At 43.6% G+C, this 252583-nt stretch overlaps 3 protein-coding genes and 2 pseudogenes across 3 annotated transcripts in view; 2 read left to right on the top strand and 3 right to left on the bottom strand.

Annotated features, from left to right (window-relative positions):
• Nucleotides 1-62369: 62369 nt before the first annotated feature.
• Nucleotides 62370-196155, bottom strand: ANAPC7 (anaphase promoting complex subunit 7). The gene is made up of 11 exons (XM_073626432.1): nucleotides 195842-196155; nucleotides 185218-185404; nucleotides 156658-156777; nucleotides 156467-156578; nucleotides 131636-131789; nucleotides 130671-130813; nucleotides 101549-101666; nucleotides 100235-100431; nucleotides 89438-89662; nucleotides 81659-81809; nucleotides 62370-64084 (listed from the first exon to the last, which is right to left on the bottom strand). The coding sequence occupies exons 1-11, from the start codon at nucleotides 196084-196086 to the stop codon at nucleotides 63895-63897; spliced, it is 1842 nt and encodes a 613-aa protein (XP_073482533.1). The 5' UTR covers nucleotides 196087-196155; the 3' UTR covers nucleotides 62370-63894.
• LOC141124633 (5S ribosomal RNA) lies at nucleotides 67664-67782 on the top strand (annotated as a pseudogene).
• On the bottom strand, nucleotides 114715-114830 carry LOC141124905 (5S ribosomal RNA; annotated as a pseudogene).
• A 99-nt stretch (nucleotides 196156-196254) lies between the features above and the next one.
• Nucleotides 196255-224445, top strand: LOC141139890 (ubiquitin-conjugating enzyme E2 G1-like). Its single transcript, XM_073626444.1, has 6 exons — nucleotides 196255-196419; nucleotides 212263-212365; nucleotides 213444-213541; nucleotides 214629-214807; nucleotides 222734-222824; nucleotides 223780-224445. The coding sequence occupies exons 1-5, from the start codon at nucleotides 196377-196379 to the stop codon at nucleotides 222818-222820; spliced, it is 510 nt and encodes a 169-aa protein (XP_073482545.1). The 5' UTR covers nucleotides 196255-196376; the 3' UTR covers nucleotides 222821-222824; nucleotides 223780-224445.
• An 18219-nt stretch (nucleotides 224446-242664) lies between these two features.
• The window catches only part of ARPC3 (actin related protein 2/3 complex subunit 3), a 13426-nt gene continuing 3507 nt past the window's right edge, over nucleotides 242665-252583 (bottom strand). Inside the window, exons 2-7 of the mRNA XM_073626421.1 lie at nucleotides 249966-250065; nucleotides 248411-248487; nucleotides 246510-246578; nucleotides 245604-245730; nucleotides 243575-243669; nucleotides 242665-243024 (exon numbers count right to left, since the gene is read on the bottom strand). Of these exons, the coding sequence (XP_073482522.1) occupies nucleotides 242962-243024; nucleotides 243575-243669; nucleotides 245604-245730; nucleotides 246510-246578; nucleotides 248411-248487; nucleotides 249966-250065 (531 nt within the window). The 3' untranslated portion in view covers nucleotides 242665-242961. The remainder of the gene's footprint in view (nucleotides 243025-243574; nucleotides 243670-245603; nucleotides 245731-246509; nucleotides 246579-248410; nucleotides 248488-249965; nucleotides 250066-252583) is intronic.

Here is a 252583-nt window from a genome sequence, read left to right as displayed (position 1 = left end):
ACCCCTTAATTTGTAGGGATTTCCTCTCCCTTCCTGTTTGGCTATGGGACAGAAAGTGAAGAGAAATGTCTGCAGTGGGACAAAGATGGGGCAAAAAAATTTGACAGGGGTTATAACGCTCCCTTACTCTATCCAAAAATGGGAAAAGTTTTGCCTATAGTTCTACTTTAATTTTATATTTTCTGCAAATTTTTGTATTTATTCAACATAGCTGCTGCACCGTGGATATTTTTTCTTTAGTAAATTCAGTTGAGCACAGCAAAAGAAGCGCATTTGAGGTCTTTGAAGCTATTCGGATTAGTGTATCCTCAGCAGTAACTCTGGAGGCTCTACCTGGATTCTGCTGGAACAAAGATTGTGGAGATGAACTGAAATGTGACATTTTTAGACACTGGGCTCTACCAGTGGCATTTTTTTAAGATCTTGGTGCAGTGTTTCTCAACTCCAGTCCTCAAGGCTCCCCAACAGGTCATGTTTTCAGGCTTTCCATTATTTTGCACAGGTGATATGATCAGTTTTCACTGCCTTCGTATTTATCACAGTGATCTCATCTGAGGGAAATACAGAAAACATGACCTGTTGGGGCACCTTGAGAACTGGAGTTGAGAAACACTGTCTTAGTGTGCCGTGGTAAGACGCTCCAGGTCCAGAGCTGTTGTACAGCCTCTGGTGTGACCTAGTCTCTGAAGACTAACTTGTGAGGAAGCCTGGGAAATCTGGTAAGTTATCCTCAGGGTCTTAACTCTGCACTGTAGAGCTTTCCATACCTTGAGTACGGTAAGGTGCAAAGTGTTTGTCTCCCACGTCCAGAGCCATAGTGTGACCCAGCATCTGCAAACTTGGTGAGAGAGCCATTCAGGCCCAAATGTGGGTATTTCCTGAGTTTAGCTCAGTATGTGATCCTCATTCATCCAACTCTGCATTATAGTGTTATCCAGACCTCTGGTACTTTTTACTTAAAAGGAAGCCTTTCTCAACTGTGGTGCTGCCGCAGAATGTTAAAATATTTACAAAGTCAAGAAGATCAAGTAGCTTGATCCAAGCCTACCTTAATAAAAACTCTGTTCCAGTGCATGGCTACCCACCTGCATCTTATCAATCAATGACGTCATCAGTTGCTGTAGAGCACGTCCGGTCCCTGCGCAGCGTGGTATAGGTTGAGGGTAGTTCCCTGTGACTCTCTCCCCAGAGTTCAGGAAGCTTAATTTCGCCTCCCCTATGCCCCTGAGGGCATGATTGCACTGGAGCTGAACAGCTTCTCTTTGGTCAGTCATAGGTGGAGGGCGGGACCAGGGTAGTGTTCATTTGCTTCCCTTGTCACACAGCACCCAGCAGCTCAAAATAGGGAGAAGGGAGCAAACCTGGAAGTCTTCCACCTCCAGTCCTGTGGTAAGGGGCTGAAAGGGAGAAATTTCCCAAGCAGAAATTCGGTCTGCTCACTTACTGCCCCACTACTGCATACTCCTCACTCACTGCCCCGCTGCCGCATACTGCTCATCGACTGCCTGGCCTCTATGTACTGCTCCCTGACCGCCTCACCACACCAAATACTGCTCACTGATTTGAATCTTTTACAAGGTAGCTCTGCATCACAAACTACTGAACCCTGTTTCAGACTACATTTTAGGTTTCTTGCACAGGGGCATACTTAAGCGTACACCCATGCAAGGGCCATATTTTGTACTTTTGCTTTTTTTGTGACACATCACAAAGCATTTGTCATAGTCTGAGCATGGTACAACCTCTAAGAACTTACATAGCGAGTGAACCTGGGAGGATAGGTACGCTGGATGTTACTTCACAGCTTAAACAGTTGTACGCTTTTAATATACAGTACATAATGGTTAAGGCTGAGACTACAAACTGCTGATGTCATTAACTAGGTAGCGTGTGGCACACAAGAACTTGCTTTGATGGTATGCCCAGATTGGTTTCACTGCTTGCCTAAAGTGGCTTGGTTGCCTTCAGCTGCCTCATCAGCATCAGTTGCTTGGGTTTTTGAACACACAAGGCATTGCCTCATATTGGGCCTAGCTGCTCCCCACTACATGGTACAACATGTCTTCACATACAGTGGTAAAAATAATTATTTGCAGATTTTGTAAGTTTGCCCACTTGCAAAGAAATGAAAGGTCTATAATCATAGATGTATTTTTAAATGATTTGAACAAAATATCAACCAAAAATCAAGAAAAAACACAATACAAAGGTTTTAAACAGTTGCAGATCAGTGAGTAAAATAAGTATTTGATCGCCAAGCAAAACATGACTTAGTACTTGGTGGAGAAACCCTTGTTGGCAAGCACAAAGGTAAGATGTTTCTTGTGGTTGTTAACCAGGTTTGGGAGAGATATTGGTCCACTCTTCTGTACAGATCTTCTATAAATCCTTACGGTTCCTAAGCTGTCGCTAGGCAACTCAAAGTTTCAGCTCCATCCATAAATTTTCTATAGGATTAAGGTCTGGAGACTGGCTAGGCCACTCCATAACCTTAATGTGCTTCTTTTTGAGCCACTCCTTTGTTGCCTTGGCGGTATATTTTGGATCATTTTCATGCTGGAGGAAAGCATGATCTGGCTGAGGGAAGAAGGTTCTCGTTCAAAATTTTACAATATATGGCCCCTCAATGCAGCAAAGTTGGCCTGTACCTTTAGCAGAGAAACCTTACCAAGACATAACATTTCCACCTCTGTGCTTGACTGTAGGGATGGTGTTTTTAGGGTCATAGTCAGCATTTTTCTTCCTCTAAACACAGCGAGTTGTGGTAATGCCAAAGAGGTCAATTTTGGTCTCATATGGCCACAGCACTTTCTCCCAATCCTCCTCTGAATCACTTAGATGTTCCTGGGCAAACATCAGACGGTCCTGTACATGTGCCATCTTGAGGAGCGGGACCTTGTGGGTGCTGCAGGATTTCAATCCATGGCTGTGTATTGTGTTACCAATGGTTTTTTTGGTGACTTTGGTCCCAACTGCCTTGAGATCATTCACAAGCTCCTCCCATGTAGTTCTGGGCTGATCCCTTACTTTTTCATGATCATCCTTACCCCATGAGGCAAAATCATGCATGGAGCTCCAGACTGAGGGGGTTTGATGGTTATTTTGTATTTCTTTCATCTGCGATTAATTGCTCCAACCATTGTCTCCTTTTTACCAAGCTTCTTGCTAATGGTCTTCTGCTGGTAGCCCATTCCAGCCTTGTGCATGTCTACAATCTTGTCCCTGACAACCTTTGACAGCTCTTTGATTTTACTCACTGAACTGCAACTCAATTTATAACATTTGTATTGTGGGTTTTTTTTTTCAAATTATAGACCCTTCTTTTCTTTGTGAGTGGACAAACTTACAAAATCTGCAGGGAATCAAATAATTAATTTCGCCACTGTAGATGCACAAAGGACAGTCTTGCATTCCAGCCCATACTCCCCTATTAGCAATAGCAGGAATTTCTCGGTTCACCTGGAAGAGACTGGTGCCTGCAACGAACATCCTGGGACACCTATTACTTTCTGGAGTCTGGTCATTCTCTCTGGAGTCTTATGCAGGTCAGTGAAGTGAGTCTCATCCCTCACAACCACCATACTCATGAGTTCCACGTTGGATTTTTTTTTTTATTAGTCTGTATGCAGTTAATTAAAACCTACCCACAAGAGTTTTAAAAGCACCTTTTTGCATACTATAACCTGCACTGTGCTTCTGTCTCTTTTGATGTGCCTAAAGTCCCTGTTTTTTTTTTTTTTTTTTTAAAGGTTAACTTTTTTTATTGTTTTTATAGACATAACAATAATAGTTACACAGGTGTATAATCATAGCGAACATCGCTTCAGTCATAGTGCAATACATTGATCAGGTATACAGGTAAACGTTATGTAATAACACGCAGAAAATATCACTCAGCACAATACATTCTGGTCAGGGCTTAATTTCTGGTAGTTTCTAGACGATAATATCTCTATTATTTGCTATAACTTAGGGGGCAGGTGGAATGGTACTGTCTGAGCTAACCTATGGGTTCCATATTTTAGAGAACTTTTTTGGGCATCCTCTAGCTTCATATGTTAACTTATATAGTGGTATTGCTTGTTTGATAATGGTAAGCCAGAATTTTATAGTCTGAGTGGATTGAGATTTCCAATGCATGGTTATTTTTTTTTAGCGTAAAACATCACTATGCGTATAAGAGACTGTACATTTTTGGATAACTCTTCATTATCAATGTAACCTAGCAGGCATCTAAAAGGATTACAAATGTTTGGTATCTTGGCTATAGAGCTGATGAAGGCTGTAACCTCCGACCACAACTTCCTTATCGGAGCACATTCCCACATTAGATGGAAGAATGTGCCATCGGCCATTCCACATCGAGTGCATGAAGGAGTGGATAATCTCCTTAATCTATATAATATGTTTGGTGTAAAGTATGCTCTATATAATAGTTTGGTCTGGTTCACCTTGTCCCTTGAAGAGATGACGGAGGGCACTTGTAGGGTAAGAATCTCCCCCATATCTCCTCCGTCAGATCAGGTATGTCTGAGCGCCATCTGTGTTCAATGGTGGTAAGCCGTGGAGTAAATTCTTATAGTAAGACGAAACTAGTTTGGTGTGGGAGGGGTCAGTTAGTAAGTGTTCTAGTTGGGAAGATTGCATCTCTATATTTCGAAGCCCAAATTGTGCAGCAGCGGCATGTCTTATCTGTAGGTATTGAAAGTAGGCCATGCGTGGGAGTCCAAAGTCTCTTTGGAAATCCGCAAAGGATTGGAACGTATTGTCTACAAACAAGTGTGATATTGTTTTCACCCTTTTCTTGAACCAGTATCCCCCATCAGTTCTCTGATGGAATTCTGGTAGACATGGGTTTCCCCATAGTGGGACGTTGGGAGGATATATAGCTTGGGTACTGGGTGGTAGCAGTTTACAAATTCTAAAGATCTGCAAGGTCATGGCCAGAACATTTACCCCTTCCCTCCCCTGAGCGACATACGGTGTATTAGATTTTGGAGAGATTCATATGAGGTGAGGACGGCTGCCTCTAGGACAGCAGCTTCATTGTTAGCCTCAGGATAAAATCACCAATAGGCATGTGCCAATTGCGAGGCAATATAGTACGTTTGGAGACAGGGGAGTGCCAGGCCCCCCTCCAAAGTAGGTAGCTGTAAAGTGTGCTTAGCAATCTTCACTACACCGCCTCTCCGGATGAAATTGGTGATTATGGAGTCTATCTCTTTAAATTTTGCTTTGGTTATGTATATTGGTGAGTTGCTCAGGACGTACAGGAATCGTGGGAGGTAGATCATTTTAAAGATATTTATTCTTCCTAACAGCGTAAGAGGGAGATTGTTCCATGTTTTCAAGGTGTTTTTTAATCTACTGATAAGGGGGTCTAAGTTAATCTTGGCATAGGAGGAGATAGGATGTTTTATCAGGACCCCGAGATATCGAAAAGTGTGAACTATCTGTAGTGGGCACGCTGGGGGTAGTGTTATTGGTGTCTCTTGGTCAATCTGAAACAAAAGGGATTTGTCCCAATTGACCCGAAACCCTAAAAAGTGACCAAACCGCCGGATAATCTCCAGCAGGGCTGGGAGTGACGACTGGGGGTCCTCCAGATATATCAACATATCATCCGCATATAAGGACACTTTTTCTTCTAGACCCCCAATTGTCAGTCCCTTAACCTCCCTACTGGATCTTATCAGTGATGCGAGGGGCTCTATTGCCAGCGCAAACAGGAGCGGCGACAACGGCCATCCTATGTCTAGTGCCTCTCTTTATCTGGAAGGCATCCGATATGAACGCATTAACCCTTAGTCTAGCGATGGGTTTGGAATATAGGAGTTGTACCCACTTTATAAAGGTAGTGCCAAATCCAAATTTAGCCAGGACTTCAAAAAGATATGGCCATTCGACTGAGTCGAAGGCCTTGTGAGCATCTAAAGCCAGTACAGCTCGGGAGCCAGTCGTGTCATGGGCCACTTGTATATTGGTAAAGAATCTACGCAAATTAATAGAGGTCGATCGTCCAGGCATAAATCCGATTTGGTCCGCCCCTATAATGGTTATAATTACTGTATTTAATCGTTGCGCAAGTACCTGCCAGAATTTTAAGAGCTGAGTTGATACGCGAAATCGGTCTATATGATTTGCATAGGAGGTAATCCTTATGGTGTTTGGGAATCAAAATTATTAGTGCTTCCGATATGGAAGGCGGCAGTTGTCCCGTTTTAAGGGCAAAATTGTGCATTCGTAGCAAGTGTGGGATCAGTAGGTCCCGAAATTGCATGTACCACTCAATAGGGAATCCATCAAGGCCTGGAGTTTTATGTCTGTATAGCCTCCTCTATTTCTTCCGTCATCAGCGGAGCATCAAGTCCGGAGACCTGGTGGTCCGTTAGTCTCAGGAGTGAAATATCTGAAAGACATCTAGTTCTACTATTGTATAGTGAGCTCTAGTAGCATAGAGCGTGGAGTAGAAAGCGACAAATGCTTTCATAATGTCATTTTGTTCAACCAGTGTGCCCTCTGAATTTGTTATTGTAGGGACATTACAGGGCTGATAATCAGGCCTGGCTGAATAGGCCAGTAGGTGGCTATTTTTATCCCCAAATTCAAATATTTGTTGATTCTGATATAGTAGTTTTTTTGTGTGCGTTCCAGAAGTACCAGCTCTAATTCTCTGGCACTGTGTCGCCAGGTAGCGTGTGCTTCTGAGGTAGGGTTTGCAGAATAAGCAGTTTAATAAGCATGGCACGTGGCGGTGCCCCAGGGGGTAGGGGGCGCAATGGGACCCTATGCGCTCTCTCAATGGCAAACATAGTTGAAAATGTATTGGCGCCAAATGTGAATGTCAGCCATTGTTCCATGAACATTTCTGGAGCCTTGCCCTCTGAGCCTTCTGGAAAGCCTAGGAAGCGGAGGTTATCGCGTCTCAGGCGGTCCTCCATGTCTGTGAGCTTATCAAATGTGTACTCCTGGGCTTGCCGCAGCTCCCTGACAGAGCCCTGCAACGGGCGTGTTTCATCCTCTAAATCCCCTGCGCGGGGATTTAGAAATCCAGCTGCCCGGAAAGATGAGCTTTCTTTTGGTGGTATTTAATCACCACTGGGTTTTTTGCTGAACGAAGAAAAAAAAAAAGAAAAAAGTTTTGCTTAGTTTGTTATAAAATTTTGCAAATAACTAACGTGCCTGGGAAGCTGATCATATTTCTTTCAAGGGTTTGCAAGAAAACCTTGTTTACTAATTCATCCGTACATGTTAATAGCCAGAAGCCTTAGGCAGGCCATACACGGTTCGAATCTCGGCCGGTTCCTACTGATTCCAACAATGTATGGGCAGGCGGAATGTAACAAGTTGATCGATCAATCAACTTTGGTACAACCAGCACGCCAGGTTTTACCTGCGATTATCGCAAGCCATATAGCCACTAGCAATAGTCACTGTCTTCTCCCGGGGGGGGGGGGTGGCTTACACCCCCTACCCCCCCCCCCTCGGGGGTAGACAGTGGCCCGGCAGGAGGGATTCCCACAGCAACACTGTCTGTGTTGATAAGGGAAACAAGCACATTTTTGCTCAGTGCATGACCGGTCTTATATTTCCTTGCCCACCAATCCTTGTGCACAAATGAACCCCCCCCCCCCCCCCCCGCCCCCAACACATTCCGCAGGTAATAGCACCATCAAAAGAGACCCATTCAAATGAATAGGACTGCACCACAACTGCATTTTACAGGGTTAAAATTAGGGGCCTGTAAAGAAAGAAAACAGCAAACAATTGCAGTTGTATCCCACAGCAAATTCTTGTTTAAAGTGTTACCAAACCCAAGACTCTGCATTCACTATATCTGGTCTCCCACAGTACAGAACATGAAAATGCAATTATTTTAGTAAATATCAACTGCTATATACCTTTTCTCATCAGCAGTATATAGTAATCTTGTGATTTGTATCAATGTCCGGCCGAGCACTGGTTGAAGCTTGTAGGAGTTTTCATTCTCCTCTGACTGTTCTATGAGGCGCATGACTCTTGACCCTCTGTCTGGACAGCTCTGGCTGGCCCTGTGTTGATCACATGCACTCTCCCAAAAAAAAACCTAAACTAAACTAAAATACACACCAAACTGAGTATGTGCAGAGTGCCCCCAAGGCTCTGTACTGTCAGGGGATTGATTGGGGGACTGTGAAAGAAGAGGATCAGAGAAGACAGGCTCAAACAGCCTTTTACACAATGCGCAGAATTAACCCCTTAGGTTCCACAGTGAGTATAACAAGCATGCTTTACTGCATATATAGGCTGATTTTACTGTTGTAAAATCAGTCTGTATATGCAGCTCCAGGCTGGACTCCTGCATGCAAGTGGAACCCTACTGTAGTGTCAAAGGCTTGGGCCTGCACAGACTGGCATCCTTAGGAGATACTCCATACCATCAGGATCTGCTGTGCACTCCCGCTGGCCCCAGAATGAGGGCAAAGCTGCAAGGCCCTCCCCCCGCCAGCTCTGGCTGCTGCTCTGTACTACCATGTTTCCCAAAAAATAAGCCCGGGTCTTATATTAATTTTGGCAACCGAAAACACGGTAGGGCTTATTTTCAGGGTAGGGCTTGCAATTTTATGTGCTGTCTTCTCTCCCCCTCTCCCTCCCTGCCTGTCAGGAATCCCCAGTGAGAACATAGTAAAAGTGCTTGTACAATGCTAGAATCCTCTCTATTACTGTAGTACAGGGCTTGAAAATTACGCTTGCCAAATGCGAGGGTAAATTCCTTCCTGGCTAGCACAGTAATGCCCTGTACAGTTAGAGCGAGTGGCTTGCAATGTGATCCCCAGGCCCCGGAGTTCGATTTGCATTCCACTTGCGCTCCAAGCCTCATTTTGAAGCCGATTTCCGGTTTCCAACTTCTTTGGCATAACTGGAGACAGCAAAGGTGTGTAAAATGATTTCTATACAAATTTTATTGAATAAAGTACAAAACATTCATGGATAAAATTGAATTCATGAGCAATATACAAATCCAAGTAGAAAAATAAAAAGATACATATATACAACACGGCTCTTGGTAAGACCCGACGATCGTTTCTGGCTTATGCCCTTCAGGGGATTTACAAACGTATAGAGCCAGATGTATCATTAAAGATTCTGAGAGGTATTCCACATGATAAAAGATCGTGTACGGCTAGTCAAGAAAAGCGCTCTCCACAAGTTCAGAACAGAGCATCCAGTGTGTATCACCGAGGGTCCCCACAAAGTGTCCCCAAATAGAGCTGATCGCAGACCACCAAAAAAATATCTGAAGAGTGTACTGGGCAGTCCAGAAAGGGAAGGGGAGGCCCTCTATGAACAAAGCATGCATCCCATAATGGAAGGGAGGATCAAAATAATCCCATAGCCCATGGGGTATACCTGGTTAAAATGCAAAGTCAGGGATATATGGATGTGATGCCGCGGAGTGAGCCGTCACAGCTGGGGAGGCTCTCTGGGGACCCTGATGTAAGGGGGAGGCTCTCTGGGGACCCTGATGTAAGGGGGTGCTCTCTTTTTCTAAAGAAATGTAATTTCATAAGCTTTAAGGGGGCGGGGTTGAGGGACGGACCTGGGCAAGGTTTGGTGGGGCAACTGCTGGAGAGTAAGGTTTTTGCCTGGTTAGTAGGTCTAGACTTGAAATTAAGCCCTGCTGTAGTATATAATGTAAAAGGAGTTTGTTACTGTAATCTAATTGTGTCACATACCTTCCATGACCCCCCTGAGCGGTCTTCCCCGCCACAAGCACTGCAGAGGCAGGGGGGCCTGAGATCCCCCACTGACAGCTGGCAGAAGAGAAGAAGAGAGCAGCGGGGGATCAGCTGAGTGCTGCTCAACGCTTTCGTGACCCGTCTGAGAGGTCTTCCCCGCCACAAGCATTTCAGAAGCAGGGAGGGAGCCCCGAGATCCCCCGCTGGCAGAAGAGGATAGCAGCGGGGGATCAGCTGAGCACCGCTCGGCGCTTCCATGGCCCGCTGGAGCTCTCTTGCCCGCTCCAAGCACTGCGGGGGGGGGGGGGCGAAATCCCCCGCTGACAGCTGGGAGAAGAGGAGGAGAGCAGCGGGTGCTATAAGACAGTATTTGACTCGATTATATTACAGAAACACACACCTTTTACATTAAATAATACTGTAATAGAGGATTCTAGCAGTTTACAAGCACTTTAAACTTGGGCTTATTTTCACGGTAGGGCTTATATTGCAGCCCTCCCCGAAAATCACAGTAGGCCTTATTTTCAGGGTAGGTCTTACTTCCGGGGCAACATGGTAGTAAGGAAGTCAGAGCTTGGTTTGTATTATTTTAGTGAGGCTGTTAGGCATGTAGGGCAGCCAGAGCTGACCAGAAGGACCCTCACTCCAGGGGACAGCAGGGGTGTAAGACAGCGCACTCATGCTGAGCCAACAGCTACATCTGGGGTTCTTATTTGGGGCTCTGTCTTTTTCTAGACAGTTTATATTTTATTTCCAGCAGGCTCAAGCAGGTGATTACTTTGTTTTGTTTTTTTTATAACTCATAATAGGTTGTAACAAAAGCTTCCTAAAATAGCTGGCCTTTTTTTTTTTTTATCAAAGTGCAGCAGAGAGCAATGTCAGTTCAAAATGCCCTCCAGTCTGAAATAAAATAAATTAACAGGGCTTTGTGAATGGGGGTTAAAAGAGATTCAAATATAGTAACTGGAGCTTGAATTCCAAGACGCAATGTTTATTGCTCCCTGAGGTGTGTGGTGATCTGTGTCCCCTACAGCTATTAAATCAGCTGCTTCACTTATTCCTTGCCAAGGTCATACAGGTTGACACCATTCTCAAACATACCAGTGTCTTCGAAAACAAAACAGCAAAGACAGGAAAAACAAGCCTGAAATTATTTAATTAGTAGACAATATCCAGCTGTAGTAATTTGCAGACCTGAATTCTAAAGCTGACCATGGATTCAAATTCAAACAATTCCTGCTATATATATCAAACTATGTTCTGCGGGTGGTCCTGCTGGCACCCTTTCGCTTGACAAAGGTTGACTTGTCAACTTTTCAGAAAATTGTTGGCCAAACAGCTCCTGCATCCATACAAGCATCTGAATGTCTTTTGAATGTCTGTTTGAATTAGGTGCACCTAATTAAGTGGTGCTTGTAATGCATAGCAGCTTATTAAATGAGGCACATCAACCTTTAGCCTAGGTTCACAATGAATGCGAGTTTGAAATCGTGCAAGGTCCGGTGAACTCGCAAGATTTCGAACTGGCATTTCAGTCCAACTTTGGGGGCGATTTGAGCGACATCTGTGCGGGTTCATGCACAGATGTTTATTGAAATCACCCCCAAAGTCGCCAAAAGTAGTGCTGGAACTACTTTTTGAATTGGTGTGGTGCCCCAAAGTCAGCGTCGCACCGATTCAGACAGTGCCGCTGCCGGTGTTCTGTCGAGAAGTGCCCCCATCGAGAAGTGCCCGGTATGTACGGCACATGCGCCGTATGGAACAGCACAACAGCTGATTTGCCGATCCGCTGGGCTGACGTAACCAGGGCGCATGCGCACATCGTTGGAGATACCATTTCACAGGCACAATTTAAACCTATATAAACAGCGGGGGAGACCATAGTTCTCAGATTGTGCATCGCTGCTGCTGGAGGGCGGCTAGTGGCTGTGTTGAAGGGCTGGTTTTATCTGTGTTGCAACCCGCCCTTTCACACAGGCAAAACCGGCCGTTCAATACAGCAAACCCGTCCTGCAACACAGACAAAACTGGACCATCAGCACACTGTAAAGCCGCCTCGCAACAGCAAGGCACAATGTGAGAACTACAGTGTCCCCCCCCCCCCCGCTGTTTGTACAGGTTTCGATTGTGGCCGTGAAATTGTATCTCCCATCGAGAAAGATGCCTCCTACGATGTGCGCTTGCGCCCTGGTCACGTCACTCCAGCTGATCGCCAATCAGCTGAAGTGCAGCTCCATCCTACGTATGCGCGGGCACTATTCGATGGGGGGGCACTTCTCGACAGAACGCCGGTAACAGACTCTGATTTGGCTTAAATCAGCCCAATGTGAACAGGGGTTGAAAGCCTCTTTCCCACAGGCTGTCCAATCAGGTCTGCCTGTCGGTGACCTGATTGGAGGTTCCATGCAGGTCTATGGGCAGGGAGAGGTAAATGTACTTCATGAGTTTGTGATTCAGGTGGTTGACTGGCCCTCGTGATAGGCGGTCCAGTAGGTCTGGCTGTATCAGGTGCGGCTGGAGACTGAGCTTCTTCAAGTGACTGAACATGCTCCCTTGGGCCAGTGAGGTGCTATGAGTATCACAGCTGCCCTTTCTTCCCTGATTTTTTTGGCTCACCTTTGGTATTAAAGCGCTCGGAGGAAATAACACAGCTGGTGTGCTCAGCTTTAATTGAACGTGTCCACTTCGATGTTGCCACCTGTGGGATCCAGCGAGAAGAACCTTAGCAGTTTGGGGTATGTCTTTGAGACAAACAGATCTACCTCGGGCACTCCCCAGGTTTGCGTGATCTACAGTTTAGAGACCACTCTGTTTTATGGTCTTTCAACTTAGAAAGTCTGCCAGCGTGTTGTCTGTCCCCTTCAGGTGGATGTCCGAGATTGATCTGATGTTTATCTCGAATTGCTTCTGTCAGGCTCATCAAACAAGGGGATTTTGTCCTTCTTTGCTGGTATGCCACTGTCGTGGCGTTGTCTGACTAAATCCAGACATCTCTGTCCTGGATAGCTAGTTGCAATGCTCTCCACGCTTCCTCTACGGCAGGGGTCTCAAACTGGCGGCCCTCCAGCTGTTGTGGAACTACAAGTCCCATGAGGCATTGCAAGGCTGACAGTTACAAGCATGACTCCCACAGGCAGAGGCATGATGGGACTTGTAGTTCTGCAACAGCTGGAGGGCCACCAGTTTGAGACCCCTGCTCTACGGCTTTCAATTCCCTCATATTCTAGGAGGCTCGAGACCTTCTGGAGTTCTATCTCCCCTGTGTACAGAGATCCCCCATGTGCGCCCCCCATCCTAGGGTCCTAGCGTATGTGGAGATCTTCACAGGGTTGGTGTCCATCTGCTCCCCTCGGCGTAACGGAGCAGATTGAGCCACCACTGAAGAGATTGACCAACCGAGGGACAGGAATAGACATCTCTAAGGATGATGGATCACTGCCCCACTGGGTCAAAATGTGATTCTGTAGAGGCTTCATGTGGAGCTGTCCCCAGGTGATGGCTGGGATTGAGGACATCATCAGTCCAGCACTGCCTCGTTCTTTTCTTCCGTCGGGAAGGTTTTGGTTACTCTGGCGTCTAGCACATAACCCAAGTATACCACATCTGGCTTTGGGACAGATGCAAGTACAAAAAACGTGAATAATAAATGATGTGCTCAAAAATACTCCAAGCAGTCCTCTATTGTGACACGTGATGTCTATAAACAGAGGAACTTGGACGTGTGATGTCCAAAAAAGAAAAAAGTCAGTGACAAGCTTCAATCATGTGTGATGATAATCCTCAACCACATGTGGATATAATATAGTGACAGTCTTTAACTTCAAATATGTATGATGTAATAACAGTTGATAGTAGATCCACCACCAGACACCAGAAGCTGCTTACCAGAGGGATGTGTACACCTAGTGAGTCAATCAAGCTTTGTGGTATAATATACCAAGGGCATCAGATGCTCTATTCAGATATGACCTCCAGATGGACCTCCGAACAGGTGTAAGGTATGGATGGACTCAGTAGATATAGGCAGTCAGAAAAAGAAAGAGGAAGGCATATAGCGTACTTCTGTATGTTTAGCGCGTTTAGCAGTAAAATCAAGCGCTTGTATAAAAGAAGACAGTGGTCTCAGCATATCCTCCCGACGCATTTCGAATTAGAAGTCATCATCAGGGCGACAAGAGACTGGTGACGCAGGACGCGGTTGGACGGTGACATCTTTGTGGTTAGGAGCGCTGGACGCTTCATACTGCTCTGTACCGTCTTACAAAATGTGAGTGGTTTTTACTTTTTATACAATAAATTATCCTTTTAGATGGAATTTGCGCAATGAGCGTTTTCTCTTTACTCCCCATATACCACGATTCTTGAGGCGCATATACCCACTGGATTATACCTGGCTCTTAATCCTGTCACAAGGAGGAGACCTAAAGCCTTCCATTTAGTTTAGAGGGAAAGGAATATGTTTATGCTACTCCACTGGAGGATTGTTGGTCTATCCCAGGAAGATTGCCTCTCGCTATCTGTTTTCTACACACGTGTATAACCCATACACTGATGGTAAGGGTCAGTTTGTTTGGGTGTTGGTGATGGTGTTTACATCTCCTTTCCTGTCGCATCATGGCAGCATACACTTTGGGTTGTGACTCCGCCCCCACAACCTGATAGGACCACATAGCTATAAATTGTAGAGAGGGGCCCCGCCCCAGTATTCTCTTATTTTTCCTCACCTGTCAGGACCGAACGGATTAAGAAGCACCCCCTTACCGCATTCGCCCCAGCCAGGTTCTAGCCTCTCCTGGGTGGAAGTCCTTGCCTGTACAGCCTCTAAATGAGCTAGATGGAAGGAACCCCACTCTGGTGGTCTCAGGGGTATATTGCGGCTTCAGTATAGGCTTTAAATAGGCTTAGTTGTGTGCAGCGGTCTCCAGAAACCTTTTCACCTTATTTTGGAAGTTTTCTTAGTTATCCTGGGCATTGTAGTCCCTCTGTGTCTCCCCCTGGCGCGCCGAGCATCTCGGCGCTTCCCCGCATGCGCAGTGCGCAGCCTCAGGGTGCCCTTTCGTTTTTGCCAGGTTCCAAGATGGCGCCGAGCGTATCGCGGCGCTACTGCACATGCACGAGCGGGACGTGACCTCAGCGGCCATGGCGGCAACTTTAAAAGCTCAAACCTGTCATTTTGTGTTCCTCCTGTTGCCTGAAGGTACCCTGCCTGCATTTTCAGCTGTATCTGCACCCCTGACATTCACCCCCTCTGAGTAAGTGGGTTTCCTTTCTCCTACACCTTCTTCTTGGCTGCTTGCATACTTATATCGGCCTGTATCTCTCCCAGGTGTATCACCTTTCTTTTTCTATGGAGGCCGCTGCCCCAGCAGATCACCATCAGCCTAATAGGTAAGGGGGGGGGGGATTCCCATGGTAAGTAGTGAAGATCGTAAAAGAGAGCAGGATCGTACTAATGCCGCCTAATTGGTCAGCCCTATCAGGTCATCAAGATCGTCAAAATCAAGGCGAAGAGGGACCTCACGCAGGAGAAGCCGCTCCAGCCATAGGCGAAGTCGCTCAAGCGACAGGGGAAGCCGTAGAAGGAGTCGATCCTACTCAAGGCATAGACGTTCCTACCACAGAAGACCCCCTGCACGTAGACACCAGTCTCCTGTACGTCCCTCCCACCCTGCTGGGAATGCTTGCTGGATATGTGGGGCCACAGCCCTACCAGACAAACTGGCTTGCCGCAGATGTATGGATGAGGCCACCAGGGAGAAAGAGCTGGATACTATAGAGCCTACCGGAGTCCCTGCTCTGTATGTCTCAACTCCAGATGCGGAGGCTACAGCACAGAGCGCCTCCCCATCCCATCCCAGTACATCAAGGGAACAAGCATTCCCGTCAGACGATGAAGAGCTGGAAGCTTCAGCTGGATTTGACTTTTCGCTTATTGGACCTTTCGTGAAATTGGTCAAGGAAGCGATAAACTGGGAGGAACCTGAGGAGGTACAGCAGAAGCAGAGGAAGTATTTCCCGAATCTCAAAAAAGTCCCAGTTTTTCCATTCATAGATGAGCTAGATGAGCTTATTAAGGAGGAATGGCAGAACCCCGAAAAGAAGATTAGTCTATCCAACAGACTTACCAAATTGTACCCATTGAAAGAACCCAAAGGTATCTCCCTTGGTTTCCCCTCCAGTAGTAGACGCTTCTCTAATGCGTCTAGCCAGACACGTGACGCTCCCCACTGAGGACGCGGTGACGTTCAGGGACGTACTGGACAGGAAGGTCGATACAGATCTTAAAAGGGCTTACCTTTTTGTGGGGGGCGCCTGCAGACTAGTGGTGACACTGGCCGCCGTCGGGAAAGCTATTTCCAGTTGGTCTTCGAATACCGCAAAACTCGTCACTGAGGGCGCAGATCAAGAACAGATCATTAAGGCCTTACAAGAACTTAGTCTTGCAGGGGACTTTGTGGCGGAAGCCTCCGTGGACACTATTAGATCCGCATCAAGGTCCATGTTAGCTGCTGTTATGGCCAGAAGGGCGCTATGGCTTAAACACTGGTCGGCCGACCCTGCCTCAAAATCCAATTGGTGCCGAATTCCGTATGATGGGGTAAGCCTCTTCGGGGCAAAGCTGGATACTGCAATTTCTAAAGTGACAGGCGGAAAGTCAGGTCTCATCCCATCAGACAGAAGACCAAAACAACAGAGGCCGCCTCCCTTTAAACGCAATCTCCCAGAGAGATATAGGGAGGCAAGATCCTATAGGCCCGGGAAGGAACACAGGAGAAGTTGGAAAAACCCTCAGACATCCTTCCTCAAGTTCCAGAAACCCAAAACCCCTGCCTCCAATGACCAGAAGTCCTTTTGAAGGTACGCCCGCCCAACCAGCAGTGGTGGGTGCCAGGCTCACAAAGTTCAAACTGGCTTGGGCGGGAATGATAAAAGACCCGTGGACAGTATCCACCATTCATTTCTGGCACAGGGGGTCATTCAAAGGTCGCCCCCCAAGCGATCAATTTTGCTCAACCAAGCTTCCTCCTTCCCGAGAGAAAAGGCTGTCTTTGGTCCAGTACATCCAAGATCTGCTCCAGAAGCAGGCAATAGTGGAGGTCTCACCATCACAAAGAGGAAAGGTTTCTATTCCCCATTCTTCTTAGTAAAAAAGAAATCGGGGGACTTCCGTCCAGTCTTGGATCTAAAGAACCTCACCCGGTCAATCCGGATAGAAACGTTCAAAATGGAAAGCCTACAATCAATCCTCCAAGCGATAAACCGGGGAGATTGAATGCTTTCAATCGACCTTCAAGACGCATACCTACATATCCCTATCCACGCCGGATTCCAAAAATTCCTCCGTTTCACTCTAAACAGTTGGCACTTCCAATTTCAAAGTCTCCCGTTCGGGATCTCTACCGTACCCAGGACATTTACGAAGGTCCTATTACCTGTAATAGCCCACTTGAGAGAAAAAGGATTGAGGGTCCACCATTACCTGGACGACATCCTGCTTCTCTCAGATGGCAAGGAGTCTCATCCAACATCGGGAAGTTCTGGTCTCCACGTTACAGTCCCTAGGGTGGCTGATAAATTGGAAAAAAAGCAACATCCATCCCACACAGAGAATGGTCTTTCTGGGGGCCGAGCTGGACACAAGGGAGAACACAGTGGAACTTCCACGGGAAAATATTCCTCTCCTAATTCAGAGGGTGAAGAGGGCAATCTCGGCCACAAGGCTACCGGCCAGAGCATGCCTCAGTATCCTGGGCTCCTTAGCGTCCACCATTCCAATGGTCCAGTGGGCTCAATGGAATTCAAGGCCTCTCCAGATATCCTTTCTGAGCCAGTGGAACGGTATGTCAATGTCTAGGCCAATCTACATCCCTCAGGAGGTAAAACAATCATTGCATTGGTGGACACGACCTCACAACTTGAGAAGATGCAAACATATAATCACTCCTCATCAAGAGATAGTGACCTCAGATGCCAGTCTGCAGGGGTGGGGGGCTCACTATCAGGACTACGCGGCTCAGGGCCGCTGGCCATTCAGGACACAGGACTCAGTGTCGAAAGTTTTGGAGATGAAAGCAGCGTTTCAGGCTCTCCTGGCCTTCAGTTCTCTTGAGGCAGAAGCATGTCCTTCTGAAGATGGATAACAAAGTGGCGGTCGCCTATATCAACAGGCAGGGGGGCACCAGAAGCCGGTCCATGATGCAGGAGGTCCGTCCTGTTCTGGAATGGGCACAGCTGAACCTGTTAGACTTAAGAGCGGTTTATGTTCCGGGAGTCCAGAACGTCTTGGCCGACTTGAGCAGGAATTTCACCTCCAACAACGAGTGGTCTCTGAGTCCCCAGGCCTATGCTCTCATATCCCGGACCTGGGGTTCACCAGAGATAGACCTGGCTGCAACTCCAGAGAACGCAAAATGCCGGAGATTCCTATCAAGGATACCTTTTCCTTCGGCGGAGGGGACGGATTGCCTCCAACACCCCTGGGATTTCCACCTGGGGTACATTTTCCCTCCGACTCCGCTCATAGCGAGATTCCTCCTGAGGCTCAAGAAGTCAACGGCATTGGTGGTAGCAGTAATTCCTTTCTGGCCAAGGAGGCCATGGTTTACTACCCTCATGCAGCTGAACACGGCAGATCCCCTGCCCCTCCCGTTGTCAACGGACCTGCTCTCCCAGGGTCATCTTCTTCACCCGAACCCAGAGAAGCTGCATTTGATGGCCTGGAGACTGAAAGGGCTAGGTACCTAGAGCAAGGCTGTTCCCAGAAGGTGGTGGACACCTTACTCCAGGCCAGAAGACCTACCACCAAGAACACATACAGACAGGTCTGGGAGAAATTTGTCACTTTCACTCAACAGCAAGGTTGGGACTCATCCTCCCCGTCGGTGTCATAGGTCCTGGAATTTCTTCAATTAGGCCTAGGGAAAGGCCTTAGGTCAAGCACCCTGAAGGTCCAGGTGTCGGCCCTGTCCGCCTTGACAGGAGTTAGATGGGCACAAAATCCTCTTGTAATTCAGTTTCAAAGGGCCTGTCTAAAACTGAGGCCCCCCAGAAAACCTTCCTTCCCAGTCTGGGACCTCTCAGTTGTTCTGGAAGCACTATCCAAGGAACCCTTTGTCCCAATCGAGAGCATATCACTCTGGGATCTAACACTGAAAGTTTAATTCTTAATAGCCATAACATCGGCTAAAAGGGTGTCAGAGATGCAAGCTCTAATGGTTAGTGAACCATATCTGGTTGTTTTTCCAGACAGACTAGTCCTAAGACCTTCGGATCGATTCATCCCCAAGGTATCATCGTCCTTCCATATCAATCAGGAGATTAATCTCCCAGCACTAAACACGGATCAAGGCGATCCTCACCCGTTAGATGTCAAAGGTAGCGTCTTGAAATATCTCTCGGCAACCAGATCCATTAGAAAGATGGAAAGTCTCCTAATTATCCCGCATGGATTCAGGAGAGGCCAAGCGGCATCCTCACGCACCATTGCTTCATGGCTAGTAAAGACCATCAAGAAGGCCTATTCATTGAGTAATCATCCAATACCTGAGGGCTTAAGGGCACACTCCACCAGGGCAGTGGCAACCTCCTGGGCGGCATATTGTAGAGTCTCGGCGGAGACAATTTGCAGAGCGGCTACCTGGTCTTCCAGGAGCACCTTTATATCTCATTATAAGGTGGATTCCGCCTGCTTATCCACGGTGGATTTCGGAAGATCCGTTATCCAGGCCAATTCTTCTATTCTTTGTTAATAAACTTAGTTTGCATTCCCACCCAGTTTTTGCGTTTTTTCCCCCAAAGTGTATGCTGCCATGATGCGACAGGAAAACGGAAAATTGTATACTCACCTTTCCGTAATTTTCCTTTCCTGTTGCATCTTCATGGCAGCATATAATCTCCCACCCTTCTGAGGTGATATACACAGAGAATACTGGAGCGGGGGCCCTCTCTACAATATATAGCTATGTGGTCCTATCAGGTTGTGGGGGCGGAGTCACAACCCAAAGTGTATGCTGCCATGAAGATGCGACAGGAAAGGAAAATTACGGAAAGGTGAGTATACAATTTTCCGTTTTCTGAGTGTCCTTTCATTATGGATCCCACTAAACAGAGTGTCACCACTTCCTTCTGATGAAGAGGACTTTGTTCAGCCGTTATTTTTACCTTTATGGGGACAGACTTATTTTCTAGCGCTGCACCACTCCTCCTCATATCTGGATAGAGCATCTGATCCCCTTGGTATATTATACCACAAAGCTTGATTGACTCAGTAGGTGTACACCTATTTGAGTTCAATCCCTCTGGTAAGCAGCTTCTGGTCTCTTTGGTGGTGGATCTACTATTAACTGTTATTACATCATACATATTTGAAGTTAAAGACTATCACAATATCATATCCACATGTGGTTGAGGATTATCATCACACATGATTGAAGCTTGTCACTGACTTTTTTCTTTTTTGGACATCACACGTCCAAGTTCTTCGGTTTATAAACATCACATGTCACAATAGAGGACTGCTTGGAGTATTTTTGAGCACATCATTTATTATTCACGTTTTTTGTACTCAATTGTACTATTAGTTATGGTTTATATGATCACATAAGCGCTTAACATTTCACCCATTTTGTCATTTTTGCAACTTTATCCACTGCTGTGCTGGCTGCTTTAGTTTTTTTATTTTACAGACAGCGCGGTATAAATTTGTTTATAATTTTGGGTCAGATGCGATTTTTCCGTATTTACTATCCACCCCAGGTTTTGTGGATAGGAAATACTTGCGCAGAGGTTGTTTTCTAGGTTCTACGCTGTTTCTGCAAAGAACAGCAGATTGTCCACGCCTATGCCTTGCTGTCTCAGGCCCTTTAGAGCTTCTGCCATAATCTTTGAGAAGATTCTGGGTGCAGAAGAGATGCCGAAAGGCAAAGATGTGTACTGCAGATGCAGGGTGGCCGCTGGCCCCTGGAACGTGAACCTTCGGTATCTTCTTTATGGGTACATGTAGGTATGCGTCTTGCAAGTATATTGTAGCCATGCATACAACCGTCCTTCTGTTTAGGGGCTTCCTCATTAAATCTCCTGCACTGACGAAAGGGTGCCTTCCCTTGCTTCTTTTTAGCTTGGGGGTACCCTTTTTTTCTTTTCTTCCGGTCCTGTCCAGGACCGTTTCCAGGTCTTGCCCGAACAGCAAATTTCCTGTGAATGGGATCCCGTACAGCCTATTCTTGGAGGTGATGTCCCCTCCCATGACTTTCAGCCACAGGGCTCTCCTCACTAAGGCTGTGGCCCTTGAAGATATTCTTACTGTCTTAGCCGAGGCATCCGCTAGGAAAGTTGCCGCTCCGGTTAGTGTGGGAATGGTCCTCATTAACTCTTCCCTTGGCGTGTCCCCTTAGAGCAATTCTTGTAGTTGAGACAGCCAGCTAAGAAGGTGCGAGCTGTGCAGATGGAAGCTATTGCCGGATTCAAAATCGCCACCCCTGCTTCCCATGCCCCGCATCATCAAAAGCTAAGTCGGTTTGCGACTCTCGCGAGGGAGGCATCCACTTTGGGACATCTCTTCCTCTGCAAATGGATACCTGTGCTTGACCGTGGCTGGTATGAAGAGCTTCTTTTTGGCTTATCCCACTCCCTCTTGACTATGCTTTTAAGAATTTAATGCACCGGAAACGTTCTGGGCTACAACCCCTTGTATATTTTGTCATGCAGGGAAAGCTCTGCTTTTTGCTCTTCGATACTCAGTGTGTCTGCTATAGCCTTTAGAAGATTATCCGTATCTTCTGAGAGAAATAGGGTGCCCTCTGATGCCGGGTCATTCTCCTCGGAATCTGAGCATAAGCCATCCTTAGTCTTGTTCAGAATTATCCGAATCGACCTCCTGTTCTGGCTGATCCGCCTCTTCCTCGCTACCCGAGGGGATTCATACCTTGCTGGTAGATGGGGTACTGGTTTGGCTAGAGCTTGCTGGCACCTCCAGCTTCTCTACAGCTGAGCCTATTGGCCAAATAGTGCTCTTTATTTATTTCCTTTTTGAAAGAATTAAGCATGTCCTTAAGGAAGCCTTGCGACTCCTTAGCCACCATTTTGTTTATGCATTTTGTCATAGTGTTTTTTTCCACTCAGGGAAAAACCGGTGACTGTAAGAGGCGCATGCTTTGCTGCTGGTCTTCGCCCTTTTTTCCTCTGGGGGCCTTTGCCTGCAAGTAAGCACAAAGGGCCTGAGTGAGGTTGGTGGTGTACAATGCACCGAAGCAATTGTACGGTTTGTAGGTAAAGACAGAGGTGACTCCAGAGTGTTCTGGCTTACCTTGGAGCTGTCCTGATATGCAGGATCTGCAGGGCAGGGTGGAGAAGCGTCCGACCTGGCCAGCCACCGGGATCCTCTGCTTAGAGGGCCCTTTTATCTGCTTCCTGTTCCAGCTCCAGCCCCACCCCCAGCTGACCCCGTGCGGATTGGTGGACACACCTGCACCTGCCACATCCTCCTTCCTGGGATTCCATTAGGGAGGGGAGCATTAAAGACCTTTTGTAATTTTTTTTTTTCCAAAATCCAGGCCGCAGCCGACCGGAAGGGACTCACTCTAGTGCTTGCCCTGGAGGCTCCAGCCTTCACCAAGATGGGCGCCGACCGGAACCACGTGACCAGAAATGACACGTCCGACATCTCAGTGTCATCTTGCTACACCTACCAGGACAGCCGGAAATGTCTGCGGGATGCAAGCGGTATACGGTCGGCGGGCAGGATGGTCAGCGGCCAGGTCGCCTGCCCAGCGAGGGAACCTCTAAAGCACCTGGAGTGCAGGGTTTGGCCAGATGGCCCTCCACCAGCGAGGACTGGTAGCTGTGGAGAAAAATGCCAGCGGCATGTAGTGCAACTGGGGGGATAGTTGCATACCCCTCTGTAGGACTGAAACTTTAGACAGAGCCTTAGGTTTAGATTGCTGCCCTTGCTCACCCTCCCAAGGCCCCCTGGACTGAATGGGATGCTGGTCAGGGAGTCCCCTGCAGAAAGCACAGAGACTGGATAAAATAACAAACGTTTGCAGCTGCTGTGGGTCCGGAGGAAACACAAAACAACTGAGGCACACAGGTAAGACTGACAAATTTATAATGGTGGGCGAATGTGTTTCCTGTTGCAGGAAGGAGGAGCCTATGTCTTGGATGCTGCCCTGGAAGACGTCTGGAAAAAATAACTGTCAGCTCTGGTAAGAGACACTGTACTAACCATGCAAGGTTAGTCCATTGATCTCCCCCGCTGAGCTGTTGTGTTCTGATAGGGCAGTAGTCATCAACCCTGTCCTCAGGGCCCACTAACAGGCCAGGTTTCATGTATTACCTTGGGGAGATGCAGATTAGAATACTGCAATCACTGAGCAGCAAATTATATCACCTGTGATGTATTTCAGTTATCTTGTAAACCTGGCCTGTTAGTGGGCCCTGAGGACAGGGATGATGACCACTGTAATAGGTGAATGCCCCCCCATCAAAACACTCCAATCAGCGCTCTCTGCCATTGGCTGAGAGCACTGATCGGGAGTCCGTGGGATGCTGGTTTTCCACATACACATGGGCAGAATGTGCTGCTGCAGCCACGGTTCCCACCATGGAGTCCGGTGCATCCATATGCTGCAGCTGCGGTTCCCAGCATGGGGTCCGGTGCGTCCCTGTTCACCAGTTCAGGTGTGATTCAGGTCCGAATTTTTGCCTGAATTCGGACCTGAACCAGACCTAAAGAAGCACAGGACCCCTGTGGAATGCGGACTGCGGCCACCCCGGACCTGTGTGAGCCAACTCCATTGCGAGCGGGACACACTTGCATGTCATGCGAATTGGATATGGGGAAACCTGCATACAATTCGCACATGTGAACCCGGCCTGAAAGGACCCGAAGCCAAACAAGCCTACAATGTTTAAAGATAAACCCTGGCCCTGGATATAGGTGTTGAGACACAGACTGGCAATTTAGTTAGGTCTGTGTTTGCCACACCAATAAAAGTCCAATTTGCCCAACACTTACTGTATGTCCAGGGCTAGATTTATCATCATGCATTGTAGACTTACAGTATATTCGGCAGAGACAATACAGGGGCTTTTTTCCTGTACAGTTATTGACCAAAATTTTTTTCTCCATCATAACAGAAATATAGTTATCTCATATATGTTTATTTATAATCACAATATTCTAGGCTGGGTAAGGACCAGAAAAGCAAGGAAATGATCTGTGATGAAAAGGTGATGCCAGCAAAGGGGGTTCCTTTTGGCGCCAAAGGATGTTAAGCTCCAACACTAGAAGTCCGGCCCTGCTTATGATCAAAGTGCTGTATCTTGGTGTATGACTTTAAAAAAAAAATGTGGGTCATCACTATAGCTGCAATACTACACTCATTATATATCCAAACTAAGCGTTGTGAAAAAACGATTATAGAGTGATTTATTTAGTGTTATGACACGTTACATTTCCAGATATATTTAACAGTTCTCAGAGATCTACTGCTACGAACATTGATATATTACCCAAGTGTTACAATGTTTTTTTTATAACAACACTCAAGAGAGATCTGGAGACTAGAAAAGTCATATACAGTGCCAGCACAAGGTCCTCTAGCAATCAAAACTAGGATGCCATAGTGCACTTTAGTGCTTTCAGCTCTATAATTTGGTGCTTAAAATAAATAAATAAAGCATTTTAGAGTTAAAGTAAGTAATTAGGGTTAAGTACACATTTTATTCTGTGATTTGTCCTCTTTTCTACAGGTACTAGAATTTCTCTGTAGTAAATAATCCCCAAATTGGATGCAATTACCTAGATCATGGGTTTCAGGTAAACTTCAATGTGTTGCCTCTCAGCACTACTTAGCACTGCAGCATTTCATCAGCACACGCAGACATCACGATTGTACCCAGCTCCTTAAGCGCTACCAACAACTATGTCGTTTAAACGTCTCCCAGACTGCATATCGATTGAATGGATAGTTTCGGAAGACCTCCACATTACATAGATTTGGTCAGTCAAAAGGCTTAGTAGGTTGTGCAATCCAGTTGTAACATGAGTAGCCAGATTTAGAGGGACTTGGGAGAACGATTATTGTTATTTATAAGGCTTTAAAGAAGCTGATAAAGGAGCATTGGGGTTGAATTACTAAAACTTGAGTGCAAAATATGGTGCAGCTCTGCATAGAAATCAATCCGCTTCCAGTTTTTTTTTTTTTTTTTTTTATTAAAGTGAGAGAAAACACCCATGCATGAATCTTACCTATAGGTAAGCCTAAATTATGGCTTACCTATAGGTACTGTAGATAACTCCTAAACGTGCACCGTTTACAAGATATTTACTGTAGATGCAGCCGGTGACATCCCCAGCACATCGGCATACCTTCCTTCAGAGTCCTGTGCCGTAAATGGTAGTTCCCATGCGCATGCCACTTACACAGCCGGAGACCGTAAACCTGGAAGGAAGACAGGTGAAGATGGAAGCGCCTTAAGCGCTGTAGGGCTTCGTTTTAAGGTAAGTTTCAAATAATGTGCTAGTATGTGATGCATACTAGCAGATTATGCCATTGCCTTGCAAATTAAAAAAAAAACTGCAGTTTACTACCTACAACTACAAGCTGAGTTTGGAAACTGATTGGCTACCATGCACAGCTGCACCAGATGTTGCACTCTCCAATTTTAGTAAATCAAACCCAGAGTCCTGAGAAAGTCACACTAGAGCAGGGATAGGCAATTAGCGGACCTCCAGCTGTTGCAAAACTACAAGTCCCATCATGCCTCTGCCTCTGGGTGTCATGCTTGTGGCTGTCGGAATCTTGCTATGCCTGATGGGACTTGTAGTTCTGCAACAGCTGGAGGTCCGCTAATTGCATATCCCTGCACTAGAGGGACTGTCTTAATAAAACAATATTGTTACTCTTCGTATTTCGTTTAGAAACTAAGAAGATTGCAAGGTACAGAAGTTTCAGTTATCTGCACCTGTTACACACAGATAAAGCCCAGGGGTTTGTGGATACCATCAGGAATCTAGAAGTTGACAGTAAACAGCGCAGCTCTTAAATTTTTGTTTGGACAACAAAAAACTGCAACATTTGGAAAAGAAAACCATATTCATTGCTGTTAACAAAGCGCTCCCTAGCAGTATACAGCGTCATCGGTATACATTCCTGTGACACATTTTGACCTTTGTTCCACAGTGTCCTTAGTATTTTATCACTAAATAAAACCACAGATGGGTTTGAGATAAATGTCAAAAATGCTCTCCAGCTATACTGACAGTGTGGCTAATTTACTATCAAGCGATTTTCCTATAAATCAACTAAATGTTTATCCAATGGGAGCATTGGAACTGGAATGTGGCAATGCCCCATGATTCCAAGTGTCAGGCTCCTCCAGATGTTGCTAGGGGTTCCTTGAGCTGTGTCTTATTGACCTCCAATTTAATGGTGCCTGCATAGTTCCAGGGACAATGCCAACTGGTAACTTGGCTCATACAGTTCACCCTTTCTAGGCCTGCACATTTCTAGCAGAGTAGAAGGACCATTTTCCACTTTCCATCTCGGGCAATCTCTCAGTGCATGTAGAAAGTTGTAATGTTCCTTTGGTTTAGTCAGCTGAGTTCCAATGCATTAGGGGACATGTTCAGAAACCAGCATTCCACTTAAAGATGGTAGTCACCATCTCTATTTGTCCTATTCATCGAAAGTGAATGTAAAAGAAAATCCCAAATTTTGGGTTGACATCAGAACACTAAAAGAGGGGGGAAACTTCCAATGGGGACACTAGTTATGGTAACCCTGGTGACATACCAGGATTCCCTCACTTTGGAGAGGTTTCCTTTCACTTCCTGTTTTGGCTTTGGGATAGGAAATGAAGGGATATTTCCCCAATGGGGAACATATGGCAAAAACCCAATGGGTTTAACTCTATAACCCTCTTTATTCTATTCAAAATAATAAAAAATATGTTGCCTTTAGTTACCCTTTAAGTCACTAAACCCTTATCTGCCTGTATCCTGATTTAACCTTATCTTTTAATGACTTTATGACTTCATGCCCCACCTTTATTTTTACTTCATCCAAGCAAGAGGCAAATAGAAGTGTTTGTGTGGCTTTTACAACAACCTGCTACAATAAAAATGTGTCTTAGTTATTTATGGACTTTACAACTATTTAAAGTATATTATTTATTATCATATACATACTGTATATCCACATACCTGTGAATGTATAGGTACAATATCTAAAAGCAGGAAAATAATAATAATATCAATGAACAAAGAACGTCATTGTATATTTAGAACAATCCCATTTTGAACACTCTGGCAACAGTATAATTTCTGAACTACAGTCATTATATATAAGATGCTGCAACCTGTGCATTTAAATTGTACTTGAGCATTCCCACCAAATGTATACATTGTCCACACCCAGATTCATGTACTGGAATCAGGTCACATCCTGTAAAATATAACACGTACAGCATTAAAGAGGTACTGAACTCTGGAAGCTGTGCTCCAAAAAAGGCAGATAGAGGATAGGACTAGCAGGGCCATAGATATTTATCCAATGGGAACATTGGGACTAAAATGCAGCAATGATCCCAATGGGGGGGGGGGGGCATTCTTCCTGCTGACTTCTGATGAACTATTCTTAGCAGGGGGTTCCCCGAGACTGAAAATTATTTCAAGGGTTCCTCTAGGGCACATATGTGAAACACAAGGCCTGCGGGCCGAATACAGCCCACCAGGCTTTGACATGTGACCCTCGTACCCAGTTTTGCTGCCGGAATGTGGCGGAATTCTATTTCATCAGCTGCGTCTCTCTGCTCCTGATACCCGCTCTGACTTGTAAACATAGAAGCATTCTGTGTTTACAAGGGACAACTTTGCTCCCAGCAGCTCCCAAAACTAACAGATCCCTGCACGCACTCAGCATGGTAAGGACAGATCTCCAGAATTGGAGAAAGAGGTTGCACACTGTTCATAGCACACCCCTGAACCATGCATCCTGTACATAATGCACTCCTTAAATCTGCACTCCATATATAATGCACTCCTGTACCCTGCACTCTGTATGTAGCACACCACAGATACAACCAGCCCTTTGAGGGCAACCATACTGCTGATGCGGCCCACAATGAAATGGAGTTTGAAACCCCTGCTCTAGGGTAAAAAGGCAGAGAAGGGGTGCTGTAAGGAATCTTTGACATTTATTTATCCCTTGGCTACATCTGCAAAATAAAATATCATAGGCAGGGATTCTGTCATCAAAATAAGTATCCAGCACAAGACTGGAAGATAAAGTGCCATATGATATTTATTTTTTATGAGGTTTCATTTTCTCCATTTATCAATTATGTGAAAGTATACTATACTGACCACCAATACTGTATACGTTGGCATTACACTGATCACCCACATGAGGGCAATATGCTAACCACCAACTGCAGAGGATGCCACTAACCCCCAATATAAGGGGGCACTACACTGACCAACAATATGAGGACAATATACCAACCACCAATTTAAGAGGACACCACTTACCACCAATATAAGGGGGGCTACACATACATCACTGTAGGTGGATACCACTGGCCACTAATGTAAGAGGACACTAGTGCTAATACAATGTTCCAATTCTCTACAGGCCAACCATGAGGACATTACAGTGACTACCAATGTACAGAGCACTACACTGACCACCAATGTAAGAGGGCATTTCTCCAATAACCATCAACTTGAAGGTGGAGTTATTCACTGGCCACCAATATAATGTGCTGGACTGTAATTTAGATTTGTAATTTAATTAATTAAAAAAGTAATGTAATAGGAGTGGCAATACCCCAAGGTGGGCAGGAACAACTAAAACTCCAAGGCTGGCAGGTACTGAGTCAGAACATTTTTTGTGCAATAGTGTACTTGGCTCATACAGATCATCCTTTTTAGGCCTGCACATCTCTAACAGGGTAAAAAAAGCAGTTTGCCCTACACATCTAGGGGATTTATACTGTCTGGGCAAACTCTTTCACCCTTTGCACCCATCAACCCCGACATGCTCTGTGTGGCTATGATATCTGAATTTGTTAGGATTATTAAATCATCCAGTACAATTATAAAGCAAAGAAATAAAGTATTAACCTAATCCTGGGAACGATGCCAGGGGGATTTCAGGCCCGGGGACCTCTAGAGAAGGAAACAAAATGGGTGAATGAGCTCATTTGACTTGGCAATTACAAATATAATGTTAGCAATAAGAATCTGATTAACAACAAGTGATTAAGGGGCATAAACGGTAGATGCAGTCAAAGGACAACAGAATCTATCAGTGCATGTAGAAATTTGTAAAGCTGTTTTTGTTGTAGTCAGCAGAGTTCCAATGTGTCAGGCACATGCTCATTAACCAGAATTTCACTTAAAGTACACCTAAAGGCAAAACTTTTTTTTTTTAGTTTTGGATAGAGTGGCGAGGGATTTGAACACTTGTCAGGTTTTATTGCTGTCTGTGTCCCCGTTAGGGAGATTCAACATCTCTATTTGCCCTGTTTACAGTTATCATCGAAAGTGAAAGTAAATGTAAAATCCCAAATTTTGGGTTGACATCAGAACACTAATAAAAAGGAAATCTTCCAATGGGGACACTAGTTTTGGTGACTCTCTGGGATTCCTTCATTTTGGGGAGATTTCCTTTCACTTCCTGTTTTGGCTAGGGGATAGGAAGAGAAGGAAAATTTCCCCAATAGGACACAGATGGGGGTTATAACCATCTCTTAGGCTGGTCATACACGGAGCTAATTTCTTTATTGCAACCAGGGGTTGCAGGAAAGAAATTTACTAGATTCCCCCATCAACACAGACAGTGTTAATGGGGGAATCACTCCTGCGGGGCCATTGTCTTCTCCCTGGGAGGGGACAGGGGGAGCCATCCCAGCAGGGAGAAGACAGTGATTATCGCTAGTGGCATAGGCAGCCACTTGCAATAATCGCAAGAGAATCCGGCAGGCTGGATGCACCCAAGTTGTTTGATCAATCAACTTGGTACATTCAGCATGGCCATTAACGGTTTGAATCTCGGCCGGTTCCTATTGAACTGGCCGAGATTTGAACCGTGTATGGCTGGCCTTACTCTATCCAAAATGAAGTAAACAAGTTTTGGCTTTAGTTTCACTTTAAGTTGTTGCCTCCAAACCCTTATCTGCCTGTATCCTGATGAATCTTCTCTTTAAATGACTTCATGTGCCACCTTTATTTTTACTTCATCCAAGTAGGCGGCAAATAGTAGTGTTTGTGTGGCTTTTAGAACAACCTGCTACAATTAAAATGTGTCTTAGTTATTTATGGAATGTACAGCTATGTATAGTTTATTATTTATTATCATATACATATATCCACATAACTATCAAAGTATAGGTACAATATCTGAAAGCAGGAAAAAAATAATAATATCAATGAACAAAGAACCTCATTGTATATTTAGAACAAGTGCCATTTTACACATGCAACAGCATAATTACTGAACTGCAGTCATATATAATCAAATCAAAACAATCAAATGTATACATTGTCTACACCCAGATTCATGTGCTGGAATCAGGTCACACCCTATAAAATATAATACGTACAACATTAAAGAGGAACTGAACTCTAGAAGCTGCGCTCCAAACAAGGCCACCAGGAAAAGTACTAGTCTTCAGGAGGGCCGTAGATATTTTACTTTCCTGGGAGTTAGCCTTGGGCATCAAGAAAAAAATAATTGGGTGACACTTATGCCTGGTACACACGGTAAGTTATTCTGCGTTCAACCTAGCGGGTTGACCAAAAAAAATATTAGGAAGTCTCTGTACTAACTATGCGATATTAGTACAGCGATATCCCGGCTGTGCTATTGTGTTCTGACACGTGAACCGCCCCCACACCAGAAGACACCGGTCAGCACTCGCAGCCATTGGCTGGGAGCGCTGATTGGATGCCGATCAGCTGCTGGCTTTCTAGCATGCTTTTTCCATAGAACTTGGTTGTGAGATCAGCTTCTGTTGGACAAGAACACACGGGACGAATGTCGGCAAGTTTCTACTGTACTGGCTGATTTAGGCAGATATTCAACCCCTGTGGATGGAGCTTTACAGTGCACGGCAGGGAAACAGTGGGAGGGGTTTTACATTTCAGCCAACTCACTGTGTACACAGCAACATATGCAGCATTGTACCCCAAAATATTCTTTAATCACTGTACCACAAGTAGGATTCTAACAAACACATATAAACCTAAGCACAATTATTTGTAAAAAAAATCATATCATATATATCATATTTTATTACTCATGTTTTCTGCACATACTGGTATCCTACCTTAACCACCTCCGGCCCAGCCTATTGTAAAATAACGGCCGGGTGGAGCACTACTATTACAGGAGGATGTCATATGATGTCCTCCCACTCGTGATCCTTGTACACCCTAGGTGGTGGGCAGTGGCGCAATCTTTCACCCGCTGTGTCCACCAGACAAGCAGAAAATCAAATCGTACTGGGCCGGCCCTGGTACCATGTGATCACTGTGATCAATCACAGCAATCACATGTCAATAGTACACAATGGCTTGTCATTTGTAGACATTCATTGGTACTATTGTGATTTCACAGCACCTGTATGGTGATAGCTGTGGCCAATCACAGCTATCACAATAGTACATAATAGCACATGAATGGACGCCATTCGAAAAAATTATTTCTTATAATAGTGATCAGATCATCACTGTAATAAACAATCATAGTGGGAAAAAATCCTGATCAATTCCCCAGAGCAATACACTGTCACTATGGTGACAGTGTACTGCTCTGGTCACAGTATGTAAAAAAAAATTAATGGAAAGAAAAAAAAAAGTAAAAAAATATAAAAAAAATTGAAAAAATTTTCCTGATCATTGCTAAACCAGTCATATGAAGACACTGTACTGCTCTGGTGACCGTATGTGAAAAATAAAAAAAAAAAAATTATTCATTTTCCAAAAAAAGTGACAAAAAAATTACAACTTCAAAAAACTCACCATGCCACTCACTAAATACCTTTAAGGCTGGGTTCACACCATCACCGCATCTGTCTCAAAGCAGGGGTCTGGTGCGTCCTGGTTCATTGTTTTCAGGTCCGATTTCAGCCCGAATTTTGGGCTGAGTTCAGATCTGAAACGGACCAAAAGACACACAGCGTTTTTGTGCAAAACGCACCGGACCGACTGCGGAGATATGTGAACCGGCTCCATAGAAAGCTGGTCAAAATCTCCTGCTCTTGCGAACTGGATGCGAAGAACCTGCATCCAATTCGCAATGGCGTGAACCCAGCCTTAATGTATACTTTCCAAAATAGGGGTCATTTGGGGGGTATTTGTATTGTCTTGGTATATACTGTACAGTATATACCATAGTTTGTAGACTCAATAACTTTCACACAGACTAAATAATATACACTGATTTGCTTTATTTTCACCGAAGAAATGTAGCAGAATACATTTTGGCCTAAATTGATGAAGTATAATTATTTATTTAAACACAAAGAAAAGTTAGTTTTTTTCAAAATTGACGGTACCTTATTTCTAAAATAATAATAATAATAATAATAACATAATAAATAAAATTCATTTATATAAGCAAAAAAAAAAAAACTGTGGTGATTACATTAATATTGAAAATAATAATTAAAATGTAATATCACCAAAAGAAAGCTCTATTTGTCTCAAAAGATATTTGAAATTTCATTTGGGTACAAAGTTGCATTACGTGAGTAATACTCATTTAAAGTGTGACAGCGTTGAAAGCTAAAAATTGGCCTGGGCAGGAAAGGGGTGGTTAAATAAGTATTTAATTAACATTGTCACTGACTATTGAACAACCAGCAACTGGTGTACAATATATCATAAAAAGTGCAGTGGTCAGGAGTATGAAACACAGCACATCGCACAGGGAACAGGAATGCGCAATGCAAAGGGTGCAGAAGCCAGAAGTCCATAATGAAAGAATATTGGGGTCATAAATGTGGAACACACAAAATACAGAGGTCTGGAGAATGTAATGCACAGAGCACTGGGGTCTGGAATGGTTAACAAACAGAATGCAAGGGTCAGGAGTAAGCAACACACAGAATGCAGGGGTCAGGAGACCACAATGCAAAGGTCAGTTGACAAAGTACAACAAAAAATACTCCCCAGTACAGCTTTCCCAAGGTATAGCTTCTTCTCAGGACAGATCTCCCCCCCTCCCATATGAAACCTACTCACCAGACCAGGCAGTTCAGAGTGAGCTCAGTGGCAGGTAGTCTTTCAATGACTGTGTCATGTGACCAGAGCTGAGGTGGAACTAAGGATAACCTCCTTCGATCTAAACTGCTGCCTGTATATGAGGGTTCCCAGGTGTCAGGAGCTGTATCTGCAGGGCTTCAGATGCATGGCAACTGTCAGCACTAGCTGCACAGAGGACGCTGTGAGAGGTTTGGACCCCTTTATTTCCTTTATTTTTTACATGCCTCTGGTCTCCAGTATTGTCTGACCTCTCTGCAGCTGATATTTACTCCATTACTGACTTTTAATGCCTTGTTCGGTGTTGTGTCTATGTGTGGAGGTGGCCATTTTGTTATGAGGAAGCAAAGTCCTGCCCCTATCAGTCTCTGGCAAGCAGAACAGTCAGCAGCACAATAGCCACATCAAATCTCACTCCAAATCTCCTAAGACTAGCAGTCATAGGTTGCATAGATTTCACAAAGCAGATAGGTCCCGTTTATACTTGTGGTTGTGGGGGGTTTAAAAACAGGCGGTTGAGCCCCCCAACCAACCCATTAATCTGCAAATGCAGCCAGATGGTTGTACACATTCTGCAGCAAAAATGATCCCCCCATGAATGAGGATGCGCCACAACTGCCCTGCCCCGCAACTACATGATTTACAGGTTTAAACCAGGTACGACCTCGACCGCTTTTTCATAGGTGTTTGTGAGTGAGGACCAATTCACATATCTGTTTTCAGAGGAAGTGTAAACGTATATAATTTTACTATAGGTATACAACCTGTAAAACAAATAAACATTTAAAACATGACGAAAAAAAAAATCTTAATCACTTTGGGTTAACTAAGGAGATAGTACAGCAGGTGACTGATTCAACCCATAAGGGATGAGTGACTAGGAGGAGTTATCCATTCCATATAAATTTCAGTTTGAGCTATAGCATTATGTAAACAGACTTTTTCTAGCCGGCTGTAGGAAGCAGTGTTCATTTTGTGACTAAAACTGACTAAAACGTTTTAGTGGACTAACTTAAAGCGGCGTTCCATCCATAAAATTATTTTTACATTACTGTGCAGCAAATTATATAACTAATGACATATGGAGAACATTTTTTTTTACTTACCTTTTAATCCCTGTTGCTATGTGATCCCTTCAAATATTCCCCTTCCTCACCGCGGCTCCTGAGGTCACTTCCCTAATTTCCCAGGAGTCAGTGGGCAGCGCCGAGGGCTTTGTTGCCATTACAACGGGGCGAGCACTTCTGATACTCACTCATCACCGTTGTGATGGCAACATGAGAATTTTACGGTGCTGCAAGCGCGCATGCACGAGAACGGGCGGCGTATGCTGGTCACTCAACTACACCTTATCCCAGAACTGTATGCTTGTGGGCTTCACATGCCCACAAGCAAGATGGGAATGGCCAGAAGAACAGAATATAATATTTCTTTTTCATAGTAAAGCGGACATCGGAGGACTAATTTTAACAAACAAGTGAGTGTTAGAAGTGAACTACACTCCATTAAGAAATGTTTTCAAACAAAAAATTAATAAATGTCGTGGAACTCCGCTTTAATACCATTTTAGTTGACTAAAATACGACTAAAACGAAAAACAATTGAGATGACTAAAATCCAACTAAATCTAAAATGGGACTAAAACTAAAATGCCATTTTAGTCAAAAGACTAATGCCACATACACATGAGCAGACTTTACGTCAGACTTTGCCCGGCGGACGGTATTTCGTCGGACAATTCGATGTGTGTGGGCTCCAGAGGACTTTGTTTTCTCAAAAGTTGGACGGACTTAGATTTGAAACATGTTTTAAATCAATCCGTCGAAATCGAGTCCGGTCGAAAAGTCCGCTCGTCTGTATGCTAGTTCGACGGACAAAAAGCCACGCTAGGGCAGCTATTGGCTACTGGCTATGAACTTCCTTGTTTTAGTCCGGTCGTACTTCATCACGTACGAATTCGACGGACTTTGGTGGATTGTGTGTAGGCAAGTCCGTTCATTCAGAAAGCCCGTCAGAAAGTCCGTCGAAAAGTCCGCCGGGCAAAGTCTGCCGTAAAGTCCGACCGTGTGTACGCGGCATAAGACGAATACTAAATGGAAATTTGACGTAAAAATTAACACTGGTCTGTAGTGCATGTTCATACCTCAATACCAAAAATAATAACATATTAGATTTTTCACTCCAGCAGTATATAATGAGTTTAGAAATTGTAGACAAATGCTTAAATAATGCATTACAATTTAACTTTACCCATTCGATTTCAGATTACTAAAATTAGTTTTAGTCAACTAAAATTATTTTAGTCAACTAAAATGTACTGGAGATTTTATTTGACTAAGATGTCCTGGAGATTTAGTCGACTAAATATGACTAAAACAATTGCAGAAGACTAAAATGGGACTAAAACTAAAATGCCATTTTAGTCCTAAGAGTAAAACTAAGTCGAAATTTGCTGCCAACATTAACACTGGTAGGGAGATATTAAAAGCGCCCTAACTCCAGCTCCATCTGATTAGAAAATGAATGCTAAATATTAATATATATTATAATTATTGTTTGTAATATTTTCATTAAAAAATATGTTTAAACTTTTTTTGCCATGACTTTAGTAAGGAAAATAGGCATAAAACCACTATACACCCCCCTAAAGCAGTGTTGTTACCCTGCTCATTAGAGGCACACGATGAAGACTATGGGAGATCCTCTCACTTTCAAAGCATGAAATTCCTTCAGCCTTTTCTAACAGTTACACTTGACTCTGCAAATATTTAGTTTCTAACACGTTTACATATCTGGAAGCCAAAGGCAGAGAGAGTAAAACAAAAACCTAAGCATGTCTTCCTTATTTGGTCCTATATAGCTTTATGTGCTTGTCTGCTTCAGAGAGGTGGACCAGACCGAAGTGCATTTACACTTCCAAGTATTCATATACATTATGCTCGGCAGTATTCACAACATTAACATTACACTGACCAAAGCCTGGATGCAAGAAGAAATGGCCGTTTCTTTTATGTAGCCCAATTGTTGGACAACATTAAATAATAATAATAGCAAATATTTTGTAAAATACATACTTACAAATACTCTTTCTGTAAGTATCAAGTAAAATTTTGATCTTACAGGTGAATGAGCAATACAGGCAAGAAAAGCTTTTATATTCTGTCTGTACAGCTGTGGACAAAAGTTTTGAGAATGACACACTTCTCTGCAATTTGCCCCGGCATGCTGTCAGTCAACTTCTGGGCCACATCCTGACTGATGGCAGCCTGGGGAGTTTCCTGGCCATGGACCCCAAATTTCATAGTTTTGTTCCCAAAGCCACTTATGGCAAGGTGCTCCATCATGCTGGGAAAGGCATTGTTCGTCACCAAACTGTTCTTGGATGGTTGGGAGAAGTTGCTCTCCCAGGATGTTTTTGTACCATTCTTTATTCATGGCTGTGTTCTAAGGCAAAATTGTGAGTGAGCCCACTCCCTTGGCTGAGAAGCATCCCCACACATGAATGGTCTCAGGATACTTTACTGTTGGCATGCCACAGGACTGATGGTAGCGCTCACGTTTTCTTCTCTGGACAAGGTTTTTTCCAGATGTCCCAAACAATCGGAAAAGGGATTCATCAGAGAAAATCACTTTAACCCAGTCCTCAGCAGTCCAATCCCTGTACCTTTTGCAGAATTTCAGTCGGTCCCTGATGTTTTTCGTGGATACAAGTGGCTTCTTTGCGGCCCTTCTTGACACCAAGCGATCCTCCAAAAGTCTTCTCTTCACTGTGCGGGCAGATGCACTTACATCTGCTTGCTTCCACTCCTGAGCAAGCTTTGCGTTGGTGGTGCCCCGATCCTGCAGCTGAATCAACTGTAGGAGACAGTCCTGGCGCTCCCTGGACTTTCTTGGGCGCCCTGAAGCCTTCTTCACAAATGCAGTGGAAATGTTTTTTTATGGGATTAAGTTCATTTTCATAGCAAAGAGGGACTTTGCAATAAATTGCAATTCATCTGATCACTCTTCATAACATTCTGGAGTATATGCAATTTGCCATCATAAAAACTGAGGCTGCAGACTTTATGACAATTAATATTTATGTCATTTTCAAAACTTTTGGCCATGGCTGTATATTCCTGGAACATTTAAAAAGACCTTATACTCCTTTTAGCATACCTGCATTAGGCAGATTAGTGGATCTGATCATTATCTTGTACAAATTTACAGCCTTTCAGGTTTTGGCAGGTCCACAATTAGAAATCATGGGCTCCTATACAGCCTGCCTGACAACCCCCCCTTAATTGTCTCCCCATACACTCCCCCTGCATCCTCCAATACCCCAACCTCCTATATCCACAATACTCCAACATTCTTACATAGTTACATAGTAGGTGAGGTTGAAAAAAGACACGTCCATCAAGTCCAACCCATGTGTGTGATTATATGTCAGTATTACATTGTATATCCCTGTATGTTGTGGTCGTTCAGGTGCTTATCTAATAGTTTCTTGAAACTATCGATGCCCCCCGCTGAGACCACCGCCTGTGGAAGGGAATTCCACATCCTTGCCGCTCTTATAGGGCGTACACACGGTCGGACTTTGTTCGGACATTCCGACAACAAAATCCTAGGATTTTTTCCGACGGATGTTGGCTCAAACTTGTCTTGCATACACACGGTCAAACAAAGTTGTCGGAAAATCCGATCGTTTTAAACGCGGTGACGTAAAACATGTATGTCGGGACTATAAACGGGGCAGTGGCCAATAGCTTTCATCTCTTTATTTATTCTGAGCATGCGTGGCAATTTGTCCGTCGGATTTGTGTACACACGATCGGAATTTCTGACAACGGATTTTGTTGTCGGAAAATTTTATCTCCTGCTCTCCAACTTTGTGTGTCGGAAAATCCGATGGAAAATGTCCGATGTAGCCCACACACGGTCGGAATTTCCGACAACACGCTCCGATCGGACGTTTTCCATCGGAAAATCCGACAGTGTGTACGGGGCATTATATTGAAATCATATCCCCTCTCAAGCGTCTCTTCTCCAAAGAGAATAAGTTCAGTGCTCGCAACCTTTCCTCGTAACTAATATCCTCCAGACCCTTTATTAGCTTTGTTGCCCTTCTTTGTACTCGCTCCATTTCCAGTACATCCTTCCTGAGGACTGGTGCCCAGAATTGGACAGCATACTCTAGGTGTGGCAGGACCAGAGTCTTGTAGAGTGGAAGAATTATCGTTTTATCTCTGGAATTGATCCCTTTTTAATGCATGCCAATATTCTGTTTGCTTTGTCAGCAGCAGCTTGGCATTGCATGCCATTGCTGAGCCCATCATCTACTAGGACCCCCAGGTCCTTTTCCATCCTAGATTCCCCCAGAGGTCCTCCCCCCCAGTGTATAGATTGCATTCATATTTTTGCCACCCAAATGCATTATTTTACATTTTTCTACATTGAACCTCATTTGCCATGTAGTTGCCCGCCCCATTAATTTGTTCAGATCTTTTTGCAAGGTTTCCACATCCTGCGGAGAAGTTATTGCCCTGCTTAGCTTAGTATAGTCTGCAAATACAGAGATTGAACTGTTTACCTCATCCTCCAGGTCGTTTATGAACAAATTAAATAGGATTGGTCCCAGCACAGAACCCTGGGGGACCCCACTACCCACCCCTGACCATTCCGAGTACTCCTTTATCTAGATGGCAACTCACCTCCTCATAGAAGGTTAATAGATTGGTTTGGCAAGAACGATTCTTCATGAATCCATGCTGATTACTGCTAATGATACCGTTCTAACTACTAATATCTTGTATATAGTTCCTTATCATCCCCTCCAAGAGTTTACATACTATTGATGTTAGGCTAACTGGTCTGTAATTCCCAGGGATGTATTTTGGGCCCTTTTTAAATATTGGTGCTACATTGACTTTTGTCCAATCAGCTGGTACCATTCCGGTCAGTAAACTGTCAGTAAAAATTAGGAACAATGGTCTGGCAATTACTTGACTGAGTTCCCCAAGTACCCTCGGGTTCAAGCCATCTGGTCCCGGTGATTTTTTAATGTTAAGTTTCCAAAGTCTAATTTTAATTCTGTCCTCTGTTAACCATGGAGGTGCTTCCTTTGATGTGTCATGAGGATAAACACTGCAATTTTGGTTACTGAAGCCCCCCGGTTCACTCGTGAAGACTGATTAGAAGAATAAATTCAATACCTTTGCCATCTCCCCATCCTTTGTAACCAGATGTCCTTCTTCATTGTTTATGGGGCAAATACGGTCTGTCCTCCCTTTTTTACTGTTTACATACTTAAAGAATTTCTTGGGATTTTTTTGCTCTCCTCCGCTATGTGTCGTTCATGTTCTATCTTAGCCATCATTATTGTACCCTTACATTTCTTGTTGCATTCTTTATAAAGTGTGAATGCTGATGATGATCCCTCAACCTTGTATTTTTTGAAGGCCTTCTCTTTTGCTTTTATATGCATTTTTACATTGGAGTTAAGCCATCCAGGACTTTTGTTCGCTCTTTTAAATTTATTACCCAATGGGATTAATTGGCTAATGCCCTTAATATGGTCTTAAAGCAAAACCATCTCTCCTCCGTGTTCTTTGTTCCTAAGATTTTATCCCAATTTATGCATTTTGCCCCCCACATCCCTTGTTATCCTACATTCGACACCCCTGCATCCTCCATTACACGTGACCCTGCACTCTCTGTATCCCCCACTACTCTCTCTGCACCCTCTGCACCCCCCACTACTCTCTCTGTACCCCCATTACACTTCACTCTGCATCCCCCACTATCTCAAATTCTGTGCCCCCTGCATCCCCCACATTTTTCATTCCCCTAGTACACCTCACTGTAGCCCCTGCATCCCCATTATATGCACTCTATGTCATGACATCCTCAATTTACACCTCACTCTGCACACGCTGCATCCTCTTGACACACAGTGCCCCCCCTACTGGTCACATCTGGGCTGTTTGCGTCTCCTCACCTGGAGGAGGTGCACATGTAGGCCTCTTCTGTAGTGGTTGTCATGGTTTCCTGTGTTGCTGTGCATAGTTTACTTCTCAGAACGTCCCGCGCTGTGAGTTCTGCCTTGATATGTCCACCCCCCCCAGATGTTGTAATCAAAGGTGGATGAGCAGCAAGAGAGAGGGGAATCAGGTAATGGGGTATTTTAAGACTCTAAGATGGCCACAGGCAGCAGGCCCCATTGCTTCAGTAAGGGGGTCCAGTATATGAAGGATGGTTGTATTACCATATTGCGACCCTGGTAATTAGGGTTATATATACAGTAAGTCTTTGATATTATTACCTTTGCAAGAATACAATTAGTTTTCCATGTATAGTCTATTGCACATGTGTCAAACACAAGGCCCGCTGGCCGAATCCAGCCCGCTAGGCCATTTCATGTCCATCCAGGGCTTTTTTTCAGCTGGAACGCCCTCCGCTCCCCGCATACCACTTGTCACTTGTAAACACAGAAGCCTTCTGTGTTAGCAAGGGCAGTTTACTCTCAGTGGTTCTCACAGATCCCTGCGTGCCCTGCATGCACTCACAGCAGGGCATGGCGGGGACAGATGCCGACCAATAATCTCCCTGCAAGTGGAAGAGAGAGGTGGAACCGCCTACACTGATGGGAGGTAAATATGCCAGGCCGGGTAGGTGAGATGTGAGGAAGCTTTTGGGGGGGGGGGATGAGATGAGATACATTTTGATCAAACATCTCTGTGAAAGCTAATGTATGTATATACAGTGGGGACGGAAAGTATTCAGACCCCCTTAAATTTTTCACTCTTTGTTATATTGCAGCCATTTGCTAAAATCATTTAAGTTCATTTTTTTTCCTCATTAATGTACACACAGCCCCCCATATTGACAGAAAAACACAGACTTGTTGACATTTTTGCAGATTTATTAAAAAAGAAAAACTGAAATATCACATGATCCTAAGTATTCAGACCCTTTGCTCAGTATTTAGTAGAAGCACCCTTTTGATCTAATACAGCCATGAGTCTTTTTGGGAAAGATGCAACAAGTTTTTCACACCTGGATTTGGGGATCCTCTGCCATTCCTCCTTGCAGATCCTCTCCAGTTCTGTCAGGGTGGATGGTAAACGTTGGTGGACAGCCATTTTTAGGTCTCTCCAGAGATGCTCAATTGGGTTAAAGTCAGGGCTCTGGCTGGGCCATTTAAGAACAGTCACGGAGTTGTTGTGAAGCCACTCCTTTGTTAGTTTAGCTGTGTGCTTAGGGTCATTGTCTTGTTAAACCTTCGGCCCAGTCTGAGGTCCTGAGCACTCTGGAGAAGGTTTTCGTCCAGGATATCCCTGTACTTGGCTGCATTCATCTTTCCCTCGATTGCAACCAGTCGTCCTGTCCCTGCAGCTGAAAAACACCCCCACAGCATGATGCTGCCACCACCATGCTTCATTGTTTGGACTGTATTGGACAGGTGATGAGCAGTGACTGGTTTTCTCCACACATATCGCTTAGAATTAAGGCCAAAAAGTTCTATCTTGGTCTCATCAGACCAGAGAATCTTATTTCTTACCATCTTGGAGTCCTTCAGGTGTTTTTTTTTTTTTTGAGCAAACTCCAGGCGGGCTTTCATGTCTCCTGCAGGAGAGGCTTCCATCGGGCCACTCTGCCATAAAGCCCCAACTGGTGGAGGGCTGCAGTGATGGTTGATTTTCTACAACTTTCTCCCATCTCCTGACTGCATCTCTGGAGCTCAGCCACAGTGATCTTTGGGCTCTTCTTTACCTCTCTCACCAAAGCTCTTCTCCCCCGATAGCTCAGTTTGGCCGGACGGCCAGCTCTAGGAAGGGTTTTGGTCGTCCCAAATGTCTTCCATTTAAGGATTATGGAGGCCACTGTGCTCTTGGGAACCTTAAGTGCAGCAGACTTTTTTTGTAACCTTGGCCAGATCTGTGCCTTGCCACAATTCTGCCTCTGAGCTCTTCAGGCAGTTCCTTCGACCTCATGATTCTCATTTGCTCTGACATGCACTGTGAGCTGTAAGGTCTTATATAGACAGGTGTGTAGCTTTCCTAATCAAGTCCAATCAGTATAATCAAACACAGCTGGACTCAAATGAAGGTGTAGAATCATCTCAAGGATGATCAGAAGAAATGGACAGCGCCTGAGTTAAATATATGAGTGTCACAGCAAAGGGTCTGAATACTTAGGACCATGTGATATTTCAGTTTTTCTTTTTTAATAAATCTGCAAAAATGTCAACAATTCTGTGTTTTTCTGTCAATATGGGGTGCTGTGTGTACATTAATGAGGAAAAAAATGAACTTAAATGATTTTAGCAAATGGCTGCAATATAACAAAGAGTGAAAAATTTAAGGGGATCTGAATACTTTCCGTCCCCACTGTGTATATATATTATATACACACACACACACACACACTTTTTAGAAGAATCGTTTTACCACATTTAGATATTTTGGACTTTGATCACCGTCTTCACTGTTATACTTATTTCATCATTTAGCACATTATTTACTTACTTGTTATTAACTTCATTCATGATTTTGAAAAGTTGCGCTCATCATTTTTATTCACATATAAATAGTACTGTTGAGTCACTGCCACCGCAGGCCAATAGAAGGAGCTGATGCTCCAAGCACGTAGCCTGCCAGGCTATCCTCTTTCCCTGCGATAGCTCCTCCAGATGTGATCCTGCGGCCCGTGACGTCACTTCCGTGCAGTCCATGCTGGTTCCGGTCTCTCTCCTTGTTTCCTCAGGATGTGCTGCGGACCGACTATCAACACAGCCATGCACCAGGAACCCCTTCCGGACCTAAGGAGCCCCCAGAACCACCTATACAGATGAGCCTATATCCTTCTTACCTCTTGTAAGTGTGTTTGTATACCTTGTCATTAAAACTCAGCTTTTAATACTGCACTTAGGTGGCGCTTCCAGTGTTCTCCCTTTTATTTCTGTGTACAGAGTCAGCTCTCTAAGGACAGCAGCCACCCTTGTCATCTCATTACTATACTCTTGGACTAATGTTTTGTCTATGGACTGATGATCTCCTTATGATATAGACTCAGTAATAGTGATTTTTATTATTAATATTATTCCCTTTTTACTACACTGTACCTTGTGCTTACAGTTACTATTACCATTATAGCTTTATTAAATCTTTCTCATATTTCTGGCACACACAAATGGTTTTCTGGGATTGCTACTATATCAAGGTGTGACCTATTTTATATCACTTAAAAGGTCTGACGGTCTGCCAATTTTCCACTGCACCCTGCCTTAACGCATACAAAAATCTATCCTCTTAATCATCTGAAAGCTACTGGGATTATCTAGCCCAATTTTTTTCACTATAATTAGGAAAACCCCTTTGGGATCCAAGACAGATTAGAAAAACTATTAATAAAAATCCAAGGTTACTTACTTTACTTTTCTTGAATAAGTCAGTCGAAAAAAAAAAAACACAGAAATAAAAGCTTTACAAATAAAGTAATCACAGCCAGATGTTTATGGTTGAGAATAAATTATTAGATGTCTACAATACTGAGGTCTTACATAATCCTCAAATGTGTAAAAATCATTGTCTCTCAGCTTTCAAGTAGGGGTTTGATAATAGGTACACATAAAATTTGAAGTATCCTATTCCTGTAATCCTGGCCAGCACCCTCCAACTGGTTCAAATTATATGTATGTAGTGACAAGTATTTAAAGAGGAAATCAACAATGTTATCCCATTCTTGTACTTTTGAGATCAAAAGCATGCCATATACTAGATTTTCGAAAGAAAGTTAATAAGAAAATTCTCAGTAAATTTGATGGCTTGATGAATGTTGTTCGAAAGAAGTTCAGAATTCTGTCAGGGAAGCGATTTTGGACTTTCCCGAATAAAAAACTACATACACTGTTATGCCCCGTACACACGACCGGTTTTGCCATCGGAGTAAACTCCAAAGGTTTCTCCGACGGAGTTCCATTCAAGCGGTCTTGCCTACACACGGCCAACCCAAAGTCCGACTGTCCAGAACGCGGTGACGTACAGCACGTACGACGGGACTAGAAAAAGGAAGTTCAATAGCCAGTAGCCAATAGCTTCCGTCTCGTACTTGCTTCAGAGCATGCCTCGTTTTTGGTCCGTCGGAACAGCATACATACAAGCGGTTTTCCCGATAGGAATTGGTTCTGTCAGAAATATTTAGAACATGTTCTATTTCTAGGTCCGTAAGAATTTTCAAAAGAGTAAAGTCTGATGAGGCACACACACGATCGGAATGGACGATGAAAAGCTTCCGTCAGACTTTTTCTGTCGGACGTTCCACTCGTGTGTACGCGGCTTTAGAAATTAATTTGAGAAAAATTTCCATCCTGCTCCTTTGGATTTTCTAGTAATTGCCATTGAAAAATGGCGATTTGACCCCACCACAATTGGAAAACGGAAGAAAATGTTCCTAATATGAAACATTTTGAACAAAATTCTGCTAGCGTATTGCCAGCTAACTTAAGGTGACAACCACAGCAAGAGCAGGACAAGGATTACCTCACTGTTTCTGTCATCAGCAGTTGGTTAAATTGGAAATTTTAGTTAATATTTAATTGTCACAGTTTATTCTGAAAAACCAATAGCTTAACACATGTATCTCATCACTGGAAAGTGCTAGAATCTTGGAGGGTTCAAAACAAGACAGCCACATAGGAATAATAAAAAATAATAATAATAATAATATTTATATATATATATATATATATATATATATATACACACACACACACACACACACACACACACACACATATACACAGCAAAGTGAGTACACCCCTCACATTTTTGTAAATATTTTATTATATCTTTTCATGCGACAACACTGAAGAAATGACACTTTGCTACAATCTAAAGTAGTGAGTGTACAGCTTGTATAACAGTGTCAATTTGCTGTCCCCTCAAATTAACTCAATACACAGCCATTAATGTCTAAACTGCTGGCAACAAAAGTGAGTACACCCCTAAGTGAAAATGTCCAAATTGGGCCCAAAGTGTCAATATTTTGTGTGGCCACCATTATTTTCCAGCACTGCCTTAATCCTCTTGGGCATGGAGTTCACCAGAGCTTCACAGGTTGCCACTGGAGTCCTCTTCCACTCCTCCATAACGACATCACTGAGCTGGTGGATGTTAGAGACCTTACTATCCTCCACCTTCCATTTGAGGATGCCCCACAGATGCTCAATTGGGTTTAGGTCTGGAGACATGCTTGGCCAATCCATCACCTTTACCCACCATGCTTGACTGTAGGCAAGGCACACTTGTCTTTGTACTCCTCACCTGGTTGCCGTCACACACGCTTGACACCACCTAAACCAAATATGTTTATCTTGGTCTCATCAGACCACAGGACATGGTTCCAGTAATCCATGTCCTTGGTCTGCTTGTCTTCATCAAACTGTTTGCGGGCTTTCTTGTGCATCATCGTTAGAAGAGGCTTCCTTCTGGGACGACAGCCATGCAGACCAATTTGATGCAGTGTGCGGTGATGGTCTGAGCACTGACAGGCTGACCCCCCACTCCTTCAACCTCTGCAGCAATGCTGGCAGCACTCATACGTCTATTTCCCAAAGACAACCTCTGGATATGACGCTCAGCACGTGCACTCAACTTCTTTGGTCGACCATGGTGAGGCCTGTTCTGAGTGGAACCTGTCCCGTTAAACCGATGTATGATCTTGGCCACCATGCTGCAGCTCAGTTTCAGGGTCTTGGCAATCTTCTTATAGCCTAGGCCATCTTTATGTAGAGCAACAATTCTTTTTTTCAGATCCTCAGAGAGATCTTTGCCATGAGGTGTCATGCTGAACTTCCAGTGATCAGTATGAGAGAGTGAGAGCGATAACACCAAATTTAACACACCTTCTCCCCATTCACACCTGAGACCTTGTAACACTACCAAGTCACATGACACCAGGGAGGGAAAATGGCTAATTGGGCCCAATTTGGACATTTTCACTCGGGTGTGTACTCACTTTTGTTGCCAGCGGTTTAGACATTAATAGCTGTGTGTTGAATTATTTTGAGGGGACAGCAAATTTACACTGTTATACAAGCTGTAAACTCACTACTTTACATTGTAGCAGTGTCATTTCTTCAGTGTTGTCACATGAAAAGATATATTAAAATATTTACAAAAATGTGAGGGGTGTACTCACTTTTGTGAGACACTGTACATACAGTATATATAGTGTGTGTTTTTCCTGGTACATACGATAAGATTATCAGGCGAATGATAGCTTTTTTTTTTTTTTTTGCATGCTAGTTTCGACATTAAAAATGAAGAGGTTACTAATGTTACGGGAATTCTTGTACGACAGAATAAAAATTCAGAAGTGATGTAATGTATTGCATTTGTATTTTTGGACGAAAAGTGTACTAATTAAACGAAAATCGTACGAGAAAAATTTTCGTGTTTGCCCCTTCGAAATAATTTTGGATGAACTGTCGTTATCGGCTCTCGAAAGCTGTGTACTAACAATTAGATCATCTTACAATCACTTTGAAAGCGGTATTTTTTCTCCCATTTTCTGATTGTGTGTACTAGGCTTTAAGTGTCATTTCTGTCTGCTGCTTCGTTCCTCTGCTATCAGCATGAATCACTCCTGACAAAATTTCCTGACACCAAGAGAAAAAAGGTGACAGGGGAGGGACCTTCAGCACACATCCTGCGATTGACAGCTTCGATTCTCTGTGCTTTGTAAAGGGGGGAGGGCGTGTCCATTCCCTCCACTCAGCTCTCAGAGCTCCCCTCACTGATCTTTGCAGCATGTAATTTCAGCTCTCCATCCCCTTCTTTCTAACAGCTCAGACAAGCTTTAGAAATTCTGGACTTTGAAGTGATGTAGAGAAGACTACAGATAAACAGGTACAAGTTGTGCAGGAGTATTTGTTTCATCTCTATGTATTACCTGAGGCCAGTCACTTCACTGGGTATATGGAAGGGTTTACAATCACTTTAAAGCGGAAAGCCAAGAATGATATACAGTGCCTTGCAAAAGTATTCACCACTCTTGGCTTTTTACCTATTTTGTTACATTACAGTCTTTAGTGCAATGTTTTTTTTAATCTGAATTATATGTGATGGATCAGAACACAATAGTCTAAGTCAGTGAAGTAAAATTAGAAAAATATATACATAAAACAATTTTTCAGAAATAAAAAACTGATAATTGGCATATGCGTATGTATTCACCCCCTTTGTTATGAAGCCCATAAATAGCTCTGGTGCAACCAATTACCTTCATAAGTCACATAATTAGTGAAATGATGTCCACCTGTGTGCAATCTAAGTGTCACATGATCTGTCATTACATATACACACCTTTTTGAAAGGCCCCAGAGGCTGCAACACCTAAGCAAGAGGCACCACTAACCAAACACTGCCATTAAGACCAAGGAACTCTCCAAACAAGTAAGGGACAATATTGTTGAGAAGCACAAGTCAGGGTTAGGTTATAAAAAAATATTCAAATCTTTGATGATCCCTAAGAGTACCATGAAATCTATCATAATCAAATGGAAAGAACATGGCACAACAGCAAACCTGCCATAAGGCGGCCTCACACCAAAACTCACGGACTGGGCAAGGAGGGCATTAATCATAGAGGCAGCACAGAGACCTAAGGTAACCCTGGAGGAGCTGCAGAGTTCCACAGCAGAGACTGGAGTATCTGTACTTAGGATAACAATAAGCCCTACGCTCCATAGAGTTGGGCTTTATAGCAGAGTGGCCAGAAGAAAGCCATTACTTTCAGCAAAAAACAAAAGGGCACGTTTTGAGTTTGCGAAAAGACATGTGGGAGACTCCCAAAATGTATGGAGGAAGGTGCTCTGGTGTGAGGAGACTAAAATTGAACTTTTTGGCCATCAAAGAAAAACGCTATGTCTGGCGGAAACCCAACACATCACATCACCCAAAGAACACCATCCCCACAGTGAAACATGGTGGTGGCTGCATCATGCTGTGGGGAGGTTTTTCAGCAGTCAGGACTGGGAAACTGGTCAGGGTTGAGGGAAAGATGGATGGTGCTACATACAGGGGTATTCTTGAGCAAAACCTGTACCACTCTGTGTGTGATTTGAGGCTAGAACGGAGGTTCATCTTCCAGCAGGACAATGACCCCAAAACACACTGCTAAAGCAACACTTCAGTGGTTTAAGGGGAAACATGTAAATGTGTTGGAATGGCCTAGTCAAAGCCCAGACCTCAATCTAATAGAAAATCTGTGGTCAGACTTAAAGATTGCTGTTCACAAGCGCAAACCATCCAACTTGAAGGAGCTGGAGCAGTTTTGAGAGGAGGAATGGGCAAAAATCCCATTGGTAAGATGTGGCAAGCTCAGAGAGACTTATCCAAAGCGACTTGGAGCTGTGATAGCGGCAAAAAGTGGCTCTACAAAGTATTGACTTTAGGGGGGGTGAATAGTTATGCACATTGACTTTTTCTGTTATTTTGTCCTATTTGTTTGCTTCACAATTAAAAAAAAAACATCTTCAAAGTTCTGGGCATGTTCTGTAAATTAAATGATGCAAATCCTCAAACAATCCATGTTAATTCCAGGTTGTGAGGCAACAAAACACGAAAAATGCCAAGGGGGGGGGTAATACTTTTGCAAGGCACTGTAGCTTGGCACAATGTAAATATACATATGTGTTACCTGATCGGCCTATGTGGAAGCTGTAAATCACTGTAGTAGCCCACGCTACTACAGGGATGACAGCAGGACTTCAGGTGATGTGCTGAGCAACTGCCCTTTTGTATAGTTACCACAAGGGGTCACCTGGTCATCTGTCATCATTCAAGGGACACATTGCATTTCTCTCAATTAATATAAAGTGTTCTCTGATTGGATGAGGTGGAGAGGATGGCAGTGATATCACAATGAGACTCCTTGGTGAGCCCAATGTAAGTATGCAAAATACCGTATATCTTCCTGGGAGATTAATTTAAACATGGCAATTCCCTTTTCATTGTACAAGTCCCAGTTTAAGAAGTCAGACTGAGAGCTTTAACTCTTTTGCTGGCAGGCCCTGTGTTCCATTTTGTACACTCAGGTGGCCAGGCCATTTTTGCAATGTTTCCATTGCTTTTTTTATTTTTCCATTACAGCTTTCAAAGTTTGTGAAAGACCCCCCAAACCATATATTTTCTGAAAGCACATGACCCGTGGAATGCAAATAAGGTGCTACTGATTTTTAGGGCACAATGATATTTGCGCAAATGCTTATCAAAACAATATTTTCATTACAAATACTCGAAAATCATTATTAGCAGATAAAAAGTACGTTAGTACATTTTACAAAATTCCTACTAAATGAAAAAGCTTAACCTGTATTGAGTTAATAAATAACAAATATTTGTAATTTTTAAATTACGCCTTTTTGCAAAATGGTGAAAACAGAACGTAAGCAAAAAATGTAAATAACACAATTTCTCTAAATATTTGAAAGTTTTCATTGCTCCCTTGAATGCTTTTAGAGTTTGTTAATGACCCCCCAAAACCATATATTTTCTGAAAGCACAGTACCAGTAGAATAAAAAGAAGGTGCTACTGATTTTTAAGGACCCACGATATTTGCGCAAATGTTTATCAAACAATATATTCGCAAACAATTTTCTAAAATAATTTTTAGCTGTATTGAGTTAATAAAAAATATTTGAAATTTTTAAAATTATGCCTTATTGCAAAATGGTGAAAACTGAACATACGCAAAAATGTAAATAACCACATTTCTCAAAAAATCTGAAGGTTTTCATTGTTCCCTTACAGCTTTCAGAGTTTTTTAATGACCCCCCCAAACCATATATTTTATGAAAGCATAGGATCAGTAGGATAAAAAGGTCCTACTGATTTTTAAGGCCCCACAATATTTACACAGATGTTTACCAAAGCAATATTTTCACTAAAAATACACTAAAATCATTAGCAGATACAAACACAGCACATTTCACAAAATTCCTGCTAAATTCCTACTAAATATAAAAGCTTAACCTGTATTGATTTAATAAATAACAAATATTTGTAAATTTTAAATTTTGCCTGTTTGAGAAATAGTGATTTTTTTTCCTTTTTCACTTACAGCTGTGGGGGATAGTGTTTGCTGGGGGGGGTAATAAGTGCTGGGGGCGAGAAGGGTGGGAGAAGAAGATAGTAAAGGAGAGTGGGGGGAGTAGTTTTAGGTGGAAGGGAGCAGCGGCAGGTGGAGAGGCTAGGGACAGGGAAGCGGCAGCATTGGTGTGTGTGTGTGTGTGTTTACATTTGGGGTTAATAACTGATCAGCGGGTTGTAATTCCCTGATCAGTTATAGAATTGTTCAGCAAAGTCTGCTGAAGAATTCTGCTATAAGTTTATGCTCATTGAAGCGACCATGAGCTTATAGTAGAGGGAGAAACGAGGTCCGTATGGCGTACGGATTTGGCTACCTGCGGGCACTTCTGTAGGTCCGTACGGTGCACACACCTGGCAGTGAAAGGGTTAATACACTGCTCAAAAAAATTGAAGGAACACTTTTTAATCAGAGTATAGCATCAAGTTAATTAAACTCCTGGGATATTGATCTGGTCAGTTAAGTAGCAGAGGGGGTTGTTAATCAGTTTCAGTTGCTTTGGTGTTAATGAAATTAACAACAGGTTGTAATTCCCTGATCAGTTATAGAATTGTTCAGCAGAGTCTGCTGAACAATTCTGCTATAAGTTTATGGTCATTGAAGTGACTATGAGCTTATAGTAGAGGGAGAAATGAGGTCCGTACGGCGTATGGATTTGGCTACCTGCGGGCACTTCTGTAGGTCCGTACGGTGCACACACCTGGCAGTGAAAGGGTTAATACACTGCTCAAAAAAATTGAAAGAACACTTTTTAATTAGAGTATAGCATCAAGTCAATTAAACTCCTGGGATATTGATCTGGTCAGTTAAGTAGCAGAGGGGGTTGTTAATCAGTTTCAGCTGCTTTGGTGTTAATGAAATTAACAACAGGTGCAGTAGATTGGCAATAATGAGATGACCTCCAAAACAGGAATGGTTTTACAGGTGGAAACCACTGACATTTTTTCCCCCTACTCCTCTCTTCTGACTGTTTTTCACTAGTTTTGCATTCGGCTAGGAACAGTGTAACTAATGGTAGCATGAGGCGATATCTGGACCCTATAGAGGTTGCACAGGCAGTCCAACTCCTCCAGGATGGCACATCAGTACGTGCATTGCCAGGTTTGCTGTGCCTCCCAGCATAGTCTCAAGAGCATGGAGGAGATTCCAGGAGACAGGCAATTACTGGACAGGGCCGAAGAAGGTCCTTAACCCATCAGCAGGATTGGTATCTGCTCCTTTGTGCAAGAAGGGACAGAGCTCTACAAAATGACCTCCAACAGGCCACTGGTGTGAATATCTCTGACTAGTCAATCAAAAACAGACTTCATGAGGGTGGCCTAAAGGCCCGACATCCTCTAGTGGGCCCTGTTCTCACTGCCCGGCACTGTGGAGCTTGATTGGTATTTGCCATTGAACAACAGAATTGGCAGGTCCGCCACTGGCGACCTGTGAAAGGGTCTGGAGAAGCCGAGGAGAACATTATGCTGCCTGTAACCTCGTTCAGCATGACTGGTTTGGTGGTGGGTCAGTGATGGTCTGGGAGGGTATATCCATGGAGGGATGCACAGACCTCTATAGGCTAGACCAATGTTTCTCAACTCCAGTTCTCAAGTTTCCCCAACAGGTCATGTTTTCAGGCTTTCCATTATTTAGCACAGGTGACTTGATCAGTTTCACTGTCTTAGTAATTACAACAGTTGTTTCATCTGAGGGAAATCCTGAAAACATGACCTGTTGGGGGCAGGGCCGATCCTAGGGTCAGAGGCGCATGGGTGCAGAAATATTCCTGGCACCCTCACATGGGTGTGGTCATCTTAATAACTCCTCCCCTCCCCTAAGGAATCTTTGTTACTCTGGGATCCTCCCACGATCTCTTAACAATAAGCAAAATACTGGAAGAGAAGCAGTGTACTCTAATGGGACCTGGAGGGGGGTCTCTCTGATGGACACAGAGAGGGCCACTGTTAGAAACAGCCTCCACCAGGCCCCATTGGAGACTACAAAGGGGTCTAATGGATCCCAGAGGGGGGTTTCTCTAACAGAGGTCCTCACTGTATCCATTTGAGAATCTATGTTAGAAAGAGCCCCCACCAGGCCCCATTGGAAACTACAACAGAGTCTAATGGGACCTGGAGGTGGGTCGATCTAACAGAGGCCCTCTCTGTGACCATTGGAGAGTCTCTTATAGAAAGAGTCCCCTCCAGGCCTTATGAAAGACCAGACTGACTGCCACAACAGGGAAATGATCTGGCATCCGGTCCGGACCCCATTCGTCAGTGTGTGTCACTTCCGGGCCGGCTTTGTCCCCCTAATTTCTATTTCCTGTGTCCCTGCGCTCCAGGCCACCATGCTCAGTCACAAGGACACAGGAAATAGAAATTAGGAGGATGGAGCAGAGAGTGACACACTATGGCGCGGGATTTCGCCCCCCAAATGTTGCGCCTGGGGCCACGGCCCCCTCACGCTACGCCACTGGCCATAACAGAGGAAACACTGCTGCCCTTATTCTCAGAATGCAGCTGTGAAGACTAGAAGGGAGAAAAGAACAGGGTGCCTGCAGTGTGCTCAGTCTGTTCCTGCATGTCAGATTACTCCGCCTGTCGTGCCTGCCGAAGTCTGTCATTTGCAGACTGCACTTTGCAACACAAGGCAGTCGAAAGAAACGCTGGCCATTTCCTGACTGACGTACCTTCCCCACTTGCGCCACTGCCCACCCCCTCCTCTATTGTTATGGGATAGGGAGGCTTCTGTGTGTGCCGCTGGGAAAGCAGTGCTGTCACTTGGCTTGGAGACACAGGAACCAAGCTCCTACAAGTGTCAGCTGTGACCAGCAAGCACAGGGCTGGCACTGGTCCCCGTGCACCTGCCCAGGATCGGCCCTGGTTGGGGGTACTTGAGGACTGGAGTTGAGAAACATTGGGCTAGCCAATGGCACCCTGACTGCCATTAGGTATCGGGATGAAATCCTTGGACCCATTGTCAGACCCTTCGCTGGTGCAGTGGGTCCTGGGTTCCTCCTGGTGAACGACAATGCCCGGCCTCATGTGGCAAGAGTATGCAGCCAGTTACTGGAGGATGAAGGAGATGATACCGTTGAATGGCCCCCACACTTGCCTGACCGAAATCCAATAGAACAGCTCTGGGACATTATTTTTCGGTCCATCCGACGCTGCCAGGTTGCACTTCAGCCTGTTCAGTAATACCCTGGTCCAGATCTGGGAGGAAATACCCCAGGACACCAACCGTCATCATTAGGAGCATGCCTCGAAGTGGAGGGCGATACAAACTGAGGACCATTTTGAGTTGCTGCAATGAAATTTCAGCAAAATGGACTAGCCTGCTGCATCATTTTTTCACTTTGATTTGTTGGGGGGGGGGGGGGGGTGTCATTGAATTCAGCCCTCTGTAGGTTGATCATTTTCAGTTCCATCAAACGATGTGGCATCCTTTCATTCCTAACACATTACCCAGTCCATATCAGTATAGATATCTAGCACAATATTTTTTCCCCATTGAGATCTGATGTGTTTTCAAAGTGTTTTGAGCAGTGTATGTACATTTAGCCAGACTATGAACGTAACATTGAATTCCAGTTATAGCAATTTTTAAATATATACACTACAACTATGATTGCCACTAGCTTCCGGGTCCCCGTGCCGAACAGCTGCTTACTGAACACAAGAGGACGCCTGCTTGGCATGGGCACCATTCATAAAACACTTTCCATATTGTCAATGAATGCCAAGTGTTCTCTGATTGGATAAAAGTGGAGATTGTGACGTTGCCACCCTACCCCACCACCTCATCCAATCAGAAAATGCTTTGCAATACATAGGAAATGTATGGATTCATTTATACACACTCAATATAGCTTTCTAAAAATTGTAAATAGTGCATTGCATCACCCCCTCACTGCCCCAACAAAACAAACATGAGCCTGTTTGCCAATAGAGCGGTTTAGCATGCAGGCAACGTGAGTGAGCCCTAAGGCTTAAAGTGGTTGTAAACCTCAGTCATTATATCTGAACAAAGCACATATATCTGTAGTGTTTACTTGTCTCTCTCCAAAGCTCTGTCATTTCACTCTGGTGCTTTGTTCCTCTTTTACCAGCATTTGTCACTTCTGACAAGTTGTCCTGATAGCAGAGATAAAATGGTGACAGGGGAGGAGAGCCCAGCATAGCTCTGTATGTTCCTGTGCTGTGTGTGAAGGGGGGTGTGTCCCTATTCTCCAATTAGCTCTCACACATTGTACAAGAGCTCCAACTGCAGCTCCCCCCCCCCCTCCTCTGTGCTACTGATAGATGCAGAAGGATTTTCAGCACTTTGAGGCCGGGTTCACATACATTTGGCAGTGGGTTCATGCCTGGGGTCTAGTATGTGTCTGGTCACCGGCCCAGGTGAGAATCGGGTCTTAATTTTTGCCTGAATTCGTACCTGAATCGGACCCAAACACACACAGGACCCTTTTTCAACCTGGACTGCGACTGCTCCAGACCTGTGTGAACTGGCTCCGTTGAGAGCCTGTCACACTCGCATGTCATGTGAATTAAAGAAGAAAAGGAGAAACCCACATCCATTTCGCATATGTGTGAACCCAGCCTGAAGGGATGTAGAAAAGAGAAGGCTGCAGATAAACAAGTAAAACTTATGGGGAGGATTTGTTTTATCCTTGTGTATCATCGTAGGCTGTTCACTTCACTGGGTGTATAAGAGGGTTTACAACTACTTTAAATCTACAATATATTGAAAAAAACACAATGAAGATCCTGAAGAATCTGACACTTTGGAGAGTGCCAGATTCCCGGTCCCCTGCCTCACTCTGGTCCCTTCCATCAGAAGAATATCACTACATGACACTGTAGTAATGAAGGGGAATCATATGCAACCACTGAGCAAAAAGGGGACCTGTGAAATGACTCATGATGTCAGATTCTGAACACTTTTATTTATACTTTATTAGTTAATGAAAGGTATGGCTGTACAGTATTCATACTAGTATTTGACACAAGAAACCCCGCACTGAAACAGATGTATGGCTATATATCATCTAATATTAGTTATCTCAGCAGTAGGAATATTTTACAACTTGTCTGACCCAATATCAGCTCAGCTTTGGAACCCTGAGGTTCACTAACGGTGGGTAACTTTCCAAATGCCACAAAAACTGTGCTGATTGGCCTAATCTTTTCATGCCAGTAGACATGCCATAAAAAATAAAAATCACAGTGTCATTTTGCTGAAGGACGGCAGCTTGCTCTTATTCTTTTATAGCACATACTTATTATTTATGGGGAAAGGATCTTGTTGTAGAACAGCAGGTACTCACCTGTACTATGACAAATAACATGACCCATCTGAGAAGGAACATCAGTGCTGTGACTGGATTGTGATCCCTGCCTTGCACCCCCAAATTGGGTCAAGCTGTCATTCTGTCAGCAGCACAACAGGCTTCTGGCAAAGAAAAGAACTGTCAGATTTTCATTATCGCTACTAGAGGAGTCATGGCCTCCCTCCCTGATACAAGCCTGCACGTGACACGCTTACCTAAAAATGAAAAACATATTTTCTTTAAAGTGTTATCTAGTCATTTTAATTACAATATGTGTTTACAGATATAGTGGGGGAGGGGGGGGGGGGGATTTACTAAAACTGGAGTGAAAAATCTGGTGCAGCTCTGCACAGAAACCAGTCAGCTTTTTTTTTTTTTTTCTGTCAAAGCTAATTGAACAAACTGAAGTTAGAAGTCGATTGGCCATCAAGCACAGCTGCACCAGATTTTGCAAGCTCCAGTTTTAGTAAACCAACCCCATTGACTCTATAGATCTAAATGTGTGCTATCTCGATATAGCCACTTGACTCTCCACTCACGTTTTCATGGAACCTTCAGTATTGTTTTAAGGAAGACCACAAATGGTCTGATTTGACAGTCAATATGATGCCTAGGCTTGGATCAAACTGTTTAGGGTTATCCTTGGGAGCAATAGGGGGCCCTAGGGTCACCACCTCATCCCTTTAAACCCGAACACATATTAATTACACAGGTTCTGAGGCTGATTAAGGTGGTAATTAAACTCGTTGCCTTATCTGCATAAAATTAGCCTTCAGAACCTGTGCAATTCATATGTGTTTGGGTTTAAAGGGGTGAGGTGGCAACTCTAGGGTGCCCTAAGGATAAGAATACTTCTAAATAATCAGAAGAAGCAGCAGAATCAGGTGCATCACAGGAGAAACAGCTGCTGGCATTATACAAGATGGCAAATGTCTCCCCACTCATTGTTCTCTGGGAAATTTTGGCCCAAGTATTGCCATTGTCAAACAAGTACATTAAAACTTCAAAATTAGTAAGCAAACCTGCATAATCAGCATATAAAAAGTCCAATTAGAAATCAAAAACAGACAGCGGTTCAAAATGTACACCCTTTTTCTCCAAGGTACAATATTAACCACTCCCCACCAAGAGCAAGCCATAGCTACTGACATGGGTATGGCTTTTCTAGTCAGGCTGTAGCAGCTTTAAAAAGAAAACAAAGCTGTAAACCTATCATGTACTGTATACCCTATACTTAAGCTTTTTTTTTTTCTTTTTCAGCCTGATCCTCCTCACCCCCCCTCATAGTCACAACAGGAAATTCCTGGCTGTCACCAGAACCAATGTCCCCATTGGAAGATTTCCTCTTCATTCCTTACTCGGATTTTCTTTCAATTTTACTCTCAATGATAACAGACACCAGGACAAATAGAGAAGGTGAATCTCCCTAATGGGGATGGAGACTACAATATAAACCTGCGACATGTTCTAATCCCTCTCCATCTAAAACTTGGAGCCCCCCTTTTTCTTACCTGAACCCATTCGTTCCAGTGAAGAGCAGGAGCCCAGCAGCTCCAGCCGCTGCCTCGGTCCTCATTGGATAGATTGATAGCAGCAGGAGCTATTGGCTTCTGCTGCTGTCAATCAAATCCAGTGACACCAGAGCAGGGGGTGGGGACGAATCCTGCTGTCTGTGTCAATGGACGCAGCAGCGGGACTCGTGAGCGTGTCCGCACAGGGGCCCCCAGGGAAAGCTGCTCTCTGTGGGGGCACCCGATGAAGAGGAGGGGCCAGGAGCGCCACCAGAAGAGGAGGATTAGGGCTGCTCTGTGCAAAACCCTTGCACAGAGCAGGTAAGTATAACTTGTTTTTTTTTTTTTTAACAAATGAACCTTTACAATCATTTTAAGTTATAGCAGTGTTGCCAAACGCCCGTAATTTACGTCCTACATTTAAATTTAAAGAGCAATATCGTTGTTATGGCAGCAGCTAGCTGCCATAACCCCAGTATCCTCTTCTTCGGCCGGCGGTCCGCTTTCAGATAAAAAGTGGTCTCTGTGGTCGGATTTGCTGTGAGATCGCTTTTATCGGCGGTGGGAGAGGCCCCCCACCACGCTCCAGTGCCCTCCGCCGCTTACCGGGGCCATCAGCAGCAGCGGAGGCGATCGAATGTTGTCCCTTGCTGGGGAATGGAGACGAGCGAGTGGAATATGGACCCCACCCATCTCCGTACCATTGCTGGGTGGAAGAGACGTCAAAACGTCACTTCCGCCCATAGCTCTTAAAAGGGCCCCATCCCGCCAAGCTCACATGCAGAAGCGAACGCATACGCGAGTAGCGCCTGCACATGAAAATGGTGTTCAAACCACACATTTAAGGTATCGCCGCAATTGGTAGAGCAATCATTCTAGCCCTAGACCTCCTCTGTAACTGAAAGCATGCAACTTTACTGTTGTCTTATTTTTTTAATTCAAAAAAGTGCATTTTTTCCAAAAAAAGTGCGCTTTTAAGACCGCTGCGCAAATACGGTGTGACAAAGTATTGCAACGACCGCCATTTTATCCTCTAGAGTGTTAGAAAAAAAAAAATGTATAATGTTTGGGGGTTCCAAGTAATTTTCTAGCAAAAAAAAAGACGTTTAAGAAATCTCAAAAAGAGGCTCGGTCCTTAAGTGGTTAATGTGACCTATAAACTGTACTACTCAGTTAAAAAAAAAACTGAAATCTTTTTTGGGGGGGAGGGGGGGGGGGGAATTGGGGAATAAAAATAAAAGAACTAAAATAATGTGGTTGCATAAGTGTGCACACCCTCTTATAACTGGGAATGTAGCCGTGTTCAGAATTAAGCAAGTCAGTACACACTTGCCATCATTTAAAGTGTCCCCGATTAACCCCCCCCCCTACAAAAAAAAAAAAATTCAGCTGTTCTAGTAGGTCTTTCCCAACATATTCTTAGTCACATCCTGCAGCAAAAGCCATGGTCTGCAGAGAGCTTCCAAAGCATCAGAGGGATCTCATTGTTAAAAGGTATTAGTTAGGAGAAGGGTACAAAAGAAGGGTACAAAAGAATTTCCAAGGCATTAGATATACCATGGAACACAGTGAAGACAGTCATTATCAAGTGGAGAAAAAATGGCACAACAGTGACATTGTGAAAAAAGAAAAGTGTGTGAGTGTGGCGCTGTCCCAAAGTTGCAGAAGAAATGTCTGCATATATACAGTTTTATCAAAAGTGTCACGTGTGTATTCCTTTAAGTGAAATATGTATGGCAGTTATTACCACTCCTGTGGGTTAAAGTGACTGGTGATTTAAACATGAGAAGCATAATGAGTGCAATAAATCGCATCCAAGGTGTCTAGTGCTATATTCCCTCAAAAGGAAAAAACAGTATTAACCACTGCTAAGAGCATGAAGCGGTCTGTGTCTAAACACTAGAAAACACAAAGTTGCAATAAATACATCACACGTGACATGCAAAAAATTCTAAAGTGTCTAGTGCTAAATAAATAAATATTAAAATGTTGTTCTACAAACGTTGCAAATAACAAAGTGACAAGTGCCCTATGAAGAGGTCACTCTGAAAAGTGCTAAACACACGTGCCATGCAAATGGTTCTATGATAGTAAACAGTTCATATGGGTAAGTCCCCGGTGCACTATAAGTGAAAAAAGGCGTCCTTTGTGGGATTCCTCAAAGCATACAACAGGTGTTAATCCAGTGCTGGTGTCTCGCGTTGTGATTGTGCAGAGACTCACCAGCTGTATATCCCCTGCAGGGGTAACGAGTAGTCACAGTATGTGCCACTGTGCAGCAGTGCTTGGCAAGACCAGGACCAGGATGATATCATAAGGACATAAGAAGAAAGGATTCCATAGTGTGAAACCGTTTAAAACCACTATTTATTAGGTCAGATAAAAAGGGTACTCACATTGTAATGGAAAAAATGAGCGGTGTACAATGCTTACAAAGATGTTCCTAAGCGTCAGCTTTGCAGGGAGATGTCAGCAAGGCGTTCAGTCAAAGGCCACGCCCTACGTACGTTTCGTCACTCGGACTTCTACGGGAGCTGACGCTTAGGAACATCTTTGTAAGCATTGTACACCGCTCATTTTTTCCATTACAATGTGAGTACCCTTTTTATCTGACCTAATAAATAGTGGTTTTAAACGGTTTCACACTATGGAATCCTTTCTTCTTATGTCCTTATGATATCATCCTGGTCCTGGTCTTGCCAAGCACTGCTGCACAGTGGCACATACTGTGACTACTCGTTACCCCTGCAGGGGATATACAGCTGGTGAGTCTCTGCACAATCACAACGCGAGACACCAGCACTGGATTAACACCTGTTGTATGCTTTGAGGAATCCCACAAAGGACGCCTTTTTTCACTTATAGTGCACCGGGGACTTACCCATATGAACTGTTTACTATCATAGAACCATTTGCATGGCACGTGTGTTTAGCACTTTTCAGAGTGACCTCTTCATAGGGCACTTGTCACTTTGTTATTTGCAACGTTTGTAGAACAACATTTTAATATTTATTTATTTAGCACTAGACACTTTAGAATTTTTTGCATGTCACGTGTGATGTATTTATTGCAACTTTGTGTTTTCTAGTGTTTAGACACAGACCGCTTCATGCTCTTAGCAGTGGTTAATACTGTTTTTTCCTTTTGAGGGAATATAGCACTAGACACCTTGGATGCGATTTATTGCACTCATTATGCTTCTCATGTTTAAATCACCAGTCACTTTAACCCACAGGAGTGGTAATAACTGCCATACATATTTCACTTAAAGGAATACACACGTGACACTTTTGATAAAACTGTATATATGCAGACATTTCTTCTGCAACTTTGGGACAGCGCCACACTCACACACTTTTCTTTTTTCACTTTTTCCGCTCATTCCACCCCCTGTGGAGTCAGCGTATGTGAGGGCAGCAGTCTATCAATTTAGGAATATACTTCCCACCTAGGCTTCTAATTACACCCATTAGCGCGGACTCCCTATTTCCTCTGTTACAACAGTGACATTACCAAGAACTGGATATCCCTCCAAAATTGATGAAAAGACAAGAACACTGGTCAGGGAGGCTGTCAAGAGGCCTACAGCAACATTAAAGGCGCTGCAGGAATATGTGGCAATCACTGGCTGTGTGGTAACAATCTTACGTATTCTTCATATATATGTCTGGGCTATGGGGTAGAGTGGCAAGACGGAAGCCTTTCCTCTAGAAGAAAAACATCCAAGCCCGGCTAAATTTTGCAAAAAACATCTCCAGTCTCCCAAAAGCATGTGAGAAAATGTGTTATTGTCTGATGAAACCAAGGTTGAACCTTTTGACCATAATTCCAAAATACATGTTAGGTGCAAAAACAATACTGCACATCACCAAAAGAACACCATACCCACAGTGAAGCATGGTGGTGGCAGTATCATGCTTTGGAGCGTTTTTTCTTCAGCGGGAACAGGGGCCTTAATCAAGGTAAAGGGAATTATAAACAGTTCCAAATTCCAGTCAATATTGGCAAAAAACCTTCCGGCTCCTGCTAGAAAGCAGAACACGAAGAGGAACATCATCTTTCAGCATGACGACCCAACGCATACATCCAGGAGATGCCTTCGCAATCTGACAGATATGGAGTGTTTTTGCAAAGAACATTGGGCAAATATTGCCAAGTCAAGATGTGCCATGGTGATAGATTCATATCCAAAAAGACTGAGTGCTGTAATAAAATCAAAAGGGGCTTCAACAAAGTATAATGGGGCGTACACACGGTCGACCGGACTGACCAAATCCGGCGGACAATCCGATCATGTGTGGGCTTTACCGGACCTTCAGCGGACTTTTCCAGTCGCAAATCTGACGGACTTTAGATTTGGAACATGCTTCAAATCTTTATTGATGCTAGGCAGATATTGGCTACTGGCTATCAACTTCCTTATTTTAGTCCAGTGTACACCATCACGTACGAATCCGTCGGACTTTGGTGTGATCGTGTGTAGGCAAGTCCGTTCGTTAGAAAGTCCATTGGAAGTCCGTCAAAAGTCCGCTGGAAAGTTTGTCGGACCAGTCCGGTCGAAAAGTCCGCCCGTGTGTACACGGCATTAGTTTAAGGGTGTGCACACTTATGCAACCATATTATTTTAGTTGTTTAGTCTTTTTCCCTCCACCTAAAATATTTCAGTTTGTTTTTCAGCTGAGTTGTACAGTTTATAGGTCACATTAAAAGGTGGAAAAAGTTATTATTTATCTTTGTCTCATTTTTTTACATCACAGAAACCTGACATTTGAACAGGGGTGTGTAGACTTTTTATATCCACTGTATGGGGGAACTCTGTGCTTGCTGGGTTATATTAACCCACCGTTTAGCACTGAAAACTGTCATTTTAGGTACTTTTTTTGCAGTGAAAGTAAAAAAATGTGGCTCTGACAGTAAAGGCCATGATTTTTTTCCAGCCCCAAAAAAATTTGGTGCAGTTTGTAAACATTGGAATCCTGTCAGTAAATTTCACTTCGGGTGGGGTGTGGGGGTTGGGCAACACTGAGTTGTAGTTTAAATGACCTAATGTTCATTTGCCAGGTGCCCCCCGTGGCAAGTTATTAAACCTACATAACATACCTGCAGCAGGTATTATGAGGGACTCCCCCCCCCTTTTTTGCCCTGCTGGGTGTTTTTCTTAAAATATTAGGAATGCAAAAGGAGGAGTTGGGAGCGCCCAAAAGGAGGACAGTAGTACAGCCAGGAACAACTAGAGTCCCCAAAAGGAATTAAAAGCTAGCAGCAAATTCAGCCCATTGGATGAGACCTTCATTCTTTCATTGAAAAACCACTTGTGGTTAATAAAAAGTATAGCAAAACATTGTTATTCAAGTCAGTCATCCAGAAAATTTGTCTAAAAGGAAGAAAAGAAATAAAAAATAAAAGCTGGCAAACACATCACTTAAAAATGTTTATTTAACAGAAAAGTACTATCGGCATACCGCTATACCCAGTATACATTGTATACAATCTCACATTCTTTCTTCTGTGAAATCCTATTTAAGCATGATTACATATAGGACTGTATACTTTATACAATAATTGCAACAACTAGCATTTGAGCTTACCAGACTATTTACAAAGTCATATATTTCTGTATATGAAAATGCAACGTACACATGAAATATTACAAAGGTTTAAAGAACTCTAATAGAAATACTGGATACTGTTTTGAATAAGGAGCTGATAAAACGACTATATTTTAATTCAATTGAGGAGTAATGTTAATTTAAGAAATCATACCCTAAATAATGGTGTCTTATCTGACCTCCTTACCTTTTGTAAGAAAGAAAAGTTTTTTTCCTAGTTCAGATTGGCTCAGCTATGAACTACTTTGTTGCTTTCTTTTTCTATATGTGCTCTTCTTTACATACTTTATTACAGCTGTCAGAAACTGCCTACTGAATCCCTGTTCATCATAGTGTACAGAGGTTAGTGCAAGTCAGCAAAGAGCCCCAAATCGGCAGGCAAGAATTCCAGTTTATGCATTTTGGTCCTGATGTGTGAAACCACGCTGACATGTGGTATACCCTTTGGTAATCTCCATTCATCACAGACACTTCTGGAGGTCTGAAGCCAGCGAGCATGATGATCTTGGACTTCCATTGCCATAAGTGGGTGCCCTTGAAATATTGTCACAAAAAAGGTGTTCTCATTTTGGATTATATCATGGAATCAGCTTAGATGCAAATGGTAGAAGATCCCTAAGGATGGATTGGACCTTATTAGGTTTTTCCATGCAAAGAAAAAGGTACATGAATACAGGCACCACTGTGAAGATTAAAACATGCATTAAAAAAAAACTGTACTGGAGAAAGACAAGGGCTTCCAATGCTGAAAATGTTTATTGACTGGCCGTGTCTGGATTGAACACTTTGAGCCTCTGACCTGGAACAAGTATGCAGCAAGTTAGGTCAAAGTACAGTCAAAACTCCTGATCTCCATTACTTGTTGCAAGGTATCATCTCAGAAGGTGCTAAAGCCAATGGATTTTCATGACAGCCTGACAACTAGTCATTTTAAAGAAAAGGCCAACAAAGGCATCTTTTGTGTTTCTGATATATGGGTGTCCATTAACAGGCAAGCAACAATACAGCCAGATACAACATAAAAGTCAATTCAGTAACAGAAGCCTGCCTTCTTTCTGCCTACAAAACACTCATAGTATTATCCCTACTGGAGATGCTTGCAGCTGAAGATTTAAAGGAAATGCTGGGACAGGTTTTGGGGGCTACAGGAGTATTTCACCTTAGGGTCCCAGAAGTTAATGAAAATCGGCAGGCAGGGCAGATGCTGCAAAATACAGACAACGAGGAATCTGAAAGCAGTGGGGGATTCCACAGCAAAAAGACCCTGCAGAAGGGGTGCTTCCCATAATCTGTATAAATTCAGTAAATAGAAAATAGTGTGAGCTTCGTATGTGTCACTGCATCCCAAACCACTGTTCTTGATCTGCCCACTGCGCTGCTTCACTATCACTGCCCTCCAAGTCCCCTTCTTCTCCACTTCCCTCCATGTCATCCACATCCTCCTCTTGTGTAGCATCTGTTGGGCTTTCCTCTTTCTCCATCTTCTGCATTCCTTCCAGGGATTTCTGGTCATTTGGATCCAAGCTGCAAATAAACCAAAGTGAGCATGTATTACATGTTGTACAAAAAGCCTTTTAAGGAAAAAGGAGGAAAAAATACAGGTAACTGTCCATCTATGTAAATGTTCTAAAGTGAAAGTAAATCCATCCATAAAACAGTTTTTTCTTTAATCGTACATCACGGGACACAGAGCCATAGTAATTACTATGTAGGTTATAGTCCACCTTCAGGTGCTGGACACTGGCACACCCTAAACAGGAAGTTGCCTCCCTATATAACCCCTCCCATACCGGGAGTATCTCAGTTTTTTCGCCAGTGTCTAAGGTGTTGGTCACAAGTGAAGATGTGCTGTGCTGAGCTCCACTGGAGCAATCCTTGCTGGGGCTAGCTATGCAGCCGGATCCATTCAAAGAGTCTTTTAGGCCGAATTGAATGGTACCCAGGCCTCGTGTCCGAAGAAACAAGGTTTTGCCTGTAAACGCTTCTCTCTTAGAGAGCTGGACCCCTGGATCCAGTACTTTTGGTATTAAGGCGATAAAGTTTTACTGGTGATGGTGCTATTACAGGTCCAGGATTGTGGGTTTCCCCAAGGATCCCTGGCTCCTGAAGGTTTATTAACGGAACCCATTATGAAGGGTGAAGATTGGGTCTGTTGGTTTTTACCACAGAAAACCCTGCGGTGGGAAAGGTAAGTGGAGTTTTCTAAGAAATTTTTGATTTTTTTAATGAAATGTCTCCTTTAATTAGTAAATGTTGTCATGCCCAAGTGTCACCACTGGGGGCTGTATGGAGCATGTACCTTCTCATGCTTCCTCTAGAGATCATGCTGTGTCTGGAGCAGCAGGCTTCTTTTTCTCTCCAGCCAGCAGTAGACCTCCTGTAAGTCTAGGGGGGGTTTCTCTTCACAGAAACCCACCACCTGTGCTGCATTCTCCCCCTCTTCATGAGGAAGAGCATCAGGAGAAAAACAGAAAAAAAAAAGGATCAGCACGCTGCTCTACTCGGTGGCTTCCAGGCTCTCTCCTCTCAATTTTTTTCCCCCCTCACATGACAATCCTGTAGGATCAGAGGCCCGCGCTCGTGCGGGAAATGTAAAAAAAAAAAAAAAGAAGAGGAGGGGGTGGAGCTTAGCGCGGCGTTGGCGTTCTCCAACATCCAGCACGGGAATGTGTTTTTTAAGGCACCATTATTACTGCTGCAGGCTGACAGAGGGACACAGGGACACAAGAGCATAGAGGGGCATGAAAGAGGTTTGGTGACACAAGCATTCCTTTTGACACATTTACTAATGCATCAGGCTGAGCATTAATAGCAGAGGCAGGGCTGGACTATTGCTCAAGCCATGGATGCGATTTCTTCTGGCAGTACCTCTGCTTTGTGCCTCGGACTATGGTCAGAAGGAGGGGTTGAAAGACCCACAAAAAAGGAGCTAAAAGGGTCTCCCTCAAGCTCTGGAAAGCCTACTCTACAAATGGCATCCTCCCCTGAGAGGGAGTGGCTGGCCAGAGTGAGATCAGGGCCAAGAAATGTTTGCTACTGTTTTCAACACTGCAGCCCCTGTTCATTTTTAAGATCTTTTACCTCAGCCATGGTAGGTTTAAAAAAAAAAAAAAAAAAAGTTTAGCGACTTTAAATCGCATCCCAGTGTGGTCAAGATCAGACAGGTTCTCTACCATTTTCCTAGGACCCTCAAACTGAGGAACTAGGGGCAGGAGAAGACGAATTCCCTCAGGGGACCGTGGTGAGGCTGATGACTCCTCTTCTGAGGTGTCAAATGCGGGAGAGTCAGCTTTCACAATCTGTAAGATTGATGGTACAATTTCTTGCTGTATGATCCGATCCACATTTATGTACCCTTAGCTGAGTGTTTGGGTTCGCTAAAGCCTCCTCAAGCTGTGCATGCCTTTTCCTGTCCATTCATTGTTGGAAAAGCTTTTTTGTGTCTGGAGGATCACCCAGATAAGCATTATTTTCCTTTCTAAAAAGTTTTCACACTTTATCCTATGGTAGAGAAAATTCACTAAGTAGGGTATACCGGCAATTAACGCTACTATATCCTTTTGTGAATAAGTCTGACTTGCCTGGCAGACAATACTCAAATACTTAGGGATCCAACGGATAAAAGGTTGGAATTCCTATTGGAAAAAAAAAACAAAATACACTTTTTTTTCTGGCAGATTGAGTGTCTCAGCCTGCGCTGACAGTAATTGGTTAACATTGAGAGACCAGTTTAAACAAGTGTTCAAGGTTATCCTGCTCAGGAGGCAGCTTTATGTTTGCAATAGTTGCTATGACAGATTCTATCCTTTAGGCCTTGCGCCCTTCGCTAAGCGTCATGCAAGAAGCTCCTGGCTAGTCTTCCTTTTTGTGGTGAAACAGCTATCTGGGGATATTTTGGATATTATATCCAAAGAATTTCTAGTGAAAAAGTACCCCTTTTGCCATTAAAATGAAGGAGTAAATGTATTTTCGTTTCAAAGCTCCTTCTTCTGTGCCAGGGGCATCAGCCTCCAGGCAGTCATGACAGCTTCCACCGTCAGGTTCAAAAGGTAATCCTCAGGGACAAAAGAGGTCTTGGGGAAGGAAGCCTACAACATACTGAAGCCTCCTTATGAGGAGGTGCCCCGCTTGCTCAATAGGGAGAATTATTCTGCAGTTCTCAGGGATCTGGCAGAAGGAGTGTCAAGACAAATGGGGGACTTCCTCAATAACTCCAAGGTACAAACTGGAGTTCCAAGAGTTTCCGTCTCCTCGTTTTCTCAGATCAAACGTTCCTAAGGATCCAGAGGAAAAGTCGTCTTTCTCTCAAGCATTGGACCATCTTTAGGTAAAAAGTGTTCATGGTGGCCCCCATGTAAAAGCAGAGGTTGGGGTTTGGTTAAATCCAAATGGACATTCTGGATTTAAAAAATTTAAAATTCAATTCCTGAATATAACCACTCTTTTTTTTTTTGCATGAAGTCAATCCAATCAGTTATCTCCATCCTACAAGGAGGAGAACTTCTGGCGTCAATCGACGTCAAAGATGCATATCTCCATATGCCTATTTCCTCGGTCACTAGTAATATCTACTTTTCAAGTAGAAAATCTTCATTTACAGTGTGTAGCTCTGCTTCTGATCTAACTACTGCACCTCGAGTACAAAGGTTCTGGCTCCTCTTCTAGTCAGATAGAGGGCCCAAGGTATAACGATTATGGTTTACCTAGTCGATCTGTTCTTGATAGACCATTCGGTAGCCCGCTTAGACCAAAGTATGGTCAGCACATTCGACTACCTAGAATATCTAGGTTGGATTCTCAACCTAAGAGAAATCTTCTTTAAAACCACGAAGAAGGCGAATACTTGGGTCTGATCATAGGTACACCCAGAAAAGGGTATTCATACCCCAGGCAAAGATCAGTGCCATAAAGGAACTGATTTAGATGGTCGAAGCAAGATGAATTTCTCCTATTCAACTTTGCATGAGGTTGTTGGGAAAGATGGTGGCTTCATTCAATGCCGTTCCTTAGGCTCAGTTTCATCAAGACTGCTGCAAATCAGTAGCCTATCGGGTTGAAACAAAAGGGTTCAAGCTCTACATTCCCAATATGTCTGACTCCAAAGCCTATGGCCACATCACCCTGATAGTGCCCAATCTCGTCTGATCTTGGAGGCTAAGCAGGGTTGGGCCTACTTAGTACCCAGATGAAAGACCACCTGGAAATACCAGGTGCTGTAGGCTGGGTGCGCTGGGGCCTCAGTTTATGGTTAATATCCAAAAATCTGCAAAGGGGAAAATCCTTCCTTCAGTTACCTGGGAAATAGTAACATATGCCAAGCTTTTTTGTTTAGGTTGGGGAACAGTCCTGAAAGAGGCAACTGTCCAAGAGAAGTGGCCCAGATCAGAAATGGCCTTGCCCATTAACATTTTAGAAATTCAGGCAGAGCACTTGGTCCTGAGGGCCCGAACATTCAGTTTACGGTATTGTCCTGCCAGGATGCAATCCGTCAATGCCACAGCAATGGCCTATATTAATCACCAAGGGGGCACAAGAAATTGTGAGGCCCAGAGAAAGATGAATCATATCCTATCTTGGGCAGAAAACAATGTATTTTGCCTATCGGCAGTCTTCATTCTAGGAATAGAAAATTGGCAGGCGGACTACTTGAGTCGCCAGCAGTTGTTCCTGATAGAATGGTTCCTTCACCCCGATATCTTCCTGTCAATATGTCAAAAGATGGGGGATCCCTGACATAGATCTATTTGCGTCCAGGATTCAACAAAGAAATCGACAACTTTGTGTCAAGAACAAAGGATCCGCTAGCATGCGGAACAGATGCCTTGCTATTCCCGTGGAATCGGTTCTCACTAATTTATGCATTCCCTCTTATTCTGCCCGCATCCACGACTTCTTCGCAGGATCAAGCAGAAAGGGAAGTTGTTGATTATTGTGACCCCCAGCGGGGCCCAGGAAATCTTGGTATGCAGAGATCGTAAAGACCTTCTCTCGCAAGGTTCGCAAAGTTCCATCCTACTTTACAAACACAAAATTTAGCGGTTTGGCTATTGAGATCCACACTCTGAAGAAGAATGGGCTGTCAGGATCAGAAGTTTTCTACCTTGGTTAATGTAAGGGAGCCGGCCTCCATAATTATATATTATGAAGTCTGGGAAACATATGTTCTCCTGCTGTGAAACCAGGAGCTGCACCCAGGAAATAGGTCAAAGGTAGAGTCCTTGACTTTCTGCAGATGGGGTGAGAAATAAAGCTGGCCTTGAGTGCTAAGGACAGGTCTCGGCCTTATCGGTATTATTTCAACGACCACTTGCTTCGCATTCTTTGGTTCCTAACTTATACAGGGGGCAACACGGCTTAGTCTCCGGTTAGATAACCCCTGAACCCTTGGGACTTGAATTTAGTTTTGTCGACATTACAAAACAGCCTTTTTTTGGCCCATTACAAAATATTCCCTTGGTCCTTTTTTGACAAGGGAACTATTTTTTTTCTGGTAACCAGAACCAGGCAATCTGCTGCAAGAAGGGTATCAGAATTGGCTGCTCTTTAAGGTAGTATTAGTAAGGTAGTATTGCGTCCTCATCCTAACTTTTACCAAAGGTAGTATCAGGTTTTTATCTAAACCAGGATATTGTTCTACCTTCATTTTTCCAGAACCCTGTTCTTTGGAAGAAAAATCACTACATTCTCTTGATATGGTGAGAGCAGTCAAAGTCTACTTAAAGTCGATTGCTCAGATTCGGAAAACTGATGTTTTGTTTGTGTTGCCTGAAGGTCCTAAAAGAGGACAGGCAGCATTGAAATCTACTATTCTAAATAGATTCGACAAGTAATCGTTCAAGCTTATGGTTTAACGAGGTAGATTTCACCCTTTCAAATCAAAACGCACTCCTCTAGGGCTGTTAGTGCTTCGTGGGCAGTGCATCACCAAGCCTCCATGGCTCAATTCTACAAGGCCGCAACTTGGTCTTCAATCCATACATTTACCAGATTCTATCTGGTGGACATGAGGATGTCGCCTTTGGGCGCTTTGTACTGCAGGTAGCAGTATAAATCCTCTGTTCTCATGGTGCCCTACTTTGGTTGTGTCTCCCTCCCCACAGTTGGCATTGCTCTGGGACATCCCACATAGTAATTACTATGGCTCTGTGTCCCATGATGTACGATTAAAGAAAATGGGATTTTTATAATAGCTTACCTGTAAAATCCTTTTCTTTTGAAGTACATCACGGGACACAGAGGTCCCCCCCCCCCCCCTCTTTCTAGTATACACGTGTATTGCTTTGCTACAAAACTGTGATACTAACGGTATAGGAGGGGTTATATAGGGAGGCAACTTCCTTTTTAGGGTGTGCCAGTGTCCAGCACCTGAAGGTGGACTATAACCCACATAGTAATTACTATGGCTCTGTGTCCCATGATGTACTTCAAAAGAAAAGGATTTTACAGGTAAGCTGTTATAAAAATCCTATTTTCGGCACGTGCCGGAAATGTAACACTCCCATTGGTTGCATTGGTTGTGCTCTCAACCAAATTGTCAAACCATCCAATGGCTGGTGTCATCACTGATCACATGTGCAGCATCATGGCAGTTGTAGAATAAACGAAGGCCAAGATGGCAGCTTCCTTGGCTGAAAACGATAGGGGGGTTTACTTACACTTTAAATTGTATATTTGAAAAAGTATAGAATATGTTCTTTTACAATGATAATACAGCCATGGCCAAAAGTTTTGAGAATGACAAATATTAATTTTCAAAGTCTGCTGCCTCAGTTTTTATGATGGCAATTTGCATATACTCTAGAATGTTATGAAGAGTGATCAGATGAATTGCAATTAATTGCAAAGTCTCTCTTTGCCATGAAAATGAACTTAATCCCATTTAAAAACAACATTTCCACTGCATTTGTGAAAAAGGCTTTAGGGCGCCCAGGAAAGTCCAGCAAGTGCCAGGACTGTCTCCTACAGTTGATTCAACTGCGGGACTGGGACAACACCAGTGCAGAGCTTGCTCAGGAATGGCAGCAGGCAGGTGTGAGTGCATCTGCACACAGTGAGGAGAAGACTTTTAGAGAATGGAGTGGTGACAAGAAGGACAGCAAAGCAGCCACTTCTCTCCAGGAAAAACATCAGGGACAGACTGATATTCTGCAAAAGTTACAGGAAATGGACTGCTGAGGACTGGGCTAAAGTCACTTTCTCTGATGAATTCCCTTTCCGATTCTTTGGGGCATCCGGAAAAAACCTTGTCCGGAGAAGAAAAGGTGAGCGCTACCATCAGTCCTGTGTCATGCCAATAGTAAAGCATCCTGAGACCAGTTATGTGCGGGGTTGCTTCTCAGTCAAGTGGGGTGAGTGGGCTCACTCACTCGCAAGGCTGAAACACATTTGCATCTGCTGTCTGTGTCTTTTATGGAGAATCATTTTGAAGATTTTAAAGTGCCAACAAGGAGTTGCGGACCAGCTTTTCTCACTCACATTTTTGCCTAAGAACACAGCCATGAATAAAGAATGATACAAAAACATCCTCAGAGAGCAACTTCTCCCAACCATCCAAGAACAGTTTGGTGAAGATAAGATGAGATAAGAAGATAGTTTTTCCAGCATCATGTAGCACCTTGCTATAAGGCAAAAAAGTGATAATTAAGTGGCTTGGGGAACAAAACTGCAAAATTTTGGGTCCATGGCCAGGAAACTCCCCAGACCTTAATCCTATTGAGAACTTGTGGTCAACCCTTAAGAGATGGGTGTACAAAAATAAAAATAAAAAATAACCCACAAATTCTGACAAACTCCAAGCTTTGGTTATGCATGGATGGGCTGCCATCAGTCAGGATGTGGCCCACAAGTTGATTGACAGCATGCCAGGGCAAACTGCAGAGGTCTTGAAAAAGAAGGGTCAACACTGCAAATATTGACTCTTTGCATAAACGTAATGTAATTGTCAATAAAAGCTTCTGATACTTCAACCCCTTTCACACTGGGGCAGTTTTCAGGCGCCTGAAAACCACCTCCCATTCATTTTAGTGTGACTTTTCACACTGGGGCAGTGCGCTTGCAGGACGTTCCGAAAAGTCCTGCAAGCAGCATCTTTGGGGTGGTTTGGGAGCGCTATATTTAGCGCTCCCAAAATGGAATAAATGGGCAGTGCTTCAGAAGCGCCGCAACACAGGAGTTTTTAACCATTTCTTTGGGGTTAAAAAGCGACCCACTAGCGGCAAAAAAGCGCTGCTTAAACAGCGCTAAAGCATGAAAGATGAAATGCTTGTAATTATACTTCAGTATACCATAGTAGCAGCTGACAAAAAGATCTAAAAACACTGAAGCAGCAGACTTCATGAAAATGTATATTTGTGTCATTCTCAAAAAACTTTTGGCCACGGCTGTAATATATCTATGACATGGTATTCAAACTATATAACATGAAGACCTTAATGAAAGATTTCTGAGATTTTATGTAAAGTCTTAAATTATTGCAAGTTCACTCGGCTGAGGACAAGCAAATGCTGGAATACAGTTCAAGTAACGCTGTACTTTTCAATGCAGTTCTCAAACAAGAGAAATATGCATTTCTGCCACTAGGGGGCGCATGAAGGGAGAATAGCTCCAGTTTAGTTTGCTTGTTGGCTCCATCTTGTACCTCCTTACAGCTGGGTGATTGTTGGTATACAGTAATTATACTTTCTGTCCTCTCAGGCCTTAATTGACAGGTAAGAAGGTAAAATTTGTCTGACCAATTCGTTTACACAGCATAATATCCTAACATATACAGTCCTTGTTATTCCATTTGTAATCATAAATAACATTTTAAAAAGCAAGTTTAGTTTATTTACTGAATAAGCTGTACTTTTATATACACTGCATTTCACCTTCCCAGTGTAACGAAACAACTTTTAATTTGTAAAACTACTCCACACTGAATGTCTTTTTTTCAATTTTGCCAAAATTATTTTTTTTTTCCCCAGACACAGGGACACTCACTTTTTTTCCCCCATGGCTTCAAAATTTCTGGCAAGTTTAAATCTCTATGTATATTAGACAGCTGCTCCCCTTATCTCTTACTCTGGGGACAAATTGTAAAATTTCCCTCACTTTCTTTCTCAGTGATGGTAGTCACCACCACATATAGTGGGGTGAATCTCCCCAATGGGGACAGCAATTGAGACCCCTTTCACACCGAGGGCGTTTTGCAGGCGCTATAGCTTTAAAAATAGCGCCTGCAATCTGCCCTCAAACAGCTGCAGCATGAGGGCTTTCACACCGGAGCGCTGCGCTGGCAGGACGGGAAAAAAGTCCTGCCAGCAGCTTCTTTGGAGCGGTGTGTTTACCACTCCTCCACCGCTGCTCCCCATTGAAATCAATGGGGCAGCGCTGGGATACCGCCGGCAAAACGCCGCTATTGCGGCGCATTGCGGGCGGTTTTAAACCTTTCTCGGCCGCTAGCGGGGGGGTAAAAGCGCCCCGCTAGCGGCCGAAATGCGCTGCTAATCCGACGGTGAAACGCCGCTAAGAATAGCGGCGCTTTACCGCCGACACTATGGGCGGCCCGGTGTGAAAGGGCTCTAAAAGTTGACAAAGGGTCCTGTACAAGTTTTAAAGCTGAAATCGGGGATAAGCAAATATTGTGTAAATCTAAAGGGGCATGTGTAATTTTATTTGGATCTTGGTGTGCTTTGCATATTTTTTCCAGATCTTTGCCGAAATCCAGAGTGAAACTTTGCCTTTGTGCAGGAGCTTCCTGCAGTAAAGACCGTTCACTGCCTCTCTTTCTCTCCTTGTACACGGTGGCTTATCTTGTCTCCACTCCCTATATATTTTTCTTCAGACAGCCTGTATTGGATGGACCCACTGGGCCCCTCCCACAGCTCTGCATACAGGCAATGTAAAGCACAGTGATGATGTACCTCATTTCATAGCGCCGATTGACGCTCATGTGACCTGCCACCTCTCTCCTCTCTCGATCTGACAGCAAAGTGGGCAGGGCTGAGAAACCCCTCTGACGTCAGCCAGGAGAAGGAAAGGAGAGGAGGAGGAGAGAGGCGGCCGGTTACGTGAGTGCCGCTATGAAAATAAGGTAAGCAGCAGCATTTTTTTTTTTTAAAACACATACACTGGGGACATTATTTTTTATAGCAGAGCTGATTGTAGGAATGTCATTGCGGTTTGATAGCAGCAGAAGGGGAGCTGATTGGCACTCACACAGCTGTCAGGCAGGGAGGGAGGGGGGAGAGGAGGACAGAGGAGAGCTGCGGATGACGGAGGCACGTAAACTGACCATCAAGGATCAGCCAGGTTTTTTTGGTTATACAGGAGGGCCAAATTACACAGCACAAGCATTGTGCTGTATAACATGCATTAATCACTTCACGCAAAACGACGCACCCGTACGTCGGTACTTTTGACGCTAAATAGCGGGGTTATGGCAGCAGCTGGCTGCCATAACCTCGGTATTTTCGGGAACGCCGTGCGTTTCTCTTTCAGATAAAATTGGTCTCCATGGCGGATTCGCTACAAAATAACTAATCAGTGGCAGAACAGGTGCCCACCCCCCTCCTGCCATTGCTCCGGTTGTTTCCGCCGCTTACCGGACCCGCCGGTAGCGGCGGAGACGATAGCATCCTTCCCCGTGGATGCCTGGCTGCCGACTGAGGGGAAATTGGCCCCCGCTCGGCTCCATAGCATGGGAGGGCGGAAGTGACGTCAAACGTCACTTCCGTCCATAGCTCTTAAAGGAGATTTTTTTTTTTTTGCATTTTAGTGTAATTATGAGATCTGAGGTCTTTTTGACCCCAGATCTCATATTTAAGAGGTCCTGTCATGCTTTTTTTCTATTACAAGGGATGTTTACAGACATCCATACATAGGTTAGGCGGAGGGAACCGCGCATTCATCTAAGGCTCGCCAGTTCCTACATGTCTTGCAGGACAATTTTTTGGGTCAGATGGTAGACGCACCAACTAGAAATAAAGCATTACTGGGTCTACTGATTACCAACAATACGGACCTGATCACGGATGTGGAAATACGGGGCAATTTAGGTAACAGCAATCACAGGTCAATTGGCTTCAGTATAAAGCACACAAATAGGAAACATAAGGGGAATACGAGGACACTGAATTTCAAAAGAGCCAACTTCCCTAAACTACAAACCTTGCTAGAAGGCATAAATTTGGATAAAATCTTAGGAACAAAGAACACGGAGGAGAGATGGGTTTGCTGTAAGAGCATATTAAATAAGGGCATTAGCCAATGCATCCAATTGGGTAATAAATTTAAAAGAGCGAACAAAAGTCCTGGATGGCCTAACTCCAATGTAAAAATGCATAAAAAAGCAAAGGAGAAAGCCTTCAAAAATACAAGGTTGAGGGATCATCATCAGCATCCAGACTTTATAAAGAATGCAACAAGAAATGTAAGAGTGCAATAAGGACGGCTAAGATAGAACATGAAAGACGCATAGCGGAGGAGAGCAAAACAAATTCCAAGAATTTCTTTAAGTATGTAAACAGTAAAGAAGGGAGGACAGACCATATTGGCCCCATGAAGAATGAGAAAGGACATCTGGTTACAAAGGATGGGGAGATAGCGAAGGTATTGAATTTATTCTTCTCCTCAGTCTTCACAAGGGAATCGGGGGGCTTCAGTAACCAAAACTGCAGTGTTTATCCTCATGACACATCACAGGAAGCACCTCCATGGTTAACAGAGGACAGAATTAAAATTAGACTTGAGAAACTTAACATTAATAAATCACCGGGACCAGATGGCTAGCACACGAGGGTACTTAGGTAACTCAGTCAAGTAATTGCCAGACCATTGTTCCTAATTTTTATTGACAGTCTACTGACTGGAATGGTATCAGCTGATTGGAAAAAAGCCAATGTAGCACGAATATTTAAAAAAGGGCCCAAAATACATCCCTGGGAATTACAGACCAGTTAGCCTAACATCAATAGTATGTAAAATCTTGGAGGGGATGATAAGGGACTATATACAAGATTTTAGTAATGAGAACGGCATCATTAGCAGTAATCAGCATGGAGTCACAAAGAATTGTTCTTCCCAAACCAATCTACTAACCTTCTATGAGGAGGTAAGTTGCCAGCTAGATAAAGGAAGGCCCGTAGACGTGGTGTATCTGGATTTTGCAAAAGCATTTGACACAGTTCCCCATAAACGTTTACTGTACAAAAAAGGGTCCATTGGCATGGACCATAGGGTGAGTACATGGATTGAAAACTGGCTACAAAGGCGAGTTCAGAGGTTGGTGATAAATGGGGAGTACTCAGAATGGTCAGGGGTGGGTAGTGGGGTCCCCCAGGTTCTGTGCTGGGACCAATCCTATTTAATTTGTTCATAAACGACCTGGAGGATGTGGAAACCTTGCAAAAAGATCTGAACAAATTATTGGGGTGGGCAACTACATGGCAAATGTGGTTCAATGCAGAAAAATGTAAAATAATGCATTAAGGTGGCAAAAATATGAATGCAATCTATACACTGGGGGGGGGGGACCTCTGGGGGAATCTAGGATGGAAGAGGACCTGGGGGTCCTAGTAGATGATAGGCTCAGCAATGGCATGCAATGCCAAGTTGCTGCTAACAAAGCAAACAGAATATTGTCATGCATTAAAAAGGGGATCAACTCCAGGAGATAAAATGATAATTCTCCCGCTCTACAAGACTCTGGTCCGGTCGCACCTAGAGTATGCTGTCCAGTTCTGGGCACCAGTCCTCAGGAAGGATGTACTGGAAATGGAGCGAGTACAAAGAAGGGCAACAAAGCTAATAAAGGGTCTGGAGGACATTAGTTATGAGGAAAGGTTGCAAGCACTGAACTTATTCTCTCTGGAGAAGAGGCACTTGAGAGGGGATAGGATTTCAATATACAAATACCGTACTGGTGACCCCACAATAGGAATAAAACTTTTTCGCAGAGGAGAGTTTAACAAGACTCGTGGCCACTCATTAAAATTAGAAGAAAAGAGGTTTAACCTTAAACTACGTAGAGGGTTCTTTACTGTAAGAGCGGCAAGGATGTGGAATTCCCTCCCACAGGCGGTGGTCTCAGCAGGGGGCATTGATAGTTTCTAGAAACTATTAGATAAGCACCTGAATGACCGCAATATACAGGGATATACAATGTAATGCTGACATATAATCACACACATAGGTTGGACTTGATGGACTTGTGTCTTTTTTCAACCTTACCTACTATGTATTTTTTCCAAAAAACGTGCGCTTGTAAGACCGCTGCGCAAAAAAAAAAAAAAAAAAAAAAAAAAAGATTTTAACTTGTAAACAACAAGTGTCAAAAAAGGCTTGGTCCTTAAGTGAGTAAGTGAACAGAATTTATTTTTTTTGTTTAGGGTTTTAACCATGTTAAGTCCATATTAATAAATTTGAAAGCAAAAAAGCTGTAGTCCCTTTTTCCACTCACGGTACTAGTTACTTGCCAGTCATTAAATTTCTAATGTCAGAGCACTGGTCTGGATTTCTCAGTAACAATCACATACAGTATTCCCCTGCACTGCTGACACAGTATGATGCATTAATTCCAGAAAGGCATGCCAATGATCAATGATTGGCACGTGTCAAGATGTGGGAAGTATGAGAACCTCCAATGTTTCTCCTCGACTGATATCAAGGCAGAGCCGTACTAATGTTAGTCCTATGTAAAAAACACATTTTCTGCCTTTTGTTTTTAAATGCACACTTGGATGAAATAGATTTTTATTTGCATGGAGTTCAGCTTTAAAGCAGCTCTCCACAAACCTCTACTACCTTCTAATTGTAGTATAAACATGTGGGCATAGGTATAGTCTATGCAAATGTACATCATGCTGCACAGAGACGCAGGGTGGATGTCTGACAGGAGATGTGTCAATTGCTTGCTGCAGAGCGCTCGGTAATGCACATGCTCCATGCTTTGCTGCAGAATGCTGCATTTCAGCAACAGATAGACAGGAAAGAGTCCAACAAACAGGAATCCAATTCTCCGCACTGCCAACATAATTACTGTTATGCAGACAGCACCTCAACTCTATCAGGTATTGTACATCTTTACAGGAAGACTTGCTGCTTTTTAGTTTCAGATCACCGACATGCCTCTTTGTTGTCTGATATGCAAAAACACAGAATAAAGCAATATTTTCAGCAAAAGATAAGCACTTGCATTCTCATTTGCATTACTTATCCCAGATATGATAGTAAACCAGACATGAGACACCAGTCAAATATTTAAATGTGATACCTGGCTAGTTTGTGTTTTTTTAAAAAAAGTGAATGTTTTATTGTATATGACACCTACTAATGCACTTTACGTACATAAACTGACCTTACTACTAAAATTAGCAGAAAAGACTGGGGTGATATATGGGACTTCCCTTTTTGGTCCTTTGTTTCCTTGAGAGACCGCCTAATTCAGTTTAAAATTGGTCCATCGTGCCTATTTCACCCCCTACAGGGTGCACAAAATAAATTCCAGCCCCCCCCCCCCCCCTTTATACAGATGGTCTCCGCCATATCCTTACAACCCTCCATGTCCATCTACATTTTGGGTTTAACTGAACACTTAACACCTACAGTAGGACGCACTTTAGTTGGCCTACTACTGTTCTATGCCAGGAAGGCTATTGCGCTTCACTGGAGGAAATCTATCCACCCCCCATCTATTTCTTTCTGGAAGCAACTGGTCAATAATAGTCTGCCTCTTTACAAAGATACCTATGCTAACAGAGGTTGCCCTAAAAAAAATGTGATTAGATCTCGTCCAAATGGTTAGCGGAGCCCTCATTATTAAAATTCAATAAAAATATTTAAAAAAAATAATAATACATTACTAAAAATTCTGTCATGGAGATAAATGGGGCTGCCACTGTTGACCAAAAATACCAATACTTTGGCCATCTCTGGCTTCATTACTTTTAAACACGGACCCTGAAGAGGCATGCAGGAAGTGACACAAGACTAGATATCCTGAGCCACAAAGCCTATTACAAACTCTAAGGTAGCAAATTAAAGAATAAATATTGAAGCCAAAAAGGGGGCACAACAATCAGATGTATGGCATTTTTAGGAGATCATCAATGGTCACCCATGTACTTCTCTACAGGTTTCCCTAAGGCTCCGTTCACACCTGGGCGTAGCAGAAAAATTGTTCCTGCAAACGCACCACATGCTTGTGGTGCCACTGTTTAATGGCACCCCAAACGCAGGTAGCAGTTGTGCATTTTACCATGCAACGCAAAAACGCTTGCCTTGGTGCCAAAACTTGGTACACAAGCTCCTTTAGTGTGTTGCTAGAGTGGAGGGAGGCCCATTCAAATGAATGGTGCCACTAAAAAAAAAAAAAAAAAAAAGTGCAAAAAAGCGCCAAAAACACATCGCTCAAGTGTGAACGGGGCCTTATGACAACATGCTATGAAATAAACATGTAAGCAAACAAGGCAGATCTCACCTGGAAGTGCTACCCTCCTGGCCACCATGCTGACCCTTTCTGTTACAATTCTTCTAGAGACTGATCTGAGACAAGTATGCAGACGTACTTCTGACACCCTCACCCCAACTTTCCTGGGAAAGCGACTCAGAAGACCATAAAGTTAAATTAAACCTTCACATAAAAAAATAAATAAAATATATAAATATATGGTCCCCTTGGAGCTTTATTCCATAATGTACAAGTATTCACAGCATACTAGCACATTATGGTAGACTTGCCTGCCAAGCGATCCCTTCTAACACTGTGGTATTAGTGCTCTGGACTGTCACAGGCGCTTTCACCTTCTCCCGGTCTTCTTTCCGGGGGCAGACTCTTTGCTTGGTTGGCAAAGCAGCACTGACATCACTCCTGTGCATACGCACGGAAGTCACATCATAGCGCCGTAAATGTATGCTGAACTGTACATGTGCAGCTCAGTGTGTATTTAATCATTGTCAGGCAGGGAGAAGCAGTTATGACAGAACAGACCAGACCAATGGGTCTCTTTTATCATAAAAATCTACCTGCCAGAGTTTTTTTTTCTATTTAATTCCATTTTAAAACCAGGGGGGCAGCATGCGCTGTATTTCTCTTATGAAAAGGTAACAGAAATGTTATGGACTTAGACTGCCAGGTCACTGTGCAGATTAGCATCATACAGCCTTTGTTCTGATTAGGAACTGGAGAATTGCTTAGAATGAATGGCACAAATCTTTTCACAGCAGCTAAGAGCAAAGGAAATGGATATGGAATGATTCAAGTGCTTGGAGGAACAGCTGCCAGAACTTCTAGTGTACCTCAATCGAAGCAGAACAAAAAGTAAAGTAATGTAGCCACCACAAAGAACTGATAAGCTGAAATACATTTCCTTTTATCAGACTTTGTAAACTTTATTTTTATCTGGTGATCCTGCCAGTAACACAACTCTTGTCCTAGGGTGACAACACCTATCCAATGTACTGTATATCTATGAAGGAGCAGCAGTGTCACCCTTGGATTGGAAGTGTTTTAGGACTGCAGAACACCCCTCTCCTTTTCTCCATAACAGAGTGGAGGTGTTCTGTAGTTCACAGACAGAGCCAAGAACAATGTTAAGAATGCAGCACAGGAAATCATTAGCACAAAATGATTTCGGGCAGCATCAACAGGTATTTTTGTCTGCATCTATCAATCCGATAGACTTTATATTGCATAATTGATAGACCAAAAAGGGAGCAAATGAGAGAAGTTCCATTGTTAGGATTTACATACACCTAAAAAGGAGGTGTATAGCCAAAGCTCATTTGGCTGTACTTCTCCTGTAGATCACAGGAGTGCAATTCATTCTGTTTTTCATCTGAAGTCACAGAGCCGGTCCAGGCTGGGGAAAGATTGTGACAATATGGTCAGAATCTGCCCACATGCCTGGACCGTCACCTGGCACAGCCTATTAGTGAGCCACTGAGAGCCTGAGCCAGCCTCTCCCACCCACTTCACAGCCCAGTGCTCCAGGCAGAGCAGACAGTGGTGACTGACAGTCACCAGCTCAATGCTCACAGAGCTCTGAGAACCGAGCGATCAGTGGCGATTGATCACTCAGTTCTCGGATTTACCACCAGTTTTTAGGGTGGAACATGTAACAAAAATTTCCACTGCTGCAGCTGTTCCCAGACCAACCAGCTCTAGCGACAGCAAGCCCGGGATCTTCTCCCCCAAACTCGCTGTGACAATTAAAAAAAATAAAAAAATAAAAAACTGCGGCCACGCAGGGTTCCACCCACCCGGTCGCATCATTTAGTCACAGAGCTATGTGAATAAATGAACTACAAATACCAACAGCCTTTGCGGCTGTCTGTAGTTCTCAATGAACTACTAGGGCACGGTTAAATCTTTTGGATTACCGGGTTCACATTTAGTTTTAAATAGGTTTCTTAGTTTGGGTGTTTATTAACTCCCAGATAGTGGAACATGTTGACTACTTTAATCTGTGTTTAAGGTAGAGGAGTTATTAAAGAATTTATCATGAAGCCAGAAAAGGATCCAAATTTATGAATAAGTGACATAAGATTTAAAATGGAGTTGGTGGTGTCACCCAAAAAATGAGGGCATTGTTTTTTCCTCTGTCCCCTCTCATCTAAACCAGAATATGGTCTCCTCTGATAGCTGCCGCCTAGGGCTCAATTGCCAGGGCAAAGAGAAGCAGGGATAAAGTGTATCACTGCCTTGTTCCTCTTTTCAGCTCAATGAATGGGGATAAGGCATTCTTTATTCTAAGGCAGGCGGAAAGTGCTTTATATAAAAGTTTAAGCCATGAGATAAAGGTGTGCCACACCAGGGTGCTATTGAGTGCTCTAGGTAGTTAATTGTTTACGAGCAGAGGTACGAGCAGACAGCTTATACAGAAAGTCTGCAGGAGTCCTGCATTGTATCTGTGATCTGACGATTGCGGGTGCAATGCTTTGCGGACTTCTAGTAAAAAAAAAAAAAAAAAAAAAAAGGAAAAAAAAAAAAAATTCCCTGCAAAAAAGATGTGCATTGATTATTATTTTTTTTTACAAAGGCGAACTTATCCTTTCAAAACACAATCCTCTCAAGAAACTTGGCGTCTGATACACAAACAATTATTTAGCATTGATCAATACCTCAAAGCGATGCTGTACTGATCCATGGCCTCCTGAAATTCATTCACAGCCACGAGAAAGTCACCCAACATCCGATGCAAGACACAGTCACTTTGATTTGCAAGGGTACTTCGCAGCAGAGCTATGCCCTCCTCATACTTCTGTTCTCGACCTGCAGGTAAAGAGTCACTGATCTGTATCATTGCTGATCAAAGATTCGTTAATACAGTTGTACTACCTATATAATAAATCACCAGGACCAGATGGCTTGCACCCGAGGGTACTTAGGGAACTCAGTCAAGTAATTGCCAGACCATTGTTCCTAATTTTTACTGACAGTCTACTGACTGGAATGGTACCATCTGATTGGAGAAAAGTAGCACCAATATTTAAAAAAGGCCCAAAATACATCCCTGGGAATTACAGACCAGTTAGCCTAACATCAATAGTATGCAAGCTCTTGGAGGGGATGATAAGGGACTATATACAAGATTTTAGTAATGAAAACGGTATCATTAGCAGTAATCAGCATGGATTCATGAAGAATCGTTTTTGCCAAACCAATTTATTAACCTTCTATGAAAAGGTGAGCTGCCATCTAGATAAAGGAAGGCACGTAGATGTGGTGTATCTGGATTTTGCAAAAGCATTTGACACAGTTCCCCATAAACGTTTACTGTACAAAGTAAGGTCCATTGGCATGGACCATAGGGTGAGTACATGGATTGAAAACTGGCTACAATGGGGAGTTCAGAGGGTGGGGATACATGGGGAATACTTGGAATGGTCAGGGGTGGGAAGTGGGGTCCCCCAGGGTTCTGTGCTGGGACCAATCCTGTTGAATTTGTTCATGAACGACTTGGAGGATGGGGTAAAAAGCTCAAGCTCTGTATTTGCGGACAACGCTAAGCAGGGCAATAACTTCTCCGCAGGATGTGGAAACCTTGCAAGAAGATCTGAACAAATTAATGGGGTGGGCAACTACATGGCAAATGAGGTTTAATGTAGAAAAATGTAAAATAATGCATTTGGGTGGCATAAAAATGAATGCAATCTACTCACTAGGGGGTGAACCTCTGGGGGAATCTAGGATGGAAAAAGACCTGAGGGTCCTATTAGATGGTGGGTTCAGCAATGGCATGCAATGCCAAGCTGCTGCTAACAAAGCAAACAGAATAATGGCATGCATTAAAAAGGGGATTAACTCCAGGCATAAAGCGATAATTCTCCCACTCTACAAGACTCTGGTCCGGCCTCACCTGGAGTATGTTGTCCAGTTCTGTGCACCAGTCCTCAGGAAGGATGTACTGGAAATGGAGCGAGTACAAAAAGCAACAAAGCTAATAAAGGGTCTCTCTGGAGAAAAGTCGCTTGAGAGGGGATACGATTTCAATTTACAAATACCATACTGGTGACACCACAATAGGCATAAAACTTTTTCGCGGAAGGGAGTTTAATAAAACACGTGGCCACACACTAAAATTAGAAGAAAATAGGATTTTTTATAAGAGCTTACCTGTAAAATCCTTTTCTTTCGATGGACATCACGGGACACAGAGCCACAGTAATAACTGATGGGTTATGTAGGTACCATTAGGTATTGGACACTGGTCACACCCTAAGCAGGAAGTTCAACCCCCTATATAATCCCTCCCCTTCCAGGGATACCTCAGTTTTGTAGCAAAGCAATATAAGTGTATTAGAAGAGGGGCGGGACCTCTGTGTCCCGTGATGTCCATCGAAAGAAAAGGATTTTACAGGTAAGCTGTTATAAAAAAATCCTATTTTCTTTCTCGGACATCATGGGACACAGAGCCACAGTAATAACTGATGGGATGTCCCAAAGCAATGCCAACTGAGTGGGGGGATCACAACCAAGTAGGGTGCAATCAGACCTGAGGAACTTGTACCGCTGTCTGCAGCACACTATGCCCAAAGGTGATATCCTCATGCCTTTTCACATCCACCTGATAAAATCTGGTGAATGTATGGACTGAAGACCAGGTTGCGGCCTTGCAGATCTGAGCCATAGAGGCCCGGTGATGCACTGCCCAAGAAGCACCAATAGCCCTTGTGGAATGTGCCTTGATCTCAAACGGAGGAATCCTCTGTTTCAAACAGTAAGCTTGAGAAATCAATTGTCGAATCCATTTAGAAATGGTAGCTTTTGATGCTGCCTGTCCTCTATTGGGACCCTCTGGCAGCACGAACAAAACATCCGTTTTGCGAATCTGAGCAGTTGCTTCCAGATAGGTCTTGACTGCGCTTACTAAATCCAAAGAATGTAGTGACCTTTCTTCTGGAGAACAGGGATCTGGAAAAAAGGAAGGCAGAACAATGTCTTGGTTTAGATGAAAATCTGAAACCACCTTCGGTAAAAAACTAGGATGAGGGCGCAGTACCACTCTATCCTTGTGCACAATCAAATAAGGCTCTTTACAAGAAAGAGCTGCTAATTCCGATACTCTTCTAGCAGAAGAGATGGCTACCAGAAAAATTAGTTTCCTTGTCAGTAAGATCAAAGGAATCTGACGTATTGGTTCAAAAGGCTGTTTCTGTAACACTGACAGAACCAAGTTCAAGTCCCAGGGGTTTAGGGGCGCCTTAACTGGAGGATTAAGATGCATCACCCTCTGTATAAAGTTTCGGACCAAAGAATGCGAAGCAAGTGGCCGTTGAAACAATACTGATAAGGCCGAGACCGGGCCCTTGATGGTACTCAAGGCCAGCTTCATCTCTAATCCTAATTGTAGAAAATCAAGAATTCTACCTATCACATATTTTCTGGGATGCCAACCCCTGGATTCACACCAGGATATATAAGCTTTCCAGACTCTATGATAAATCATTCTGGAAGCTGGCTTCCTTGCATTGATCAAGGTAGATATCACAGGACCTGAAAGCCCACGACTCTTCAGATAGTGGGTCTCAATAGCCAAACTGTCAAATTTAGCGTTTGTAAGGCAGGATGGAACACTTGACCTTGAGATAACAGGTCCGGGCATACCGGTAGGGTCCACGGGGAACCCACCGTCATCCTTACTATTTCTGCATACCAAGTCCTTCTGGGCCAAGCGGGGGCCACCAGAAGTACTGACCTCCTTTCCTGCCTGATCCTGCGAAGGAGTCGTGGCAGTAGCAGAATAGGCGGGAATACATAAATCAGTGAGAACCGATGCCACGGAATCACCAACGCATCTGTCCCGTATGCAAGAGGATCCCTTGTCCTTGCCACAAATCTGTCTTTTTGTTGAATCGAGATGCAAAGAGATCTACATCTGGAACCCCCCATATTTGGCATATGGCCCGAAAGATGTCGGGATGCAGGGACCATTCCCCTGGGAGTAACTGCTGGTGACTTAGATAGTCTGCCTGCCAGTTCTCTATCCCTGGAATGAAAACTGTCGATATGCATGGCACATGCATCTCTGCCCAGACTAAGATCTGGTTCACCTACTTTTGAGCAGCCCGGCTCCGGGTGCCTCCCTGATGATTGACATAAGCCACTGCTGTGGCATTGTCGGATTGGATCCTGACCGGGCAACCCTGTAGCCTGATAGTCCAGGCCTTTAGGGCTAGATATACCACCCGGATCTCCAAAATGTTGATGGGTAAGGTCCTCTCGGTCTTGGACCTGGATCGCAGACTGTCCCAGAACTGCTCCCCAACCTGACAGACTGGCATCTGTTGTTACCACCGTCCAGGTAACCGGTAGAAAGGATTTCCCCTTCTGCAGGTTTTTGGGTATGAGCCACCAATTGAGGCTCTGACACACTGCATGCGACAGGTGCATCGGAAAGTCTAATGCCTGAACCTTCTTGTTCCAGGCCGACAGAATACTGTGTTGCAGTAGTCTTGAATGGAACTGAGCATAGGGAACTGCTTCGAATGAAGACACCATCTTCCCCAGCAGCCTCATACAAAGCCGGACAGAAGGACCCTTCTTGGTCCTGACTGTCAGAATCAGCTCCCTTAAACCAGTGATCTTTGCCTGAGGAAGAAATACTTTCTCCTGGCTTGTATCTACGATCAGACACAAATACTCCAGTCTTCTTACTGGTTTTAGGAAAGATTTTTCTAGGTTGAGGATCCAACCTAGATGTTCCAGATATTTGACCGTGGTCCTCAAGTTCCTTTCAAGGAAGCTACCGACCGGTCTATCAAGAGCAGGTCATCTAGGTATGCTATGACAGTTATACCCTGAGCCCTTAATCTGGCCAGAGGAGGAGCCAAGATCTTTGTGAACACTCGAGGTGCAATGGCTATCCCAAAAGGCAGATCCACAAACTGGAAATGCCGCCCTCCTATCTCGAAGCGTAGAAACTTCTGATGAGCAGGAAAAATGGGCACATGTAGGTATGCATCTCTGATGTCTATCTATACCAAAAATTCTCTTCCCTGCAGGATGGAGACTACTGTCCAAATCGATTCCATGTGGAAGGACTGTATCCTTAAGAATCGATTCAGATCTCTTAAATCCAGAATGGGTCTGACATCCCCCTTTGGCTTTTGGACCGTAAAAAGGTTGGAATAGAAGCCCAATCCTTGATCCCTTGTGGGAACCACCATAATGACCTCTTGCGACAAAAGTCGCTCTAACGCTAGAAGGAGCGACTGCTTCTTCTCTGGGTCTCTGGGGACACTTGATCTGAGGAAACGAGGCGAGGGAAATTCTTGGAACTCCAGCTTGTACCCTAAGGTTACCGTGGAGATTACCCATCTGTTCTGGAAGTCCTCCTGCCAGAGCTTTGAGAACTGTAGCAGTCTTCCCCCCACTCGAGCGAGCGGGGGCGCCCCTTCATGAAGAGGCCTTAGTGTCTTGTCTGGAAGACTTCTTCCCCCAGGACTTCTTTTGTCCCTGGGGTTGACTCTTGTTTCTTGCCCCAGACGGAGGAGGCCGTCGTGACTGCCTGGAGGCTGAAGCCCCTGGCGCTGGGGAAAGAGTCCGTTTGAAAGAAGGACGCTTACTCTTCTTCTTAACAGGTAAGAGAGTGCTTTTCCCACAAGAGATTCTTTTGATATAGTTATCCAAGTCTTCTCCAAACAACCTTGCACCACGAAAAGGAAACCCAGCCAACAGCCTCTTACATGGTGCTTCGGCTGACCAATTTTTCAACCATAAGATTCTACGCATATGTACCAACTCGAGTGAAAGACGAGAGGTTTGCATGATAGAATCTCTGATGGCGTCAACAACATAACATAAGGCCGCTGGAAGGTTAGCGAACCCCTGGGCCTGCTGTTCAGGTAAAACTTTGATGACCTGCTTAACATGGTCTGTTAAGTATTGACAGACTCCAATCACTGCTACTGCAGGTTGAGCCACTGATCCTGCTAAGGAAAAAACATCCTTTAATAAGGATTCCATCCTTTTATCCACAGGATCCCTGAGCATCTGAGCGTTGTCTACAGGACAAGTCAGACTACTGTTTACAGAGGAAATGGCCGCATCAATGGCCAGCATTCCCCACATCTTAATAAAATTTTTCTTCCATAGGATAAAGTGTTGAAAACTTTTTTGGCGGAAGAAATCGCTTATCTGGGTGATCCCACTCAGAATAAAGGAGCTTTTCAAGTAAATTATGAACAGGAAAAGCAGATGCTGTTTGAGAGGGTTTCAGCGACCCCAAAGAAGAAAAGGGTTCCTTAACAGATTCAGGTACGGGCAACTTAAATGTGGAGCGGACCAATCCAGTAAGGATCTGTACTAAGACCTTCTCCTCTTGGGAAGCCGAAGAGGGTCCCTCTCCACCTGATTCCTCTGAAGAGGAATCATCCGTCCCATCCCGATCCTCTGAAAGGGATTCGTCTCCTTTATCCCAGAGCTCCTCTACCTGAGGGTCTTGGGAAACAGAGGAAGGCCTAGTACGTTTCTTAACACTGAGTGAAGAAGTAATCACGGCCATTAATCTTTCCTCTAACCCAGTAATGGTTGAGGAAAAAACCTCTTGTGTAATGTATACAGGGGCTGAAGTGCAAGAAGCCGGTACAGCCCCAGACCCCAACGGCTCTCCCTGACCAGCCATCCCTGGCCCCTCAGGGGGGGGAGGATGTAGCAGACAGGGGGTCCTCAGAACCTGAACGAGATCCCCTAGTGTCTCTGGTTCTGGGGGTACTTGAACCTCTTGTACCCATAGTGCAAAGCAACAAAGGTGTGAGGTATCCAAAATGAACACTGACTGCTGAGCGATGTAGTCCGGCAAAGCCCTGCTACCAAATGCCCAGTCTGGTGTTCCCTTAGTAAATGCAGCCTAGGAGAATGCCTGCGTCCCACCTTACATGCGACCGTCAGCTCTGTGTCCCTCCAAGGCTCAGAGCACCTGTAAAGTGTGCTTTAAATAGCCATGCTTCTGGCACTGTGAGCGTCTGAGCACGCTGACGCTGTGCTGACGCTACGCCCCCCCCCTTTCGTTTTCGAAAAACGAGCGCTTCCCGCGCTAGCCGACCCTTCCGGGACAAGTCTGGAGGCAGGCTGGGGGTGAAGGAAGAAGGAGGAGGCCGGCAGTGATCAGGCCTGCATGAGCAATGGCGGCCTGGCGGTGACAGTGCGGTTTAAAACCGCCTTACAGCCCATCTGTAGCCGCCCCCCGGCCTGGGGGGAACATTCCTGAGGAGAAATGCCCCCATTCCATCCTACCTGTAGCCGGTCGGATGAGCTGTGCAGCGTCGAACGCTGAGACAGATCAGCATGAGAAGGTATGTGCTCTTGGCAGCCCCCGGTGGTCACAATAGGCATAGCGTGTATTTACCTTAAAGGAGAAAACCTACTAGAATTCAAAAATTCTGTACAATCTCCTCTTACCTTATCCAGCCACAGGGTTCTGTATACACAGACCCAATCTTCCCCTCTCACGGTGGGCTCCGTTTAAAAAAAACGTCAGACTGGGGCCCCCTACGAATAGGGGGATCCTGTAATTCTGGCCCTGTAAAGCACCCAGCCAGAAATTAGGAGATTTAAAGCCATTTTCTGATCTGCGGGGTCCAGCTCTCTAAAAAGAGAAGCGTTATAGGTAAAACCTTGTTTCTTCGGACACGAGGCCCGGGTACCATCAATTAGGCCATGAAAGGACACTTTGAATGGATCCGGTTTGCCTGGCTTGCCCCAGTATAGGATATCAGGATATTCCCTTTGGAGCTTCAGCACAGGACATCTTTACACGTCCAACACCTAAGACACTGGCGTAAAAACTGAGGTATCCCTGGAAGGGGAGGGATTATATAGGGGGTTGAACTTCCTGCTTAGGGTGTGACCAGTGTCCAATACCTAATGGTACCTACATAACCCATCAGTTATTACTGTGGCTCTGTGTCCCATGATGTCCGAGAAAGAAAAGAGGTTTAACCTTAAACTGCGTAGAGGGTTCTTTACTGTAAGAGCGGCAAGGATGTGGAATTCCCTTCCACATGCGGTGGTCTCAGCGGGGGGCACTGATAGTTTCAAAAAACTATTAGATAAGCACCTGAACGACCGCTACATACAGGGATATACAATGTAATACTGACATATAATCACACACATAGGTTGGACTTGATGGCCTTGTGTCTTTTTTTAACCTCACCTACTATAGAATAACCTCATTCATGGTAGGTTATGAATATAAATGCAGAGGTTCCAAAACAAGGAATTTTACAACAAAATGTTACTGTGAGCTGATTTACATCACAGGGCTGCACCAAGGCAGATGTATTGACTGAAATAACATTTCACCCCCATATCAATACGATGGACACAATCCAGCATGGTGTCCGATGTGATCAAACATTCTGCTCATGATTAGGGATGGGAAAAGAATGACTTACTAAGCAGCTCTGCTTTTTTCACCACAGCCTTGATATAATCTGGCCTTTGTAAGAGAGCTTTGTCCAGGAGGGTTTTGGCCTTTTCCTGAGTTACCGGATCTTCCAAACATACTGTTGCCAGCAGAGTCAGTGTCTGGGCATTTGCTCCCAAGGTTTTATAGACATTGTTGGCCATGACCATAGCTTCCCGCACACTGTTGGATGCCAGATAACATTCAATGAGACCTATGAAAGAAAAGAGAGAGAAAAAAAAAAGGATGCGTTTACAAAGAGAAAATTCATGCAGATGGATTTGGGCAGACATGCCAGTTGCTGGTATTAGAATCCATGCTTCGGAGAACTTGAACAAATTATACGGTACTACTCAGTGAGGCAGAAAAGAAGTGTGCAGCCATTACTAAGCAATCACTGTACACTTTCTGTGCATACAGAACAGTTAAGGCATCGAAAGTCCCCAAGCACAGTTATACACCGAGACAGCACTGCCAACCAATACTGATGTTATACAGGTTCTGTGGATAATTACATTCACTCACTTTAATCAGCCAGAGAATCTATGTAGCTACTGGCGCATATGAATTAAAGGGACGAACTGGCAAGCTTTCAATAAGAGCAGCAATCCTCTCAGTCTAATGGCTCCCACTCAGAACTCCTAAACTATACCTGAGCCAGTGACATCTGCGAATAAAGAACTAAACCGTCGTCATCAGATTACGTTAGCAAATATTAATGTTCAGTAACATAACTAAAAGGCACAGAACCAAATGTATTTCTGACAAAGGTGATGAGGAATATCATACTATACAACAGGTTTCCTGTTAGTAATGAGCTTGGCAGACTGCCTCCAGCTGGAAATTTGAAACATCTGAGCTGAGAAAGGAGGGGAAACCCACCCTCAAACCACTTCTACTCCCCTTCACCATGCTCCCTGCTGCTACACTTCACTGCAGCTGCCATCAAATATGGATCTGAAGGTTGGAGGGTATGGTTGATGGATATGCATTCTTTCTTAATGCAGTGCATGGGACTGATCAAAGAATGATAGGGCATTTAGCTCTATTTTCAATTACAGGACTCCTGGGCCAATGAGCCTGCCTTCCCCATGGAATCCACCATTTGCCTGAATCGATAAAAGTTCAGCAAATCACAGGGAAGGGAAAATGTAGAAATTCTCAGGATCAGAAGAATAGGATTTTGCATTAAAATTTAAATATACACACTGCAAAACACACCAAATTCCAGGCAGTTGTGCCAAATCAAACAGGTTAAAAGGTTTAGTTCACCTTTTCAGAAAAAAAAAAGGGGGGGATGAGCCGTCAGTGCCCACGCAGCCGGTAGAGCAATCTGGGTGTTTGAAATCCCCGCTCTTCTTCCCTTTCTGTCTTTAGGGCTTCTGGGACAGATCAGAGTGATTTTGATTGGTTAGCGCAAGCACGTGGCTACTTTGACCAATTGGAATCCCTCTGAAGCCCTACAGAAAGGGGAAGAAGAGTAGGGTTTCAAATTCAGACTGCTTTACTGGCTGTGTAGGCACCAACAGCTAACCACCCACAGAAGTAAGTGCAGCAAGGACCAAGAGGGGGGCGGGGGCATGGTGTTTGTTCACCTTTTAATTTTTTTGTGAAAAGGTCGACATACACTTTAAATATAATAATTACAGAAAAGTATAATTTCCCCATTACAGTGCAACCAGATCCTGTAAGACAAAAAACAAAATCTTCAAGGTGTGTTTCTGTACTCTGTGTACCCAATTTTTCCTACATACACCCACACATTGCCTTGACAAGACAATCCTGTAATGTCTGATAAAGATATTAGAGCTAGACCAGGTGGAAAATCTGTTCATTGGTGGCACCAGACCTCTCAGCTCAGGAAGTTTAAAGAGAGGGTGGATTGTGCTATAATCTTGACTGGAAACCGCAGGTATTTTAGGGCGAAGTCTAAATTTAAAGTGACCAAGCACATTTTACAAAAAGCATTGCAACCACAATCAAGTCGTTGTAGGTGCTCTTCAGAGTCCCCTGCAGACTCTTCCCCAGCCCAAGGGCCATGCAGAAGTACAAAGCTACCATTATGCGGCTGCAGGAAGTAAAAGGTGAACTACAAGTGTGGCAATTTCACTACATTTATGCTCCATTGAACTCTAGCACTATCAGTAAACTGGATCTATCTTTCAGTTGAAATTTTAGAGGCGAAGGGGGCAGGAGGCGGAGCCTAGCGGAGCAGACATGCATTGTTAGAGCTCCACACCGCTGAGGAGAGAAGAGAAGGACAAAGCGGAGCCTGCAGGCTCAAAAGGTATCCATTTGAACCTTTTTGCCCCAGGGAACAAACTGTGAAAGTTTGGGCAGGAAATATGGTACTGGGAGGAAACCGTGGCAGAAATAAAAATCACCTCACAAAGAGCTCACAGGCACTCACTGCAGCTAAAGCAGCTCCAGTCACCTCACAAGATACAGCATCAGGGCGCTCTCACAGACAGAAAATGTCACAGCAAGACTCTCCATTTGAGTCAGATACAGAACAAATCCTCTCACAAACTTCTCCACAAGTCTCCTCAGTATCCCCAGTAATATTATTACAATTTGAAAAGATGCTTCATAAGGCTTTAAAACAAACCTCAGACCAAATAACAAAAAGCCTAACCAAAGAAATAAGAGAGCTGGGAAACCGCACCGCAGCCTTAGAAATAAAAATGGATGAAATTGAAATTACAACCCAAGAAAATATAACAGAATTGGGACAATTAAAAAAAGAGAATTTAATACTTCAAACTAAGCTCGAAGATTACGAAAATAGAGCCAGACGTTCAAACTTGCGCATAAGGGGAATACCTGAAACTGTGACAGACCTGCAATCTACTATTACTGCTCTATTACAAGAACTAAAGCCAGATATCCCTATTGAACGTTTAGAACTGGACAGAGTACACAGAGCCCTCACAGCCAAAAAGAAAGACGGACCCCCATGTGATATAATCACAAAATTTCATTATTACAGAACGAAAGAACAAATACTAATTGCTGCAAGAGAAAAAAAGGAACTTAATTTTCAAGGACACAATTATCAAATTTTTGCTGACCTATCCCAACTTACTATTACTAAAAGACGATCCATGAAACCCCAACTAATGGAACTGCAACGCCACAACATTATGTATCAATGGGGCTTCCCATTTTCAGTCAGATTTAACTACCAAGGTACAATTTACAGAAGCAGATCAGCAGATGAACTACAACAAACCCTTTTAAAATTAAATCTGACAGAACCCACAAGCAGCAACACTCCCACACGCAGAAGAATGGCATCATCTTCACCTTCAGGCAGCACCCAGAAAATTTCAGAACAAAATGGGAATCATCATTCTCACAAAAGAGGCCGTTATGCCACATCATCCATGGACCAAGAAGATTCAATGGACTGACATCCTAATTCCTGATATCTCTTAATTTATTATACTAAGAGATGGTTTCTCTATAAAAAACCTATATTTATAACTGAATGTAACTGCATTCTGATAGTCACACACTGTGTGGGATCATGTTACATTCCAGTTATATTTCTTATTACTTCTGATTCATATAGCCTTAGAATATATAAGTGAAATAAGGAAATTCTTGTTCAGTTATATATTATCAGGTAATAACAATCGATTTATTACTTTTTAGGACAAATATGTTCAATAATCCAGAAGTAATGGAAGCTTTTTCTTTCTTTTCTTAAAACAAATATATTATTACCTAACTAGTTCCTAGAATTATGTTTTTGTTTATTCTAATCTGAAGCAATACAACCTCAATTTTATGAGTTAACATATCTAAACAGTTACATATGAATAAAATATGTAATTGTTTACTCTAAAAGGGTTAAAATCCCAAAATAATTCAAACTATCTTCATCAATACCAAAGTTATTAACAGTACCTTTCTAACTGAATTATTTAGCCTAGGGCAAGACTAACCATATACAACCACCCTGGAATAAATAATTTCAACAAAAACTATATTCTGCACTCCAATTAATGAAACATCATTTTGATGTCTTTTGACATAGCACTTCTCTCCTGTAAGCGGAAGATCCGTGTACCCCCATTAGCCCTCCTCATTCTCCCAACCATTTTATGTGGGAGTGTGACGAAGGCACTTATTCCCCTGAGAGAGATATTTATTCTCTTTCACGGGTAAATTGTGATTACTTGCAAAAAATAATTTATACAATGTATCATCTAATCTCATATGTTTTTTGTTTACTCTTTACTCCAGAATTCACTGGTTTCTTTTCTATCTATTCATCTCTTCAGTCCACACAGGTTGATCTGCGCAGTCAGCTCTGCATAACAAAAAGTCAAAACTATTTGATCTATTGCCATGGCACCACTGAATATACTTTCCCTGAATGTTCAGGGAATAAATGTCCCTCAAAAAAGGACCAAAGCCTTCCGTACTTTCCATAACAAGAAGGCTCACATAGTATGCCTCCAAGAAACACACTTCACCAAAGATTCTACTCCAAAATATATTTCTCCTTTTTAATCAACAAATTTACACGGCTTCTGCCTGTACCAAGCAAAGGGGAACTCTAATTGCATTTCACCGATCCACACCATTCACCTTATCATCAGAAATGAAAGACCCAGAAGGTAGATACCTGATACTCATGGGTTATATAATGGATACAGCAATCACGGTGATTTCCTACTACGCTCCTAACAAACAACCTACACCATTCCTCTCACATATATTACAAGTGATTAATACACACAAAATAGGAACAGTGATAATGTGTGGGGATTCGAACCAGGTCCTCCTCCCATTTCTAGATAAATCACCTTTTACACCATCCAAAATAACCTCTAGATTACCTTTTTCTCAACTTCTTTCCAAATACAATCTGGTAGATTCATGGAGAGAAAGTAACCCAATGAAAAAGAAATTCACTTATTTCTCGCACCCTCATCAAACCTTCACCAGAATAGATCATATTTTTCTAACAATAGGAATGATACCAGAAAATATTGCATCAGATATAATTCCGATTCCGTGGTCTGACCATAATGCAGTATACACTACTATAGCCTCAGCCATACCAAAAGCGCATGACCCAACGTGGTACTTACCGGACATAATGCTCAAACACCCACTACATCAGATGGCCATTGAACAAGCTTTAAAGGAATACATATCAATTAATAATACAACAGACATCTCCCCAATAACACTGTGGGAAGCTCATAAGCCTGTCTTGCGTGGTACAATACAAAGACAAATGGCACTATTTAAACGGGAACGCAAAAATCTAGCAAAAAAACTAGAACTCAATTTTAATGCAGCCTACATATCATTTCAAGATAATCCATCTCAGAGTACAAAATCTCATCTGGAAAAATCTAGATTGGAATACGATCTATTTCTCACTGAGTCAGTTGATAAATCCCTCAAACGCTCCAAACACAATTTCTACATGAATACAAACAAACCAGGTACATATTTGGCTCGGGCATTAAATTCAACTAACAAATCTTTCAAACCAATACGTTTGAAATTATCAAAAAATGTTTACACTTGTAATCCAGTTAAAATAGTCCATAAATTTCACTCACATCTTGCAACTTTATACAAGACAAACAATGAATTTAATCCTACAGAGGCTGAATCCTTCTTCTCAAAAATAACCTTACCTGAGTTATCTCAGAATCAAAAAAGCAGTTTGCATGAGCCTATAACTATAGATGAAGTTGCTAACGCCATAAAAGACCTAAAACTCAACAAAAGACCAGGCCCAGACGGCTACTCGGCTTTATACTATAAAACATTCTCAGAAATACTCTCTCCCATTCTCACTGAAACTTTTAACAAACTTCTAGATGGACATTCTTTTCGGCAAGAAACACTAATGGCAATTGTTTGTATGATCCCAAAACCCCTTTCTGATGATACTTCCTGTGTGAATTATCGGCCTATCTCTTTGTTAAACCTCGATATTAAATTATTAGCAAAAATAATAGCAAAACGCCTCAATAGCATTATAGGAAAATTAATACATAGAGATCAAGTAGGCTTCATGCCAAATAGACAGGCAGGCGATAATATACGCAGGGCAGTGTTATTGGCACATATTGCTAAAAAACGGAAAATTCCTTTATGTTTTCTATCTCTCGATATTAAGAGGGCATTTGACACAGTATCCTGGCAATATATGCAATATTCATTACAAAAATGGGGTTTTGGACCCCACTTTTTAACATGGATCAAAGCATTATATAATAAACCCAAAGCCTATATAAAATATGCTGGATACAAATCTGAAGCCTTTAATATCGAAAGAGGTACCCGACAGGGTTGCCCATTATCTCCCTTATTATTTGCCCTTATTCTCGAATCCATGGCCCAATACATCAGAACAAACCAAACTATAACTGGCATTGAAGTAGGAGGTATTACACACAAATTATGTATATTTGCAAACGATATATTACTTTTTCTATCATCACCACAGGTCTCTGGTCCTAACTTAATACCAGCTCTTGATGGATTTGCAGCCCTATCCGGCCTTATGATTAATCCTAAGAAATGCCTAGTGCTTAACATTTCACTCACAAACATGGAATTGATCCCGGCTAGGGCTGCACTCCCATTCACATGGGCAGAAAAATCAATCCCATATCTTGGAATTCATTTAACAGCATCTCATTCTGACTTATTCTCAACCAATTATCCTCCTGTATTAAGACAGATCACAAATCTAATAAAACAATGGTCGCAACTTCCTTTATCCTGGATAGGGAAGATTAATGCAATCAAAATGACTATTCTACCCAAATTGCTTTATCTATTCAGAGTCCTCCCTATTCCAATTCCTTCCTATTTTTTGAGAATAGTACAAAAAAGAGCAACTTCGTTTATATGGGGCTCTTCTAAACCACGTATACCTATACACACACTACATCTTCCCAAAAATAAAGGAGGCCTGGGATACCCTAATTTTACTAACTACTACAGAGCAGCACATTTGGCCAGTCTGTCCAAATACCATGCAAAACAGGAAATCCCATTATGGGTATTTATAGAGGCTTCAGAAAATGACCCTCTATTAATATCAAATTTATTATGGCTTGATCCTAAAGACCGCTTTAAAATTCATAATCCCATAACTAAACACTTCTTATCTCTCTGGGATAAACTCAAAACCAAATATCAGTTACAATCTCCACACAATCCTCTCCTTTCTTTTATCAGAAATCCGGCCTTTTATCCGGCATGGATCTACCCAAATTCTTTTAAAGCTTGGACAACATCAGGCATTCAGACACTAAATTACTTCATAGCATCTAAATCATTCCTTTCATTCCCATCGCTTAGAGAAAAATATGATCTACCAAACTCTGAGATATTTAGATATCTCCAAATCAAAAATTTCTATACACCATTCCTAAAGGGGGATACACCATTATCCCAATTATCCATTTTTGAATCAATCTGTACAAAAGATCCATTTGCTAAAGGTACAATTTCATCACTTTATAATCAATTATATGGAGTAGCAAATCTTAATAGACCCTCTTACGTTCAGAGGTGGGAGGAGGACCTGGGACGAACTTTAGAAGACACGGACTGGTCTAACATATGGCTCACATCTAAGTCATCTTCACCCAACATCTTACCACTGGAGACAAATTATAAAGTCCTAACTCGCTGGTACCTTGTACCCGCTAGAGTGGCAAAATATTCACCTAATACCTCAGCTCTTTGTTTTCGAGGATGCCCAGAAATAGGCACATATTTACACATATGGTGGACGTGCCCAGTAATCCAAACCTTCTGGAAGGAAGTCTTCGTGATTGCATCTAAAATATTTAAAAAAATAATACAACCAGATCCATATTTAACTTTACTTAATCTAAAACCGGAATGTTTAACACACTCTCAATTCAAACTTATGATCCAACTAATAACGGCTGCAAAACAAACAGTGGCCAAGGCATGGAAATCTCCTACATTGGTACTAGCAGAAACAATTCACAGAATGAATAATACAATGTCCCATGCTAAGATGGTAGCCATCGATCAAAATCAAATTCCAAAGTTTGAAAAACTTTGGCATCCTTGGATAAAACAACAGTTCCTGTCAAACTTCAATGACTCTGTCCTGTTGCCATGGTAACAGATTAAATGACTTACAGAGACACCCATTCTAAGGCTTCAAAGAGAACTAAAAAGAATAATAAACTGACGAGCGGGACAACCTTGTGGACCATACCTCTACTTTTCAACCCTTTTTCTTCTTTCTCTTTCCTTTTCTCCACCTTACGATTAAAGCTCATTATCAGAATTTATTTGACCTATATACACTCTACTTGTAAACAATATGTATAGTAGGTATAAATCATTTAAATACCTACAAAAGTAACTAAGGAAATGATATATATCTTTAATTTAGGTTTACGTGAACCCAATGTTTAATATTTGAAATGTCATGATATTTACCTATATAAACCCTACTGTAAAACAATGAGCTTACTTTATAGATCCTTGTAAACTTACTTTATGTATCTTTATAACATTGTATACTCAATAAACTTCTTTTGACAAGGAAATTTTAGAGGCAGTCTTCCCATTTCTGGAACCTTTGAACAGTATGAACAGAGCTGTGGACCATCTAATTACTCTGGATGATTCTATGTACTACCAGCTACATCTTTTTTCATTCACATTCAACGAAGCAAACACCTTACTTCTTGTTGCCTGTGTGCCAGTAGAGGAGATTGATAGACTTTTAAAATGGTAGATGTCCCTGGTAATTCTCTTCTTACATTTAAGCGGGGTGTTCACGATTTCTGATAAAACCTTGGGCTAATAGTGAGCTGCTTTCATTCATAGAAGCTGTAGAACCTGGAAGCACTGACTGACTGATGCATGGAGGTGCGCTCCTCCATTCATAGATCTTGCTTCATTCACAGAAGCTGAAGTATGGCTTCTATGAATGAAGCAGCTGGGCAGAAAGAGCAGACATAGTCGGGCACTCTTGATGACAGCCTGGAACCTCCCTCACAGTTCTTTTAACCCCCACCACTCCAAAAGACTACTGTGACAGGGGAGAAGGGGGGGTGGGAGCATGGACGGAGGAGGATTTCACCTAATAGAGAATGCATCAACACAAGAGACACATCCTGCTGTTTTGTAAGTTATGTGCCTTGTGCTGATTTTTCGGTTTTTAATTTTGGCTGCACTTAGGCTTTAATAATGATATTCTTTATAGTCTAGACCCAGATAAAGTGTCTTCCAAGCCTCTTGTACCGACTTAGGAGGTGACAACCTCTTGGATTGGTTCTGTGGCATAGATTGCCATTAGCAACTTGGGGTCTTTAACCTCCGCACAAGCAGTGTGCACTTTACTCTATTTGGGTCATCGGATTCCTCTCCTTCTTCCCATTCAGAGTCTGAATTAGAATAAATTAGAGCCTTACGCACTGTCACTGAAGCTTTAAACACTTGTTTGCATGGCTGTGTTGGTGTGGGCTTCAAAGGCTACCTAAAATCATCTAACACTAATCCGAATGACTGAAAAGTCAAAGACATATCCTCTTTAAAAGGTGCCCTATGAAATCCTTAAAGTGGTTGTAACATCTAACATATACCCAGTAAAGTGAGTGTGACACACAGAGATGAAACAAATTCTCCTACATAAGTCCAGAATTTTGAAAGCTTGAGAGCTAAGAAAAAAGGGGGCGGAGAGCTGAAATTACGCTGTGCAGAGCTTAGTGAGAGCTCTGACAAGCTGATTGAAGGGACACACCCCTTCACACAGCACACAGGAACAGAGCTGAGGCTGTTAAATCAGTTGGAGATCTCTTGCCTGTCAACTTTTTTCTATTGTCAGAAGTGATTCATACCAATAGCAACAAGGCAGGAGACAGAAATGACACTTAGTGCTCTTAATTGAGACAAGTACAAGGGAGGGATATGTTTTGCTCATATTTCATGTCTGAGCTTTATGCTGCGTACAGGAATTTCCGACAGAAAGAGTCTGATGGGAGCTTTTCATAATATATTTTCCGACCATGTGTATGCCCCATCGGACTTTTTCTGTTGAAAATTCAGACGGACTTAGATAGAGAACATGTTCTATATTTTTCTGATGGAACAAATTACCATTGGAAAAAACGCTCGTCTGTATGCTGTTCCGACGCACCAAAAACGATGCATGCTCTGAAGCAAGTACGAGATGGAAGCTATTGGCTACTGGCTATTGAACTTCCGCTTTCTAGTCCCGTCGTACGTGTTGTACGTCACCGCGTTCTGGACGGTTGGAATTTGGTGTGACCGTGGGCATGCAAGACAGCTTTAGCGGAATTCCATCGGAAAAAACCTTGAGAGTTTATTCCGACGGCAAAACCGGTCGTGTGTACAGGGCATTACAACCACTTAGTAAAGGATAGATTTCCTTGTAAATGCATTTACAACACAATTATTTGCTCTAGGGAGGATGATAGTTTATTGACATACAGCAAGACAAATCTCTATAGAAAGGATGCCAGCTACCAACTGCCAATGGGTACTTTGAATACCCGATTGTAATCTATGCTGGAGTATGATTCAGCAAGTTTCCAGTTTGGAATAACACCTGTAGCATGTCCATCTCTTTAAAAAGTCTGCAGTCTGACCATTTCTGAAGCTTGTCTGAGAGTCCAGAAAAAGGGGGCAGAATGCCGAAATTACACTGAATATTATGTGTGGTACCCTCATGTTTCAGAAACTGCCTTCTACGCTTCAAAAATAACAAACAATGCTCTACACAAACCTTCACAGCAGTCCAAACGACAGGGAGCCAGTCTGATTGCTTCTCGGAAATGAATGATCGCCTCTTGCACTCTGCCCATATTCCTCAGTGCTGCCCCCTTCAGTAACAGAGCCTGAACACTGTTACTGTTCAGCTGTATTGCTTTTGCACCCAAATACAAGGCCCTGGAGTGTCGCTTAGTGTAAAAGCTGTGACACCTAAAATAAAAGGAAGAAAGATAGACAAAGGAAAGACAGTAATCATAACTGATCAGAACTGGGCTAGCATTAAAATGGGCCTCCAGGCAATGTACAAAATAAAAAAGCAGCTTGAGATACAATAGTTATTTTCAATCTGAAGCCGTCCCCAGCAGTTGTGCTTTGTACCAGTAGAATACACAACTGTTAGGGCACCTTCACACTGAGCAGCGCCGGGTGTCGGCGGTAAAGCGCCGCTATTTTTAGCAGCGTTTTTGTGGCGCTTTTCGCCCACTAGCGGGGCGCTCTTAACCCCCCGCTAACGGCAAAAAAAGGGTTAAAAGCTCGGCAGCAGCTGTGCTTTGCCGACGCTGCCCATTGATTTCAATGGGAAAGGGTGCTTTAGGAGTGATGTATACATGCTCCTACAGTGCCTCAAAGATGCTGCTTGCAGGACTTTGAGCATCCTGCCAGCACACCGCTCCAGTGTGAAAGCCCCCAAGCTTTTTATTTATTTATTTCGAAAGCAGTTTTTTTTTATTGAAGAACATTAGTAGGGTAAAACATGGTGTAGAATATTGAAATTGAGGTTTGAGCGCTTAACACAAAAAAAAATTTCCATTGCGACTGCCAGCTCTAACCTACCCTTCTTCACTATGGAGTGGGCAGTTACCAACAGAAAGAAGCGGATTAAAGAGGATTTCGTTTTTCTTAAAATAACAGCTGAGGGGACATTTTCTAAAATCATAGGCGTATGGTCAAAACACTGAGACGCTATGTACATCTGTGCATTGTGGTAATGCGCAGGAAAACGTGTTGCACCGCAATGTGTGATACACACTGATGTGTTTTGCAGCGTCATTTAATTGAATGGCACCCAAATTGCTCTTTCGTTGTAGTGCACCACAATGCTCAGGTGTGAACCATTTACTTTACGTCAAGGATCCTTTGTATATAATCATCACCTGGAAATGCACAATCACCACATGGCTAAGAATACTCAAAAGAAACCAGCAATTTGAAGTGCTGTATTTTAATCTACAGGTTTCATGTAATACCAGGAAATTTCAGAGCCTCAAGCAGAGCAGTTGCGTCTGAACAATGCTTATCTGGACCACAGAATGCACATTGTACTTACCCGGACACCACCCATGGCTCTGCATGCTGATCAGATATGTTAAATAATCGGCAGCCAAGATTCTCCACATCCTCCAGTCGCCCTTCTCGAGCTAGCAGATAACCATAAATATCCATTCCTGGGAACAAAGAGGGAACCAAGACTTATTCATATGTTTTAAATGCAAAAAGATTTTAAAATGTGTATCCTATAGAAATGCCTAGATGTAAAAGCCCAAGTTTGTGAAGCATTTCATACCTGCAGCAATTTGGTTCACATTACCCCTGTAATTTAGAAGGAAAACTCAATATACCATAAATATTCAGAATCCGAACAGCATCTAATTGGGTTAGGATGGCGTGTATGCAATATATTGCAGCTTATCCATCCTCAGATAGTGCAGCTGTATTTGTTTTCACTTTTGAAAACATTTTCAGCAAGTACAGAAAATAACTGTTGATATTGCCAGAAATGGCAATCCTTTTTATATTTCCTGTGAAATGCAAACAAACTACTAATCCTATTACTAATTTATCTATTTATATATATATTAAACTTTGTATTAGAGACAGCAGTGAGTGTGTTAGGGAATTACTCTCCTATGTCATAAGTAAATGGTTCTCAGATGACCAGATTACCAACAAATGGGACTGAGATGGACTGGCACAGCACAGAATTGTAAGTTAAAAATTAAATAAACGAACAAAACAAAAAACACACACACCTATTTTACCTATGTAAAATGTAAAGGGAGCAGGCTATTCATAAAATTACAATCCAATAAAACAAACCAATTAAGTAGACCTAAAAAGCCAAAAAAATATTTGTAATTTTAGATTTTTGAGGGTTATAATCCCTGACAGCTTTTTTGCCATTTTTTGTCCCATATTTAAAAACAGGAAGTGAGAGAAAATCCCTCCAAAAGGTTGTCAACAGAACTAGTGTATCTATTGGAATATTCCTCCTCCATTCTTGTTCTGGTGCCATCTCAAAATGTTTTGGGTTGGATTTTCTTTTTCTTTCATTGATAAACGGTAAACAGATTCAATAGGGGGGGGTGAGTCTCACTAACAGGGGCAAAGGCAGCAAGGAAAAAAATGGACAGGTTTTCTAATACTTATCCCCTCTGTCCAAAACTAGAATTTGAATTTTTTTGTTTACTTGTACAATCCTTTTCTTAGCATACATCAGTAAACACAGAGGGGTTAGGAATCACTACTACATAGATTATGCTGCCACTTTCAGGTGACTGGACAATGCCCAGATGAAGGAAAAAAACAAAACAAAAAAAAGACAGAAGGCTTGATTCCCGAATGGCCCAGGAAGCACTTTCACCCAGAAAGGAGGAACCTCGAACAGCTACAACTACCGTCAAAATGTGACTGGGCAAGAGGTTTGAGACCTCAAAACCACCTTAACCTAGTGGAAAACTAGGAAAGGTACCTTGCAGGAAAGCACAACCAACTCTGAGACCCTGCAAGCCAAGGGCACCAAAAAGTCAACCTTTTGGAAACAAAGACTAAACCCAACAAGACAAAGGGAGACAGTAGCTGAATCTATTGAAATGGGCCCTTCATCCCTTGGATGGCTGAGAAAATCCACCTGACAATTTTCCATTGGGAATGTGAACAGCATAGAAGGCCAGAACAGGAAGTTCTGCCCAAGAGAAGATCCTCTCCTTCCTGAGCAGCATGACTTATTGTCCCTTCTTGATTAATGTTCTTGATGGTTGATGTATGCCACCACAGAAGGATGTGGGCTTTTGTTTGGAGCCCAAAGCTTATGAAAATCACCTCTTCTTGGACTTCGAACCAGTGAATGGGCTGTGGCCTGCAACCTTTGCCTACTTCTTAAGGGGTAAGATCGTACTCGTCCTCACAGTCACCTTCTAGATATAGGCATTCAAGGATTATCTGGAAAAAGTGTTTGCCTTCAAAGGGCAACAAAAATATCCAGAAAAACATTTTAAAAAAAGTTATAAATTGATTTGCATTTTAATGGAGTGAAATAAGTATTTGATCCCCTATTAAATTATCAACATTTCTGGCTCCCAGGTGTCTTCTATACAGGTAACGAGCTGAGATTAGGAGCACTCTCCTAAAGGGAGTGCTCCTAATTTCAGCTTGTTACCTATTAGAGCTGCGCGATTAATCATCAAGAATCGTTATTGCGATTTTCCCCGTTGCGATTTTGAGCCATCAAAAGAAAGAAAGAGAAAAACTGGGCAGTCTGCCAAGAATCATAACATTCTTTAGCAGTGGAACTTAAGTATAAACATTGTAACAATTTGTCAAAGGAATAGACTTCCTGTGTAAATGAGGAAAGTTTAACCACTTAAACACTAAACCTTTTTCTGACATTTGTTGGTTTCAAGTTAAAATCTTTTTTTTTTTTGCTAGAAAATTACTTAGAACCCCCAAACAATATATATATATATTTTTTTAGTAGAGACCCTAGAGAATAAAATGGTGGTTGTTGCAATATTTTATGTCACACTATTTTAAACGCAATTTTTTTTGAAAAAATTACTTAAATTAAATAAAAAACAAAAAACAAATAAAAAAACTAAACCAGTAAAGTTAGCCCAATTTTTTTGTATATTGTGAAAGATTTTACGTCACGAGAATCGTGAGAGAGAATCGTGATCTTTTATTCTAAGCAAAAAATCATGATTCTCATTTTGGCCAGAATCGTGCAGCTCTATTACCTGTATAAAAAAAAGACACCTGTCCACAGAAGCAATCAATCATATTTCAATCTCTCCACCAAAGCCAAGACCAAAGAGCTGTCCAAGAATGTCAGGGACAAGATCATAGACCTACACAACCCCGGAATGGGTTACAAGACCATCGCCCAGCAGCTTGGTGAGGAGGGTGACAACAGCTGGTGCGATTATTTGCAAATGGAAGGAACTCAAAATAACTGTCAATCTCCCTCGGTCTGGGGCTCCATGCAAGATCTCACCTCGTGGAGTTTCAATGATCATGAGAATGGTGAGAATCAGCCCAGGACTACATGGGAGAATCTTGTCAATGATCTCAAGGAAGCTGGGACCATAGTCACCAAGAAAACAATTGGTAACACACTACGCTGTAATGGACTGAAATTCTGCAGCGCCTGCGCTGTCCCCCTGCTTAAGAAAGAAATGTACAGGCTTGTCTGAAGTTTGCTAATAAACATCTGAATGACTCAGAAGAGAACTGGGTGAAAATGTTGTGGCCAGATGAGATCAAAATCAAGCTCTTTGGCATTAACTCCGCTCACTGTGTATGGAGGAGGAGGAATGCTGCCTATGACCCCACAAACCCCATCCCCACCGTAAACCATGGAGGTGGAAACATTATGCTTTGGGGGTGTTTTTCTGCTAAGGGGACAAGACAACTTCACTGCATCAAAGGACGACGGACAGGGCCATGTACCGCCAAATCTTGGCTGAAAATCTCCTTCCCTCAGCCAGGGCATTAAAAATTTGTCGTGGATGGGTATTCCAGCATGACAATGACCTAAAAGACACGGCCAAGGCAACATAGGAGTGGCTCAAGAAGAAGCACATTAAGGTCCTGGAGTGGCCTAGTCAGTCTCCATACCTTAATCCCATTGAAAATATGTAGAGGGAGCTGAAGGTTCGAGTTACCAAACATCAGCCTCGAAATCTTAATGACTTGGAGAGCATCTGCAAAGAGGAGTGGGACAAAATCCCTCCTGAGATGTGTGCAAACCTGGGTGGCAAACTACAAGAAACGTCTGACCTCTGTGATTGCCAACATGGGTTTTGCCACCAAGTACTGGGTTGTGTTTTGTGAAGGGATCAAATACTTATACAACTCATTAAAATCCGAATCAATTTATTTTTTGAAATGCGTTTTTCTGGATATTTTTATTGTTATTCTGCTGCACTGTTAAAACAAACCTACCAATAAAATTATAGACTGATTGTTTCTTTGTCAGTGGACAAACATACAAAATCAGCAGGGGATCAGATAGTGCATGTGTGTATCTATATATACACACACACACACACTAAACCAAGGAGAGAATAAGGAAGGGATTTCTGATCAGGTAATCATTGTCAGCCATGACATGGCAATTACATGCAAGCAGGAAGCTTTACTGAGAAAAATGAAGGCCTTCATCTAGCTTCTAGCAGATGAACACTGCCACCTGCAGTGCATATTCAAAAACGCTGTACATTTTAGATTACAGTATTAGAATGAAATGAATAAAAACTATTTTTCAATAAAACAGCGAACCATATAAAAGCATTAGGTGTAGAAAAAAAAAATGCTAAAAATGATTACGGTAATCAGTTTCTGGAGTTATTGTGAAGTTAATAAAATACTGCTGATTTTGGCCTGGGTCATAAAAGAATTAACAGGTACCAAACATTTAACAAAATTTCATATTCTTCAAGCATTGCCTCTGTATTCAATTTCACATTTAGGCCCGCCTGACTTGAAAGTCGCGCGATTGTGCAACGATTTCAGGGAATGCCTGTGTAAACTTGAGGTCTATGAACCTCAACTCGCATCAATGTCGGACCAAAGTAATACAAGGACTACTTTGAAGTTGCACAGATATGAATGGTACTCATTGGAAATCATGGGGTATGACTTGCCATGCGACTTTGCAGTCCCAAGTCGCATGACAAGTTGCACAAGTGTGACCGGTGCGTTGCGGGAACCACCACGATTCCAGTGCGGGTTCCCGGATCGCATCTAATTTGCAAGCAGTTCACACTGCTTGCTGCGAAGCGCTGTGGGTGTCAATATAAAAAGTTAATGACACCCCCAAAATCGGCTCGCAGAACGCAGTGCTAACTGTGAAATTGGATCGCATGGGTCTGAACACCCATGTGATCTGATTTCCGTGCGGACCAAAAAAGGGTCCTGCACCATTTTGGTGCAAATGCAATTTCAGCCGTACAAACTGTATGGCTGAATTTGCATCGCACAAACATCAAATGTGATGTGCACAGCAATGTGATGTGCACAGCAATGTGAATCACATGCGATGTGTGAACCCAGCCTCAGGGATGCAAACAAAGTCAGTGCTGGAAGCCTTCCTTCTGTCAGGAGATATGATCACCTGTGTGAACAAGGAGCCATATAATGCCTAGCATCTGTCACAGAATCCTGCTCCGATTAAAGCTGAACAAGGGAAAAGAAAAACACTTTGTTTGCAATGGAGCTGCCCCTGTACTGCAAATACTAAAGTATTAATTTAGGTCTACAGCCATGTTTCTCAACCAGGTTGTGCTAGGTGGGGGATTTAGGAACAGGTGGGGGGTTGTGCTAGGAGGGTGGATTGGGGGGGGGGGGGGGTACTAGTAGGGGGGATTTGGGAGGGTTTGTGCTAGGAGGGAGAAACTTGGGGGAGGGGGTTTACAACCTACAGACCACTGAACTCTGCCGAGTACATTTTAGGGCTTGTTCACACCAAGTGCAGTATGGCAACAGGCGTGAAATTGTGTGTTTTTCCATATCATACAAAAACGTGCTGCCATTTGCAGGTGCGCGTGGGTGCCATTAATTCTTAATGACATTCCCACGCATCTAGCAAATGCGTGTACGTTTGCGCCTGCTATACCACATGGTACTGTAGAACCATGTGTTTTGGTGCTGTGCCGACACCCTTTTGCAGGTTTCGCACACATAGAGCAGCTCATTTGAAAAAAATAAAATAAATAAAAAAGTGTGGGTACGTGCAAAAAAGCGTGTGTGCTCGGATGCATCTTCTGGTGTGAACGAGCCATCAGACTGGTGTGTCCTGGAATTTTGCGTAATTCTAAAGGGTGCCTTGAATGAAAGAAAGGTTGAAAAACAGTGCTCCAGACCAGTGTTCTCAACTCCAGTCCTCAAGTACCCCCAACAGGTCATGTTTTCAGGATTTCCTTCAGATGAAACGGCTGTGGTAATTACCAAGGCAGTGAAACTGATCAAATCACCTGTGCAAAATAATGGTAAGCCTGAAAACATGACCTGTTGGGGGTACTTGAGGGCTGGAGTTGAGAAACATTTGTCTAGAGCAGGGGTCTCCAAACTGCGGCCCGAGGGCCGGATGCAGCCCTTTGCTAGCCTTTATCTGGTCCTTGGGGCACTATTCCTTCCAATGATATGAAGCCCTATTCCATTCCTTCCACTGGCACCAACAATGAGGCACTATTTCTTCCACGGATATCAATGATGGGATACTATCCATCCCACTTATAACAATGATGGGGCACTACTCCTCCTACTACTGACCAACTCTGAGGCCATGTTTATTCTCACTAATCCTGGGCCTGGGACATTTTCTACCCCCACTGGCCACAATCCAGCACCCCTGAAGTCTGGGGGATAGTAAACTGGCCCTTTGTTTGGAGACCCCTGGTCTAGAGTATGGTTGCCACCTCATCCATTTAAACCCGAACACATATTACACAGGTTCTGTGGCTGATTAAGGTAGTAATTAAACTCACGTGGTGCCTCATCTGCATTTAATTAGCCTCAGAACCTGTATAATTCAAAAGGTGTTTGGGTTTAAAAGGGGATGTAGTCTAGAGGACCACAAAAAGCATTTTTACATACTTGATCCTCTGCTCCTGCAGGCTCCTCCGGGTTGTAACACCGTTCCTTGGAGCCTCTTCCCCATCAGATGAATGTCCTCTGACATAACAAAGACCAAAGGAAAGCCCATAGCACTGCAATGGACATGAGGACACTGAGCAACAGCTCAAGTGCTAAACATAAAAGAGCATTTAACCCCTGCAGTGCAGAGGGGATGCCCCACTGCAATAGGTCTGAATGGAGAAGTATCTTACACAACACAAAACACTAGTGAATGCAGAAGTAGATGTACGCAGGAGAACAACGAATCTACTAAACAATGAATCTACTGAACATGCACCTGTACAGACTAGAACATTCAGCTAAAAAGAAAAACACAAACAGTTTTGTTAGAGATTATTTAAAAACCCCAACAAAATGAACCAACATCGCCTGCTGACACCCACACAAACCGGGAGAGAAGGAAATGTGAGGACAATCCTGAGGCAGCAGACAAGTGTGCCAAGGGAACAAGGCTGGTAAGAGGCAGAGGGAAGTCCCCAACCCACGTGCAGTTTATTCGGAAGAAATTCAAGCTCATGTTACCAGGGACTCCAAACCTTATCCTAATGAGGCAGCCCCTAGGTTCTTTAAAAAAAAAAAAAAAAAAAAAAAAACGATGTTAAAACCAAATGCAAAAAATTGAATATATTGCAGCTTACCAGTCATTAGATGTGGTGGATGCATTTTTTTTTTTTTTAGGGTCAATTCACATTGCTGATACAGTAAATCGCAGAACAGCCGGACTGATTCAGCGCTCTGGCCGCTCTGCGTTACTGGCTGGCTAGGGGGCAGTGTGGTGCGTGTTCCAGCACACCGTACGGCTCCCTTTTTTTTGTTTTGTACCAGCTTTATTTAAAAGTGTACAAAACACGTAAACTTCATTCACTGCAATACGCTGCACTGCCTGACAGTGTAATGTGGTCCGGTGTGCTGCGACAAAATGCAGCAGGTCTTCATTTTAGCATAGCTCTAGGCTGCACTGCAGTGTGAATGGGACTCATAGGAAACAATTCTTGCCTGTGTTTCATGGAAGTTTTACCATACAGTAAAACGTCTGTCACTGCACCGTTTTCACCTGGTGATTTGGGCCAGTAACCTCCACTTCCTGCATTAGATTGCACCCACTCTGGATGAATGAGAACAGCAGAAAGCAGCATTGTCAGTCTTGCGGAAGAAGGGCAGTGTTAAAGGTACTAGCACATTTAAATACACTAACAAGATGAAGCTGAACTCCAGCTAACACTTCAGGTGCTGGACACTGGCACACCCTAAACAGGAAGTTGCCTCCCTATATAACCCCTCCAATACCGGGAGCATCTCAGTTTTGTAGCAAAGCAATACACGTGTATACGAGAAAGAGGGGCGGGACCTCTGTGTCCCGTGATGTACTTCCAAAGAAAAAATTTTACAGGTGAGCTGTTATAAAAATCCTATTTTCTTTCATCATACATCTCGGGACACAGAGCCATAGTAATTACTATGTGGGATGTCCCAGAGCAATGCCAACTAAAGGGAAGGGAGACACAACAAAAGTAGGGCACCATGAGATCAGAGGACTTATACTGCTGCCTGCAGTACACTGCGCCCAAAGACAACATTCTCATGTCTTTTTTTTTTATAACAGAGAAAGTTTATTTAAATTACAGGAAAAACAAAAAGGTATACAGTGGTATAATCCCATCAATCAAATATTAAGCACCCGGGTACAATTCAGTTCAGACTGTTACATTGGAGCTGGTTTAGTGGCAGCTGAGCAATCGAGAAAAAAAAAAAAAAGGGGGGGGGGATCAGCATCGGGGGCACTTCGGTGTGGAGCTAGAGACACAGGAGGAGGAGGAGGAGGAGGAGGAGGAGGTGGAGGTGGGGGAGTTCCATCTGGAATGGGACAGATAAGAGAAGAGAAAGAATGGGGGGGGGGGGAGTGGACAGGAGGGCAGGGCAGTGGAGGGAAAATCAAGAGGAGAACAGAAGATCCCTCCGCCATCTTTTCAAAATTGTATCCGCGTTGTATCCTTATCTACATAGATCTTGTCCTATGCTTCTAACCAAGTCCTACTGCAGAGGCAACCGTCGCTCTCGTACCCACGCAGCCCAGAGGTTGACGAATTTCTTGGGGCAATTACGCCCCATGTATGTCAATTTGTATAATGGCAGCGTCCGGTCTATCAGGGTTTGCCATTGGTGTACCGTGGGGGGTAGGGGTTTGTTCCACTGCAGTATGATTGCTTTCCTAGCGTAGAAGACAAAGACTTTTTTGGATTGTGGGGCCAGTGTGTCGCAGACTCCCAACAGCATTGGTAGTGGGTCACAGGGGACTCTCAGTTTGCCTATGGAGTTTATCACCCCCACTACGCCCATCCAGAAAGGCTTGATCTGTGGGCACGACCATACTACATGGAAGAAGGATCCCTCCTCAGTATTACATCTATGGCATGTCGGTCGCCTATCGGGGTAGATTCTGGCGAGCCTTTTCGGGGAATAGTAGACCCGATGCAGGAACTTCAGCTGAGTGAAGTGGTCTCTGGCCGAAATCATCAATGGGATGTACTGCTTAATGCCCTCTTCCCAGTCGTTGCCAGCCATCTCCGGAATGTCAGATTGCCACACCGAAAATAGCTGAGAGACCTTAGAGGTGTCAAGGTTTGCCAACATAGAGTAGAGAGTGGAAAGACTTCTACTCACTCCCGGGGCTCTCAGCAAGGCCTCAATTGCATGAACTTTCAGATTTATAGCCCATGGGAATTGGGTCTGAAAGGCGTGGCGTAACTGTAGATATCTGAAGAACATACGGTTGGGCAAGGTCCGGATTCTTTTGAGGTCGTCAAAGCTGAGTATCCTCCCGTCAGATACAATGTCGCCCAGGGTTTTAATTTCATACAGCGCCCAGATTACCGGGTCAGGGATGGTTTCAAAGTGGGGCAGTCTAGGGTTTCCCCCACAGTGGGGTGTGTGGGGACCAAGTATTCGGCTTCCCCATCTTGGACCGAACGGTGTCCCACACCTTTAGCGCGGTACCCATAGGGGCGGTGATGCGAGAGTTGGACCTCGGACCACGGTGTATCAGGTTCCGTAGCTCGGCATAGGAGCCCAAGAGAGCTGCTTCAAGGGTGGCCACAACTAAGTATAGGAAGTTCTCCTATAGCAACAACTGAGGGATTAGTGCATTATATCCGTGTGATCCAGAAGTCCGCAGGCCTTAGCCTAGGTTACCTGCATGGATATTTTAACAAAAACAATACGAGATTCCATGTGGTGCAAATTGAAAGTTGATAAAACCAGAAAAGGATATAGAACCCCCCCCCCCCCCAGTGTGAAAAAGTTTTTTTACAATCAGGGCTCCAGCTGTGTCATACAGGTGTAGGCTGGTTTGTATATGGTGCCTGCATCATTTGTGAGGGGAAAGTGGCTCATCCCTTCTCCATTGCATGGATCGCCAGTCACTTGCAAAAAATAGAGAGGGTGCTCCCTGGTCCATCCATCTCGGGGCAGACCACATTCGTGCAGTGCCATAGGTAGTCATTAGGGCCCTCATGCGGTCACAGGGGTAATGGGCATGCAGTCGGATTCGTTCCCTGCTAGATAAAGGAGCAGTCCCATTAAAGGAAGCAGCACGTGGAGGGAGACCATGACATGGTTCAGGTGGCCGACCCAGGATATATAATCGGTCCTCCGGAAGCCCAGGGGCATCCGGCCATTGCATAAGCATGCATTCGGTGGGGGATAGAGGAACCCCCAGGGGGCCCCCAATCCTAGTATCATCAGGGCCGGGTGATAGGCAGGGTATTAGTTAGAGGCAGGAGGCATCTGCATATCATACTCAGGCTCATAGCCGGGGGAGCGTGCCAAATGTAAAGTACAGGCCCCACAATGATGGAAGTATTTCCCGAACGTGGGCACAACTGTGACAGTTCTTTAAACAGGGTGTGTAACACAGGGGGCAATAACAAAGGGAAAGGCATTTACCTCACTCTAGGTAGATTGTCCAGCCATTGCGAGGCATCATCCGGAGAGGTGAAATACTTAGTAGATTCGCCATCAATGACTCAGAGGCGTGCAGGGAACAGCATGCTGTACTTCATCCCTCTCGTGCGCAATTGGGCCTTGACCTGGTTGAAGGTGCGGCGCAGCCTCTGCGTTTCCACGGAGTAATCCGGAAAGATCATTATCCTGGTGTTCTCGAACCGGAGCTCCTCAAATTTCCATGCCTCGCTGAGGACAAGGTCCCGATCCCGGAAGTTCAATAGCCGGAATATGAGGGTGTGTGGCACCCTGTGGGCCCCGGGCAGCCGGCATCCTGTGGGCCCTCTCCACAACGAAGTGCGGGGAGAACTGCGCTCTGGATAGCAGGGTGTGCAGGAGCCGTTCTGTGAAGGTAGTAGGGTCTTGGCCCTCCACTCCCTCCGGCAGGCCGACCACTCGTAGGTTGATCCGCCTGCCATGTCTCTCCGCATGAGCCCCACTTCAGTTTGGAGGAGATCAATCTTCTCTGTTAGGGTGGTGTTGCAGCCAGTAATGGCCTGCATAAGGGCTGTGAAGTGATCTTCCTCTGTAGTGGACGGGTCTGCCGGCGCAGTCTGTGTCGCCATGTTCAAGCTGCACGTAGAGGCCCGCTTCTGTTGCTGCGGTGAGGCCTTAGGGGGCTGAACCACAACGTCTTCCTGGCCCGTTCTTCCCTTTTCTCATACCCCGAGGTCTCCCTGGGTATGCGGTATGCTTCAGGCTTTATAGGTAGATACAATCTCTAAATAAGCAGATAATAGAAGCAGGTAACTGCAGAGCTCAGCTCACACGCGTCCGCTCAGATCGCCAGCTTAGCCACGCCCCCCCCCCCATGTCTTTTTACATCCACCTGACAGAATCTGGTAAATGTATGGATTGCAGACCAAGTTGCGGCCTTGCAGATTTGAGCCATGGAGGCTTGGTGATGCACTGCCCACGAAGCACTAACAGCCCTAGAGGAGTGCGTTTTGATTTGAGAGGGTAGAAACGACCTCTTTAAACCATAAGCTAGAATGATTACTAGTCGAGTCCATTTAGAATAGTAGATTTCCATGCTGCCTGTTCTCTTTTAGGACCTTCAGGCAATACGAACAAAACATCCGTTTTCCGAATCTGAGCAGTCGTCTTTAAGTAGACTGCTCTCACCACATCAAGAGAATGTCATGATTTTTCTTCCATAGAACAGGGTTCTGGAAAAAAATGAAGCTAGAACAATATCCTGGTTCAGATAAAAACCTGATACTACCTTCGGTGAAAAGTTAGGATGAGGGCGTAATACTACCTTATTCTTGTGAACAATAATAATATGGCTCTTTTCAAGAAAAAGCAGCCAATTCTAATACCCTTCTTGCAGCAGATATGGTTATGAGAAATAATAGTTTCTTTGTCAAAAAAGGACCAAGGGAATATGTCGTATCGGTCCAAAAAAAGGCTGTTTTGTAATGCCACCAAAACTAAATTCAGGTCTTAAGGGTTCAAGGGTGAACTAATCAGGGATTAAGCCATGTTACCCGCTGAATAAAGTTACGAACCAAAGAAAGCGAAGCAAGTGGTCGTTGAAATAATACCGATAAGGCCGAAACCGGTCCTTAGAATCACTTAAGGCCAGCTTTATTTCTCACCCCATCTGCAGAAGGTCAAGGATTGTACCTTTGACCTATTTCCTGGGGTGCAACCCCTGGTTTCCCACCAGGAGACATATGCTTCCCAGACTCAATAATATATAATTATGGAGGCCGGCTCCCTTGCATTAACCACGATAGAAACCACAGAACCTGACAGCCCATGTTTCTTCAGAGTGTGGGTCTCAATAGCCAAACCGTTAAATTTAGCGTTTGTAAAGTAGGATGGAATACAGGACCTTGTGAAAGAAGGTCTGGCCATGGCGATAGGGTCCATGGGTCCCCTACTGTCATCTTTATGATCCCTGCATACCAAGATTTCCTGGGCCTGCTGGAGGCCACAAGAATCACAGACTTTCCTTCCTGCTTGATCCTGCGAAGAAGTCGTGGACGCAGGCAGAATAGGAGGGAATGCATAAATCGGTGAGAACCGATTCCACGGGAATAGCAAGGCATCTGTTCCACATGCTAGCGGGTCCTTTGTTTTTGACACAAAGTTGACGATTTCTTTGTTGAATCTGGACGTAAACAGATCTATGTCTGGGATCCCCCATCTTTGACATATTGACAGGAAGATATCGGGGTAAAGGAACCATTTTCCCAGGAACAACTGCTGGCGACTCAAGTAGTCTGCCTGCCAATTTTCTATTCCTAGAATGAAGACCGCCGTTAGGCAAAGTACATTGTTTTCTGCCCAAGATAGGATATGATTCACCTTTCTCTGGGCCGCACAACTTCTTGTCCCCCCTTGGTGATTAATATAGGCCATTGCTGTGGCATAGTCGGATTGAATCCTGGCAGGACAATACCATAAACTGAACGTTCAGGCCCTCAGAACGAAGTGTTCTGCCTGAATTTCTAGAATGATAATGGGCAAGATCATTTCTGATCTGGGCCACTTCCGTGGTAACTGAAGGAAGAGTTTTCCCCTTTGCAGATTTTTGGATATTAACCATAAACTGAGGCTCCGGCGTAACCAGCCCTACAGTACCTGGTATTTCCAGGTGGTCCATCCGGGTGCTAACCAGGCCCGACCCTGCTTAGCCTCCAAGATCAGACGAGATCGGGCGCTTTCAGGGTGATGTGGCTGTAGGCTTTGAAGTCAGACACATTGGGAATCTAGAGCTTGAATCCTTTATTCCAAGCCGATAGGATAATGTTTTGCAGCAGTCTCAAATGAAACGGAGCATAAGGAATGGCCTTGAATGAAGCCACCATCTTTCCCAACAACCTCATGCAAAGTTGAATAGAAGACATAATCTTGCTTCGACCACCTAAATCAGTTCCTTTATGGCGCTGATCTTTGCCTGGGGCGTACCTATGATCAGACCCAAGTATCTTAGCCCTTTTCATGGTTTTAAAGAAGATTTCTCTTAGGCTTAGAAACCGACCTAGATATTCCAGGTAGTTGAATGTGGTGACTATACTTTGGTCTAAGCGGACTACCGACTGGACTATCAAGAACAGATCGTCCAGGTAAACCATAATCATTATACCTTGGGCCCTTAATCTGGCTAGAAGAGGGGCCAGACCTTTATAAACACTCAAGGTGCAGTAGCTAGACCGGAAGCAGAGCTACACACTGAAAATGAAGATTTTCCACCTTAAAAAGTAGATATTACTAGTGAGCGAGGAAATAGGCATATGGAGGTATGCATCTTTGACGTCGATTGACGCCATAAGTTCTCCTCCTTGTAGGATGGAGATTGACTCCATGCAAAAAAAAAAAAAAAAAAGTGGTTATATTCAGGAATTGAATTTAGATTTTTGAGATCCAGAATGTCCATTTGGATTTAACCAAACCCCAACTTCTGCTCTTACATGGGGGCCACCATGATCATTTTTTGCCAAAAAGATGGTCCTATGCTTGAGAGAAAGACTTCTTTTTCTCTGGATCCTTAGGAACGTTTGATCTGAGAAAATGAGGACACGGGAACTCATGGAACTCCAGTTTGTACCATGGAGCTATTGAGGAAGTCCCCCATTCGTCTTGACACTCTTCCTGCCAGATCCTTGAGAACTGCAGAAGAATTCCCCCTATTGAGCGAGCGGGGGCGCCTCCTCATAAGAAGGCTTCAGTATCTTGTAGGTTTCCTCCCCCAAGACCTCTTTTGTCCCTGGGGTTAACCCTGAGGATTACCTTTTGAACCTGACAGTGGAAGCCATCGTGACTGCCTGGAGGCTGATGCCCCTGGCACAGAAGGAGTTTTAAAAACGAAAATACATTTACTCCTTTTCTTAAATGGCAAAAGGGGTACTCTTTCCACTAGAATTTCTTTGCATGTATTATCCAAAACATCCCCAAATAGCTGTTTCACCACAAAAGGAAGACTAGCCAGGAGCTTCTGCATTGTGCTTAGCGAAGGGCGCAAGGCCTGAAGGATAGAATCTCTCATAGCAACTATTGCAAACCTAAATCTGCCAGATCCTGGGCCTGCTGAGCAGGATAACCTTGAACACCTGTTTAAACTAGTCTCTCAATGATTAAGCAATAACTGTCAGTGCAGGCTGAGACACTCAATCTGCCAGAGAAAAAAAGTGTATTTTTTTTTAATAGGAATTCCAACTTTTTATCCGTTGGATCCCTAAGCATTTGAGCATTGTCTGGCAGACAAGTCAAACTCTTATTCACAGAGGATATAACAGCGTTAATTGATGGTATACCCTACTTAGTGAATTTCCTCCACCATAGGATAAAGTGTGAAAACTTTTTAGGAGGGAAAATAATGCTTATCTGGGTGATCCTCTCAGATACAAAAAAGCTTTTCCAACAATGAGTGGACAGGAAAAGGCATGCAGAGCTTGAGGAGGCTTTAGCAAATCCACTCAGTTAAGGGTACATAAATGTGGAGCGGACCATTCAGCAAGAAATTGCACCATCAATCTTAAGATTGAAAAAGCTGATTCTCCCGCATTTGACACCTCAGAAGAGGAGTCATCAGCCTCACCATGGTCCCCTGAGGGAATTTGTCTTCTCCCGCCCCTAGTTCCTCAGTTTGAGGGTCCTGGGCAATGGAATAGAGCCTGTCGCATTTTGACCAACACTGGGATGCGATTAAAGCCGCTTTTTTTTTTTTTTTTTTTTAAAACCTATCATGGCTGAGGAAAAAACATCTTTTTAGTAAAATAAACAGAGGCTGCAGTGTTGAAAACAGTTGCAAACATTTCATGGCCCCGATGCTCACTCTGACCAGCCACCCTCTCTCAGGGGAGGATGTCATTGTAGAGATGAGTAAGCTTTCCAGAACTTGAGGGAGACCCTTTTAGCTCTTTTTTGGGGGCGTTTCAACCCCCCCTTCTGACCTTAGCCCGATTCACAAAGCAGAGGTACTACCAGCAGGGCCGTCTTTAAGGCAGGGCAAAAGGGGCAGCTGCCCTGGGTCCCACATTGTTTTGGGGCCCAAAGCAGCTGCCTCATACTTGCCAACTATCCCAATTTAAATTCCCTTGTCCCTTGAAGTTTTAGTCCTGTGCCCCGATATCTCAGTGTGAAGTTCTGTTACTAATGCTGCCTAGCTCGGCCTTATTGTCATGTACAGATGACTCACCTGCAGACACCATGTTTACATGTAAATAACCTGCATTGCCATGTAAATAGCGGCAGCATTAATATGTTAATAGCATTGGACCGTCTGCATTGATATGTAAATAGAGGCGGCATTCATATGTATATCATGCCTCCCTGAGTACAGTCTAGCAACCAATCAGTGAGCTGTACTAAAGTACAGTAACCTCTAGCAACCAATTAGTGAGAAGTATTGATGTACATTAATCTCTAGCCACCAATTAACAAGCAGAAGTCATGTGCTGTAACCTCTAGCAACTAAATCAGTGATCCATAATGTGTGCTGTGTGTAACCTCTAGCAACCAATCGCAATCACTGCCTGATCTGATTTAGTAAACTGATTTTGAGTCTAGCTGCTATTGTATGTCTCAGAGCAGGTGGAACACGAAATTGCATGGGGGGGGGCCCAAGAAAATGTCTGCCCAGGGTCCAATAGTAAAGATGGCCCTGACTACCAGAAGAAATGGCATCCACTGCTTGAGCAATAGTCAGCCACTGCCACTAATGCTCAGCCTGATGCAAATAGTAAATGTGTCAAATAGGAAATGTCACCAAAACCTCAAAACCTCTTTTATGCGCCTCTTTGCTCTTATGTCTCTCTGACAATTTTGCAGCCAGCACAAATGGAGGTTTTTTATTTTAAAACACACTCCCGCGTTGGAGGACGCCAACGCCCCGCCCCCACCTCCTTTTTCTTTCAAAAAAAGTGTTCCCGTGCAAGCACAGGCCTCCGATCCGACGGTATTGGTTTGTGAGTGAGGGAGGAATGGCGTGGAGGAGCCCTGGAAGCCACCGCCGAGTAGGGGCGGTGAAAGAAAACGGCATTGCTGATCGTTTTTAGTTCTCCTTTATACTCAGCCTCATGAAGAGGGGAAGAGTTCAGCCCAGGTGGGGGTGTCTGGAGGAAGCAAAACCCCCCAAACTTACTGGAGGGCTGCCTGCTAGCCAGAGGAAAAAAGTCTGCTGCTTCTGTGACACAGCGTGATCTCTGAGCAAAGCATGAGAAGGTACATGCTCCATACAGCCCCCAGTGGTGACATTTAGGCATGACAACATTTACTTTAAAGGAGACATTTCATAAGAAAATTTAAATGTTCCTTAGAAAAAACTCCTTACTTTAACCGCCGCAGGGTTTTCTGCTGTAAAACCAACAGACCCAATCTTCACCCTTCACGGTGGGTTCCGTTAACCAACCTTCAGGAACCGGGGACCCCACAATCCTGGACCTGTAATAGCACCCCGCCAGTAAAACTTTAAGGCCTTAATACCAAAAGTACTGGATCCTGGGGTCCAGCTCTCTAAAAAGAGAAGCGTTTAGAAGCAAAACCTTGTTTCTTCAGATGTGAGGCCCGTCACTTCTGGCCTCCCAGAATCATAGAGATGGCTGGGGATCATCCAGTCTTCGGCCAGCTCTGTAGTAACCCGGCAGTGGTGGCGTATCGGATCACGGGCTCCGATCACACAAGAGATCCTTGAGAGGTACCTATGGGTGGCAGGAGGGGGTGGTGGACGTCCCCTCCCACTGCCTGTAAAAGCAGTCCAGCTACTAACCAGCCACTAGGATGGCTTGTACATTAGAGGAATTTGCCGTCTGAAAAGAAAAAAATATCAGGATGATGTCTGTAGCTGCAGGCATTAACCATATCTTCACTTCAAATCATATGACATCCTATAGGCGGGAAGTGGTTAAGAATGCTAGCAGTTTCTTTTCCTCCAGAGATTTAGATTTTTCACATATTTTATGAACTTTAACGCATAAATCCTTACATGCATTGTTATTCGATTCTTTATTGTGTCGCAAAACGCTTTTTCTATCTGACGTGTACCAAGAATGCATTCATCACAGGTCAAGCCCAAATCAAGTAAAAGGATGCCCCCTGCCCCCAATCCAGCCCTCTCCTGGTCCACGTTAATAAAAACATGAATAAAAATGAATAAAGAACACCATTTAACAAAACTTCACATGAAAGACAGCAACTTTGGAGAACAAAACATTTTATCTTGGTTTCCCACTGAAGCCACATTTTAGGTGCCGAGCAGAATAAGCAGCTTTTACGAGAGACTACACCAAAACAAATAGACGGAAGACAATTTTCCCTGAATTACCATCCGCCTGTTGAGGCCAATAATTCAAAGTGAAACTATGCCAAGGCAACAGCTTCCCTGGAAACGCAACAAAGCATGGCACTTTCCCAGTACAGCAGAGAACAGGAAATCTCCAACATTCTGTCCACGGACAAGCTGATCATCTTTCCCCACACAGAGCAGGCTTTTATAGTTAAAAATAAACAATTAAACAGACAGTATAGGGCGCATCAATAGTGCAATATAATTAAATGTGAACCTGTTAATTTTATCATATATTAAAGTGCTCCAGTGCATAAGCAATAAATACCGTATCCTGGGTTAACAATAAAGTGAATATAGTGCAACCAATCTCCTCAGGAAGACGCGCACACAGCGTGAAATATATTGAAAGGGAGGCTCGATACACACAAGTCCTCCGTTCCTAGATCAGCTGGAACGCATGCTGAGACGCTATTCAAAGTGCCCACAGAATACACGGTACCGCTCGGTCTCTGCTTCTCCTCCTCAGCTGTAGCTCAGTCTGGTTTTCGTCCTGTACCTGCACATGTGTTTGGATGCTTAGTTTTAATTGGAATAAAGACGTTTTTACACTATCCAAGCTTTTGTGGCTTTCATGGGGAGCCACTCTTTGCAGATTTGGTTGATGCATTGATGCACCGAGGCTCAGATATAGAAGTTTTTTACAATACATTCCTGCAGACTGTTGATTGGAGTCCTTCTGCCAGGATATCCAGAAAGTTACCTTTGATGATATATAGTTTTCCATGTCTGAGGGTCACACTGTGGCCACTACTGTCTGGTGAGCGCTTTGATATACCCACTTTGGGTGAAGCACGAATAAGAAAGCATGTGCACTTTATTATGTGGCGATTGGATCTACTAAGAAGATTGTGTGTGTTTTTTCATAATTATTTTGAGGACATTTGATTGGTTGCACTATATTCACTTTATTGTTAACAATAAAGTATTTTTATTGCTTATGCACTGGAGCACTTTAATATATGATAAAAGTTTATTTTTGGCGCCGTGCCCATTAATTATTCACTCGATCCGTTTTATAGTTTAAAGGCTAAATTGGACATAAAGAAATACAAAGAAAAACTGGAGACCAGCGCACAGTGTACCTCTATCATGGCAATAAGTGGTTGAAACGCGACCTTCCCCCTTCATAGAAGAATTGATTATATTTATTAGTGCATACCTCTAAGTTAAGGGTGTCAAACGCAATTTCATTCAGGGGCGCGCCAGCATTATGCTTGCCCTCAAAGGGCCAGTTGTATCTGTAAGACTATGTATCTACTTAGATACTTAGGAGTATGCAGCATACAGAGTGTAGAGTTCATGAGTGCGCTACATACAGACTGCAGAGTTCAGGGGTGTGCTGTGTACAGAGTGCAGTCTTTAGGGGTGTGCTACGTATAAAGTGCAAAGTTCAGGATCGTGCGGTGTACAAAGTGCCCCCCCCCCCCCAAAAAAGCTTTAGCTTCCTCACATCTTATCTGCCCATCTCTAGTACCTCCTGGCAGTGCAGGTGGTTTTGCGTCTCTCGCTTACTTGCAGGGAGATCATTGGTCGGCACTGCTGTGACCTGCCGTGAGTGCGTGCAGGGTAGGCAGGGATCTGCAAGAGCTGGAGGTGGTGGAACCAGGTTCTACCAGGTTCCAGCTGAAAAAGCCCTGGGTGCAAGGGCCACATGAAATGGCCTGGCGGGCCGGATTCGGCCAACGGGCCTTGAGTTTGACACCTGTGCTCTAAATTATCAGTCAATGAATGAGGACAACAAGGGGGCAGTCAGGCTCAGAGAACATTTATATATCCTAAATCCATTGATACATTTATTAAGGTATCTCTGAATCGGGATGCTTCCTGCACAGTCACCTCTCTCTCATAAATGATACTGTATATGCATCAAATATTATCTAAGCTAATTTTAAATTAAAGGAGTTGTAAAGGCAGAAGTTTTTTTCATCTTACTGCATTCTATGCATTAAGATAAAAAAACCTGTGTGTAGCAGCCTCCCCAGCACCCCCTAATTACTTACCTGAGCCCCATCTCGATCAAGCGATGTCTACGAGTGTCTTAGCCGTCCGGGGCTCTCTTCCTGATTGGCTGAGACACAGCAACAGCGCCATTGGCTCCAGCGGCTGTCAAAGTCAGCTAGCCAATCAAAAGAGAGAGAGGGGGCTCCCTGTCTGAATGGACACACAGAGCTGTGACTCTGCTCGGGTGCCCATAGCAAGCTGCTTGCTGTGGGGGCACTCGACAGGAGGGAGGGGCCAGCAGCCGCGAAGAGGGATCCGAGAAGAGGAGGATCCAGGCCACTCTGTGCAAAACCAACTGCACAGAGGAGGCAAGTATTACATGTTTCTTTTTTGTTTGTTTTTTAAAGAGCGTTTACAAATCACTTTAAATTTAAAAAGTAAAGAAGAACTCAAGGCAAAACTTTTTCATTTTGGATAGAGAAAAAGGAGGGTTACAAGCCCTGTAAAGGTTTTTTTTTTTTTTGGTAATTTGTGTCATTGAAGAGACTTGTCTTTACTTCCTGTCCCATAGCCAAAACAGGAAGTGAGAGGAACAGAGAGGAAATCCCTCCAAAGTGAGGGAATCTCTGGTTTTCACCAGAACAAGTGTCCCCATTGGAAAATTTCCCCTCTATTCTTGTTCTGGTGACAACCCAAAATTTAGAAATTCTCTTTCACTGGACAAAGTAGACAGAACAAAGAGGTTAAAGTGATTACAAAAAAGAGAATTTTTTTTTTTTTTAAATAACAAACATCTCTATACTTACCTGCTCTGTGCAATGGACTCGCACAGAGCAGCCTTGAACCTCCTCTTCCCCGGTCCCCTGCCAGTGCATCAGACTCCTCCTCTCTGTCCAGTGCCCCATGGGAGGCTACTTCCCATGGGGGCACTTGTGTGTGTTCTCGCTCCCGAGCACCGCTGCTGCATCCATTGACACACACAGCGTGACTCGACCCCTGTCCCCTCGTCACTGGCTTTGATTGACAGCAGCGGGAGCCAAAGGACTCTGCAAAGCCAGTGAGACCCGGAAGTGAGGGGAGAGAAGAGCTGCAGACGTGCACAGCGCTGGATCTAATGAGGGCCCAGGTAAGTAAAGGGGGGGGGGGGGGGGGGTCAAAAACGATGCCTAAACATTTTTTGCTTTAATGCTAGGAATGCATTAAGGTACTAAATGTTTAGCCTTTAGAACCACTTTAATCTTCTAATGGAGGGACTGACAGCAGTGAAGACCTGACAGGGGCTCCTAATCCCTCTGTAAATATATATAAAAAATATTTTACTTTAATCACTTGCCGAACAGCCGCTGTCATTATACTGCGACAGGTCGGCATGATCCCGCAGACCGTTGTAGCTATATGTCGGTCCCTTTAAATGAGATAGCAGGCGCGCATGCGTCCACTGCACAGCGTGCAAGAACATATTTGGGGGGCACACCATACAATGCGTTTAAATTCAAGATTGTGCTGCTATAAGACCTACAAACAGTACAAAATATTTTACAGCGCACACATACAAGAATGACATTTCCTGCAGGGCTAGGGTGCCAATACTCGTGATCGGCGGTCGCGATGACGAGAGGCAGAACAGGGACGTGTGTGTGTGTGTGTGTGTAAACACACACATTCCAGTTCTGTGAAGAGAGGAGAGAGAGATCATGAGTTCCTACGAGCTGGGAACCACAATCTCTCATCTCCTATAGTCAGTCCCCTCCCCTACACTTAGAACACACACATAGGGAACACAGTTAACCCCTTGATCTCCCCCTAGTGTTAACCCCTTCCCTGCCAGTGACATTTATACAGTAATGAGTGCTTTTTTTTTATAGCACTGAACGTTGTATAAATGTCAATCGACCCAAAAATGTGTCAATAGTGTCCGATGTGTCCGCCATAATGTCGCAGTCTCGATAAAAAAAAAAAAAAAAAAAAAATCGCAGACCGCTGCCATTAAATAATAAAAATGCCATAAATCTATCCCCTATTTTGTAGACGCTATAACTTTTGTGCAAACCAATCAATATATGCTTTTTGCGATTTTTTTTTTTTTTTTATTACCAAAAATATGTAGAAGAATACATATCAGCCTAAACTGAGGAAAAAATGTGCTTTTTTTAAAAAAAATTGGGGCTATTTATTACAGCAAAAAGTACAATATATTGCTGTATCGCAAAAAAATGGCGTGGTCATTGAGCAGCCAAGTCTTTTGAGGCAGAAATGGTTAAAGTATATGTACATGATTATTCAAGATAAAATTTATTATACAAAGCAAATCAGTAGTCGATCTCTAGCAGCTCCATGTCAGACAGTGCAGTCAGCTATCTTACAGAACGAGGATTTTACACTTGTAAACAGAAACACGGGTTCCTTAAAAGTTGTAACTAAAAAAAAAAAAAAAAATTCTATCTGCTCTGTAAAGTAGGGATAAGTCTACAAGACAAATCCACTATGCCTACCATGACACAGTAATGTACAGTTCCTGGGAAAAACTCTGAGGAATTTTAATTAAAAACACACAAGGGCATCAAGTGTGTGAGAGTGTTAAATAAGCTACTCACAGGGATGAGATGACAGTTGCCCAATGTCAGATAGGGATGGGGGATGATCAATAGGGAAGATTAGAAAAACAGGAATTTTTCGTCATACTTAGGCCTCATGTACACTGCTGCTGGTAAACGGACATTTAGGAGCAGTTGGGCATTTCTTTCAACTGCTCCTGAACTCTCCTCTATGTTATCTTAGTACATGTACACAGGTTCGTTTATAGTCCTTTCTAGTCAGTTGTGTTTAGAGGCTTTTTTTGGAACCCAAAAAAAAAAAAAAAAAAAAAAAAGTGCTTAGAAGCTGTGTTTAGAGGCATTTCAAACGTCAAGCGGCTAAACGCAGTAACACGCAGTAATTCACGTTTAGCTGCATTTCGTTCACAGGTATTTTTCATTTTTGGCTATTTAAAAAAAAAAAAAAAAAAAACTTAACTGTAAGATCCTTTTGTTTGAATACATTACGGGAAACAGAGTTAGGCTATTATTCATCACTTAATGGGACGTCCCAGAGCAATAGCCTTGAGGGGAGGGCGACACCCTGCCAAACAAAAAATAGCCATCAGACTTTAAAATGGCAGCCTGTAGTACACTACGGCCAAAAGCTGAATCTTCGGCTGCTCTACCATCCACCTGATAAAATCTTGTGAACATATGCACTGAAGACCAGATAGCAGCCTTACAAATCTGAGCCACAGATACCCGATGGCAAAAAGCCCAGGAGGTTCCCACACCCCTGGTAGAATGAGCTCTCATCCTAAAGGGAGGAGCCTTACATTTCAAACCATTGGCCTGAATGACCAACTGGCGGACCCAACTGGCAATGGAAGCTGCCCGCCCCTTCTTGGGTCCTTCTGGTAAAACAAAAAAGGAGTCCGATCCTCGGATCTTCGCAGATCTAGACAAATAAACTGACTGACTTAAAAAGAGGAAAGAAAATACTGGCTCCCTTATTTCTTCCCAACTCAGCGCAATGTGGTTCCAATATATAAATTCAACAGCTAGTAGTGTTGGGATTGCTCACAAATGTGAAACAAATTATATTTAGCTGCCACTTAAGCTTAACCTCCCTGGCGGTATGATTATTTCGGATTTTAGGTGCTGAAAGCGGTACCATTATTTTGCATGGAAATTTGGCGTTTTATATTGTAGGTCTGTAATTCTTAACAATAACACACTTAAATCTATCCAAAACAAGAGTCTAGTAGATATCCCGGGTATGATAAAGTTTGAAACACAAAAACATAAATTATAATATAATAAATAAAAATAAATAATTAAAAAAATAAAAATAAATAGTAATAAAATAAATTTCCCCACGATTCACTATCGCTCAATTCTGCAAGTGTTCTAATTTACTATTGCTGTTTTCTAGCTGGTCTAAAGCCATTTTTGACGTAAAGGGACACTTTTTGGTTGCTATGGACAATCTCCAGTTTCCAGGCAGAAAGAACAGTCTATATCACATAAAACTGCATGCAGGGCATTGGCCAAAGCACTGGGGACAAAAGGGATGTGAAATCATTTCATACAGTACTGTAATCTGTAAGATTACAGTACTGTATGTGTTATGATTGACATTTTTTTGAATTTGCCGCCAGGCTCCACCCCCGTGCGTCGCGACGCTCGCAGGGAACGGAGCCTGGCACAGAGAGGTTCGGGCTGAGGACACAGCCTGCGGACACTGCGGGGGACAGATCCTGCGATGTAATTCCGAGTGTGGCTCGGGGTTACCGCTAATGGTCCTGATTTTTAACCCCGAGCCACACTCGGGAAAACCGCCAGGGAGGTTAAAAAAACATTATATATATATATATATATATATATATATATATATATATATATATATATATATATATATATATATATATATATATATATATATATATATATATGATAAAAATGATCTGGTCACAATTAAAACCTCAAGCGTAAAAGAGCATCATATCCAAGCGGCGCTTCTGTCAAAATTCTAAATAATGACAAATCTGCATATAAACTAATATACATGCAATAGTGATAGCCAAGCAGTAAATCACAAATACAGAAGTGAATAAACGTGAAGAACAAGTCCGTGGCAGGCTTCACATGTAGATGTAGAGGGGAAATATACGGATAGTGCACCAATCACCTTATTCCACACCCAGTGCTCCACACGCCCCTTTGGGGTTCAAACTCAACACAAAGATGTAAATGACAGGCATTCACGATATCCCACTAATTTCCTGCATCGGCCAGCTCAGAGGATCACAGCATCCTTTTATTTTTTATCAGCTGTATATAGCAGTTAGAGCAATCTTGTGACTTCTATCAGTGTGTGCTGTAGGAGGAGCTAGAAAGCTCTTATATCTACATGTGAAGCCTGCCACGGACTTGTTCTGCACGTTTATTCACTTCTGTATTTGTGATTTACTGCTTGGCTATCACTATTGCATGTATATTAGTTTATATGCAGATGTGTCATTATTTAGAATTTTGACAGAAGCGCCGCTTGGATATGATGCTCTTTTACGCTTGAGGTTTTAATTGCGACAGATCATTTTTATCCCATATATATGTAAATAAACTGACTGGCCAGACGACGTCCAAGGAATGCAGTTGTCTCTCTTCCGCCGAACGAAGCTGAGAGAAAAAAAGAAGGTAAAATAATGTCCCGATTTAAATGAAAGGCCGACACCTCCTTTGGCAAGAAGGATGGAATAGGACGCAACACGACCTTGTCGTGGTGAAGGATTAGGTATGGCTCCCTATACGAAAGGGAGCCATACCTAATCATACCGCTAATTCCGACACCCTTCTAGCCAAGGTGATGGCCATAAGGAAGGCTAGCTTTCACGACAGCAAGACTAATGGAATTTCCTTGATAGGCCCAAATGGTTGTTTCTGTAACACAGACAACACCAAATTTAAGTCCCAAGGACACATAGGTGACCTGAAGGGGGGGGGGGGGGTTGCCCCCTGCATAAAGGTTTGGACCAGCGAATGGGAAGCTAAAGGCCTTTGGAAGAATACCAACAAAGGCCAAAATCTGACCCGATTGTACTCAAAAGCCAATCTGATTTCCACGGCCGACTGTAGAAAAGAGAATTCTCCCTATAATGTATTTTCTGGCATCACACCAAGCAATATAAGTCTTCAAGACCTTATGATAGATCTTTCTAGTGACCGCTTTCCTAGCATTCACGAGGGTAGACACCACTGGTCCTGAGATGTCACAATCCTTCAGCATCCTGGCTTCAATAGCCATGCCGTCAAATTTAGAGACTGTAAAATTGGGGTGCAATATAGGACCTTGAGACAGTAAGATCGGGGCGGTGCGGAAGCTTCCATGGGCAGTCTATTTGCCAATCTCACAATCTCCGGGAACCAGGGCCACTAGAATGACTGGAACCCCCTCTCTCTCTGAATCCTGCGCAAAAAAAAAAATATGGAAGGAGAGGGATCGGGGGGAAAGCCTAAACCAGGGAGTACTGGCTCCATGGAACTACCAGAGCATCTGCTCCGATTGCCAGGGGATCTCTTGTTCGGGACACAAACTGATGTAGCTTGTTGTTGAACCAGGATGCCAAAAGATCGACATATGGCCATCCCCAGCGCTGGCAAATTTCCTGGAACACCTTCGGGTGTAGGTCCCATTCCCCCAGGGACCATTCTGCTGGTGGCTGAGATAATCTGCCCTCCAGTTCTCTACCCCCGGGATATGGACCGCCGATAGAACCGGCACATGTCCCACTGCCCAGGCCAATATGTCGTTCACCTCGTCCTGAGCTGAACGACTTCTGGTACTGCCCTGGTGGTTTATATAGGCCACAGCAGTGGCATTGTCGGACCGAACCCCGATAGGGCTGTCCTGAAGCTCCACCGCCCAGGACCTTAGGGCAAGATGTACTGCCCGCATCTCCAGGATGTTGATGGGCAGGCTCTGCTCCTGACCATCTCCCCTGAGCTGTGAGCCCTTCTAGGTCTCCCTCCACTGCCAGAGAGACTGGCCTCTGTGGTCAGTACTCTCCAACACACTGGGAGGGTAGATCTTCCCCTTCGCAGGTTCTGATTCTGCAACACCAAGCTTAGGCTTAAGCGTGCCGGAGGAGATATGAACATGGGGTAATCCAGGGCTTGCCCTCTCCTGTTCTAAGGTGACAAGATGTCTTGCTGTATAGCCCTGGAATGGAACTGGGCGTAGGGAACTGTCTCGAAGGAGGGCACCATTCTTCCCAGAAGACTCATACAGAGCCGAATGGAGGGTTGCCTGGTGCCCCTTATCTGATGCACCTGATTCTTCAGGGCACAGATCCTTGTGGGTGGCAAAAATACCCTTGTATGTGAGGAATTATTGAAAAAAGTCCAAAGATTCTTGATAAATCCACCAGAAATTTAGAAAACACCCATCCAAGAAAGGTTGTGATAAAAGGTGCCTATATATGATCCACCAAGGCGTGTGTGAATAAAGTCTGCTTACCAGACGGCGATGACTGCTATTACGGCAGTCTCGCCCAGCATAGGGATTATGGTCTCCCAAAACCAAAGGATGTAATGCAGGATCGTCATTGCAGATGGATGTCATATGATGTCCTCCTAGAACGTTCTAGGATGACATCATATGACATCCATCTGCAATGACGAAAGTGGTTAAGCACTAATATGTAACAAATAATAAAGTTTGGATGGAGTATTAGAACCACCGATCCTGCATTACATCCTTTGGTTTTGGGAGACCATAATCCCTATGCTGGGCGAGACTGCCGTAATAGCAGTCATCGCCGTCTGGTAAGCAGACTTTATTCACACACGCCTTGGTGGATCATATATAGGCACCTTTTATCACAACCTTTCTTGGATGGGTGTTTTCTAAATTTCTGGTGGATTTATCAAGAATCTTTGGACTTTTTTAAATAATTCCTCACATACATTTGTGATTTTTGTTGCTTATTATTGTTTGTATTTGAATTATGTTTTTCCACTGATTGTCTCATATGTCATTTGGTGAAATTTATTTTTATTTTCATACATTATATTAGCGCTGCACTTTGCTGGTTATTACATTTTTGTGAGTCAGATACAGGACTTTTTAGGGTGCTGGCAGCTTATTCTATTTATTTATTTTGTTAATCCAAGCGCAGCTTCTACCTGGTTTTTGGGTATTTTTTATTATATTCTGGCAAAAATACCCTTGCCTGGACTGTATCTATGATCAGATCTATATACTTCAGACTTTGAGCTGGTCTTAAGGCTGACTTTTTGGCATTTATGACCCAGCACAGGCTTTCTAAATACCGCTCTGTGCAGGCTATGGGCTGTTCTAGGGCATGTAGTGAGTGATCTCTGAGCAGGTGGTCGTCCAGGTATCCGAGCACCAAGATTCCCTTAAAAGACCCAGTACTGGCGCTAGAACCTTTGCAAACCCCCGGGGTGCTGTGGCAAGCCCAAAGGGCAGAGCCACAAACTGGAAATGACATTCCTTTAATGCAAATAGCAGGAAAGTCTGATGAGGATGAAAGATAGGTACGTGTAAATACGCATCCTTGATAATCGATGGAGGCTAAGAAGTCTCCCATCTGGAGCAAGGCTACTACTGAGCGGACTGACTCCATCCGAAAGGACTGGATTAACAGATGCTAGCTCAGGGATCATTGATCCAAAATGGGCCTTTTGATTTTTGAACCGTGAACAGGTTTGAATAAAACCCTGTGCCCTTTTCGAATACAGGAACCTGTATAATCACTCCCTGATGCACTAAATGATCTAGTGCCTGAAACAATTGGATCCTCCAAAGAGAAACCAAGGAAACGCTGGATCTTAGAAACCTCTGAGGGGGAACCCCCCGTAATTCCAGCTTGTAACCATGCGATACTGTTGAGGTGACCGACTCGTCCTGAACTACTGTTCTCCAAATGCCTGCAAAGTGCAGCAGCCTTCCCCCCACCCGATAGAGTGGGGGCATCCCCTCAAAAGGAAGGCTTGGTGCCAGGTTTAGAAGTGTTTTGGACCCAGGGTTTCTTCTGGTCCTGCGGCTTGCCCCTGACTCCAGCTCCTGTTTGCAGTGGAACAGTCTTGGCGCTGGGACACCTGAGGAAGCGGTCCCTGAGGCTTTAAACAAAGGACGCCTTAAGTAGAGAGCTCTTCCCTCTGGAAATCTTTTGGATAGGTTTGTCCAAGTCATCACCAAACAAAATGTTCACCATGGAAGGAGAACCCAGCCAATAACTTCTTACAAGGACCAGTTCTTAAGCCATAGAATTCTGCGCATGTGTACAGACAGGAGAGCCATATGAGAGACTTGCTGTACCGAGTCCTTTAAAGGCATCTACAGCAAAACACAGCGCTCGAGGTATATCTGCTCTGCTTTCAGCAGGATCCTCTTGGTTAGGCCTATTAGGCCGTCTGACCTTATCCTTTAACCAGTTCCCGCTCGGCCTATAGCAGATTGACGGCCGGGAAGTGGTTCTGTTATCCTGACTGGGCGTCAAATGACATCCAGCAGGATAACATGCCGGCGCGCACCCACAGTGGCGCGCAGCGTGGCGATCGTGAATGCTGCGTGTCAGTCTGACACGCCGCATCTCCAATCGTGAGAAGGAGCCCCTGTCAGAGGCTTCTTACCACGTTATCAGCTGTAACCAATCACAGCTGACAGGCTCAAAAAGACATTTACAACATTTGTAACTCTTTACCAATGTACAAAAAAAAAAAGTATACATGCCATTTTAAAATAATATATTTACCTTTAATTAGGTAAGGATCCAGCATCTGAGCCTGCTCAAATTTTAGAATGGCATTTTTATTATCACCGACTCGAAAATAGAGATCTGCCAAACTTCCCAGTAGATCCACGTTGTCTCGGAGTAAAGATTTCTTTTCTAAAGAACTAGGAAAGAAAAAAAAAAAACACAACACACTTGTAAAAATTAAGCCAGCCATTTTTTTTTTGTACACACATGTATAAAAACGCACATTCTAGGCCTGAAGATTACTTAAATATCCTGCAAAACTATACATTTTCTAAAAAGCAGAGATCCTAAAGTATTTTGTTACGATATTAGAGTAACTGTTTAAAACAAACAAACAAAAAAAATAAATAAATACAATAAAATAAAAATGCAGCCTGTTTTAATTACACATATGTTGTGGTGCATTTTACTGCCTCCATGTGTAGTCGACTTTGTTGGCCCCACAGTATCCCTCACTGCCTTGTTTACCCCATCCATAAGAATATCCAATGACCTTCACAACTTGATTCACATGCCCAATAGCATCCCCTGCCTCTTCCATAAACCCCCCCCCCTCCACCCCTTTTTTAGGCAACACTGGGGGACAGCTGTAACCCCTGCCAGCTTTTTATTTGTCGGTGTCCTTGTGGATTTTCCTCACTTCCTTTCTGGCAAAACAGTTGTCAGCAGGACAGTAAGTGAGGGGAAAAGCGCTCTAACAGAGCCCCAGCAAGCATTAAAATCTGACAGGGGTTTAAACCCTTCCATACTTACCCAAATTTGAAAATGGAAAAACATTTTTTTGATTAGACATTTTCATGAAAACCTGTGTCTTAAAGAACAGCTGGTGCGTCTTGTAGTTTTTTTTTTTTAATAATAAGTTAAAATTTTTTAATAAATTCACAATATACGATGCACTTTAGATTTTTATTCTAAATGCGACTGCAATACAAGACAAAGTGAGTGCTCAATTCGCTTACCAGATCGTATTAATTGCTCGTGTGTTGTCCCCAGTGTGTACAAACGCATAAGCTTTGATCCAAGCAGAAAGCCAATCCAAGTTAGGAATACTCTGAATAACATTCAGGGTCATTGATGCTACTTCTGCCCCTTTCACAGACAGAGACAACAGTCCTTGTAAAACAGAAAAAAAAAAAAAAGTCACCAAAAAAAAAAAGTCACCAAAAAAAAAAAAAATAAATAAATAAAATGTTTTTTTAAAACCAAGAACAAAAATTATATTTTGCAGCTTACTAGTCGTTTGATATGGGTGGATGCATTCATTTTCGTGTTTTAGGCTAAGAACATTTTCAGAAAATACACACGTTATAAAGTTGTGTGTCGACTACTAATCCTCTCCACCCCATGTGTAATGGAGATGAAGTTAGAAAGACCTGTTTGAAGTCCAGTCTGGGTGAAAACCATGGTTCCCCCAAAAATACAGATGAGAAGTGAGCGCCCTAGGTCAGGAAGTACAATTATTTGAAATTACAAGCTTAATATATATATATTTTTTTTAAAGCCTGAAAAAGGAAAAACAAATGCAGCCACCATATACAGTATAAGGGACTAGTAAGCTGCAATAGATAACAAAAGTTCTTATTAGCTTTATAGATACGCTTAATATTAAGGAAACCTTGTCAAAAAATGCTATTTTTTGGTAAACTAGTCTTAAAAAAATTATTTTTATTCTGGATGTGATCTATAGACAAAATATATAATAAGAATACATCGTACTTTTTTCTCAACTTTGATCAAACTTCCAAAAAAAAAAAACCAAAAAAAATAATTGTGTGAAATCTAGATATTATATATTGAAATTTATTTCATCATTTGACCTGTTATAAATGACGTTTAACTTATGATTCTAGTAAAAGCATTCCAGAGTTGTTTACAAATTAAAAAAAGAGGCCATTTTGTCATTTTGAGCCTCTTTAATAAAGCGCTTAATAATAACAAAACAAAAATAAATAATTTATTACAATAAACAAAACCAATAAATATGTTTAAATATTAAAAAAAAAAGAAACAAACAATCTGCAGAAAAATAGCTTAGGGGAGGAGGAAAGAAGGAGTTAATAAGGGCTGATTGAGGAAAAACTAAAAAAAGGTTAATATGGAACTGAAGACACAAGTTTCAGCACCTTTTTATATTTAATAGGAGTTAAAAAGAAGTGCTGAAACTTTTTGAAGAACCCTCGTATAAAAAAACTTTTTTTTTTTGGTCAGGTTACTTTAAGGATCCATTTATACCAGATGTGGTGGGTCTGCGCAGGCACAGGCAAAAATACAGTATATTATATATATTTTAAGTGCAGCAGGTTCCAATGTGGAATCACCACATTGAAACACCATTGCAATGAAGTTTCACTTGTGACATCGGGATTGGCGCATCAGCACGATGTTTCACAGTGCACATTACCGGCCATGCATTCAGCGCAGCTCTCTGGTGAGAACAGGTCCTAACTGACATCATATGCAGAACAAAGCTCATCCTTTTGATCTGCAGATGAATGAAATAGTAAAAACAATTAGATACAAGTAATAATGTCTCTTTGTATCTCTCTATGCCTAGTGTGAACTAGACTAATAAAAAAACACGGTCAGAAGATAACTTTTTGGACAGCAGCTGTATTTACACACAGCTATCATGTTGACAGGTCGGAACATCCAGCAGATATGAAGGGCGTACCCGCACACATCCTGTGTACTTAGATGACGTTTTTTTTTTTTTTTTTTTGAGCATATGTATCACACTCAAGATGGTAGGTGTCAGGTGGCACTGATGATGGGCACTGATGGGTGGAACTGATATGCAGCACTGATGGGCACTGATAGGCGGCACTGGTGGGCACTGAATGGCTGCACTGATGGGTACTTATGGGTGGCACTGATAGGCGGCACTGTTGGGCACTGATACGTGGCACTGATAGATGGCATGGTTAGGCATCACTGATAGCACTGGCAGGCATTGAGGATGGGCACTGATTGGCAGCTGCCTGGGCACTGATTGGCATTTCCCTGGTGGTCTAGGGTGGCATACGTGGTGGTCCAGTGTGGTGGCCATCCCAGTTGGTCCTGGGAGGGCATCCAAGGAGGGCTGCGCTGATAAACAATCAGCACAGACCCCCCCTGTCAGGAGAGCAGCTGATCAGTTCTCCTCTACTCGCGTCTGTTAGACGAGAGTGAGGAAAAGCCAATTAACGGCTCCTCCTGTTTGCATCGTGATCAGCCATGATTGGACACGGCTGATCATGCGGTAAAGAGCCTCCGTCTGAGGCTCTTTACCAAGATCGGTGTAGCGCTGTGTCAGACTGACACACCGCACCACCGATCGCCACCATGCGTGCCCCCACGGGTGCGCGAGAGCGGTCGTTCTGGAGGGCTGTCATATGACGTCCACCTAGAACAAGAGCTGAGCCACCCAGCCATCATTTGACAGCTAGCGGGCGGGAAGCGGTTAAAAAGGGTTTCACATTCACCGTATTACTAGGCCACTAAAGTGAGGACGACAAATGGTATTTGCTATTGTTAATTTGATTTTCAGTTTTGGGCTGTCATCCTTATTTTTCTTTATTTTTCTCTCAATACCCAACACAAGCAATCCTTGGATATACACTTTTTTTTTTGTACACCTGTTCAATTGTTTGGTAACACAAATTGTTAATTAGCCAATCACATGGCAGCATCTCAATGCATTTAGGCATCTAGACGTGATGAAGACGACTTGCTGAAGTTCAAACTAAGCATCAGAATGGGGAAAAAGGGGATTTAATTGACTTTGAACGTGGCATGTTTGTTGGTGCCAGATGGTCTGCTCTGAGCATTTCAAAAACTGCTGATCTACTGGGATTTTCGCACACAACCATCTCTAGGGTTTACAGAGAATGATCCTGAAAAAGAGAAAATATCCAGTGAGCGGCAGTTGTGTGGACAAAAATACCTTGTTGAGGTCAGAGGAGAATGGGTAGAGTGGTTTAAGATGATAGAAAGACAAAATAACCACTTGCTACAACCAAGGTATGCAGAATATCATCTCTGAATGCACAACACATCGAACCTTGAAGTAGATGGGCTACAGCAGCAGAAAACCAAACTGGGTACCAATTCTGTCAGCTAAGAACAGGAAACTGAGGCTACAATTTGGACAGGCTCACCAAAATTGGACAATAGAAGATTGGAAATGTTGCCTGGTCTGAGGAGTCAAATTTAGGGTCAGAATTTGGCGTAAACAATGAAAGCATGGATCCATCCTGCCTTTTGTCAACAGTTAAAGCTGGTGGTGGTGTAATGGTGTGGGGGATATTTTCTTGGCACACTTTAGGCCCCTCAGTACCAATTGAGCATTGTTTTAATATCACGTCCCACCTGAGTATTGTTGCTGACCATGTCCATCCCTTTATAACTACAGTGTACACATCTTCTGATGGCTCCTTCCAGCAGGATAATGCACCATGTCACAAAGCTCAAATCATCTCACCACTGGTTTCTTGAACATGACAATGATTTTAGTGTACTCCAATGGCCTCCACATTCACCAGATCTCAATCCAATAGAGCACCTTTGGGATGTGGTGGAAAGGGAGATTCGTATAATGGATGTGCAGCTGACAAATCTGCAGCAACTGCGTGATGCTATCATGTCAATATGGACCAAAATCTGAGGAATGTTTCCACCACCTTGTTAAATCTATGCCACGAAGAATTAAGGCAGTTCTGAAAGCAAAGAGGGTCCAACCCGGTACTAGCAAGGTGTACCTAATAAAGTGGCCAGTGGGTGTACATCGGTGATGCCAGTAGTAAGATAACACTGGAACTCTGCTTTCACCCAGGTTCTCTTTGTAAACTGGTTACAATACTGGACAACTCATAGGGGTTGATTTACTAAGGCTGGGTTCACACCTATGTGAATTGAATGTGGTTTTCCCCACATCCAATTCGCATGACAGGACATTGTGACCTCCTCTCCATGAAGCCGGTTCACATATCTCCGTTTCGGCTTGCACAGGAACGCTGTGCGTCTTTAGTTCTGTTTCAGGGCCGAATTCAGGCAAAAATTCGGCCCCGATTCATCCATGAAACAGAGAACAGGGACGCACCGCACCCCTGTTGCAAGCCGCATCCATCGGAGGTGTGAACCCAGGCTAAAACTGGAGAGTGCAAAACCTGGTGCACCTGTGCTTGGCAGCCAATCAGCTTCTAACTTCAGCGCGTTCAATTAAAGCGGTTGTAAACCTCAGACATGAAATCTGAACAAAGCATATCACTCTATAGTGTGTACTTAAAAAAACCCGAAATTTGTTGCACTGGGAGCATATAGTATCTTTAATTAAAATGAGTATTAAACAGCAGCTATCACAATATGCATGGCCAAAACACAAACAAAATATATGGAACATGGTGAAGAGCTGGAAAAAAGTCCAACATGAACCCAAAATATATTGCTGGCACAGACTCAACAGGCAAAAATATAAATGTAATCCACTTTTAAAAAGTCCAAAGTAAGCCAAAGGGAAGTATCTTGAGGTATCAGATAAGTGAAAAGACTGCCACCGTCACCCAAAACACACTGCCTCTTACCCATAGGTAGATAACAAGCATGGATAGAAATCACTGACAGCTCCTCAGCAGCATGGGGATGACTCTGGATCTCCTCCACATTCTCAATACCCAGTTAAGAGAGAAAAAGGAGACTCCTCATAGTGCAGACATCCAAATGATAATTTATTGATAAAAAGCTCTCCATGTGTTCAGCTTAAAGCGGGGGGTTCACCCACACCGCCAAAAAAAAAAAAAATATTAAAAGCCAGCAGCTACAAATACTGCAGCTACTGACTTTTAATACATGGCCACTTACCTGTCCCAGGGTCCAGCGATGTCGGCAGGGGACGCCGAGAACCCGCTCGGTTCTCGGCAGCTGCTGCCGCCATCCTAGGTGAGGGAATCAGGAAGTGAAGCGTTGCGGCTTCACTTCCCGGTTCCCTACTGCGCATGCGCGAGTCGCGCTGCGCGTCCCTAGTGGTCCCCGCTCTCTCCTGGGAGCTGTGTGTTCCCAGCAGACAGCGCGGTCGGGACGGGAAGAGGCATAGACTCCCATGGGAGTCTATGCCGGAAGTGGGTGCAAATACCTGTCTTAGACAGGTATCTGCACCCCCCTGCCCCCTGAAAGGTGCCAAATGTGACACCGGAGGGGGGGAGGGTTCCGAAAAGCGGAAGTTCCATTTTTGTGTGGAACTCCGCTTTAAGCTAAAAGTGGATTACATTTATATGGTTTTGCCAGTTGAGTCTGTGCCAGCAATATATTTTGGGTTCATGTTGGACTTTTTTCAAGCGCTTCACCATTTTCCATATATAGTGTGTACTTGCCTCAATCCAGAGCACTAAGTGTCATTTCTGTCTGCTGTGTCATTCCTCTGCTACAAGCATAAGTCACTTCTGACAAGTTTTCATGACACCAAGAGAAAAATGGTGACAGGGGAGGGACCTCTAGCTGATTGACAACTTTGTTCCTGTGTGCTGTATGAAGGAGGGTGTGTCAGTTCCTTCCAATCCGCTCTCAGAGCTCTGCTCACTGATGTAACTTCAGCTCTCCGCCCCGTTTTTCAGAGCCGAGAGATCGTGTGTAAATTCTGCACTTTGAATGGATGTAGGGGAAAGATGGCTGTAGATAAACAGGTACAAATTGATGTATAAGGATTTGTTTCATCTCTATCACCTGAGGCCAGCGACTTTACTGGGTATACTGTATGTGAGGGTTTATAACCACTTTAAAACTTTGACATAAAAAAAAAAAAAAAAAAAAAAATCCTGGAAGCAGATTGGTTTCTATGCAGAAGTGCACCAGATTTTGCACTCTCCAGTTTTAGTAAATCAACCCCATAATGAGCGAAAGAGAAGACGAGTACAGGAGTAAAAGGATGTGGTAATACCGAAGCTCTCCAGAACAACTCCAGCTGTCTATACATCTCTGGGACCACTGATCATCGTCATGTGGTTTTCAACGAAGGCAACTTTAGCTTGTGTATGGTTTCCATCATATTTGAACTTTGAATTGCCCTCATTAATGGCAAGTTTATTTTAGGCCCTGTAAAAAGAATGTTAAGTTTGAAATAGCTTTGGCTTCCTTGCCTATAACCAAAGTGTAAATAGCAGTGGCCTCCACTGTGATTTTCTAGTAGAAGATTGCCTCCCCCAATGGTAACATTTTGTCAGAGTATTAGGCAGTGAAATATTTCCGATGCATGCTACTTTTAGGCATGAGAATTAGGTCTTTATGCTCTCAGGTGATGTTTTGTAACGACTAAATTTACCCATGTTTGGTGTTCAATCCACAACCTAAGTGGTTGACTCATTCTAGCTGCTTTCTAAATTTACGTCTTATCACATACCCACAGATCAATCAATAAACAGTACGTCTCTGCAGGGTGATTTTATTTCCAATCCAATGAGGCAAAAGACCTTTCAGGTCTTTCAGTATTGCACAGCTTCTCTCCAATTTAGAAGCAGATTTCTATTTTAGCCTGGAATTCATGCAGACAATAATATTCCAGTGACTGGAGTTTAATTGCTAGTTTTGTACAGGAAAGAGGAAATTATTTTTTACCGAGATGGAAGAGTTTTAAATGTAAAAACAAGCAACCTTAACCAGTAGCTGACCACCCTATAGCAGTGTTGCTGGGTGGCCGCACTGCGCAGGATTATATATATATATATATATATATATATATATATATATATATATATATATATATATATATATATATATATATATAACTGTCACTGCCAATTACTGTCACAAGGGATGTTTACATGTATGTGGCCTGGCTGTGAAAAAGTCTCACAATATGTGGTATCGCCATACGCAGGAGGAGTAGCAAAATGTGTTTTGGGGTTTAGTTTCAAGTATGCATATGCCTTGTGAAAGAAGTAACCTGTTAATATGACAATGTTATGAAAAAAAAAATGCATATCTTTATTTTGCAAAGAATTGTGGGAAATAATACAACAGCTTAAAAAAAAAAACTCATCATGATGCAAAAATTACAACTTAAAAAAAAAAACTCACTCAAAACATTGAAATGTCTACTTTCCAACAAAAGGGGTCATTTGGGGGGTATTTGTATTTTCCTGACTTGTTAGTGTCATAAGAAATGAGAAAGGTCGTCAAGTACATAAGGCGTGATCATTTTCAGTGTGATTGGCACCACAGCTTGTAGACTCTAACTTTCACTTTTGTGAAAGACCAAATAATATACACGGATTTTGGTTATTTTTACCAAAGATATGTAGCTGTATAAATTTTGGCAAAAATTTATGGAGAAAAATGACTAATTTGCTGAATTTTTTAACAGAAATACAAAATATTCGGTCTTTTTTAATTTATAGCACAAAAAAGAAGAAAACCCAGTGGTGATTAAATACCACCAAAAGAAAGCTATATTTGTGTAAAGAAAAGGGACAAACATTTCATATGGGTATACTAACCTTCCCTCCAGCGATGCGACATCTGCCAACCCCCTTGCAGGTACCAACATCTTTTCACCAGCTTCAGACTGCTCGACCTGAATTTTGATTGGCCTGGTATTTCTAATATGACCACCTCCCCACTACAGGTATTGGGGCCTCTAAAACCCATACCCAAAAAGTCCTTCAAATTAAACCATACATGGAGGCCTCCAGTCTTTGCCCTGAGAGGTCCCCCTGTGAAGGGGAAAAAAAAAAAACAAACAAACCACACACACACAAACACCAGTTGTGTCATAACAAGATTCAAACAAGGAAGACGCCGCTCCAGGCGAGCAGTCACCAGGGCTGTTTTTAAGGCAGGGCAAAAGGGGCAGCTGCCCTGGGCCCTGTCATTGTTGTGGGGCCCAAAGCAGCTGCCTCATACTTGACAACTATCCTGGTTTAAATTCCCTCGTCCCTTGAGGTTTTAGTCCTGTGCTGTGTCCCAATATCTCAGTGTGAAGTGCTGCTACTAATGCTGCCCAGCTCTGCCCTATTGTTGTGTACAGATGACACACCATATGTCATTCATATGTAAATAGCAAATAGTTTACATATGAATAGTGATTCATATGTAAATAGCGGCTGCATTCATATGTATATAATGGCGGTCGGCAGCATTGATATGTATATCATGCCCCCCTGAGGTCATATCCACAGTAATCTCTAGCAACCAATCAACAAGCAGAAATCATGTGCTGTAACCTTTAGCAACTAATCAGTGAGCCGTAATGTGTGCTGTAACCTCTAGCAACCAATAAGTGAGCGGTAATGATACACTGTAACCTCTGGCAACCAATCGCAATAGCTGCCTGATCTGATTCAGTAAACTGATTTTGAGTCTAGCTGCTATTTATTGAATGTCTCAGAGCAGGTGGAGAGCAAAACTGCATGACACCCCCCCCCCCCCCAAGAAAAGTTTTGCCCAGGGTCCAATCAATATTTTTTTTTCAAAAAGATTTATTATGCACTAAAATAGTAATCATACAGTACATCAGATAGGGGTTACATCCAAAACAATAAAGAAGGGGGCGTGTCCTGACCATGGAGGAGTGAGGCTGTGTCTTGCCTCAGCTCCGCTCCACCGCCGCACTAATCAGCGAAAAACGGGGGGTAAATCGCCGCTTCAGACTCCCCACATGTCACAGCGGCTCAGGCAACCCACACAGCCGGCAAGGACCGATAGATCAAGACAGGGACAGCTAGATTATTACTTCTCAGGGACCCGAGGACAAGGCCGCAAGCCATCCAAGATGGCGCCGCCCGGGAAGGCCCAGAAAGCAAGCAAATCCTCCCAGCCAGCTGCAGCCACAACACGGGCACTGAAGGGAACCAACTCCCCAGCATCTCCGGTTCCATCCCCAGGGTCGGTGAGTGATTCTGCCCCCCTGTGCCTCCCCAGCTTCTCTAGGAGGCCGCTCTGAGATCTCTGACTATCTCAGTGATGAGGACATTCGGCGCCATATTATGTCCCTGCCTACCAAAGAGGACTTGGAGCGCTTCACAAGCAGGGTGGAAAAAGCCTTCACTGAGGATATAGCCCAATTGAAAACTGATACCACACACCTGGGTAACAGAGTGGAATCTATAGAAGAAAAACTGGAGGAGGCTCTCCCCACTATTGCGCTGCTGCAATCACAATGCCAACTACAAAGCCAGCAGATTGAAAGCTTGCTTTGCCAACTGGATGACGCTGAAAATCGCAGCAGGAGAGCCAACATAAGGATCAGAGGTCTGCCTGAAGCCACAGCTTCAAGGGATATTATCCCCACACTGACAGACATCTTCAGGGATATACTGGGCCTATCTGCAACTACGCCAATAGAAATTGATAGAGCACATAGAGCCCTAAGACCTCCATCTCAAGACGTGGACAATCCTAGGGACATAATTTGCAAACTCCACAAGTATAATCTAAAAGACCGCATTATGCAAAAAATGCGTGGTAAACCATGCTATGATTTTGATGGCGCGCACTTATTTTTTTATCAAGATATCTCCAGGCGCACCCTCATGCAACGCAGAGCCCTGCGTCCACTCCTGAATGCCGTTCAAGAGGCGGGTCTGCCGTACCGCTGGGGCTTCCCTTTCTTCTTACAAGTGACAAAAAATGGACGCCAAGTCACACTGCGCCATAAGGATGATCTCCCAAACTTCCTTTCCACTCTTGACCTAGATCCAGTGGACTTTCCAGATTGGAGAAACACATTTGATGCTCCTGGGACTCAATTATCCTCACAATGGTCAACAGTCTCCCGCAAGAACCGCAGAAGAGACAGACAACACCAGAATCAAGATCCTGAGGCAGGGCCCTCCACCACAAGAGATTAACACTGCAGTCCTTATGTGATGCCTTGATAACTATGGATGACTTATACAATTCATATGCAGCCCTTGTGTGATACCCTGAGGACTATGGGTGAACTACACATTTACCAAAAAAGAACCACACTCACATTCTGAGACATTCCCCTCCTTCTCCCAATTTGACATGCAAAGCGAGCTACTCAAATGCAAGCCTTCAGTTTATCCACGATCACTAGCTACAATCAACAAATGAGGGACCCTAGCTGGCAAAGCTCAGGACTCAGATGACCCCAAGCGAAAACCACCCTCCTGATATTATTGTCCCACCCATCTTACTTAGGCCCCATATAATGAAAGGCTGCATCTGCTCCCCCAGAATGACTCCCCCTGTTCAAAACCACAACTTAATGATGCGGTGGACGGAGATGGCATCCCATGTCTCCCCTCGTGTTTAGGTTCACGTTTCTCCACGTAGGCCACCCCTTGTTGGGTATTGTCCCTAGTTGGGACATTAGTCTAAGGTCTGAGGCCTCCTCTGTTATTAGGGCAGACCTCACACCTCACATGCAGAAACTCTGCTCATTAACACTGTTACTCATAAGTTGTACTGTTTTGTATGTTTTAACAATAATCTCTTCGTGCTTTCTTTTCCTTTACTTTTCTGGCTTCTTCCACCCTCTCCCTACCCCACCCCCCTCTTCACAGGAGCGATACATCACTGGGGGCTCCGCGTCGGACGGGCTCGGCCGCGCGACATACGTCCAACCATCTGACCCATCATGTCTACACTAAAGGTAATATCCTATAATATAAGAGGCATATGCTCCCCTGGGAAGAGAAGCAAATTATGGTGGGAACTCAAAAAACTGAAGGCACAAATAGTTTTCTTACAGGAAACCCATTTTACCCATATCTCCTTACCTAGACTTCCAACCCATTTATATAACCAGTGGTTCCACAGCACTTCCCCTACCTCCAAATCTAAAGGAACTTCAATAGCGATCCACAAAACATGCCCTTTTCAACTTTTAAACAGCAAAATAGACCCACTAGGTCGATACGTTTTCCTGAAAGGCACCATAGCAGAACGCAAATACACATTCGCCTCGATATATGCTCCCAACTCAAATCAAATTTCCTTCATAGACAAGGCCCTTGAACTCTTGACAGAGTTTAAAGAAGGATTTGTTGTCCTTGGAGGAGACTTCAACGTCAGCCCAGACCCTTCCGTTGACACCTCCAACTCTAGCCACACTCACTCTTACGCCTTTCTAAAACATTTCCGTAAGTCCTTTCAATCACACATGCTTGTTGATAGCTGGAGGACCCTACATCCTGCAGAGAGGGACTTCAGCTATTATTCGGCAATACACAATGTCTATACTCGTATAGACCAAATATATGTTGATCGGCGGGCGCTGGAGCTCCTACAGTCAGCATTCATCGGGAACATCACAATATCGGATCATGCACCGGTAGGCGTGACCCTCAAGCTACCGTCTGGCTCTCGTGGGGCATGGACGTGGAGATTAAATGAAAATTTGCTGGATGATGCGGCTGTGGGGGCTGGAGTGTCGGAAGCCATCACAAATTATTTTAGAGAGAATACCACTAATGATGTTAAAGAAAGCATAATATGGGAAGGTCATAAGGCTGTAATAAGAGGAGAGCTAATATCTCTAGGGGCCAAACTTAAAAAGATGCTCCAGGCAGACTTCACAAGAGTACTGACTGCCCTTCAAGAAGCAGAACTGAAACATAAACAAAATGAGAGCCCTGAGGCATTACAGAGGTTAACGGACCTACGAAACTTGTTGTCACGTCTACTAGATAGACAGACTCGTAAACAAACCAGACGCCGTTCACACAAATATTATGAACATGGAAATAAGTGTGGGCGCATGCTCGCTAGAGCTCTTCGCAAGAAACAAGCTCAGACTTATGTCCACAAACTACGCTCCTCAAATGGAGACATTTCGGTCCAGTCCTCTGGAATCGCTGCAGGGTTCCAAGAATATTATACTCAACTTTATAACTTGACCACTGACCACCCTTTAGACGCCCAGACAAACAGGATTACAGCCATACGAGACTACCTGGCTTCAGCCGGTGTTCCACCCTTAAACGAAGATCAATGCACTGAACTAGAGCTACCAATATCACCAGAAGAGATAGAGTTAACAGTGAAATCCCTGCCCAAAGGAAAAAGCCCGGGACCGGACGGCTTCACGGGGACATATTATAAAACATTCCTACATCTTTTAAGCCCCCACATGTGCAGATATTTCAATACCATTGCAGAAGGGAATCCTATCCCCACTGAGGCGCTTCTAGCACATATAACAGTGCTACCCAAAGAGGGCAAAGACCCATTGCTACCCCAAAGCTACCGGCCCATATCCCTCCTTAATGTTGACATTAAGATCATGGCGAAGGTATTAGCAAACAGACTTGGAAACCTTATACCTAATATAGTCCACCCAGATCAAACAGGGTTCATTAAAGGGAGAGAGGCAAGAGACAACTCAATTAGAGCCATCCAACTTATACACTGGGCACGTACTCGCCCAAACTTAAAACCTTACGTAATTCTCTCTACTGACGCCGAGAAGGCTTTCGACCGGGTTGATTGGTCATTTCTTAAAATGGTATTAGAGACACTAGGACTTAAAACACGCATGCTATCCTCGATTCTAGCTCTTTATTCCACTCCTTGTGCACAAGTAAAAGTGAATGGAGTTCTATCCTCCCAATTCCCGATTCGGAATGGAACGAGACAGGGGTGCCCACTTTCCCCTCTCCTTTTCGCTCTAGTTCTTGAACAGTTATTATGCACTGTCAGAGCGAACATAAACATAAAGGGCCTAAGGGTTGGAACGACTGAACACAAACTGTCTGCCTATGCAGATGATGTTCTATTTCATCTATCGGAACCCCTGATCTCACTGCCAAACTTGATGACAGAACTAAACAAATTCGGATCATTATCAAACTTTAAAATTAATTTCTCTAAATCAGAAATTTTGCCTGTTCACTTGCCTCCCTCCCTGATGAGTAACTTACAAAACGCTTTCCCCTTTGCTTGGGCCAAATCCTCAATTAGATATCTAGGAATACAATTGACAGACAGATATGATACCCTGTACACCACAAATTTCCCCCCACTCCTTAATATAATTAAAAAAGACCTTTCACAGTGGACTAAGACCGCTTTCACATGGATTGGACGTGTCAATATAATCAAAATGAATATTTTACCCCGCATCCTTTTTTACTTACAAATGATCCCCATACCCTTACCGAACAAGTTTTTCTCCCAGATTAATAGTATACTATCGGGTTTCGTGTGGAACTCACAGAAATCTAGAATAGCTTTGAGAGTGCTGAAACGATCCAAATTGGCGGGAGGGCTAGGAATTCCTGACATATTGAAATACCATAGAGCTATAGTCCTTCAAAGAATCCTCAGTTGGCGCTTCCACACCCAGTCCAAGCTTTGGGTCTCCTTGGAAAAGTGGCTAGCGGGCAGGAACCTGGCTTATGCGCCATGGCTATCCAGAGAGTACAGGGGACTGTCGGAAGATACTTCCCCCCTGACACTCCACGCACTCTCCACTTGGGACAAATTAAACTCAACTCTAAATTTGTCTCCTCCTATGTCACCACTAGCTCCATTAGGGGGATTCCTCTGGTTCCTACCGGGAGAACAAATGGCCTTCTTTGGTCCTTGGTTGGATGATGGAAATGCCAGCTGTGGGAAACTAATGCATAAAGGTAAATTAATGGACTTTGAATCTTTAACAAAAGAGACACGGGGGCTCCAGAATGAACTTCTGGAGGTACAGGCAGCTCCACCACTTCTTCGAGATAAATGGGAATTCAATTAGAGACCTTTCCACTCTCACAAAATTTTCATAGAAGAAGACCCAATCTCCCACATGGTCTCGGAAATGTACCGTCTATTAAGTAATGCTACTGACAATCTTAGGCCAACTTATATAAGGGCATGGGAAAAGGACTTAAAGATGGACCTCCCCCCAACTCAACTGACACACCTTTACCATCTAACCCACTCGAGCTCCATAGAATCCAAATCCCAAGAAACTAATTATAAAATTTTATCACGATGGTACCGGGTACCGGCTGACTTAGCTCGCATCTACCCCTTGGCATCAGACCTATGCTGGAGAAAGTGTGGACAAAAGGGTACACTCCTCCACATTTGGTGGGAATGCCCACTGATCCAAACATATTGGAGTGAAATTAAAAATCTAATAAAAGAGATCCTAGATCTTGACATCCCTATGTCACCTGCATACTTCCTCCTACATATTCCACAAATGCCAATCAGTAGATACAGAAAATGCATATTGCCACATCTCCTAAACGCAGCCAGACGCCTCGTCCCGATATATTGGAAACAAACCAAGACCCCATCAAAAACAGACTGGATAAAGAAAGTGAATGACATTAGAGAAGCTGAACACTGGGTAGCGACCTGTAAGGGGAAAGTAGAAAGATTTGAAATTATATGGACCCCCTGGAAAGAATATATGTCCGAACCTGATCACGAAAACTCCAGTTTAGACATAGCCCTGCTAGAGCTAGCAGAACCTTCCCTAAGATCTCGCCTTAATGTCAATAATACCTCATAAAGAATGAGACCCACATCAAACATTGAAAGGACCTGCCGTGGTCGGGGCCTGTTCGGCGCGGAATTCTGTGACTTCTTCAGAATACAAGGTAAGCTCCTCACCTACCTTCCCCACTTTCCCCACCTACCTACCCCCCCCCCTTACTCCAATTCTTTATCTATCCTTTCCCTCTCTCTTTCACCTCTCTTCTATTACTAACTATGATTTATAGAGTATGCAATATTTCTATACCCATAGACTGGACAATAACTGTGTAATACACTGCAACAGCGAGAAACAAAACAACAGTGGCCAACCACAGGGGTGTGGGCCCGGCTCCTCTAAACCCTGTTGGGACGGGGGGGCCGCGTCTCACACCCCGGAAAATAGGTGTCGGGGGGGTGCTCCCACCGGGGTGGCGGTCCGGGGGAGGCTGTTGGAGGCAGATGGCCCCCCTCTCCCCGAGCGGTCGTCGGGGGGGTGCTCCATATACCCACCTGAACAACCTGCACCCTGGGTGGGGGAGGACCGTCACTGGGCAGGACTTGCTTCCCGGGGATGTAGGGACTCAATAAGATATCTAAAAGCCACAAAAATTGTGATCTAATCTTACTTGAGAAAGGGCCGGTTGCAAAAGCATGTGTCACTATAAACCTTCTTTGGGCTACACTATTTATGCTTACTCTATGTAATGTTTTTTCACTGAAATGTTCTCAAAAATAAAGATTTTACAAAACAATAAAGAAATCAACATCCAATATTTACCATAACATTTTACATATCAATGCTCTCACATTAGTTGTGCCAATCAGATCCTATCCCTATCATAGATAGGAGTACATGTGCTTTTTTTTCTTTTAAAACAAAAACAAATAGTAAACCTGAACCAAAAAACTTGCCAGTTAATCCGGAGAAAAAGTAAAACTCCCTTCCCTCCCTCCCCTGGGGGTGTCTGTTTTCGGCGTTGCATTCGGTAGGGTACACAAAAAACAATTCCGACCATATTGAAAAAGGTACTCACAGAGTGCGCATGCGCGGGAGTTCCAATATGGCTGCCTGAGCCAGGAGCTCCGCTCCACCCCGGACCGCAGAGCCGCACTACGGCGAATACAGCCCTCCCCGCCGCTTCCAGCTAACTCTCCCGTGTCAGGGACCCTCCGAGGAGCCAGCGGAGATGTCCGGTCCCCCGGTGAGGAGAGATCTCGGCCCGCTTTTCGATACGGCGGGAGCGGACGGGATTCCCAAGATGGCCGCCAGCACGGAATCCACACAGCCACACGCTGCTCAGCAACACAGGCCAGTACTTACCCCACCGACTCTCACTTATGCCCAGGCCACACAGGGCCCCTCACATGCCCTTCAGACTCTCCACCAAAGCGCCCAGAAACCTCAGGCCGCTGCTAAGGCCTCCACAGGCTCCACAAACATGGCGCTACAGGAGATGTCTCTCCAGGCCCTCCCCACACAGGCCCAGCTCTCAGGGGTAGCTCATCAGCCCTCAGGCTTTTCATTAAATGACTTTACCCAAATGCAAGAAGAAATGTTTCTTAAATTCTCCTCATTGCTGGAGAAAGGTCTGGCCACCACAGCACACCAGATAACTAACACTATCAAAGCTGACCTTTCAAATATAGGCTCAAGAATAGAAGCAATAGAGGAAAAAGTGGAGTGCACAGTCTCCAAAACGAACCAAAATGCAGCCCACCTTCAGTCTGTTCAGGAACAACTAGATGTGGCCCTTTCCAGGATAGATGAACTCGAGAACAGGTCCAGGAGATATAATTTCAGAATTAGAGGCCTCCCTGAAACCTTCACGGATATTCCCTCCACGGTTCAGGACATTATCTCTGAAATCATTCCTAATATCCCCTCCCAGCGTCTCGAATTAGACAGGGCTCACAGATCCCTCGGTCCCCCCAGACAAGACGGATCTCCCAGAGACATAATTGTGAAACCACACTTTTTTGCGACCAAGGAGGAAGTCATGCGACAATCCCGTCAGAACCCCAAACTGCAACACCGGGGCCACCAGATCCAGATTTTCGCGGATTTAGCACCCTCCACTATCCAGAGACGCAGAACCCTGAAACCTCTTCTCTTGAACCTATCACAAAGGGACGTTAAATATCGCTGGACCTTCCCCTTCGCGGTCAAATTCACGCTGCAGGGTAAAACCTACTCTTTTTCCAGCTTCCCAGAAGGGGAAAAACTGCTTCTTTCCCTTAAACTCATCTCACAGGAAGCCCCAATGGACTTTTCTGCGTCCTCATCAGGCTCGACAAAACGCCCCCCACCAGGCAGTCCTGTCTCCCCCTTATGGAACAAGAATACGACCAAGAGGAGCAAGGAGGGGAAACCATCTTAAGGCCAGGCTGGCCTCTTCTCCTTTCTATGTCCCAGCAGGGACTTTTGTTCGGGGTGCTGGTCCACACAGTTGCCGGAGCTGGAGCTCCACACCCCACCACGGCTCAAAGGCTTGATAAGCCCATCAACAGAACTACACCCCTCAATGCACTTCATAGCACTGTTTTTCCACAACGAATACCCCCCCCACAGAGAATAGAAAGTACCCGGCCATCACCAGATTTTCCACATTTTTCCCTTCAGCGGAACTGTCCAGCGGACTCAGACGCTCCCCGGAAGAAGTTCGGATTGCCGGGACTTTAGTCATAAGCGGACTGTAGATTGGTTTTAGTAATAATGGGATTTTGGTACCTAGACCCGTTCTAGTTTAGGGCATGATTCATATTTGGGGTCGGGAGGGGGGTGGAAGTGCTGAGGTGGGTGGGGTGTTCTCCTTTTTCATTTAAAGATTAAGGTATAGTACCACTTAACCTGGCAAGTAGTGCCATGAGTTTAGGGCTGTTTTAATTTTATTTCAGTTGCACTTTAACGTTAGTGTGTATGTTTCAATGTTTTAAAGTGATAAAGATAGGGTCCGGGGTGGACACCATGTGCCTCCTCTCATTTCCAAAGAACCTCAGCGTCCTTTGGTCTTGGGACTTCAGTCGGCCTCCCAGCTGGACTGAAGATTTTTTTTTTGGGTTTGTTGTGGGAAATTTTTCCACAAGATCCCAAGGGTCATATTTTGAGACCCAAGTTGTTACTATTTTTGCTCTTATGTGTCTGTTTGTCCTTTTCTCTTCTTTATTTCCTCTCACCCCCCTTCTTTTTTCCAGCCGTCCTGCGGGTAGGAGCCTCGCGCCCCCCAGAGATAAACACAGAAGACGCCCAATACGTATCTTGCCCCGAAATGCTTGAAAGACTTCAATTGGTGAGTGACTGCTTGATCTTGAGTCCCCCTCCCCTCTGCTCAGATGTCTGACGCACTTATTCTAGGAACTGATCTCAAGGTGGCCTCCCACAATGTCCAGGGACTAAATTCACCTAGAAAGAGGAGATTGGCCTTGGACCACTATAAATCCTTGAGACTCGATGTAGTTCTTCTTCAAGAGACTCACTTTCCCATCCGGTACACCCCAAAGTTCCTCCACTCGTACTATCCATCCTTCTTCCTAGCGAATGCCCCTAACAAGACTAAAGGGGTGGCAATCCTATTTTCTAAGAATAGCAAATTCACATATATTTCAGATTATAAGGATCCGGAGGGAAGATTTCTAGTGGTAAAGGGGACCCTGGAAGGAGTTCTATACACAATCATCTCATACTACGCCCCGAATAAGGGTCAAGCATCCTTCTTCCAGGGACTCCTCGGTACAATAGAACCCCTTCTGGAAGGGAAGGTCATTATGGGAGGAGACTCTAATGTAGCGTTTGACCAGAGCTTGGACAAAACTAGACCCCCCAAGGACCAGCTCACGCGCCCCACGAAAGTAAGCACTAAAATAGCTAAATTACTACATTCTCATGGTCTTATAGACATCTGGAGGGAACTAAACCCCAGAAGTAGGGACTACACTCACTTCTCCGCCCCCCACCAATCTTACGCCAGGATAGACCACATACTGATTCCTTCCTCATTAATTCCCCTATCCACAAAAGCCACAATATTGGACACAGCCTGGTCGGACCATTCTTTGGTCCTCCTTACCCTGAGAAATGTCATCTCGGGACGAGGTGGCTCCTACTGGCGACTAAACGAATCCCTGCTCTCTGACCCCCGTTACTGTAAGGAGATAGCAGACTCCATTAAAGAATACTTTACCCTGAATGACATAGACAATATCTCCCCAGAGACCCTGTGGGCTGCCCACAAGGCAACCATCAGAGGCACCCTAATCAGGATCGCGACTCAATACAAAAAGGAGCGCTTAATAGATATTCAACGACTTGAAAAAACATTCCTCACATTAAAAGCTGAACACAAAAAACACCCGAATAGGGACCTTTTAGAAAGGTTAGACGCGACTAGACTTGAGCTGAACCTCACCTTAACGGCCAAAGCAGAGAAACACATCAGGTGGAGTGGAGCCAAATTTTATTGCCAAAGGGACAGATTCGGCTCAATGCTAGCCTCCAAACTCACCCCGAGATTCCGTTCCTCTTCTTTCCCTAAACTTAGAATCGCAGGCCATCCCCCAACGGCGAACCCCAGTAAAATAATGTCAGCCTTCCATGACTTCTATGAAAATCTCTACAAATCCCCACAATCAGGGAAGGGCCCTTTAACCACGGCCTTTCTAGACAATCTGCAGATCCCCTCGATCTCCACAGATTGCAGAGACCTAATGGAAGGAGCCTTTTCAGTAGAGGAGGTAAGGACGGTTATAAAAGGCTTAAAGCCCGGATCGGCCCCAGGGCCAGATGGCCTCTCGGTCCCTTACTACAAACAATATGGAGAAATCCTAGCTCCGTACCTGGTTAAATTTTTCAATTCCATTAAAACAGGAAATCCCCTCGACACACAACTTAATACTGCATTTATCTCGGTCATCCCCAAACCCAACAAAAATCACGAGGAAGTTGAAAATTACAGGCCGATCTCCCTGATTAATAATGACCTCAAAATCCTTACCAAAATCCTGGCCAACCGCCTCTCATCTTTTATTAATCTATTTATACACAAGGACCAGGTTGGTTTCATACCAGGGAGACAGGGACCAGACCAAATTAGAAGAGCAATAGACATTGTTTCCATCCTCCAATCGAATTGGGAAGGGGGACCGAAACAGGAAGGTTTCCTCCTCTCCCTGGACCTCCACAAGGCCTTCGATTCTATCGAGTGGCCTTATCTTTTCTCCTTACTGGAGAAATGGGGATTCGGCCCTAGGTTTCTTGGGACACTAAAAGCCTTATACTCCACCCCTAGAGCAATAATCCGCTTACAAGGCCATTACTCCAAACCTCTATCTATAGCAAGAGGGACTAGACAGGGCTGCCCTCTATCCCCCTTAATTTTCGCCATTGCGATTGAAACCCTCGCAATCGCAGTCAGATCGGATCCCAATATTTCTGGGGTGAAATGTGGCGAACAAATCCACAAATGCGGGCTCTTCGCCGATGATATGCTCTTATTCATTACATCCCCTATCACTTCCCTACCAAATTTGTGCAAACTCCTAAAGGAGTTCTCACGGATATCGGGCCTACAGGTAAACTACTCCAAATCATCCGCACTGAACATTTCCCTCAAACCACAAGTGGTCTCCTCCCTCCAGAATGCCTTTGAGTTTAAATGGAGCGACACTTTTATTGACTATCTAGGGATCAGGCTCACCGCGAAAACAGAGCTACTCTATTCGGCCAACTTCCCTCACATTTACCGCAAACTGGAGTCAGACCTAGGCAATTGGGCTAAGGGAGGGATCTCTTGGCTAGGTAGAGTTCATGCAATTAAAATGACCTTACTGCCTAGACTTCTCTACCTTTTCAGGGCCCTCCCGATAAGCATTATAAAAGACCATCTCACTACATTCCAAAGGAAAATCATCAAGTTTATCTGGGGAGACAAGGGGCATAGACTCCAACAAAATACCTTATACTTGTCTAGATCTCAGGGGGGCTTAGGTCTCCCTCAACTGTTCTGGTACTATCAAGCGGCTAGACTCGCCCAGTTTTCAATAGTGTATGCGAAGACAGAAAAACCAGATTGGATCCAAATAGAGAGACAGGCTGTACCATCATACACCCTAGACTTCCTAATGTGGGTCCCTCCTAGAAAACGCCCCCCGATTCTCTCCCCAACTCTTTCTCAATCCTTTAAATTGTGGGACTCTCTAAGAAACAATCGGAGCTTGATCTCCAGTTGCCACCCACTTGCTCACATATTTAATAACCCGGACTTCGTTCCAGGTCTAGACATCAAAGCATTCCGTTGGTGGTTGGATAAGGGGTTGTACCGGATCGGACACTTCTATACGAGTTCAGGCCCTATTACCCTGGCCTTTTGTGTGAGCAAATTGGAGATGCCTACCTCGGAGAGATTCAGATTTCACCAAATCCGCCACTTCCTGGCCCACAACGGGGAGGCAAAATTGGTCCCCCACTCATTCACGCCTTACGAACTATGGTGCGGCGGGTCTTCTGAGCAGAGGGGAGGCATCTCCGTCATATATCAGTCACTCGCCAATCAGTCAACCAAGACCCCATATATGCTCGCGTGGGAGGCAGACCTGTCTATGCAGTGGGATCTTGATAAATGGAGGACCACCTTTTTCAGGGCATACAGGGGCATTAAGAACATTTCCATGACAGAGTCTAGTCTTAAGGTTTTTACCAGGTGGTATCTACCTCCTGATAGATTAGCCAAGATGTTCCCTTCGGCTGACCCTGGTTGTTTTAGAGGATGTTTACTTAGGGGCACACTGGTCCATATATTCTGGGAGTGCCCAAGATTGAGGACATTCTGGAATAAGATCTTCCTCCTGATAAAGAAAATCACCAAGGTCCATATACCGAAAACACCTTCGATGGCTCTCCTGAATGACAATTTGCCCAGGGTCCCGAAGCTTGCCAGCAAACTCATACATTTTATTTTCCTGGGCGCTAAGCTCACAATAGCCAAGGCTTGGAAGAAACCCAAAGTATCCCTTAAGGCGACGATCCGGAAAATTTCCTGGATCATGGCCCAAGAGAAGCTGGCTAGCATTCTCGACAACTCAGTGGACCGGTTTGGGGCTACTTGGGAACCCTGGGCAAGTTTCGTTGGCATCTCCCTGATTCCGGGGGTGCAACCACAACTCAGCTGATTGCCACGGGGGTGCGGGGCGCCTCCCCGCGGACTGGCTCCCTTTCCTCTCTTCTTTCTCCCCCCCTCCCCTCTCTTTTCTACACTCTTTTCCTTCTCGCTTTTCAGCTGTCGCAAAGCTCCGAACCACAGACAGTCCGATGGTCTTAGTATCACTCTTATTCCCTGTTGGAATAAGACAGGCAAATGGTCTTAGTATCACTCTTATTCCCTGTTGGTTCCGGCTATAAGGGGCTCTAATACTATAATGCTGTTCTTTAGCTGGTTGTTTTTTTTTTTTTTTTTTTTTTTTCAGCAATGTTTACAGGGCGGCGAGGGGGGGGGCTAACGGAGGTTTTGCCGGTCACAGTGAGTTCCCTTTTGGGGTGCCGACGGAACCCCCGTGGCCGCCTACAGCCGCCCCTTGGTTATCCCAGAGATTTATCCTCTCTTTAGCTCCTTTCCTATGGTAACAGGTATTGTTCCTTCAGTTTATCTGTTAAAACCACAGGCCGGAACATAACCCTTCACACTTATTATTTTTTTTCTCTTTTATTGTCTGTGTTTCGATAGTGATACTTCTTCCTTAGGTAATACCTACCCCACAGGGGTCTAACTGTATGTGATATGACCAATGTGCATATATGACTCAGCGAATGTACGATATATGTCTTCATTTTTGAAAAATCTAATAAATATTTTGAAAGAAAAAGGTACTCACTATCCGCCCTTAGTCATTTTTCGGGAAACCAACCTCAAACAATCTAATGTTCTATCCCCCCTCCTCCTCCGTGTGCTCAGAGTCCACCCATCTAAACCATACCTTCCTGAACTTCTTGGGGACCTCTCTAGCTTCATACATCATTTTATACATCAGTACATCAGCATTTATTATTTTTATCCACATCCCCAGGGTCAACAGTTCCTCATGTATCCAGCGTCTGACAATAGGTTTCCTCGCCCCAAAGAAAAGAATCCTAAGGAATAATTTTGTGTATGCATTAATTTCTTCTTGGTCAAAAACCCCAAGGAGGCATCGTAAGTGGGAGCAAATATAAGGTAGCCCAAATTGGTCAGAGATAAATTCAGTCACCTGCGACCAAAGTGGTCTCACTTTTTCACATTCCCATACCATATGCAAGAAAGACCCCTCTGCCCCCTTGCATTTATGGCAGAGAGCGGAGTCTCTCCTTTGCATTCGGTAAAGCCTAGCTGGTGTATAGTACTGTTGGTGGAGGTAACTGGATCATCTTGTCTGTAGAGGAGACAACAGACACCAAGTATGTGTCCAATACCTCCTGCCACAATTCTGCCGACAACTCCGGGACAACAGCCAGCCACCACCACCTAGAAGGTGTGTTCACTACCTCCGGCCCCACTGCCCCATAGTATCTAGAAATTTGCTTAGCCGGATCTGGATCAATCAGAACCTTTTCCAAGACCGTATTCTGTATCATAGTTTCACCTCTCCCAAACTGCGCAATTGCTGCATGGCGCAACTGCGTATATCGAAAGAGCCAGGTCCTGCGCACTCCAAAGTTTTCTCTTAGTTGTGTGAAAGTACAGAGATGATTATCCTGATATATGCGATGCAAATATTTTATGCCATATCTAGCCCAGGTACTGTGCCCATCCGGTAATTTTAGAAATTCTTTAAGGGTTCTATTACACCACAGGGGACTGTTAGGAGACAACCACAAGGGATCATCTTTTTATCCATTTAGAACATAGGTGGAACACTTTCCCCAGAAGTGCCATAACAGAACCCATCTCCCTCCCTGAGATCCCTTTCCTGTACAACATATTTTGCGATTCCTGAGAGGCAGCAACTGCTGCCTCCAAGAGGGTAGTGGCATTAGGCGTTAGCGGAAATAGTCTCCAGTGCAGGAAGGATGGCTGTGAAGCCATAAAGTAAGACTGCAGATCAGGGAGGGCAATCCCACCCATTGTAATTGGTAGTTTAAAAACTGCCAAAGATACCCTGGGTGCCTTGGAACCCCACAGAAAACAAAAATCATTTTAAAACAGATTTATCCGTCCCATCAAGGTAATCGGTAAATTCTGCCATTTCCGTACCTTCTCCCGAAAATTTAGCACAACCGGAGTAAGTTCGTCTCCAAAAATTTAGAGATGGGAAGCTGGATCTCAATCCCCAGATATCTAAAGGAGGTGGTCAACGGGATGGGGCAGTTCAATGGGACTACTACTGCCTCGTCAATAGGGAAGAGGGAGGATTTTTTCCAATTGATCCAAAATCCGAAGTAGTCCCCAAACTCCTGAACCAATCGGAAGGCCTCTGAAAGCGAAGGTCCGGGATCCTGCAAATATAGCAACATTTCGTCCACATAAAGCAAGACTCGCTCCTCAAACTCCCCGAGTCGTAGACCTGTCAAATGTGGAGTAGCTCTTAATTTTACCGCCAGGGCAAACAGGAGGGGTGAAAGCGGGCGCCCTTGCCTGGTGCCCCTAAAAATAGGAAAGGATTCCGAAATAATGCTATTGACCCTCAGTCTCACCAACGGGTCTGTATATAAGAGCCGTACCCAGGAAATGAAGACAGGGCCAAAACCGTAAGACTCCAGGAGGTGGAACAAATATGTCCACTCCACCGAGTCAAAGGCCTTTTTTGTATCTAGGGAGGCCACTATTCCGGTCCCGGAGTTGTCGGGTCCAATCAATAATAAAAAGACGGCCTTGGCAGTCACTACAGTCCGAATGCACTGTCTGCTGGGATCCTGTGAGAAATATCATAATAATTGTAAGTAAGAAGGAATACACTTATACCAGTATCCTTTTTATAGTGAGCAAAAAAAGAATAACGGGGGTGCTTTTTGGAGAAAACTGACAAGGAGACTGGAGCTCCGCTTTAAAAAACTCAGTGCGGAGCTCCTGCATGGGTTTACACTGAGCAGTTAGACTAAAGCAGGCCTTGCAAAATGCAAATACAAGCTTTTCAAATTTTAGGATAATTCACTCGCACATTGCAGGAGTGAATACTCATAAGATTTGGGCTCTTCAGCTTCACAGGATGCCACCAGAAGGCCTAGTTAGGTCATCAGCACCTAGGCCTAGGCGGTGATACTGGAAGCTGGGTTCAAGGTACTGGGTACCAGGGTTAGTTTCACCAATGTTTGCTAACCTATCAAAGCTTTCATTTTAAAATCTACAAATAAACAAAAAAAGCAAAAACCAGAAATCACTAAAATTATGTTACACTGCAAAGTGTGGGTAAGACAGTACCTAGTATTGCATCGAGCGCCAGCGGGCACTGCCTCAATACCTCTTTGTAGCTGGTTACTGCTGAGCGTTCCTGGCCAGCCTTCTTGTACAAGTTAGCCAACATCATGTTAATCTGTGAAAAACCAGAAAAAAAGCAGTATAATACACAGAAGGGAAAAGAAAGGACATCAATGGCTAAGAAACACATTTACCTTTGGCGTTCTTTGTCGGGAAGGAATTCCATCCAATATAGCAACAGCATCTTTATCCTGCTTAAGCATTGTGTAACATTCAGCCATCTTATATTTTACTTCTATTTCCGATGGAAGACTCTAAAAACATAAAAAAAAAAAAAAAAAAAAAAAAAAATTATATATATATATATATATATATATATATATATATATATATATATATATATATATATATATATATATATATATATATATATTTTCAGTGCAAATAATTTCCTAAAGTGTTGCAAAATGTACACGTAAACATTTTTCACTTGAATTTTATTATATTTTTATACCAATTACAAGAAAAAGTAAACTCTGCAAATTTGTAACATTCAACAATAACATAGGGGGTGAAAGACCATTGGTCCCAACAGTGCCATCTTAAGAGCATTATAGGCCCCTGGGCAATACAGTACACTGGGGCCCTGTCTACACAACCACGCACGAGAATAAAAATGCAAATTATCAATAAGGCTATATTTATTGGTACTTCCAACAAAATCAGTGTTTAAACAAGGAGCTGGCAAAGGTAATAAAAAAAAAAAAAAAAAAAAAAAAAGTGCCCCAGGACCAGAATAACCATACAAATTATAATCTGAGCACAATCTACTTTATAGATCTATAGTTGTTAGTAGGTATATATAGGGCATGTTTGATACAAATTGTTTGGTTCGCTTACGTAGGCTCTCATCATTACATAGTTTTGATCAATCTAAAACTGTATAAAAACAGTACAGTCGGATTGCAAAAATGTATGGAGCATCCTATCAAAGTAATAAACCAATAGTGGGAATTGGGATGGAGAAGGAGGCTGCTGTGACCAGGAAGTTGTTTGCAGGAGAAAAGCGCACTAATATTCAGGGATCCTGGAGGCTGGATTACTGGACAGTAGAACAGAAATGTCAAGTATCAGGGTTATGTTTTTTGTAATTTACCCACTCTTGCCACTGCCACACTATTTGCCCAGTAAAACAACTCCTTTATTTCATGATTCACCTACCGTTTCCTGTGGCAGAGGCAGGCAAAATATCCAACAGCGGCGCGGCGGCAATGGGAGTTTTAGCATGCAGTAGGCTGGCTGCGATGCTCTTTATCTGTTTCCCCAGTGCGGCTATGTGTCCGCCGGTGCAGCTATGTGTCCGCCGGTGCAACTATGTGTCCGCCGGTGCAACTATGTGTCCGCCGGTGCAACTATGTGTCCGCCGGTGCAACTATGTGTCCGCCGGTGCAGCTATGTGTCCGCCAGTGCAGCCCACGTCCGCCAGTGCAGCCCACGTCCGCCAGTGCAGCCCACGTCCGCCAGTGCAGCCCACGTCCGCCAGTGCAGCCATGTGTCCGCCAGTGCAGCCATGTGTCCGCCAGTGCAGCCATGTGTCCGCCATTGCAGATCGTGTCCCCATTGCAGCTCGTGTCCCCATTGCAGCTCATGTCCCCATTGCAGCTCATGTCCCCTGCTGCGCTCCGTCATATACAGCCCCTCCCCCTTGTCCAGGCCGTTTGATAGGCAGATCACCCGTCCAATCCTGGGATGGGTGATCTGTCTATCAAAGTGCCCGGACAAGGGGAACACACAGCTATTGAAATGAAAGCTGTTATGTTCCACGCGCTCTTATCAACCAGGCGGAGGCGGCTCTCCTCTCCCTTCTCCTACGATCGCTCCGACAAACCCAGGCTGTGGGCGGTGCTCGCCCCCCCGCCCCCAGGCAGCCCACACTCTTTTTAGAGGGCTGTGAATGATGCTTGGCTGGGGGTCGCTGGGAAGGTGGGGGCCCTTCAGGCAAGTGGGGCCCGGGCAACTGCCCAGCGTCCCCATGCAAAAAGACGGCCCTGGGTCCCAAGCAATATCGTACCAGTATATAAGCAATTATCAGAGCCCTGCCTGGAAATGTATTGCACTTTGTTTTGTAAAAAAAGCCTTTCAGGGGCCATTAGGCTATAGAGAGCAGTGCAGTCATCCATAGGACCAAAAAGAAAAACCGCTTTTGCTTGAAGGCATAAAAAGAAAAAAAAAAAAAAGAAAGAGAAAAAAGGGTAGTGCTTTAGTGGAGAGAGTCCAGAGAGATAGGAAAGTGGGGAAAAAAAAAAAAAAAAACCCAAGAAGGAAAAAAAATATAAAAAAATAAAAAAAGGCCATCTCTGTCCCGGAGGTTCACTGTAAGTATGTTGACCCGTAACCTTGGATTACAATTCTAGAAAGCGTGTAGGTGGTTGCGTAGAGGAAAATAATCTAGCCAGGGCAGCCAAATGCGTAAAAATTTGCCATGTGTGCCAGTTAATATCGCCGCTAGTTTCTGGCTCACCAGAATACCATGCACCTGGCTTTTTACCTCGTCGAAGTTGAGAATCAGCGACTTTCACGCTTTCGCAATCGTCGGCTTTGCGGCGGAAAATATATGTGTCACTAGGATACGCTCTCGTTTGGTATCGCCTTCTATCGGTTTGTGTAAGAGCACGTCCCAAGGATCTTTGCGCAGATTTATATGGGACACCGAATTGACCACATTATAGACTCTAATCCACAGGCGCTTAACCTTATGGCACGTCCACCATAAATGCTTCAAGTCTCCTAGGTCTGAGAAACCCCTAAAAGTATGTAGTGGAGTAGAAAGGAAGGCATTTTGCAATTCTAGCCGGGGTAAAGTACCACCAAGTTATAACATTACGGGAAGAGTGGCATAATGCCTCCCAGATTTTTTTTGTCCAGGTCTCCGGGGTTTGCGTGGCACCAAAGTCCCTTTCCCAACTGGAGCAGTAAAGCAGGGCTCGCGAGTTAGAATTGTTTAATATGTGGGAGTATAATAGGGAGAGAAGACCCTGGGTTGTGGGAGACATTCGGCATCTAGTTTCAAATGCCGTCGCAGCCGTGAACCAGTCGTGTTTTTTTGCCAGGGATTCCAGGAGATGGCGGATTTGGAAGTAGTGAAATTTCTCACAATCTGGAATGTCGTACGTATTCTTGAGATATTGAAAAGGTGACGATGCTTCAGGAAGACAGAAGAGACCAAACCGTTGTTAGGCCCTTACTACGCCACCAAATATAGCTTCAGAGACTTTCCAGACCCAGGTGGGGACATAAAGGGCAAATATCTCTAGAAGAAGAGGGAGGTGTGGCGATATCAGTTTGGCCGAATATTTAATAGAGTCCCATACCATAAGGGTGTGGGACAAGATGGGGTTTAAAGGTTTTAATTGTGGGGGGAGCCAGGGCAAAGAAGCAAAGCGGTACTGGGTCAATGTCTACCACGTCGATAAAGGTCCAGAGGGGTGTACACAAACATTTCAAAGTAGAGAACTGTTTATTTGCTGCAGAGTGCTGCTTCACAGCCTTGTTCTAGAAGTAGTATTTATTTATTTAGATGCTGCACCTGACCTTCTGAGCCCTATAGTGGTGGTGTCATCTTCTTGCCTCAGATGACAAAACTACCTAAAGAATTTTGATAGAATCTCACAATGTTTGAATTGCCTATGAAGTTGTTGCAGACATATTTGGCAATACTTCATCTGAATGATGCAAAGCGATCCATAGTCTATTCTGTCCCAAGAAAGGGTAAAACGGTAGATAGGTTTGCAGGACAATGCCATGGGGTTGATTTACTAAAACTTGAAAGTGCAAAATCTGGAACAGTGCTGCATAGAAACCAATCAGCTTCCAGATTTTATTGCCAGAGATTAACTGAACAAGCCGAAGGTAGAAGGGCACAATACACTGCTGCACCAGATTTTGCACTCTTCAATTTTAGTTAATTAACCCCAATGTAAATTCACAAGATATGAGTGTGCACTGTTATAAGGCTGGTGGCATTTTGCATTTTGTGACTTAAAGCAAAATTGAACCAAACACCAACAGGTAGGATTTTTATGAAAGAAGAGGCCATATGGCTAACAGTCTAAGGAAAAAAAAAAAAAAAAGGAGGAAGAAGGACAGTGGGAAAGAAACCAATTTTATCAATGTGATATAAATACTAGCATAAAATCTGTTTTTGCTGCCTGGAATCTGATAAGCACCTCTTTAGATAATTGCTGTGTTGTATATCACTTCAGTTCATTAATAGTATTACTTTCTATACCCTTTTTTACCTTTTTCAGTTTTTTCTGTATTTCATGATGAATATAGTATTTTTTGCATTCTCTTCCCTTCGTGCTTCGATCCCCTTTCTATACAACATATACATTTAAAAAGAATAAAAATAAAACATCAATATTCCTAGCTCGGTATGCTGTTATGTGACGGTACATCTGCTGAAATGCCTCTGATCAGTAGTAGCTCTAAATGAATGTGTTTTGACTATGTGAGGTTGACATCTAATGGCGGCTCTGGGAATAGCAAACTGAAATCAATTATGTGCTTCATACAAACAGTATAAATAGATGCTGGCCACTGATACCTTCGATCCTTGATAAAACCCATGTGATTGGGTGAAACATGCCAGAGACAATAACACGACGGTGACGCTTTTAACGCCACGGAAAACGCATCACGTCAGGCCGGCGCATGCGCAGTACACTTTCTGAAGCCAGTAGCAGCCATTTTTTGGCTAAACCATCAGAACCGCTCTTGGGACTACAGATAGCGATATACAAAGTTCAGCAGACCTTCCAGTCAAGCCACCTGGATCCATATGTAACAGTAGAGCACCTTAGCTGAATAGCTCCATGCAGTATGTAACCCCTTCGCTACTTATGGACTTCCAAGGAGAATGTGGGACACCTGCTTGATTGTTTAAAGACTTCTGTTCACTGTGGTTGGGTGAAAGGACCAGTGGTCCAAGTGATTCTGCTTTAAATCAATATGCCTGTTCTGATGAGTGGTTTATTTTCCAAAGCTGCATATTCTCTGGGACTGTACTCTGTTCTAAATGTGCAACATATGGCGCTACATTTCACTGACTACCTGGACTATTAACTAATAGTGGCTATATGCCGTCTTCTAAACAGGATTCAACATCAGCATTTAATCAAAACTATTGAGTTGACGGTACACTACCCCAGGGACTCAACCAGAAGTGTACAGTTTATGTTTCAACACTACCCCGGTTTATCCCCCAGCTGGGGGCTTTTTGAGCATTAATGACAATTTGGCACTCTGATCAAAGATGATATTCACTGGGATCCATGAGCCAAACCCCTGTCGTGTTTTGCACTTTTTTTCAAAACCTTAGGGTGGGTAATTGGTGCAAGCACGGTCTGTGACATTGTTGTTTTTACCATAGACAATGTTGTCCTTTTTTTAAAGTGAGTTTGGGTGTTGGTGATGGGTACCCAGCGTTTATAAAATGTACTATTAAATCATTTTTGTGCAATAAAAATTATACCTTTTTCAAGTAGCTTAGGTCTAGCCATAGCTCCTTTTAGTGGGTTTCTTTCCCACTGTCCTCTTTTTCCTGAGATTCCGTTTTAGTTACGGAGACCGCACCAACACTGGTGAGTCTGCAAATTAAGGGTCGCTGCACCTGCATACACACATATATAAATAATGGTGTAGCAGTTATTCAATAGTGAGTTGATGACCTTCACTTTTTTCTTTCTTTACGTATATGGCTACCAGTTCCTGGGGACCCATTAATAGGGAAGGGGTTGCGGAATTGAATTCTGCTTTAACTGACTAATAGTGGCCAGCAACTATCCAAAAGCTCTTTAGGTAGCTGAAAAAGGACCTTGCATCAAGATCATATACATTTGTACAATTGTGTCAATCAGATGTACCTGACTATCCTATTTATTTCCTATGACTCACTGCTATCTCATAATCAGTTATGAACACTTATACCAGTATTTTATTAATGAATGGGAAAAAGAATGACATCTTACTCTCACAGAAGAGGACATGACCAAGTGCTTTTGCTTCACACACAAATTATGCATGGACAGCTTAGCACAAGAAAGGAATTTTAAATGATTATTAACTGCCTGCATCATTCCCAAGAGAAATTAAACCATATATCCACATAAATCCAACCTTGTCAAAATGAAATACTGTAGGTACCCTTTCTCACATTTGGTGGAGCTGCCCCTGCTAAAACCCTCTTGGAAAAAATAGCCCCAAATCCATACATTGAAAGTTTGACACTCGTTAATGTGTACTCCAGCCCCAAATTATACAGGATTTATAGACCCAGTATCTTGTGCACAAAAAAAAAAAAAAAAAATTTTTTTTAAATCTAAGAGTATTTCTGCATCCAAAGCCCTTATCCCTAAACTATTCCAGAACGGGTTGCTGAGGTATGCTGACAAAATGAGGATGGAAGAATTAATGGCTCACCAACATGAGACATGAAAGCTTTCGACAGATGGATCCGGTCACGTCTACCCCAACGTAGCTGGCCACAGTGTTCTTCACCTATAGCAGCCCCCTTTCCAATAAAGCAAGCAGGCCTACCGGTACTCAATTGCCCCCAGAACTTGTACACAATGCTATAGTGCCTGCCCAGCACACCAGGGCAGGCGCAAACTGAGCAAAGCAAACAGGTATTTGCGGTTGGCAGATAGGCAGAGTGGTTCAATGACAGTCCAAGTAAAAGGCAGGCCAAGTTCAGGGAATAGTCCAATATCCGGTCTAAGGTCATACATAGGGTAATCCAAACAAGCAGAGCAAGGCAGACAGGGGGTTTGATCAGGAATTACACACGTATCACTCACCATCACAAGCATGCTAGTCAGGGTTTGGCTGGCTTATAACAGGTCCATCCAGAGACTGATCACGTTATTCACCTTGCAGGTGGACGGACAAAGAGAGTGCCATAGCCAAAACCCGGATGCTGGAAAGAGATGCAGGAGCACTAGGTGCTCCTGACATTACTACCCCCCCCCCCCGAGGAGGGGCCCCAGGACCCTTAAAGATGAGCTGGACATCCAGCACAGGACCATCAGACTGGGCAGAGGTCAGTGGATCCGCAAGGACAGGTTGGTTGAATGAATGAATGAATGAATAATTTGTAAAGCGCTACAAATTGCGAACTGAATCGCCTCAAGGCGCTAGATGTATTCTCTGTGGCCAGCTTCTAGAAAAGGAAGGTCTTTAGTTTTTTCCTGAAGGCCTGGTGGTTTTCTTCCATGCGGAGGTTGGTTGGGAGAGCATTCCATAGTCGAGGTCCTTGGACTGCAAATCTACGTTCTCCCTTTGCTTTGTAGCGGTATTTGGGAATGAGGAGGAGGTTTTGGTTAGCTGATCGAAGACTGCGATTCGGTGTGTAGTGTTTTATTTTTTCCCGGAGATATTGCGGAGCGTTTCCTTGTATGCATTTATGGGTGAGGCAGAGGGTCTTGAATGTGATCCGATTCTTCACCGTTAGCCAATGTAGGCTTTTTAGGGATGGGGAGATGGATTCCCAGGGCTTTTTCCCTGTTAACAGCCTTGCCGCCGTGTTCTGCATGAGTTGCAAGCGCGCAAGCTGGTATTGGGGTAGACCTACGTAGAGGGAATTTGCGTAGTCGAGTCGGGAATTGATGATCGTTCCCACAACTGCCGCTTTGTCCTCTTCTGGGATGAAGGGGATGAGTCTGCGAAGCAGGCGGAGGAGGTGGTGAGATCCGCTCACCACCGATCCTATTTGTGCATCCATTGTCATTCCTGAGTCAAAGATGACTCCGAGACTCTTGACTTTGGTGCTGGGGGAGATGGTCTGTCCGAGGATGGAGGGTGGTGTCCACGGAGTCTCAATTTTGGAATTTTTGTTGGCTTGCAGGAGAAGTAGTTCTGTTTTTGATTCGTTCAGTTTGAGGGAGCTAGCGGTCATCCAGTCATTGATTAAAGTGAGGCATTTCTGTAGTTGCTGATGATGATCTTTCTGTCCATTAATGCGAAAGTAGAGTTGGGTGTCGTCTGCATATGAGTGGAAGCAGAGGTCCGTTTTCCTGATGATATTGAGAAGCGGGCGGATGTAGATGTTAAATAGCACTGGTGACAAGGGTGAGCCCTGGGGGACTCCACAGGAGACTGCCCGAGATTCCGAGGTGAATGTTCCCAGTTTCACTGTCTGAGAGCGATTCTCTAAGAAGGATGTAAACCATTTTAGGGCAGAATCTGTGGCTCCTGCAACTTCTGCGAGGCGGACAAGTAAAGTATTGTGGTCCACTGTATCGAATGCTGCGCTGAGGTCTAACAGTACCAGGAGACTCGGTTCCCCGTCATCTGCTGCTTCAAGGGCGTCGTCCCATATTTTGAGAAGTGCTGTTTCTGTGCCATGGCCTGGGCGGAAGCCTGATTGCAGAGGGTCCAGGATGTGGTGTGTCTCCAGGTGGTGTTGTAGCTGCTGTACTACTGCTTTCTCTATAATCTTGGAGATGGTGTTGAGGCTTGTTATTGGTCTGCGGCAGTTAGGGTCTTTAGGGTCGAGATTAGGTTTCTTTAGCAGGGGTTTGACGATGCCTTGCTTGAGGGAGGTTGGCACGGTCCCTTCTTTGAATGATTGATTTATGAGATGTGTTAGGGTGGGGGCCAGGATGTCGGAACATGCTTTGAACAATTTGGTGGGGATGATGTCGTTCGGTGATGTGCTGTGTCCTGGTTAGCAGGTGACGCGTCCCAGGAGTGAAGCTGGATAGCTGAAAACACAAGCAGAATGCAGAGAGCCTTGGAGAAAAAAAAAAAGTTGAAAGCCCCATCTGGCCAAATGAGGCAGTCTATCTAAAAGATGGATTGAACTTCTTAGACAGGTTTGAATGGATGTAGCAGTAGTAGGGTGCGACCAGGTTACAGAAAGTCCCGAAATAAGAAAACGCAGACCCAATGGGCAATGGCTGGACCGGGTTAACTGGTGCAGAGGCCGACTGGACCGCATTGCCAGGTGTAGTGGCAGCGGACCTTGAGGACAAGTTAGCCTGGATGTGCATCCAAGGGAGTTTAGGGACAGGCAAAGTAGGGGTAAATCCAGGGGGGCTTGACTTTATCATATTATTAGGTTACACATGCTTCAAAATGTGGCTTCAGGACATGCTTTTTTAAAGCGCTCTGAATTCCAATCAAAGCCCCATCACTGAATAAAATGGTTAGCTTACAGTCCTGTTTACACGTAGCATTGCTTTCAAAATTATACCCCGTGTCGCTTTCTTTGTGCTTCAAAGCGTCTCCAAAGCCTCCATAGAAGTCTATGAAAAAGCTTGCTTGAAACACCTACAGCTTTTGAGGGGTTTTTATTCAGCTTTGATTTGTTTTGGAGGTATTGCAGATATAAGATATCCCAGGAAGCACCAGGAAACCAAACAAACAAACAAACCTTTCCCATCCAGATTTAAAGCGAATAGAGCCACGGATGGACTTTTAATTCCAACATATGCGTACTACTGATAAAAAGAATATGGGGTTTATTTACTAAAGGCAAATCCACTTTGCTCTGCAAGTGCATTTGGAAGTGCAGTCACTGTAGATTTGAGGGGGACATGCAAGTAAAAAACAAAAAAAAAAACAAAATAAAACAAAAAAACACAGCATTTTTGCTTGTACATGATTGGATGATAAAATCAGCAGAGCTTCCCCTCATTTCAGATCTTCCCCTCAGATCTAAAGAAAGTGCACTTCCAAGTGAACTTGTAGTGCAAAGCGGATTTGTCTTTAGTAAAATTACCCCCTATTTGAGAAATAAATGCAATATTTATATATATTATATATTATATAAAAGGCTATTCTGTCTGTGTATTCTGTCTCCCATTTCACTGGATAACAGGTTATGCTTTCAGAAGCATCGTAATGTATATTTATAGCTCATATACTGTATAGTTAAAGGCTTGTGGATACCTAAATGAGCTTTTTAGACATCCCATTCCAAATCATAGGCATATTGCCACTAACCCTTCCCCAAAGCGTGTACCCCCTGTTTGTGGCTCTCAAAAAAATGTCATCAGCAGTAGGGGTGTTGAAATTAATCGTAGCATAATCGATTTTCTGATGACGTCATCCATGCACCGCACTATGCCCTGCCTAAAGGCCGAAAGCAGCCTCTTTTCCCGCCCCCGCTGACATCATCCCCATCCGCCTGGCGTCGCCATGTGTTTAGCTGGCTGCTGCAGGAGAGACACGAGGAGCGAATGCCCCCCCACCTCCCGATGAGTCCCAGTCCCCAGAGCCTTCTTTCTCGGCTCACTGTTGCACAGGCTGCTGCGGTAGACCCGAGCCTCTGTCCTTTACAACAGGCTGCTGTGGGTAGCAGGACTGTGGGAGACTCTAGCGAGCCAGGCCAGCCGCACGCCAGCGTCTCAAAAGAATACTGGACAGCCGCGGTTGTCCTCCATCCTCCAGTCCTCCTCACAGGCTGCTGCGGGCAGCAGGACAGGAGTCTGAGAATACCAGTGTCAGTGAGTGCCCTCATCATCATTATCATCCTCATCATCAGGTACTTAGACAGTGACAGTCCTAGTATATAAAACATATATACAATTGTGCTCATAAGTTTACATACCCTGGCAGAATTTATGATTTCTTGGCCATTTTTCAGAGAATACATATGATAACACAAAAACATTTTTCACTCATGGTTAGTGTTTGGCTGAAGCTATTTATTATCAATCAACTGTGTTGACTCTTTTTAAAATCATAATGGCAACAGAAACTAACCAAATGACCCTGATAAAAAGTTTACATACCCCAGTTCTTAATACCGTGTATTGCCCCCTTTAACATCAATGACAGCTTGAAGTCTTTTGTGGTATTTGTGGATGAGGCTCTTTATCGTCTTAGATGGTAAAGCTGCCCATTTCTCTTGGCAAAAAGCCCCCAGTTCCTGTAAATTCTTGCGCTGTCTTGCATGAACTGCACGTTTGAGATCTCCCCAGAGTGGCTCAATAATATACTTCATTGATTTGCTGACCACCCGGCTAGAACTGATCGCAAATAAGATGAAGGCACATCGTTTGTATAACACTTAAATAGCTACGGTGTAGGGGACTGGGTAGAACTAGGATGGATTTGTGGCAGTAATTTGTTTAACTTTTATAGGAAACTTATTGCTTTTCTGGTCGTGGCTTAGTCACTTTTTTTTCTTCACGGGAAGCCCGTGAACCCAGAAGGAAGGCCAGGGAAGGAGATCTCACCAACCACTGGGAGGGAATTTTCCCCATAAACATCACGGATAAACATCATTGTTCCTGCAACGTGGACCGCATCCCAGAGGATACATTCAGGCATATTTGTTATGTCGTTAAGGTGAGAGTTCTGGGAGCACATAGCGGTGGTGTGATTATCACGAAAGTCACAAGATCATCTATCAACTTTTTGTTGTTTTTCCTTTGTTGAACTTTATTCATCAACACTATACTCACCTTATATCTTATGATTCGATATTGCATATTATATTTGATTTATTTACACATCATTATTATTGTCATCAAGATTACTTTCACATATGTATTTCACGTATTAGGCTCACATATATATTAGAGGTGTTGCGCAGGATCACTTGCATATATTATTTATTTATGTGTGCAATATTTTGGAGTTTTATTTTAGTGAGTGGTGTTCACTATTTTGATTTTGCAGCATCACCATCATTATTCACTCACTCTAGTATTGGTTTAGTAGCGCAGAAGTCCCTCTACGGAACTAATGAGCCAAGCAAGTCGAGCAATAAATGTGCGATTCATGGACTTCAGTCACGATGGAGTCTTAGGTTACAAGAACAGCACATTACATTAGTAACAACTGGCAGATCTTGTCACATGTACTGCAAACGAGAGCCATTTAGGAGTCTCATATGGGTGCTCATCTGGCAGAGCTACGGTCTCGTGTTGTGGAAGAATGGCAGCTGTGCGATAAATCTGTAGTGTTTATGAGCAACAACGCATCGAACATGATACTTGCATCTCAAGTAGGGAAATTTCCTCATGTAAAATGCTTCCCCCATACACTTAATCTTGTGTCCCAGCAGGCGCTGAAAGTGACCACCCTCTCTAAGCTTCTCGGCAGAGTGTGACGGATATCCACATTCTTTCACCGCAGCACTAGAGCAAGCCACTGTCTAAAAGAGAAACAGAAATGTCTCGGCCTAAAGAATCACAAGATAATAATTGATGTGTCAACAAGATAGAACAGCACATATGACATGGTCGAGAGGTTCTTAGAACATCAACCTGCAGTCTGTGCCACTTTGCTGTCTCCAGAAGTCAGAAAAGGGAGTGTCAGATCTATGCAGTCTCAACGAAACAGATGTGTCAAATGCAGAGGACGCTGTGACTGCATTAAAGCCAATGAAGGATGCAACCATGCTGATGTCAGAAGAGCGCAATCCAACAGTTTCTCTCATTGCCCCTCTAAATGCACAACTCCTCCAGAGCATGACAGACACCATGGGAGACACACCTATGATGATATCAAGAATGCCATCAGAACAGATCTCCAGAAGAGGTACAGCAGTGAGGCAGAGAACAAGATCCTTCATACAGCCTCTGCATTGGATTCTCGCTTTAAGGGACTGCCTTTTATCCTCACAGAGGAGGAGAGATGGGAAATATACAGGAGGAGTGACTGAGGAGGCTGCATCCTTGGAGGTAATTTGAATTTCATTATATTTCTTGAAACAGCATTAGCCTAGCAGTAGCTAGCTTAGCTAACTACATTGTCGTAATCCCCGCTTCTGATGCAGTGTAGGAACTGCACCGATTCCTGTGCTTTTTTCCTCACCCCATGAGAATCACAGACAGTTGACAATGTGTTTTCTTAATGCCATTTCTATTCTTTTGTTCAAACACAGATTACAGCTAATAAGAGGGCACATGAGGATCAAGTGCCTAGAAGAAAAGGAACTCTGGAAGAAGAAGAAGAAAGTTCACCTATCGAAGACAACCATCCTCCAGCTCCTTTCAAAAGAAAGGCCAGATCGCTGCTCATGACTTTGCTGGAAGAGTCATTCACCTGACACTGAAGGTACAATAGAACCCAAGATCCGATCCCCTATGCCAAGGCTGAAGAGGAAACGGAAAAATATTGTAAAGCCCCACCTCTGGCTCTCACGAGGACACTTTGAACAGGTGGCGTGAACATGAGGTCAAATTGCCCCTCCTCTCTCAGCTGTCAAAGCAATACTTGTATATCCCAGGCACAAGCGTGTCTGCAGAGCGGGTTTTCTCCACTGCAGGAGATGTGGTAACTACAAAAAGAAGCGCACTCAAACCAGAGCATGTGGATCAACTAGTGTTCTTACAGAAAAATCTACACATTCCCAAATGCTGAGCAGCACTGCAGTGATCCACGTTTTTTTTTTTATCTTTATGATTTCTGGCACATCCAGGAAGTGATGTCGTACTGTCTGAGTGTCTGCTAGTGCCCACTGCCAGTCTGCCACACCACAGTGTTTTTTTATAGCACTGCCACTGAGATTTTGTTTTTGAGGATTGTCCATAATATTCAGTTTAATAAAAAAAAAAAAAGTGTCTTGGGGTTAATTTAAAAAAGTGTATTCCAGACAGACACCCCGCCCGCCAAGCCACCCCAGGAAGACAAATCCTTGAAAGAATAACTTGAAAATTAAAATCTCGAGTAAACCTTTATTGGATCACACAAATACAAAAAAACCCACACACTGACCTGGCCTCATGTTTTGTAGATGACTAGATGTAGGTGTTGTTTGCAAGTTATATTTTACATTTTATTATTTTCTTTTATGAAGAAGTAAACTGCACTATACAGTTTGATGTCACAGTATTTACAGCTTTAAATAAATACGGTTGTCTGCTGCACTGTTCAGACTTTGCTATATGCAGGGATATGTCATTACTTTTAAAAAGAGCAGATGAAAATAAATATAGTTCTTCATTTTCTGACTGCTTGAATGCATTTTATGATGAAAAGTTGAAAACCATGGGCACTTGGGTATTAATCCTTGATCGCGGAATCGAACAGAATCAAATCGTGGACAGGATAATTGTAATCAAATCGAATCGTGAGACCAGTGAAGATGCGCACCCCTAATCAGTCACTTCCAATTCATATGTATATACTCTGAGAGTGTCTGGTGCAGACGTCACATCTGGTGCACAGTGTGGAGCAGCAGGTAGGTGAGCGGGGTCTGGACCAGAGCGCAGCAACTAGCAGATGGCACACATGGTGTGCAACATGGGAACGCTATAGCAGAAGGTGAGGAGAGACAGACAGAGAGAGACAGAGAGACAGGACTGAGCGGCTGAGGATCAGCAGAGCTGGGGGACCAGAGCAGGAGAAACTAGCAATGTCACATGTGCTGCGCAGCCTGGGAGCAATATAGCGGGAGGTGCGCAGGGACCAGAGAGAGAGGAGGATCAGCAGAGCTGGGGGTTACTAAGTTGGGGATCAGCAAAGCTAGCGGTTACTACTAAGTGGGGGATCAACAGAGTTGGGGGTTACTACTAAGCAGGAATCAGCAGAGCTGGGGGTTACTGCTAAGCGGGGGATCAATACTAAGTGGGGGATCACTACCAAGTCGGGGATACTAATGAGTTGGGGCATCACTATTACGAACTGCTGAACGAGGGTGGAGCTGGAGATCTGGTGACTGGGGTAACTACTGAGCTAGGGTTCTACTGGACCCCTTTAAAACAAATAGAAAATCATCGCACGCACAGGAAATTTGCAAAGCTTAAAATAAATAAATAAATTAAAAATGCATCACTGAGAAGCATCAAAAAAAAAAAAACAAAACATCAAAAAAGCATGGTGAAGCGGTAGGCGCTTTAATGTGTGTTGAAGTCGAAGCAAGTGTAAATGAGCCCTTGTAAAATGTTAGTACATAGTAAGCCTCGGGTCTGCACACAGGTTCTACTTTCCACCCCCCTTATCTATTCTTTCTTGTTTTCTAGGAGCTCTCATTTTCTTCCTACACTAAGCAGGTGCTTAGCAGGGAATGGAAAATGAGGTAAACACTGGCTGCTGCTGCTCTCTTTGGCTATTACCCTGTGGCGCTAAACTGGTTGTTGGAATTCAACATGATTTAATATCATATTTATGGTATTTCATTCTCTGGCTGATACAGGCAGATGGCCCCAAGTTGGAATGTAACCAGTTACACATCAAAGCTTTGTAGCATATCAGAATAACAAGGGCTTGGCTCAAGCCCACCTGGTGTGATATGTGTGATCACAAGCTTCAAAGAGAGCCACTGCTGCCAAGATGACTGATGGGTTGAGCTACAGAAGATCAATGGCCAAGATGTCTATGAAGGTTTGACCCAGGTTAGACAATGGCGATTCACGGACAAACGCTGCCCCCTAGTGGACAATACAGCATGCTTCCTGGAGAATGGACAGATATTAGAAGGACTACCGCTTGGCAATACCTCATTGGGCAGGAGGCAAGTGGGGGTGGCTACGAGTGGGTGTGAATGTGAGTAAAAAGGGCACACAGAAGAGAAATAGTCCCTTTTCCCTTTGGATCCTGGCTGGGGCCTAAGCCTCATGGCTTATGGCCCTCTCTTGGTCATCTGAGCCCAGCTCGAAGAAACAAGTCTCACGGAGAGCCTTGTGATAAGTATCTTTGATTCTTGTATTTGATATTCTGATATGATGTGTATTGTTAGTATATGTTTGTAATATCTATTCAGGACTTTCTTGTTAGCGTTTTCCTATTCTCTTAGGAAATAAATAAGATTTTGTTTCATTAAGCCGTGTGCTTGGTTTTCATAGCTAACCTTGTATTATTGTGATTTCAACAGTAACATGTGCTCAGAGTTTTAATAGTTTTAATAGACTAGCTAACTGGGGGAATAGACAAATCAATACATAGGTACAATAATATTTTTTTTGTACCAATTACTTCACTGGTTAACTACTATCAGCAAGGGGAGGGAGCGGCTAAGCAGGAAGAGTTCAATATATGGAGTTAGGCAGCATTGCACTTTGGGAACTGTAGTCCAGAGGAGAGAGACTCCACTGTAATAAAGAGCTTTTGAACTGCATTTTGCAGGGAGAGATTGCCAGGAGGTGTGGAAAGAGCTGCATTTTCACATGCTGTACAGGACACAGCTTTCTCTTGCTATGAGGGAGTCTGGGGAGTGCACATTGCTGTCCAGTGTGCACACCAACTGCTGCATAACTTAGGTCTGAGCGGGATCCAGAGTGCTGAGTCCAAGTGTGCCGACAGATATCTGCAAGCTTGACTGGGATTATACAATTAGGCCGCAATGCTAGCTGGCTGAAGAAGAGTTAGGACTAAAGACTGTCCCTTTACAGTTGCTACACAGAGACCTTCACCTATTGCTTATGCTAACAGGTATCTCTCAGAGGACAATGCACCATATCCTAGCGTACACTGTAAACTAGACATAGTATTATTCACATTGCATGGTAATGTTTATATGCACTGCTTATTGCTGACTTTGCGGATTCAAGAGTTAATCCCAGTCTAGTGATTCAGAACTCCAAGTTACTTTGGTATAGTGATTATACGGTCTAGCAGACTGTCTAGGCTGGGTTAACATTGATGCGAATTGGATGCAGATTTTCAGCATCCACTTCCCATGACAAGAGAGAGTGTGACCAGTGCTCAATGCAGCCGGTTCACACAGCTCCGGGGCAGCCGCGGTCCACATTCTAAAAGGGTCCTGTGCGGCTCTGGCTCATTTCGGACCCAATTCGCACATGAATCCGTGTACAGGGACACACCTGACCCCCTGCTGGGACCTGCGGCTGCATCAGTGTGAACCCAGTCTGAACCTACCTTCATCGTGTTAATTTATGCCTAAACCACCATTTATTCTAACCCATAACAATACACCAAGTTCATTTACCACTAAAAACAGTCCATTTCCTAGTGCTAATTCACAGTCGAGTTAAAAAGGTATCTAGACTGGTGTTCTTGTAAGTTGCTTGTAATAACCTTCATTCAACCAGGTTTGTCAGAGGGGCAGAAGGTGTTCTTTGAGTCGAGGCACAGAACAGAGAACCCAAATTACAAAGCTGGTCCTACGATGGTAGTGCTACACTACCTTAGACTGGTTTCATAACTAAACATTCTTACACCCCCTCTCACCCCATATAATGAATCCATCCATGGAAGATTTGTTAGCTTATGTTTGTTACAATAATTCAGTTACATGATTGTACTTGTTTCCATTGTATTTGTATTTTTGATGGATTATTGTAACTGTCTGCGGGTGGGAACACGACATACAGTGCCTTGGAAAATGTATTCATAGCCCTTGAAATTTTCCACATTTTGTCATGTTACAACCAAAAACGTAAATGTATTTTATTGGGATTTTAAGTGATAGGCCAACACAAAGTGGCATATAATTGTGACGTGTAAGGGAAAAGATCTAATATTTTTTCACATTTTTTACAAATAAATATCTGAAAAGTGTGGCGTGCATTTGTATTCAGCCCCCTTTACTCTGATACCCCCAACTAAAATCTTGTGGAACCAATTGCCTTCAGAAGTCACCTAATTAGTAAATAGAATCCACCTGTGTGCAATTTAATCTCAGTATAAATATAGCTGTTCTGAAAAAAAGAGGTACTACCAAATGTCGGACTTTGTAGACCAGGAAACAATGGAGAAGGGAATATTGTAAATAAATCACCACATTTATTGAAAAAATACAAATTATACATATAATTAATGGAAAGAGTAAAAAACATCCTACATATACATTTATGCAATTTGTACAGTGAGCCCTTGTGCGTCTACGCGTTTCACCGTTAGGCTTCTTCAGGACACGACCAAGGTTCAAAGACGTAACAGATAAGAGAACAAAATCTCACTCGCACAACTGCAAACCTATCAAGACATGGCCATCCACCTAAACTGACAGGACAGGTAAGAAGAGCATTAATCAGAGAAGCAGTCAAGAGGCCCATGGTAACTCTGGAGGAGGTGCAGAGATCCACAGCTCAGGTAGGAGAATCTGTCCACAGGACAACTATTAGTCGTGCACTCCACAAATCTGGCCTTTATGGAAGAGTGGCAAGAAGAAAGGCTTTGTTGAAAGAAAGCAATAAGAGCTCCCGTCTGCAGTTTGCGAGAAGCCATGTGGGGGACACAGAAAACATGTGGAAGAAGGTGCTCTGGTCAGATTAGACCAAAATTTTACTTTTTGGCCTAAAAGCAAAATGCAAAACGCTACATGTGGCGGAAAACTAACACTGCACACCATCCTGAACGCACCATTCCCAACGTGAAACACGGTGGTGGGAGCATCATTTTTTGGGGATGCTTTTCTTCAGCAGGGACAAGGAAGCTGGTCAAAGTTGATAGGAAGATGGATGGAGCCAAATACAGGGCATAAAACTTGACTGGGCAGAGGTTCACCTTCCAGCAGGACAATGACCCTAAACATACAGCCAGAGCTACAATGGAATGGTTTAGATCAAAAGTATATTCAGGTGTTAGAATGGCCCAGTCAAAGTCCAGACCTAAATCCAATTGAGAATCTGTGGCAAGATTTGAAAATTGCTCTTCACAGACGCTTTGCATCCAATCTGACCGAGCTTGAGCTATTTTGCAAATGGGCAAAAATTTCACTCTAGATGTGCAAAGCCGGTAGAGACATACCTAAAAAGACTTGCAGCTGTAATTGCAGCGACAGGCGGTTTTACAAAGTATTGACTCAGGGGGGGCTGAATACAAAATGCACACCGCACTTTTCACATACTGATTTGTAAAAAATGTTGAAAACCATTTATCATTTTCCTTCCACTTCACAATTATGTACCACTTTGTGTTGGTCTATCACATAAAATTCCAATAAAATACAATTACGTCTTTGGTTGTAACATGACAAAATGTGGAAAATTTCAAGGGGTATGAATACTTTTTCAAGGCACTGTATACACTTGCCAGGAAATTTATTAGGAACACTATACTAAATATTGGGTATGATCTCGCTTTGCTCTGAAAATAGCCTTAATGCTTTGTGACAGATTCCACATACATTCCTTTAGGCTCAGTTCACACTTGTGCGATGCAGGAACCCTGCAAATCCACTGCGGGTTCCCGCATCGCACCAGACTCACACGGCAGTTCACACTGCCATATGTGAACTGCTAAGAGTGTCAATACAATATTAATGACACCCCATTTCCGTTCGCATATCGCACTGAGAACAGTTCGAACATGAATCGGATCGCATGGGTGACAACACCCATGCGATCCGATTCTGATGCAGACCAAAAAAAAAAAAAAAAGAAGGGTCCTGTGCAAGTTTGGTCCGAATGCGATGCGATGTGATAACAGCCATACTATCTGTAGTGCGGTGCGAATCACATGCGATCTCGCACCACGCACAAGTGTGAACCAGGACATAAAATCATGGCCCATGTAAACTTGATTGTACCATGCAATTTTGGCACATTCGTTAGCTGCACATTCATGTTTCAAATCTCCAATGTCCCAAAAGCGTTCTAAATTCAGATCTTGTGACTGAGAAAGCTAAAGAACAATAAACTCACTGTCATGTTTTGGAAACAAGTTTAAGACCTCGTTTGCTTTGGATTTTAAACTGTAAGAATGGGGAATCTGGATTGGAACCAAAACAGTCTTCTGGTGCTCTACCCTATTTATCTCAAGGTTTGAGGCGTTGTGCATTCTACATGCTTTTCTGCTTGCCAGTTGTAAGGAGTGGTAATCAATAATCGCGTTACAGTCAAATATCACATTTTTTCCCATTGGGGTGTCTGATGTAAATAATACCTAAAGTTCCCAATCTGTATCTGCTTAGCTGTATGCCTCATGCTGCTCCCCATTGATTGGCCGATTAGATAAATGCATTAGTAAGCAGTTGTTCCCAATAAATTACTTGGGGAGTTTATAACACTAACTGAAACATCCCACTATAGAATCCACCCCCTTTGTTTCAGAACTCCTCCTCTCCCCATACAAGCCTATGAGACTGAAAGAGCAGCTTGAACAGGTCAAATTCAGGTAAACCACACCTGCAATGAATTTTTAATGAGCTCTGAAGGTTCTCAAACGGATGTCAAAAGCATGCTGCATTTATCCATTGAAGCTTGTCAATTCCGGACTTATAGATGTTGTTAAAGTTAAACTCTAATGATGATATATATTGTTTGCATACTCACATTGAGCCAGCTTTGCACAATATAAGTATGCATGTGTGATATCCAATTGGCCTTTGTGGAAGCTGTAGATCATTGTAGTAGTCCAAGTTACTACATTAATACCAGCAGTTTTCTGGGTGCTGTGCCGAGCAGTTGCCCTTCTGCATAGTATACACAGGGGATAAACTTGCTCTGTGTTGTCACAACCTCCAACTTGCCCAGTCAGAGAATGCTTTGGATTCATTGAGAAAATCACCAGGACATCTCCTTGAAAACATGACCTGCTTGGGGTATTTAAGGATGGTGACTGGGAACCAATGCTGCAGAGAAAGGCTGTTGCTCTCTGAGGAAGCAGTGGTCTCTCTGAGGAGTTCCATCACAAGCCCTTACTGAGTCAGACCTAGAGTTCTCCAGTCAGCAGAGATCATGAGCTTTGCTAATTGCAGCGCTACAGGTGTGGACTCTAGCAGCTGAGAGTGTGGGTCCTTCTCTGCATCATGCTTGCAGGGAACAGGCTTTCTACTCAGGCTGTGACTGCTTTCTAATGAAAACAAACCAAGACTATGCACACCCTTTATTTTGCTGTACCTGGAATGGATTTAGAAATGTTAAAAAGCAGAGTTAGTTCTTACCGGTAACTGTTTCCAGTAGTCTTCCAGGGCAGCCCTTGGGAGATGGGGCTCCTCCTCACACACAGGAAACACATTGCCATTCATTTCTTTAAAAAGGCGGTCCCTCAGGTCCCTGGTCAGTCATCCAAGAGAACCGGGAGGCCAGAATCTGAAAGACATAAAACACACACAACCCCACAAGGTTAGACATTAGAGTGGGATCGTGCTGCCCTGGAAGAATACTGGAAACAGAGTTACCGGTAAGAACCAACTCTGCTTTTCCCCCCAGTCGTCTTCCAGGTCAGCCCTTGAGAGGATAACCAAGTACTCACCAAATTAGGGTGGGACAACGGCTTGGAGGACTTGCCTACCAAAAGCCTGCTTCTGGCTGGATATCAGATCCAGACTGTAATGCTGAACAAAAAGGTCGAGAATCTTGACCAAGTTGCTGCCTGGCAAATGTGCTCCAGAGTGGCTCTTGCCTTCTCTGCCCACGGGGCTGCTGAATCCCTTGTTGAATGAGCCCTAAGATCTTTTGGCGGTGTTATCTCCATAACATTCCAGTATAGCTGCCTTGATCCATCTGGCTAGCATTTTCTTGGAAGCTTGTTTACCGTTCTGTTTGCCAGCGTACAGGACAATTAGAGCATCTGATGCTCTGAACTTGTTGGTGACTTCCAGATACTGAAGGAGACATTTTCTAACATCTAGAAGGCTTAGTTCTTGCCCTTTGCTGTTGGTTGGTGAATTACAAAATGAAGGTAATACTATATCCTGGGATTTATGAAAAGTTGAAGTCACTTTTGGTGTAAATCCCAGATCTGTTTGAAGGACAATTCTATCATCATGAATTTTTAGATAAGGCTCTCTGACAGACAGAGCCTGGATTTCCCCTATCCTACGTACTGTAGTAATAGCCACAAGGAAAACGGTGTTGAGTGTCAACAGGCGTAAAGATGTTTCTTGTAGCGGCTCAAAGTCCCCCCCTTAGTACCACCGACACATCCCATGTGGGGCACTTTTGTGTCTTGGGTGGTCTGCATGTTTCCAATGCTCTTCAAAAGCGACAGACCAACGGGTCTTCTTGTAGTGTCTGTTCTACACCAACAGCGCTGCTATCTGGACCTTCAGCGTACTAAGCGCTAGACCCTTATCAGCAACCTGCTGTAGGAACGCAAGAATAGTCAGTGCATCCATCTTTTGCCTGTTATTTTCAGCGAACCAGCTGTTAAACTTTCTCCAGGTCTTTCTGTAGATGGCCCTGGTGCTCGGCTTCCTATCGCTCAGAAGCGTTGTCACCTCTTTATCAGAGAGAGTCCTTTTGATCTCAAGATGTCTTCCTCAGTAACCAGGCTGCCCATTTGAAGCTTTCTTGTCTTAGGCCTGTTAGGGGTCCCTGACACATCAGGTAATCCCCGTGAGGAAGTATCCATGGCTCTTCTGCTGAGAGACTGAGGAGCTGAGAGAACCAGGCTCTCTTGGGCCAATATGGTGCTATCAGTATGAGCTTCGTTTGCTCTTGTAGGAATTTCTTCATCACCCGAGGAATCAGATGTACCAGAGGGAAGGCGTAGCACATCTTGAAATTCCATGGGTTTTGGAGTGCGTCTATCCCTAGAGGCCGGTCTTGCTGGTTTAGCGAGAAGAAACACTTCACCTGAGTTTTTCCGGGATGCAAAACAGATCTATATTTGGTACTCACCAGCGGGTTGTAATTTCCCTGAACACCTCTGGGTGTAATACCCATTCCTCTTGGGAGATCTCTTAGCGGCTGAGGAAGTCCACCACTTGGTTGTTTTCCCCCTTTAGATGGACCGCTCCCAACGACAGTAGGTTCCCTTTTGCCCATCGACACATCCGACTGGAGATGTGGCTTAAGGAGGGGCTCCTCATGCCCCCTTGTTTGTTTACATAAGCCACCGACTGGATCAGGGTGTGATGACTCCTTAGCTGGTCTTGGAAGTGTTCTATGGCTTTGGCTATTGCCATAAGCTCCCTCCAATTCGAAGATGCCTGAGCTTTCTCTAGAGACCACCTCCCCTGAGCAGGTTGCCCTGCTAGGTGGGCTCCCCATCCCCAACTGCTTGATTCTGTGGTCAACTTCCGTGAGGTTGGGAAAGACCATGCCAGACCCTGGTTTAAATTTGTGTGGACCCTCCACCACCAGAGTGACCTCTTCACAGAGGTTGGGAGCAATAGCGTCCTGTCCAGATCTTGTTGATTTCTTAAGAGAAAGACTTGCAGGGGCCTTAAATGATATTTGGCCCATTGTACTGCTGGTATCGTTGAGGTCATCAGACCCAGAACAGACATCAGCTCCCTGATGAATATCAGGAGGTTGTTCTGTACAGAACTTACTCTCTTGACGAGGATCTTCTCCTCCGGTAGGGACGTCTTCTGCTCTATGGAGTTAAGGAGATATCCCAGAAACCGGATGTCTTGAGGAGGACACTGGTTGACTTTTTCGATGTTTAATAACCAGCCTAGTGACTTCAGCCCTTAGTTGAGCTTCTGCAAGGTCTTTTACCAGCTGTACTTCTGACGGTGCTGCGCATAGTAGGTCGTCTAGGTACGGTACTACAGTCATCTTATTCAACCTCAGAGGGACCAGGGCTTCTGCTAGGACTTTGGTAAATATCCTTGGTGAGGAGGATTGCCTGAAAGGAAGAGCCCTGCTTAGAAATGATATTCCTTTCCCTCCATCTCCACCGCCAACCTCAGGTATCTCTGGGATTCTTCTCGTATGGGAATGCGGAGATAGGCATCCCTGAGATCCATGGTCGCCATGAAAGTTCCCGTTTGAAGGATATTTTTGACTGAGAATATGGATTCCATGCGGAATCTTTTGTATTGGATTGCTTGGTTTAGGGGCTTTAGATTTAATATCAATCAAAACTTCCCAGAAGGTTTTTTTGATCAAACATATAAGAGTAAAAACCCTTTTGTTTCTCTTCCTCTGGGACTGGTTTACCATCTCCCCCAGCAACAACGGGAGAGCCCTTGCTTTTGCGGGATCTCTGGGAAGTTTTGTCAATACAAATCTCTCTGGAGGATGACAACTGAATTCCAGGGAGTAGCCCCTCGCGAAGATGTCTAGAATGAATTGATTGGCTGTTGTCTTCTGCCATTGAGGTAGGAAGGTAGCCATCCTTCCTCCTACTGGCGATCTGTCGTCATTGTTTTGAGGTTTGGCTAGAATATCCAAAGAGGACATTACTCTTCGGCTTCCCCTTGTGACCCGTCCAGTTAATTTTGGGGTAGTCTCTCTTTTCTTCTTGTGGACGAAGCGCTCTTCGTCCACGAAACAAAAAACTTTTGTGGAGGTTTGCGCTTTTCGATCAGGAAGGTTTTTTTCCTGTCTGTCGTTCTTTCTAGGGCTTCGCCCAAGCCTGTCCCGAACAAACAGTCTCCAGAGAATGGTTGGTAGCATAGTCTCATTTTGGATGCAGAGTCCCCTGACCAGGTCTTCATCCAAATAGCCCATCTGGCTGCCACGGCTAGGCCTCTGATCTTGCTGCCAGTTTGACGGGCTCAGCGGACGCATCTGCTATGTAGCTGACTGTTTTAGAAAGGATCTTTAGTGTCTTAAAAATTTCTTCCCTGGGCGTGCCATTTTCTATATGGTCTTGCAGTTGGGAGAGCCAAAAATCCAGGTTTCTTTTCACGCAAGTGGTGGCGAGTGCCGGCTTCAGGCTGGCGACACTTGTTTCCCAAGCTGCCCCATATCTTCAAAGGCCAATGAAGATTTTGTTTTTTTGGAAAATTTGAATAGTGGAGAATCCAATTTAGGATTTTTATTCCACACTTCCTGTGGATCGTCACTGAAAGGGAACCGCTTCTTATGACTAGCCACAAAGAAGAGCTTCTTTTCTGGGTCTACCCACTCATTCCTCACGACGTCCGACATAATCTGGTGGAACAGGAATACTTTGGACTTTTTCTTCCTAAGACCTTGATACATCAGGTCATGTTTTGATGGAAGTTCTTTTTCTTCCTCAATATCCAAATATCCAATATCCAAAGTCTCATATATGGCCCCAAGTAAGTCCTCTACGTCTTCTAGGGACAAAGGGACAATTTGTACTTGGGCCCCCTTTTCTCTTCTCCCCCGTCCTCCTGCTCCAAATCTGAGCTGTCGGTGGCTACTGCGCTAATCGCGCTGCTACCCCCTCTTTCCCTCGCCGTCTCCTGTGACCCTGAGGCGACCGATTTTGGCGAGGCTATAGGAGAGGAACTTCCAGAGGGAGCTGTTGGAGGTTTAACCTCTGCAATAAATTTACGATCCTTAAAAAAAAAGGTAGAGGCCATATCCTCTCTCACGGATCCAAAGATTTTTGTGTAGATTGCATCTGACTGTTTTTTAACCAGTCTGTCAATGCACACTTGGCATAGTGGCTCTGTGTATTCCAAGGACATCTTGGTAGCACATTTTGCACACCGCTTTCTGGGAGTGGGCTTTGGTTCTTTAGAAGGCTTGGCCTCCACCCCGATACTAGATATACAGTAAACACTGTTATTTTTTTATTTTTTTTTGCATGTAGCCGTTTGCTGTCATCACAGTGAAAGTATGTAGTCGAGGGTAGTAATATACATTTTTAAAGCATATGCTGGTGTATCTTTCTTTTTAAAACAGTCACATGATGTCCTTTTTAGTTGAGAAAAATTTTATCTTTTCTCTCCAAGATTGATCAATTGCTAGCATTCAAAAAAACAGTGTGAATTCAGGAAAATACACCATGGAGGAAACTATGGAAGGCTTAGGATTACTGACCAATTCCTAAAAAGTTGTCTGAATTCAGTACTTTGAGTTATTTAACATGAAAAGTAATACAGTCCTTGCTTTGGATAACCATGAAAGACGGGCAACTAACGTTTCCAAAGAAAAAAAAAAAAAAAAGGAAGATAGGCAGTGTGAGCTTCCATATTCCCCCTCTGCACTTTTTTTCACTTTTTTTAAAGAAGACCTCCACCCAAGTAAGTGTAAGTGTAAGTGGAAATAATAGGAGTAGATGCAAAAAAAAAAAAAAAAAATTAAATTCACTTGCCTTGATTCTCCTGCTTCTGCACACCACCTATTTGGAAAACCCTAACCGGTGTACTTCCTAATTTTAAGACTGTTCCTTTTTTGAAGTCTTTAAAACATGTTGTGACAATACCTGTCCTATTCATGGAACATTTAGAGAAATCACTATAATTTCAGTGGGTGGTGGAGGCATATGCGTTGGATGTGGGGGGTCCGCATGCCCCTGTTCGGATGTCAGGCCTCTATGGTGTGCAAGGATGAGACAAAGATTAATCACTTCAGAACTTTTTCCGCCTTTTTTTAATGTGTCCTTTAGGCTGTGCAGCTCAGTTGAGAAACAGACTGGGGTCCTTTTAAGGGGGGAAGTGAAGGTTATTTAAAAAAAAAAAAAAATATAGAAGGCTTCGCCTGCCAAGACATAAACACAGGGGCCCATGGCTGTGAGAAAAAAGTATACTCAACGTACCAAACAGTGTGCACACCCAGTGACACCTTACTAAGCCCTGTAATGTCCCAGCCTGCTAGAGACCACCACCATCTAGCTAGCTGTTCCCAAACTGGACAACAAAGTGTCACCCACTGGTGCCTACCTGAGTCCCACTGGTGCCTGCATCCCTGGGAGCCTGGGCAGATGACAGAGCATCGTCCGCCTGCGTCCTGGACCTTCCTGTGGCATCCATGCTGTCCCCTGCAGCCGCGTCCACGATAATGGCACCAGCCAGCCATTCAAGCTTCCCGCACCTTTAAGGGGGTGGACCCGTCCCCCGGCGCACGCCGATGACATCACCTCACCCCGGAAATGATGCGCCGCGTCTTCCGGGTCAAGTGGCCTCCAACCGTGGGTACAGGAACCCCCCCCCCGCCAAAGCAGCCAAGGGGATGGTGTATCGCCACCTTTCTCCACGCCTGGGCTCAGAAGAAGCCAGAATCCAGGTCACCTCCTGCTTGCAGGAGGAGGGTTGCCCATGGCCGCCAACCATATGGTAAGGGTGCATTCACCCCCGCAGCCCAGAAGCTCACACCGTGCTCTCCCTGCTTGCCATGAGACACATGGTCCAGCTCAGCCCATGGGAGACGGAACCTCCGGTGGTCCCTTCAGGCAACATGTCTCCTCCGGACAGACCAGGACTGACCAGGGACCGCCTTTTAAAGAAATTAATGGCAATGTATTTCCTGTGTCTGAGGAGGAGCTCCATCTCTCTAAGGCTAACCTGGAAGACGACTGGGGGAAATGGAAGTTCAATTAGACTTTAATGTGGGTCTATGACTTACCCATTCAGGGCAATGCAAAAGGGTTAACTTCACAGGCTATTTCCACCTTTTGCATGATGTTACTCCTATATTTAGGGTGTAACATGTAAAAAATGAGATTCCACCCAAAAACTGCCACCTTCTCTTCTCTCCCACAGCAGCTGTCACTTTTGAAATGTGTGCAGCTGTGCGGAGCTCACCCCGCACAATTGTGTCATTTAATCACATAGATCTATGAATAAAAGAATTACAAGTACAGGTCTCTCTAAAAGACCTTCACACCACAAAAATGCACTCCAGATCTGTTCGACGCGTTTCTGCATGCGCCTTTTTAACGTTTTTTATGTGTTCCCAGATGTTTTTTCCACTGTACTGGGGTCTGATGCATTTTTTATGTCTTTTCCCACTTTCCAGTAGTCCAGTGCAGAAAAATGCAGCATGTTCCACATTTTTTTTTTTTTTTTTTTTTTTAATGGAACTGGAAAGCCCTGGAACTGACCGCACTGGTGTGAACTATGCTATTGAAACCATATAGCCTACTTTCCATGCAATTATGTTACAGAAAAAAAAAAATGCACTGGACTGCATGTGGTGTGAACTGGCCCTAAAAGCATGTACCTCTGTATGGACAGTGCTGGAGGAAGGGTCTTCAGGAGCCTGGATCACATGTGCAATGCTTTTAAGGCTGCTGTGCAAAAAAAAAAAAAAAAAAAAAAAAAACACCACACACTACACACACACACACACACACACACACACACTTCCTTCCTTGTAAAAAGTGGACTTTAGTCATTTAGACATTAATGCTCCCCTGCACAGAAGCGTATACTTTTTCTTTTTTTTTTTAAACTCCCCTACCACTCCCCCCCATGTGACATTTCCAATTCCACAATTCCAATGTAATCAGATTAGAGCTGCACGATCGGTTAAAAAAAAAAAAAAAAAAAAAAGTTGACAAATGTTTATCAACAAGCGCACCACCCCAGTGTGAAAGCACTCGGGCTTTCACACTGGGGTGGCTTGAGAGGAGCTTTACATGCGCCATTTTTAGCGCTAAAACGCCTGAAAAGCACCTTCGTGTGAAAGTAGTCTGAGAGATAGAGAAGAGAAGAGCTACAAAGTATCTTTTAGTTCTTTTAGAGATCCAAGGGAACAACTTCAGTCTGTAAATGAGGGCAGTTTAACCACCAAACATTATATATATATTTTTATCAGAGACCCTAGAGAATAAAATGGAGGTCGTTGCAATATTTTATGTCACACTGTACTTGTGCAGCGGTCTTTCAAACGCTATTTTTTTGGGAAAAAATACACTTTAATGAATTTAAAAAATTAATAAACAGTGAAGCTAGCACATTTTTTTTTGTATAATGTGAAAGATGATGTTACGCTGCAAGAACCGTGATCTTTATTCTAAGCAAGAAAATTGTGATTCTAATTTTATCCAGAATCCTGCAGCTCTAGATCAGATGAAACAAGTCACATGCTGCTCTGTACCCGGAAGTAACAAGTATTTTCTTTGCTCCCAGTGGGTAAAGGGAAGGCAAGTATGTTCTGTTGGCAGACTGGTCTTTTAGGTGAACTTGCAGTTCTCAAGTTTGCTTAAAAAATGTAAACGCCTTATGCAAGTTCTACTATGAATAAATAGGTAGGTTTGTCTAATTGAAAAAAAAAAAAAAAAAAAAGTAGCAGCTGTACCTGATTTTGTGGTATGGCACCAACATTTCCTGTGGATGGCCTGACTTTGGAGGTCTTGGTTAAGGCTTTTTTCTGCTGTAGAGCCATGGTGTATTTACTGACGGCATTGCGATACTCCTTGTCATGGAAGAGAGAATCTGCATGGTACACCAATAACTGGTACTTCTGTGATGATGAAAACATTTCCCTAAGAAAAAATAAATAAATAAAAATGATGAATGATTTTAACACTACAGACAGCATGACAGTGAATTCATGAGCATCAGCTGATCTATAGGCCCTCAGTAAAAGACCAAATTTACCCAGTTGTCTTCCTCCCTGTGGATTTATTGGGCTGGGCATTTATTGGGCTGGGCAGAAAAAGTACATATAGCACAATAGACTTTGTAAGCCAAAGTGTATGAAAAGATGATTGTTGCCGATAGCAAAACTAAATACAAAGAACTGTTATAGAATTGTGAAATGGAGAGTCTGCATCCATTATAAAGGGTCTAGATCAGCTATCAGATTTTCTTCAATTTAAAAAGTGTATATCCAGCCAAAACTTGGTTTGTTCATTTTGCAGAGAGTGTGGAAGAGTTATAGGGCGTACACACGGTCGGACTTTGTTCGGACATTCCGACAACAAAATCCTAGGATTTTTTCAGACGGATGTTGGCTCAAACTTGTCTTGCATACACATGGTCACACAAAGTTGTCGGAAAATCCGATCGTTCTAAACGCGGTGACGTAAAACACGTACGTCGGGACTATAAACGGGGCAGTGGCCAATAGCTTTCATCTCTTTATTTATTCTGAGCATGCGTGGCACTTTGTCCGTCGGATTTGTGTACACACGATCGGAATTTCCGACAACGGATTTTGTTGTCGGAAAATTTTTTCTCCTGCTCTCCAACTTTGTGTGTCAGAAAATCCGATGGAAAATGTCCGATGGAGCCCACACACGGTCGGAATTTCCGACAACACGATCCAATCGGATATTTTCCATCGGAAAATCCGACCGTGTGTACGGGGCATTAGAGTGCTCTCCGTTTTATACTGCTATCCAGGGCTCCGTTAGGCTACTTTCACACTGGAGCGGTGCCGGCGTTAGCGGTAAAGCGCCACTAATTATAGCGGCGCTTTACCGCTGTTATAGCTGCGCTTTTCAACCCAGCTAGCGGTCGAATAAAGGGTTAAAAGCGCAGCTGCCGGGGGGCGTGTCCGGACCATGGAGGAATGAGGACGTGCGCCTTCTCCGCTCCGTCCCACCGCTGCACTTTTTCAGCCTCACAGCGGAGAAAATACCCGCTCCCACAGCAAATTATGTCCCTGAGACATCGGGCATCCTCCCAGCCACAACGGACTGACCGATCGTGGCAACCCCAGCTGGACTCCTTCTACCCTGGGCAGAATGGGAGAGGCCGCGAGCCTTCCAAGATGGCGCCGACCGGGAAGACACCTCCCTACCATCTCCAGGGTCGGTGAGTGATTCGGCCCCCCTGATCTCCCTGGGCTCCCCCAATTCCCAGGATGGTGACTCTGCTGACCTTGACCCCCTGGCAGATGCAGATATTAGGCGCCATATCATGTCCCTACCCACGAAAGCTGATCTTGAACACTTGGCTGACAGGGTAGAAAAAGCTTTCAAGGAGGACATTGCACAGCTCAAAGCTGACACAACTCACCTAGGAGGCAGGCTCGAATCCCTGGAGCAAAAATTTGAGGAAACTCTCCCTGTCATTTCCATGCTTCAGGATAAATGCAACATGCAGGGCCAGCAGATTGAGGCCCTGCTATGTCAGTTAGACGACACAGAGAACCGTAGCCGACGGGCAAATATCAGGATACGAGGCCTGCCCGAAGCCACCGGAGCCAGAGACATTATTCACACTTTGGAAGGAGTCTTTAAAGAAATTCTAGGACTGCCTGCCACTGCTACGATCGAAATAGACTGCGCACACAGGGCCCTGAAACCCCCATCTCAGGATGCAAACAACCCAAGAGACATCATCTGTAAATTACATAAATATACGCTAAAAGACCGCATTATGCAGAAAATGAGTGGGAAACCCTATTTCGATTTTGATGGTGCACATTTGGCTTTTTACCAGGACATCTCGAGACGCACCCTCATGCAACGTAGAGCACTACGTCCTCTCCTCGCAGCTATCCAAGATGCAGGCCTAGTGTATCGCTGGGGATTCCCTTTTAGCCTCCAAGTCACCAAAGATGGTAGAACCGTGACCCTTCGCAACAAAGATGACCTCCCGCACTTCCTGACCTCCCTGGACCTAAATCCGGTAGACTTTCCTGATTGGAGATGTTCCTCAGAACTGGGATCTGCTAAGCTACCCACTCACCAGCCGTGGCAACCCGCCAGGAACCAAAACCGCAGGTGGAATCGCAGGCAACACCTCTCAGAGTCCTCACTGGGACCGTCCTTATCTGGGAACTAGTAAACGTGCTCCTCTGGGTTAAACGATTGTTGTTGAGATTTTTATCTCCAAGTGTTTTTCCCTTTTTTTTTTCTCTCGCTTTTGCATATTGCACTTAGACCTTTCCCATAACATTAGCCGCAAGGCTACCTGTAGGCGTTAATGTTTTTGAGTCTCCAAGGCTTCTCCACTTTCTCCATGTCTAATCGCACCACGTTAGATGCGGTGGGCGGAGACGGAGGGCCTCCTGCCTTCTCCCTAAGACGGCACACATACCCCCCAGTAGGCCGCCCTGTTTTTTATGGGTATTGATCCTTATTGGGATCTGGAGTCATGGTCTGGACCCCCTTCCTTTTTCAGGGGGGAGCTCCTCGGCATGACCCTTAGTAGTTGTTACATATGCTTGGATGCTACCATCCACGCTGTTTTGATGGTTGTAACTGTTTTTATTTTTTTATCTCATGCATGTTTTGTCTTCTCTCCCTCTTCTTCTTACCTACTCTTTCCCTCCCCCCCTCAATACAGGTTGTTTCGTCCTGCTGTCTGCAACGGGCCCTTCGCAATCTACACACCTTGAACATCTACGTATCACCTCATGGCCTCTCTACGGGTAAGTACATATAATGTACAGGGCCTTTGCTCCCCACACAAAAGCAATAAGCTTTGGGGGGAATTAAAACGTCTGAAGACTCAAGTGTTTTTCCTCCAGGAAACCCACCTTACACCAAAATCTCTCCCCAAATTGCCCACTCACCTTTTCAACCAATGGTTTATTAGCACATCTCCAACTCCTAAATCTAAGGGGACAGCTTTCGCCATACATAAGACATGTCCCTTCCAACCTGCAGACCATGAAGTAGACCCCTTGGGGAGATATGTCTTCCTAAAAGGCAGTATTGCTGGTCAGAAGTACACATTTGCGACCATTTATGCTCCGAATGCTGATCAACTCACCTTCATAGATAATACATTAGACCGCCTGGCAGATTTTAGAGAAGGCTTCCTAGTCCTAGGGGGCGATTTTAACATAAGCCCTGACCCAATGTTAGACATTTCCCATGCGAGGCCCTCACACTCCTACGCATTTTTGAAACACTTCCGCAAGACTATTCAGTCCCACCTACTTACTGACAGTTGGCGGACTCTTAGACCACTAGACCGTGACTTTAGCTATTACTCTAAAGTACATGACGTATACACACGAATTGATCACATCTATGTAGATCGAAATATTCTTTAACTCCTACAGTCGGCGGACATTGGCTCCATTTCCATCTCCGACCATGCCCCAGTAAGGATGGCTTTTACTTTGCCATCAGGCATGCGTGGAATACGGACTTGGCGACTTAATGAGAATTTATTAGACGATGCGGTAGTGATGGCTGAGGTGGCAGATACCCTAATTCATTATTTTAAGGAGAATCAAATAGGCGAACAAAATGAAGGGACGGTTTGGGAGGCCCACAAGGCTGTGGTTCGGGGTGCAATAATTTCCCAGGGCTGTAGACTTAAAAAGATACGACAAGCAGATTTTTTGAGAGTGCACACTGAACTTCAGAAGGCCGAACTCAGACACAAAGCTAACGGAAGCCCAGAGGCACTGAAAGAACTGACAGAGCTACATGAACTGTTCCTACGCCTACTTGATTGTCAAACCCGCAAACAGTTCCGATTCATGGCATATAGATACTATGAACACGGAAACAAATGCAGTCGCATGTTGGCTCGGGCCCTTCGGAAGCGTCACGCTCAGACATATATACATAAACTACATGATGCTTTAGGAACCCCGATCTTACACCCTTCTAAAATCGCAGAATTCCGAGCTTACTATGCCAAATTATATAACCTAGACTCCGACCCCCCCCCCGTATCACGAGACTCTAGACAAAGCGCGATCCGAGACTACCTGACTGCAGCTAGACTCCCAACCCTCACAGACGAGCAATCCTCAGATTACATTACATCACATTAAAATTTTAGCAAAAACACTGGCAAACAGACTTAAACATCTTATCCCTGACATAATCCATCCAGACCAAACGGGATTCATAACGGGTAAACTCTCAGCATATGCCGATGATGTCCTGTTCCATGTCTCAGATCCCCTGCTCTCATTGCCCAATTTGATGAAGGAACTGAAGCTCTTTGGGTCTCTCTCGACTTTTAAAATTAATTTTTCAAAATCAGAAATTCTCCCCATTTGCCTGACATCCCAATTAGCAACGAGCCTCAAATCCGCTTTCCCCTTCACCTGGGCCACGTCGGCCATTCGGTACCTCGGTGTTCAACTCACAGACAGCTTTAATAGCCTATATAATGCAAATTACCTCCCATTACTAGCTATGGTTAAAAAAGACCTCTCCCAATGGACACAGACAGCCTTTACATGGTTAGGTAGAGTGAACATAATAAAAATGAACATTCTACCAGGCATACTGTTCTTTTTACAGATGCTACCAATTTGCCTACCTTGATTTTTCTTCGACAAGATATCTAGCCTACTGTCGGAATTTATATGGAATGCACGTAAACCTAGGATAGCCCTAAGAGTTCTTCAGCGCTCAAAACAGAATGGAGGCCTGGGCCTTCCAGATGTTAGACGATACTACTGGGCTATAGCTTTACAGAGGATGCTCAACTGGCATTTCCATACTCGCTCTAAGCTATGGATACCTTTAGAGAAGTGTCTAGCCGGTAGGAATCTATCATATGCTTCCTGGTTGTCCCGAGAGCATAGAGGACTGTCGGAGACGACGTCCCCCTTGACAACCCAGGTACTGTCGATCTGGGATAAGATTAACCCGCTGTTAAAATTGGCCCCTTCAGTGTCCCCGCTGGCCCCACTGGGGGGTTTCCTATGGTTCCCCCCCAGGGGAACAAATGGGCTTTTTTGAGTCGTGGGTGGAGGGTGGAGACGCCAGCTGTGGTAAACTTATGAAAGACGGTAAACTCCTGAGCTATGAATCTCTGCCTATAGGCCGACAGGGCACACCAATGAACTTCTGGAAATATAGACAGTTACATCATTTCTTCCAACTACACGGTCATAAGATTAGAGATCCCTCGTTTCTCATCCACCTTGAACAACTTTTCATTGCAGAAGAACCTACACCGCATCTGGTCTCGGAACTATATAAATTACTAGGCTCAGCGCTCCCTCATACTACACCTGCCTATATTAGACGCTGGGAAAATGACCCACTCATCCTCGATAGAGTCCAAAACCCAGGAAACGAACTTTAAGCTACTATCCCGCTGGTATAGGGTACCGGCGGACTTGGCCCGCTTTTACCCTTCCACATCCGAGCTGTGTTGGAGAGGATGCGGACAGAGGGGTACATTGAAACACATATGGTGGGATTGCCCTCCGATTAAATCCTTCTGGGAGGACATACGAAACCAAATCAAAATAGTGACAGAGATAGATGTCCCTTTTTCCCCGACCCACTTTCTTCTGCAGGTTCCCCCGATCTCACTACGTTAAAATAAGAAAAGTGTGCTGCCGCACTTGTTGAACGCGGCCAGGCGCATGATTCCAATTTATTGGAAGAAACCCACGATCCCCACACGTGCTGAGTGGATCAAAAGAGTGAGTGAGATCCGGGAAGCTGAAGATTGGGTGGCGACCAATAAAGGCCACAAAGACCGATTCCATGACACCTGGGCGTCATGGACCGAATATACCTCAGACCCCACTAAAGTGCCCTCTAGTTTGGACGTTGCACTATTGGAACTGGCAGATCCCGCACTTAGAGTACTCAGGCTAACAAGAACTCAATCCAGTAGGCCCGACCCTAAGACCCGAACTTACTCGTGGAGTACCGAATTCAGCTCCGAGGGGTCCGTTGCAGGCGCAGAGGAAGCTTACCATTATTTGCAGGTAACCTGATCCAACCCTTCTTCCTCCTCTATCTCCCCCTTTCCCTCTCCTACCTTTCTTCTTCCCCCTCACTGTATCCCTCTCCCTCCTTTCTTTTTTCTTCTTTTTGTTATTATGTTTCTCCATTTATCATTGTTTATTTATTATAAATAATAGGGAAACTCATGTGAGATAGCTAGTCACGGGACGCTTAACATAGACACGAAACCCGCTGGGGGGACCCCGGGTCTTCTGGGAGTCCGGCAAACTCTGCATGAATGAATTACTGCTCTATGGTCGCGGTGGCCTACGTGGGGGCAGGGGGCGGATTGATGGAGGCCTTGAGCCCCCCCCTACTGTTCCTGGCCGTGGGCCGCCGGGCCATGTACCTTACTCATCCCAAAGGGCTCCCCACCTGGGGTACATCCACGGGAGCTTCTAGGCTGGTTTCGCACTAATTATAAATCCCACGAACGCATAGTGCTTACGACGCTTCTTGACTACTCCCTAAGTGGGCACCATAGAGTTATCCCTAAAATAGCACTTTTCTTTCGGTAAATGATGTATGTGTTTGTTCAACCCATATATTAAATGTTGCCATCTGTACGACCCTGCGTGGTCGCTGTTTACATGATTTGCACTTGTTTGACATGTTATGTCATGTGTTGTTCTGAAAATAAAAAGTTATTATACAAAAAAAAAAAAAAAAGCGCAGCTGCCGAAGCGCTTTGGCAGCGGTGCCCATTGATTTCAATGGCAGGGCAGATGCTACTTGCAGGACTTTTTTTTCCTATCCTGCAAACACACCGCCCCAGTGTGAAAGCACACAGGCTTTCACACTGGGGTGGATTGAGAGGCGCTTTACAGGTGCTATTTTTAGTGCAAAAACGCCTGAAAAGCACTGCAGTGTGCAAGGGGTATTAGAGAGATTTACCCTCACTTCCTGTATTGCTGACATTTTACCAAATAAGGAAGTGAGGGAAAGTCACCAACTTCAACAGACATTCGTTTTTGCCCTGTGCACTGACATAGACCCTTTACACACTATTAGATTTTCTGCAGATTTTTGTCTTCAGATTTACCAAAACCATGTAGTGCAAGGGCCTGCCTGATTGCATACAACTTTAAACTCTTAAGGTTTGACCTCATATTATATGGTTTTGGTAAATCTGACGACAAAAATCTGCAGAAAATCTAATAGTGTGTATGGGGTCTTAGGCTGGCCATACATGTTAAATTTTCTTGTACAATTTTTCTTTAGATTTACCTTAACCGCTTGCCGACCGGCTCACGCCGATATACGTCGGCAGAAGGGCACGTACAGGCATATTAACGTACCTGTACATTGCCCTTTAAGAAGCGGTTTGCGGGCACGTGACCACCGCGAGCACTGTGAGCGTGATCGCGGGTCCCGCGGGCTCAAAGTCCACGGGGATACCCGCGATCATCTCACGGAGAGGAAGAACGGGGAAATGCTGATGTAAACAAGCATTTCCCCGTTCTGCCTAGTGACACTGATCACAGCTCCCTGTAATCGGGAGCGGTGATCAGTGTCATGTTACACATAGCCCATCTCCCCCACAGTTAGAATCACTCCCTAGGACACACTTAATCCCTTCACTGCCAGTCACATTTACACAGTAATCAATGCATTTTTAATCGCGCTGATCGCTGTATAAATGTGAATGATCCCAAAATAATGCCAAAAGTGTCCGATCTGTCCGCCATATCTGTATCTGTCGCCTACATTACCAGTAAAAAAATTTTTTTAATAAAAATGCCATAAAAGTATCCCCTATTTTGTAGACGCTATAACTTTTGCGCAAACCAATCAATAAATGCTTATTGCGATTTTTTTACCAAAAATATGTAGAAGAATACGTAGCGGCCTAAACGGAGGAGAAAAATCTTTTTTTTTTTATACATTTTTTGGTGATATTTATTATAGCAAAAAGTAAAAAATAATGCGTATTTTTCAAAATTGACGCTATTTTTTTTTGTTTATAGCGCAAAAAATAAAAACCGCAGAGGTGATCAAATACCACCAAAAGAAAGCTCTATTTGTGGGGAAAAAGGACGTCAATTTTGTTTGGGAGCCACGTCGCACGACCGTGCAATTGTCAGTTAAAATGACGCAGTGCCGAATCTTAAAAAGGGCTCTGGTCTGTGGCCAGCCAAATGGTCCGGGCCTGAAGAGGTTAAAGGGGTTGTAAGCCCTCATGGTTTTTCACCTTAATGCATTAAGGTGAAAAACCTTATGCAGTGCTGCAGCCCCCCAGTGCCCCATTTTACTTACCTGAACCCGGTTTTCTTTTCCCCGGGGACGAGCACACCAGCTCTAGCTGGTGTCTTGTGTACTGATTGGATAGATTGATAGCAGCAGATGGCTGAAAAGGCTTGGCGGTTTTAGTTCCACTTTAAACTGTTCCACCCTCCTCCTTTTTTACCAGGATTGGACCCAAAGCCTTTGGGAATAGTAAACATCTCATGCCATAAGACTCCCTCTGCTGGCTGCAACTGTGCATTACACTCACATAGACTTCTATGAGGCCGTTCACCTAAGTGGGAGATGGACTTGGTCGAGCACAGCCAGGAGGACTTGCGCTGTGGGATGTAAACAACCCCCGAAGTTCACAGTTGTCGGATCTTTCCAAGTATAAATCTGTGGAAGGGAATGGCGGGACGGTTTATTTCAGGTTACTAGGGCAAAAAGGATAAGTGCACCCTGCCTGAAAGCGTGCTTATTCTTAAATGAGTTGCCCGTGTTGGACATATATGCTGGGTAGGTTACTGACACTCATTGGAACTGCAGAACCTACTTCGATGAGCGGCCAAACATCATCACAGAACAAGTCCAGGTGAATGTAACTCACTAATGCTATACACCAATCAGCCCAAAACGTTATGACTACCCACCTAATATTGAGTAGGTTCCCCTTTTGCCACCAAAACAGCCCTGACCCACTGAGGCATGGACTCCACTAGACCTGTGAAGGTATGCTGTGTTTTCTGGCACCAAGCCGTCAGTAGCAGATCCTTTAAGTTGCAAGGTGGGTCCTCCATGGATTGAACTTGTTCTTCCAGCACATCCCACGGATTCTTGATCGGACTTAGGATCTGGAGAATTTGGAGGCCAAGTCAGCACCTCAAACTTGTGTTCCTCAAACCATTCTTGATCCATTTTTGCAGTGTGGCAGGGCGCATTATCCAGCTGAAAGAGGCCACTGCTATCAGAGAATACTATTTCCACGAGGCTGGGTTCACTAATGTGTGAATTGGATGCGGGTTTCCCCGCATCCAATTTGCAAGACACGTGAATGTGAACTGCTCTCAATGGAGCCGGTCTACGTGAAAAAATTGTCCTGTGCATGTTTGGGCCCGGTTCAGGTGCAAATCGGGTCTGAATTTGCTGGTGAACAGGGATGCACCGGACCCCTTGCTGGGAACGGCGGCCGCACATAGGTGAACCTCGCCTGACGGAGTGTACTTGGTCAGCAACAATGTTTGGGTAGGTGGTACCTGTCAAGTAACTAGGGTTGCCACCTCATCCCTTTAAACCCTGAACACATATGAATTACACAGGTTCTGAGGTTAATTTAATTCAGATAAGGCACCAAATGAACCCGTGTAATTAATATGTGTTCGGTTTTTAAGGGGATGAGGTGGCAACCCTACAAGTAACATCCACATGAATGGCAGGACTAAGGTATCCCAGCAGAACATTGTCCAAAGAATCACACTGCATCCACCGGCTTGCCTTCTTCTCATACTGCAACCTGGTGCTATCTCTTCCCCAGGTAAGTGATGCACACACACCCGGCTATCCACATGATGTAAAAGAAAACATCAGATCAGGAAACCTTCTTCCATTGCTCTGTGGTCCAGTTCTGATGCTCACATTCCCATTGTAGACACTTTAGGCTGTAGACACGGGTCAGCATGGGCACCCTGACCAGTCTGCGGCTAAGCAACCCCATACATAGCAAACTGAGATGCCCATTTCTTTCTGCTTTCAACACACCAACTTCAGAGACAACATGTTTACTTCCTGCCTAACATATCCCAGCCACTTTCAGATGCCATGGTAAGGAGATGCCATGTTATTCACTTTAGCTGTCAGTTGTCATAGAGGTATGGCTGATTGGTGTAAGGTAGACTGGTGACCCCCTAGTAATGGTCTGTCTGGAGCTCTGACTATCATACCCCATGATTATTGGAGACTTGCTGTCATTTAGTTTACATGATAATAGATCTAGAAGCTCCTCGTATAGAGGTGCCATGGCAGGGATGGGCACTCCTGTGGATGGATCCCCCCAATGACAGGCAGTGTGGGTGTATGACTCACGGGTTGTTGTTGCTCATGGTCAGCAGTAGACTGCTCAGTAGACGCACATTGGAATGCAGGCCAGCGGCGGCCATGTCCCGTACATGATCGATCACACTCATGTTGTACACAGCGGGTCTCCAGCAGCAGATCACACACAGACACTTCTCCAGCAATACTCGCATTAAATCATGGCGCTCGCTGGTGACTTCACCAAACCCAGCACTGAGCTGCCCGCGGCGCGCCTGATCCAACCTCACCAACATTGGCTGTCAGATACAGCCAGTCACATGCTCTTCCGTAGCCGACTGTAGCCTCACACTAATAGCCAGAACGGCTTTTGTGACTAACCGCCGCACTTCGCAACAGGCGCTTCCCCGGGCACCTGCACTACCGACGTCATCTGAAACGGTGTCCTGCGGCTCAGCTGTGCGTTCCAAAGGAAGGGCGGGGCTTGTGCGTTTCACTGGGCAACGAAGCCTATAAGGGCGGAAGTGTTACGAGGCGGAGAGGTGAGAAGGGAAGCAGTGTGGAGAGGAGTCCAGGATTGGTCGTAATGTCTGAACAAGCCGGTCTTCTGCTCAGGAAGCAGCTAGGAGGTAATAGCGAGGGGTCGCTTTGTTCTCAGTACATGTGCTATTGTCTGGAGGGGGCTCTGTATGACTCGCCTATCTGATGAAGGAGTTTCGCAATCTCAGTGCCACGCCGCTTTCATAAGCGCTCCGTACTTATATGGCCGTGTTATGTCGGCCTCTCTGGCCTCCCAGTGAGCTCTATATAGGACAACTGTCTACGTGACCTGAGTGCTCAGAAGTAGAGCTGAAGGCTAGAGTAATAGAGGGTTCTAAGCCCTGCGTTTGCCATCTGTGTCCCATTGGGGAGATTCCCCTTCACTTCCTGTCCTATAGTCAAAACAGGAAGTGAGAGGAAATCCCTTTGAGGTGATGATATTCCTGGTAGGCACTCTTGGAAGATTTCCCCTTTTTCTGTTCTGGTGATTCACAAATTTTGGGATTTTATTTTCACTGTTATCAGTCACCTGGACAACTCCTTACAGGGAATCAAAACCTGATGAGTGTTCTAATCCCTCTCTCCCTCTCTTTAAAAAAAAAAAAAAAAAAAAAAAAAGTTTTGGTAAGTCTTTAACCAGTTTGCTCCCAAGCACTTTTTTTTTTTTTAATTTGTCGCATCCATGTAAAAATTTTAATCTTGGTCATTAACATTACTTCAATCCCCAGAACATAATATATTCTGTAAAAATAGGTGATAGTTACAAAATTTAGGTTGTTGTTGTTCAGGCTGTATATAGCGCAAACAGTTTATGATATATGTATATTTACAATATAAAAGGGAGACAATACAGTTATAATACAATACAATAGGATTAAGAGGGCCCTGCTCAGAAGAGCTTACAATCTAATAGGGTGGGGCAGGTGGTACAAAAGGTTGTAACTGTGGGGAATGAGCTGGTGGAAGTGGTAGGAGATTAGTTGGAGACGTGATAGGCTTTCCTGAAGAGATGAGTTTTCAGGGATTGCCTGAAGGTAGCAAGAGTAGGGGATAGCCGGATAGATGGAGGTAGCGAGTTCCAGAGGATGGGAGAGGCTCTGGAGAAATCCTGGAGACGAGCATGGGAGGAGGAGATGAGAGAGCTTGAAAGCAGGAGGTCTTGAGAAGAGCGGAGAGGTTGATTTGGGTGATATTTGGAGACAAGATTGGTGATGTAGCTCGGGGCAGAGTTGTGAATGGCTTTGTATGTTGTGGTATTTTTAATTTAATTCGCTGGGTGATTGGGAGTCAGTGTAGGGATTGGAGGAGAGGGTTGGCAGACACTGAGCGGTTGGTAAGGTGGATAAGTCTGGCAGCAGCATTCATGATAGACTGAAGAGGGGATAGCCTATGGAGAGGTAAGCCAACGAGAAGGGAGTTGCAATAGTCAAGGCGAGAGATAACGAGGGAGTGAATGAGGAGCTTGGTGGTTTCATTTGTTAAAAAGGGGCGAATTTTAGAGATGTTACGGAGGTGAATTCTACAAACTTTTGACAACGATTGGATTTGAGGATGAAATGACAAGTCAGAGTCTAGGATTACACCTAGTACCCTGGTGTGAGGGGAGGGACTGATGGTTGCATTGTTGATTTTGATGGAAAAGTCGTGGGGGGCATGGGGGGGGGGGGGTAATAGCTCAGTTTTAGAGAGATATAGTTTAAGGAATATTTGCAAAATTAAATGCGACTTTTCTGGTAAAAAAATTGAATTTTTAGTGCTGAACTACACCATATAATATCCTTTTTGGTTAAAATATAAGATGAGGTTATTTTCAGGTGCTATTTCTAGCGCTAAAATACCTGTGTCCGGAAGTGACATCGCTTCGGTTTCATTGTTTGCATGTGAGATCGAGACATGGCTTTGCCTTGGTCTCGCAACAATCTCTTTCCCTATGCCGGTGGCTAAGTTCCTGGGTGCTGGTAGGTGTGGGACAGCCTGGGAACTACTGGGCGAGGAAGGCGCTGCCGGCTGTGAAAGTGATCGGCAGCTATGGAGCTGCCGCATCACTTACACTTTGAAGCCGGTCGCTGGCTAAACAAAACCTGCACAAGCTGATGGCTGTTACTGCAGCCATCAGCTTGTGATTAAAGGTTCACTCCAAAGAGCTGAACTGGTTAAAGCATTTGTTAACCCCAAAAGAGAAATTGATCCTGCTCCTTTAACCACTTACCCACTGGGCACTTAAACCCCCTTCCTAACCAGACCAATTTTCAGCTTTTGGTGCTCTCACATTTTGAATGACAATTACTCAGTCATGCAACACTGTACCTATAAGAATTTTTTGTCCGCTTTTTTCACACAAATAGAGCTTTCTTTTGGTGGTAATTAATCACCGCTGGGTTTTTATTCTTTTTGCGCTATAAAAGAAAAGACCAAAAATTCTGTAAAAAAAAAAAAAATATATGCATTTTTCACCTTCCAGGACAGCTACTTGAGAGATGATTGGCTCCGCCCTCTACAGGAAACGCAATCAGATACAATTTAAAAGGCCCCTCCCTTTCCTCTGACCCTCAGTTGTTGTTTCCAGACCCCCCAGGAGCATCGACATGTTTTGTTTTCTTAAGGTCTGGTAACTGGTTGGTGGACCCCCCCTTCTCTGGTTTCATCCAGGACTAGTTGTGGCCAAGTCATGGGTGGTAGTCTGCTAACCGCCCATCTTAAGTGCAGTTTGCGGTACAGCAGCAGTCTTCTCTGCGGCCGATATCTTCATGGAGCTTGACAGGTCTGAGGATGGAGCGTCTGCTTGTATTGAACCAGCGGCAGCATCCGGGTCCTATACTGCCCCCAAGGTAAGCCCTTGTCTGTGGATAGCCCTACAGCAGGGGACTTTTTGTATGGAACCTTTTATTTATGGTCCTTGTTTCTGCTTTTTTTTTTTTTTTCCTTCTAGGCCAAACCGGTAAAGAAATGTGGGAACTGTAGGGCCAGGCTTTCTGAGGGTTTCTAGTCTAGGATCTTCCTCATCTAGACCCATTGCTCAAGAGTCTTTGGCCTCTGCTAGATCCCTTCCCTTGTTAGTGTCTGAGACTTAATGACAGACAAAAGAAATGGTCTTTTAACAAAGACAAGCAAAAAGTGGGGGCTCTCTTTGCTGCTTCCAAAATTCCCCAAGCACGCCAGGTTAGGGGTAGGAAGATTTCATCAAGCAATGGGCAGAGATTTCTGACAATTCCTTTATTCTTCAAACATTGGTAAAGGGTTACAGGTTGGAATTCAAAAAACTTCCTCCCCAGAGGTTTTTTTCGTACCCAGCAGCCGAGAGACTGCAAGCCATGATCCATCTGATTTCTGTATGGGAAACGGGGGGGGGTTATACCTGCAGGATGCTTATCTTCATGTACCAGTCTGCCAGAGTCACTGAAGGTCCCTCGGGTTTGCAGTTCTCATGGGAAACGAGCCATCTCACTGGCAGTTCAATGCCCTTCCTTTTGGTATCTCGGCAGCACCGAGAATTTTTTCAAAAATCATGGCCAACGTCATGGCTTTTTTTCGGATTCAAAGTGTATCAATTGTCCCATATCTAGACGATTTTTTGATTTTTGCTCAGGACAGAGTCCCTTGTTCAGAATCTGCAGTTGGTTTTGCTGACCTTTCAGAAATTAGGGTGGAAGGTCAACCAGCAAAAGTCTTGCCTGGTACCCTCCCAGAGCATAATTTTCCTGGGTTATCTAATAGACTCTGTTGTCCAAAAGATTTTCCTTCCTGAGGGGAAGATTTTGAAAATTCTCTCTGTGCCGGCCTTCAAGTTGCTCCCTCAGATCTCCCTTCGGCGCACTACCTATTTTGCACTCCAGACCCCTTCAGGCTTTTCTTTTACTCCATTAGGATCGCAGGAAGGATTCTCTGGATCAGCTGGTACAACTACCAGGAGGGAGTTTTCTCGATCTCTCCTGGTGGGAGCAACGAGAACATCTGCAGGGAGGGAAGGCTTGGGCACAACGTTCCCTGGTAAAAATGACCAGACGCCAGTCTGTGGGGTTGGGGTGCTCACAGGATTGGCAGGCCCAGGAAGCCTGGTTGCCAGAGGAGGCAGGCCGCTTTTCAAATTTCAGAGAACTTCTAGCTGTGGAGAAGGCTCTTGTGTCTCTGGAAGAGGGTCTATTCAAAAGACCCATTAATCTTCTCAGATTCTGTCCTGGGTGGAGGTCAGTGTCACTTCAGTCAGGGCAGTCCGCATCAAGGGGTCAGAAAATATGCTGGTGGACTATTTGAGCAGGCTGAGCATCAGTTCCAGTGGTTGGGAACTACATCAAGGCATGTTCCAAGAGGTGGTGCTAAGATGGGGTCTTCCCACAGTGTATCTTTTTGCCTCCAGTCTCAACAGAAAACTGCCGGTGTTCTTCTCTCTGGAGAGAGACAGTCTTTGGGGATGGATGCTCTATCCTTCCCATGGGATTTCACTCTGGCTTACACCTTCCCTACTTTTCCCCTCTTACCCCTAGTGGTTCGGAAAATTATTCAGGACAGGGCAGAAGTTGTTCTGATTGCCCCCTGGTGGCCCAGGAGGAGTTGGTCCTCCTCTCTGAAGGCCCTCTGTAAATCCTCCCTGGCCCCTACCAGTTTGGAAGGATCTGCTCCATCAGGGACCGGTGTTGCATCCAAACCCTCAGACCTTCCAATTGATGGCCTGGAGGCTGAGCGGCGCATCCTACAGTTAAGGGGTGTTCAGAGAAGGTTATTCAAACTATCCTGGACAGCCGTAAGTTGGTCATGAGAAGAATCTATGGGAAAGTTTGGAAAACTTTTATTTCCTGGCAAAGGAAAACTGGTTTAGATTTTTTTTCCACTACCTATATTTTGGATTTTTTACAGGGGGGAGTGGAAAAGGGCCTCTGTCAGCACCCTTAGGGTTCAGATTGCTGCCCTATCTTTTTGTACAGAGACTAGCGGAGGATCCTTTAGTCAGGAGGTTCCTTTCAGCCAGATCTAGAAATGCTACCAGGGTCATCAAACCTATTCCTCCCTGGGATCTGTCGTTTGTATTAAATGCACTAACAAGGACTCCGTTTGAGCCTTTGCATGAGGCTTCCCTGAAAATTATTTCTTTTGAAGTTATCCCTCTTATCTATTACGTCAGGGAGAAGGATTTCTGATCTAGAGTCTTTCCTGTAAAGACCCCTCCCTGAGGATTCTAGAGGACAGGGTAGTGATTAGACCTGATCCTTTCCATTTACCCAAGTTTTCTTCCAACTTTCATAGGTCCCAGGAGATAGTCCTTCCTAGTTTCTGCACCTCTCCCAAGAATGCGGAGGAGGGAAGATTTAGTCTTTTAGACGTAAAGAGATGTCTTCTGCTTTATCTAGAAAAGTCCAGTGGTTTTAGGAGTTCCTCCCAACTGTTGGTTTTGTTCAGTGGCCCCAAAAAAGGGTCCAAAGCGTCCTAAAAGTTCTATTGCTAGGTGGATTAGGGGAGCTATCTGAGGCATATAAAGTTTCAGGTCGCACCCCTCCTTCTAGAATTGGAGCCCATTCGACAAGATCCATGACCACATCATAGGCAGAAAGAGTGGGGGCTTCATGGGAAGAAATCTATAAAGCTGCCGCCTGGTCCTCCTCTCATGCATTTCTCAAACAATAGAGTTCAGATGCTTTCCAGCTAGGGCCTCTCCTTTGGTAGGAAAGTGCTTCAGGCTGTTGTCCCTCCCTAAGGTATAGAATCATGTTTATCCTCTCAAGTAGCTGTCCTGGAAGGTGAAGGGAGGAAAACCCCCATTAGACTTGCTGGTAATGGTATTTCCAGGAACCTTCCAGGACAGCGTCTATATTCCCACCCTATTCTTTTTTTTTTTTTTTTTTTTTTTTTTTTTTTTTTTTTTTTTTTTTTTTTTCACTGGTTGACCTTGTTTACTTGGTGGGTTTTTTTTTTGTTTGTTTTTTTTGTGATTTTCTGTTTTTTTTTTTCCTCTGCCGAGTGCACCTTTGGTGGAGGTTACTTGATCTTCTAAACAGCTGAGGGTCAGAGGAAAGGGAGGGGCCTTTTAAATTGTATCTGATTTGTTTCCTGTAGAGGGTGGAGCAATACTGTTATGTCTACCGGGGGGTTTTCTTCGTTTCTGTTATAAAATTTTGCAAATTAGTAATTTTTCTAAATATATTTTGACCAAAATTTATACCGCTACATATCTTTGGTAACAATAACCCAAATCTGTGTATTTGGTCTTTGTGAAAGTTATATAGTCCACAAGCTATGGTGCCAATCTCTGAAAATTGATCACACCTAAAGTACTGACAGCCTATCATTTCTTGAGACCCTAACAAGCCAGGAAAGTACAAATACCCCCCAAATGGCCCCTTTTTGGAAAGTAGACATTCCAAGGTATTTGGTAAGAGGCATGGTGAGTTTTTTGAAGTTGTAATTTTTTCCCACAATTCTTTGCAAAATCGAGAGTTTTGTGAAAAAAAAAAAATTGTTATATTAGCAGGTTATTTCTCACCCACAGCATATGCATAGCACAAATTACATCCCAAAACAAATTCTACTACTCCTCCTGAGTATGGCAATACCACGTGTGTGAGACTTTTACACAGCAGGGCCACATACAGAGGCCCAACATGCAGAGAGCGCCATCGGGCTTTCTTGGAGCATAAATTACACATATAATTTCTTGACTACCTCTTACACTTTTGAAGGCCCTGGAGAACCTGGACAATGGAAACGCCCCAAAAATGACCCCATTTTGGAAAAAACAACCCAATGTATGATCTATGGTTGTTTTTGGAAAATGTGTAAAGAAAATGTTTTTTTGTTTGTTTGTTTGTTTTTTTTTTTCACAATGTTTCTAACACCTAGCATGTAAATACCAAAAATTACACCCCAAAATAGCTTCTCCTACTGAGTATGGCGATACCACACATGTGGAACTTTTCCACAGCGTAGCCACACACAAAGAACCAACATGCAGGGAGCACCATCAGGTGTTCTAGGAAAGTTTCAAATCTAATTTGACTACTTATTTTACACTTTTGTGGGGTGTGGATGGGTATGCTGAGCGCGGAGTGCTGCTGCCACCGATCTCTCCCATCGCACTGTACCAATAGGTACGGGGAGGGGAGAGGAACCGGATGTGATGCTGGTTTTACAAGTGATCACGTCAACATTTGACGGAGCGATCACTGGGTAAACACCCGCTATCAGCAGCCATTTACTGTGATCCGCTGGGTCACGGATGTTCTTGGGTGTGTGCCCCAGGGGGCGTGTGAGAGGGGGATTCTGGGAGGATGTCTTGGTACGCCCTCCCAGAGTTATCAAACCGCCCTGTAGCCATCATTTGGCTATGGGCTGGTTGGTAAGTGGTTAAAGCATGTTATGACAGTGTGCTTAAATACTAAAGCGCTGACTCGGGTAACTCCAGCACAAATATGTAATTAATAAGAGATGACCAAATAATATAGCTGCAATAAATGTGTGAATGACAAGTGAATAATTAAGTGAATGTGATTAATTGTGCTAATATTATCCTTTTATTACACCCTAGTGTGTAGCTCAATGAGTGGTTTAAATAAATACTACCAATTAAAAATAAATGACCCTATTCATTCACCCATATAAAACACCTCTGAAATAAATACCACAATAATCCTTAATTGTATCTGCCAAAAAACATAAAATAAACGAATAATTTATGGGCGCCAACATTAAATGCTCAAAGTTCAACTAAGTTATATCAAAAATAAGTGAGTTCAGTGTCGATTTGCTGTAAAAATGTATAAAGAATATATTGAAAGTTTTTTACTGTCACTCAATCGCCAGTTCCGTTTTAGTTTGATTTTCCGCTCTCATTCTTGACATGCAAAATAAAGAACACATCCATTGCGCAGAGATCACAGTAGATAGATACTATATGCTAGGATACTTTTTTTCACTCGCATCTCCATTCACAAGATCGCATTACAATGATCAGCTGCATAGAGCTCTGCGCTAAAGGCTTCTCATCCGTCGCCAGTGCTCACACAGCTACTGCTGGATACGTCGCAGGCTCCTCCTCCCTACGCGTTGTGTCACAGACACGTGACTTTCAAGGATTTATGCAGCTGATCATTGTAATGCGATCTTGTGAATGGGGATATGTGAGTGAAACAAAGTATCCTAGCATATAGTATCTATCTACTGTGATCTCTGCGCAATGGATGTGTGTTTCTTTATTTTGCTTGTCAAGAATATGACATGCATATATTCTTTATACATTTTTACAGCAAATCGGCACTGAACTCATTTTTGATATAACTTATTAGTTGAACTTTGAGCATTTAATGTTGGCGCCCATAAATTTTATTATGTTTTTTGGCAGATACAATTAAGGATTATTGTGGTATTTATTTGAGGTGTTTTATATGGGTGAATGAATAGGGTCATTTATTTTTAATTGGTAGTATTTATTTAAACCACTCATTGAGCTACACACTAGGGTGTAATAAGAGGATAATATCAGCGCAATTAATCACACAGTGCTTATGTCATTTGGCCGCCTGTAACACCAAAGAAAAACCTGGCTGATCCTGCTAGTTTCTGCCCTCCACTATGTAAACTGACCACGGTGTATCGTGGCTTCTGAGCCCTGGCACCATGGTCAGTTTACGTGCCTCCATCTGCAGCCTGCTGTCCTTTGTCTCCTCTGTGCTCCTGTATCATCCTCCCCTCCCTGCCCATCAGCTCGTGACCGTGCCACCCCCTCCACTCCTGCTGCTTAAATGACTGTAATTTGTATGCACCATCCGTGCTGTCTTATGCAGTGTCCCCCTGTGTGATTTATAAAAATGCTGTAAATACCTCATGCAAGAGCTGAGATCTGCAATTGCATGACTGGCTGGGTCTTTCCTCCACTCCTCCGTGACGTCAGCGGGGGAATCTCAGCCCCTTCCTGCTGCATCTATCAGAGGAGGAAAGGAGGGACCCGGTCAGTCATGTGATCATGGATCTTGGCTCTTGCATGAGTTATTTACTTTTTTTATCACACCCTGAGGGGAACCCTGCATAAGGAGACAGCGCGGATGGTGCATATGTGTTAAAGTGGCTGTTAAGACACTCTAAGTAGTTGGCCAGTCTGGGCAAAAGATAGTCAGCAGCTACAATTCCTGTAGCTGCTGCCTTTAATAGGACACTTGCCTGTCCAGGGATCCAGTGCCTTCCTCACTTGGGCTAGTGCGTCACTAGCCTTCGGGCTCCTGGTGCCTGCATCCTAACTGTGGGCAGCCAGCTATGCTGCTTTTGGCTTCACAGCCGGCTGCCCATTGTGTTTGCTTTATGAATGGTCCCACGGTCTTCTTAGACCTGTGATGTGTCCCAGAAGACTGCGGGGGGGGGGGGGGGATAACTTCTGCTTGGATCTCTGAGGTTACCCAAGCTGGAGTGGGAGAGAGTACCTGTCAAAACCAGGTACCTGCTCCCCCCCCCCCCCCCCCATCCCCAAAAAATAACATGCCAAATATGGGAGGGGTGGAGGAGATGTTAAAGTGGAATCTTCTCCTTTGGTGCAATGTTCCGCTTTAAGTTTATCATATATGTTTAAATCTTACAGTACAGTGGCTTGCGAAAGTATTCAGCCCCCTTGAACTTTTCAACCTTTTGCCACATTTCAGGCTTCAAACATAAAGATATAAAATTTTAATTTTTTGTGAAGAATCACCAACAAGTGGGACACAATTGTGAAGTGGAACGAAATCTATTGGATATTTTAAACTTTTTTAGCAATTAAAACTGAAAAGTGGTGCGTGCAAAATTATTTGGCCCCTTTTACTTTCAGTGCAGCAAACTCACTCCAGAAGTTCAGAGAGGATCTCTGAATAATCCAATGTTGTCCTAAATGACTGATGGTGATAAATAGAATCCACCTGTGTGTAATCAAATCTCTGTATAAATGCACCTGCTCTGTGATAGTCTCAGGGTTCTGTTGAAAGCGCAGAGAGCATCATGAAGACCAAGGAACACACCAGGCAGGTCCATAATACTGTTGTGGAGAAGTTTAAAGCCGGATTTGGATACAAAAAGATTTCCCAAGCTTTAAACATCCCAAGGAGCACTGTGCAAGCGATTATTTTGAAATGGAAGGAGTATCAGACCACTGCAAATCTACCAAGACCTGGCTGTCCCTCTAAACTTTCAGCTCAGACAAGGAGAAGACTGATCAGAGATGCAGCCAAGAGGCCCATGATCACTCTGGATGAACTGCAGAGAACTACAGCTGAGGTGGGAGAGTCTGTCCATAGGACAACAATCAGTCGTACACTGCACAAATCTGGCCTTTATGGAAGAGTGGCAAGAAGAAAGCCATTTCTCAAAGATATCCATAAAAAGTCTCGTCTAAAGTTTGCCACAAGCCACCTGGGAGACACACCAAACATGTGGAAGAAGGTGCTCTGGTCCGATGAAACCAAAATCGAACTTGTTGGCCACAATGCAAAACGATATGTTTGGCGTAAAAGCAACACAGCTCATCACACTCAACACACCATCTCCACTGTCAAACATGGTGGCAGCATCATGGTTTGGGCCTGCTTTTCTTCAGCAGGGACAGGGAAGATGGTTAAAATTGAGGGGAATATGGATGCAGCCAAATACAGGACCATTCTGGATGAAAACCTGTTGGAGTCTGCAAAAGACCTGAAACTGGGACGGAGATTTATCTTCCAACAAGACAATGATCCCAAACATACAGCAAAATCTACAAAGGAATGGTTCACAAATAAACGTATCCAGGTGTTAGAATGGCCAAGTCAAAGTCCAGACCTGAATCCAATCGAGAATCTGTGGAAAGAGCTGAAAACTGCTGTTCACAAACGCTCTCCATCCAACCTCACTGAGCTCGAGCTGTTTTGCAAGGAAGAATGGGCAAGAATTTCAGTCTCTCGATGTGCAAAACTGATAGACATACCCCAAGCGACTTGCAGCTGTAATCGCAGCAAAAGGTGGCTCTACAAAGTATTAACGCAAGGGGGCCGAATAATTTTGCACACCCCACTTTTCATTTTTTTATTAGTTTCAAAAATCCAAAAGATTTCGTTCCACTTCACAATTGTGTCCCACTTGTTGGTGATTCTTCACAAAAAATAAAAATTTTATATCTTTATGTTTGAAGCCTGAAATGTGGCAAAAGGTTGAAAAGTTCAAGGGGGCCGAATACTTTCGCAAGCCACTGTACAATCTTTGGATAAATAAAGCTATTTAGCGCTGGCTCAACTAGTGCAGGGAGTGGGGTTTTTTTCTTTGTAGAACAAACCTGCAGCAATTGACAATGGTACATAGACGGCAATGGTTTTCTTTGTGCCCAGTTTGCACTTACACACTGTGTTGTGGAGGGGTGCAGTAAAATGCATCCTGTCTGAATTTTTCTGCAGCAGTCTGTGTGACACTTTCTGTGCTCAGCAGCTGCTGTACGTAATAAGTGGAATGTCACTTGTGACATTCCATTAAAGTAGCACTAAAGGCAACACTTTTCTTCCACTTTGGATTGACTAAGGGATGATTTAGAAGTTATAACCCTTTTGTTTTGTTTTTTTTTTTTCCATTTGTCTTTGCAAAAAAATACTCACCTTTGCTGCAGCTTTCCCATATCATATCATATGACTGCTGATTGCTCAGTTCTGTCTGCTCAGCATGGATACCATTGACAAAGTGCTGTTATTTCTCAGACATGAAAGATGAACAAAGTATATCCTTCTGTAGTGTGTACTTGTCTCAATTAAGAACATGAAGTGTCATTTCTGTCTACTGCTTCATTCCTCTATCAGCATGAATCGCGTGAGAATTTTTCCTGACACAAAGAGAAAAAATGTGACATAGGGAGCTCCAACTGATTGACAGCCTCAGCTCTGTTCCTGTGAGCAGGGATGTGTTCCTTACCTTCAATCAGCTTTCAGACCTCTCCTCACTGAGCTCTGCAGAGTAACTTGAGCTCTCCACCCCTTTTTTTCTGACCGCTCCGTTAAGCGTTTTAAATTCTGGACTTTGAACGGATCTAGAGAAGACTACAAATGGGTACAACGTATATAGGAGGATTTGTTCTATTTGTATCACCTGAGTCCAGTCATTTCACTGGGTATATTGAAGGGTCTACCACTGCTTTAAATCTGCTCCCCCCATAGCTCACTGGAGCACCAGGCAGTAGAGTGGGTGATCACAGCTAGATCCAGCTTTCGGTTGCATGTCACAGCTGGGTGGATCCTGACAAAATTCAGCCTCTTTCCAGAGCCTGAAGTGGCTCTCCCACGGCAGAAGGCTATAGCCTGGTGTCATTTTATTCTGGGTCACAGGCAAGCAAACGTGCACTCCTGTGACCCACAAGAGAAGTATAGCTGAAAAAGCTTTGGCCATATGATTCAATTTTCATAATAGACCTGAGCTCAAGGGCACCATATCCACTTCTGCAAGTGTTCATTTTAGAGAATGAGGAGATTCTGCTTTGACTCATTGGCTGACAAAGGTGAGCAATTGGCTAAAGAACAAAGTATGCTAAAGTCTTCTGTACGGTGAGCTAAAGTCCCAGATGCAGTTACTATGTGATGCAAAAACCTCACACAGAAAACTTTCCCATCTGTGAATGTGGCAAATACTCAATTTTTGTCTCATGTGCTTCACCTTTCAGACACTTGCTGTACAGGGGTGGACAGGCAGGTTAGTAACTTTTTAATGCAGGAGAGACAAGGCATGTGTCTTCTGCATTGAAATTCCCGTCTGGTCACCCATTTTTAATTGTGGCCTCAAGTTCAACTTTAAATTCAGTTTCAGTGTACTGGGCTTGAGTCTAGAATCCCAAGTAGACCATAGCATCCTACATGAGCTTTGCTGTGCTATACACAAGGAGAGAGGGTGGCAATACTATCTCTGCATTTTTTTCCCCTCGTTTGGCATCTTCATCTGGATCTTCAAATTTAAAGTGCTACTTTAGAGCACAATTAAAATTGGGCAGTGTGAGATGGAAGCGGTATGGGGATGCACACCTTGTACACATCTTAACCGGCAAAAAGTGCACTCCTTTCCATCTTTGCAGACCAAATTTGACCTCCCCAATCTGTATTTCCCATACCTACAATTACATCATGCTATCTGGGCACTATTCCTGCCCCCATCTTTCATTATGACAAGTGTCTCACTTTAAGGGATTTATTTCCCGGTGTTGTGCCATGCTTGCGTCCACACACTTGAAGGGCTTCCCGACCAACGTGGCACCCCTATGGGAGAGTGAAGTGGGCACGTTTGAGAACAATCAGTGGGACGAGGTCCTACAGCTGTGTTCTCTCAATGTGGCACAATGTCTGTCCCAGCTGTACATATGATTGCGGGTGCATTTTGCCCCTGCAAGGCTGTGGGTCTGAGAGAACTTGGAGTGTACTGGGTGTTCAGAGACCATGGTGACCTTGTGCATCTACTGTGGCACTGCCCCAAGCTACATCTATATTGGTCAGGAGTTGTCGCTACCATTAATGGGGTATCGGGTCCATATCCCGATGGATCCTAAGCCCTGTATATTGGGTATTCTAGATGACCTCTCCATTGAGGAAATCCCTCAACAAGCCATAGCCCTCTTTTAGGCACGCAAGCTTATCCTTAGACACTGGAAAGGAATGCAACCTCCTACTCTAAGAGAATGGACAACTCAAATGGGGGACACCCTGTGCTTGGAGAAGTATATCTTCCAGTACAGGGGCTGCCCAGAAAAGTTCAACACTTTATGGTCTTCATGGTTGGTTCCTGGTCTTAGCCCAGTAGATTTGATCTTGGACAGACTGTTTTCTCTAGCATTTTGACCGCTTTCCCTGTTCCTCCCTACCACTTCCCCTTTAACTATCCTCCCACTTTAGTTATATGCAGTGAGCTAGCCCAGAAGGCCACCTTTTCTATATTGTGATCAGAGCTAACCTCCGTGCTAGAGAAAACAGTCTGTCCAAGACCAAATCCATTGGGCTAAGACCAGGAACCAACCATGAAGACCATAAAGTGTTGAACTTTTCTGGGCAGCCCCTGTACTGGAAGATATACTTCTCCAAGCACAGGGTGTCCCCCATTTGAGTTGTCCATTCTCTTAGAGTAGGAGGTTGCGTTCCTTTCCAGTGTCTAAGGATAAGCTTGCGTGCCTAAAAGAGTGCTCTGGCTTGTTGAGGGATTTCCTCAATGGAGAGGTCATCTAGAATACCCAATATACAGGGCTTAGGATCCATCGGGATATGGACCCGATACCCCATTAATGGTAGCGACAACTCCTGACCAATATAGATGTAGCTTGGGGCAGTGCCACAGTAGATGCACAAGGTCACCATGGTCTCTGAAACACCCAGTACACTCCAAGTTCTCTCAGACCCACAGCCTTGCAGGGGCAAAATGCACCTGCAATCCTATGTACAGCTGGGACAGACATTGTGCCACATTGAGAGAACACAGCTGTAGGACCTCGTCCCACTGATTGTTCTCAAACGTGCCCACTTCACTCTCCCATAGGGGTGCCACGTTGGTCGGGAAGCCCTTCAAGTGTGTGGACGCAAGCATGGCACAACACCGGGAAATAAATCCCTTAAAGTGAGACACTTGTCATAATGAAAGATGGGGGCAGGGATAGTGCCCAGATAGCATGCTGTAATTGTAGGTATGGGAAATACACAGATTGGGGAGGTCAAATTTAGTCTGCAAAGATGGAAAGGAGTGCACTTTTTGCCGGTTAAGATGTGTACAAGGTGTGCAACCCCATACCGCTTCCATCTCACACTGCCCAATTTTAATTGTGCTCTAAAGTTGCACTTTAAATTTGAAGATCCAGATGAAGATGCCAAACGAGGGGGAAAAAAATGCAGATAGTATTGCCACCATACTCGCCTTTGCTGCAGCTTTCCCATATCATATCTAAACTCACCAGAAATTGTAGCTGGTCAGATTATAAACCAGCAACCGTGTTTTTTTTTTTTTTTTTTTTTTTTATCAGGCAAATCCCCTCTCCACTGTGCTGTCTTTGTCCTCCTTTTCAGTTTCTCTTCCGAAATAGGTGGCAGGATTTTGAGGAGGAAGGAAAAAATCTCTGCAGCATAATCCTTAACTTTTTTTTTTTTTTAAAAGCACTCACATTTCACAAGTCTGTCAGACACTAGGGAACAAAAGCATTAAGCATGATTGTATATAATCTGCTCCGGTTGCAGTCTCAAAAGCAAGATCACAAACACCTGTTGTAGGCGTCCTAGCCCTGCCCTGATCCTCCTTCTTGGGTCCCTCTTCGCTGCGCCTCCCTCCATTGAGTGCCTCTCAACCAGCAACTTGCTACAGGGGGCACCCAAGCCGAGTCAGCTCAGTGTATGCATTCAGACATGGAGCCCAGACCTGGCCTTGCCCCCTCTCCCCTGATTGGCTGACTGACAGCCGTGGGAGCCAATGGCACTGCTGCTCTCAGCCAGTCAGGAGTGTCCTGCATGGCTGAGGGTCTCTTGGACATCTCTGGAGAGATGGGGCTCAGGTGGGTAATTGGGTTGGGGGGGGGGGGGGGGTGCTGGGGAGGCTGCTACACACAAGCTTTCTTATCTTAATGCATAGAATGCATTAAAATGAAAAACCTTCTGCCTTTAGAACTCCTTTTTAATTGCAAGCCATTTATTACGAAGTTGTAGGATTTTTAGATTTGTGCTGCTCATTTCCCTTTGTATCAAGTGTTTCACTAGCATTTCTAGTTAAAAATCCTCCACCATCCATCAATTTTTTTGGCGCTGTTCCTTGTTTTATAGTTCCACTTTAACTTTAGGTGCTCAAGGTCTCTGAACTTAGAGATTTACATGGTCTTGGGTTTTATGGTGTTTTTGTAGTGTACTAGATATTACATAGTATAGTGTAAAGCCAATATAATAAAAGGTCTTCTATGTAGTTATATAATTTAGCTCTTCTAACATGTAGGTTTTCTACCCCTCTTTTTTCCTTCCCTCTTTCAGAACTGAATAAAAACCCAGTTGAAGGCTTTTCTGCTGGACTCATTGATGATGATGATATCTTTAAATGGGAAGTGCTTGTTATTGGGCCACAGGACACATTATTGTAAGTTTCTGCATTTAATTTCTCAGCACTGTTCATGTTCTTGATTAAAGCAGTATTAAACCCATAATAGATTTATTAAATTGGAGCTTATCAGTTTTGATGTGGTGGCTGCATTTGCTTTTTTAGGCTTTTCTCATTTAGTTTTTTTAACCTGGTAATTTGGCCAGTAAGTCTGTTATTTCATTTTAACAGACCAAGCTGTTCAGGCAAAGTGGCAGAGGGTTGGGGCAAACTAGAAGTGTTTCTCAAGTCTTCAAGATGCCCCAACAGGTCATGGTTTTAGGATTTCCCTCAGATTAAACGGCTGTGGTAATTACTAAGGCAGTGAAACTGATCAAATCACCTGTGCAAAATAATGGAGAGCCTGAAAACATGACCTTTTGGAGCATCTTGAGGCCTGGAAATGAGAAACACTGATGGGGATGCTTGCAATGGTCAACTTTTATTTTATATAAAACCTTTATCCCCAAAGGAAGAAGACTGTTTGCTGTAACTGGTTATAAAGTGTTAGCTGGGGTTCAGCTCTAAGGCCTGTTTCACACCTATGCATTTTTCGTGTTTTTTGTGGATTTGCACTACAGAACGTGTTCCATAGGCAATGGACTGTAGTGTAAATCTGAAAAATGCACTAAAAAATGCATAGGTGTAAAACAGGCCTTAGTCCATCTAAATCTGCTAGCCATAAAAGAGAAATCGCATCCGTTTGAGGGAGCAGAAGTGGGCTGAACTGTGTGACATATTTGTACACATTGCCAAATGCAAAGATCGGTGCATAGGAATCTAGTTCATGGTTAGAATATCTCAGATCCAGTTTGTCTCTTGGGGAAAATAGTTGAGCTTTGTTGGGGTAGAGTACTGCAAGCTCCTTGAGGGGTAATGCATAACTGTAAGCTGTACCTGGGGCAGGGGTGATATATAAATCAGTCTTTGTTTTTTTGTTTTTTTTATAACCAGACCCTTTCAAATAGTTTTTATTGGGCTAATTATGTCACACATTATCTCACAATGTACTCAAATACAGTTTTTTTATAGTGTTTGAATGCTGTTTAATTACCTGTTCACACTTGTATTTTTTCAGTGAGGGTGGTTTCTTTAAAGCGTATCTTACATTTCCAAGGGACTATCCTTTACGGCCTCCTAAAATGAAATTTATCACAGAACTCTGGCATCCAAATGGTAAGTTACTTATTGGCTCCAGACAGGTTTTCTGGTCTGTAGCAATCATAATATCCACTTAATACTTTTATGCTAATACATCTACACCTTCAACTATATATAAAAATCAGAGTAGTGTCATTACAGAATTCCTTGACCCTTCACTGCTTTACCCACACCTACTTCTACAGCAGTCCCGTGCAATTCTGACAGGTTGGGTTAAAGCGATCCAGAGCGACTGTACAGCAGCCCTATTGCTTCCACAGGGCCATAATAGTGCCATGCCCCCCCCCCCCCCCCCCCAGAATCTGACTTTCGCACAAGGCTTCTGATCAGGTCCGCCTGTCCCAATTTCAGGCAGACCTGCATGGGATTCACAGGTGTTCTGTACAGCCTGAGAGCCCATTCACACAGGGGCAACTTTGGATCCGACTTCAAGTCGCCCCTAGTCGCCTCAAGTCGCGCTACATGAAAAAATAAATGTAAGTGAATGGATCTGTCTTAATGCACACTACTGCAGTCGCTCCGACTTCAGAAAAGGTTCCTGTACTACTTCAATCCGACTTGAAGGCAACTTGTACCCATTGATTTCAATGGAAGTTGCCTCCAAGTCTGATCACTGTTCATACTGAGGCAACTTTACAGGAAGCAGAAAGGAAACAGAAAGTAATTTCCTCCACTAAACAGCCAGCCCCCTCCTTCTCACACACAGCTGATAAGCTCTGATTGGCCACTTGTAAAGTTCCCTGTCCTGGAGGCGACTTCAAGTTGTGTTGTAAATTGCCCCAAGTCGTGCTGTGATTCATACTCAAGTCGTGTCCAAGTTGCCTCCCAAAGTCGTGTTGGAAGTCGTGTTGCCCCTGTGTGAATGGGCTCTCACTGCATGTCATTGTTTTTAAATACTACAGAACACCTGTGAATCCCACACTTTTGAAGATGCTCCTTTCCATGAGTGTACAGATCGGTAGATCTGTATAAATGAATGGGGCCTTGCTGAATAATGTGTATTCCTAAAACAAATACCCAATTGTTTTGGGTTTATCTGTCCGAAAGGAAAAAATGATGCATTCACTAATATGCTGCACTCTTCTGGGTTTTGTTTTGCCAGTTGCTAAGAATGGTGATGTCTGTATATCCATCCTCCATGAGCCAGGTGAAGATAAATTTGGCTATGAAAAACCAGAGGAGCGATGGCTGCCTATACACACAGTGGAGACCATTATGATCAGTGTTATTTCTATGCTTGCTGACCCAAACAGTGATTCTCCGGCCAATGTAGATGCTGCAGTAAGTATCTTTAGTAAAAATCCTACTGAAACATGTTTACTATGTTTAAGAATGGCAGTGTTAGAAGGATGAACTTTAGAGATGCCTGTGAAGACAAATTTATCTAGGGAATGGTTTAGCTAGTATTGAAGACTGCTAGCTAGTTACATTTTGATGTTTCACAGGTCATCCAAGAATCCTTAACTACTTGCCACCCATGATGTCCAGTGGACATCCTTGTGTTGCAGTAGCTATACCGGGGACGATGCCTGCACCTACAGGCTTCATACCTGTATGAAATTTTGCAGCTGGTGATTGCCTTTGTGAAGTGATTTGAGTAGCCAAATAGCCACTCGATCACTTTTGCGGATGGCCAAAAGGGGTCCCACCCACCTCTTGCAGCCTCTCCCGGGCTCTACCAGCCAATCGCAAAGCCTGGGAGTGATGCGGCATCGGCTGCACAAAAATAGAAACTGACGTTTTTCCTCTGACCCCCGAAAACAGGAAGTGACGAGTGTCATCACTTCCTGTTCCGCCTCTTTATTTACCTGGCTGCTAGCATTTCCAGAGACAGTTCTGGCCAGCGCCATCGTTTTGGTGGGTGCCTGGATGCTGAGGGGGACAATCTGTCTGGTTGCATTGGAGGCCAGAGGAGAGACTTGGGGTTTAGTTTATTTATTTCAGGTATTCATATAGCGCCATCAATTTACGCAGCTTTTACATATGCATTGTACATGTGAATGTACAATCTAGAACTTACAATCTAAGGTCCCTAACTCACATTCATACATAAACATACCAGGGCCAATTTAGACAGGATCTAATTAACCTAACAGGTTTTTGGAATGTGGGAGAAAACCGGAGTACCCAGAGGAAACCCACACAGGCACAGGGAGGACATGCAAACTCCAGGCAGGTAGTGTCATGGTTGGGATTCGAAAGTGCTATCCACTACACCACTGTGCCGCCCACATAAAGAGGACTTGTTATGGCCCTTGTGATGGCAAAGTTAATCCAAAAAAGTGTAAATACAGTTTTGTATATAAATGCATCTGTTACTCCTGTACGCATATGTAAACAGTGATTGCACCACACGTGAGGTATCACTGCAAATGTTGGCGCAAGAGCAATAATTCCAGCACCAGACCTCCTGTGTAACCTTTGTTAAAGACTCCTATGGAGAACGTGAAGCACCATAGTTTGCCGCCATTCCACAAGCAGACGCAATGTTAAAGCATGACATGTTGGGTATTGATTTTATTAGCCGTAAAATCTTTCACATTATACAAAGTGTGTGTTGTATTTTTCTCAAGTCTTCCAGGGCAGCATCTGAGATGGGGCTCCTCCCACCTAAAACAGGAAACTCATCATCCACCATTTTAAAAAGCCGTTGCATACCTCAGGTCTTGTTTCTCCTCTGGACCAACAGGATCAGCACTTTTTATTTTTATTTTCCTCTCCAGTCCCTGTGGTAGCTGCAAGGTATTCCCCAGGGTCCTTCAGCCTGAGGTTCCACTCCCCATTGGGGGAAGTAAGCAACTGTCCCCCCAGACAACAAAGGTCATTGGGGCACTTCCTTCCACAATGTCTGTTCATATTAGACATTGTAAGGAATGACTAAGTTGGAATTCAAGTCAAATCCCCCTTCCAGTTTTCTTGTCACCCTGTTACCTCGAGATCATGGAAAAAGCAGGGGCTCTGAGTCTGCTATTAGGGGAGCTGGTGGATCAGCAACTCCTCATGCAGGTACCCCAGAAGGAACGCTATCAGTTTATTCCCACGTATTTCTGGTCAAAAAGCTCTCAGGCAAGTTCAGGCTAATCCTCAATCTTCGTCCATTAAACAGGGCTCTAAGGTGCAAGTGCTTCAGGATGGAGTCTATCTTCACAGTAACAAATCTTCTGTTTCTAGAATGCTATATGGCAACGGTCGATCTCAGAGATGCATACTTCCATACGTCAGGTTTTCCAGGAATATCTCAGACTGGCAGTCGGGGTGAATTCGGAGGTCCTTCATTTCCACTTTTGGGCTCTGCCATTCGGAGTAGCGTCCTCTCTGAGGATTTTTCTGAAAGTCCTGGTAGAAGCCTTGGCCCTGCTGCGTGTGAAGGCCATTACAGTGATGTCCTACTTGGACAATCTCCTGTTCATCACCCAATCCTTTCATCAGCTGGAGAGGGACCTGCAGGGGGCGCAAGATTTCCTGCAGTCTCTTGGTTGGCTGGTCAATCAGGACAAGTTTCAACTCGGGATGTCCAATATTTGGACTACAGGATTTTCTAAAAATCTTTCTCCCTCAGGAAAAGATGGGTCAGGCAGCACCACAGCTTCAGACCAATTGGGAAGCCCAGGTCAGAGGTCATAAAGGCGGTAGGACTGATGACATCCTGCTTCTTGGCAGTCCCCTGGACAAGGGACAAGGTTTCACCAGCGCCCTCTGCAGGGTCTCCTCTTATGTTGCTGAGATGGTGACAAGCAAAGGTTGGAATAGCCTATGCCCGTAATGGACAGAGTCAAAAGGTTGCTGTGGTGGCAGCAAGCCAGTCACAATCTGGACAAGTCTTTTGTGGTCCAGACCGACAGCACTGGTGGTGAAAACAGATGCCAGTTCTTTCGGCTGGGGAGCCCACTTGGATGGAAGCTTAGCTCTGGGAACTTGGTCTCCAGTGGAAGCCAGAAGCACCTCAAATCAGAGGGAGCTGCTGGCAATCAAGAAGGCTCTAGAAGCTTTCTAGTCACTGATCAGGGGATGGCACCTCCAGGTGCGCACGGACAATGCGGCAGCGGTCTCGGATAAAAATCCGGTAGATATTCCTGTGCTCCTCGATTGACTCTTTAACTGCTGCAAGGCACTGAAGGGTTAATCCATAACCACAAAAAAGATACAGTAAATAGTGCTGCGCTGTTATGTATAATCGCTGGCTAATCTAAATATTATACTATTAGTGTGAACTAAATCCATACATTAACTATAGAAGTAATATTGCTACATAATACATCCTAGTGGAAAATACAATAAAGTGCTAAATGCAAAGAAATGGCAGTGTGCACATGTGCAAATCACATAAATATGATTAAGTCTTGGTGGTGGGGGGGGTGAGCCCAAGTGACGGATCCCCTCTGAAAAGGGATATAGAAAGTCTCTTCCTTATTGTGAAAAACAGAGCAATGTGCATAAAGTGAGTGACTTTTCTGCGCAGAGGATTTAAATAGAGAAAGTGCAGTGACTTCTCTTCTGTGCAGCACACTGTTAGGTGGCCTCTTGCCTTATGGCTGTAACATAACACTGTATGTAGTATTCCCACTGTATATCGTGATGGTGGTCTTGGTCTGGCGCTTTCAGTATATCCTAGTGTATACCTGCTCCTTTAAGGTCAGTCGCAGCAATGGTATCACTCTGTTGGTATGTATATGGGGAAGAAGGGAGGATTCCAGATGGTGTAGTACGTTTTTAAAAACCTTTTTTATGTAAAAAAAAAGCTTTTGGTACTCATTTCACAATAGCAGTAGAATTCAAAACGCCATGAGCAGTGAGCTCGCTGATGTGACTTCCGGTGCCTGTGTGCCCCGAAGTGTATCATCAGTGTCACGTGACTTCATCAGGGCTCCCTCACTTGCTGCTCGTGGTGTTTTGAATTGTACTGCTATTGTGACATGTGAGTATCTGAAGCTTTTAAATAGGTTTTTAAAAACGTACTACACCATCTGGAATCTCCCCTTCTTCCCCATATACCTTATATACATACCAACAGAGTGATGCAATAAAGTGCTAAATGCAAAGAAATTGTAATTTCCACTAGGATGTATTGTGTAGCACATAGTCATTTCTGTATCTCGTAACATATGGATTTAGGTCACACTAATAGTGTAATATTTTAATTTATTAGCTAGCAATTATATATAACAGCGCAGCACTATTTACTGTTTAGTCTCATATATAAACAAGGGGGGGGGGGCAGCCAGGAGCCCTTCCTTGCAATTGATAGTTGAAGTGGGTAGCCTTAAAGACAGTATTTTTGATCACTTCTGCTAGAATGGTGAGTGAGTTGCAAGCGCTCTCAATTCAGAAACCATTTTCCATTTTTGGAGGAAAGGGTTGTGCTCAAAACAGACCTAAGTTTTCCCCCCAAAGTATCCTCTTAAGCTGGCCATACACCTATAGATTATCTGCAGATTTTCTATGGTTAGATGGAAAAAGTGGGAGATTCCTCCATCCACACAGTTTAGCGAACATGGAGAAATCTGTTGCACTTTTTCCATCTAACCATAGAAAATCTGCAGATAATCTATAGGTGTATGGCCAGCTTTAGTTTCATAGATTGTAGGACATTATCCTGCCAATATTTTATTCCACCTCAGAAGTCAATGAAGGAAGTTTTAGTTTATTAGATGTTAGGAGAAACCTTTTGGCTTATCTTGAGGTCAGCAAGGACTAAAGAAGGTCTGAATCCTTATTTTGTAAACTTTGCAGAGGGGGCACGTAAGGGATTTAAAGCATCAAAATCCTCCATTGCCAGTTGGATTAGAATGACCATTACCGAAGCATATGGTTTGGCAGGTAGGCAAGCACCCCTAGTTGAGGCACATTCACCCAGGGTGTCAGCTTTGTGGGCAGAGGGCCGGTGCTACTCTGGAGGATATCTTCAGAGCGGCAACATGGTCCAGCTACTCCACATTTGCAAAGAATTATCGCCTGTTTTCTGATAAGGCGCTTAGGTGAAGGCTCCTTCAGGCAGTGGTCCTGCCCTGGCAGGGTAAGTTTCTTGCTCTTCTCAGAGGCTGTCCTGGAAGACTAAAGGAGAAAACCAGAGTTGGACTTACCGGTAACTTTTTCTAGGAGTCTTCCAGTACAGCCTGGTTTCCCACCCAGATCCTTTTAGCTGATACAATGGGTATGTAATGACGTTATGCCAGTGTGTCTTTCAGGGCCTTCCGGCGGTTCTTGAGAAAGCAGCCCGGTGCCTTTGGCTCCCACTGCTATCAGCCAATGAGGAGAGAAAGGGGGTGGCCATGGGTCCGTGTGATTAGACACGGAGCTGTGATTCAGCTCAGTGCCCACCATAGCAAGCTGCTTGCTGAGAAGAGGGGTGTTGTGTGTGTGTGTGTGTGTGTGTGTGTGTGTGTGTGTGTGTGTGTGTGTGCGTACCCATCAGCAGATCCCATGTGACTGGGTGCCTTGCCCTCCGAATAGACAAACTTGGTCCATAGGGTCCAGGTTTTAGAGTACACGTCATGTTTATGTTGTGCAGAAAGCGCATGGTCTTCTCATTCCTTTTTAAATATAAGCACCACATCAGCCTTGCATCAAAGCAGTGGTACCATGCCAGTCACTCTCTAAAGAATGGTTAAACGATGGCTTTAAAATGACTCGCATCCTCAGCTGAGCTCTGTTATCTCTTTGGTTCAGGGACTTTCGTCTTTATTTTAACAGTTTTTGGACTCTGTCAATACTATCCCCATTATTGATTTTCATTTGTATAAACAAAGCTGAAGAAGGTATACACAGACCTGAAGGTATTTTAATACATTTGTCTTCTGTTTGTCCCAAGTTTCCAGCTCTGTTATCTTGTAAGTGGCCTACATGCTCCTTTTTTTACTGTTAATATATTTGAAGAATTTATGGTGTTTGCTACTCTTTTGCAACCGATTTTTAGAATTTTTGCAGCCTAGATATCCTTTTTTTTTTTTACATGTTTTGTTGTAACTTTTAAATGAGCGTTCCTCAAATGCTCTTTTCTTTATAGCTTCTTTAATTTTGGATGTGAGCCACATTGGTTTGATATTTAGCCTTTTAACCCCTTCCCGACTGCCCCAGGACAATATACGTTGGCAGAATGGCACGGGTGGGCAAAGCGGCGTACAGGTACGTCCCCTTTGAGATTCAGCATTGTGGGCTTGCGTGCTCTGACCACGGGTCCTGCGGACTCTGTCCGCCAGGTATAAAGAAAAGGTCAGACAGTGCAAAAACCAGTCCTAACACAGCAGCTGGTCTCCGAAGGTCAATATAAAAAATCCTTAAATGAACAATAAAAGCAAAGCGGTGCCGTGCTCAGAAGCGGTATGAATAAAATCCCAAAGCATGTAATTCCCGTAGAAATACGTAGATGTCACATCGACAGAGGAGTCTCCCTAAAGGTGGATAGGGTGCTGTAATGGAACGATGGTAACAATCGTGCATCCAAATCAGTATATACCACCACAAGAAGTGCAGGCCGCTCACCTTCATAAATGGACCCACTGAGCTAACAGGCCATTAATGCAGTCCCTTCATAAGGGTAATAATAAAGATGAGTAGGCTGGCTTCATATGTCCTCCCCTCAGTTATGCGATATCCAAATAGCATATTCATCGGCATACACAGGTCATGTTAAAACAAAATAAAACCTAGTGCTCTCCATAAAAAAAGTCACTTCTTTATTGAGTAAGTGTTACTCACAAGAGTGGCACTGAGTTCCAGTGCTGGAGTACACAGCATATACATAAAAACCAGGTAGGTGGCTGTACTGACATCACAAAGCCCCTCGCATGTGTATCGTCCACGGGTAAGGACTTCCTCAGCAAATCTCCGTCTGTCTGCCGGGTGCCTGCGATCGTGTCATGGAGAGAAAGAAGGGGAGATGCCTTTGTAAGCGAGGCATTTCCCCGTTCTGCCTAGTGATGACAGATCACTGCTGTCATGTGTATAGTAGGGACACCCCCCCCCCCCCCCCCCCCCCCCCCAGTTAGAATCACTCCCAGGGACACGCTTAACCACTTAATTGCCCCCTAGTGGTGAACACCTTCCCTGCCAGTGTAATTTACACATTAATTGGTGCATTTTTATAGCACTGATAATTGTATAAATGACAATGGTCCCAAAAAAGTGTCCGATGTGTCTGCCATAATGTCGCAGTCCCGCTAAAAATCAGATCGCTGCCATTACTAAAATAATAAAAATGCCATAAAACTATCCCCTATTTTGTAGACGCTATAACTTTTGCACCAACCAATCCATATACGCTTATTGTGTTTTCAGTTTAGGAAATTAAAAAAAAAAAAAAAATTTTGTGGGGGACGTTTGTTATAGCAAAAAGCAAGGATGTGTTTTTTGAGGAAAAAAAACGCAGAGGTGATCACATGCCACCAAAAAGCTCTATTTGTGGGGAAAAAAGGACAAATCGTTCTGGGGCTGAAGTGGTTAAACTTATTGCCCATGGAAATATTTTTTTTTGCAGTGTTTTGCATACAGTTGATTTTCAAAAATGTCCAGTTCTGTCTTCAGTGATCCCTCTCAGTCTAAGTCTTGGAGAGCAGCCTTCAGTTGGACACTGCTACCCCAAGGCTTTTATATGAGCATTAGTAACGCGCTCTATAATGTTTGAGGTCACCATGTCCAACAGAGCATAATTTGTAGTTGGGGCTTCTATTATCTGTACCATCAAATTTATCTTATGTCAGCCCTTTGAATGGCATAATGGCACTGCTGGCACACTACATTTCAGGGTAGTAAATCCCCCCCCCCCCCCCGTTACTGTTCCAGCCCTTTTTTGTGCAAAGAGCTCTAACATTGGGTGGCTTGTAACAAACTTCAATTAACTTTGAAGTATGTACACCCATGTGCAGCTCCGCCCATAATGCTTCAGTACCAGCACCCTTCATAAACCAGTTCCTCTTTCACACTCTATTTGAGCCCAAGTTCACATCAGACTGCTTTGCCACCTATTTCTGGTAACTGCACTGTCCGATTCGGTGCAACTCTGGCGCCACACTGATTCCCAAAAAAAGTTTCTGCACTACTTTTGGCAATTTTTGAAAAGACATCTGCATGACCCCTTGCACATATGTCAGTCAAATCGCCGCTGAAGTTGGACTGAAATGCTGGTTTGAAATTGTGTGAGTTCGGCTTAGATTGCTTTTCACGCAGATGAATAGGCTGTCAGTTAAACTCATATCTACCCTTGCTTTTCAGAAAGAGTGGCGGGAAGACCCAAATGGTGAATTCAGGAGGAAAGTTGCTCGCTGTGTTAGGAAAAGTCAAGAAATGGCATTTGACTGAACTAGTAAGTCTGCGTATTTTGATTTCTGTTTAAAGCCCTTGTTGAAATTATATTGAAAAAAGACTTACGAGCTATGTATCTTTCTTTTAGGACACATTGCTTGAAATGTGACCAGTTTTTTTTTTTTTTTTTTTTTTTTCTTTTCTGACTTTTAATAAACATTGTAAACAATTTTTAAATGGAAAGTACCCAAACCTTTTTAACCAGCTCAGGAAGGTTTTGCCCCCTTCTTGACTAGGGCATTTTTTAGATTTTCAGCATTGCGCTACTTCAACTGGCAATTGCACAGCCTGTCACCAGTGGTAACACTGTATTGCGTTGGTCTGTGTTGTAAAAAAAACTTTTTTTACATACTATCACCTGATCACTGCCACACCAGTTATGGTGATGCTGTACGTGACTGTGGAATTTTTTTATTTTTTTTTTTTTTTTCCTAAAAAACAACTGAAAACTTACCATGCCTTTTTTTACTAAACACCTTGGGGTGCCTACTCTTTAAAAGTGGGTCATTTGGGGGTATTTGTACTGTGCTGGTGTTTTGGGGCCTCAAGAAATGATAGGCCATCAGTACAGCAGGATTAATCAATTTTTAGATCTATATCAGTTTGAAGTCTAACCATCCTACAGACTAAATATACACAGATTTGGGTTATTTTCACCAAAGAAATGTAGCAGAATACCTTTATAAATTTTTGCAAATCTATCTCAAATAAATTTAGGCCAAACGCCATATTTTTGAGAATTTTTGTTTGTCTAGCATAAATAACCCAGCAGTGATTACCCCTAAAAGAGCTCTATTTGGGGGGGATTATCATTTCATATGGTTAGTGTTGCATGACTACAACTGTCATTCAAAGCGTGACCATGCTGAAACCTAAAAATTGGCCTGGTTAGGAAGTGCCCTGTACGGAAGTGATTAAGCTATTTTGTCAGACTGCTAAATTCTCTTTTCTTTCAGTGCATTAAAAGAAGCCTGTCTACATCGGATGAGCAATAGCATTCACAGGCAGAAGCAGAATCCTGCTCACAGCATGTGGCATCTCACTGACCTCTGTTCTAGCCTCAAGTGGACAGTTTACTGTTTAATAAATTATAGGATAGACTTCTGTTTTAACTGCAAAACTGCAGATTGATCTTCAATCTTTATCGGGATCCTTATTTATTCAGATATATATTTTTGCATATGTCTTTTTATAAAGGTGAAATTGCTTTCTTTACTGCACTAACCCTTATATATTAGGTAAATCTCCATCCTCCATTTGTCTCTAGCAGTACCATATCTGTTCACCACATGGAAAATAGGGCTCATTTCATCCAGTCTTTCATTAAGCAACAAATAACATCACTGTGCACTGCTTGACAAGGTTTAAATTGGCCAGAAATTGGAATGCTAGAATATTTTATGCATTTGCTGCCGCACATGAATTGGGCATTGCAGAGCTTGAATTCAGCCAGGATGAGCTATGCGCTGTACTTGGATATGATGGTGGTCAATGCTTTATTATTATTTTTTTTTTTTTTAACCATGTTTACGCAGTATGTTTGTTTTTTTGTTTTTGTTTTTTGTCTTGTGAACCATTTATTTGGTTAAAAAAATAAACTATTTTTGAGATGTTTTGATTAATGTTGTTGTTTGAGTAATTTTGAATGTTAATTTTGGGGTTTTGTTTTCAAAGTGTGCAAAGCAGGTTAAAAATATCGAGTGCATAATAAAGTGAATAATGCATTCTAAAAGTGCTGACGTGCTATTGATAACAATACAATTCTATAGTGTTCAAAATATAAATAAATTCATCAAAAGTCCTTATTTTCCAATATATTTGAATCCTTGTGATGGTGCTCCAAAGTGTCAGCAAGCACATGCTCCCCCAATGTGACCCGAACATCCTCTTCTGGGGTCCCCCAGCAGCTCTCTCGGCTCCTCCCCGCATCAGATAACCCCCCCCCCTAGGAGAACCGCTCTCCCGAGGGGGTTACCTTGCGGGCGAGCTCAGTCCAGCCCGTGTCATTGGATTTAATTGATAGCAGCACAGCCAATGGCTCCCGCTGCTATCGGTCAAGAGTCGGGGCCCCATGGAGAGGGACAGCATGTCCCCGCCGAAGAGATGAAGGGGCTTGGGTAAGTAAAACTGGGGGTCTGATGACTGCCAGCGTTTCACCTTAATGCATAGGATGCATTAAGGTGAAAGCACGAGCGTTTACAGCCCCTTTAAGTTTGGTCTAATGGCGCCATTGAACCACCCCTGGGTTCTGTGATATATGGACTCCTGAGCTGTTCAGTGAAGTTATCCTCGGTGCATATATGAAAGATGAGGCTAGATAGTGCTTTTATTGTTTAAAACTAGTTTTATTAAAAATCTAATCATTCAGGGTAATCACTTTGTAGGTGCTTCTACCACACCACTCTATATCAGACAAAATTGATGAAAATCCAGCGAGGGCATGTGGCCATATGCTTCTCCGCAGCCATTTGTGCTTAGCGTTGGAGCTGCTTCCTACACCGTCCTGTCCCCTCCCTAATGCATGTCGACACAAGGGTGACGTGTCTTCCTCGGATTGTGAGGGTTAGTAAGACTAATATGGTGTCGGCGGCCATTTTCTTGTAGTTCAGACCCACGCCATTGAGTGATAGTCGTCATATACGGTGCTTACTGCATTACACCATGTTGGCTATGCAGAACTGACCATTAATAAGCCACATTTAAATTGATTGCAGGACAGTGTGAAGGATGGACATGCAACCTCATAATACAAAACTAGCAATATACATATTAAACCCCTAATTACATTATCACAGCTTCCAATATATTTAAACATAACTATAATAAATTTAATGTGTATAATGGACCAATAAACTATTGCTATTGTAAGTTTTTTGCTGTATCGAATATTGCATTTATTTTTACATTATATAATTTTATTATTTGTACTAAAATTAAAGCATTTTAATAAAAATGTTCAATACAGCAATTTTTTAATGTAATTTATTGCTCCATTATACACATTGCTGTTAATCAACTTTATTATAGTTGTGTGTAAATTATATAGGAAGGTCTGTAATTTAATTGGGGGTTAATATGTATAGTGCTAGCTTTGTTTTATGAGTTTGCGTGTCCATCCTCCACACCATCCTGCAATAAATTTAAATTTTGGCTTAATATTAATGGTCAGTTCTGCATAGCTAAACTGATGTGATATGCACTAGCACAGTAAGCGCCATATAGGACTACCACTCAGTGGCTTGGGTCTGAACCACAAGAAAATGGCCGCCGACACACTATTCTAGTCTTATTAACCGTCCAATCACAATTCTGGGATGACATGTCTTTCTGTGTCGACATGTGTTGGAGGGGACAAGACTGTAGGAAGCGGCTTTAACGCTAAACACAAGCGTCTGCGGAGGACCGTATGGACAAATTACCTCATTGGATTTTTATCAATTTTGTCTGATAGTGGTGCGCTAGAAGCACCAACAAAGTGAGTACCCTGGATGATATTTTTAATAAAAACTTGTTTTAAATGATAAAGCACCATGTCTCCTTTCATATATGCACTGAGGATCACTTCACTGAACAGCTCAGGATCCTGCAGAGTCCATGGGGTTTATTTACTAAAGGCAAATCCACTTTGCACTCCAAGTGCACTTGGAAGTGCAGTCACTGTAGATCTTGAGGGGACATGCAAGGAAAATAAAACATTTTTGCTTGTACATGATTGGATGATAAAATCAGCGGAGCTTCGCCTCATTATTGGCGCGGCTGCACTTGTAGTGCAAAGTGCATTTGCCTATAGTAAATCAACCCCCCATATATCATAGAACCCAGGGGTGGTTCAACTGCACTGTTGGACCAAACTTAAGTGTGTGGTCACAAGCCCTGAGGTGAGGATTATCGCATGGGGGGGGGGGCGCATGTGTTTGCTGTCACTTTGGAGCACCATCACAAGGAATATATTGGAAAAGGATCGTGTGGGGTGTTTTTTTTTTTATTTATTTATTTTTTTTAATATTGAGCACTATATAATTGTATTAATACCACATCAGCACTTAGAATGCGTTATTCACTTTATTGATATTATGCACTGGATATTTTTTTTGCACAGTAAGTCTTTCTTTACAGTGTGGCATGTTTTGATTTATTAGCACAAACATGGGTGTGATTAGTGCCAGCAGCTGTAATTACTGCACATATATACATTTTAGGTTATTTAAAGTGCTCATCTCTGGTAGCTCGCATGGCTTTTTCCAAGGTTAAAACTTTAGCTTAATATTAAAAAAAATTCTATTTTGGGGCAGGATCCTAATGCGGGTTTGTTTACTGTCCCTAATGAGGAAATCTTGCTTTGTTCATTGCCTATGTGGCTACCAGCAAAAACTACCCAAGTTCAAAGCTGTGAGCTGCACAGGTAAACTGCACAGTATGTGCAGTTTACCTGTGGTTCAGTGTGCTTCCATTCAATTCTATTAGACTATGGTTTATCAAGAGTGCATCACAGATATGCTGCATCTTTTATGCACTTTCAGAAAACGTTTGATCCAATAGAGGTCAGTGGGAGCGCACTTAAAACTGTGGGTTAACCACACATGCAGTTGTGCTGAAGCTAAACCACTGCACACCACTGTGAACCTGCTTGAACTGAATCTTACTCTGGTCCTAACCGATTACCAGAATCCATACGTCACTCGAGAGGGAAGGTTTCAGAACAGCAGTCCGATTGAACTGCTCAGCAGTGTAAAACCCTAAAGCCTGGTACACACCAATAGTTTGTTGTTCGTTCAACCCGGTTGAATGAAAAAAACCTGACAGCTCTGCTTGGAGCCACTGTGCTAACAATCCAATCTGAGTACAGCAATCTCTCCTGCTGTTCTATTGTGTTCTCACAGGGGGATGCCCCCCTGCCAGAACACTTTGGTCAGCGCACTCAGCCAATGGATGATCAGGAGGCGGTCGGCTGCTGTCTCCAGCATGCTTGTCTAAAAGAAGGTGGCTGGCTTCTGTCAGACCAGCTGCCATACACAGGCTGAGCCAATGTCTGAAAATGGCTTGAAAGTTTACGCATCGACAAAAGCTCAGATGGGGGAGGGAGAGAAGAAAGAAACAAGTTGTTCCATATTAGGGTAGTGCCCCTTAAACACTTGTGCCCAACATATAAAAATAGATTGAACTGTTGTACCAAGGATCTAAACTTGAACAGTTGAGCCCATCATCTGAAAATAGAAGAAATGTTCATGCATCTACAAAATGCTCAGATGGGGGGGAAAAAATAGTGGGGATCATTAGTCCCCAGTAGGGATGCAGCAATGCTTACAATGCAATAAAAGTCATGGAAAAAGGGGTTCAAAGGCTACTTCTAGTTTTGGAAGCTACATCTCTGATTTTTGTAAATGGAAGTTTCCCAGTTAGTGTTTTGGCTTTTTAAGCATGGAATTTACTTATTTGAAATCCCTCTTATGTCATGGTAAAATTGGTTTGGTTACAATGGTCTTTCATCATTAAGCTGGGGAGACAGCATTCCAATGTAGTATTTTTCCCTGTCTCCTGGCATGTGTAAAAAGTTTGTTCTATACCTATACACCAGTTTAAGCATTGGCTTTAAAAGTAGCTCAAATAACTACTGATCTACTTATTTCTATAATCATCATTTACTCAAAATAGGCAGACTGTTGTCAGATAACTGTCTCTCAGCCTCCTGAGCTTTGCTCAAGATTTCTAAATTGTACACTTGGGGCTCGTTCACATGTGTGGTAATATCCTTTTTGTTTATACTGCATTTAAAGCGGGGTTCCACCCAAATTTTGAACAATATCTGTATGTATTCTCTTCCTTGCCTAGATGCTGACATGCTGTTTAAAAAAATTTTAATCGCCGTAATTACCTTATTTTTCTATTCTTCTTTGCACTTCCTGGTTCTCCTCCAGTGGGAGTAGGCGTGTTTCTAGCCTCTCCCAGACTCCGCACAGAATCCTGGGAGCTAGTCTCAGGCTTCCCAGGATGCCACTGAGCATGTGTGGGAACGAGCAGTGAATGCTGGGAGCACAGCATTCACCACATCCAGGAAATAAATGCTTATGGGCTTCAAATGCCCACAATGAAGATGAAAACCGCCTTCAGTGAATAATATAAGTTATTCTTTCCAACGAAATCTGACACAGGCGGACATATTACACACAATATGTGAGTATGTAATGCTGAGAAGAAAAGTTTGTGAATGAACTAAAAAAAAAAAAAAAAGATAAATAGGTGGACCCCCGCTTTAAGCATTGTTTTTAAAGCCTCACTGCCTTTCAACGCCTGCCATGAATCTTTCAACTGAAACCACAGGTGAGGTAGTGTTTAAAAAATAAATAAATAAATATTTCCTGACCAGAGCACTTTTTATAATTTGGCACTGCACTGCTTTTACTGGTAATTGGGCAGTCATGCAATGCTGTAGCCAAACAAAATTTGCTTTTTTTTATTTATTTTTTTTCCCCACAAATAGAGCAATTTGGTATTTGATCTCTGTGGTTTTAATCTTTTGCAATATAAGTGAAAGACCAAAAATTTTGTGGAAAAAAGATTCTACTTTTTGCTATAAAAAAAAAAAAAAAAAAAATACAAACAATTTTAGTCATTTAGGCCAAAAAGCATTCAGCCACATGTCTCGGGTAAAAAAAAAAATTCAATAAGCATGAAGTTATAGCATCTAAACTAGGGTACAGTTTCTAGAAATATATGCAGCTTTTGTTATGACTGTCTAATTTCTTGAGGTGCTAAAATGTCAGGGCAGTATAAAACCCCTGCAAATGATCCAATTTTGGAAAGTAGACACCACAAGGAGTTTGCTGAGAGGCTTGTTGAGCACATTGAATTTTTTTTTTTTTTTCCCCACACAAAGTTGTCACTGAAATTTGTATATTGCTTACATGGGCATATGTGAAATTGCACCCCAAAATACACTCTGCTGCTTATCCTGAGTACGGGGATACCACGTGTGTGGGACTTTTTGGAGCCTAGCAGCGTACAGGACCATGAAAAACAATCACCTCCTTCATGCTTTCTAAGGGTGTAAATTCTTTGATTTCACTCCACTACCTATCAGTTTCGAAGGCCATGAAATGCCCAGAAAGCATACCCCCCCCCCCCCATGACCCCATTTTGGAAAGTAGACACCCCAAGCTATTTGAGAGGCATTTTAAGTATTTTGCAGATCTTGCTTTTTGTCACAAAGTTTTGAAAGGAGAAATTTTATTTTTTTCTATACTTTCCAAAACAAATGAGAGCTGCAAAATACTCACCATGCCTCTTCGCAAACAGCTTGGTGTGTCTACTTCCAAAATGGGGTCATTTTGGGGGGGGTAGGTCGGTTGGCTATCTTCAAATTTCAGGGCCTCCAAAACTGTGATGGATAGTGAGGAGTGAAATCGCCATTTTGTGCCCTTAGCCTGTACGTGGCTAGTATCCCCCTACTCAGCAGAAGCAACAGAATGTATTTTGAGTAGGGCTGGGGAAAAAATCTATTTCAAATCGATTCAAAATTTCAGCAAATCGTGTTTGTGTTTTGGGTTTGTTTGGTTTGTTTTTTTTCACCAGGACACCGCGCCGCTCCTGAGGAGCTGCGGGCAGGAGTTTTTAGGTGAGGCCGCGGCTTAAGCCTAGTCCGTGAGGCCGGACGCCGTGGACTAGGCCGAATCCACGGCCCCTCCTAAAAACTCCTGCCCGCAGCTCCTCAGGACCGGTGTGGTGTCCAAAAAAAGAAAAACTCAATTCGAATCGAGGTGTTTGCGATCTATTTTTATTTATTTATTTTAGAAAATCACCCAGCTCTAATTTTGGGGTGTAATTCCACATGCCCATGGCATGTTTAAGCAATATATCATTTAATGACAACTTTGAAATTAAAAAAAAAAGTATTGTCATTTTCCCAAGCCTTTTGGCAAAATATAAAATATTCCATGGACTCAACATACCTCTCAGCAAATAGTTTGGAGTGTCTACTTTCCAAAGAGGGGTCAATAGGCATAAAATCCCAGGACAGTTCAATCCCCCCCCCCAACATTAGAAGCTTATGCCACATATCACCCACTCTTCTAACCACTTGAAGACAAAGCCCTTTCTGACACTTTGTTTACATGAAAAATATTTTTTTTTTGCTAGAAATTTGAACCCATAAATGGTGGGTGTTGCAATTTTTATTTTTTCCCCTCATAGTATTTGTGCAGTGATTTTTCAAATGCTATTTTTTTTTTGGGGAGAAACACTTTTTTTGAATTTTAATGCACACTGTATTGCACAAATGTTTGATAAATATGTACAAGATGATCTTTGGCTGAGGTTATAGATACCACACATGCCATGCTTTAGAATTGCGCACAGCTGTGCAGCGGTGACAAACTACATACATTTTTAAAAGCCTTTACAGGTTACAACTTTAGATTTACAGAGGAGGTCTACTGTTAGAATTACTGCCCTTGATCTGATGTCCGTGGTGATACCTCACATGCATGGTGCAATTGCGGTTTACATATGACACGAGATCTGTGCTTGCGTTCGCCTTTGTGCGAGCATGAGGGGGAGGGGTTTTTTTTTACATTATAATCACAGGGAATGTAAATATCCCCTATGAAAGTAATGGGTAGTGACAGGTACTCCTTTTTTGAAAAAAAATAAATAAATTGGGGTCTATTAGACTCTATATCTCCCCTCTGCTCTCAAAACATCTGCCCACACCAAGATCGGTGTGATAAGATGCTTTCCCAATGGTGCTGTTTATATCTGGTGAAATCAAAGTCATGAAATGCTCGTAGCTGCCGGTTTCTTAGGCCATAGACATGATTGGAGCCGTTATGGTCTTTGGTTAGCTTGCGGGAACCAATGGCTGCCTTCTCAGGTTCCCCTGTGGGACAGGAGAGCCTGAGTAAATCATGGCGGGAGGGGATGTTCCCTCCCACTGCTTCTAAAAGCAGTCTAGCGGCTAATTAGCCGCTAGGATTGCTTTTACATGAAAGCCGACTGCTGGCTGGCTGAAAAGAACAATGCCTAAACCTGCAGACATTACTCTGGTATAACCACTCAAAGTCCAGCAACATACCAATACATTGCTGGTCCTTGTTCAGCATATATTGTAATGTGTTTTTTTTTTTTTTTTTTTTCTCTCCATGCAGCCTGTGGGTTGAACGACTGTGCAGTGCTGTACCTTATGCTAATACTCCACTAGTGTGTGGTAGTGTTTGACACATTGATGCAAAGACCAGGTTGGTTAGGACAGGAAGGACAATAATAGCGGGTGTCATGCCTATAGCCGTGTTTTCTACAGACATGATATTTTCTTTGGTGTTATTGTTGGGCAGGGGTATAAGGGAGGACATAAGGAAAATGCCTCTCATGCAGCCGCCTCACTGCATTTGTGTTGGGAAGTTGGACCACAGCACCGTCTGGAAACAGAAGGGCTGTGATCTCTTCCTGGAATTTAAGGAAGGATCCAGTTTGTCCTGGTGCTTTGTCTAGCACATAAGCATTCAGCAGAGCCGATCGGAATAAGTGTACAGACGTTTTTTTTGTACCAGCGTCTGGCTTTGCAGGCACTTAAGTATGGCACCATCAACTGGTCGTTGAGGTCTACCCCTCCCATATTAAGGTTGTATTCGTGCACACAGAGGGGTTTCTCCACAACACCAGTCGCCGTTGGAATTTGGATTGTCATATCTGCATGAAGGGAGGACAGAACGAAAACATTATGATTATCCCTCCACTTCACTGCAAGCAAATTATTACTTCTCAAGCAGGCTCTCTCCTCCAGTAAGTCGGAACTCAAGCTGCTGGGGGTAAGCCCCGGCAATTAGATCACACGTACCACGTGTGCCAATTCCACGATCAAATAAGTGACTAGAAAGTGGCATGCTTGTGTGATAATTGTCCACATGCAAGTGGTACCCCTTTCCGAATAAGGGTGACACCAAGTCCCATACAATCTTACCAGCGCTCCCTATGTAGTCTGGGCAGTTCTCAGGCTCCACGTGATTTAGCTTTTCTCTCGTAAACCATAAAATTATATGTATAGCCTCTTGCCCTGTCACAGAGCTTACATCTTGACCCCATATCTGGTACGCTTGCTGGGAAGATACTGTTTGAAAGACAAGCGGCCAGAAAACTTAATCGGGGACTCATCAACGCAGACAACTTGATCGGGAGTAAACAAGGCTGCAAATTGTTGGTTGTAGTGGTTTACTAGGGGCAGAATTTTGTGGAGCCGATCGTATTCAGCATCACCCTGAGGACGACAGAGTTCATTGTCATTAAAATGCATGAACCGCAAGATCTGCTCATATCATGTCCTGATCATGCAAGCAGAGAACACAGGCATATGGTGAATTGTGTCAGTGGAGCAATATGACCACAACCCACTTTTTTTTTTTTTTTTTAAACTATGACCATGAGGAGGGATAGGCCCAGAATCAGAAATTGGAAACTGTAATAGGTTTCCATTCTCTGGCAAGGGTCAAATGGGGATTAGAGGCGATTAATTGACCAGCATGCAAATTGCTTTGGTCCACAATAGATCTATAGAGATCTTCTGTGAAAAACAGTGAATAACAATCAAGTGATGTAAAATCAACTGTTTTTCCAGCTAAATTCCAGGTTGGCCAGTGAATGGGGCAGGTACAGGTGCTGCAGAAGTGGTGGGCTCCCAATTGGGATTGGCAAATGCAGCAGAAAGGGCACTATGGGCTCGACGGGCCTGTGTTTTGTCTTCTTGGTGGCTGTGGGACACTACTTGTGCTAGTTACTGCACCAGCTTGAACTGGACTTATGGGACTCGCCACGTCACCATGTGATACTGCAGTGCTGGATGTACGACCAGGATGTACTAGGCCACTGATGCTTGCCAGTTCACCAGAAGGATAAGCAGCACTAGTACTGGCTCTCTGCTCCATACGAGAGCCCTGCGGTTCTCGCACCTCAACAGAAGAATGGGGTCGGGTATGCCTGACCTTAGTAAGGTCTACTACTCTGTCATCAGAGCTATCTGTCAGGGTGCCGCTGCTGTCTATTGGATCGTATTCTGAGCCTGAATATGACAGCTGAGTGACTTCCTCTTCACTCTCATCTGTCATGCAAAGAAATGTGAAGGCCTCTACACTAGTGTACCTTCAATTGTACATTGTGGCCTCTAAATTTACTGGTACAGCTAGTGCGACTTGCAGGCAAAAAGAGCACCTGATTGTCAGAGCCTGCTTCAATCGCTACCAAAAAAAACTGTTGGCGTTCGCAGGGATCAGGCCTGACTCTGCAAATGCTGCAGTTATGTGTTTTATAATTGAGAGTGATCGATGGATACTGCACTTGTCTGGGCTGGGCAGAGGGGCTAAACGCAGATGCCAGCAGGTAGCTGGGCTGATCCCTCTACCGCTGTGTTTTTGGGAACCCTAAACTACTGGGGACGCTAGTATAGGTCTGATCAGATCAAAGATATTGATCCATTCAGACCCTATTCTGCTAAGTGAGGTGTATGGTGCGTGCATGGGTGTTAGCGCTACTGGCACTAATCTGACGCTACCTGGTGCTGACGCCGACCCTAACTGACGCTAGTGATGTCACCTGCCAGGCGATCAGGGGGTTAAACATTTTATTAGGTAATATACGGCGGGTACCCTGACGCTATAAAAAACAAACTAACCAGCGTCACCCGTGACACTAATACGGTGATCACTGGTGATGGGGTGATCAAGGGGCTAAATCTTTATTAGGGGGGTAGCCTAAAGCTACCTGAGCCTACTCCTAAGTACCCTAACTCTGATTAGTGTCACAAATGACACCAGTACAGTGAAAGAAAAATCTGAAAAATGCACTTTGTGACACTGCGACAGGGAGTGAAGGGGTTAACTGGGGGGGGGGGGGGGGGGCGAACAGGGGATGACAAGTGTGCCTACGTGTACTGGTGTTAGTGTAGTGTTGGTGCAAGTCAGTTAGATGTCCTCTCTGGAACCAAAAAGAAATCCACAAGGGGAGATGACCTCACTTCCCCTACCTGTGTTTACACTTACAGGCAGGGGAAACATTTCATTTGTCAGAACCGATCAGCAGGTCCAGGCCAGAAATCATTGGCTTGAACCTATAGAGTGATTGGTTCTGTAACTAATCCGATTGTCGTGGGTATGGCAATTCGCACAGCGGTGCCATTCTGCCGCCATATATCGGCGTGAGCCAATCGGGAACCGGTTAAGCAATATGTTACTTTCATAAGGCAACAACAATTGTCAGGCACCTCCATTCATTGCAATTGAGACGCGCTGTACAACCATACAACTATAGCACAGATATTCTTAAACTTTTATTAAAGCTGCAGTTTGTTTTTATCTATAGAAAACTTCACTGAACTCTTGCCCCCAAGAACTAAAAATAGATTAGATTAAATGTTTATGCATCTACAAAAGCTCAGAGATGGGGGCAGTAGTTGTTCCTTTTTAGGGTAGTGGCCCTTTAAACACTTGAACCAAACATATAAAAATAAATTGAACTGCTGCACCCAGGATCTAAAAATTGATGGAATTCTTGCCCTCATGAGCTAAACATAGATGGAACTCTAGACCCCAGGATATTAAAATTGAACTCTTGACCCTAAGAGCTAAAGATAGATTGAACTCTTGACCTCAAGAGCTAAAAATGGATTGAACTCTTGGCCCCCAGAGCTAAAATTGGATTGAACTCTTGACCCCAAGAGCTAAAAATGGATTAAACTCTTGACCCCAAGAGCTAAAAATGGATTGAACTCTTGACCCCAAGAGGTAAAGCTGGATTGAACTCTTGACCCCAAGAGGTAAAAATGGATTGAACTTTTGACCCCAAGAGGTAGAAATGGATTGAACTCCTGACCCCGGGAGCTAAAAATTGAACCCTTGACCCAGTAGCTAAAAATAGATTGATCTCTTGACCCCCAAGATCAAAAAATAGGTTGAACCCTTGACCCCAAGAGCTAAAAATAGATTACATATTTACGCATCTACAAAAGCTCAGAGATGGGGGGCCCCTTTAAACACTTGAGCCCAACATATAAAAATAGATTGAACTGTTGCACCCAGGATCTAAAAATGGATTTTACTCTTGACCTCAAGATCTAAAAATAGACCTAACTCTTGCCCCCAAGAGCTAAAAATAGATTGAACCCTTTACCCCAAGATCTAAAAACTGAAATCTTGACCCCAAGATCTAAAAGTAGATTGAACCCCTTGACCCCAAGAGCTAAAAATAGATTGAACTGTTGCACCCAGGATCTAAACTTAAATTGAACAATGGATCTCAGGATCTAAAGATGGATTGAACAGTTGAGCCAAGGATCTAAAAATAGATTTTACTCTTGACCTCAAGATCTAAAAATAGATTGAACTCTTGCCCCCATGAGCTAAAAATAGATTGAACTCTTGAACCCAAGATCTAAAAATAGATTGAACTCTTGACCCCAAGATCTAAAAATAGATTGAACTCTTGACCCCAAGATCTAAAAATAGATTGAACTCTTGACCTCAAGAGCTAAAAATAGATTGAACTTTTGACCGCAAGATCAAAAAATAGATTGAACTCTTGACCCCAGGAGATGAAAATTGAACTCTTGAACCCAGGATCTAAAAATAGATGGAACAATTGACCCCAAGAGCTGAAAATAGTTTGAACTCTTGACCCCAGGAGCTAAAAATAGATTGAACTCTTGACCCCGGGAGCTAAAATTTGAACTCTTGACCGCAAGATCTAAAATTTGAACTCTTGAACCCATGAGCTAAAAATAGATTGAACCCTTGACCCCAAGAGCTAAAAATAGATTGAACTGTTGCACCCAGGTTCTAAACTTAGATTGAACAATGGATCTCAGGATCTAAAGATGGATTGAACAGTTGAGCCCAGGATCTAAAAATAACTTTTACTCTTGACCTCAAGATCTAAAAATAGATTGAAATCTTGCCCCCAAGATCTAAACATAGATTGAACTCTTGCCCTCAAGATCTAAACATATATTGAACTCTTGCCCCCAAGATCTAAACATAGATTGAACTCTTGCCCCCAAGATCTAAAAATAGATTGAACTTTTCAACCCAGGATCTAAAAATAGATTGAACTCTTGACCCAAGAGCTAAAAATAGATTAGATTAAATGTTTATGCATCTACAAAAGCTCAGAGATGAGGGGGAACAGTAGTTGTTCCCTTTTTAGGGTAGAGCCCCTTTAAACACTTGAGCCCAACATATAAAAATAGATTGAACTGTTGCACCCAGGATCTAAAAATAGATTTTACTCTTGACCTCAAGATCTAAAAATAGATTGAACTCTTGCCCCCAAGATCTAAAAATAGATTGAACCCCTGACCCCAAGATCTAAAAATAGATTGAACCCTTAACCCCAAAATCTAAAAATAGATTCAACTCTTGACCCCAAGAGCTAAAGATAGATTGAACTCCTGCCCCCTGGATCTAAAAATTGAACTCTTGACCCCAAGATCAAAAAATAGATTGAACTCTTGACCCCAAGAGCTAAAAATAGATTGAACCCTTGACCCCAAGAGCTAAAAATAGATTGAACCCTTGACCTCAAGATCTAAAAATAGATTGAGTTCTTGACCCCAAGAGCTAAAAATAGATTGAACCCTTGACCCCAGAAGCTAAAAATAGATTGAACTCTTGCCCCCATGAGCTAAAAATAGATTGAACCTTTGACCCCAGGAGCTAAAAATAGATTGAACCCTTGACATACTATTAATAAGTCCATATATATTTATATCTTAAACATTTCCCGAATTTTAATTAGCCTATTATGTATGTATTCCATAGTGAGCACAACAACTTATGTGGTTTCATACTCACATTGCAGACACCAAACCAACAAAAGATGGCCGACTAGAATTTTAACATACAGTACAGAACAACAGTAACCGCAATATACCTCTATAACCACCCACAACAAAATGGCCGCGATAGTCACAAAATTGCAGACTCACAAAAAATGGCCGCTTAATTACTTCCGGTATTTAACAATAAAGGCTTGCTCCAATAGACAATCCGGTTCCCCAGATGAAGTTGTGTGAAACAACGTAACGCGTAGGGATTGGCCGGATAGAGCCGCGACCGGAAGTGACGTGAGAAGGCAAGGAACAACGCCTAATTTGTTCCCTGTGTTTTTAAACTTTTCTTTGTGTAAGAGTATATGCTTTTTAATAAAGCGTTTTCTTAATTTACCTAACATACTGCACTATCAGAGGTCCGTTCTTTTCCCTGTCCCCTCTCCATTGAGGTACCGCCCCACATTATATGAGTACAGATTGCATTAATCGGAAAGGAAACAGAGCTGTAATACAATACACAGAGGAGACACGATCACAACACAGCAAAACCAAAGGATCCCTCCAGTGGAGGCGGAGGGTACTGCATCTTACAGCCAGCATTGAGGGAACAGAGCAGTATTGTATCATCCAGAGGAGGAATGACCACAATGCAGGAGAATTAAGAATCCACCCAGCGGTGACGGCGGGTATTGCATATCATAGCCAGCATTGAGGCAAGAGTCCTGTGAGACCTCACTGCTAAAGGAACCACACTAGGAATATTGGGAACAACAACCTTACTCGGCTTATTACACATAGAACGTTATAATCTTTCATTTAACATCATTTTTTGGACTTTATATATATTATTCCTCTATTTTGTTTATTTACCATTTAAAGTTAATCTTTATTGAGTACAGCCACAAAAGGTGATTTATACTTCATCCATACAATTTATGTCTCTACTAGGTCATATTTATTTATTTATCACTGTCACCAATGTATGAAGAACACTGTGATTTTACACAAGGTTATTATTATTGTAGTATTTTCAGTGTATTATTGTAGATAGACACTGAATGTATCACATATGTTTATTTTCACAATAATAATTTAATTACTCTCCCGAATTATTCAAACGCATAAATTTGACACCATTTATTATTTGTGCAAAATCACTTTATTCATTTTCGTTTTTTGATTAGTGGTCCACTACAGATTTTGCTGTATTTATATCCACCAATACTGATTTATATATCACTTATTTTTATATTTATCCAGAGTAGCGGGAAAGCATCCTTTTTCACTACAGAGGTGGGTCAGATGTGTAGGAGGTACAGTCGTGAAGGCAGATGAGAAAGGGGGTTACAGTGGTCGGGCAGACGAGCAGATAAGTTCAGTGTTAGGACAGATGAGAAGATGGTTCAGTGGTGGAGCAGATGTGCATGCAGGTACAGTGGTGGGGCAGATGAGCAGGGGGTTACAGTGGTAGGGCAGATGTGCAGGGGGTACAGTGGCTAAACAGATTTCCAGGGGGGACAGTGATCTGAGGTGTGAAGGTGCAGGAATGGGGGCTGCTCTGAGGCGTGAGAGTGCAGGATGTTAATTTCTCACTACTAAAGTAGTTTACAGCATTTACTTTATTAAAAAAAAAAAAATCATTCTCGGGATTGAGAGTGTGAAGTTGAAATTTTTTTGTTATAAAATCGGCACACTCAATTTCTTTGAAAACATTTTTTGGCACACTGTACTCAAAAGGTTGCCTACCCCTGATCTAGTGCAAACTCTAGAGCAGTGGTTATTTTCTGTGCTATGGTAAACAGGTATGGCTGCTGCCTACTCCCAAAATTCCACTGGGTGGAATTGGTAAGAAGAGTATTTTAATTTATTTTCCCTGTATTTCTTATATACTCAGACACACATTTTAATTTTTTTATCTATCTAGCAAAAACACGTGATGAGAAACACAAAACAAGTCCAACCGTGAAGGGAGGGGGGGGATCTTCAGTGAGGACACCTCCGTGTTTGCAAGCCGCTTACCTTACAGCTGTAAGGTGTACAGCCTGTGTTGCAAATGACCCGCAGGTGTAGACGTTCCGTGTATACAGGCAGTGACAATGATGAACATGCCAAGCGAAATATAAAAAATAAAAAGTATACAGCATGTAAAATAACTCTGCAACGACCACAGTGGAGGGGGGGCAAGACACACACAGGGGGAGGTTGCACTCACTTTCATGAAGTGAGTGTGGGCATCAATCCACGAGCACCGAGCTCGTATGCCTCCAGGAGTGTCACCAATCTGGAATCTGTCCCCGTGCCTGGAAACTGGAATATGTCCCCGTGCCTCTCTCCTCAGTGTTCGTCAGGTAGAGTAGTGATGTACAGTGTGAGGGGGAAAGAGACGCACATAGTGTGATCCCATATAAAAGGTATATTTATTTAATAGAACAAGTCCAATCAACTTACATTTAAAACAATGCTGCAGTGTGTAGTAACTACGAGCGCCGAGCTCGTCTCCTGTTGTTTGTCTATGGCAGCGTCCCGTGCTCCAATCCTATTATGTGCGCTATGTCCCCCCCATTTGCTAAAATCATTTAAGTTCATTTTTTTCCTCATTAATGTACACACAGCAATCCATATTGACAGAAAAACACAGAATTGTTGACATTTTTGAAGATTTATTAAAAAAGAAAAACTGAAATATCACATGGTCCTAAGTATTCAGACCTTTGCTGTGACACTCATATATTTAACTCTGGTGCTGTCCATTTCTTCTGATCATCCTTGAGATGGTTCTACACCTTCATTTGAGTCCAGCTGTTTGATTATACTGATTGGACTTGATTAGAAAAGCCACACACCTGTCCATATAAGACCTTACAGCTCACAGTGCATGTCAGAGCAAATGAGAATCATGAGGTCAAAAGGAACTGCCTGAAGAGCTCAGAGACAGAATTGTGGCAAGGCACAGATCTGGCCAAGGTTACAAAAAAATTTCTGCTGCACTTAAGGTTCCTAAGAGCACAGTGGCCTCCATAATCCTTAAATGGAAGATGTTTGGGATGACCAGAACCCTTCCTAGAGCTGGCCGTCTGGCCAAACTGAGCTATCGGAGGAGAAGAGCCTTGGTGAGAGAGGTAAAGAAGAACCCAAAGATCACTGTGGCTGAGCTCCAGAGATGCAGTCGGGAGATGGGAGAAAGTTGTAGAAAGTCAACCATCACTGCAGTCCTCCGCCAGTCGGGGCTTTATGGCAGAGTGGCCCGATGGAAGCCTCTCCTCAGTGCAAGACACATGAAAGCCCACACGGCGTTTGCTAAAAAAAAACACCTGAAAGACTCCAAGATGGTGAGAAATAAGATTCTCTGGTCTGATGAGACCAGGATAGAACTTTTTGGCCTTAATTCTAAGCGGTATGTGTGGAGAACACCAGGCACTGCTCATCACCTGTCCAATACAGTCCCAACAGTGAAGCATGGTGGTGGCAGCATCATGCTGTGGGAGTGTTTTTCAGCTGCGGGGACAGGACGACTGGTTGCAATCGAGGGAAAGATAAATGCGGCCAAGTACAGGGATATCCTGGACGAAAACCTTCTCCAGAGTGCTCAGGACCTCAGACTGGGCCAAAGGTTTACCTTCCAACAAGACAATGACCCTAAGCACACAGCTAAAATAACGAAGGAGTGGCTTCACAACAACTCCATGACTGTTCTTGAATGGCCCAGCCAGAGCCCTGACTTAAACCCAATTGAGCATCTCTGGAGAGACCTAAAAATGGCTGTCCACCAACGTTTACCATCCAACCTGACAGAACTGGGGAGGATCTGCAAGGAGGAATGGCAGAGGATCCCCAAATCCAGGTGTGAAAAACTTGTTGCATCTTTCCCAAAAAGACTCATGGCTGTATTAGATCAAAAGGGTGCTTCCACTAAATACTGAGCAAAGGGTCTGAATACTTAGGACCATGTGATATTTCAGTTTTTCTTTTTTAATAAATCTGCAAAAATGTCAACAATTCTGTGTTTTTCTGTCAATATGAGGTGCTGTGTGTACATTAATGAGGGGAAAAAAATGAACTTAAATGATTTTAGCAAATGGCTGCAATATAACAAAGAATGAAAAATTTAAAGGGGTCTGAATACTTTCCGTCCAAACTGTACATTTTTTTTATTCTCGTTTATGGACTAATTTGATGGACAATTTTTTTTGCACTATAAGCACACACAGCACGTTATCACAGGTTGACATGTGTAATTCAGCATTTATGAGATTTTCAGTTTGCATATGAGGATATCAATATTGTTTGCGTGGCTTATAATTTAAAGAGACAGTTCATGTCACTAGATGGTTTACCTTTTCAATTTCCCAACATAATCACTGATTTAGTTAGATTTTTATTTTTCACTCTGGGCGGCGCCAATTTACCCCCCTCCCCTATATACTCTTGAGCAGTGGTTGCCAAACTTTCGGACATCATGGACCTCTAAACCGTGGACAACTAATATGAATTTTACATGCCTTATACTCACAATGTTTCGGCTCTCTGCCCCCCACCCCCACACTGCATTACACTCTTGCCTTACACAGACTCATCATTGGATCTCACCTGCTTATCCAGCAATGTGCTCAAGCTCCGTGCTCCCTCTCACAGTCTGATCAGTGCTGCCATTGGAAGTCCCCTCCTTCACCTCCCGCTCTCTCCGAGTTCACAGGAGACAGAGCAACAGAGGCATCGGATATCAATGCGCGCATAGAGGACAACACTGTAAACAACATTGAGTGGTATACATCCGCCAAAATACAGATTTGTGGCAGAACCCCTGGGGGCCACTGGTTGGTGACTGCTGCTCCAGAGTATTGACTGTTAGCTAGAAATTATATGACCTAAGCGGTGTCTGGAGTATGGCTTTAGATGACAACTTCTCTGACATCAATGATGATGGAATGGCACTTATTGTCTTAATTATTATTTTTTATTATTGCCTGTATAGCATTCACAAACTGAGTCCTTTATCTTTGGCTATAAGATGGACTATTTCTCAAGAGACCAAACAGTGTCAGGATAACATGTTCTTTATTAGCATACAGGAGAAGATGTGTAATGATAATTTCTCCAACCAGTGGAGTTACAGGCAAAGCACAAAACCCACCAAACAAAATTTATTCCAGAAGCAATTTATCACTTTTATTAAGCTCCAGCTTAACATAATATTCTTCCACACACAAGATTTTTTTTCTTGGTTTGGCTGTGGTCATTTATATTACAACAACAGTATAAAAGCTCATTTCAAAATGGAAAGTTTTAGCTCAGTCTGAACACAGTTACACAGCTCGGCTCCTTGCATCCCATAATTTTACTGTCCAGGACCAGACAGGGATTTGTTCATGAACTGTCTCTTCACAAAGCACATCCACCACTAAAACAAAGAATGTGGAACAATTATAAGAATTGCCGGACGGAGATATTCAGGACTAGACATGCTGAGTCATGTAGTGAATTATTATAACTGGCATATTACCCGTGTTAATATACAAACTTATGGTTTAATGTAGAATCAGCACTAAAAATGTTCTTCTGCAGGGAACTCAAAAGCAGAACTAAAAGTAAAAGAAAAAAAAAAAATTGTCCACAGGCAGGGCCTTTTATAAAATACACTTACCTGCCTGTTTGCAATCTTATTTATAATGTAAACAGAACTGCACATGCACAGGTCAGTTTACATTTTGGCACACTGCCTGCGTGCTGAGATGACTGCACTCCTGTGCATGCTTAGGAGTGTTGTCAGCCCACGCTGGCCAATCAAGACTGTTGAAGACTCAAACCCAGAAGAAGCTGGCAAAGAACTTCGCAGCCGCCAGACCGTTTGAACTAAGGCGAGTAATTTTACCTTTAGTTCTTCTTTTACAAACACCTGCATTGGTATAAAACTTCAAAATGATTGCAGAAAGTAGAACTAGTTGGTTTACCTTGCTGGGCTTGTCTGTCTGAGGGTCAAACACTTTCTCACACAGCCTCAGTCCTGTCTCCTGCCTCAGCTGCTGCAAATAGGCCCGCATGATCTCTGGAGGAACAGCGAACAATAAGACCACATTGAAATGAACAAGCTGGTATGTGTTGTAGGGACAACAAAAATACTGTAATCTCTTAATACCGTATAATTATATCATATTTGTATAATTTGTCTTAATACTGTAATCACTTCTGCTTATGTTTAGATCATTTGTAAATAAAACATGCTGTATGAATTTGTGTTTTACAAGTTATTAAGCAGACCAACCCTAGGATATATATTAGGGACATAGCAAAGATCACATTTACATTGAAAACTACATGGACACTTTAATCCACACACGTTTGCAGTGGAACAAAATAAAGAACTAAAATGTTATTTGTGATTTGCACAGCGTATGTTTGCTGGAGCACACAAGGGCCCAGGCAGCAGAGGAAAGTGGGAACCTGGACAGAAGGGGCGTCATACACTGGGACTGATCCCCTGTATTTTCCTCCTGTAGCTGCTGAATGCCAGAGGGAGGTGGGGAGGAAGTGAAACAGGCTTTTAGCGGCTGCAGGAGGAAAATACAGGGGATCAGTCCCAGTGTATGACGCCCCTTCTGTCCAGGTTCCCACTTTCTTCTGCTGCCCGGGCCCTTGTGTGCTCCAGCAAACATACGCTGTGCAAATTGCAAATAACATTTTAGTTCTTTATTTTGTTCCAGGTTCCATGGGTCGGCAAGGAAGGGATACTCGTCACCTACCTGCGATAGACAGCCCCGCATTAAAGCAATCCGCTTCATCTTCAAAGAATATTCACCCCATTGGTTTATTATATAGAACGTGAACATACAACTTTTCATTGCACATGGCCTCATAGGGGCAGTACAAATTAATGTTCAGGAGCACTTCCCCAAGCTGTACACATCTTTATGCAGGTATGAGCATACAACATAATTGAGAGATTTCAAACAAGAATAACCTGTCACACAAAATTCATTAATTAGTAAACCGCATAATATTGCGATTTTATTTAGGAACAAGATTCGCCCATGACGTTAAAAAAAAAAAAAAAAAAAAAAATTTAAAACAAGACTGGCCCATCAGCTGTCATAGGGCGAACCCTCTTTGAAATTGATAGCGGAATGCTGTACAATACAGATGTGCAGCAAACGTCCACTGTGAAAATCGTATAGCAAATCCTTTAAAAATTGACCCCTTAGAGATTGACCTGATTAAAGATTTGGGGATTTTAGATAGTAAGATAAATTCTACAATAAGAACTGCCTGTGCTGCCCCACTGCAGCCACATTCTCTTATTCAGTTGGAGGATGATTTGTTTCAATGGGCATGACTTTTTCTGTGTTCCAACATGCTGATAAATAAGGATCGTTCCTTCTAAATATTGATGCTGCCAGATAATCTGCATTGTGATAACTCTTGTTGTACTGCATAATCTGTGTGGCTCACACTGTCATTACTGACAAATCTTAAAAAAAAAAAAAAAAATAGCTGCCTGCCTCTGGCTTGATGACCTCGTCAGTCACTGACCAACGGGCAAGCATTGTGCACATGAAGTCAGCATTACTGTTGTGCACACTTGTTTCAGATCAGTGGCTCAAAGTATTAAAGCCATTGGATCAGAATGTCAGCCTGAAAATCATTTTTAATTTTCAGAAAAATTGGTTATGAGAATTGGTATATTCTTCCTTTAAAGCCCCACTTACCTTACTCCTCCCTCCACTGTGGGACTGGCCTTTTCTGTTCGATGCTCCGCCCCCAATCTGCCATAATCATTTGCATTGCACATAAAGGACAGCAAGCCCCCCCCCCTATTGGAAAGTAGAGGAGAGTGACGGAAGCCTGCCAAAGCTAGGAATAAGGTAACTATTATATTTTATTTCTCCACTTCTAAACTTTATTCTTCTTATACTTTATTACTCATCAGTCAGTTTCATTCTACAAGGTCTGATACTAAACATATCACCACGAGCACAGACTTACCATCCTCCTGCTTGTTGGAAGGCTTTATGTACATGGCATTAAGAGGAAACCCTGGTTCTCCTGGGATAGGGAAATTTGTAATTCCCAGGGTGTACATTTCCTTTTCTCCTTGGCCTTTAGAAGTGCACTGATTCCAAAAGAATAAAAAACAAATACAAATGGCTAGTGAGTTGCAGCCTGTACTCATTATCGAAACTGAATCTTCAAATTAATATCTTAGGACAGTGCTAAAAATTTCAAGTCCTGAGCTAATAGCCAGGCCTTAAGGTTTACTCGCCACCAGTTGCCCCACCCAAACCCTACCCTGCGTGACCAGAGCCCACCAATGCAGCCTCGCCTGCACCCATCATTGCAGTGCGACCTGTGCCCACCAAATGCAGCCTCACCTTTGCCCATCATTGTAACCTCATAGGTGCAGAGGAAGAGAGAGGGTGGCCGGATCATCACGGAGTGGGGATTGCCCGCCATAACAGCTTGCATTAGAATTGCCTCCTGATTGTGGTCACACACAGTCCTGCCTCCTGACCCGGCGCCTGTGACAGACAGAACGCCGGTCCAATGCTGGGACGTGTTCTGTCTGTCACAAGCGCCGGATCAGGAGGCGGGGGTGTGTGTGACCGTAAGCGGATGGCAATTCTAATGAAAGCTGTTACAGAGGGCAATCCCCACTCTGTGATCCAGCCAGCTCGCCTCTTCCTCCACTCCCCCCGGGGGCGATCGCTGGGAGAACAGCTCCCATTCAACCCTGCCTACTGGCGGTTGTTGCCCCCCCCACCCCTCAGAGGCAGCTCACGCTCACCAGAAACCATTTATTTTGCGAGTGGAAAATTGGAGGGCTGTCTTAGGATATATGAATGTATTAGGATGTATGCTAGTTAGTGTTTTGTGTCTGTATATACTCCTCACCTTTTGTAACTTTTTTAAGCATTCAGAAATGTACAGAGTGATATATATTAATGTTCGGTCAGCTTCATTCTGAAAAATAAAAAAAAGTCATAACATGGATTTAGAAGGCATATCAGTGACTTTGAGATAAACACATGAGATATTGTGTGAGAACACTGAACATGTCATGCAAAGTGCTAGATCTGAGTAGACTGGTGTGTGCTGGCCAGTGTCAGCAATGCTCTGCAGGCTGTATATGTCATCTGGCTTATACATCTGCCAATCATATAACAATGAGAAGCCTAACTCTCAAAGTCCCTCCCATAATTGCTAAGATCAATATGGGACAGAAGCAGGAACTAGTGTCCCAGTATTTTTATTAAAAGATCAGTCCACCAAAAATGTAAAATTCAGTGCACTGAAGTGGAGAGCTGAGTCAACTCCCCTTAATCACTTGAGGACCAGCCACCCCAGTTATACTGCGGCAGGTTGGCTCCTCTGGGCGAGCCGTTGTAGCTGTACGTCAGCCGCTTTAAGAGCACTGGGGGGGGGGGGGGGGGGGGGGGCGTGCACCGCGACAATGGAGAGACACAGAACGAAGGTCTGTCAATGTAAACAAACAGATCTCCATTCTGTTAGGAGCAACGATCGGTCTCCTCCCCCAGTCAGTCCCATCCCCCCACAGTTAGAATCACTCCCTAGGACACACATTTATCCCCCTGATCGCCCCCTAGTGTTAACCCCTTCCCTGCCAATGACATTTATACAGTAATCAGTGGCTATTTTTAGCTCTGATCGCTGTATAAATGTCAATGGTCCCAAAATAGTGTCAAAAGTGTACGATCAGTCCGCCGCAATGTCGCAGTCCTGATAAAAATCGCGGGTCACCACCAATACTAATAAAAAAAAAAAAAAAATTAACAATAAAAATGCCATAAATCATTTCCCAGAAAATTGCCTGATCATTAAGGGGGCAAATCTTCCGGTCCTTAAGTGTGGTTAAAGTGATAATAAACCCTCGTTTTTAATCACTTTCAGCAGCTGATTTAAACTGAGAGTGTGCATGTATAAATATGAGTTAGGAACCTTAGATTGTAGCTCTTTGAGGGAAGGGACTGATGTGAACTTAAAGTACTATATATAAAAAATATAATCTGTGTAAATTGACAGTGCTATATAGTTACCTGTAATAAATAAAATAAATATGCAGCTTATTTTATCTTTACTCTTTGTCTATGTTCCAGTTTTTTAGCTGATGCCATGACAGCAGCCCCAGATTTCCTATTTCGGGGCGGCTTTTTTTTTTTTTTTTTTTTTAATTGACAGCATCCTATGGAGCCACCCTTGTATGCAGGAACTGGAGTTGTCTCCCTACACTGTGTGCATCAATAGACACAAAGCTCTGTAGCCTAGGATGACAAGGAACTCCCCTACCCCTCCCTTCTGCAAACTAATAGGTTAGCTTTCCACTGTTAACGTTTTCCTGTGAAGACCAGGAGTTCAGGGAAGCAGCACTGAGCAGGAGCCAGTAGCATTAAAAGTTGTAATCTGCAAGAGCTAGGGTGGGAATTTTGACAAATAGTTGACTGGGAATGTATACTCAATGTGTTAAGCTAAAAGGAAAAAAAATACTGAGGGTATTACTACTACTTCATCCCTAGTGCTCAAGTTTTCAGACCTGCACAAGAGCCATACAAGTACACATGGATCCCACCTTCTCCGAATAATTATAGAGACTACAAGGGGATTAGAAGAAATACAAGAGAGCACTCATTTTATGGTGGGAAAAGTGGGTAGCCAAAGAGCCAGGAAGTTAGGTGAACTGACCCCAAATGTGTTTCGGCTCATCAAACTCCACAGATAATTAAAAGATAACCCAAGACATTTCTGAAAATGTTATGTCAAACCTTCAATTACCTTACCTTAATTTCATAATTTTTGAAGAAAACATTTGCCTTGAAATAATAAATAGCTTCATCAATTATATCATTGTCCTTGGCTAAAAACAGAAACAGAGTACTAATAAAAATATGACCTAAATGTAATCTTTAATAAAAAAAAACAAAAAATTTCATACAACATCATGAGATCAAAGAAAAAGAATATATATCTATTTTCACTGATGGGTATTAAAAAAAATACCTTTTATCATAGTTCATACTTATGTGATATAGAACTTGTCTAGCTAACAGGACTCAGGGATATATTATACAGAATTTTCTATGCCACTAGCAGGATTCAGAGATCTATTGTAAAGAACTGTCTAAAGACCTAGCAGGAATCAGAGATACATGAAATTGTCAAAAGTATTGGGACGCCTGCCAATAACGTGAGCTTTAATGGCATCCCTTAGTCTGTAGGGTTCATTATTGAGTTGGCCCGCCCTTTGCAGCTATAACAGCTTCAACTCTTCTGGGAAGGCTGTCCACAAAGTTTAGTTGTGTCTATGGGAATGTTTGATCATTCTTCCAGAAGTGCATTTGTGAGGTCAGGCACTGATGTGGACGAGAAGGCCTGGCTTGCAGTCTCTGCTCTAATTCATCCCAAAGGTGTTCTATTGGGTTGATGTCAGATACTCTGTGCAGGTCAGTCAAGTTCCTCCACCCCAAACTCGCTCATCAATGTCTTTATGGACCTTGCTTTGTGTATTGGTCCAAATCATTTGGTGGAGGGGAGATTATGGTTTGGGGTCTTTTCAACATGACTGAGCATCAGTGCACAACCAAAGTCCATAAAGACATGGATGAGCGAGTTTGGGGTGGAGGAACCTGACTGGCCTGCACAGAGTCCTGACCTCAACTCGATAAAATGCCTTTTGGGATGAATTCAACTGAAAGCCAGGCCTTCTCATCCAACATCAGTGCCTGACCTCACAAATGCGCTTCTGGTAGAATGGTCAAACATTCCCATAGACACAACTAAACCTTGTGGACAGCTTTCCCAGAAGAGTTGAAGCTGTTATAGCTGCAAAGGGTGGGCCAACTCAATATTGAACCCTACGGACTAAGACTGGAATGCCTTAAAGGCTTGTAAACTCTCACGGTTTTTCATGCATTAAGGTGAAAAATCTTTTGTGATACAGCAGGATTAAGGGATATATTATACAGTATAATCTATGTATCTAGTAGGATTCAGAAATATATCATACAGAACTTTCTATGTAGTTATTATCCACACCCTTCTGTGAAATATAATATTCATTATGATATATAAGATTCAATTCATAATGGAACAACAGTCTTTATTTGCCATAAAGAGCTTTATTTTCTGCAAGAAGAGCCAATAGGAGCTGAAATAATAGTCACACTGCTGATAACAACAATGGCGAGCAAACACATGCATGGAAAGGAACCACAGTCTATGCCGCTTATTTAGAGAAAAAAAAAAATCTATGTCGTAAGCAAGCTGAGACTGGAAACAGTAGAGGAGCAGGAATGTGAAAGAAATCTTTGAAATGCTTTTGAATACAGTACTTACTTTCTCTAGGGGCGGGTCCTTTAAATTGGCTTCTAATTGGCAGTAATGCCATGTTTCCTGTTAGTTTGACATCAGATTCCATTAATGTGGAATGATAAGCCTGTAACAAACAGAAATTATATAAAACATTTTAGTCCCTGTCCACTAGTGCTCATATTTTTTTTTTTTTTTTTTTACAAATTAACATTAATTCACTAGTTTCCAAAGTGCCTAGCTTTTTCTGGTGCAGTAGTTTGCAGCGCAGGGCTTTCAGAAACAAAAAACACGTGTACATAGAAGAACAATGCCCCCAAAGTTGGCCATGCGGGTTACAATCATTTTACATTTGCCAACAACTATACATGTGAAGATCAACTTAAATAATCCATTCAATTTTTTATTAAAGCTGAAGTTTAGGTATGATTTTTTACTGCAAACAAGACCAATGTAGGTATGCATATCTCATACTTGACCAATCCCTGTGTAAGCTGTAAATCACTGTAGTAGTTGCGGCTACTACAGTGATAGCAACAGTCTTCCATGTTCAGGGAAGAGCAGTTTCCCTTCTGAATACTAACCACAGAGAGATAAGGGGGGGGGGGACACAAGACTTTCTCTGATTGAATGACGCGGAGTGACGTCATAACCTCTACATTCACAAAAGTGCAATTCGTTCTGCACTCCCGTGACCCATATTCAGCCATCAGCGAGCTGACATCACAGAGCCAGTCCAGGCTCTGAAAAGATCCAGACCATATGGTCAGAATCCACCCAGAACCCTGGACCGCCACCTCGCTCAGCCTCTCTGTGATCCACCAAGAGCCTGAGCCAGCCCCGCTCGCCCTTGCCAGTGAGTGTTGGAGGGGTATAGCATAGAGCCGGTGACTGACAGTCTACTCAGAGCGAAGGGGAGAACTGAGCGATCGTCAGCATTTGATAGCTCAGTTCTCACTGCGGAGCCGGTAGGGAAAAGACGCAGCATCAGATTGATGCTGCATCCACCTAGATGAGTATAATGTTTTTGAAAAGCCCATACTTCTTTTCTAAGGCCTCTTGCACACTGCAGCTTGAAAAAATATAAAAACGCAGCCCATTGATTACAATGTGCCTATACACACACAAGCGCGTACAACAAGCACTGTGTATTCATGAGTAAAATAAAAAAAACAAAACAAAATAAAATAGAAAAATCTGCGCTCCCAGTGAGTAATTTGTGCCGGTACATCCAAATAGGAATAAATACACACATATTTGAGTATGGGTATAAATACAACATTGGGGCTAGAACGGGAGATTACAATTACACACAAATGTGCACATTTGCCCATGTGAATACGTGCAAATACATCCAATATAAATATCTGAAATTACGTCTAAAAATGTAGATGATCATACAACAGTACCACATGCAAGAGGCTTCAATCATCTAGAAAGTAGCTTTACATAGTTGTTTGTAGAGCTATAGAAGATTGTACAATTAGATTATGTGGGCAGTTTACTTTGAAATTTTATTTTGTTTCTTTTTAAAAGTGTATATAATAATATATATATATATATATATATATATATATATATATATATATATATATATATATATATTTTAAAATTGATGTTTTACATTTCTTTAATCTACTTTTGTGTACATAATCTTTGTTTAAAATGAACATTACAAAGGATTCCTATAGCACTATGGGGTAGCTAAAGAAGCAAAGAAGCAGCACTGAGCTGTCTGATAAGGAATGTCAATGCAAGGAGTCGCTCGGTCATGTGTACACTACAGAGCTCTGTAACTTCTTCAGTTAAATCACTTTTAACACTCAAAAGACCCCAAAAAATGTAGTAAAAGCAATCTTTGTGAATCACATACATTGTGTTACTTTAAAATGTAAAGCCTTTGCATTTAAAGTATAAACTAAAGGCAACACCTTTTTTTTAAGTTTTGAATAGAGTGGATCGGGATTAGAACACCTGTCAGTTTTTATTGCTGTCTGTACCACCATTGGGGAGATTCCCCCTCTCCATTTGTCCTGTTTACCATTATCATGAAAAGTGAAAGTAAAAGAAAACCCCACATTTTGAGTTGTCCGCAGAAAAGTAATATAGGGGAAATCTTCCAATGTGGACACTAGTTCTGGTGACCCAGGGGTCCCCAGGGAATTCTGTGAATTTGCAGGGATTTCTTCTCACTTCCTGTTTGGCTATCGGACAGGAAGTGAAGGGAAATCTCCCCAATGGGACACAGATGGCAAAAAATAAACTGACAGGTTATGACACTCCCTTACTCTATCCAAAATGAAAAAAATACGTTTTGCCTTTAGTTCTACTTTAAGCTCTAACAGTTAACTTGTCCCCTCCCCAAAAGCAAAGTATGCCCAACAGTTAATGTTTTCAAAACTCTCCAAAGTGAAAATAGCTGCAGTACTGAAGGTGGTGGCATAAACTAAATCCAGGAAAACATGACCTGTTGGGGATAATTAGCTTTGTTATGGCAAGCTACGGTGCCTTGCAAAAGTATTCACCCCACATGGTGTTTTTCTGGATTTGTTAGAACCTGGAATTGAAATTTATGTTTTGGGCTCTGTACCATTTGACTGTACCAAGGATACTTTCACACAGAGGCATTTTTCAGGCGTTTTAGC

Source organism: Aquarana catesbeiana, linkage group LG01, assembly GCF_042186555.1.
Source record: "Aquarana catesbeiana isolate 2022-GZ linkage group LG01, ASM4218655v1, whole genome shotgun sequence".
In the NCBI taxonomy this organism is placed as follows: Eukaryota; Metazoa; Chordata; class Amphibia; order Anura; family Ranidae; genus Aquarana; species Aquarana catesbeiana.
The sequence above is the reverse complement of the archived record's forward strand: the minus strand, read 5'-3'. Positions and strand labels throughout refer to the sequence as shown.

What these genes read in the sequence shown, in the direction of transcription:
- LOC141139890 (XM_073626444.1), top strand. Translation starts at nt 196,377, where the DNA reads ATGTCTGAACAAGCCGGTCTTCTGCTCAGGAAGCAGCTAGGAG. An exon ending in GCTCAGGAAGCAGCTAGGAG is followed by an intron (nt 196,420 to 212,262) that starts GTAATAGCGAGG and finishes TCCCTCTTTCAG; the next exon opens with AACTGAATAAAAACCCAGTT. An exon ending in AGAACTCTGGCATCCAAATG is followed by an intron (nt 213,542 to 214,628) that starts GTAAGTTACTTA and finishes TTGTTTTGCCAG; the next exon opens with TTGCTAAGAATGGTGATGTC.
- ANAPC7 (XM_073626432.1), bottom strand. Translation starts at nt 196,086, where the DNA reads ATGTTGGTGAGGTTGGATCAGGCGCGCCGCGGGCAGCTCAGTGCTGGG. An exon ending in CGAGCAATTAATACGATCTG is followed by an intron (nt 130,814 to 131,635) that starts GTAAGCGAATTG and finishes TTTCTTTCCTAG; the next exon opens with TTCTTTAGAAAAGAAATCTT. An exon ending in GAGCCATGGGTGGTGTCCGG is followed by an intron (nt 100,432 to 101,548) that starts GTAAGTACAATG and finishes CTTTTATTTTAG; the next exon opens with GTGTCACAGCTTTTACACTA.